The 288358-nt window shown below is 43.2% G+C and overlaps 2 protein-coding genes, 1 long non-coding RNA gene and 1 other non-coding gene across 10 annotated transcripts; 2 read left to right on the forward strand and 2 right to left on the reverse strand.

Moving 5' to 3' along the window:
- The first annotated feature begins 350 nt into the window (after positions 1-350).
- Positions 351-46773, forward strand: RGMA (repulsive guidance molecule BMP co-receptor a). The gene is made up of 4 exons (XM_056571864.1): positions 351-509; positions 23521-23636; positions 41351-41868; positions 44755-46773. The coding sequence occupies exons 1-4, from the start codon at positions 496-498 to the stop codon at positions 45451-45453; spliced, it is 1347 nt and encodes a 448-aa protein (XP_056427839.1). The 5' UTR covers positions 351-495; the 3' UTR covers positions 45454-46773.
- A 38456-nt stretch (positions 46774-85229) lies between these two features.
- Positions 85230-204789, reverse strand: CHD2 (chromodomain helicase DNA binding protein 2). Of its 7 annotated transcripts, XM_056571872.1 has the most exons (41): positions 204482-204789; positions 203522-203555; positions 203277-203344; positions 199936-199959; positions 154027-154252; positions 151899-151985; positions 149411-149469; positions 149181-149303; positions 143382-143531; positions 142516-142649; positions 142178-142403; positions 138791-138891; positions 137404-137448; positions 134147-134325; positions 133464-133588; positions 132742-132958; positions 132573-132662; positions 132281-132471; positions 124455-124643; positions 124191-124353; positions 123095-123247; positions 120225-120296; positions 119917-120066; positions 114561-114709; positions 114355-114451; positions 113602-113694; positions 112339-112512; positions 111355-111530; positions 111218-111259; positions 110982-111121; positions 109609-109747; positions 109162-109312; positions 108062-108181; positions 107847-107969; positions 103465-103587; positions 102767-102901; positions 101348-101526; positions 100477-100576; positions 99476-99677; positions 92474-92720; positions 85230-92288 (listed from the first exon to the last, which is right to left on the reverse strand). In XM_056571872.1, the coding sequence occupies exons 6-41, from the start codon at positions 151983-151985 to the stop codon at positions 91970-91972; spliced, it is 5163 nt and encodes a 1720-aa protein (XP_056427847.1). In that variant the 5' UTR covers positions 154027-154252; positions 199936-199959; positions 203277-203344; positions 203522-203555; positions 204482-204789; the 3' UTR covers positions 85230-91969. The 7 variants fall into 7 exon arrangements, with proteins under 7 accessions (XP_056427847.1, XP_056427843.1, XP_056427841.1 ...); XM_056571868.1 differs by lacking the exons at positions 199936-199959; positions 203277-203344; positions 203522-203555; positions 204482-204789 and adding exons at positions 185662-185785; positions 186683-187039; XM_056571866.1 differs by lacking the exons at positions 199936-199959; positions 203277-203344; positions 203522-203555; positions 204482-204789 and adding exons at positions 185662-185785; positions 186466-186645 and having other exon boundaries at positions 99476-99671.
- On the reverse strand, positions 100076-100204 carry LOC130268164 (small Cajal body-specific RNA 14). The gene has a single exon (XR_008843520.1). It is a non-coding gene; the product is annotated as a small Cajal body-specific RNA 14 (non-coding RNA).
- On the forward strand, positions 148645-183507 carry LOC130368344 (uncharacterized). The gene is made up of 3 exons (XR_008892427.1): positions 148645-148833; positions 150534-150702; positions 183224-183507. It is a non-coding gene; the product is annotated as an uncharacterized LOC130368344 (long non-coding RNA).
- Positions 204790-288358: the final 83569 nt, after the last annotated feature.

Below are 288358 nucleotides of genomic sequence, written 5' to 3' on the forward strand. Positions count from 1 at the left end.
TTGTAATGTGTTCGGGGCTGAGGGAGGTGTGTACTTCCATGTATATCTATGTGTTCGGGGCTGAGGGAGGTGTGTACTTCCATGTATTTGTAATGTGTTCGGGGCTGAGGGAGGTGTGTACTTCCATGTATATCTATGTGTTCGGGGCTGAGGGAGGTGTGTACTTCCATGTATATCTATGTGTTCGGGGCTGAGGGAGGTGTGTACTTCCATGTATATCTATGTGTTCGGGGCTGAGGGAGGTGTGTACTTCCATGTATTTGTAATGTGTTCGGGGCTGAGGGAGGTGTGCACGTCCTCTCTTCTCCGCCCTCTCCGGAGAGCTGAGGGGAGGAGTGATCACAGACTCGCATAGGACACAAGTTTTCCCCTCACAGCTGCGGTGGCGGCTCAGTGTGTGTCGGGGCTGCAGCATGCGGGTGATACACGCGGTGCCCCCTATATGAGCGCTGGATCTATCCTATGGGAGGGTGACCCCACGGCTTGGGCAGGCTCATGAAGCTGACAAGGTGAGTGGCACATCGGGCTCCTCAATATCACCAGCAACTTATCCAAGAACTTCCCGTAGCACAGCGGGTGTAGTGCGGGCACTGACATGGATGGGCACACAGGAGAACGGCACATCTGGAATAGACATTAACTCTTGAGCTGCATATAACCTTGTGCCCTCTATCCCCAGTGATCAGGGTCTTGTGCCCAGGGCTCCGTGTACCGCCCGCATTGGTGGAATGATGGCATGTACCTGTATTCACATTAGAGGGTCATGTCCAAAATCTCCTTTATCGCTTTGTAGATGGGTGATCTGGGACGATCGGGATCTGATGTAACCAGAGATTGTCTATAGCTTTACTGTCAGTCTATGGCACCAGTGCCAGTCATGTACCCAGTGTGTATAGCTGGCACCTGCCTGTAGAGCCGGCATCCAGGGCAGGACATGTTCCTTTATCATGGATATAGATGGATTCAAGTACATCACAACATCACATGACAGATTTAGTTTAGGATCTATCATCTATTTATCCAAACTCATATCATTCTATATGTCTGTCTATCTTTTTCTTATCTAGTTATTTCATATTTATGTATGATCTGTCTTGCTATCTTATTTATATCTATCTATAATCTATCTTTCTATCTAAACTCATATCTTTTATCTTTTATATTTATATGTATTTCATATTTATCTATCCATCTGTCTGTCTATCTATCTATAGGTCTATCTATGTATCTATCTAAATTCATATATTTTATATTTTTATGTATTTCATATTTATCTATCGATCTGTCTGTCTATCTATCTAATCCAGTGTTTCCCAACAAGGTTCCCTTCAGCTCTTGCAAAACTACGACTCCCAGCATGCCCGGACAGCCGAAGGCTGTCCGAGCATGCTGGGAGTTGTAGTTTTGCAACAACTGGAGGTACCCTAGCTGGGAAACATTGATCTAATCTAATTTATCTATCTATTATCTATCTATCCATCCATCTTTTTTTTCATATCTATCTATTTATCTATTATCTATCTATCTATCTATCTATCTATCCCATATCTATCTATTTATCTATTATCTATCTATCTATTATATATCTATCCATCCATCTTTTTATCTCATATCTATCCATCTATCTCATATCTATCTATCTATCTATCTATTATCTGTTATCTGTCTCTGTCTATCTATCTATTATATATCTATCCATCCATCCATCCATCTTTTTATCTATTATCTATCTATATCATATCTATGTCTCATATCTATCTATTTATCTATTATCTGTCTGTCTATCTAGTATCTATCTATTTATCATCTATTTATCTATCTATCCATCCATCTTTTTTATTTATTATCTATCTATCCATCCATATCTATCCATCATTGTATCTATCTATCTATTTATTATCTATCCATCCATCCATCTTTTTATCTATTATCTATCTATCCATCCATCCATCCATATCTATCTATCTATTCATCTTTTTATCTATTATCTATCTATCTATTTATTATCTATCTATCTATGTATTATCTATCTATCTGTCTATCTAACTATCTATCTATTATCGATCTATCTATTTATTATCTATCTATCTATCTATTTATTATCTATCTATCTATCTATCCATCTGTCTCATATTAATGAATCCATCAGCTATGTACAGAGCTGCGGAATATGCAGGCAGTATATAAATAAAGGGATCTATCCTGATACATTTCGGTGTCTTGTTTGGCGGATGTATGTGCGCACTTGTCGGATTACTCGCGCTCGTATAAACAGACACTATTTGTGATAGACTCCTTGTAGAATACAGAGTATGTCTCAGCTGGAGGTGTATTTTACCAGCTTTTCCGGATACATTTTCCCCAAACCTTCCATGCGATGGCATTCTGTGTCCTGTCTGTGTGCCTTATACATCTCCCTGTTTCTGGGACCCCCCTCATTCCTAAGCAGATGCCCCAGATATATTGGGATCTGACACTGTCATATACATGGAGAGATTTTATTACATTCAGAATTGTTTTTCCACCGGGATATTAAATCAAATCTGCAACAAAACAAGTAATGTTTTTCCCCTATTGATCTATATGGGAAATTTTCCAGTCATTTTACAGTAGTTCAGTGTAACATATTGCCGCCACATCGGTACTTTTTCTTTGTCTTTTTTAGTTGTCTTATTTAACCCTTTCTTTCTTGATCCCTCTTCAATCTCTTCAATTCAAACAGCATAGAAATGCCATTGCTATTCCTTTACAAGTGTTGTAAAATTTAGTACGGCGCTGCTCTCTATCTGGGATTTTTGATGGACACAATGGCATGGGAATACGTAAGAAGGGGATTGGATGGTTTATCTAGATCAGTGTTTCCCAACCGGGGTGCCTCCTGCTGTTGCAAAATTACAACTCTGTCATGCTGAGAGTTGTAGTTTTGCAACAGCTGAAGGCACCGTAGTTGGTAAACACTGACCTCTCTCTCTCTCTCTCTCTATACATACACACACACACATATATATATACACACACATACACATCTCTATGGATATATCAGCAGGTTAGGCTTGTAGTGTCTATAAATCAACCTCACAGCTTATATTCTACCAAGGGATTTCGGATGAGCCCCTCCTAAAATAAAATAAGGATTGACTTACGGCATTTAACTAATTTGTCTTGAATTTGTCGGACTAATGGTGAACACACCTATGTATCTCTATACTCGTAGAGCAAGATGAAAAGGATGAACGGCCGCCACCTCCATCTATCTTCGCACTTTATACTCCTAATGATAGCACCATTATTTTGCACCAAGATGGTCTTAAATCGTAATATAAATCAGTGATTACCAACCAGTGTGCCTCCAGCTGTTGCAAAACTACAACTCCCAGCATTCCCGGACAGCCGTTGGCTGTCCGGGCATGCTGGGAGTTGTAGTTTAGCAACAGCTGAAGACAGCCTGATTGGGAAACTCTGGTCTAAATTGAACAAAAAAGAATTAGGGTTAATAGTGCCACCTACTGGTAATAATCAGCAGTGTGATACAGTGTATTGCCTAAATTCTATGTTTTCTGTATTGCTGATCACTTGTGTTAGGAGATAATATTGGTTCATTGCGCAGATCTCTGGCATTTAGGTTGCATTCTCACCTGACGTATTTTGCTGCGTACTTGCTGCTGCGTATTTTCCTACCCATTGGCTTCAATGGCAAATAAAATACGCAGCACAATACGCCAGGTAGGAACGGACCCTCAAAGCAAAATTTTAAGCAACCTCAATGTCATTGTAAGGAAAGGACTTTTGTTTTTGGGAAGGAACACACAATGTAACATTGCTTGGAGAAGGATAAAAAACACAGGGGGCGCTCCCTGATGACGGGTATCTGCTGGTGTGTGCCCTTCACCACACCACAGTGAGATACCCACCTTGTAAAACCGTGGGTTGGTTGGTGCGGCGATAAGCACGGGTAGGGTCGATGGCGTAAGTTGCCTGCTGCGTTCCTACCGGTATCGGACCCCAGGAGTGGGGGTCGATTGAAATGGTAGGCAGATAAAACAGGAAAATGCCGGTTTTGCGGAGGCACAAGAACATGAAGCGAGGACTCAAGTAGCACAGGACAATAAAATGTTTTTATTGGTGTAATGGGGACAACGCGTTTCGGCATGAACTCATGCCTTCCTCAGGTCCATTTACAGTGCCCAAGAGAATGCTTGTTGTGGCACTGTAGAGCTGGGTAGAGGTCCTGTATGCGTCTGTGCTGCCGCCGGTCCCACAATGAAACATTAAGACTGATGACGTTTTTCTCGCCAAAGTCAGAATCTATATAGGAAGGACCCATAGGTCTCTTTCCTGCTGGATCCATTTTTGGCTTTGGCTAAAGAAAACTGCACCAAAAACTGCATTGTGTGATCCCAGCCTAAGATTTTACAAATGCTCCGAGCCAATAAACCTCCTAAAACCATCTTCTGGGCTTCACCGATACTCTTAAGCACAAGGTGAATCAATAGCCAAGGTGCCATTGACAGCCTGCAGCAATGTCATTGCTTCTTACATGACTCGGTATTTGCATGACTATTGATTAACCCGCAAAATGACAGCCTGCACAGTGTTTGGGTGTCAGATGCACTTTAAAGATTAACAAGCTAGTAGAATGGATCACTTAATGTATATATTTATCCTTTAGGTCGCACCATCCGATCTCTTGCAAATGTCGGTCATGAAAAAATCCTGAGCCCCTCAGCTGTTTCAAGCCCCCTAAACAGCTATCGGCGCTGTATAGAGCCCAAGTGCCCACTGGGTAGTCAGGTGTCCTGCAGAATGCATTGTCAGCTAAAGACTTATGGCACCATAGATGGCCATACATAGTGCAAAACATCAACTGGCTGTCCGAGCATGCTGGGAGTTGTAGTTTTGCAAAAGCTCTATGCACACCGGTCTAGATAACCTAGAGCATTTCTGAGATTCAGGAGGTAGGGGCTATTTTTTTTACCCTGATGTGCCAGTCACACCATCATCAAATTTAAAGCGTACCTGTCATTTCCGTTGACTTATCAGGATAAGCTGCCCTGTGTGTGCGTGCTTGAGAAGCGGCACTATTTATGGCCATTATATAACTTCTACATGATATTTTTCAACAGATTTGCTCTGCAGGCTTCATCTCTAACTTGCAGTTCTCTGTGTGCGAGTCGGCAAAGCTCCTCCCATAGACTTGTATTGCTTGTCTTGCAGACACAGGACAAAGCTGAACTTCTTTTCAGAGTGGAATACAGTCACAGGAGAGGGATGAAGTTTGATAAGGAGTAGATATGAGCGAAGTTACAGTGATTCGATTCGTCACAAACTTCTCGGCTCGGCAGTTGTTGACTTTAGCCTGCATAAATTCAGCTTTCAGGTGCTCCAGTGGAGACTCTCTCCTCGGACTGTATCCATCTTTTCCAGCCCACCGGAACACCTGAAAGCTGAGCTAATTTATGCAAGCTAAAGTCAGCAACTGCCGAGCCGAGAAGTTCATGACGAATCGAATTACTGTAACTTCGCTCATCTCTAAACAGGAGAAGGAAGCGTTTTTTTTGTCCAATAAGATATATCACAAAGTTTCTTATATTCCCTTGTACTATTGAACTATGCAAAGTTTGTTCAGATGACAGTGCCTATTTAAAATGGAATGAGTCTCACTATCATAGGTTGCAGAGAGAAATAGAGAAATCGCGATTAAAAGAGAACCTGCCACCTGTTTCATGTTGCCCAAATTGGGGGGTCTCAGAACACTATAATTTACTCTGAAAGATAGGGCATCCCTATCAGTGTAAAGGTAGTGCTGGCGGGGTGGAAAGCAGCCTCTGGAAACCTCCTCGATGACTACTTACCCAGATCCCGGTGGCTCTTTTATACGATGGTTTCTGTCAAACAGCAAAGTGTTTCAGAGTAAATGGTAGTGTCCCTTGAACTTACACCTTTTTCATGCTCCTTATGGTTTGGGCAGCATAAAACAGCTGACAGGTTCCTTATAAATAATTTTTTTCTTTTCATCAGGTCTATTATGGCATAGACAGCTGACATAGGGGGTCCAGTGAAACAGATTTGTAAATTACTTCTATTAAAAATCATAATCCTTCCAGTACTTTTCAGCTGCTGTATACTACAGAGGAAGTTGTGTAGTTCTTTTCAGTCTGACCACAGTGATCTCTGCTGACACCTCTGTCCATTTCAGGAACTGTCCACTAGCACCAAACCCCCATAGCAAACCTCTCCGGCTCTAGACAGTTCCTGACATGGACAGAGGTGTCAGCAGAGAGCACTGTGTTAGACAGAAAAGAACTTCCTCTGTAGTATACAGCAGCTGATAAGTACTGGAAGGGTTAAGATTTTTAAATAGAAGTGATTTATAAATCTGTTTCACTTTCTAGCACCAGTTGACTTGAATTTTTTTTTCTATCGGAGTACCCCTTTAAGACCAACAGTTTGGGGTAAGCTTACATTTTAGGAGGACCTTGGGTCCTTCCAAACCTTCCATTCAAGATGAGCACCTATCCAGAAGACCTAAAGTATGAAAAAGTCTTTCCGGCTCAAACAAAGGTCTTGGCGTATATGTTAACCCTCTCCCACCAATGTACAGTTGCAGGTAAGAGCTATTGACGCGGTTCTGTGTTAAACTAATTTGGAGAGCCGGTTGAGAAAGCTGCTGACAGTATTTGTAGCCCGCTGTATTCTGTATTTTGCAGTTTTTCACAATTAAAATAACAAATCAAGATCACAAATTTAATTGTAAACGGTAATCACATTACAGCTGTCAGGAATTGCTTCCAGCAGCGTTTTTTTGTGCTGTTTTCCATCGGCTTTCTACCTTATCTTTATTTGAGACAAAAACGATTTATTTATTTATTTATTATTTATTATATTTATCAATACTAAGAGGCAGAACCTATCTAGGACATATAAAGAGATGCCAGATGAGACCAGATTACTAAGAGATCTGGCTTAAAGGGGTACAGTGATCCCTCAACTTACAATGGCCTCAACATACAATAGTTTCAACATACAATGGTCTTTTCTGGACCATTGTAACTTGAAACCAGACTCAACATACAATACTACAGACAGTCCAGACCTGCGAAACGTGTCAATGGCTGAAAGAACCGACCAATCAGAATGGATATTCACTGGTAAAACCCCTGTATTAGCACGTGCACTGTAGTACTGAAGAGCATGCACTGAATTCCTGTCTGGTAGCACCCCCTACAGTACAGGGAGGTATTACATGTTCAGTACTACTCTTAACCTATGTCACAGTTAGCTGCTCCGTTGGACACCAAGTAAAGGCAGCTCCATTTAACTTTTTAGGAAATTGCGTTTACTGTACAGGACCTTGAAGAAGCTCCTGTCCTCTACATAGACCAGTGTTTCCCAACCAGGGTGCCTCCAGCTGTTGCAAAACTACAACTCCCAGCATGCTCGGACAGCTTTCGGCTGTCCAGGTATGCTGGGAGTTGTAGTTTTGCAACAGCTAGAGGCATCCTGGTTGGGAAACACTGACACAGTGATTTACAGCTCCCAGCAGATCTTTCTTTCTTTTATATGTAAGGATTTGCTTTATCTATATTAGTTATCTACTTATTTTTCTTTAATCCTCACTTTTTCCTATTTTTTGGATGACATTTTGGGGGCTTCAGAACCAATTACCAGGTTTCCATAGAGTTATGGACTCAACATACAATGGTTTCAACATACAATGGTCGTTCTGGAACCAATTAATATTGTAACTTGAGGGACCACTGTATTCTGGCTTTATACATCTTATCCCTTATCCAAATACCCCTTTAAGGCTGCGATCACACATGCAGATTTTGACGCAGTTTTTAAGCCAAAGTCCGGAGGGGATTTAAAAGGAATGAGTAATATAAAGGAAGGACTTCTTCTTCCCCTTTTCATCTGGATCATCATCTGGTTTGGTTCAGAAACTGGACCATCAATAACTGCTTGTGTCATTCCAACAAAAAAATCATTAACTTTGGCCCATGAGGAATTAGGACGTGGTGCAAAGAGCTTTGAAATGTTCTTCAATACCGATTCAAACTCTGTGCAGAGAATTCAGAGCTTCAGACACTATTGATCCCCATACAGTGATCTATCTAACTAGGGGTTTGTTATTTTATTCAAATTATGCACCCCAAACTGTTGGTCTTAAAGGGGTACTCCGCTGGAAAACATTTTTTTTAATCAACTGGTGAAAGAAAGTTAAACAGATTTATAAATGACTTCTATTTTAAAATCGTAATCCTTCCTGTACTTATCAGTGGCTGTATGTGCCACAGGAAGTTTTTTTCTTTTTGAATTTCTTTTCTGTCTGAAGGTGTCAGCAGAGAGCACTATGGACAGACAGAAAGGAAATTCTAAAAGAAAAGAACTTCCTCAGTAGTATACAGCAGCTGATAAGTACTGCCTCTTGAAAAAGGTTACTAAACGTGCGTCGAGGCCGGAGGAGGTGCTGGAGCTGAACTCTTTTATCATGGGTAAGGGCATGGTCTTTGTTGGCGTGGGTTATGGGTGATAACATCTACCTTATTTATACTCTGAATATTGGTTATAGGAACATAGGACTCCATAGGGGAGTGATACTAATCCCAGTCACATTGTATATTTATATAACAGGTATAGGTTATACCCACCAAATCAACTTACCCTTGAGATATCATGTATAAATATTGTATTGAATACTAGTAATATAGCGGCTGGCATTCTTTTTTCAGTATTTGGTTGCGTACTATTGATTGATATAGTAATCATGTTTTAAAGGGGTTGTGCGCTGCCCTGACTTTCGGAGCTCCGCTTACAGCGTCCGAAAGTTCATTACTCCGAACGCTGTGTACGGGCTTCCGTGTTCGCGACGTTACGCCCGGCCTCTCGTGACGTCTCGCCCGCCCCCTTGTGACTACGCGCCCCCTTCCCATAGACTTTCGTTGAGGGGACGGGCGAGAAGTCACAAGGGGGCGGGCGAGACGTTACGCCCGGCGGCCGCGAACATGGAAGCCCGCACACAGCGTTCGGAGTAATGAACTTCCGGACGCTGTGAGCGGAGCTCCGAAAGTCAGGGCAGTGCACAACCCCTTTAAATATAATAAAATGTGACTTTTTATGTAAAGCAGTGTATGAGCTTTTTGTTCTCAGGTATAAGTAGTCAGAACTGGTAGAACTTTCTATAAACTTCATCCCAATTCTCTATCATAGCTATTCTACATGCAGTAACAATTCTACTATAATAAAGATTTCTTTTACATATAGGAGTCCAACCCAGTCACCTGCTTTAGTGCTTCACGCATGACAACCATTCAGTAAAGGTAGAAGAATCGTGATGAAGTTTATAGAAGGTCCTATGAGTCTGGACTACTGTATGTGGGGCACCATTTGATTAAAATACCAAACCCTTGTAGATAGACCGCCGTGTTAGGGATCAGTAGTGTCTAATAGAGTCAAAAACTGATCTGTCCCATTATCCCTTTATCATCTCAAATATCTCTAGGACCCTCGCAGCTCGGCTGTTGATAACTTTAGTCTGCATAAATTGGTTCAGCTTTTCAAGGGCTCTAGTTGCCTGGAAAAGGTGGATACAGACCTAGGAGACCTAAGACCAACCAGAACCCTTGGAAAGCTGAACTAATTTAGGAAGCCTAAAGTTATTAACAGCCGAGCTGTGAGGTTCACTCCGCGAGCAAAATCCAATAGAAGTCAATGGTAAAAAAAAAATTCTGTCCGACATCGTTTTCAAGCTGAATTCGAGCGGAATTCAAGCGGAATAGAGAAAAGTAGATTAAATAGCCTCCTCCTTCATTCCTCTTCATTTCCGCATGGAAATTCCACTTGAATTCCCCTTGAATTCCGCTTGATGGATAAAATGACAGAAGGCAACAATTTCCTGACCGAAATTATTCCTCGTGAACTCCTCTTGAATTCCTCAGTGTGAACACACCCTAAGTTCGCTCAACTCTAGTGCCAACAACCCATTGACAGAGCTTGGGTAACCATACAGTCGTCATTACACATCATACCATAAATTGCATTCATAGATAGCATGACAGTACAATATACAGCACAGGTTCCCTACGCTATACACTATACCACATGCTGCACTAACATTCCAATCCATCACTCATTATTGAAAAACAAAGTAAAAGAAAACAATGCATTACAATCTGTGATCGGGCAATGGTGTTGAGTGGTAGGAGTTTATATTAAACATCTTGTGATTTCAGGCTTACACAACAACGGCTCCATCTAGCGTGACCTCCACGCTCGGTGTGAGCCAGGAGCAGCCGCTCTTGCAGTTCTACCACCCCTTGCATGTTGATAGTGTTTGTGATATGTTTCATGTACATATAAGGGTGTGATCTCTACACTTCTGGCAGGACAGACCCCTGCGTTCTGCCAAACCTTAGTAGTGGGAATCAAGGTACAGCATATTTATACAATATTCTGTGATCATGGAAAAATCACCGGGGTGCCGTTTTTGGAAAAGGAAAATGGTCTTTTTCAGCCTGGAAAAGCCTACAAAATAATACATTTGTAGCTGTGGTTCCCTCTCCTGGGTTTTTTTTTTATTCCTCATCTCCAAAAATATGTTTTTGGTTCTATAGTTTATTATGTGTGCTGGAGATAGGAGAATAGGATAAGCTTCACAGGGTAAGAGTCATAGACAACTAACTACATTCTATGTACTGCCTCGTACTGTACGATGGTGCTGTAGAGTATTGAGCGAATGCAAGATTTGCAGGTGTGTTTGGGTTTACACCTGTTTTCACATTGTCATAATACAGAACCTGGGCCTTTAAATAGTTCTAATAAGGGGAATGTGACTTGTTATAGAACCCTATGGTGATCCATGATCAGTTCGGTAGAACTACGAAGTTAGTGGTCAACAAACTGTGGACGCCAAGCTGTTGCTAAATTACAACTCCCAGCATGCCCGGACAGCCTTCGGCTGTCCGGGCATGCTGGGAGTTGTAATTTAGCAACAGCTTTAGGTCCACAGTTTGAAGAACACTGCAGTAGTGGTCCAAGTATTTTGGCTGTAATATAGACAAATGTTTACATTGAAAGACTATGTCTAGAATGAGGCCAATCCCCCGCCATTCTGCAGCGGTGATTTACGTGCCCGTCTTGTTCCAGTGTTGTGACGTCATCGGCCGTAAGTTATTATTGCCGCGTTCTGAACGGTTGAAAGTCCACCTTATCTTCAGTATCAATGACTTGTAACTAGATCACACACACTCAGGTCCATAAAACTATATGAGTCTGTTTCTGGAAAGCTCAGCAGAGAAGAACAAACTTGCCTAGGAAACCGAAGTGTCATTCAATATGTAACACACTCTACCTGCTCTCCTTTTATGGGGCTATTAAATCCATTGTAGACTGCAATTATTTTATACATACAGGGCATATAATAGGGCTGAGCAGACTGGGTTAGCGGCTCGGAGACAATCGCTCGTGTGTAAAATTCGGGATAGCAGACAACTCTATCAACGCGTTGGACTGCTATGTCAATTGGATAGAGCCAATGGAGCCATAGATAAACAATGTTTATAGAAATTCTATAAATTAAGATTCTCCACCCATTTTCATTGCCTTTTAACATTTTGACAAGCCATACTTAGGGCTAGCCACTGGTTAGCAGCCAAAAATATCTAATCTGTGTCGGAAATTTTCCAGAGCATTAGCTTTTTTTTTTGCTTTTTTTTTTATAATGTGTATAATATATATTGCAGACGTGTAGCTGAAAGCTCCTGGGCCTATTTGGAGATAGTAGACCATGGTCCCATGACGACTTTGTGGCAGAAGGTCTTTGCCAGCTATATCCTGTGCACTTGTAGGCTAGGTTCACACTGCGAAATATGTGACCGAAATCAGTAGGACCATCAGGACCGTGCGCCGACTGACTGCAGGGGAATTCCGCTAAAAGAATATCCAAGATGATTCATGCAGCAGAAACTCTGCCATGTGCAGTGGAATTCCATTGACAGCAATTTGATTCTGCTGCAGCGGAATTTCCAAGAATAAGCAGCAGAATTAGGGTGCGTTCCCACAAGGCGTATACGCAGAGTATTTCACGCTGCGCAAAATGTACGGCAGCAGCGGAAAATACGCTGCGTATTCCTTGCTCACTATACACACAGGGCTTTCCGGCGGCAGCCCTATGTGTGCGGTGAGTTTTGGAGGCGAAGCCGCACGTCACAGTCACGCCGGCACACGGCCCCGTCTCCGAAACTCACTACACGCATAGGGCTGCCGTCGGAAAGTCCTGTGTGTATAGTGAGCAAGGAATATGCAGCGTATTTCCCACTGCTGCCATAAATTTTGCGCAGCGTGAAATTCTCTGCGTATACGCCGTGTGGAAACGCACCCATACACTAGGAAATTCCATAGTGTGAACCTAGCCTTAGGGCCCTTGCACACTGAGAGGAAATAAGCAGAATCCGCTTGCAGCAGCCTCCCATTATTTCCAGTGGGATTCTGCTGCTCTGTGCACACATCTGACACAGATCCAGATTCTGCTAAAAGAATTAACATGTCTGCTTTTTTGGTGGAATCCACCAGCGGAAGCTCATTTTTTGAATGGGACTTTGAATTTCGGGGCTTATTTCCATGGCAAATTATTAACAAAATTAGGGCTGATACCTAATTAATTTTAAACAGCTCAGATCTACAGATGAATTCTGCATCAGTAGATCTGAATCTCAGTGTATAAGGATCCTTTTACTGTAGCTATGCCAGTGGTCGTTGAATACCTTTAGGGTTAGCAACACATCATCATGAGTGGTAGAAAACCTGGTTATTTACGAGGAATCAGTGCAGATCTCTTGTCAGAATTTTCAAATATACTGGTGGAAACCAACGGCAAACTGGATGGAAAACCCAGAAGGACTTGAACAAAACCTTTGTTAGTATCTGCAGTCAAATGTGTGAATTTGTGACATGGTACTACATAAATGTGACACTACTATAGCTTGATGATGAAAGCCTTTAAGATGGGGACAAGCTGCTGTAGGTATGCCACCTTGATGTGGGTGACATTGGGCACAAAGTTTTGATAGACTTGCATTGTGGGGGTGTCTTGATTACGTGACACAGAGCCAGGAGAGAACACGCTGAGCATAGGCTTCTCTTAGCTCGAACGCTCAGACCCCCGCTGATCAAAACCTTTATCATGTCGCTAAGACATGTCAAAAGTTTTTTCAAGTGACAATGCCCATTAAAAGGGGTATTCCGCCGGAAAACATCTTATCTCCTATCCAAAGGATAGGGGATAAGATTTCTGATCACTGGGGTCCCACCACTGGGGACCCCGCAAACTCCGGGCCGGCAGCAATGTCCGGAACACAGATAGGGGATAAGATCTTTTCTGGAGGAGTACCCTTTTAAGGAATGGCTAACATGCAACAGACAAAGCAGATGGTATTTGGGCCCACAGGCTGAGCCTTTCCTGTTTGGATAACTGCATCGACCATCCAGGAACATCCAGTTTCTTGTTGCCCAAACCTTCCGACAGATTCAGAACATCATAGTAGCACATGGCCAAGGGATTTGATACTGTGGGGTGCTTAATCCCCACAGCCTCCAAATGTTAAACCCTAATAAATCATGTTTCATTATATGTGGTTTATACAGAATTACCAAGATTATGTATGGAAAAGCTTCCCACAATCCCTCCATACGATCGCCCAGCCGATGATTAATAAGAAGTCACAGATGTAAAGTCAGACTTCTTGTGAATCAGTCCTGGTAAAACTCACTGACATTATAGAACACATTTTTTATTTTACCTTTCTATTAATGACATTTCTTATATCCCTATGATCACAAGGTCTTGGAATGGCCTCAGAAGAGAGGGTCGTATATGATATTGCATTGCATTAGAGAAAGCAGTAACATAAACCACAGCAGTTCTATTTATTAGTGTGTGGGAGCTCTAATCTCCAGCGCTTAAGTCTTACAATTTGTAATTTGTAAATCGGGCAGCTAAATGGAGTCTTGTAAAACCAGGCATCAAAAGTCATTGGGAGCCGTTCTCCGCAGCTCCTGCCTTACTCTCCAGAAATCGAGATCATTTTTTTCCCCTCCTGCTAATGCACCTAGAATTCAATGCATTTTTACAAGCCTCATAAACCTCACCTACACTTTATGAGAAGATGGATCCTGTCAAACTTCCAGGTGGCTCATCTCACTTATTTTCCGCTTTATGTTTTTACAAGAGGTGGAGCGTAGGCACTAGAGGGGTATGTGCATACACACTAATTTGTCTTGTTGGAGATATGTTTAGTTTTATACAGAGCAGGACTTGCCTACACCTTCCTCTAACACATCGAGTTCTGTGGGGGAAGTGATGAAGAATAAGAGACGAGGAAAGACAGACAACTCGTGACATAGTCGACAGAACAGTTACCGTATATACTAGAGTATAAGCCGACCCGAATATAAGCCGAGGCCCCTAATTTTACCCCAAAAACCCAGGAAAAGTTATTGACTCGACTATAAGCCTAGGGTGGGAAGTACATTATCCCCCATTGTAATCATCCAGACCCCCATCATCATTCCCTCCCCCCTTCATCATCACCGCCTCTCAATCCCTTCATCAGTGGTCTTCAACCTGCGGACCTCCAGATGTTGCAAAACTACAACTCCCAGCATGCCCAGACAGCCACCGGCTGTTCGGGCATGCTGGGTGTTGTAGTTTTGAGACCTCTGGAGGTCCACAGGTTGAAGACCACTGCGGCTTTCATCATCATCCAGCCCCCCCCCCCCCCCTCGGCGGGAAGTTTTCTACTCACCTCCCCTCGGCGGGAAGTTAGGATGAGCTGGTCCGGGCCACCTATGCTGCAGGGTCCGTCCGGTGGGGAGGGATAGTCGTTGCGGGCTGTCCATTTTCACCGGGGGGGGGGGGCCTCTTCTCCGCGCTTCGGGCCTGGACTAGTGACGTTGCCTTGACGATGACACACAGGGACGTTGCGCTTGAACGTCCCTGTGTGTCGTCGTCAAGGCAACGTCACTACTCCAGGGCCGGGCCCGAAGCGCGGAGAAGAGGCCCCCCCCCCCGGTGAAAATGGACAGCCCGCAACGACTATCCCTCCCCACCGGACGGACCCTGCAGCATAGATGGCCCGGACCAGCTCACCCTAACTTCCCGCCTAGGGGAGGTGAGTACAAAACAAAAGGGGGGGGGGGGGGGCTGGATGATGACGAAAGCTGCAGTGGTCTTCAACCTGCGGACCTCCAGAGGTTTCAAAACTACAACACCCAGCATGAGGGGAGTTGTAGTTTTGCGGAGGTCCACAGGTTAAAGACCACTGATGAAGGGATTGACAGGCGGAGAGTTCACTTCAGTATAAGCCGAGGGGGGCGTTTTCACGAAAAATCATGCTGAAAAACTTGGCTTATACTCAAGTATATACGGTAAATGCTTCTGTTCATATGTGTGTGATTTCAGACATGTAAAAGCAATTCTGCACTATTCCTGCCCATGTGGATGATCATATCAATATCCTAGGAAAATACTTCATAGGATATCAGCAGCTTTCTCATTTCTCATTTAAGGTTCCTGGAGATTTTTTTAGATATAGTTGTGATCATAGGGGAAGACCATGGTCTATAATGGTGCTTAAAGGGCTTGTCTGGAGATAATTTTTGTATTAAATTTTTTAATAGATGGCTGGGGGTGGTGTAAAAGTAAAAAAAAAAAAAACTACTTATACTCACCCACCCTAATCCCTGCAGCTGCTGTTTCCTGGTTTCTGTGACACAACATCCCCACAGAAACTTGGCAGCCACTTAACACCATCTAATATATATGAGGGCCTTGTAACTCTCCCACAGGGGATGGTAGCAGGAGAGATAGCTATGTAGAAGTCGCTTTCTACCCTTTCCCTTTGGGGCCCTTCTAGCTTCAGAGCCATGGTGTGAACCCAACCCCTGCATTCTAAAAGAAAAAAAAAAAATAAAATAACAGTCCTCTGATAATTGTAAAGTCATGCTATCTGCTATCTAGATGGGCTCCTCACAAATATGCTTATACCCCCAACACAGCAACAGTCAAGTAATGACTTTGTTTGTCTGATGCCCACCATTACCCATAGTCCTCAGCCACCAGTCATGCCAAATATTGTTCTTGACTTTGGTCCTAAAATACATTCCGATAGCAGCAGAGTGAAAGCTCCTGTGTCTGATTAATCGCTGGTGTACTTGTTAATGGAAGAGGATGACATGGTGCTTATCTTTCCTCACCATGGACTTGCTTTTATCAGCTCTCTGTATAACATTTTTATAAATGTTTATACTAAAAGCCTGGTAAAAATTATTCATCTTACCTTGATTTGACACTTCTCCCTGTTAACCCTTACATTTCCAAGGGGCCATGTAAAAAATTACAGGAATTAGAAACCTTATGTTTATCATGGAATTTTAGAACGGAAGTTACTGGAATTGCTTTCCTCCTGAGGGTTCTCTTGTGGGAGCTTTGCCTTTACACCCATGTTAGGACAATCTTAAAGACACCTGCAAAATAGTAAAGCTGTTGTAAATAAGATAATCTAACCAATAAGCACTGACAATACTTAAAAATGGTTCAACATACAAGTGTAGGGCATATGCCCACCTGACCGACACAGATTTTACCTTCTCCGTTGACTCTCAGCGTACCTTCTTATATTTCCATAAGAAACATTCTTCCATTGGCTTGACCATATTTACATTCATGTAGATGCAGAAATAATGCACATGTAAGAGAATACTGAGCAAGGCTGGTTCTCTATCTTGAATTTCTCAAACAGTTGGATCATCTACATCAGTGATTCTCAAGCCCCCTGCAATTTTTTTAGGATTCCGTTAGTATTTTTAAGGTGATTTCATGATTGTTAGTGCAAGAACAAAAGAAATGGGCAGTTGAAACCCAACATGCCTGATCCTAGTGTATATGGGGGCCTTTGGTATTCCCCTTACCCGACAATCTGTCTGGACCAGATGCAAGATTGTTTCCAATGTTAATACTTAACCAAGTAATAGTCAGTTCCCAAAAATTGTTTCTGGACCAGATGGAAGAATTTTTACCTTATTGAGGTTTTCCATATGTGAAAGTGAACCTGTACTTGAATTAACAGAAGTTCTAGATGTCAATTTCAACACCTTCACACTGTAGATATAACCTCAGAATCTTTTTGAAGCCTCTATGTAAGCTTGTTATGTAGTTCCTGTGATGTGTTTCTGCACAGTATGGTGTGTAAAAGGGGTTGTTACCCCATCCATATGCCATTCATCGTCCCCCTCTATGAGCCATAGTGGACAGCTAAGTGTTTATCTGTTTGTGGACTGGGGACCCCCGCAATATAGCATGCGGCACCCACCTGTTTCTGCTCCAGAAGCGCAGGAGGGTCTGGGTCCCGACCACCGGAACGGAAGTCCGTGACGTCACGCCTCCGCCCCCGTGTGACGTCACGCCCCGTCCCCTCAATGCAAGTCTATGGGAGGGGGCGTGACGGCCGTCACGACCCTCCCATATACTTGCATTGAGGGGAAGCCGTTCTTCTTTTACATGGATGATCATGATCAATTTATTTTGTATTCCTCTTTGCTAGCTTACACTCTTTCTCTTAAGCCAATATCAACGATGAGGGGAGTGAGCCTGTGTAAAAACTTTTTTTTTTTTTTAAAGGCATAAATAAGAAATATCAAAGAAAAATGGGAAAAATAATTCCAGATATTCTGGGGCAGAGCAATTCGGAAGTGATGTAATGATGATAATGTTGCTTCACACCAACATATTAATTGATACATAATAAGCTTTATACATGACACGTTTCTGGGTATAAAACACCCCTTCCTCAGATGTGCAGTGGCATAAATAAGAACTATGTCTAAAAACCTTACTCCAGCTAAGCCATGCCTCCAACATCCGCCTGAAAGCAAAAATGGCAAACAAGATGCAGATGTGCCCATAAGTGGTGCCACTGTGTAATAAATATGCAAAAATTGCACAAATTGTGCCAATATATAGGTGCAATGCAATGATATATTCCCCATAATGCCTGCACCCCATTAAAGTTAGTGGCCCGTTGAGAACAAGCAGATACGTTTGCTTCCTTTTTGACAGGTTGTAATGTACATTTGGGTACCTGTGGCTGAAAACTTAAAGTAAATGGTGCTTAACAAACACCAAAAAGCTGAAAATGAGACTGGTACTAGTCTGGACATTTACGACACTGCTGTACGCCAAATATAATTATATTTATTATTTAGCTATAAACTTTGTTAATACTATAAAAAGTGATTACCATGTGGATGTAGTTGAAAGATGACAAATAATACGCCAGACAAATATTTGGCCGCTCCTGAAAATGATCTCACTTATTCCATATTCTGTTTCTGAGCAGAAATTGTTACAAGTGTTACATGGGCTGTCTTCCAGTATGCATGGAGTTAATAGGAAATCTACAACTTGAAGTCATTTTCTGTCCAGACCGCAAGCTGAAACATCTCACTTCGAAAACTTGCACGGCGTGTTATGTATGTTTGACAGATTCTAAAAGGCAAATACGGTATGTCTTTGTGTATGTGCAGGATATGGCGTGATGAGGATGGATCATTGTGCTGTTTGCCTCTCACATCGGATCACCAGGGTCTTGGAAAATATCTGTAGGAACCCAACGTTTGCTTTGTACAGATTTTGCGTTACTAGTAGTCCTGATTATCTATTTATCTATCTAATGTCTATTTCATATCTATCTATCTAACTCATATCTATCTATCTACTGTATCTCATATCTATTTCATATCTATCTCATATCTATTCCATATCTATCTATCTCCTATCTATCTATCTATCTATCTATCTCATATCTATTCCATATATATCTATGTATCTATCTATCTACCTATCTATCTATCTATCTATCTCATATCTATTCCATATCTATCTATCTCCTATCTATCTATCTATCTATCTATCTCATATCTATTCCATATATATCTATGTATCTATCTATCTACCTATCTATCTATCCCATATCTATTCCATATCTATCTATCTCCTATCTATCTATCTATCTATCTATCTCATATCTATTTCATATCTATCTATCTCATATCTATTCCATATCTATCTATCTCATATATATTCCATATCTATCTCCTATCTATCTATCTATCTATCTATCTATCTATCTAGCTATCTATCTATGTATCTATCTATCTCATATCTATTTCATATCTATCTATCATCTATCTATCTCCTATCTATTCCATATCTATCTCATATCTATTCCATATCTATCTATCTCCTATCTATCTATCTATCTCCTATCTATCTATCTCATATCTATTCCATATCTATCTATTATCTATCTATTATCTATCTCATATCTATTCCATATCTATCTATCTCATATCTATTTCATATCTATCTATCTCATATCTATTTCATATCTATCTATCTCCTATCTATCTATCTATCTCATATCTATTCCATATCTATCTGTCTATCTATCTCCTATCTATCTATCTATCTATCTATCTGTCTATCTCATATCTATTCCATATCTATCTATCTATCTATATTATATCTATTTCATATCTATCTATTATCTATCTCATATCTATCTATTATCTATCTCATATCTATCTATTATCTATCTCATATATCTATTCCATATCTATCTATCTCCTATCTATCTATCTATCTATCTATCTATCTCATATCTATTCCATATCTATCTATCTATATCTATCTTTCTATCTATCTTATATCTGTCTGTCTAACTATCTATCTCATATCTATCTATCTATCTATCATTTCTGTACGATAAAATGATCATTTAAAGTTACAGGCCCAAAGCCTGAGGCTGCACTACTGAAGTGGATAGTGGATCCATATCATCGGATACATCAATAGGTCCTTTCTCCCTGTCTGAATAGTGACCATTATTGTGTGCGTATGTGGAGACGTCAATGTATCTGGTGTTTGGAGTCCATACAAAGTCTCTCTAACAATACATCAGCTTATAGAAACCGGAATCAGTAGTTCAGCCTCACTCTCTGGGCCTACAGCTCACAACCAATTCATGTTTTAGCATTGAGGTACATACTGCAAATGGTCCATTCTGATCTAGTCGGTGAAGTCACGTGTACCAGATCATATCTGATAGGAGACCACCACAAACGCCTATTAATACTGTCCCTAAAGAATTCCACACGTTGACGGGATGCAAAAAAAGAAAAAAAGCGGACTGAATTTCACAGAAAAGTAAAGTGTTAGCCCCTTGCTGTGCATACAGCTGCTGTCTCGGGGGAGGTCTGTGAAATCCAGATGTCTTACTGATCCCAGTGGTTGTATAGATAGTTCTGTTGGAGGGGGTTAGATGAAGTGGGTACTGGGTGTACCCACCTAGTTGTAGTTTTGCAACAGCTGGAGGCAACCTGGTTGGGAAACACTGTCCTACCTAGAGTTCCCCTTTACATGGCATCTGTATTGTCTTCCCATCCAGATTTATATAGTAGTGCAGTATTTGCCTACCAGGGTGCCTCCAGCTATTGCAAAACTACAACTCCCAGCATGCCCGGACAGCCTTTGGCTGTCCGGGCCTGCTTGGAGTTGTAGTTTTGCAACAGCTGGAGGCACTCTGGATGGGAAACACTGTAGTAGTGTGTCACTGTACATCTTGAAGAGTAAAACAATGTTTAGTCTTAACCGTGTCTCCAGATAGAGGAGTGTGAGATCTCCAGGATAGTAATGGAGAAAGCAGACACATGACATCACTTGGCTGAGATCAGTAACATACTGCAAATGGAAAATTGGGGAATGATTATCTCACGACACAATGTGAGGAAGAACAAACACTTGGCATTCCGGATTAAAGGGGTACTCCAGTGAAAAACTTTTTTTTAAATCAACTGGTGCCAGAAAGTTAAACAGATTTGTAAATTACTACTATTAAAAAATCTTAATCCTTCCAGTACTTATTATCTGCTGAATACCACAGTGGAAATTCTTTTCAGTTTGAAACACAGAGCTGTCTGCTGACATCACGAGCACAGTGCTCTCTGCTGACATCTTTGTCCATTTTAGGAACTGTCCAGAATAGGAAAAAATCCCCATAGCAAACATATGCTGCTATTTGGACAGTTCCTAAAATGGACAGAGATGTCAGCAGAGAGAGAGCACTGTGCTGTTGATGTCAGCAGAGAGCACTGTGCTCCAAAAAGAAAATAATTTCCGCTGTAGTATTCAGCAGCTAATAAGTACTGGAAGGATTAAGATTTTTTTAATGGAAGTTATTTACAAATCTGTTTAACTTTCTGGCACCAGTTGATTTTTAAAAAAAAAAGTTTTCGACCGGAGTACCCCTTTAAGAAATCCAAATGTAGCAGAGCTGAGTTTGTCTACTAACATGTATTCCTCTTTCCTTTTAGAATTGTGGGAGTCATTTTGCTGAATAGCTCAACATAGTTGCTGCTGTACTAAACAGTTTAGGTAAATTCATGAATAAATGCCTCTCCTTCAGAACTGACTAGAGATGAGCGAACTTACAGTAAATTTGATTCGTCACGAACTTCTCGGCTCAGCAGTTGATGACTTATCTTGCATAAATTAGTTCAGCTTTCAGGTGCTCCCGTGGGCTGGAAAAGGTGGATACAGTCCTAGGAAAGAGTCTCCTAGGACTGTATCCACCTTTTCCAGCCCATCGGAGCACCGGAAAGCTGAACTAATTTATGCAGGATAAATCATCAACTGCCGAGCCGAGAAGTTCGTGACGAATCGAATTTACTGTAAGTTCGCTCGTCTCTAGAACTGACCTTTACCTGCATGCTCTAGGTGTGGCTTTTTTTCTGATTTACTTACCAAAAAGTCATACAAAGGGATAGTCTATGGAAGGAGAAAATGGTATATGTATATTTAAGTGCCACACTTTTTTTTAGACATTGGAAAAATGGATAACGCATTTCAGGGCTGGAACAGTCCCTTTATCAGGGTCCTGATGGGACCAATATGGCCCTGAAACGCATTGTCTATTTTCTGCAATAAATTCCGCAATATACAGTGATCTTTTCCAATTTTGGACTACAGGTTATATCCTTTTTTCCTGGATTAAGCTAGGTAACTGAGGGAACAGCAACCATTAAGCAATCAGAGCTCAGCTTTCATTTTACCAGAGCAATATAAGAAATGAAAGCTGAGCTGTGATCAACAAAGAGGCTCGTACTATAGGATAACTTGAATGTGACTATTCATTGATCTCCCCCCAATGTGTTTTAAGGCCGGGTTAGTTCCTACTTCAGGGATCTAATGAAATTAATGATCCGACCGATATTGTGCCTCCAGCTGTTGCCGAACCCACCTGCCGGCAGCAAAAGCTGGAGGCACAATATGGGTCAGGTCACCAGCGGATCCGCAGTGTAAAATATGCTGCACATCCGTTACGTGTAACCCTACCCTAAGGGTGTATTCACATGTTCAGTATCCTGCACATATTTGATGAACAGGATTTGAATGCTGCAGATTTTATGCTCCAGATTTCGATGTGAACAAAATGACTGAGCACAGCTTCAAATTCTGCGCATCAAATACGTGTGAATACACCTTGGGGGCAGGGGGGTTCGGCAATAGCTGGAGGCACAAGGGGTGGCGGTTGGTTATCGGCAACAGTTGGAGGTACAATATGGGTCAGGTCACCGGCGGATCCGCAGCATAAAATACACTGCTGATACGTTATGTGTGACCCTACACTAAAGGTTTATTCACATATACAGTATCCTGCGCAGATTTGATGCGCAGGATTTGAATGCTGCAGATTTTATGCTACAGATTGCGTTGTGAACTAAATGACTGAACAACAGCTTCAAATTCTGCGCATCAAATAAGTGTGAATACAGCGTTAAGTAACATCTGGCTACAAATTACAAAGTGCTATGTGTGAATGCTGCCTTACATGAATAAGTACACTGGGCAGCATTGTATTTATGTAGTGGTAACTCTTACATAGTCCAGTGCCCTGCAGTCCCATGTAAAACCACCCTAAGCTCTCTCTCTCTCCATGTCTTTGAGGAATGTGGGCCAAATGCAGCAAACCAATTTTGTGCTAATTGTTCCATCACTTTGTTCCACAAGTGTGACATGTGGTGACACTAGGCCGTCCATAGGTACAGCGAGTGTTTATTTTCCCTTCAGGGCTTTACTTATTATGCAGCTGAAGTGTTTTCTCAGTTGCTGGATGTGTGAGGAGGAATCTGTGGTGGGGACTCCTCCTGCTAGGCCTATGTAACTAGAGCTGGGGGTGGATCACTCCTGGGGGCTGGGAAGGAAGGGGGAGGCAATAGCTGTGATTGATGGCTCCAGTGTTGTGGAGAGGAGGGAGAGGGAGGGAAGTACAGGGGGAGAGGAGGGAAGTACAGGGGGAGTGAGTACTCCTTCATTGCAGTGCTGCTGGCTCAGGCTCTTTGCACAAGTTGATGTCTGCTGGAGTGTGATATATTCTCTGTCTTCTCTTTTTTTCACTGTTCATCCAGGGCGAGGGTGGTGGTTAAAGCCCAAGCTGGATGGATGGGTATGGGGAGAGGGGCAGGACCCAAAGCCCTGGGACTCTTCAAAATCCTCACCGTCTTCTTGTGCACATTCCACACAGGTAAGGAAATCCCTGTTTGTCTTATTATTCTAAAAAGTCTATTAGAAGGATCTCCTTTCCCTGAGAGGGGCCCCTGAATAGGAACCACATGTGTGTGCAAGACCCGCAATGTGCCCTCCTATTTATAGAGTTTTTAACAATCAATCGTATTAGAAGAGTTGATGGCTACATAGTATACATAGTTTTCTATTGTTTAGTTTTTATTATGAGCCGCCATTCGAATAATATTTACATAGTCTTCACCTATGACCACAAATGTTTTGTAGTTGCATTTACTTTGTATCACAATTCTTGGCCTTTTGCTTTTACCCCGGTGAGAGCCCTGCTGGGATCGGGAGAATGCTTGCCTATATTTGTGGTGTCTCCCTGTTTATTGCTTTACAAGGTAGGACCTATAGAATGAGACCCAGGATAGGCATCTGTTTCCAATGAATCTTAGTGTTTTGCTGGCTTGATCCTTGCCTGCAAATTCCTGCCAACCTTGTTTTTGTTGGGGGAGGAGGGCAGACTCCACACTGGGGGTTTTGTTCCTTGCAAAAGGCTCAAGTTTCTGCAGATTAAGGTTTTTATTCACCTGGAAATGTAGTACTGTTAAATCCTTAAATAATTGCATTATTTAGAATTTATCTGTGTATATCCATTGTATCCAGTAGGTGCGAGTGTTTCTGGTTACCTGTTCTGTATAGTGAACTTATAGACCTGGCCTCATTTACAAATGACTTCTATTGGTATGAGGAAATAGTTGTAAAGTTTATAGTACAATGATTGCCTATCATTAGCTGTAGTGTATTACTATTTTTTTATACAGTTTTCTACAGTATTTTGGTTTGAATGTAATCTAAATAGGAATTGTTCTATTTTGTTAAGTTGTTTACAATTCTATTTATCTGTTTCTGGGAAAGCTGAGTGACAACCAGTTCTAACTTTCAGTTTGTTCTAGCAGCTTTGCCTGGTTGTATTGCAGATTGGAAGCATAGGCAATGGTTTTTAATTCCGGACTCTAGGAAAGCTGAGTGGAACCATCATTGAAAGCAGTAATGATGGCAATATGGTCATCCAGTTATCCCAGAGAGGGATATAAATAATAGCCACTTATAAGTAGTGTTGATCACGAATATTCATAATGCAAATTTTTATTGTGAATATCTGCACTTCACCATTTCGTGAATATTTTGAATATAGTGCCATATATTCGAAATGATGAATACTCATTTTTTCACGTGAATTTTTCATGCAAATTTTCGCATGGGGAAAAAAAGTGAATGAACATAGCGAATATGTGAATTTTGCGAACATAGGACAAATAATCGTCAATGTATTCACAAAATATCGCAAATTCAAATATGGCCCCTGCTGCTCATCACTACTTATAAGAAGTAATCATATCGAGGAAGATGGATCTTCTCTAGTCCTTATCTTTGCTGCTTAAAAACCATCCCGCTTTGCAGTGTGTTTGACCCTGACAGACCAGTAGTTAAAGATGATACAGTAATTGATTGAAGTGCTTTGTAGAAGTAGGCGCTCGGCCCGGCCTGAGTCCTTAGCTCTAGGTGAAGATGTTGCCGCTATTCAGAAGAATCTTTTTAGATAGTTTAGATTAATCCCCTTTTGTCCTGCAGAGCGGTTCACGTGAACTATTTGGGGGTGGAGGGTGGGGGTAAGGGTTAACTACCCCCTCCTCCTGTAATAGCAGTGTCTCTTGTATCCACAGATGAAGGGCAGATGTGAAAATATTATCTTAGCAGGCCATGTGTCTCCAAGCTACTCCCATTCTGCTTATTGTATTTTTGTTACATATCTTATTGTTTTGTATATAGTTTGTTAAACACATTTGACTGTGATTCTTTCCAAACACGGCGCTATATAGGGACATTGGGGGAGATTTATCAAAACCTGTGGAGAGGAAAAGTTGCTGAGTTGCCCATAGCAACCAATCAGATCGCTTCTTTCATTTTTCAGAGGCCTTGTTAAAAATGAAAGAAGCGATCTGATTGGTTGCTATGGGCAACTCAGCATCTTTTCCTCTGCACAGGTTTTGATAAATCTCCCCCTTTGTACAGATTGCAAGCTCTTGGGAACAGATGGGGAACAGTTGCTATGGGCAAAGTTGCCCATAGCAACCAATCACCTCGCTTCTTTCATTTTTAACAAGGCCTCTGCAAAATGAAAGAAGTGATCTGATTGGTTGCTATGGGCAACTTTTCCTTTGCACAGGTTTTAATAAATACCCCCCTTAGTGTGAAAAGTGCTTTAAAATGCAGGTTGTGGGACATTACCCATAAATCCCACACTGTCCTATCCTTATCAGGTCCTTGTTCAATAAAGATAAAAAAAAAAAAAAAACTCCTGTTTTTTTTTTTTTTTTTTTTGTTTTGTTTTTTTTTGTATGGGGTTGTAGTTCGCCAATAAAATGTTAACACCTGAAGCTTTGTGGCCGGTGTTTACACATCTAAATTTCCATTATTGCTTGTATAGTCAGTGACTAGGTTAATCCTGCTATTGGGGGGGGGGGGGGGGGATGTTGTTCCTCTCCTGTAGGTGCAAATGAAAGGTATAAGTGACCTTCCAGCGGCCGGCAATCTGGTTTTCAATCACTGTTAGGCCAGGTTTCAGAATTGGAGATTAGGGCGTTAAGTAAATTTACATAGCAAGGACGGATCAATCAGGCCTGGGTTATCTGTCAGTATTACTTCTACAGGTATTGCTTTAGAGGTCACTCGCATTATATACAGCCCTGTGCAAGGATTAATTCCCACATTGAGGTCATGTCACCCTTTTCTGCCTGGATTTTGTAATCATTAGGGCAATGTTTCCCAACCAGGGTGCCTCCAGCTGTTGCAAAACTACGACTCCCAGCATGCCCGGACAGCCAACGGCTGTCCGGGCATGCTGGGAGTTGTAGTTTTGCAATAGCTGGAGGCACACTGGTTGAAAAACACTGCATTAGGGTACATTCACACACGCGGGTTTTCTGCTGCGTATTTGAAAGTGGGCGGGCTCTTCTCGGTTGTCCGCAGCAGATTTTCCGCGGCGGAATGTACACTGCGGAAAATCCGCCGCAAGCCCCATTGAAGTCAATAGGGACTGTGGCGTAAATTCCGCTGCGGACAGCCGAGAAGAGCCGGCACACTTTCAAATACGCAGTAGAAAACCCGCGCGTGTGAACGTACCCTTAGGATACGTTGACACAGGCAGAATACCTGCGTATTTGCTGTGGAAAATCAGCAGCAGACAATCTGCTACCATTGAATTCAATGGGTCCAAAGCAAAATCTGCAAAACTGCCTCTATTACAGATTTTCTGATGACCCGTTGAAGTCAATGGTAGCAAAATCCGCTGTGGATTTACCGCCCCAAATACAGTACGGAAATTCCGCAGGTAATCCGCCCGTGTGAACGTACCCTAAGGGTAAAAAGTTAGACATCATTGCAACTTTTTTTTCTTAGTTCTATCTATTCTTGGTAAAGCTGGGTGACCTCCCTCTCCCCCCCTTATAAATAAACCAATGTCCTGGAACCTGGCAGAGTCGGAAGACTATCCCTGCGGGAGCTTTACATTAGCTGTCCCCAGTAGTCTTCAACTTGTAACTCTCTCTGTTGCAGGACTACAACTCCCAGCATTTTTGATAGTAGATATAGTTTTCGTCACAGTTGCTGTGTAGAGATCAACTAAAAAAAAGAATAAGTTTTTGCAAGAGGACACCTTTTGTGGCTTTTTGAATCCTTTGTCCTGGAAGCAATAGACCCACATGGTGCCCATTCCAGGCTGAATATAGTTGCCAAGAGTTTGGTTAAGGGGGGGAAATGGGGAATTTATTGTGGTCAGCGTGCTACAGACCCTTCTTTCAACAAATGGCTGCATTTAGCGAGATGGATAATTGGTGGCGGCTTCATGAGCTTCAGCACCTGTGTACACGGCATACCAAGCGCACACTACATTGGCTTCCTGTGTTAACACACGGGGCGATGTATACACCTGGTCAAATAATTGGGCCTATTAACAGGCAATTATTTCGGTGAATTGTAACTGCTCTGTTGCCCTCAGCCGTACAGATGGTGTGCTTCATTACACCCTCGCAGTTGCTGGAGGTAAGGGAGGGTGACATCATACAGTGTGTGTATATATGTAAAAGATTATATTTAATTTATAAGCTGCAGAGATCCGGCTATACATGGCTGGCGGTATAGTGTGCAATAGAGAAACTCTAGTGGTGGCAGTGGTCTCCAACCTGCGGACCTCCAGATGTTGCAAAACTACAACTCCCAGCATGCCCGGACAGCCAACCTGTGGACCTCCAGATGTTGCAAAACTACAACTCCCAGCATGCCCGGACAGCTGTTGGCTGTCCGGGAATGCTGGGAATTGTAGTTTTGCAACATCTGGAGGTCTGCAGGTTGGAGACCACTGATCTAGAGACTATCTGTAGCCAAGTTCTGTTCTAAGTTATTCTATTTAAAGGGGTACTCCGGTGAGAACCTTTTTTTTTTTTTTTTTTTTTTTCTTTTAAATCAACTGGTGGCAGAAAGTTAAACATATTTGTAAATTACTTCTATTAAAAAATCTTAATCCTTCCTGTACTTATTAGCTGCTGAATACTACAGAGGAAATTCTTTTCTTTTTGGAATGCTCTCTGATGACATCACGAGCACAGTTCTCTCTGCTGACATTATTATAATAATAACTATAGCTTTATTTATTGTTGTCCTTAGTGGGATTTGAACCCAAATATGTTTAACTTTCTGCCACCAGTTGATTTAAAAGAAAAAAGGTTTTCACCAGAGTACCCCTTTAAGATAAACCTTATCTTTTTAGGTTTATATTATTACAGGAGAATTGGCTACTTGCATACTATTACTTCTAATTGTCAGAGCATAATGAAGTCACTTCACAGCAGCACCCCAAACACCCCCCCCCTGGCCTACAAGGCTATTATCCCTCCTGATCTGAAGCTCTTTGTCCCACCTTATCCAGTAGGATGTCATAGTACAGAGATAAAGTACATTTCTACCGAAATTGTAACTGCATATATTAAGCTATGTTCACACACAGTTTTTTTGAGGCTCATAAAATTAGACTACGTTTGAACAAAGTCCCTTTTCCCTATTTTATTCAGCAGAATCCAATGGGAATTTTTTTTTTCCTGGATAACCCCCTTTAACTCTGCACAAGTTTTGATACATTTCCCCTACTCTGTGAATATAGTATTTATGTAGGCTGGAAGGGCGCACATGGTATAGGCATCACAATTTTGCCATTTGCCATTTTTAGCCCAGTCTGGACATTTAAAAGGTACTCTGGTGGAACACAATTTTCAACTGGTGCCAGAAAGTTGAACAGATTTCTAAATTACTTCTGTATAAAAATCTTAATCCTTCCAGTACTTATCAGCTGCTGTATGCTGCACAGGAAGTTCTTTTTTTAATGTTTCTGAACACAGTGCTTTCTGCTGACACCTCTGTCCATGCCAGGAACTGTACAGAGCAGGAGAGGTTTTGATATGGGGATTTGCTTCTACTCTGGACAGTTCCTAAAATGGACAGAGGTGTCAGCAGAGAGCACTGTGGTCAGACAGAAAAGAAATCCAAAAATGAAAGAACTTCCTGTGGAGCATACAGCAGCTAAGTACTGGAAGGATTAAGATTTTTTTAATAGAAGTAATTTACAAATCTGTTTAACTTTCTGGCACCAGTTGAAAATGGTCTTCCACCGGAGTACTCCTTTTTAAGAATTGTAAAAAAAAAAAAAAAAAAAAAAATCCTTATTACGCAGCTTCTCGGTACTGTCCTAGTGGCCAGATGTCATTTTTGATCATTAGGTTCATTCATTGTAAGCACCATAATGGAATACTAGTTGCATTAGGTTTACCAGTATTGGTGTTTGGGCCTTCAAGATCTAGCATAGTGTTTCCCAACCAGTGTGCCTCCAGCTGTTGCAAAACTACAACTCCCAGCATTATCCCAGATTATCTGCTGCTGATTTTCCGCAGCAAATACGCAGGTATTCTGCCTGTGTGAACGTATCCTAAGGGTACGTTCACACGCGCGGGTTTTCCCGCTGTGTATTTGAAAGTGGGCCGGCTCTTCTCGGCTGTCCGCAGCAGATTTTCCGCAGCGGAATTTACGCCACAGTCCCTATTGACTTCAATGGGGCTTGCGGCGGATTTTCCGCAGTGTACATTCCGCCGCGGAAAATCTGCTGCGGACAGCCGAGAAGAGCCCGCCCACTTTCAAATGCGTAGCAGAAAACCCGCGTGTGTGAATGTACCCTAATGCAGTGTTTTTCAACCAGTGTGCCTCCAGCTATTGCAAAACTACAACTCCCAGCATGCCCGGACAGCCGTTGGCTGTCCGGGCATGCTGGGAGTTGTAGTTTTGCAACAGCTGGAGGCACCCCGGTTGGGAAACGGTGATCTAGAAAATGAACCCACCTAAAGACCTAGCTGAGTGTGAAGTCCAGTTATCTGGGCATTGAGAGTATGGTGACAGCTTTGGGAAGCATGTTTCTTATCTCTAGATAAGTGTGTCATGCAGGATTTGTACAAGCATTATTCAAGGCCTGCACCATGATTTACAAGGTGAGAAGAACAAGCTGTTAAAATACTGCATTCTCTCTTGTAACTCTTCAGATTCCACTTCTGCGCTGGTATTAAGCTGGCCATACACCTAAGACAAAAGTCAACAGAAAAGGACGACTTTAAAGGAGTAGGGCAACAAAACCTTTCTTTACCGCATTGAGCTTGGTTTGAAAAGTTTTATACAGAAAACCCAATTAGCACCATGCCCCCAATCCACAGCGGTACCTTAGATCTGAGCAGTCCAGAAGCTGAGCTGTTCCTCAGTAGCTGTGACTAGAGATGAGCGAACTTGCAGTAAATTCGATTTGTCACGTACTTCTCGGCTCGGCAGTTGATGACTTATCCTGCATAAATTAGTTTAGCTTTCAGGTGCCCCGGTGGGCTGGAAAAGGTGGATACAGTCCTAGTAAAGAGTCTCCAGCCCACCGGAGCACCTGAAAGCTGAACTAATTTATGCAGGATAAGTTATCAACTGCCGAGCCGAGAAGTTCGTGACGAATCAAATTTACTGTAAGTTCGCTCATCTCTATCTGACGTGCGACCCTCTGTATGCCGCCTCTCGTCGCCATTTTGTGCACGGACCCAGTATCCATAGCGTTCTGTGCCGGCCCTACCTGCAGAAAGTCGTGTCCTCCCCATCTCTCAATATTCATATATTCAGGGGGAGCTCAGCCTGCATGGGCTTAGGGGGGGGGGGTGTACTACATTATTAGGTACGGGGTGGGGAGTGAGAATGAGCCATTGGACTGCAGCAAGGCCTGATGGGTAACGTCATTCCTGACGTCATAGGCACACGTACAGGACCCGGAAGTACCGGGATGGACGGTGGGCTGCAGCGGGAGAATGGCCGGACCAAATTGAACAAGAAGCACCTCAATTGACTGGTAGGAACACAACCTGTCTCATGGTGATATATATATATTATGCCTACAATACTAAAGTCGTAAGATGAAATCACTATATTACAAGTCCAAAGCTGGCCACACACACTGGATTATACTGGATCACTGATTCCATAAGCAACCTTACAGACCAAGCCCACATGGTTAAAAGGAGTATTGTAATGCCAAAAAAAAAAAAATTTATATATATATATATATAATTTTTTTTTTTTTTTGGCATTACAATACTCCTTTTAACCATGTGGGCTTGGTCTGTAAGGTTGCTTATGGAATCAGTGATCCAGTATAATCCAGTGTGTGTGGCCAGCTTTGGACTTGTAATATAGTGATTTCATCTTACGACTTTAGTATTGTAGGCATAAAGTCGCCTGAGGGTTGACAATGGATTGTTTGATATTCCCCATTTATTTGCAGGCCAGCAGTCGGTGATGATGACCCCTCTTACATGATAATAAAGCTTAGTTGGTGTTTTGATTTGATTCTTTTTTCCCTTGCAAGAGATTCTGGGACAGGATATGGGTAAGATGATATGGCTCACAATAGAGCTGTTAGGCTTGCAGAAGCTCGGGTTCCGGTTACTTGGATGGAGCGCTGTTTTACGAGAGAGATATTTTTCAACTACAGTCACACGAAACCTGTTTACATCAGTGTCAACCCGATCCATTCCATGTGGATACCTCTCATCTTTTTTTCTTGTCTTTTTTCGGCAGGCCTGAAATAACTCCTCTTCTTATATCCAGTAGTGTCTAGAGTTGTCTTCCGGTTACCAGTTTTGATACACCCTCTAGCCTTTTCTCAGCCTCATAAAAATATGGACCAAGTGGGAACAGTCCATGTTCCCACAGTTTCTTTAAGGGGTACTCCTCTGCTAGACCTCTTATCCCCTATACAAAGGATAGGGGATAAGATGTCTGATCGCGGGAGTCCTCTGCTGGGGCCCCTCACGATCTCTCGCACCACCCAGTCTTCTAAACAAACACAGAGTCCTTGCGGCAGTGGTCGTGATGTCATGGTCATGGCTCCTCCATTCATGTCTATGGTAGGGGGCGTGTCGTCCGACACGCCCCCTACCATAGACGTGAATGGAGGGGGTGTGGCATGACGTCACGATCATGGACTCCGGCTCTGAGTAGAACGCTGGAGCATCGGAGTACCCTTTAAGCCATTTTTTTTTTTTTTGGTCTTTTTTTTTTTTTTTTTCAGCTGTTACGGCTTGAATAGCCAACATACTTTTGTATCCACTAAAATAACAAACTTTTTACAGATCCTGAAAGACTCTCCATCTGTATTATTATGTAAACATGGCTTGATATAACCTAAAGACCTATATTTGTTTTTTGCTGCCATGTTGGCTCATAACCCCTTATGGGCACTGTTCTAGTCATTACCTAGTAATAAGTCAATGTAAGAAGACTACTCAGTAGGGGCAGATCAGGGCCGTGTGTGTGTGTGTGTGTATATATATATATATATATATATATATATATATATATATATTAATATAATATAATATAATATAATATAATATAATATAATATAATATAATATAATATAATATAATATAATATAATATAATATAATATAATATAATATAATATAATATAATATAATATAATATAATATAATATAATATAATATAATATAATATATCTCTATCATTTTATATTTTTATTTATTTTTTTATATATATTTATTTTTTTTTTTTTTTTTGGGGGGGAGGTATTTTTTTTGCAGATTAACTACTACATGTAAATTCTGTAGCCGATATAAACCAGAGGAATGTGGCTCTCCACTCCGCTGCTAATATTTACGAGAAGAACTGTTTTCCTTGGCAGTTTTATTATTGGTGAACTGTTTTGGAACATAGATGTGATCATCCCAGATACTTAATGCCCAAATACATGAATAGAGGCATAGAAAACAAATCCTATTTACCATATGTAATAATTGAGCTTCAACCTACAGGTCTCCAAAGATTTCCTGTCGTGACGGCTTTGCATAAAAGAGGCTCTGTGTCTTTAAGAGTGCACAGCTTTTCTCCCTTCTCCACCCATCCCCCTTCTGTGTAACTGAAACCTGATCTAATCCCTTTGCACATGGGGTAATTTATTGGCCTGTTGGGCTTTTCATGATGGCAAATTGCATTGTCTTTATTCTTGAGTTGAAGCTTTAGTGAAGCTGCCACATTCCACCGGCTCTATTCTCAGCTGATCTTTCACACCCCTCTGAGTACAGTCAAATACGTTTTATTGGGCTTCTTTGTTATGCAAACAAGACAATAATAATCAGGCCATTATTCCGCAAGATTGCTTGATTAGCAGTTCGGAGGAGGTCACTGGAAGGACCCCGGGGCGCACAAACAAGTTCTCCCAACTCCTGCCTGCCTAGGAGTCTTCACTGTATTATACTTGGAGTAATGTAGTCCTTCCTACCATATAGAACCATAATATAATACAGTGGTCCCTCAAGTTACAATATTAATTGGTTCCGGGACGACCATTGTATGTTGAAACCATTGTATGTTGAGGCCATAACTCTATGGGAACCTGGTAATTGGTTCTGAAGCCACCAAAAATGTCATCCAAAAATAGGAAAAAGTGAGGATTAAAGAAAAATAAGTAGAAAACTAATATAGATAAAGCAAATCCTTACATATAAAAGTAAGAAAAATCTGCTGGGAGCTGTAATCACTGTCTATATCAGTGTTTCCCAACCAGGGTGGCTCCAGCTTTTGCAAAACGACAACTCCCAGCATGCCCGGACAGCCGAAGGCTGTCCGGGCATGCTGGGAGTTGTCTTTTTGCAACAGTTGGAGGCACCCTCGTTGGGAAACACTGGTCTATGTAGAGAACAGGAATCTCTTTAGGGTCCTGTACAGTACACGCAATGTCCTTTAAAAAAAAAAAAATAATAATAATAATTCAATTAAATAAAAAATTAAATAAAAATAAATAAATAAATAAAATGGAGCCGCCCTTACTTGGTTAAAAAGGAGCAGCTACCCTGGCATAGGTTAAAAGTAGTACAGAACACGTAGTACCTCCCTGTACTGTACCAGTCAGTGCATGCACTTCAGTGCATGCACTTCAGTAATACAGGGGTTTCACCAGTGAATGCCCATTCTGATTGGTCGGTTCTTCCAGCCATTTACATTTGGCAGATTCCATAGCATTGTATGTTGAGTCTGGTTTCAAGTTCCAATGGTCCAGAAAAGACCATTGTATGTTGAGGCCATTGTAAGTTGAGGGATCACTGTAATCTGTACACAACACCAACATATTCCGCTGCACTTTACAATACAGAGGATACATATATAGAAAACAGATGTTACATAGTAAAAAAAAAAAAAAAAAACATTTAAACAAGAGTTTACAATCTGAGGATATTGACTTGAAACAAGATGCAAACGTGAATGTATGTAATACTTTAGCATGGAAGTAGAAGATAGTACGATGTCCATGGCATTGCTTGTAGTCGCAGCCTTTCTGGGTAAACAATTGTGTGAAAAAGTCATTGTAGGGGCATTGAAATGCAAATCCTTTCATTAAGATGGTGATCATTGAGGCTTCAGGACAACTAAGTAGTTTTGGGTGGGGGAGGTGAAGCTTTAATGGAATTTTAGCTAGCTGTGAGTTCAGCCTTCATTTAGGGTGATGTTCACACAATAGTACTGAAAAAATTGTGCAAATTGCATTTTTTTTTAAGGTAGAGCTGCTAAAAACATATTGAAACATAACCTACCGTATTTTTCGCCATATAAGACGCTCCGGCATATATGACGCACCTAATTTTAAAGGATAAAAATGTAGGAAAAAAAAAAAATTCTGAACCAAATACAATATAAAGTATAGGACAGTGATATTCAACCTGCGGACCGCCAAATGTTGCAAAACTACAACTCCCAGCATGCCCGGACAGCCGTTGGCTGTCCGGGCATGCCGGGAGTTTTAGTTTTGCAATATCTGGTTGAAGACCACTGGTATTGGAGGCAATACTCACGTGTCCCCGCCGCTCCAGACCCGTTACCACTGCCCTGGATGTTGCCTCCATCGCTGTCGCCACTTCCCTGGGGTGTCCCCGTCTCTCCTGAATGTCTCTGCTGCCCGGCATCCTCGCTCTCCGTCGCCGCCATGACGTCGCTACGCACGCCGCTCCTATTGGATGACGGGACGCCGTGCGCGATAATGTGATGACGACGAAGTAGAGCGCCCACCATGTAGGGGATCCTGGCATGGAGCAGACACCGAGGAGGCAGGTAAGGTCCCTCCCGGTGTCCTGTAAGCTGTTCGGGACGCCCCGATTTCACCGCAGCGGTCCCCGACTGAGCAGCCGGGTTAGTGTCACCTTCGCTTCAGACGTGGTGGTCAGCTTTGATCACCGCGTCTGAAGGGTTAATACAGGGCATCACCGCGATCGGTGATGTCCTGTATTAGCCGCGGGTCCCGGCCGTTGATGGCTGCAGGGACCGACCCGATAGGACAGGGTTTTAATGTGTATTTGCCGTATAAGAAGCAAGAAACACAAATACCAGCTCACTCCTGTAAGCGCCCGGACTGGATTTGGACTGATCCGGTTAAGTAATGAACAAAGGAAAGGATGTCCAGCGCAGACTCTTGTGCAAAAGGAACTTCTTTATTGATTAAAATTCATAGTTGCTATGGGATACAACAAAGTATTCTTGCAGTGTGACGCGTTTCAGACCGCAGGGCCTTAGTCATACACAAGCGTCTATGTGTATGACTAAGGCCCTGCGGTCAGAAACACGTCACACTGCAAGAATACTTTGTTGTATCCCATAGCAACTATGAATTTTAATCAATAAAGAAGTTCCTTCTGCACAAGAGTCTGCGCTGGACATCCTTTCCTTTGTTCATTGCCGTATAAGACACACCAACAAGATGTCTGATCGCGGGGGTTCCCAGCTATACACATGCATAGTGAGCAAAAAAAAAAGGTCAGATTTTATCCAGTGTTAAAGCGGTACTCCACCCTTAAACATCTTATCCATTATCCAAAGGATAAGGGATAAGATGTCTGATTGTGGGGGTCCCGCCGCTGGGGACCCCCACGATTACTCCTGCAGCACCCCCTGCCATCTGCTGTACAGAGGGAAGTTTGTTCCGTGTCTGATGACAGGCGATACAGGGGCCGGAGTATCATGACGTCACGGCCCGCCCCCTAAATGCAAGTCTATGGGAGGGGGCATGTCGGCCATCACGCTCCCTCCCATAGACTTGTATTGAGGGGGCGGGGCCATTACATCACTATACTGTATCGCCTGTCATCAGGCACGGAATGACCCTCGCTCCATGCAGCAGATGACAGGGGGTGCTGCAGGAGTAATCCCCAGCGGCGAGACCCACCACGATCAGACATCTTATCCCCTATCCTTTGGATAAGGGATAAGATGTCTAGGGGCGGAGTACCACTTTAACACTGGATAAAATCTGACCTTTTTTTCCCCCCCCTTTTTTTGCACACTATGCATGTGAATAGCTGGGAACCCCCACAATCAGACATCTTATCCCCTATACTTTGGATTGGGGGTAAGATATCTGGGGGTGGAGTACCCCTTTAATTTAAGGCAAAATTTACTCTGAATTGCTGCTTCAATCACATGGATGTTAAGATTACCCAGAATTGGAACTGGATTATTGGGACCTCAATGTGACCCAGTAGTTATTAACAAAGGCAAGCTACATAGGCTCGTCTCATGTCATAAGGAATGTCAGGCTGAGCTTCCATGTTAAAGCTAAAAAAAAAAAAACAACCTATAAATTGGCGTGGTTTGCAAATATATTGCCTGCAATACCCAACATGTGATCCCAGCCTCTCTGCAGTGTTATGCTATTATAGTGGACCCTTTTGTTTTTATCAGACTTGACAGATGAGTTATTGGCTGGACTTTTGGATATTACAACCTGCAGGTCGCAGCCAGCAATTCTCACATAATAAAGCTGTATGTTCCTTTATCACTGCTCGGCCTCACTTGATCAGGTTGTTAAATTATTAAAAGCGCATGCATCTTTTATTACAGCCCTGAAATACACCTGTCTATGGCAGTGCTGGCAGCCAGTTGGCATGGAGTGAGGCAATATTCATGAGAATTGTTGTTCACACTGGGTTGAACAGCAAATCGCACCACTGCTAATAATAATAATAATAATAATAATAATAATAATAATAATAATAATAATAATAATAATAAAAATAATAATAATAATTAATTTATATAGCGCCTACAGATTCCGCAGCGCTTACAATTATGGGGTACAAGCTGCTGTAGAAAAATAGGTAATGCATGCCCTATAATGTTCACAAAGCTGCTAATGGAAAATGCCATATGTTATTGGAAATTATTTCTAAAGTTTCCATTTACTGACTTTACAGAACATGCCGAAGTGTCAAAATCCCAGCATAATACCCTATGTGAGGCTTGCGTCTTGGCTCAGCTAGGCCAGCCATACTCCTTATGTGAATGTTTAATACCGATGATTATCTTAGAACTATGGAATCTAACTTGTATGTGGTCTACTCATTGGCGCATGAGCCTGAAGCCATGGTGTAGAATAGTGCATGGATATAAAAGGCAAAAACTAAAGGAAGTGGATCAGACTTAATATTCTAAAAACAAATTCTTGGCTCTTTCCCTAATACATATTTAGCAGGCCCTCCTGAATATTGATACGACAGAGGCCTAGAATGTCACGGGTGAAGAATGAGACCTCAGCCAATTAGTTTATTAAGAGGAAACACAATTTTTTTGAGGCCATTAGACATGGCGGCACTTTTTTTTATTATTGGTGAAGGAAATAGGGGAAACCATGAATAAGTCTTTTTAGTGTTCATTTCGATCAGCTAATTTTTCAATCTTCTGGTTGCTCTGTTGAAAGATATGGCAGCCGTAAGCCAAGATATGTTGGCACTTTGTCTTTTTTTTTTTTTTTTCTCCCCTGTGTGTCAAAACCAAGTAAATAAAGTTCTAAGGGTATGAATGCCAACAATACCAATATCTCCTGCCAGGCATGAGTCACACAGAGAGGTTTTGTGATCACTCCAGGTTTTAAACAACTGTGCCATTGAGGGAATGTCTCGCACTGAACTCTGCATCTCATATATGGTGGCTCGCTCACTTTCTGAGCTCTGCTCTTTGTGTTGGTTTATTCTAAGATCTGTATGGCCTCATTTTAGGGAATACCTTTTTTATTCCACACTGTCCTCCTATTGTTGTGTCTAATAAAGTCCCAACACAGAAAGCAATTTAAAGGCAAAAATATTGATCACAAGGTAATAAGTTATCTGGATGCTTGTTTGTGTATGGAAAAAAGAATGTAATGGAGAGGGGGTATCGCCACGTCAAAAGGCATAGGCTTTGTGTATTTTAAGCCTTGTAACACAGTCAAATTTCCCAGTCTCAAGTGAGAAACAAGTCTACCTATATAGGTCTTTGGACTGTGGAGTTAAAACAGAGTATCCAGAGAGAACCCATATATGAACTTGGTGAGAACATTTATCACAAGTCATGCACACGTTGGTATTAACTGAGTTGAACCCAGGACTCCGGCAAGGTAATAGTCTAAACCTGTCCATAAATTTCCAAAAGCTGTTGGCCTAACACTCATTCATTATTTCCTGATCCCCACATGCATGCTCTGCTCGGTTGAACAGGCATGTATTCAGAATGGACTAGTGGGAGTGTTTACTGTTGCCCCCCCAGACTCCTGTAGTGGTTTACTTCCCCAAGAATGAAAGTGTTGGTTACAATGAAATCCAACACACGCAAATTACTTCACTACACTGTCATCTGAAGGCCATCGTACACATTTAGATGGTCAGCCAAAATCAGTAGGTTTGGCCAGCTTTGAGCTAATGTGTAAGGCCAGCTTCAGTCACTAAGCTTTTGCTGCCCTTCTATATGCCTGATTGCACCCTAAAACTGGACAAAAGCATAATTTTGAATATCCTGGGCCACAAATCAAAATCTGTAAATCGGCACCCGACCTAAAATGTGCCATGGTACTGGCATCTTATGTGACCAAAGGGCCTTTTGTACCCCCAATAGTGCCACCTTCGTACCCCCAATAGCTACAATTATTTATAAAATGTGTCCAAACTTTTTAAAGTTTTGATCGGTGGGGGTCTGAGTGTACAGACCTCCGCCAATCAGGAGAATTAGCTGCGAGTCTGTGCTTCCATGCACTTCTCTTCTTGCTCTGTCACGTGATCAAAACATGCTCCATAGACTTACATTGCGAGTGTCTCTCAATCCGGCTTCTTCTCTTGATTGGTGGAGGTCTGACCACACAGACCCCTGCCGATCCAAACTTTTGACTTGTTGCTTTGAAAGTGGCCATTTAAGATGTCTGCTTACTGTATAAATATTTTAGAAATAAAGTTATCAAGCACAGCCAAAGTAGGAACTAGAAAAACAGTGGCACTGGTATAGTTGTAGATCCTTGACGCCACCTCTAGCTACACAGCTCAACATTGATTTATTGCTAAATTTCTATACACTGTTGACTGTTTGCCTTCTCTATGTTTGCTTGCTGGGTGAGGTGGAGAGATGCCAGAAACTTCACTGAATATAACTCTATGCAGCATAAAAAATGTGCATAACACTAGAGAACATGGTCACATAGGTATCTAGGACTGGACACAAGTGGTCTGCTTGGACTTCATCAACATTGCTCTCCTGTAGAGTGGAGCTGCCTCCATTAGTCAGCAAGCTTGATCTGCTGAATATCCTATCAGTTATTTAGTTGTTTGTTTGGTTTATTTTTTTGGCAAGAACATAGCTATTCATTCACTCGTTGCAAGACACGTAGACACGTCACTGTAGCATTCAGACGTATGCTTTTAATGCCTGCAGCCAATATGTGCTCTTGAATACTGTGGATGTTTGGGAAGGGAGGTGGGAGGAAATGAGACTAACAGCCTCACCTGGGAACACAGCTGTCCTGCATCGCCCCAGGCTTGTATTTCACAGCTCAGCCCAAGCCCAAGTTAATACGCTGTACACAGAGCATTTTTTGTCTTAAAGGGGTACTCTGGCCCAAAGAAATCTTATCCCCCTATCCAAAGGACGGCGACGTCACGATACTCCGTCCCCGTAGTCATTACCCGGCAGACTCCGAGGCTGCAGTGCTGCATGCAGCACCCAGAGGTGGGTGCTGCATGCGAGATAGCGGGGGTCCCCAGTGGTGGGACCCCCGTGATCAGACAAGGGATAAGATGTCTTGGGGCCGGAGTACCCCTTTTATGTTTTATCGATGGCCAAGTAGAGTTTGGAGATCTTCAGACTTTGTTGTATGAATACACCATTGTAACAAGTAATAAGCTTATATTAATGAGGTGGAGAAAGCAATAACTGGGGCAAGTCTATGGGAGGGGGTGCTCCTTTGGATAGGGGATAAGATGTCTAGGGGCAGAGTACCCCTTTAAATTAAGAAAAAAGCTTTGCACAAAGTTGTGCGATTCTCAACTTCATCGCTTGGCGGTAGCTTTGTAACATCTCACAGGCTTTTCATTCAGTAATATATTGCAGAAATCCAGAGACCCCCGGCAAATCTCCCCCCTCCTTCTCCTTTTCACAAGTATGTATCTCATAAACATCTGTATCTCATAAACATCAAATAAATTGTGGTTGCTGTGTGGGTGTGGGGACTGGTGTCAGGATTAGTGAAGCACTTCCAGCTTGTACTGTGTTTTGCTGCCTGCTACGTGATAGCCGCTCGCTTTCATGCTCCACTTGTACTTTGTTTCAGTCCAGAATAAACCAGAAGACTTTTGCTTGTCTGTAGCCTCCATAGAGAGCTATGTGATAATACTATGGCACTGCGAATATGTGGCCTTTAGTTTCCGATTAATGGAGGGGGGGAACCTGCCGAAGAACACTTGTAAATATTAACATGTAATGGACATTCATAAACAGTGGAGGTACACTTTTTCCAATAGTCTAGAGATTGTCCAAACATCTAGGAGCCAGTGACGTCAAGGAAATGTGAGGCTCCTTGCACCTCTTGTGAGTTATGGTGTTCGGGCTTTGTGCCTGAGTAGTGTTACTGGTGACTTCTTGGGCCGTTGTGCAATGTGGTTAGTTCTGGCCTGATGTTGGAGGACTCATGGCATGTTAGGACTCGTGCCAACGTGATGTGAGGGCAATTTAGATTTTTTTTTAAACTGGTATCAGCAAAATTATAATAATAAAGGTACTAAACATTATGCTTTTTGTTTTCCAGCCTTCAGCTCATCCTGTAGAATTTTGAAGTGCAACTCAGAATTTTGGTCAACCACCTCAAACTCCCATCATCACACAGGCGTGGAGGATTCGGTGGAGTTTTGCACAGCACTGCGAACCTATGCTCATTGCACGCGTCGTACTGCTCGCTTTTGCAGAGGAGATTTGGCTTACCATTCGGCTGTCCATGGCATCGATGACCTCATGAGTCAACACAACTGTTCCAAAGATGGCCCCACTTCCCAGCCACGTGTTCGGACCCCACCACCATGGGACAGCCAAGAAAGGTCTGACAGCCCTGAGATTTGTCACTATGAAAAAAATTTTCACCGGCACTCAGCAACCCCTAACTACACCCATTGTGGTCTCTTTGGGGACCCCCATCTTAGGACGTTTACAGACACTTTTCAGACCTGCAAAATACAAGGGGCCTGGCCTCTCATAGACAATAATTACTTGAATGTACAAGTCACCAACACTCCGGTACATCCAGGATCAACTGCAACAGCTACCAGCAAGGTAAATGTCCGTGTTAAGATGAGCATTTAACATGAAGGAAGTTTAACGTTTACGTTTAATTTGCTTTTTAGATCTTCTTTTTTTTTTTTTTTTTTTTTTTTGGCCGTGGTCTGAAGGAGTAGTGTTTCTCCTTGTAGAGTCGGCTTATATAAGGGGCTTTATAGGCCAGGCAATGATCACGGCAGGAAAAGGGTTTAGAAATTAGCCCTCCTCCGGAAGGAAGAAAGCTGGCTCTTCAGGTGGCACTACTTCTGGATTGGAACGTATTTGCATATCACGTTGTAGGCTACAAAAATTACACATTGGCCCTCATTTTCTATTCTAAACCCGACTTGTTTTGTCGGGTTTTTTTGTCGCATCTTTGTCTGCGCCATGTCGCAGACATCGTGTGCCAGTCTGCGACACGATGCAACTTTTTTTCCCGACGGACCCGATGTGGATTCTCCCAAACCCGAAAAAGGGGCGTAACCCGACATTTCTGAGCTTTCTCGCATATTTATAAAGGTTTCCAACCCGAATTTGTTGAATTGTTGTGGATTTTTTCCCGACAACTCTGAGGAGTTGGAAACCAAAACCAACAAAACCCACGTGCGACAAACAGGATGCGACATAATAATAAATACCAGGGGAAAAAAGCAGTCGGGTAAGAAAGCAAGATAGACTTACAACCCGATTTTCTAAGTAAATGAGAGCCATTGTCATTGATAATTAGCAAACCCTGTCTATGTAATTTGTGCTTTCATAAGGCTTTGTATAAAAACAAAATTAATCTTTTTAAATAAAGTGTTCCATCCTTTTGTTGAGTAGTCCTAGTTAGGCAATAATTATAGCCTATTTTATTATATGTGATAGCTAATATTTGTTCTAATTACAGTTGTTACTGATAAGGAGTTTACATGAAGGGGTTGGTGGATGGGTATTGTAACAAAATGTAGTGAAAAAACGAACAAAAAACAAGGGTAGAGCTATTTGATCCTCATTTTGGTCAGTATTTTCACTTTCACTTAAAAAATTACAGTAATAAAACAGTGGGCCGCTAAAGTGACAAGAAAACCGCATCCTGCTGCATCCATTAGGCGAAGTGAAAGATAAAGTATTTTACCACTACTAGAAATATAACAGTAAAATAGTAATAGTTTTTCTTTTTTTTCCTTTTGGGAAAATTGATTTTTGTTAGAAATTCCTTTATGATAATCTGAGCATTGCATGCCATGATGTATAGTAAATGCAAAAATTTTCCTAAGCTTGGTTCACACCATGTTTTTGCAATACAGTTCCCATATACGTTTTCAATGTGAGAACCGTATTAAAAACCATATGCATCGACTCTCTATTGAAAACCATATGCCAAAAGATGCATCCGGTTGTGTACATTTTGCATCTTGTATGGTTTTTATCCATTTTTTATTTTTTATTTTTTTTCCCTAGCCCACCAGGGTTTTTGGTCCGGCTGAAAAACTGTATGGAAACCGTATACGTATTTTTTTTTTTTAACATCGGAGTCAATTGGAACTGTACAGAACCGTATGTGCGTACGGTACCATTCGGTTTTTGACACCGAAAGTTTTTTCTTGGAATTTCAATCAAACAAGTGAAACTTTATTCATAATGGAGTGAAAAGTTAAAAACGTTATGTACGGATGCAACTGGACATCATTTTTTCAAACCGTATACGGTTAAAATTTGTACACACGCTTTGATACAATTTAGTCTGGTTTTGAGGAATCTGTTTAAAAAACCTGATACGGGAACAGTATTGCAAAAACTTGGTATGAACCCAGACTTACACAGGACCTATAGAAAGTTTCATGCAATACATGGAAATAATAATTTATTATTATTAATAAAATATAATATATATATATATATATATATATATATATATATATATATATATATATATATATATATAATATTTTTTTTTTTTTTTTTTTTGTAGATACCACATTTTTGTGTGTTTATAAACCAGTTAGCTCCTTTTTATCATTAATGTCCACATCTCCACATATCTATGCATCCTTTCTAGGTTACATTTAAAGGAGTACTCGTAGATACAAATTTTTTTTTTTTTTTTTTTTCAACTTGCCCGGAATGCAGACCTTTTAAAAATAAATCTACTGGTGGCTCCGGTATCCCATATCTGTTCTCTGCAGCAATCATCCTCCTGCTTCCAAGTCTTCTTCCTGGTACCAGGTCCAAGATGTCTCATGTTGCCACTCAGCCGATCAGAGGCTGAGGCGAGACATTGCTTCGGCCGGCGATTAGCCAAGCCGCCGTGTGACTACAAGAAGCACAAAAAAATTGCTGCTGAGACAAGGAGCTGGATACCGGAGGCACCAGGGGAGCTGGAGGAGGCAAGTCCAGGTTGTGGTTTATTTTTATTTATTTTTTAAATGCCGACATTCTAGGCAAGTTGACAACAAAAAGTTGTGTCCAGGAGTAACCCTTACAAAAAAAAAAATCACCCTAGAAAAAATGGTTTGGCTTAACTTCTATATTGTTAGCACAGATTGAATGCTGTCCTCCTTACTCAGGATCTTGTGAAACTAGTTTAACCTTTCTGAGAATTACTTGTGTGTCCCGGTAGGTGGAAGCATGTGGTTGCATGTAGGAAAATGCAGATTGTAATAAATCATTGCAGCATTCATATCTGTGTTCATTGAGCTTGATCAATCATTTTTATTTTAATATCTTAAGTTGCAGGAACAGTCTTTTCTTGTGTTCCTGTTGAGTCATTAGTTCACTATGCATATACTTGGAAGAGATAGTTGTGTAAAACATCACATATGGGAGAACCTTCTAGCTATTGTGTACTTGAATATTAGCTTAAACATCTAAGAAACAATTCTCATGGATTTATGTTTTCTTTCTGTTATGTTACTTTAGATTACAATAATCTTCAAGAACTTCCAGGAGTGTGTGGACCAGAAGGTTTACCAGGCTGAAATGGACGAGCTTCCAGCCGCTTTTGTAGATGGCTCTAAGAATGGTGGAGACAAAAGTGGCGCAAACAGCTTGAAAATTGTAGAAAAAGTGGCTGGGCAACACATAGAAATACAAGCCAAATATATTGGTACCACAATAGTGGTGCGACAAGTTGGTCGCTACCTAACTTTTGCAGTACGCATGCCTGAGGAGGTGGTGAATGCCGTGGAGGACAAAGAAAACCAAGGACTTTATCTGTGTCTCCAAGGTTGTCCTCAGAACCAGCAAATTGACTTTCGAACCTTCCACTCCCAAACCCCAGAGACTGGTTCTAGGAGACACGGGACTGGATCCAGTGTATCCTCATTCACCCCTCAAATGGCAGGAGCCAAATGCAAAGAAAAGCTGCCCGTTGAGGACCTCTACTTTCAGTCCTGTGTCTTTGACCTCCTTACCACAGGGGATGTGAATTTCACTCTAGCTGCTTATTATGCCTTTGAGGATGTGAAGTCATTACACTCCAATAAGGACAAACTCCATTTGTATGAAAGGACCATGGACTTGGAGTCTGGAACTGCAGCTCCTAAATCTGGCCTGGGGTTGACAATATTTCTCGTGGCTTTTGTGTGTTTGTTTCAATGTTGCACAGTGTTGCTGTAATGTTATGTTTACTGTGTAAATCTAACGCAATGTAGTGGGGGCAGTTAAAGGGGTGCGAGCTCAATTACCCAGGATGCATTTGTTTCTGTGAAAGCACAGTGTGTGACATTGCTATAATGACATAATTTATTTGATCATATACAACAGTCACAGAATTTGGGCTTGAGGATTGCACATCACTAATATGGTTTGTTCTAGTGAAACTTAGCCATTCCTTATCCAAAGCCTGCAAAGAATGCAAAGGTCATCATAGTAATGTATCTTTCGGCAAGTAAGGTGTCTCACATTGCTGTAGGACAGGTGTCTAATCCTTTACAGAGGGCTGAATTGAGACCTCTTTAACCTTTTTTTGTGCATCTCTTTGACGCACGATAATTATGGAGCACGAGTGTTGCCTGTCCATCAAATCTGCCGAGCTTATGTGAACTGTACCTCATCTATAGAAGTCATAGAGGGAAGAGAGAAGCTTCCTCTACCTGACTTGGTATTTGCAGATATCATGGTGGCTGTGAAATGTAGTATTTTGTGAACGTGGCTTTCGTGATTCATGATTAGCTGTAACTGCATGATCAATTTTCTTGGTGCTCACTAGTATCAGATGGTCTACCAACAAAGACCAATATTAATGTGGACATGTAGCAATAAGCTTCTCCAAATCCAATATATATGTGTGTGTATATGTAGCTGTGCTGCATACAGCAAAACCTGGATTTAAACATGTCAAACCAATACCAAAAAAAAACTAGGAAATCGGGATCTTGGCAAACCTGTGTTACCGTGATGCATTTTACTATGTCAGATCACACTGTTAAGGGAACACTTTTATGAGTATGTTGGTCAAGGTACATGTTGCTTCCCTTTAGCTACAGATGCATTAAGATAAGAACTGGTAGAAACTACATGGCAGGTAATTCAGACAGCCTTTAGGCTTGAAATCGGAGCGCTTATGTTACCATGATGCCGACTCTATTGGCAAGTGAAACAGCAGCTTGTTCTATTATGGCTATAAATTCTATGGGAGGGATGCATAGAAGAGCCTGGTCTTTCGACCAGTGATCATAGTACAAGCTGCTTACTTGGTATGACACTGATTACTGGAGCAGATGTATAGTGTATATAGACCTATAGGAGTCAGATGTAAAGCAAAATAATGCAACTTGTGTTGAATATAATTTATCTGGTCTGTAATATGTGGAACTTTTGTAGTTCTGTTGTTGTTTTTTGAAATTGTGTCACTGTAAATAGGAAGTACGTAATGTGTTCCAGTGTAATAGATGTGGTAACTACTTTTCATGCCATTGAATTAAAATTTTGACCTACCCTAATGTGCCACGGAAATCTCAGACACTAGTAGGGTAATATAATAGTTTTGTTTAAACAGATACAGGAGGTTTTTCAGGAGAGTTAGCCATTTTGTGGCCCCATCAGCATTCAGCCAGCTAATCTACAAAGGAACTTTGAAAGCAATGAAGTATATGCTCCCTTGAACCTCCCAAAATATCACCTATGCGGGAGAACTCCAGTGGAAGAACTCAACTGAATCTGTTGTTAAAATTATCGGCTGCTTCTTGTTTCCACTGCTGACATTGTCTGTAAATACTGGTTACATAATGGGTTAATGGTACCAACTCCCTCTTTTATCTGATCAGTCACTCTTAAGGTGCCCATACACTTTAGTCAAAAGTCATCTGAATCCACCAACTTTGGCTAGTTTTAGCCAATTGTCAATTGTATGGCAGCCTCCCACTCCTCAACATGTCCGAACCTTCTCTCCCTCAATATCATTAGAGAGAGGTCGGACATGTTGGATTGCAACTTTTGACCTTATTTCTCTCCTCTCCAGAAAGGAAACATGAATGTTTGGCCATGTGTATAGGAAGGTTAGGAAAGATAGCTACCGGCAAAGCAGCAACCAGCTATTGAATGTGGATGGGCACCTTTACCATTGAGCCTGTGTAACTCAACATTTTATCCATCTTCCACTCTTTTAAGTTGTGAACATATGCAGATATATTCACAAACCCAATGTGAAATAGCCATTCAGCTGGCCTGCATTGTACTTTGTTTTTATGGACTTTTAACAATGGTCTGGCCAAGGATTGTACTGTTGCTGATAAGTTGGTACATAGCATAGCATCTACCTAATTTGTATTAAACTTCTAATAGCATGGCAGAGTTTGATGCTGGCTCAAATGCTGAAACTAAACATCTTTGGTGCTCCTAACACATTTTTTCCCATGATCCTTTCACGTACACCCGGAATCCTAATGGTTGACTTGCTGCATCGTCTTCATTTATATAGGAAGTTGAATCATTTGCCACAATTCTTGTTCTTCTTTCCTACCAAGTGCTAGTAGTTAGTGCTGCTGTAATCTGTATCCCAGCAAGCATGTTGCAAGGTGTCTGAATGTGTGTAGTTCGCTAAATATTACATAGAGAGAGGTAACTAATGCCTTGTCTGTTTAGTAGTTCACACCGCTGTCATGATGGGGTTAATAGACTGTCGCTGGTAAATCAATGTTCAGAAAAAAGAAACTAAGTAAAGCACTTTATTCTGGTTTGGCTTATCAAGTTTACTGTCTAAAAATCTGCCAAGATCGACCTGACGGATGTAGAGATATCGCACAATGGCAAAAGGGAAAACACAATAAAAGCATTGTTTTTAGATATGCTCATTGACATGTAGATACTGTAAATTATTTATTGAAAATGCAAGTAAAGGTTTTTAACATTAAATCTGGCTTCTTTTCTTAAAAATCAAAAGCGCTTGTGAGCTCAAAGGGGGGGGGGAGGGGTTATAACTTATATACCAGCTTTCTGCCATACAAAAGTAGAAATTGCATGCACAAGCCTCATTCGACCTTTATTTTTTATTTTTTTTAATCTTGTTTTGTAACATTTTATTGAGAAGGCATGCTCTATGACCTGTGCAGGGAGGGTTAGAATGGAAGCTGTGACTAGAGATGAGCGAACTTACAGTAAATTCGATTTGTCACGAACTTCTCAGCTCGGCAGTTGATGACTTTTCCTGCATAAATTAGTTCGGCTTTCAGGTGCTCCGGTGGGCTGGAAAAGGTGGATACATTCCTAGGAAAGAGTCTCCTAGGACTGTATCCACCTTTTCCAGCCCACGGGAGCACCTGAAAGCTGAACTCATTTATGCAGGAAAAGTCATCAACTGCCGAGCCGAGAAGTTTGTGATGAATGAAATTTACTATAAGTTCGCTCATCTCTAGCTGTGACCATTAACTATTGTGAATGTTGGATCTTGTGTTTATGATCCTTTCATTGTAATCCTACATATGATTAGGAGGATTCTGCCAATATATTTTCTCCATAGAATAGGGAGTCTCGCATTCCCTTATGGTTGGGTTCACACAGTATTTCGGTCCAGAACTCATGAGGTAGACGTGGGAGCTGTTACTTCTATTTCTGGAGTATTTTGGTCCAGGTTTTTTTTTAAGACAGAACCAGGAATAGGTTCTTCTTCTTCTTTTTATCATTTCCATCTGTATTGGTTACATTCCTGGTTTTGGCTAATAATTCTGCCCAAAATGCTGTTATTTACATAAACCGTACTAATAACGATCACTTTTTATTTTTATTTTTATTTTTTTACTATTTTCTGTATGTAGTTTTGAAAACAACCATTTTCCTGAGCTGCTGTTTAACAGCGGTTAGAGATATACTTTACAGCAACCACATCGATCATAGGCAGGGAGATTTACCAAGCTGTTTTATAGTAACATTCCCTTTTAATGCCTGTGGCAATTTTATTTTATTTTTTTTTTTTATTATTCCAAATATTGCTCTGGTAAAATGAAAGGTGAGCTCTGACTGGTTACTATGAGAAACAAAAATAATTTTACTATACGGCAGTCTGACAAATCTCTTAGGGGAATGGCCATTCCTGTGTTGCCTTGGCTGTGTGCTTAGGATCATTGTTGGAAGTCCAGAGCCCTCTTGATCAGGTTTTTATTATGAAGATCTCTGTAATTTTCTTGACTCAGCCTTCCCTCAACTCTGACCAGTCTCCCTGTTCCAGCCACTGAAAAACAACCCCACAGCATAATGCTGTAAGGATGGTATTGGGCAGGTAAGGTGCTGTACCTGGTTTCCTCCAGATTAGCTTAGAATTGAGGCCATAGAGTTCAAGTCTTGGTTTCATCACACCAGCGAATCTTATATCGTGTGTGTGTGTGTGTGTGTGTGTGTTTTTTTTTTGTTTTTTTTTTTTTTTTTTTGGTTTGCAAACCCCAGATTTGCTTTTATGTACTTTTTTTTATTTATTATTATTTTATTTTTTTTTACTGGGAGAGGCATTTTGGGGCCACTTTTCCATAAAGCCCAGATTGGTGGAGTGCTGCAGTGATTGTTTACCTTCTTGAAGTTCCTCCATCTGTACACCAGATCTTTGGATCTTGGCCAGAGTTGGGTTCATAGTCATTCCTCATTCCAAGGTCCTTCTTCTCAGCTATTCTGTTTGGTGGGATGGCAGCACTAGGAGAAATCCTGGTGGTTTCAAACTTCTTCCATTCAATAATTATGGAGGCCACTGTGCTCTTGTGAACTTAAAGTGCGGCAGAAAATGTTTGTACCATTTCCTAGACCTGTGCTTCGATATAATACTGTCTCTGAGCTCTACAAGCTGTTCTTTCCCCATCATGTCTTGGTGTTTGCTCTGATTGGGAAGCATTCAAATGTAGCAGATTTGTTAAAGAAAATCTGTTCCATTCATTGTTCCTGCAACAAGCACATGGATTTCTGGGAGTCCCATTTATATACATTAGTTACAAAAAATTCTACCACAAATCTGTTGTGTAAAAAATAAAATTTTTTGACATTCTTTTAAGCTGTATCTGAATTTTCTGAATCTCCCACACCTGTAATAAGTGCTAGGAGAGGCATTACTTTAACCTCTTGAACCCCAGTACAACCCGTCCCACACCAACAATAAATCCTTTCCATGACAAATTTCCATGTGGATTCTTCCTCAAAATCTGCATGGAATCCCAGTGAAATTTAAAGCACCATTGTCCTGACAAGAATTTTTTCCTGCTTCAAGAATGGGAGTGTCAATTCTTGAAGCAAAAAATAATCTTCATCAGGACCTCCCATAACCATCAGGCAGATTTTGAGGCAACATTCATAAAGAAATTTGTGTGGAATCCTCATCGATTTACTCAATGTGAACTGGTTTCTGCATGGAAAACAAGAGTATTTCAGTTTTTCCTTATCATCTTCCTCAGTGTGAACATGCTTAGGGCCTTTTAAAGAGGGATTCTAGATTTCTTCAAAAAAAAAAAAAAAATTATCCTGCTGGGATGGGTTAGTTAAAAAAAAAAAAAAAAAAAAAAATCTTACGTAGCCCTAGTCCCTCGAAGCTCCCATTCAGTTCTGTCTGGACCCCTGATCCTGTCTTCTTCCTGCTTCTTCTGAGATGAGTGCTTGGAGCAAGATCTGCCCACTTAGCCATTCAGCTAACTGGCCGAGAAGAGACACCGCTGATTGGCTGAGTCAGCTGATCCTGCACCAGACGTTCATCTCAGAAGCAAGGGAACGTCTGGTACAAAAAAAAAGTTGTTCTCATTCAATTTATTGGAAAACCATCCTGGTATTGTATCAGTGATATTCTCTATGAGGGGGCATTCATCAAGAGTGGTGTCAGTGATCACATTTCTTACTTAAGTACTCCACTTGTATGGTGATCTATGACTTTTTGTGCTAATTTTTTGCAAGCCAAGTAAGGGCTGGTGTAGATTTGCGTGTACTTTAGCACAGTTGCAACAAACTGAAAATTTGCACATCATAAATCCCTTACCACTGCATGATAGCAACTGAAATTACCACTTGGTATGGTCTTTTAGAAAAACCTTCTAAAGCAAAAGTTGCAATGAAAAGTCTTAAAACAGCATCTGAGACAAATGTTCACCACAAAACCAGGGTAAAACCAATGATAAATTCCCCCTTTGTTTTCTGACTTTAGGGTCACCCTGTATTTATCATAAAGGGAATCACACAGTGATCCATACAGCACCGTCCAGGGTCCACTGTTCAGGGTCCATTTGGCACGAAATGGACCCATTGCATAAGGGACACAGACAGATCCCACTGACTTAGGGTCTGTGGGATCCAGTGTCTGTTATTTTAAGGGAGTGGAGTGAGGAAAAATACCAGACATTTAGTCTCCATTTAACCCTTGTCTTTTCACGTCATTGCTCCCTTTACTGGAACTCAACAGTGATGTGAACCGTGCCCTTATTTTTATTTTATTAATTACTACATTTTCATTAGAAATGTCATATAAATCTCCAAGCTTTCACTGTCTTCTGCTACATTCAACAGAAAAAAAGACATGAGCAGTATGATGGAATATCCACAGTTCTGGTATTGAGAGATATAAACATTATTACTGGTAATTAAATATCAAAATATAGTTTTCTGGTGAAATTTAGAAGTAGCTCAGTTTTTTTTACTTTTATTTAAGGGATTATAGATTTAAAAGGGGTACTCCCACCCTAGACATCTTATCCCCTATCCAAAGGATAGGGGATAAGATGTCTGATCGCAGGGGTCCCGCCGTTGGGGACCCCCGCATTATTGCATGTGGCACCCACCTGTTTTTTTACCGGAACCGCTGGAGGGTGAGTCGTGACTCCGGGAACGGAAGTCCGTGACGTCATGTCTCCGCCCCCGTGTGACGTCATGCCCATCCCCTCAATGCAAGTCTATGGGAGGGGGCGTGACGGCCGTCACGCCCCCTCCCATAGACTTGCATTGAGGGGACGGGCGTGGCGTCACACAGGGGCCGAGTCCTGACGTCACGGACTTCCGTTCCCGGAGTCACGACTCACCCTCCAGCGGTTCCGGTAAAAAAAAACAGGTGGGTGCCACATGCAATAATGCGGGGGTCCCCAGCGGCGGGACCCCTGCGATCAGACATCTTATCCCCTATCCTTTGGATAGGGGATAAGATGTCTAGGGTGGGAGTACCCCTTTAAGGATACCTATAAAAAATACAAGTGATCTTTACAAGGCAGAATGTTTAGAACATAACTGAAGAAAAAAGCCTTTGGATATACAGCGTTCCACAGCTGTGAAGGTGATGGAGAAGCAGAACTGATTTCTTGTCAGGTCTTTCAATCTAACTGATATTTACAATGTGATTTTCTTGAGTAGGTTTCCAGATTTTCCCTGCATTCACTTGATGACATTGAATTATAAAGCCAAGATACATAATCCTGTTCCGAAGATTGTTGATTGCCGCTGTAAAAAGTCCTGTCGTTTGTTCAAGCTTGTAACAGCGCCAAGGTATTAATGTAGTATAGAACGGACCTTCTAAGGTGCTCAAAGTTTTCTTTACAGAAGTGTGTTAAGTATAAGGGTGTAGAGGCTATAAATATATATTTATTTATTTACACAATGATGTCCTAACCAAAGCCGTCTGCCTAATATATATGACATCCTTGAGCTGCTTGGACAACTCTGAGCCATTGAAGTTTATTTTTTTTATTTTTTATTTTTTTATATATTCAAAATGCTTTTATTGAATCTAAACAGGTCATAACACCATATATGAGCCATTGAAGTTTTTTATCACCCCACACTATAATAAGCAGGTTGACCGATTAGTTCTAATGGGTCAATTCTAAGATTCTGCACCAAAAATCTGGTGCAATTTGCACCATAAAAACTGGTTAACATGACTTGCACCATATTTTAAATATGTTTCAGACATTTTGTCAACCTCTCTCAACAAGGGAGTTGGGATTCCTGAATAAGGTTGTGGCTTCTGTAAAAACATGAGCAACTATAAAAAATCTTAAACTTTTTAGAGTACGGTAGGTTTACACTGGAGGAGATAATAAAAAACTGTGTAATTCTTAGACTATACCACATTTTTAACAGTAACTTGTGCTGTGTGAAAATCTGGTGCATCTTTAGGCTTTCAAGTTTTAGGGTTGTCTACCTTTTTAAATGGGTACTTCATTTGAAACCTCTTATCTAGAGATGAGCGAACTTACAGTAAATTCGATTCGTCACAAACTTCTCGGCTCGGCGGTTGCTGACTTTTCCTGCATAAATTAGTTCAGCTTTCCGGTGCTCCGGTGGGCTGGAAAAGGTGGATACATTCCTAGGAAAGAGTCTCCTAGGACTGTATCCACCTTTTCCAGCCCACGGGAGCACCTGAAAGCTGAACTAATTTATGCAGGAAAAGTCAACAACTGCCGAGCCGAGAAGTTCGTGACGAATTGAATTTACTGTAAGTTCGCTCATCTCTACTCTTATCCCCTATCCAAAGGATAGGGGATAAGAAGTTAGATTTCAGGGGTCCCGCTGCTGGGGACACCCACGATCTCTGGGCCGGCAGCGGCGGCAGCTTGCAGCTTCCATGTTCGTGATGTCATGCTACGACCCCTCTGTTCATGTCAATCGGAGGGGACGTGACAGCTGGTACATAGCCGTCACACCTCCTTTCATAGACATGAATGGAGGGGGAGTGGTGGCCCGCATCGCCAGTGATCCGATACGGATCGGAGTTCGCTCTGTGCACTGAATGATAAGGATGCTGTGCTGGAGATCATGGGGGTCCTTTGGATAGGGGATGAGATGAGATATTGAAAGGGACTCTTTTTGACATCCCTGGTATGATGGATTTAAAGCACAGTGGGGAAAAAAAGTATTTTGTCAGCCACCAATTGTGCAACTCCGGTGAAAACTTTTTTTTATTTTTTATCAACTGTTTAAAGTTGAAAGTTAAACAGATTTGTAAATTGCTTCTATTAAAAAATCTTAATCCTTCCAGTACTTATTAGCTGCTGAATACTACAGAGGAAATTATTTTCTTTGGAACACAGTGCTCTCTGCTGACATCTCTGTCAATTTTAGGAACTGTCCAGAGCAGCACATGTTTGCTATGGGGATTTTCTTCTACTCTGGACAGAGATGTCAGCAGAGAGCACTGTGCTCGTGATATCATCAGAGAGCTCTGTGTTCCAAAAAGAAAATAATTTCCTCTGTAGTATTCAGCAGCTAATAAGTATTGGAAGGATTAAGATTTTTTTAAAGAAGTAATTTACAAATCTGTTTAACTTTCTGGCACCAGTTGATTTAAAAAAAGTTTTTCACTGGGTTAACAGTTTAAAAAGATGAGAGGCCTGTTATTTTCATCATAGGTATACCTCAACTAGAGATGAGCGAACTTACAGTAAATTCGATTCGTCACGAACTTCTCGGCTCGGCAGTTGATGACTTTTCCTGCATAAATTAGTTCAGCTTTCAGGTGCTCCGGTGGGCTGGAAAAGGTGGATACAGTCCTAGGAGACTCTTTCCTAGGAATGTATGCACCTTTTCCAGCCCACTGGAGCACCTGAAGGCTGAACTAATTTGTGCAGGATAAGTCATCAACTGCCGAGCCGAGAAGTTTGTGACGAATCGAATTCACTGTAAGTTCGCTCATCTCTAACCTCAACTATGAGAGACATTATGAGAAAAAAAAATCCATAAAATCACATTGTCTGATTTTTAAAGAATTTATTTGCAAATTATAGTGGAAAATAAGTACTTGGTCACCTACAAACAAGAAAAATTGTGTCAGATTAATAGGGTCTGGAGAATATCTCCTCACTATTGACTATATCTACAAAGACCCATACAATACGAGTGCTATATGAGCTCCAAAAGAACAAACAAAGGAGCATAAAAAATGGAGTCATACAAATAACAATATTTATCATTAAAAAAATAAATAAGTACTTGGTCACTACAAACAAGTAAGATTTCTGTCTCTCACAAATCTGTAACTTCTTCTGTAAGAATCTCCTCTGTCTTCCACTCATTATCTGTATTAATGGCACCTGTTTGAAGTTATAAGTATAAAAGACACCTGTCCACAACCTCAAACACTCCAAACATCATTATGGCCAAGACCAAAGAGCTGTCTAAGGACACCAGAAACAAAATTGTAGACCTGTACCAGGCTGGGAACACTGAATCTGTAATAGGCAAGCAGCTTGGTGTGAAGAAATCAATTGTGGGAGCAATTATTAGAAAATGGAAGACATACAAGACCATTGATAACCTCCCTCTAACTGGTACTCCACGTAAGATCTCACCCCGTGGTGTCAAAATGATCACAAGAACGATGAGCAAAAATCACAGAACCACACAGGGGGAACTAGTAAATGACCTGCAAAGAGCTGGGACCAAAGTAACAATGGCTACCATCAGTAACACACTATGCCGCTGGGGACTCAAATCATGCAGTGCCAGATGTGTCCCCCTGCTTAAGCCAGTACATGTCTAGGCCCATCTGAAGTTTGCTAGAGAGCATTTGGATGATCCAGAAGAGGATTGGGAGAATGTTATATGGTCAGATGAAACCAAAGTAGAATTATTTGGTAAAAACTCAACTTGTCGTGTTTGGAGTAGAAAGAATGCATCCTACTATGAAGCATGGGGTTGGAAACATCTTGCTTTGGGCTGTTTTTCAGCAAAGGGACCAGGACAACTGATCCATGTGAAAGAAAGAATGAATGGTGCCATGTATCATGAGATTTTGAGTGAAAACATCCTTCCATCAGCAAGGACATTGAATATGAAACATGGCTGAGTCTTTCAGCATGACAATGATCCCAAACACACCGCACGGGCAACAAAGTAGTGGATTCGTTAGAAGCATTTCAAGGTTCTAGAGTGTCCTAGCCAGTCTCCAGATCTCAAACCCCATGGAAAACCTTTGGAAGGAGTTCAAAGTCTGTATTGCCCAGTGACAGCCCCAAAACATCACTGCTCTAGAGGAGATCTGCATGGAGGAATGGGCCAAAATACCAGCAACTGTGTGTGAAAACCTTGTGAAGACTTCTTACATAAAATGTTTGCCAACAAAGGGTATATAACAAAGTATTGAAATTAACTTTTGTTATTGACCAAATACTTATTTTCCACCATAAGTTGCAAATAAATTCTTAAAAAATCAGTCAATGTGATTTTATGGATTTTTTTTTTCTCATTATGTCTCTCATAGTTGAGATATACCTATGATGAAAATACAATTACAGGCCTCTCTCATCTTTTTAAGTGGGAGAACTTGCACAATTGGTGGCTGACTAAATACTCTTTTGCCCCACTGTATGTACAAAAAGCTGCTACAAATTGTCACCAAAATAGTCCTACTCCAGTCATCTGAACTTTGGTGGTTTGTTAGAGAAACTCACTGTAGTGAGTTACTGGATAACAAGAGGCCCATATACTATTCAAGGGCCTTCCGTTTTCTGAAGCTGATTGATTCATTCAGGACAGAACTGTTAAAAGCGCTCAAAACAGATCTTTGGCCATTCTGCTTCTAACCAATATTGAGAAAATGACAGGTCGGGAAGCGATGCTTGGAGAAATAGCTGACAAATTATGTGACTACAGGTACAGGTGGTAATTTGCTCTTTCCAGCTCTAGTAGTTAAGAACCCTTAGGCCGTAAACAGCTTATCAGTTTTGTATGCATATTTTTTCATACTGTTGTACTCAGACCCTGATAAACAGCTCTCTATCTAACAAAAGAAGGATCTTATCTCCCTCTCTCTGAGTTCTCAGTGCACTCTGCCCCCTCCCAAACAACACTTAGAGATATCTAGCAAGTCTTCAAGTAAGCTTTTAACAATCTCTTCTTAGAAATAGTAAGGGATTTAACCAAAGTTAAAGAAATCGCAATAATTTTTTTTCTTTTTTAAATTCAAATGGCACAGCAGTGGCAAGTAGTAAACTTAAAAACATAATAGAAAACACATCATCCCAGTGAAATCAAATGTGCAGAAAGGTCTCCGTCCTGTGGCCTTCACTTCATCTGGAGCATGTCAGTAGACCAGCATTCATCAGAAGGAGCTGGCCTGCAAGCACCGACAGTGCCCAGTGCCATTTAAGGGTCCCACCATAACATTACAGTGCAAACCACCACCATTTATATAAAAAAAAAAAAAAAAAGGGAACACTAGGATAACACATACTAGATCTGAATGAATGAACTAATCGAATGAAATACTTTCGTCTTTCCATAGTTGAATGTGCTGACAACAAAATCACACAAAAATTATCAATGGAAATCAAATTTATCAACCCATGGAGATCTCAATATGGAGTCACACTCAAAATCAAAGTGGAAAACCACACTACAGGCTGATCCAACTTTGATGTAATGTCCTCAAAACAAGTAAAAATGAGGCTCGGTAGTGTGTGTGGCCTCCACGTGCCCGTATGACCTCCCTACAATGCCTGGGCATGATCCTGATGAGGTGGCAGATGGTCTCCTGAAGGATGTCCTCCCAGACCTGGACTAAAGCATCCATCAACTCCTGGACAGTCTGTGGTGCAATGTGGCGTTGGTGGATGGAGCGAGACATGATGTCTTAGATGTGCTCAATCGGATTCAGGTCTAGGGAAAGGGCGGGCCAGTCCATAGCATCAATGCCTTCCTCTTGCAGGAACTGCTGACACACTCCAGGCACACGAGGTCTAGCATTGTCTTGCATTAGGAGGAACCCAGGGCCAACCGAACCAGCATACGGTCTCACAAGGGGTCTGAGGATCTCATCTCGGTACCTAATGGCAGTCAGGCTACCTCTGGCAAGCAACTGGAGGGCTGTGCGGCTCCCCAAAGAAATGCCACCTCATACCATTACTGACCAACTTCAAAAACAGTCATACTGGAGGATGTTGCAGGCAGCAGAACGTTCTCCATGGCGTCTTCAGACTCTGTCACATCTGTCGCATGTGCTCAGTGTGAACCTGCTTTCATCTGTGAAGAGCACAGGGTGCCAGTGGCGAATTTGCCAATCTTGGTGCACTCTGGTAAATGCCAAACGCCCTGCATGGTGTTGGGCTGTAAGCACAACCCCCAATTGTGGACATTGGGCCCTCCTACCACCCTCATAGAGTGCGTTTCTGACCGTCTGAGCGGACACATGCACATTTGTGGCCTGCTGGAGGTAATTTTGCAGGGCTCTGGCAGTGCTCCTCCTTGCACAAAGGTGGAGATAGCGGTCCAGCTACTGGGTTGTTGCCCTTCTACAGCCTCCTCCACATCTCCTAATGTACTGGCCTATCTCCTGGTAGCACCTCCATGCTCTGCACACTATGCTGACAAACACAGCAAACTTTCTTGCCACAGCTCGCATTAATGTGCCATCCTGGATTGATGTGCACTGAATCGCATTGATGTGCACTACCTGAGCAACTTGTGTGGGTTGTAGACTCCTTATTTTGTTTTACTCATAGACCAACTAATTAGGTGGTCCAAAAAAAACTTTTAGTTCCCACACCACTTAAAATCATAAACTTTATTAATATACTCACACACCAAGTGACTTTAAAACCACAGGAAAAGCTCAGGTCCCCCTTGACAGTTTCGCCACGTCCGTGGCTTATCAAGAGGTCCGGGACCTCTTGATAAAGCCACGGACGTGGCGAAACTGTCGAGGAGGACCTCAACTTTCAAGTTTTAAATTAGCAGGATAGCCAGGCATGTCCTAGCTTACTGCAGATGCTGGGATTGCACATTTAAGATATAGATATACTGCACAGACTGGCGGAGTGTAAAACAAGCACCTAATACATACATATGAAAATGTAAGGCTTTTCCTGTGGTTTTAAAGTCACTTGTTGTGTGAGTTTATTAATAAAGTATATGATTTTAAGTGGTGTGGGAACTAAAAGTTTTTTTTTTTTGGACCACCTAATTAGTTGGTCTATGAGTAAAACAAAATAAGAAATTAAATTAACCCTCCACACACTGGTCTTGCTGGTGTGAAGGTTGTAGACTCCGTCTCATGCTACCACTAGAGTGAAAGCACCACCAGCAGTCAAAAGTGACCAAAACATCAGCCAGGAAGCATAGGAATTGATAAGTGGTCTGTGGTCACCACCTGCAGAACCACTCCTTTATTGAGGGTGTCTTGCTAATTGCCTATAATTTCCACCTGTTGTCTGTTCCATTTGCACAACAGCATGTGAAATTGATTGTCAATCAGTGTTGCTTCCTGAGTGGACAATGTGATTTCACAGAAGTGTGATTGACTTGAAGTTACATTGTGTTGTTTAAGTGTTCCCTTTATTTTTTTGAGCAGTGTATAAAACAAACACACTGGGCTTCTTTCACTAATGCTTTTTGTTACATGTGTCGTGCGTCAGATGTTCCAACAAAAAAATCCAAAAAACCCTACTAACAGACGGGAACAGGAGCGTAGCCAAGGGGCGTGACCTGACAGTTTTGAAAAATACCAACAAATGTACCCATATAACGTGGTGGATTTGAGCCCTGGAAAACCCGACAGCTGAGAGCATTTGCAAAAAAAAAAAAGCAAAAATTTTTAAAAACCTTGGGAAAAAAAACACACAGAAAACTCCACTTCACTCTTTGCAAATCAGGGCAATTGTGATACAATACCTAATAGTATTACAAATAAAGTATTATAATTTGAGTCACTTCTAAAAACACATTAAAGTTGCAGGACTCATTCAATCCCCAACCTTGCATTGCAAAAGTCTCCTCTAAACCCCTTCCTGGCTGTTACCAAGCAACCCTTCAAGGATCATCCACTTTAGTTCACTAACCCTATAGCCACATTCTGCAAAGTGACTCACCACAGCGGTTTCCCAAACTTCCGCTTCTGTTGGGTGTGTTTTTTACATAAGTGGCATCAAATGGCACTACAATGTTCATTCAACCTAATTTTAATGACCCTGGACACCTGTCCTATATACACCTTGCCACATGGGCATTTAAGTAGATACACCACCTGTTTACCCCTTCTCGAGGTAGCAGGTGCATCACCTAGTATCCTTTAATAATACAGTTAAAATGTTGCCATAGTTTTGACATTATCCACGTCCTTAAGCCACAATTGTGCATGGCATCTTAACGCACAAGACCAGACATGCTGATTTTCATACTGTGCCAGAACGATGTTTGCTCAACTTGATGCTTCAGGGGACCCCATTGAAGTCTACTGTAGCTTTCAGTAATCTCCAAAAAGGAAATGATTCTTAGTAAGAACACTTCATGTCATGATAGCACATTTTAGAATGCAAAAATTCTGGAAAATATTTAGAAATCACCAGTAAAATGAAAACTATCTAGATTTTGTGAAGGCACAAAGCCCTACCCTCTATTAAAGGAAAAGTTCCATGCCGAAAAATGTATCCCCTATCCACAGGAGGCCCCCCGCGATCTCTTGTATGGGGCCCCGGCTAAGTGATTTCTGAAGACTTGTCTATGTAGGCCACTTAAATGCAGTGGTCATTCATTTATCCTTTGCGGTTTTTAGAAACTACAGCGCAATGGTGAAACATACACACAAACATAGACCACTTTCAATGCGGCCCTAGAAACCTGTTTTTCAAATCAGAAATGGTGATGTGAAGTCATTTTGTTAGTTTTGGACTTGCACGTTATTACACATATGATAAATTATGCGCATGTCCGCCAAAAAACCTTCTACAAAAGTGACTTTAAAAATGACATACAAAAATTAAGTGATAAATCTAAGAAAATTAAGATATAAATATTAAAAAATCACTACCTTCTTGGTTCTGGGTTTCTTTGGAGCTTACTTTTGTTGTTTGTCCCTCCGGACAAATCTGTATTTGTCTGTAGATCTTAGTTGCCTTCTTTTGGGCGTGCCCCTAAAAAATTCTGCAATGATCTTGGGACTTCTGGCAAATTTGCACTTCTGCAAGGGACTTCTGGCAAATTTGTATCCTGATCACTAAAGCCTCACACAAGTCTCTGCATGGAAGTTGCCGACAGTTTGTACATCCCCATCCACATAAGATAGTGTAAGACCAAGCAGCCAAGATCAGCAAGATGGGCACTCGTCTGCCTCCCGTAGACCGTGTAAAAGGGCCCTAAGTGTTCATGTTTATGATGAAGTTGGGAGAAATGGCTGTTGGCTGAGGTATGCCAACTTTTGTCTATGCCTTACCGTATTTTTCGCCTTATAAGACGCACTTTTTCTTCCCCAAAACTGGGGGGGGAAAGTTGGTGCGTCTTATACGGCGAATACACACACCTATCGTGGCAGTCCCTGCAGCCATCAACGGCTGGGACCCGCGGCTAATACAGGACATCACCGATCGCGGTGATGCCCTGTATTAACCCTTCAGACACGGCGATCAAAGCTGACCGCCGCATCTGAAGCGAAAGTGACACTAACCCGGCTGCTCAGTCGGGCTGTTCGGGTCCCGAACAGCTTACAGGACACCGGGAGGGACCTTACCTGCCTCCTCGATGCCTGCTCCGTGCCGGGATCCCCTGCATGGCCGGCGCTCTCCTTCTACGTCATCACGTCGTCGCGCACGCCGTCCCATAATCCAATAGGAGCGGCGTGCGTAGCGACGTGATGACGGCGACGGAGAGCGTGGATCCCGGGGAAGAAGACGTCCGGAGCATTGGGGACACCACAGGGACGCGGCGACAGCAATGGAGTGACATCCAGGGCAGCGGTGACAGTCCGGAGCGACGGGGACACGTGAGTATTACCTCCTATCCAGTGGTCTTCAACCTGCGGACCTCCAGATGTTGAAAAACTACAACTCCCAGCATGCCCGGACAGCCAACGGCTGTCCGGGTATGCTGGGAGTTGTAGTTTTGCAACATCTGAAGGTCTGCAGGTTGAAGATCACTGTTGGGTTCAGAATCTTTTTTTCTCTAGATTTGGCACCTTTAAAATTGGGTGCGTCTTATATGCCGGTGCGTCCTATAGGGCGAAAAATACGGTAATTTGTTGTTTTGGAATTATTTTACACAGATGGATACTTCCCTTACCTAATGCACATGCCTGGTAGCAGGGGGAATATTAAGTCTTTGCCCTAGGGAGAATGAAGGTATTGCCACAAGAGCTGCTTTGTTTCTTCTTTATTGAAGAAATGTGATACGCCTACAATAAAATGATTCCAGAAATCTATTGGTGCAATAGAAAAAAGGGTTTGGACCTATAGGTTTATAGCACCTCTGTTAAAGCAAAAGAGCATTGAGTCTTGTAAACATAGAAACATCTGATGCATTTAGTTTTACCCCCTTAGATGCTGTGGTCAAATTGTAAATTGGACATGTAAGTGATTTCTGGATATCTGTCCTGGGCGACGTGATTGTTGGGACACATATTTTTATAGCAGCAGGGGCCTAATGAACGCTGGGTATGCCATGTATATGCGCCTACTCATCTGTACCTCCAGCAGGGCAGGCTAGGTCACCTATTAGCCTTTTGTTGACTGGATAATAAACTACACTATGTCACAAGTAGCGCTGTAGCCAGAAGTGCTGGCTGCGAGCATGCTCCGGCCCCGTCCTCCTGTGCTGCTTCTGCCGCCATTCGCATTGAGATTGAGATTCGTATTGAGATGGACTCCACTCCCTGGTACGGCCCATGCTATCATTCACACAGGTTCAGAAGATTCACTGCTGTTTCACACTATAGTAGTGGTGCAGTGTATTATATGAGTGATCAGGGGCGATTACATGTCAAGGTCCCATTGTGAAACTGGTTAAAAGAAAAGTTTTTCAAAATAGGTATATATAAAAAAAAGTCCCACCCCAAAAAATAAATAGAAATTTTCTCCTTAAAAATTGTTTTTTTTATATAAACATAAAAAACACACAATACACATATTTAGTATTGCCACATCTGACCTGAACAATAAAATGAGCTTATTAAGTATCTAGCCCTTGCTCTATATATCCTGCCTGATATGGCCACATACCAGGGGCTGAAGGGCTAAATAGCCAAGATCACTTTTGGGTTGTGCCGTTTATCATCCAGGTCTATCTAGATTAAAAAAATCCATCACAAGAAAACAATTTTTTAGAATCATACTTAAAAAGAGTTACTGAAATAACAAACTTATATTATGCCATTAAATAACAAATTTCCTATGGGTAAAGATGACAATGTTGTTCAACTATCAGTGACCGGTTTTCCATAGCAACCAATCAGATTTCTTATTTAATTTTGGAGGTTTTAGGAATAGTTTCATATTTCTCAGTTTTGCTACTTTCGGTCTGTGCTAATATTATAGTATGAAGCATCTTTTCTTTCATGAACCTGTTTTATAGAGTACATCTAGGCAATATAAGCTCACCACATGTCCTTGCCTTGTCCTTCACAACCACGGACTAATGTTTTCCCGGTGATGCCATCTCCTAGTGCTGAGGACTTCCTTTTCAGTCAAAACATCTAGGTGATGGGATATACTGTTCTATTATTCTTCCTCATAGCATATTTAGCATTGGGGATGTACACATATTATGTATGTTTATGAAAACGTTAATAACCAAAAGTTTAAAATAAAAACAAAAAAAGTGCAGTTCAACCACTGAGTACAGATAAGTTAACCCTGCACATTACATTGTCGGTTCGACCAAATGTTATGTATATACAGTGGGGGGAAAAAGTATTTAGTCAGCCACCAATTGTGCAAGTTCTCCCACTTAAAAAGATGAGAGGCCTGTAATTTTCATCATATGTATACCTCAACTATGAGAGACATAATGAGAAAAAAAATCCTTAAAATCACATTGTCTGATTTTTAAAGAATTTATTTGCAAATTATGGTGGAAAATAAGTATCTGGTCAATAACAAAAGTTCATCTCAATACTTTGTTATATACCCTTTGTTGGCAATGACAGAGCTCAAACGTTTTCTGTAAGACGTCACAAGGTTTTCACACACTGTTGCTGGTATTTTGGCCCATTCCTCCATGCAGATATTCTCTAGAGCAGTGATGTTTTGGGGCTGTCGCTGGGCAACACAAACTTTCAATTGCTCCAAAGGTTTTCTATGGGTTTGTGATCTGGAGACTGGCTAGGCCACTCTAGGACCTTGAAATGCTTCTTATGAAGCCATTCCTTCATTGCCCAAGCAGTGTCATGCTGAAAGACCCAGCTACGTTTCATCTTCAATGCCCTTGCTGATGGAAGGAGGTTTTCACTCAAAATGTCACAATACATGGCCCATTCATTCTTTCCCTTACACGGATCAGTCGTCCTGGTCCCTTAGCAGAAAAACAGCCCCAAAGCATGATGTTTCCACCCCATGCTTCACAGTAGATATGTTGGGAACGCTGATCAATATGCTGCCTACCATGCCCGGATCTGTCCCACCGTTGGCCCATTATCTTCATTATTCTTGTTATGCAAATGATGGTGTAAGTTTGCGACTTAACGAACATGATTGCACAAAAATTTGAGCCCAAACAAAAAGTCTTAATTAGCGAATTCCAAACCAAGGCATGATTTCAACTGAAATCACGACTTACACCGTCAAATCAGTGATATTGTTCTAAACTATTTGGCACAATCGATTGTCCCAAAAAGTAACATATAAAGAAAATTGCGGCAAATCACAGTTAAAAAAGCTGTGTAAAATCCTTCATCCTTCATACAAGGAATAGTCCAGTCCTGAAAAATGTATCCCTTATCCTAAAGATGGCAGAGCCGGAGCACTGCCTTCTGCAATCTCCGGCTCTGCCGTAGCGCTGTATTGAGGGAGGGTGTTGGCCGCCGCTTCGTGTGGTAGTCAACACCCCCTCCCCTTCCTGCAGGCTGTTGGGGCCTCGCACAGGAGATCGCAGAGGGCCTCAGAGGTTGGATTCCCCCCCCCCCCCCCCCCGATCTCAAACTTATCCCCTATCCTTAGGATAGGGGATACGTTTTTCAGGACTGGACTACTCCTTAAAGGGGTAGTCCAGTGGTGAAAAACTTATCCCCTATCCTAAGGATAGGGGATAAGTTTGAGATCGCGGGGGGTCCGACCGCTGGGGCCCCCTGCGATCTCTCTGTATGAGGGCCAGGCTCTCCGGCCAGATAGCGGGTGTCGACCACCGCATGAAGCGGCGGCCGACACGCCCCTTCAGTACAACGCTATGGCAGAAACGGAGATTGCCAAAGGCAGCGCTCCGGCTCTGCCATAGAGTTGTATTGAGGGGGCGTGTCGGCCACCGCTTCGTGCGGAGGTTGACATTCCCCCTCCCTGCTGGCTTTCGGGGATCCGTACAGGAGATCGTGGGGGGCCCCAGCGGTCGGACTCGCTGTGATCTGCAACTTATCCCCTATCCTTAAGATAGGGGATAAGTTGTTCACTACTGGACTACTCCTTAAACAGTACCTACATAATTGCACTACCAGTGGCATAAGGTCAAGACAACTATCCACAAATGAAGTTTACTATGGGAAGGGCATGGTAAGAACAAGGTGATCCTGATATTCCCTTTTGCTCAAGATATAAGATCAGGGTGAGTCTGCAGACTGAACATTATTTTGAGTCATATCTTTTATTTGTGAATTTGTTATAAAGTACAGTAGCCGGGTGACCACCCTCAGTAATCATTTCATCATTTCTGCAGGGTTGTACACACAAATTGTTTAGCCGCGGTCTGTCATGGACGGTGCTTGTTTTTCTCTAGCCTGTTAAGCCTTCTAGGAATCTGGCTCCTTTCTGCTTTCCCATTTACCTTATGTATTTTCTTGCTAAATGACATCTAAAAATTGAGCCATGTCAAAGGTTATATATACTATATAGTCATTAAACAAGCTGTCTAGCTACAGTGATGCATATTTATGGCAGTAACTATGCGGTTACTGTAACTTTCTCTCTGCCCCTTTCTGACTTTCCTATGGGTTTCATATGGGTATATACTTCCCCCTAGTGGAGAAAACATGACTTGCATGTATGTTACATTAGCTAAGAAAAAGATTCTGGAACTGCCTTAATAGTAAGTAAAAACCTACAAAATATATATATATATATATATATATATATATATATATATATGCAGTGGTCCCTCAACATATGATGGTAATCCGTTCCAAATGGACCATCGTTTGTTGAAACCATCGTATGTCGAGGGATCCGTGCAATGTAAAGTATAGGACAGTGATCTTCAACCTGTGGACCTCCAGATGTTGCAAAACTACAATACCCAGCATGCCCGGACAGCCAACGGCTGTCCGGGCATGCTGGGTGTTGTAGTTTTGCAACATCTGGAGGTCTGCAGGTTGAAGACCACTGGTATTGGAGGTTATACTCACGTGTCCCCGCTGCTCCAGACCGTCACCGCTGCCCTGGATGTCGCCTTCCATCGCTGTGGCCGCGTCCCAGGGGGGGCCCCCGACGCTCTGGCAAGGCCTCTGCTTCCCCGGCGTCCTCGCTCTCCTATTGGATGACGGGACGGCGTGCGCAGCGACGTGATGACGACGATGGAGAGCGCCGACGATGCAGGGGATCCCGAAGAGGACGTGCCGTAGCCCCGAGGACAGGTAAGTGATCGTCAGCAGACCACACGGGGCACTGTAATCGGCTATCCGGTGGCAGCTGAAGCAGTCTGCGCTGCCGGATAGCCGTTTATGCGATGGCCCCGACATACAAAAGCATTGTATGTTGATGCTGCCTTCAATATGCTGATAGTATGCTGATAGTATGTTGAAATTATCATTTGTCGGGGCCATTGTAGGTCGGGGGGTCACTATATATATATATATATATATATATATATATATTAGACAGCACTCGAAAATTAAGTGAAGCAAAACTTGTAGTCTATTCCATGATGTAGTAGACAACGTTTCAGTGGTCTCACACCGCCATTTTAAAGTGATTAAAAGTGATACAAAGGGGGTTTAAGTATACGCCCCAATTAGTGGCATCATAGGTGAGAGACCACTGAAACGTTGTCTACTATATCATGGAATAAACTAAAAGTTTTGCTTCACTTCATTTTGGATTGCTGCCTACTATTTACTTTATATCAAGGGAACCGGAGTACTGAGGCTCTTTTGTGCCTGCACTCAAACTACATTCTATTTGGTCTGGTGCTTCTTATTGGACTATATATATATATATATATATATATATATATATATATATATATGTATATATATATATATATATATATATACAAAAACACAAAGTAGCTGCAGCACACAGAATGTAGTTCAAGGTGGTTTATTCCAAAAGCTACGTTTCAGCAACCCATGTGGCCTTTTTCAAGCACAAGTGAATAGTGACCAGTGGTTGTATAAATATGGTGTCCAATGTGAACAGCAATTACAGACAATTACATTCAAAAGTATTAAAAAATACAACTGTGAGAAATATAAAGTGCATAAATATAGTTGACTAATTGATAAAAAGGTACCCTGTACAATGGGAGTACCAGTGTCACGTGTATATAAATATAGAACAATAAAAACATTAATTACATAATTCTACAACATGTGCAGCATAATTACCGAATAATTGCAGAGCGGAAGGAGTAGGCGTGACCCGGTAACGATCACCATCCACGGCAGAAAGAAAAAACATAGTACGCGGCGTGCGCATTACTGCGCATGCACGAGGAGAACGCTGTTGGTGTAGCGTCGCTGACAGCGTGTCACAATGGTGCGCACTTCAGGACGTATATCCGGTAGGTATCGTCACATGTGTAAACACTGACACATAGCTAGTGAGGCTGTGCACAAGCGTAGCTCACGCCTCCATAGCCATGTCACTGAGGAACAAGGGGATTAAGCATACAAACAGAGTCTGCGCACAGAAAAAGGCTATTCATGGCCATGACTATCCAGGGCAATAGTAAGGGCAAGTAAAAATAAATAAAGAAAAACCATGTATAATGGAGCTGGGAAGCCCTTAATGGTCATGGACCATAGGTGGATAACCACAAATACACATTCGCATTGAGGCATACATCACAAAAGCAGTCAACCTGCACAGTCTTTCCCAACATCCCGGGGGACTACAACTCCCAGCACAGCCCCGCATCTAAAGGTATGCCAGAGCTGTGACACCCCTCACCCCTCACGTGGTCAACTGAATGTACCCCGGAAAAGCTAACAGGGGTGGAAGTGGACCCCATTTCAGGGACCTCAATGTCATTTCTGGGAAGTGCATCTCAAATCCACCACATTTTATGTGGAAATCTTAGTAAATATGTTGGGTTTTTGTGAAAATGTCGGGAACACGCCCCTTTTCAGAGACCACGACCCTTTTCCCGACGGCCACGCCCCCAAAATGGAGAGTTAGTTGGGGTTTCTTCAATTCTGGCGCAAATTCTGGCGCAAATTCTAGCGCAGACAGAATTTGTGGCGCAGATTCTGGCGCAGACAGAATTTCTGGCGCAATGCAACAGTATCTGGCGCACAACCCGACAAAACATGTCGGGTTTGCAATAGTAAATGAGGGCCATTATGTTGTATCTTTGTATTTGTGTGGGGATCGGAGACCAATGGGACCCCCTATTTTCTCCTCCCTTCCCCATTCCCCTCTTTTTTTTTCTTTTTTCTCTTTTATTGTTATATCCTTTACTATGAATAAAAAAATTATAGCAATTACATGACATGAACCCCTTTTCTTGATTACGTGGACCTTTCTCTAAGTACGATTGATTTGTTCTGCACTTCCCAGAGATGACATAGAGGTCCCTCTGTCCCTGAAGTGGGGTCCATTTCCACCCCTGTTAGCTTTTCTGGGGTACATTCAGTTGACCACGTGAGGGGTGTCACAGCTCTGGCTTACCTTTAGATGCGGGGCTGTGCTGGGAGTTGTAGTCCCCCGGGACATTGGGAAAGACTGTGCAGGTTGACAGTTTTTTTGATGTATGCCTCAATGCAAATGTGTATTTATGGTTATCCACCTATGGTCCACGAACATTAATGGCTTCCCAGCTCCATTATACATGTTTTTTTTTTATTTATTTTTACTTGCTCTTACTATTTCCCTGGATAGTCATGGCCATGAATAGCCTTTTTCTGTGCGCAGACTCTGTTTGTATGCTTAATCCCCTTGTTCCTCAGTGACATGGCGTGAGCTACGCTTGTGTGCAGCCTCACTAGCCATGTGTCAGTGTTTACACATGTGGCGCTGACGTCGGGCTCCCCTATTGGTCCTCCGATACCCACCAGATATATGTCCTGAAGTGCACACCATTGTAATGCGCTGTCAGCGACGCTACACTAACAGCGTTCTCCACGTGCATGTGCAGTAATGCGCACGCCGCGTACTATGTTTTTTCTTTCTGCCGTGGATGGGTGATCGTTACCGGGTCACGCCTACTCCTTCCGCTCTGCAATTATTCGGTAATTATGCTGCACATGTTGTAGAATTATGTAATTAATGTTTTTATTGTTCTATATTTATATACACGTGACACTGGTACTCCCATTGTACAGGGTACCTTTTTATCAATTAGTCAACTATATTTATGCACTTTATATTTGTCACAGTTGTATTTTTTTATACTTTTGAATGTAATTGTCTGTAATTGCTGTTCACATTGGACACCATATTTATACAACCACTGGTCACTCACTATTCACTTGTGCTTGAAAAAGGCCACATGGGTGGCTGAAATGTAGCTTTTGGAATAAACCACCTTGAACTACATTCTGTGTGCTGCAGCTACTTTGTGTTTTTGTGGATGACTGTGGGCCTCGGACCTGGGCCTCCTCTGCTGCTCTGCACCAAACTACTATTTTTTTGAGGTGCTGCTCAACCCTCCTTTTCCATATATACATATATATATATATATATATATATATATATATATGCATGTGTGTGTGTGTGGTGTGGGGGGGGGGGTGATTTATCTTACCTGAAATTTCCATTTCCTGGAGTCCGTAGGCGGCACACACATATGGGGATACATATTTCTGTAGACCCATCAGGATTGTAATGGAGCAATATAACTTATTGGGAGGGACACTTGTGCCGCCTTCGGACTCCAGGAAATGGAAATTTCAGGTAAGATTAATTTCCAACTTCCTGATTGTCCTAAGGCGGCACACATATAGGGACCCATAGCAATAAGAAAAGAACAAGTAGGGTAACTAAACGGCTTCCAGCAGCTTGAATTACGCTCAAACCAAAGGCTGACTCCTTAGAGGCAGACACATCCAAACCGTAATGCTTAACAAATGTAGATGGAGATGCCCAAGTATCCGCTTTACAAATCAGGTCCATAGGTATATGGTATTCTTCAGCCCAAGATGTGGCTGTAGAACGGGTTGAATGTGCTCTTAATAATAAAGGAGACTGAACCCCCTCTGCTTCGTAACACAGATGGAAAGTATCCCATATCCACCGATCCAGAGAGGACTTACTTGCCTTTTAGACCCTGGAATTGAAGAAAGAAGCTTTCTGATTTCCTGAATTGAGCAGATCTGCGGAGATACTCCAACACTATTCTTTTGACATCCAAGAGAAGAATCTGAGGTTCACTGTCTTCTGGAATAGCTGGTATAACAATCTCTTGGTTAACATTAGAAGATCCAATAGAGAGATGAAGGACACGGCATCATTGGCCCATGGAACTGCTTGGATCGCTGATGTCAGGAGACCTAGGACCTTCATGGCAAACCTTATTGAACATTGATTGAGAGACCTCAGGAGTTGGATGGATTCTGTTATGTTTGAAGATCTTGCTTCTGAAAGAAAAATACACATCTTCTGAGAGTCTGTTGTGAATCCGAGATAGCTGATTCTTTGTTAAGGAGATAAGTGAGATTTTGTGAAATTTATTAGGAAGCCATGTTGCTTAATAAACTGGATCACTACTTTTAGATGTTTCTTGAGCAGAATCTGTGACTAAGCTTTTATGAGCCAGTCGTCCAGACATGGAGTGTTACAAATGCCCTGAAGTCTGAGGGCTGCTGTTAGTATGACTATAACCTGCGTAAAAACTCGAGGAGCTGATGTTAGCTTTTCTTGTGGGAAAAAAAGGTTTAGGAAGGAGAGATCTATGATGAGCCTCCAATCTCCCCCAACTTTGGGAACGGCAAATACTCAACAATAATGAGCCCTCTTCCTTTCCTGAAGAGGAACTTGCTCCAGAACATTCTTCTGTATTAACTGATGCACCAGGTTGGAGACAATAGGGCTGTTGTTCTTGCTGACTAGGTATCTCTCTGGCAGAATCTTCCTGAATTCCAGAGAATAGCCCTATTTGATAATATCCAGATCCCAGGCATCCCATGACATTGTGGACCATACACTCCTGAAGAGGAGTAATCTGGCTCCTACTGGTGCATCTGAAACGGTGGCGTCATAATTCTGGATTTTTAGGGGTATTAGGCTTCTTCTTTTAAGATGTTTACTGCTGGCCACCTCTAAAGCCCCTTCTACTGCCTGATTGACGAAAGAATGTCTGCCTTTTAGGGGATCTTTTGTAGTTGGGGAAAGGCCTCACAGGCTTCTTCTTTTGATGAGTAAAAGATTCTCCCTTGTCTTCGCTTCAATCTTTTAGAATGCCTTTAAGCTGAGGACCAAACATAGAAGATGGATCAAATGGTAATGATACGAAATGGCTCTTTGACAGGACATCTCCTGACCATTGTTTGATCCATAGAGCTCTTCTAGTAGAATTGGAAAGAGCCATGGATCTAGAAGAAAACTTAAGCATATCAAGGGAGGCATCACAAAGGAAATCCACCGCAATTTTCATTCCCGAGATGTCACTCACTAAATCTTCTCTAGAAACCCCATCTTTGATGTCCTGAGCCAAATGGGTAAGCCATAGACGCAAGGCTCTGGCCACAGGGACAGAAGAAGTAGCGATCTTTACTGAGGAGGCTGCTGACAGATAGGACTTCTTGCATAGAGAGCCCGCTTTTCTCTCCATAGGTTCTGTCAAAAGAGATGATTCATCAGATGGAAATATGGATTTTCTTGCTTATCTAGCTGCCACTAGATCCACTTTAGGAGGAAAATCCCATTTAGAGCAAACTGCTTGATCCAATTTATAAGTAGTTTTAAATTTTGCTCCTGGATCTGTTTTCTTCTCCAGCTTGGACCAATCCTTTTCCATTCAGTCCTTGAGCAAAGGATGTGAGGGGAAAACACCAGGTTTTCCTGGAGGAAAATAGTAGAGGCGGTCTTTACAAGCCTTATGATAAAAGTCTTCTGATGTTTCTAACACCTGCTTGACTGCAAACGCCAGTTTAGGAAGTTTCTCCTTTTGGAGAAGATATATGGATTCAATATCACAGACTTGAATATATACGCTGTCCAAATTCTCCTGAGAGCTAGAAGAAGATGAAGGATCAGCCACAAATTTAGTTTTCTTATTAGGTGCAAGAGATGCTTTCAAATCATCAAAGGTTGATGATAATTCCTCCTTAAACCATCCTAGGAAGGAATCTGGAGACATACGTCTGCGTGATTTAGAAGGAAGGCATTTCTGATCCTCCAATGATTCTGGTAAAGGTGTCTGGCAATCTTCACAAAAATTGTGGCGAGATTTCCTCTTCCTTTTCCCACTTTCCTGTGCCATTACTAGAAGAAAAACATAGGGAGTAATGAGAACATGCACACAAGCTTATAAGAGAGCCTTGGAATTGGTAAAGATAGCAGCCAGGACCACACATACCTGCCCACACTAAGGAGTCTGCTGCCTCTAACTGAGCACAGCTAGATTCCGTTGGTGGGCTAATTTTAAAGGCCTGTGCAAGAATGGACACTCCCCTCTTCCTCAATAGGCTATCTTCACCTCCCCTCTGCGCAGAGAAGACCGCATTTGGACTAGGAAACATCACATTGTGCACACAATAAGGATGGCCCGGAGATGCGAAGTGCCGCAACGAGCTTGCGCATGTGCAATGGAGTCCCGACCCACTGGAAGATGCTGCCGGCACACACGTGGGATGCCAGCATGGGAATCCCTGCACTTAGAATCTCCCATGCTCCCAGGCTTCTTGACATCCAGAGCACTGGATGCAGAGGAGAGCTGGCATCAGACAGAGGCTGAGGGAAAAGGGCAACCCCCGGTATACGGCATGTCACACCTCAAATGGACTCCAGGGACTTTGTAAACACTCAGTATGGAGGTAATCTTTGACTTGTTATCTGGTCTTCTACTTTAAGAAGAAATATAATTGCGTCTATTGCCTGTTATTCAGAGGTTTATATAGGGTACACCCCTAATTGGGGGGGGGGGGTGCGGGGCTCATTAGTCAATCATTGTGCTTGTTTATTGCTAGTATAATTCTTCTACTGATCGGTTTACAGAAATATGTATCCCCATATGTGTGTGTCACTGTAGGATGATCAGGAAATATATATATATATATATATATATATATATATATATATATACACACACACACTATATAAACAATTAATTCAGTCTGCAATGTCAGGGCTCCTGGGAAGGAAGAAGATTCCACCACTTGCACCGCTAATGCTGCTGCCCAGTTTTTTGGCCCCTAAGTCCTTGAGACTCACTATTACACTGTGGTCCTCATCATTCTAAGGTATTTACAGTGGGGCAAAAAAGTATTTAGTCAGCCACCAATTGTGCAACCTCTCCCACTGAAAAAGATGAGAGAGGCCTGTAATTTTCATCATAGGTATACCTCAACTATGAGAAACATAATAAGAAAAAAAATCCATAAAATCACATTGTCTGATTTTTAAAGAATTTATTTGCAAATTATGGTGGAAAATAAGTATTTAGTCACCTACAATTAAGCAAGATTTCTGTCTCTCACAGACCTGTAAATTCTTCAAGAGTCTCCTCTGTCCTCCACTTGTTACCTGTATTAATGGCACCTGTTTGAACTTCTTATCAGTATAAAAGACACCTGTCCACAACCTCAAACTGTCACACTCCAAACTCCACTGTGGCCAAGATCAAAGAGCTGTCGCAGGACACCAGAAACAAAATTGTAGATCTGCGAAAACTGAATCTGCAATAGGCAAGCATCTTGGTGTGAAGAAATCAACTATGGGAGCAACTATTAGAAAATGTAAGACATACAAGACCACTGATAATCTCCCTCGAGCTGGAGCTCCACGCACGATCTCACCAGGTGGTGTCAGAATGGTCACAAGAACGGTGAGCAAAAATCACAAAACTACAGAGCTAGGACCAAAGTTATAAAGGCTACAGTCAGTAACACACTACATCACCAGGGACTTAAATCATGCTGTGCCAGATGTGTCCTGCTTAAGCCAGTACATGTCCAGGCCTGTCTGAAATTTGTTAGAGAGCATTTGGATGATCCAGAAGAGGATTAAAAGAATGTCATATGGTCAGATGAAACCAAAGTAGAACTTTTTGGTAAAAACTAAACTCGTCGTGTTTGGAGGAGAAAGAATACTGAGTTGCATTCAAAGAATACCATACCTACTGTGAAGCATGGGGGTGGAAACATCATGCTTTCAGCAAAGAGACCAGAAGAACTGATCCGTGTAAAGGAAAGAATGAATGGGTCCATGTATCGTGAGATTTTGAGTGAAAACCTCCTTTAATCAGCAAGGCCATTGAAGATGAAATGTGGCTGCGTCTTTCAGCATGACAATGATCTCAAACACACCGCCCGGTCAACAAAGGAGTGGCTTCGTAAGAAGCATTTTAAGGTCCTGGAGTGGCCTAGCCAGTCTCCTGATCTAAACCCCATAGAAAACCTTTTCAGGGAGTTAAAAGTCCTTGTTGCCCAGCCACAGCCCCAAAACATCACTGCTCTAGAGGAGATCTGCATGGAGGATGGAGCAACAGTGTGTGTGAAAACCTTGTGAAGACTTACAGAAAACATTTGACCTCTGTCATTGCCAACAAAGGGTATATAACAAAGTATTGAGAGGAACTTTTGTTATTGACGAAATACTTGCAAATGAATTCTTTCAAAATCAGACAATGTGATTTTATGGATTTTTTTTTCTCATGTCTCTCACAGTTGAGGTACACCTATGATGAAAATTACAGGCCTCTCTCATCTTCTTAAGTGGGAGAACTTGCACAATTGGTGGCTGACTAAATACAGTGGTCCCTCAACATACGATGGTAATCCGTTCCAAATGAACCATCGTTTGTTGAAACCATCGTATGTTGAGGGATCCGTGAAATGTAAAGTATAGGAAGTTGTACTCACCTGTCCCCGCCACTCCGGACCGTCACCGCTGCCTTGGATGTTGCGCTCCATTGCTGTCGCCGCGTCCCTGTGATGTCCCCGCCGCCGAGGAACGTCTCTGCTGCCCGGGTACATCGCTCTCACGTTGCCGTCATCACGTCACTACGCACGCCGCTCCTATTGCATGACGGGATGGCGTGCGCGGCGATGTGATGACGACGATGGAGAGCGCTGGCGATGGAGGGGATCCCGAAGAGGACGCTCCGGAGCCCCGAGGACAGGTAGGAGACCATCACCGGAGCACACAGGGCACCGTAAACGGCTATCCGGCAGCAAAGCAGTCAGGATAGCCGTTTATGCAATGGCCCTGACATACAAAAGCATCGTATGTTGATGCTGCCTTCAACATGCGATGGCCTCTGAGAGGCCATCGCATGTTGAAATTATCGTATGTCGGGGCCATCGTAGGTCGGGGGGGTCACTGTACTTTTTTGCCTTGAGGTCATCACTATAAACAGGAAAGATGGCACTGTAATAGAGGGGAAACCTGATATGCTGTTTGGTCACCAATATCATACTGTTAATAGGGTCCTCCAGCAGCAGTACCTAGCATAGTCAGTTTCTTGAAAATAATTTTATTTTATTGTAGTTAAACTTCAGACCCTTGCATATTATTAAAGCTCCATATCTGCATGTTTGCCTACCATGAGTGTAAAAGATATCCTGGAATCCTGGTCTGCTGGGGGTACTTGAAAAACTCTATTTGTGGCTATTCACAGAGTATTTTGGACCAAATTTTAGTTCTGTGGAACTCAATGGAAAAACTGCTGGTAATATACATTTGGTAAAGTTTTATGCGAGTAACTTAACAGCCATAAAATGACATGCAATATTCTTCTTTTTGTCCATTTATGGCTCAAACAACATCCTTTTTTACACCTTTTTTGGGCTGTTTTGTCCCAAAAAAACACATTTGATTTGCTAATTGCATTTGCTGTTTCTGCTAAAAAAAAAAGTAAATACCCCAAAAAAGCTATACCTGCCACATGGATTTTTAGGGGGCAAAAAACACTGTGGCCACACGGTAGTTGACAGTCAATAAGGAAATATAAAACTCTTTACCAAAATGGCATTTTGGGGGGCATTTTTTCACCTTTTTCGATTTTTAGGCTTAGTGGCATTTCTTTTTTGCCTACCATGACTGTAATAGATATCATGGAATCCTGGTCTGCTGGGGGTACTTGATAAACTCTATTTGAGGCTATTCACAGAGTATTTTGGACCATTTTTTAGTTCTGTGGAACTCAATGGAAAAACTGCTGGTAATATACATTTGGTAAAGTTTTATGTGAGTCCCAAAAAAACACATTTGATTTGCTAATTGCATTTGCTGTTTTTTCTTTAAAAAAATTAACTACCCCAAAAAAGCTATACCTGCCACATGGATTTTTTTGGAGCAAAAAAGATAGAGAGGTGGGAATTATAAATAGTAGATAGAAAGGTGGGAATTATAAATGTACCTGGGGGTGGAGCGGAGGGAGGGGTTAGAATAGTTAATAGGAATAGGCTTCGTAGGAAAATAATACTTACACCCTTGAATCCCATTAACCCCAATAACATAAAGGATGGAAATGTAAAGTGTATGTTCACAAATGCCAGAAGCCTAGCAAATAAAATGGGGGAGCTTGAGGCCTTGATACTGGAGGAACATATTGATATAGTTGGGGTCACTGAGACATGGCTGGACTCCTCGCATGACTGGGCTGTCAATCTGCAGGGGTTTACATTGTTTCACAAAGATAGAATGAACAGAAAAGGTGGTGGAGTCTGTCTGTATGTAAGAAGTGGTATGAAAGTCAGTGTGAACGATGCCATAGTGTGTGATGATTCTGAGGATGTGGAATCACTGTGGGTATGTTACGCCGAGCGCTCCGGGTCCCTGCTTCTCACCGGAGTGCTCGCGGCTTTCTCCTCTCTGCAGTGCCCCGGTCAAACCCGCTGACCGGGAGCGCTGCACTGACATTCACGATGGGGATGCGATTCGCATAGCGGGACACACCCGCTCGCGAATCGCATCCCAAGCCACTTACCCGTCCCGGTCCATGGCTGTCATCTTCTGGTGCACGCGGCGCCGCTCTCTAGGGCGCGTGCGTGCCACCTCTCTAAGATTTAAAGGGCCAGTGCACCAATGATTGGTGCCTGGCCCAATCAGTCTATTAGCTTCCACCTGCTCCCTGTCTATTTAACCTCACTTCCCCTTCCCTTCCTTGCCGGATCTTGTTGCCTTGTGCCAGAGAAAGCGTTTAGTGTTGTCCAAAGCCTGTGTTCCAGATCTTCTGCTATTGCCATTGACTACGAATCTTGCTGCCTGCCCCGACCTTCTGCTACATCTGACCTTGCCTCTGTCTAGTCCTTCTGCCCCACGCCTTCTCAGCAGTCAGAGAGGTTGAGCCGTTGCCGGTGGATACGACCTGGTTGCTACCGCCGCAGCAAGACCATCCCGCGGGCTCTGGTGAATACCAGTAGCAACCTAGAACCGGTCCACCAACACCACGCCAATCCCTCGCTGACACAGAAGATCCACCTCCAGCTTGCCGAATCGTAACAGGGTAGAATTACAAAAGGAGGGAAATACTGAAAAAATTATATTTGGTGTAATCTATAGACCCCCTAATATCACTGAAGAGATAGAAGGTCGGCTGCATAAACAAATAGAGAGGGCCGCCCGGGCAGGTACAGTGGTAATAATGGGAGATTTTAACTAACCAGATATAGATTGGGGTCGAGGTTGGCTAAAACTACAAAGGAGCGACAATTCCTAAATTTATTGCAGGATAATTTTATGGGCCAGTTTGTGGAGGAGCCAGCAAGAAGTGATGCCTTGTTGGATCTGATCATTTCCAACAACGCAGAGCTGGTTGGTAATGTAACTGTGCGGGAAAACCTTGGTAATAGCGACCACAATATAGTTACTTTTGACTTAAAATGGAGAAAACAAAGACAGGCAAAAACATATAACTTTAAAAAGGCAAATTTCCCTGGGCTGAGATCTGCACTACAGGACACAGACTGGGGGGAGGTGTTCTCAAATACTGATACAGAAGGTAAATGGGACATCTTTAAATCAACTCTAAATAACTATACAGCTAAATATATACCAAAGGGGAACAAATATAAACAATTAAAACTAAATCCTACATGGCTGACAAATGATGTTAAAAGAGCAATAAACAACAAAAAAATAGCCTTCAAAAAATACAAATCTGATGGGTCAGCTATAACATTTGAACAGTACGAGGAGCTTAATAAAATCTGTAAAAATATAATAAAAACATTCAAAATGAGAGACAGGTGGCCAAAGAAAGCAAAACTAATCCTAAATATTTTTTTAGATATATAAATGCAAAAAAAACAAGGACAGGGCATGTAGGACCCCTTAATAATGATAATGCGGAGGTTGTCACAGACAATAAAGAGAAAGCGGAGCTACTGAATGGGTTCTTTAGTTCTGTATATACTATGGAAGAAGGAGGAGCTGACATTGGACAGGTCAGTGCTGGTAACACATCATGTAATGTACTGAACTGGCTTAATGTAGAGATGGTACAAGGTAAGTTAAGTAATATAAATGTAAGCAAATCTCCAGGATTGCACCCAAGAGTTCTTAGAGAGGTAAGTTCAGTAATATCTGTACCCCTGTTCATAATATTTAGAGATTCTCTGGTGTCTGGTATTGTGCCAAGGGACTGGTGCAAGGCGAATGTGGTGCCAATCTTCAAAAAGGGCTCTAGGTCTTCTCCATGAAACTATAGACTGGTAAGTTTAACATGCATTGTGGGTAAATTGTTTGAAGGACTTATAAGGGATTACATACAGGAATACATAGGGGATAATTGTATTATAAGTGATAGCCAGCATGGGTTTACTAAGGATAGAAGTTGTCAAACCAATCTAATTTGCTTTTATGAAGATGTGAGTAGAAGCCTTGACAGAGGAATGGCTGTGGATATAGTGTTTCTGGATTTTGCTAAAGCATTTGATACTGTCCCTCATAGACGTCTGACAGGTAAGTTAAGGTCCTTGGGTTTGGAAATTATAGTTTGTATCTGGATTGAACACTGGCTCATGGATCGTACCCAGAGAGTGGTGGTCAATGATTCGTACTCTGATTGGTCCCCGGTTATTAGTGGTGTACCCCAAGGTTCAGTACTGGGCCCGCTGTTGTTTAATTTATTTATCAATGATATAGAGGATGGCAATAACAGCTCTGTTTCTATCTTTGCAGATGACACCAAGCTTTTTAGCACAGTACAGTCTATAGAGGAGGTGTATAGGTTACAAGATGACTTGGATAGACTAAGTGTCTGGGCATCCACTTGGCAAATGAGGTTCAATGTGGATAAATGTAAAGTTATGCATCTGGGTACAAATAACAAGCATGCGTCATATGTCTTAGGGGGGATTAAACTGGCAGAGTCACTGGTAGAGAAGGATCTGGGTGTACTTGTAGATCCACAGACTACAGAATAGCATGCAATGTCAGGCTGCTGCTTCCAAAGCCGGCAGGATATTGTCATGTATCAAAAGAGGCATGGACTCGAGGGACAGGGACATAATACTCCCCCTTTATAAAGCATTGGTACGGCCTCACCTGGAATATGCTGTTCAGTTTTGGTCACCTGTCCATAAAAGGGACACTGTGGAGCTGGAAATGGTGCAGAGACGCGCGACTAAACTAATATGGGGCATGGAACATCTTAGCTATGAGGAGCGATTAAAGGAGTTACAATTGTTTAGTCTTGAGAAGAGACGTTTAAGGGGGGATATGATAAACGTATATAAGTATATTAATGGCCCATACAAAAAATATGGAGAAAAACTGTTCCAGGTTAAACCCCCCAAAAGACGAGGGGGCACTCCCTCCGTCTGGAGAAGAAAAAGTTTAGTCTCAAGGGGCGACACGCCTTCTTTACCATGAGAACTGTGAACTTATGGAACAGTCTACCTCAGGAACTGGTCACAGCAGGAAAAATTAACAGCTTTAAAACAGGATTAGATACATTCCTGGAACAAAATAACATTAATGCTTATGAAGAAATATAAAATCCCATCCCTTCCCCAATATCGCGCCACACCCCTACCCTTCAAATCCCTGGTTGAACTTGATGGACATATGTCTTTTTTCGACCATACTAACTATGTAACACTGTGGCCACACGGTAGATGACAGTCAATTAGGAAATATAAAACTCTTTACCACCTTTTTTGAGCTGTTTTGTCCCAAAAAACACATTTGATTTGCTAATTGCATTTGACAGGTGACTGTCAATTAGGAAATATAAAACTCTTTACCAAAATGGCACTTTGGGGGGCATTTTTTCACCTTTTCTCATTTTTAGGCTTAGTGGCATTTTTTTTTTTTTGGGCATAGTGTTTTTTTCAAGTTATTGGCCCTGATTTACTAAGAGTGTGGAATGTTGTTTCCATTTACTATGGGTATGCACAATGTTTTCCCTTAGTCTGACAGCAGCACAATGATGGGGTGAATCTTCGCCCCTGTGAGCTGCAGGGCCATAAGAATAATTTTAATTAGTAATACACACCCAGGGAATATAAACCTCCAAATACAGAGGGGAATATATATATATTTTTATGTGTGTGTGTGTGTGTGTGTGTGTGTGTGCGTGCTTTAAAGAAATACGAAAGAAAAACATAAAGGGACTTTATCCAGGAACCCCAGACACTTGCTGGAGATGCGGTGAGCCGGGTGGTACGCTCTCACATATATGGGTGACATGCCCCAGATTAGACCTCTTTTGGTCCCAGTTTCTGGACACGATACACAGGCTCACGAACATTCGCCTCCCCAAAGCTCCGGCCCCACTGCTGGTGACAATACTCCCCCCAGGCCTTCCTAAATGGCCTGTAAGACTGGCGAGATTTATGATCCAGGTGGCGCATACGGTGTTACCAGAGCTTTGTAAATCATCTTCCCCGCCCTCGATTGCGTCTTGGTTTCAGGAGATATCCCACCTACATAAAATGGAGGAATTAATTGCTGACTCCAGACATCAGGTAGAGAAACACCACCTCATTTGGGGCCCCTGGCTTACCTTCACTGACACCGCTGACTTTAGGTCCATACACCCAGAACCGAACAGCAACTCTAATTACTGACTCTCGGAGGATTTAATATGCCGCCACTCTTATCGGCTGCGCCTGGGGACCCACTCCGCTCGTCTCTCCTGAAGGTCAGTTCGCCTGCTAGTACTGAGATTGCAGCATACTACCTGTAGACATAGCTCTCTGCACTAGCCCTCTTGTCTGGTAATTCTCCTTCTTCTCTCTCGTTTTCCTCTTTTTCTTTCGATCCTCTTCCCCTCTCCTCTTCTTCCTCTCCCCCTCTCGTACTTTCTTTCCCTCTTCTACGCTTCTTCTCCCCCCCCCCCTCACTTCCTCGCCCCTCATCCCCGAATTGATGCATTACTGTTACAGTTTCTTCATACTTTACATGCCTATGTTCGCTGCAGATTCCGAAAGGGGATCTGTAGTAGTTAGATATTGGTTATTCCATTGCCTTACGTTGTTTCAGAGATACAGATGTTAATACCTGCCTTCCTTCTGAGCGTTAACGAGAGTCATGATATGATATATTGTTCTGTTTGCCGTTCCTGCTTGTCAGGGACCTCTGTAGGCATACCTCATCCATGCGGTGTCCTGAGGAACGTACCTACTTACCTTGCAAGTCACACTATATTTGCATATTGTTTGCATAACCTGTATTATCTCACATTCATGGATGACTTGCTTTTCTTGTAATGTTTATCTTACAAACTTCAATAAAACTTTAATACAAAAAAAATAAAAAAATAAAATAAAAGGGAGGGTATCTTGTGATGCTGACAGACTGCACTGTAATTCTTATCCCCTTAGTGGGGATAGTGCGCACTTAGGGGGCAGGTATGTCGGCTGCTGAGCAATTTGTGGTCCAACCACTGGGACCTCTCGCAGATTTGTGTTCAGAACACCACCTATCCTTGTGCATGGAGAAGCGGTGGTCGACACGTCCCCACCATGCACTGTCTAAGGGAGAGCTGGAGATAACAAAGGAACAGCTCTTATCTATCTCCAGCTTTCCCATAAAACAAAGAAAAACAGGCACTCCCTTGTGGAGAATCAACGGGATCACAGGTGTGTGGGAGGGGAGGGAAAAAGTAAAGGCTCACCCTGCCAGGTTGTGTGCATTCCCACACAACCAGGATTTGCGTTTGATAAGATGATCCTGGTCTGCAGCCTTCCTGAAAACAGTAGGGAGATGTATAGCAAACTTTGAGGAGCATAGGAATTCCGGCCCTGACCAAGGAGGAGACAATAGAGCCAGGTGTGTAGCGAACAGATTTAATCCAATGCGACGCGTTTCACCGCGCTTGCACGGTTTCATCAGGCCTGATGAAACCGTGCAAGCGCGGTGAAACGCGTCGCATTGGATTAAATCTGTTCGCTACACACCTGGCTCTATTGTCTCCTCCTTGGTCAGCACCGGAATTCCTATCCTCCTCGAAGTTTGCTATACATCTCCCCACAGCTTTCCCATAGACAGTCTTGTCAGCAGCACCATTGGAATTTAAATAGCAACACTTAGGATGGGTTTAACAGAATCTAAAACAGATCTAGACTAAGCTTTGAGAGGACAAGTTGTCCATCTTGTAATGCTTATAAAATGCTCCAAGGGGCACTTAGGCGTATGCGCTCTAGGGGAACCAAACCTCGTTCAGCCCAAGAAGTTGACATAGTCCTGATCGAATGGGATGCAGTAAAGTCTGGTTGATCCATATAAGCCACTGAGGAAAGGAATCCAAAGAAACTCTATTCTGAGAGAAAACGCGAGGAGTTCTAGGAAAGCAATATGCTTTGCGGATAGGATCTTTCCTGGCTGTCGAAAGATACAACATAATTCTCTAGGAGTCTATTATGAACCTAAAAACTATCCTAGAGCTTGTTGCAGATCCAAGGTTGTTCTGACATGTTCTGATAGAATTGAATGAGAACTGGCAAATGTTAGCCAGTTGTCCAGATATGGGATAACTCTTATCTCTTGTAATCTGACAAACGCTACCATGGAAGACACTACTTTGGAATAACATCAGCCCCATTTTTATTTACCAAAGAGAAGCACTTTGTTGCGGATTACAGTAATAATCTGAGGTACTCTTTATCATCTTCAATTCAACATCCTGTCCACAGTAAGGATTGGAATATGAAAGTATGCATCCTTTAAATGGGTACTGTCATTGAAATTATTATTTTGCATATGATACAGGTAATTTACTCCCTTTAAAAAAAAAAAAAAAAAAAAAATGTCTTTTTATGTGACTTTCATGGCCTTATAAATCTGGCCACTAAGGGTCTCCCTTCTGTTCCAGACGGAATGTAGTGTGGACCAGAAGGGAGACCCCTAGTGGCCAGATTTATAAGGCCATGAAAGTGACATAAACATACATTTCTTATTTTTTTTAGGGGGAGTAAATTACAAATCAAATTTAATTTACCTGCTGTATTATATGCAAAAAAAAAAATTAATGACAGTGCCCATTTAAATCTATGGACGCTATATTGTCCCCTTTGCAAAGCAGAGGTTTGACTGATTTAATTGTCTCAATTGTGAATTTCTTTTTTTTTATAAAGGGTCAGTTCAAATATCTCAAGTTAATGATAAGCCTGTGTTTTCCTAAAGGCTTTGGTACAAGGATAGTACACCCCCTATTTTTCTTCTGAGTGGGGAACTGGCTCCAGTACAGCAAGGAAGATCAAATCCAGGGATCTTTTTTTGTTTGGATCCATACTGGAAGGAACAAAGCAAGTTGGCCACCAGCTGGAGTACCTTGCCTGTTAAAAGTCCTGCTTCTTGGGGTTTACACACCCTTTGGACTGATCACCTTGTTTAGAGGTTCTGCAACCTTTACCACTGCCGGAATAGAAATTCTCTGTCCCCATATTCCCTAGAAGACATCTAGAAAAAACATACATAATATGAAATGAAATATGAAAAAAAAAAAAAAAATAGATGACAATAAGAGTTTTAAAGTAATAGAAGTTTAGTCTGTAAATAATGTACAATAACCAGGGTCTGAGGATATCACAGTATAAAAAGCTGCTGTGGTACTCTAAAGAGGCTGCCAAGCTGGCTAAGTCTTGCTCAAATAATTAATCATTTGGCGCCAGACCGAGATCACGCCCCCTTCTGCTGAACGCAAGCAACCCAGCACCAAACACATGCATACCCATACAAAACAAAGCCAAAGTATAACCTAATAAGACCCCCAATCAAGGAGAATATACACTAACATACTCACTAAGACCACCCAATGATGCACCTGCTGTTCCGTGCCAGACACCGGCATATAGAAGAGCCAGATGCGGTGTGCACGCCCTAACAGATGCTAGCATGTGACCGAAGGAGTGGACGCCATGCCCCTTTTTGGGTCTTCCAATGATTGTGCTGTGGAAGGCAGGTTGTTTTATTTTTTGGCACACATTCTGACACAGACACAATTGTAACGCATGCTCCAAAATTGTGGCGCACAATCTAATTGAAAACTGATAGACCCACTGTAAAAAGAGCCTTCAGATACATTAACAGTGCAATAATACATGCCCCCAGAATACCATTAGATTTAACTGCCCTAAGGGCTTCCATCTGTAAAGCCCTAAGAAATTGGCAGAGCACTGTTCCTAACTGGACGCAGGGCAAGGCTCACTTTCCACCTCACTTTGCTGGGAACCACTAATCCAAAAAATCAGGAAAGATCCCTTATGAGATATTATATGATTCCACATCCAAAATCTAAAAAAAAAAATCACGAGACAAATAAAATACAAACATTTGAAAAAACTTCAATCACATTTTATTATACAAGAATGAAAAGTACAGCAGTTTACAATGTAGGAAAATTTAATACATACTATATAAACAAGCTATTTACACAGGAACACAAAGAGAATGGCCTTTACACAAATATAAATTATTGACAACATACCTTACTTGTCATGTCTGTATAAAGAGGGGGTGATTCTGCAGTGACATGGTGTCTAAACACGTTTCTATGAGGACCGTATATAAAAGAAAATGATATAGGAAGAGAGTAGAGGGGTGGAAACCATATACGGTAACAGGTGATATACCATATGACTCAATGAAATCCACTTCTACAGGGGCCTATCCTGATTGTGACAAGTTATTAGAAAAATTATCTAATTTTATCTGAGCCTTAGTGTTTTTAAGGCCTAGTTCACATGGCTGTAATATGGATGTAAGTTAGTGCATGCATTATGGCAGAAATGATCCCAGATTAGTTTAGTACAACTGTGATTACCTGGGTCCTTCAAAACCAGCACTGGATTAAATAGGATCTTCTCTGTCCTACAATGCTGGTTAGGGACATCGGTGCCAAACTTGCAATAAATATTATTTCTTTGCAACATATTCTTCTGGAACAATGGTATATAACGTGTTTGCTGAAATTATATGTTGATCAACATAATACTGTCTAATATACTAATGCATTATTTCCCAGCCATAGTGCCTCCAGCTGCACAAAACTAAAACCCCTATCCTCTCTGGAGGCACACTGGTTGGGAAATTTTGTATGAATGTATTCACATACAGGATTCGCTGCGGATTTAAACCTGTATAGTCTGTGATTGCAGATCAGCAGCTGCGGATTTTACAAGACAATTCTTATGTACTTTTGACAGCTTTGTAAAATCGGCAACTGCAGATCCGTTGTGTGTGAATACACTTTAAAGGGGTGTTGTCATGACTGACGTCTTTACATATCATCATAAAGACAGGTAGATGGGGGCTTCCGACTCTCCCTCCCTAAATTTCTCTACCTTCCATTCAGTTCAGACAGGGGGTGTAGAAAATGTTTTGTCTGCAGATAAACATCCCACTTTCCCATTTCACTGTCCCAATGTTTGCAACAATCACCAAGTTTTCAAATTAATAAAAAAAAAATTAATGGAAAAAAAAAGAACTCTGAAACCATACTGGGCTCTATGTATAACGATAGCAGGTAAGACGTCCCAGTGTTGCCTATTAGCAACCAATCAGATCACTGCGTTCAGCACGAATCTGGTTTCTAAGGACAACAGTGGCACATCTTATTTGCAGCATTCTCACGCAGGCCATTTCTATTGTAACAACCAAGTCCCTTGGACATACTACTGGACAATGGTCAAATGGATCGTTTCATGAGCAGATGTATCCCTTTATAAACCACTAAGCAAACAAGCAGTGATCATGGGACTATACAAAGTTCCCTTCAGATACATAATACTTATAAGAAGAAAAGATTCCATATTGTTATACAGATAACTGCACGAGAATGAAACCTCCTTTCTTGGCCATAGGAGAAAACAAGCATTGAACTTTACACTTCCCATATAAATGACAATTTCTCATGATTTCATTACTGCAGAACGTAATGACAGACGATTACTAAGGCACTTGTACAGTTTCTGTGACCATTTCTTAAGCAATACCAATCTATAGGATTACGTCATTAATACATTCTCAATTTTTTCCCCCATTTCCACAGCTGCAAATACTAATGAATATTAATAATTTATTTCTGAATTACTTAGGCCGAGTAAGGCTAATGAATACAAGTTCTTACTTATAGTTCATTTGGCCAGGGATTTACTATACATTATAAGTTAATGAAAAGTATCACAATTTTAGAACATCCTGGCTTACTAGGATCTTAAAGGTCTAACTAATGAAACCAGCTCAAGGTGCAATAGACTTCAAGGTCAAAAGATAATAGAAAATAAAACTTTTGCTTTTTTCCCCCCAAGAAACAGTGCCACATGTCAATAAGGCCACAGTGCAATACCAGATGCAGCCTATAGACAGGTGTGGTGTTGTTCCTCAAAACAAATGTAATACAGACCCTTTATAAAGAGGGGTAATATTCTACTATACGAGGCTCTCGTTCATTTTGTCTCTGCAACTTTTATATATTAACTTATTTGTGTGCAGAAATGCATCCAATGCCTCTGCTTATATTGTACACAAGTAATATATTATTTAAGGGTTAACTCTCACCCTTGATCAGATAAAGTGAAGAATATTCTACCTGCGCCTGACTGTAAAAGTGTGTTGTGCAATCGATAACATCAATCTGACACTGTGCTATTAAGGATACCCTACTGTAGCTCTTATACGGGAAACTCTATTTTGACAGGATTAATATAAGGATGAGGGCAACACATATGTTGGCTCTAGTACAAATGCACAAGATACAGTCCATTTACATAAAGGATTAGTTACCTTAATAATTATATGGATTAGACTAATATAACATGCCAAAATTCTAAACTATATTAAGGTTTTGTCATAACCCTTAAAAGGGTACTCCACTCACCAGCATTCACAACAGTTTAGTTCTGAACACTGGGTGCGGGCTTTGGGGGGTCACCATGCCCCCTTTGTGCCATCACTTCCCGATCCCCTCAATGCAAGTCTATGGGAGGGGGCGTCAAGCCCCCTCCCATAGACTTGCATTGAGGGGGAGGAGCATGACGTCACAGGGGACTGCAAGGGCCCACACCCAGCGTTCAGAACTAAATGTTTCGAATGCTGGGGAGTGGAGTACCCCTTTAAAACTCCATTTATGTGATGCAGAGCTCCAAATCCCCTGCATAGACATAGATATAAAAGATTTTGGCTACCTGGAGTCAGCAATGGAGAAAGATTACTGAATATTGTTATAACACGGAACTCAGTATTAACAATGTATTCAGTAAGTTTCCTCTAATAGTGGATTCAAGTAGCCCAGCACATTCATACAACACATTCAGAAAGGTTTTTCGAGTAGACCCTTTCCCTTTTTTCCCAATTGTTATGTTGAGGCCTTGTGCTAGAATAAAGTAACACGTTTCCCCCATCTGTGCCCCGTAATGACAAAGTGAAAACAGAATTTTAGATTTTCTTAAAAAGGAAAAACTAAAATTATTCATGGGAGTAAGTATTCGGACCCTTTGCTATTACACACCGCAGTCTATATACTAGGGATCGACCGATATTGATTTTTTAGGGCCGATACTCTGTGGAGATTAGTGACGATAGCCGATAACTTATACCGATATTCCGGAATAAGTTATCGGCTATTTATTCCAACCACCCCCCCTGCAGATCATCGATTTAAAGCGGGCGCTTTAAATCAATGAACTGCAGCGGCTTTTGCGGTGCCAGAGACCGCCGCCACCACCCGCTTTTCTCCCCCTGCCTGTCCTGAGTCCTATCACCACCACCGCCTCCCCCCCACCGCACCGCCCCGGCCAGAGACTGCCGCCGCTTCCCCATTTCCTCCCCCATTCCCGGTTTCATAATTACCTGATCCCAGGACCCACACTACTTCTGGCTCCGGCTGCGTCCTCCTGAGCTGTCACTGTGCGCACTGACGGTGACGTTGCGTTGAGGACGTCACTCGTCATTGCGCAGCACAGAGGGTAACACAGGACGCCGCAGGAGCCAGAAGTAGCAGGGATGGGGGAGGCAATGGGGCAGCGGTGGTGGTGGGGGGGTGCAGTGCGGTGGGGGCGGTGCAGGGGGCAAGGTAATTGCCGATACCGATAACATCCAAAATCGTGAATATCGGCCGATAATATCGGCTAAACCGATAATCGGTCGATCCCTACTATATACCCAACAAGACTGTAAACATTGGCAAAAATGCTTTAACTAAGTACCAAGTAAAGGGCCAAAAGATTTTTGTCCCTGTGAAATTTTAGTGTTGCTTTTAATAGCAAAAATGTAAAAAATTCAGTTTTCACATTCTCACTATGATGGGGGAAAACTTGAATTACGTTGATTTTAGCACAAGGCCACAACGTAACAAAATGTGTAAAAAGTGAAACTATATGAAGACTTTCAGAATTCTTTGTGTATGAAAAATGAAGCTCTAATGGCTATGAAGACTTACTAAAGGAAACCTGTCATCACTTTCATGACGCCTAAGTCATTGGATGGGAGGGGGTCCATGGTGGCCTCTGCCTGCCTTGCTTGATGGATTTGGGTATAGGAAGAAATCTATCAATGGTTGGAGTTGGGGGCGGGAGTTGAGGGGTAAAGCTGCTGGGGACTGCCCTGATGGCTTATGAGTGTAATGACAGGAAAAGAAAAAAAAAGATGTAAAAATAGTGTTCACAGGTCATTTTGCAAAACTGTATTTTACATTTATATTCCACATCTTAATTATTTTTGTCAAATAACAAGATTTCTACCTCCCCTTGCTGCATTTGAAACAAAGATGGAAGGTAAAGAGATAAAATACACTTCTCAAAACCAGGTTTCAAGTCCTGCAGGAACGCATGGGAACTGAGTTCCTGCACTTTCTCCACAGCAGGACCAGCCCTTGAGTGGAAATCTTGGGTAAGTTCCCAAACTTTTTTTCCCCCAGGACTTAATCCCTGATCAAAACGTACCTGCTATGACCAAAAGGCCCTTGTCCCAGAGTAAGACATAAGAAGCAGTAAAGAAAGCGGTTATTCTGTTCACACATACATGCACAGTAACCTAGAATATCTCTGTTAACACCATGTTTCTAATACTGGAAGAATGTTTTGTTTTCTACTTTTTTTTTGGCATAAGCAACACAATTTCCCTTGATGGTTGCATAAAAAGGTGTGGTATTGATGGGCATAGGCCCAAATTTATCAAACTGTGCGAGAGGAAAAGTGGAGAGATTTTCCAACAACAACCAATCACAGCTCAGCTTTCACTTTACCACAGCTCCTTAGCCGAGCTGTGATTGGTTGGGAAAATCCCTCCACTTTTTCTCTCACACAATTTGATAAATCTGGGCCTATATAGATAAAGAAACACATTAGGCTGTCACTTTGAAGGAATTTCAGTAAAAAAAATATGCAGCCATGTTTTAAATCTTATGCACAATAACTGCACTGTTATGTTAATGTGCATTAATAGAAACTGCACAGTATGATCAAGAGCTACACACTGATAAACTGTTGTGTATCATACAATGAAATCTAATGTGACTATAAATAATAATATGGCAACCCTAACAAGTATTTTAGAAAATACTGAAGTGGCAAGCACACTAGGTATTTTAGAATAAGCTACCAGAAGAAGAGTCTGGCAGCAGCTCTCTTCCCACTATTCATTCAGAATACATAAAGCCTATTGCCAGTGTTTCCCAACCAGGATGCCTCCAGCTGCTGCAAAACTAAAACTCCCAGCATGCCCGGACAGCCAAAGGCTGTCCGGGCATGCTGGGAGTTGTAGTTTTGCAGCAGCTGGAGGGCACCCTGTTTGGGAAACACTGCTCTATGCTTTGCCAATCGAGGGTGAGCTGGGAAATACAGTAACCCCCCGACATGCGATGGCCCCAACATATGATCAAATCAACATACGATGGCCTCTCAGAGGCCATCGCATGTCGATGTCAGCATCGACATACGATGCTTTTATATGTCGGGGCCATCGCATTAACTGCTATCCTACAGCGCAAAATGCTTAAGCTGCTGTCGAATAGCAGTTTAAGCAGCCGGGACAGGTTCACTTATCTATCCCCGCTGCTCCGGGTCCATTTCGCAATCCTCCGGCGTCTTCTGCATCTTCTCCGGGGTCCGGGCCTCGCTTTCCGGCGTCGTAATTATGTCCCGGCATAGCAACGTAATAACGCCACCAGAAAGCGAGCCCCGGACACCGGAGGATCCAGAAGAAGATGCCGGAGCAGCAGGACAGCATCGGGAACGGTGAGGACGCGGTCCGGAGCGGCGGGGACAGGGGAGTATAAATGTACTTTTACTATTGCACAAATCCCTCAACATACGATGGATTCGACAAACGATGGGTCGTTTGGAACAAATTACCATCGTATGTTGAGGGACCACTGTACAGCTTTTCGCCCAATGGCTAGCATATGTGTGTAGACAGTTTAAGGGATCTAAACAGGTTCATCTTTGCACTTTAGCAACTATTGACAAATGTTTCAAGATTTTCTAAATCTCGGCAGAAAACAATAATATTTTAAAGGATTAAGGGATGTTTGCTGCCAGATCCACAACATTGGTCTTTCCCTTTTTGAAGCAATACTAAAAAAAAGTCATATTGTGTACAAACATCCACAGCCAGGTTTTTCTTCATTGAATCTGAGTCTGTTAGAAAATACGATATGAGCACTTTGTGCACAAGTATATTCGACAGATAAGTTAAACACTTATATTCATAATATGCATTAGACTTAGTTCACAGGCAAGTCGTCACGGCCCTGAACCAAACATCAACAGGAATTACATTCTGTTGACTATGCTGCCCATTCTTCAAGGAATATTTTATGTTGGACGAGTCCCAAATACCACCTAAGCACTCGAAGGGAAACATTATTGAAATGATATAAAACGTATGTGAAAAAAAAGAAATGTATCACTTCATATGCTTGGCACAGGTTGAAATCTCTTAAAAAGTGAGCCATATGCCTCATGTAAGTATATCCAGGATTCCTATCTCTCAAATGAGCACAGTCTATAGCAGCAAGGTCCACTTTAAGCAAGTGGGCATTGTGGGCTTTTATTAGAACTTGAATTCAAAAGGTCTCCCCCCTATGTTTTCCGGGAATTCCAATTGTAGTCTGTATTCTTCTGTTCTAGTGATTTGTCCAATGGAGATTTTGACTCATGAGGGGATTTCTGGACTGGGGGGGAACGGGGGTCTGAGAGAGATGATGACTGGTGGGAAGAAGTAGAACCTTTATAATCCCCAGATTTATCTGGGTGAAATGACCGGTAGTGGTCAGAAGGTCCTTGACCATGGTATCCCATTGGTGGCCTGTGGTCAGAACCCATTCGTCTGAAGTCCTGCTGATGGTAACCCTGAGCACGAAATTCATCTGGTCTCCTCCGCTTATTGTCATGGTGATGTCTGTGGAAATATATAACCAGTAAATACAGCATTCTTTCTGCTTTTAGATGCTTATGTCAGTAAATAATAAATATTCTATTTCAGGAAACTTGTAGTTATAAACTACGCTTTCTATGTCAAAAATTGTAAAGCAAAAAACAAATAGCTAGCTAATAAGAATACTGTACCAAGTGTACAGCCAATACCTGTCATAATATTCCCTGTGGCCTCTGTGATCCCGTTCATTGTTATACTGCTCATAGGGCCTCTTGCGAGATGCATTGTTCTGTCTGTAGTTTGCAGAATTTCTCCGAGGATCCCCATGAGGACGTCGATCAGAATAGTGATGATCTTTGTATCGGTGCTGGTCATACTGGTGATGACGGTCTCCACTCCATTGCTGGTTGTTGTTACCCCCATAGTTAAATTTCCTATCTCTCCATTCTCCTCGATCTAAACAAAACAGTTATAGAAAATTATCTTTAGTCAAGGAAAAATAATGAAGTATGTGAATTGGAAAATCTGAATCCAACTGAGGCAATAGAAGAATAGAAAGCAGTAGTAGTTGCTGAAATAAGTAAAATGACCAGTGGCCAGCCTGAATGTGCAGTTGTTCTCTAGTTACTGAGATCTCTACAGTATGTCCAAAGTGAATTATTGAATGGGCACCGCTAAAGTAGTAAGGGAGGTGCAACAAGGGCCAAAAATTCAAACCAAAAAGAAAAGCTAGCAATCAGTCATAAATTATTGCACAACATCCAAATTAGCCCTGGATCTAGGCTAATAATGCTATCCTGGAAAAGTAAGTCCAAGTAGCAAAAAGCAGACCAATGCAAGAAATGGAGTGTGAATATGACCTCTGAGAATCAGGATGGTAGCCTAGATCCAGGGCTATTACAGTTCTTTTGCATATGTATTTATAAATTGCTTTATTATTCATAGTGATTTTTGTGTTAGAATTATGTTATTTGAAAAGACTTGTGTTACAGATTAGTAAGTCTTCATTCTTGCATATTTGGATACCCACTAGTAATATGCTTTTGGTTGTATATATTTTGTGATAATCATCTGTAATATTATTTATTATGGTCCATGGTGGAGTTTCTATGTGATTACATCTGGTTATTTTATATATATATATATATATATATATTATATATATATATATATATTATATATATACACTAAACGGGATGAGTATTTAACTCAGGGCGAGTTCACCACTCCTGGTGTGATCCCGATCAGCTTTTTATATTCCGTAACTGGAGCTAAGCTGATACCAGGGAACATCGCCTGAGAAGGTGATGTAAAGAGCTGATTTGCATATTCCCCTATATATATATATATATATATATATATATATATATATATATATTTATATTTATTTTTTTATTTATTTTTTTCCTTGGGACTCTGAGCTGGTGAGCTTATTTATGCTCCTTCACCCCTCCCCCACCCGCATTGATGAGTGTAGCAGGCAGAAGATTGGTTGCCTCCACTCAGTTTTTCAGATTTTAAACGTTTTGTGTCTTTCATGTGCAATAAGGAGATTTTTTTGTGCTCACTGTAAAATCTCTTTCTCGTAGCCTTTATTGGGGTACACCTATTCTGATGGTGTATATGCTCTTGCCACTAGGAGGCGCTGACACTAGGAAAAAAAAAGTTGGCTCCTCCCTGGCAGGATATACCCGCCCACTGGAAGTGAGATAATCAGTTTTGTCACAAAGCAGTAGGAGAAACCAACAAAGAAACATGTCAGAAGGACTCTAGTAAGGAATCCCGGAGAAAAACCCAAGAACCAGAAAAGAGTATCCGGACAAAAAATGAAGAAATGGGTGGATGCGGTGTATCCCAATGAAGGCTACGAGAAAGATTTTACGGTGAGCACAAAAAAAATCTCCTTTTCTCAGTCGCTCTTCATTGGGGGACACCTATACTGATGGGACGTACCAAAGCAGTCCCTTAGGTGGGAAGAACAACCAATAGAGAAAGCAAATCAGTCCAGAGACCGAACCCACTTGACCGTAAGGCCTGCGGATGAGATCCCGGGCAGAGACAACCGAGGCCCACAAACTGAGCTCCCGGAAGAACCCTAGGCCATGGAGACTGACTAGGACGCCAAAGGACGAGACCGTCCTATAAAGAGACTCTAGACCCAATGGCCATATAGAGAGACAAGAAAAGGTCGACCAGGAAGCCAGATGAGCCGGAACCATCCCGAGAGGAGGTAGGAAATCATCTCCAAGGAACACAGAACCAGACAGAGGGCTAGTCTGGCTGGGAACAAAAATGGAAAAAGGAACAAGAGTCAACCGATTCAAGAGAACATGGCGGAAGAAACACCAGGGAGAACAGCGTACACCTGAGCAGAAGGTGAGCACCAGAGGTGGAGACCAGAAAGCCACAGGAAAAAAGAAAGATGGAAACCGGCTCTAGAGAGGCCTGATGCAGTAAATCGACGACCTGAACAGCTGCAGACCCAAAATCCCCATCCCAGGGGCCTGCCGCGAGCACCTGGGTAGCGAAATAAACTTGACGACAAGCGTGATCCGGATGACCGGAACGCCCTCCATCTCGGAAGTACCTGGACCCCGAAGGAGGAGATGGCAGTAATAACTGCCAAAAAAGGAGCGGAACGCCCTGAAAAGGGGCATCCCGGAACACTGGAGAGACTGACATGGGAATTGGAAGCTCCCGGGTAACCTGGAAGACTTACACATAAGAAGCAACGGCTAAAAGGAGCATCCCGGAGCACCGGAGCGGCCGACATGGGAAATGGAGGTTCCCTAGCCACCTGAAGACGGACACCTGTAGAGTCGGTGAACCCAACGTCCGCGAAACACTCCGGGTGACAAACTTCTATGTCGAGACAAGAAGTGCGGTACAGAAAGACCGCCACACAAAAGGGATCGCAGAAGAGACCGGGCAGGGGAGCTAACCTGCCTGAGACCACAACCATCACTAAGGCCCAAGGAACCAGGAGGGCCAACCCATAAAAGAAGGCACGCCACATCATACTTGGATAGTGTCCAAGACAAGGCGACTAGCCGGACATGGACATAGCGGTAATGGAGGGGGAAAGTAAAGGGTACTCCAGAAGATCACAGTATCAGCGTAGCGCAATGGACACTGACAAGGGGAAGAATGAAACACACCCCTCCAGGGAGGAGGAGAGCAATGGCAGGACTTAAACAACAGATGGTGCTAGACCGCCTGTCGCAGAGCCAGACAAGAGTTCATAAACCCGTCCAATAGAGGAGAATGCCAAGTCTGCTTGAGCAGCAATAGAGAACCAAGAAACAGGAAGAGAGCCAGGCTGCTATAAGAACAAGGGCCCAACCAGGTATCCCACCTATATAGTGGAGGGGAAAATAAAGGTGCGAGAAACTCAGGAACTGACCATGCCAAGCTCCCTGATCTCCATCCTCCCTGTGGGAAGGGGATTGTCAAAGTGCGCCAGGCACTATAGGAGCAGGGAAATGCCACCCAAAGGCAACGGGACAAAGTACTGGGTGGACGTAGCCCCCAGGAACCTTGCAACAATATATCGAGGTATGGAGGAGTTAATACGTGTCCCCGGAGAGATCGGAATTCTGGATACTGGTGCAGGGCGAAAGATACAAAGACTTGACTACAAATGCAAGAAGCACACACACACACAGCAACCAAAATGTTAGGAGGAACACCCCAACGTGGTGAAACCCTTGAAAAGATGGTCGACAACAGAGCCATCCTGGTCATTGTCTAAGGCAACAGAGCCGGCGCCTGAGCCACCCTGCACAGGAACCCATGACAGATACCTGGAGGCAGAGGGGAGGGCTGAACTGACGGCATTGCCCCCTCAGGCCCAATAGCAGAACAGAGGTGCTCAACTGCCGAAGACCTGTGGAAACAGGATCACAGGAAGGCCAGAGGCACACCCCACTGAAAAGAAGGGAAGGTGGGCTCCACATGTGCAGAGTGGCCTAGCATATGCAGGGATACAGACATGTTTTCCGCACAATAGCAGCGGGGTACCAAGGCTGCAGAAGCCGCAGACATCCAAAAGTCCGGCAGTATGGAAGACAGGCTCAGCACCCAATCATGCCCCTAGCAGACTAACGGTACACCCTGAGAAGGGGGAACAGAGTGCAGCTGTTGGTGTGAAAGACCATGAAACCTGCAGAAAATGCCCACAACCCAACTCCTAATGGTGCCACACACCAGGACTGCTGTCGCAGATGCAAGAGATGAAGGAGGTATGTGGGAAGGAAACATGCAGACACAGTCTGACAGACAGGCATAAAAGGTCCCATGAACCCACCGAGACACTCTGTTTGGTAACTTCACATGGAAAACGAGTCACTGGACAGCAGCTGCGGGAGCGGCAAGAAATGGGAAGGTCACCTGGCAGATTAGAAAACCGGCAGACACAGACTGGCTATCTGGCATAGGGACCATGGCCACCCCAGTTCCTGCATTCAGAACCACACACCAAAAGGGGTTACTAGCCTTCAGCCGAGAGACCCAGTATGTTGTGCATTGTATCACTTGGAGCTACACCTTGGTAGTGAGTTATCATAACTTCCGTGCACGGTGTGGGAAGTGTGTGGTAGGTGACCCGACATAGTAGTAAACCATGTAGACAACCGTCTGGCTGACTGGTATAGGATTCCCGAACACACATGGTTACAGTATGGTAAAGGAGTGTGGCCGAATTAACGGGCGACCTGGCGATGCAGGGGATCCAGAAGACGAAAGTCTGGCTGGCATCAGTCCCAAGGACCTGCAGGGACCCTCATGCTGATTTCGTACACCAGCAGTGAGGTACGGGAAACCTGACCATGCCCGCAGCAGCCCAGAGATGGGAGGCAGACAACAGTCTGACTGAACAAGTACACCTCCAGGCGCAGACTAAGAGGGGAAAGCCAGATAGGGGATCACTGTGCCCCTCTGTTGCCTGTGGAAGGGCGGGTAGGCCTAGGAGCCATGGATAGTATCCCCCCCCCCACCCTGGGAGATTGGGGGAGGTTGAGGAGCCATGTATTGTATCCCCCGTTACCCCGAATAGGGTCCATAGGACACGTTGGGTCACTTCTTCGTACACCCCGCATAGCAGTGGGGTACCGAAACTCCAGCCGCAGATACACCAGCCATGTGGTGAGGGACAGGTGGCGGAGGAAACCACGCATACTACTGTCTGGCTTACAGGATTGGTCCATAGTATACAACAGGTCACTCCTTTGGATACCTCGCACAGCAGTGGGGTACCGGAACTCCACCCGTAGATTCATCAGACTTTTGGTGAGTGACAGGTGGTGGAGGAAAACATGCAGATCACTGTCTGGCTTACTGTTATGGTTCCATAGTAGACAATGGGACACTACTTTTAATACCTCGCACAGCAGTGGGGTACCGGAAACTCCAGCCGCAGAGACATCAGCTGTGTGAGAGAGAAAGGCGGCTGAGGAAACCACACAGACAACTGTCTGGCTTACTGGTATGGGTCCATAGTAGACAACGGGTCACCATCCGGTGGACACCTTGCACTAACATTGGGGGACCGGAGTGCCAGCCGCGGACGCGGCATCTGTCTGGCATAATGAGATCAGGTGCAACCCATGCCCACACAGGGACACTTCGACAGAGATCTCGCACTAGAGGTGAGGATCCGGACAACTAGCCGTGGATGCCGCCGTCTGAGGAGAAGGGAATCATATTGTAAGAGATGCTTAGAAAACCCCCTTGATGGGTGATCGGCGAACCTGACAGTGTTCTTAGCTTCTGTCAGGATGCAAAAACCCTACAAGGGCACCCGACCCAGGGTGACTGAAGGAAATAAGGTGACCCCCAATACTGTCCCTAGAAAAGAGAGCCTGCAGTTATTAAACTGATAAAAACAGATGTGATAGCGAATGGTTGCCATAAGGGGGAGCTCACAAGAAGCAATGAAAAGTCAAGGGTGCAATACCACTATCACAAGAGGACGCCAATCCCCACCAAATGGTCTAAGTGAACAGTATTAATAATTATTATTTTTTTTTGAGGTAGCGCAGCCCGCCGGAAAGGAAGGCGCGCTGGGGATACACCACCCCAGAGATGGCCACAAACTGTAAGGCACACGAGGGGGGGCCAGGGAACTTATAGAAGAAGCGTCCGCCCCCTCCATCACCGGCCGCATAAACGGGCGCCGGACGCACAATCGGTGGCTGTTACAGGTACAGGGCTGGGGAACATGTAGAATGATGTGGCAGTCTCTACCCCCGCCAGGGAAGCTACCGGCCGTGTGGGACCGGAGACCCGCTGCCCCAAGAAAACTAACACTGCGGCAGCAGTAATGAGTCTCAGGCCGAATGAAAAGGAAATGCGGCCAGGGCAGTGTGCCTAGCTGCAAGATAAGAGGACATATTGGACCCAAAGGTGGGAGAGGGCAGTCCCACCGGAATGTCCCAGCCAGAATGGCGCTGGAGGCCATGAGGGGTCCGGCCCAGCACAGCAACGTGGAATGGCGGCTGAGGAGCTGGGCACATGAGAGAAAGGGGACTCCTGGATGAGGAAGGGAGGGAGAGGGGGAAGGGAGGTTGTAGTACATACTCACCCACGGCTCCATCTTCTTATACTCACCCTGAAGTCTTCAACCAGCTTATGGCCATGCTGCATCATACCAGGCTAAGATAGCGGGGCGAGCAGAGGCAGTGGGGGACCCGGACCCAGGGTACAACCTCCAGGCGCTGGAAGTTGGCGAGAAGGGGTTAACAGTACATATTCTATGTCTGTGCCCCTTTGTCGCATATGGGGGAACAGGTAGCGCCATGCTCCTGAACCCCCACCTGAAAAAAGGAAACAAAAGGGAGATAAAAACCTAACTAAACAGCCCTTACTAGAAAATAATAAAAAAAAGACCAGGTCTGGGGAGCTCCCAGACCTGTGTCTTGCCTCCTAATGACATAAGCTAAAACTGATTATCTCACTTCCAGTGGACGGGTATATCCTGCCAGGGAGGAGCCAACTTTTTTTTCCTAGTGTCAGAGCCACCTAGTGGCAGAAGCATATACCCCATCAGTATAGGTGTCCCCCAATGAAAAGCGGCCGAGAAAAAACGGTTTATCTTTTTTTACACTAATTTGGAAGTTGTGCAATAATTTATGACCGCTAGCTTTTCTTTTTGGTACAAAGTGTACAGTCTGCACTACCCACTGACTAACAAGCGTTCTCTAGATAGAACTCACCTGCATTATTGAAAGGTCTTTTGTTTGGGTTGTTATAGTTCTCTCTTTGGTGCCCATGCATCTGTGGAGGTGGTGGAATACTATGAGGCATTTGTTGCATATGATGTCCATGTGGCTGTGAGTTAACCGAATCACGACTGGACCCAGATGGCTCTGGTCGAAAAGGTTTCTTGCTTGGTGTTGCATCTTTTTTCTTCTGTTCCTTGGAAACAAGGTAATATAAAAATACAGCAAACTACAGCTCAAGTTAAATTACAATAGGGTTCTAGAGCACACTTGAAAGGTTTATTCTTCTCTAAAAAGATAACCCATTAAGTGGGGTAAATGGTTCTGCTTCTGTACAATAGTGAGGTTAATTGTGTACAATAATAATAAATAAACGGAATAAAGAAAAGGGGTATATGTATATTTTGCTATTAAGGCTGACCATTAACACTACTTCCATTCCAGGAGCAGCCACTTGCAGAAATTGAATGTTGGCCCCAACAGAATCCACTGGTCATTCCTTCTCTAAAGAGCCCACTGGTCATCCATTCCTTATTCCCTTCATCAAAATGAAGATGAATACTAAATAGAAAATGGAATAACTGCTAAAGTCTCAATGTATGGAGCCATCGCACAGGGAGCCCGATATCTATACAGGCCCTGTCGGCAGGAACCATTTAATTTATGTGGCAGGCTGAAGTCACATTAAACTGGTACTTAATGCAACAAAGTCAAGTCTGCCACAAAGAGTCCTACTATGGGAATTGAACTCTGGACCTTGTACTCTTTAAGCCAAACACTTATCACTAAGCCATGACTGCTACTGGGACTTTAGCAAGCAGTGTAGTCTAAGAAACAGCAATTTATACGAATAACAATAACCAGGAACAATGGATTTGTTTACTTAAAACATGTACCAGCTATTTCGGCTGTTTAGGACCATTTGCTGTTAATTTCTATTTAACATAACTATTTACATCTTAAAAGTAATTATATATTGTACATTTATATTTTACCTCCTCTTCCTGGGACCTCTTTTTATGGGCCATCTTGTACAACTTGTGCAACTTCCTGGCACCAAATTCTGTGAATTTTGAGACGAAAATCCAGAGATTCCTATAAACAAGAATATGATGCTTATTAAAGGGGTTATTCAGCAAACAAAAAAACAAGTTTTTAGTAATATTCCTAGGTTGTGTGATAAAAAAGAAAAGCCTCTACTTACCTCCCTCATAGCCTCAGTTATCAGTGCCTTGTCTCTAATGCACTTCCTTTCCCAGGGGCTACAGGTGGCATCAAATTGGCACCCAGCCAATCACTGGCAGAGGTGGGACACCACTGAGGCCGGAAAATGGCAGTGTGTAGCTCCAGGAAAGGAAATGCTGCAGAGACTGAGTGATGATAACAGAGGCTGCGAATGACTGCAGCCAACCTAAACTCAACCCCCCCCCCTCCGCGATCTCAAGAGGGAGCCTGAATCTCCCTGTGCACACAGCAGGGTTGACATGCCTCCACAATGCATTCTCTATGCGAGTGCAGGAGATACATGAGCACTGTACAGTACAGGCTGTTTCCAGCGCTCCTATAGAGAATACATGGAGGGGGCGTGTTGACCCCATTTGATGCACAAGGAGGTATTGGCCACTACTGTACCCCTCAGCAGATGTTAAAATGAAGGACTATTCTCATCTCAGCATGTTAATCTGTATCCGTATGGAAACTGTATTATGCACGATGAGTTCATTATGTCCTGTAATGGTTGACATTTAACGGCAAACAGGTCTACAATATTTTATTATTTCCTATGGATGGAATATATGATAAATCAATGCTTAGAACCACCACACATGGTCTTTGGTTTCAGTTTAAAACAAAGGGGACACTAACCTCCTCCATATCTTAATTTGCTCCTGGTCATTGTATGTCTTAAGGCACTCAGAGATGCGATCTCCGATTTTCAGTAAGCAAGTCCTTGTGTGTTCTAGCTGTTCTTGGACAGTCAGACCTTTGTCAGGTTTATCCAGTTGTTTCAGAGCTTTCTTTACAGGCCTCATTCTCTCCTTGCACTAAAAATAAGAAGCAGTTTAATAGAAGAACCTAAAGGCAGTCTTAACATCTCAACAAAGCCTTTTGCAGAATAATCTGTTACAACATTCCAAGCAGGCAAGTCCCCTGAAGGATTACCTTAGTCCTTGAAAAAGGAAAAAAAAAACGTCATGTATGTCAACTGAGTTCACAGCATTTTTGTCATGTTTTTAACATGCATTTTCTGTTATGTTCAGTGAACTCCCATGTCTCTCTAGGAGTACAGAAATCAAAACAAAAAATTGCCTGTTAAAAACACACATGAATACGTCACAATCAGGTCTCCAGAGACGTTGAGAAATCAATATTTCAAGTGTATTTGGCTCCTTGTGTTGTGGCTGCTTACTATACATTGCGCCAAAAAAAGTATTCATAAAAAAGCAGAAACAGCAATTAATAAGTATTGTGGAAAACCCTAGTTTTAATGACAATTTTTTGTTATTTCAATGAACATGACTCCCCATTAGTCCATAACTAACAGTAACATACAAATTACAAATATTAAAGACATACACTTTATACTTCCCGTATTTTTTGCCGTATAAGACCCAAAACTGGGGGGCAAAAGTCGGTGCGTCTTATACGGCGAATACACCCCTATCGCGGCGGTCCCTGCGGCCATCAACGGCCGGGACCCGCGGCTAATACAAGACATCACCGTTCGCGGTGATGCCCTGTATTAACCCTTCAGACACGGCGATCAAAGCGGACTGCCGCGTCTGAAGGGAAAGTGACACTAACCCGACTGTTCACCGCGGCGGTCCCGAACAGCTCGACTGAATAGCCGGGTTAGTGCTTACAGGACACCGGGAGGGACCTTACCGACCTCCTCGGTGTCTTCTCCGTTCAGGGATTCCCTGTATGGCCGGCGCTCTCCTTCCTCGTCATCACGTCGTCGCGTACATGCGTCGGCGTGCGTAACGACGTGATGGCGGGGACAGAGAGCAAGGATACCCGTCCGGCAGCACAAACGTTCCGGAGCGACGGTGACAGCGATGGAGTGCCATCCAGGGCAGTGGTGACGTGAGTATTACCTCCTATGCAGTGGTTTTCAATCTGCGGACCTCCAGATGTTGCAAAACTACAACTCCCAGCATGCCCGAACAGCCAGCGGCTGTTCAATATCTTTATTTTTTTACATTTTGCACCTATAAATTGGGTGTGTCTTATACGCCAGTGCGTCCTATAGGATGAAAAATACGCTAAATAAAAAAAACTTACAATGCTGAAGGTTTCCTGATCAAGATCATCTTCTTCTTCTTCCCCAATGGGTACAGGGTCATTTCCAGCCGTAATGTGGACAGGTCCCTGGTTCTTCCTACTCCTGGCACCACCCTTGGTTTCAGCCCGCTTCACCTTTATTGCATAGAAAAATGTTAATTAGTAAGCAGTCATAAAACTATAGTTAATGAGATAAAATAAATTTAAAGTAAAATTGTTTTACTGTTTCTCTATTCTTCTTACTATAAACATAAGATTGAACAGCAAATTGGGTTTCACCAGTAGCGTCTGGCACTGTCAGCTTTGATTGGATATTCTCAGTGGGTATTACACCTACAACTTGTAAGACCCAATTGGATATTTAATCATACAATTCTAGTATAAATAATAGAGGAACAGCCTAACACTAAGCTATAAGAAAAGATGTTCCAGAATTGTTATTTCATGAGAAATAGAAGTATTTCCAAAAACAGACAGGACATGAGAGGCCACAGGTTCTCTTTAAAGTGATTTCTCAGTTTCATGTAAATAAAGTTACACTGCTTTTCAACACACTTTGTCCTGCACTTTCTTTAGCGCTCATATACTTCAAAGGAGAAAGCCGCCCTCACAGTCTAGTCAATCATTACTGACTTTCTTTGTTAGGTGGAGAATGGTTATCATGTCTGCTGACTTTTTATTTATTTATAATGTATTACCTTTTCCTTTGGCTTCCTCTTCTCTTTGGGGCCATCTTTTTTTTGGTTCTGTTTGTCCTTATTTTCTTTGTTGTCTTTCTTCTTTTGTTTTTTCTTGTTTGGACTCTTCAGAGAGCCATCATCCTGAACAAAATGAAGACAGTTTCACGATTTTGATAACACTGACATGGTAGTGTATAAAACACTATACACTTTATTGTGTCAGACAGGAAAACGGTCTTATACATACTACATATCCAAAAGTGCGGGCTCCTTTTCTAATAAGTGTGTTTGGCCATTCCATCTTTACTGGAAGGTGATCCAGAACAATGTTATCCCTACAAGGTTAACTGAATAAATATGGGCAACCTGTGCAGCTATAAAGTGGTCCATTGGCAGCTTTAAGTTTATGAAAATTCTTACATTTCATATGGTATTTCAGAAGTTTTGAATGGTAATTTTTTGGGTGCTAAGTTCTCCATTGATCATTTAAACCAAGGGGCAAAATTGCTTATCTAAGTGTTGTTTTCCTTTGACGGTGGTCTAAGAACCCATAGACCGCTAACCCTGCTTAAAGGAACAAATTGCAACAAATTTATGTATAATATAAGAGGAGATCTCAATTATTAATACAGTATTTCAAAACTATATTTTTATCCTAGGAAAGAGAAGGCTGAGGGACTATATATCTTTATAGAAATATGTGAGTAAAAACCAGTGATATAAGGAACATGCCCATTTATCTTTTCTTCAACTACTACTAAAGGTATCTAAAAGATGCATAAAATTAAGCAATATCATTGTTGACTTAACAATGGGTTTTACTGGCAATGTCTGCATATACAGGGCAAAGATGATCAGATTACATGATGGTAGACCTGATCCATCTAACCCCCAATCTGTGCCTGCAGAGAGTACCTGTCATCAAAAATAAAAAAATAAAAATTATGTTAGAGCTGATCGTATATAGAACAACTTTGTAATTCGATTTAATAAAAAAAAAAATGCTTCCTTTTATGTGTATTTTCATTTTGAAAATGTGTCCACTAGGGGTCTCCCTAGGAGTCCCTGGCTGCAAGCTTTTTCATTGATTTCGGACTCAAGTCGGATTGGTAGTGTGTCCGAAATCGCAGCGCTGGCTGAGCACGTGCCAAACTCAGCGTAGCTCCAATCACACACGACAAGCTCAGCGTAGCTCCAATCACACGCATACCCCACAGGGCTCTGTACACTGAGGACAAGCAGGGCTCTGTACACTGAGGACAAGCGGCGCTCTGTACACTAAGGACAAGCAGGGCTCTGTACACTGAGGACAAGCAGGTCTCGGTACACTGAGGACAAGCAGGGCTTTGTACACTAAGGACAAGCAGGGCTTTGTACACTAAGGACAAGCAGGGCTCTGTACAATGAGGACAAGCGGGGCTCTGTACACTAAGGGAAATTAGGGCTCTGTACACTAAGGGCAAGCAGGGCTCTGTACACTGAGGACAAGCGACGCTCTGTACACAGAGGACAAGCAGGGCTCTGTACACCGAGGACAAGCAGGGCTCTGTACACCGAGGACAAGCAGGGCTCTGTACACCGAGGACAAGCAGGGCTCTGTACACCGAGGACAAGCAGGGCTCTGTACACTGAGGACAAGCAGGGCTCTGTACACTGAGGACAAGCAGGGCTCTGTACACTGAGGACAAGCAGGGCTCTGTACACTGAGGACAAGCAGGGCTCTGTACACTGAGGACAAGCAGGGCTCTGTACACTGAGGACAAGCAGGGCTCTGTACACTGAGGTCAAGCAGGGCTCTGTACACTGAGGTCAAGCAGGGCTCTGTGCACTGAGGACAAGCAGGGCTCTGTGCACTGAGGACAAGCAGGGCTCTGTGCACTGAGGACAAACGGCGCTCTGTGCACTGAGGACAAGCGGCGCTCAGTGCAGTGAGGACAAGCGGCGCTCAGTGCAGTGAGGACAAGCGGCGCTCTGTGCAGTGAGGACAAGCGGCGCTCTGTGCAGTGAGGACAAGCGGCGCTCTGTGCAGTGAGGACAAGCGGCGCTCTGTGCAGTGAGGACAAGCGGCGCTCTGTGCAGTGAGGACAAGCGGCGCTCTGTGCAGTGAGGACAAGCGGCGCTCTGTGCAGTGAGGACAAGCGGCGCTCTGTTCAGTGAGGACAAGCGGCGCTCTGTGCAGTGAGGACAAGCGGAGCTCTGTGCAGTGAGGACAAGCGGCGCTCTGTGCAGTGAGGACAAGCGGCGCTCTGAGCAGTGAGGACAAGCGGCGCTCAGTGCAGTGAGGACAAGCGGCGCTCAGTGCAGTGAGGACAAGCGGCGCTCAGTGCAGTGAGGACAAGCGGCGCTCAGTGCAGTGAGGACAAGCAGAGCTCTTCACACTGAGGAAAAGCAGGGCTCTGCAAATGCTCCCCCTCCCAGCAAAATGAGGGGGTAAGCAGTCCCCCCAGTAAGCTTCAGTGACGTAGAGCCTACTGGGGCACGCCCTCATCCTCCTGCCAGCAGCTCACACTATGAGAGGTAAGATAAATAGCTTTTTAAAGCTCTTAAATATAGCTTTAGTTAGTTTACAAAAGTTTATTTACTGACAGGTACTCTTTAACAGATTCATGGGATTATCTTAATTTATTTCTGTTATATGGTTTTATTGCATAATAATTGCAGATAAGTTTATGTTCTTGGACCCATGAGTAACTATGGAACACTGCAGAATTAGTTTCCTATTGCAACCAACCAAAACTGAGTTTTCAATTCACCACAGCAGTATAAGTAAGAAAAGCTGTGCTGTGGTTTTAAACATTTTTGACAGATCTGCTCAAATAATTGTGTGTAAATCTTAAGTAAGTCACACTTTAGTTAATAAACCATTTTCTTGAAAATAATAATAATAATATATATATTAGGGATCACCCGATATCGTTTTTTTAGGGCCGATACCGATAATCTGTGGAGGTTAGGGCAGATAGCCGATAACTTATACCGATATTCCGGTATAAATTATCGGCTATTTACCCCCCCCCCCCCCACACCGCTGCAGATCATTGATTTAAAGTGGGCGCTTTAAATCAATGAACTGCAGCGGCTTTTGCGGTGCCATAGACCGCCGCCGCCACCCGCTTCTCTCTCCCTGCCTGTCCGGGGGTCCTGAGTCCTATCACCGCCACCCTGCCGCTCCGCGCCCCCTACCGCCCCACCGCCGCGTTGCACCCCCCACCGCACCGCCCCGGCCCCATTGCCTCCCCCATCCCAGGTTTTATAATTACCTGTTCCCGGGGTCCACTCTACATCTGGCTCTGGTGGCGTCCTCCTGAGCTGTCACTGTGCGCACTGACGGTGACGTCACGTCGCGTCACTCGTCATTGCGCACAGTGTAACGCAGGACGCAGCAGGAGCCAGAAGTAGAGTTGACCCCGGGAACAGGTCATTATAAAACCGGGGATGGGGGAGGCAATGGGGCCGGGGTGGTGCTGTGGGGGGTGCGATGCGGTGCGGGGGGCGGGGCATTATTGGCATATCGGCAAGGTAATTGCCGATACCGATAATGCCCAAAATCGTGATTATCGGCCGATAATATGTCGATCCCTAATATATATATATTTTTTTTTTTACTTACTGACTTTTAGTGTGGCACGGTAATATGATGGGAACTGTTCAATAATTCAGATCTGTCTTGTCAACTTAAAGTGCTAACTTATAGAAACTCAACCCACAAGCTCAAAAAACAGGACTGAAAAAGCTTGACGAGACAGAAGAGTACTGTCTTTGACTATAAGGCTATGTTCACACGACGAATTGTCCGCACGGAGAATCTCTGTGCGGACATTCCGCAAACTGCAGGGCGCTGCCATAATATGCCTGCGCTAGGACCCCACAGGAGTGCCATCTATAGAGGTTGTTGGGGGGGGGGGGGAAGAACAATGCTCTTGCATTGCTGTTTTTGGTTTGGAAAAACCTATTGCTACAGCATACATGACAAAGTTTTCTCACTTTTGTGTGCATGTTATGCAAAATGCACGGATCACAAATTTCTTCTGAATATATATATATATATATATATATATATATATGAGATTAGCTGAGATACCACCTAAAAGGCCAAATCTCATCACCTAAGATTAATACTCAACCTGAGGGTGAATGGACATCGATCCTTGCAGCCAAGCTAAAACAGCTAAAATTTACTCTATAAAAATGGCCATTATTTAGAATTGACGCATTCCACAAACACATGCAATGAGTCCATATCATTTGGTCATGTAGCGATTGTGTACACAGCATCTTTCTCAATGGGTCTTCAATGAGTGGAAAACCTGGGGTATTTACTGTCTTATGTTTGAGAAACAAAATGTGCTTGTCTTGTGTTAAGCCTATATGTGTCATTGACAGCAAATAAGCGTACACACCTTGGTTTCGGCATCTTCTGATGGGTTATCAGAAAGCCTAGGGGAGGAGATCTCATTGCCATGCTCATCCTTCACTTTGCCTGCACTATCTCTCTTTGCCCGTGGCCTTCTTTTCTTTTTTGCCTATAAACAGACAGATAAATATGCCCACATTCTAGCAAAAAATAAATAAACAAAAGGGCATTCTAAAGTAAAATGACTGCAAACGCTCTTACCTCCTCTGTTGGACCACCTTCTTTTCTCTCTATTTCTTTCTTAAGCATTTTTAGCAGGTAGTCTGCTCTGGTCTGTAAGTGTTTTCCTTGAGGTTTTTTCTCGGTTTCCACAGGTAAGATCTACGAACAGAAAACTACCCTTATTAGAAGATGCTTTCACATGTCAATTATATATATAATTTAACAAACTCAATGTGGGGGGAATTTATCCTTTGCTCAGTTTCTTGTGCTACCTGTATGCTGCTAAAGCCATTGATAGAACAGTTTGCCCAGTGAGTAATTTATCATTGGTTGGACTCCTCTTCTATTTCATGGCCTGTGCACCGATAGTACATAAACCATCCCCTGTCTGGCATCACAATGCTACTTTCTGATGCCACACATGAAAAGTCTCATTTAATAAATTCAGCACATAGTGGGTGATTTATCAAAAACTGTCCAGAGGAAAAGATTCCCAGTTGCCTATAGCAACCAATCAGCTTTCTTCTTTCATTTTTAACAAGGCCTCTGCAAAATGAAAGAAGCGATCTGATTGGTTGCTATTGGCAACTGTGCAACTTTTCCTTTGCACAGGTTTTGATAAATCTCCCCCATAATATAGCCCCTGACAAAAAGTGAGAATCTGCACAAAAATCTCTAAGTTGTCCCATTTTTGTGCAGTTCGCAGCATGCTCAAAATTTTACAATCATTCAAAGCAAAATAATATCAATGATAAATCCACCCATTTGTTCTTTCTCACGATGGTTAGTGCAAGGCAGTAAGCAACAATCCAATACATTCTGGCTACTGGAATGATGCTGCTAACACACATAAGACACTTGGATAATCAGAACCTTTTCTGATGTGTTACTTATAAAATACAAATACAGCTTGAGGTGAACAGAATGGAGGACCCCTCTTAATATTCTACTTGAAGCTGACAAAAGCAGAAGTTAAACCATAATGGGCTAGTTCCAAAAATAACACTAATGTTCTGAAGATTCTTAGTCAGTGACACATTTTTTTTTCTATTGATTTTCAGATCATCATAAGTAAATTGTCAGCTTTCTAATAAAAGTACAACTTTGTGATAACAATTAAAATGGTCATCTGCTATTACCTTTTCTGCCAACATCAGCTCTGGGTCACTTTTAATGAGCTCCCAATTTCCATAGCCATGTTCAACTATCCCCAGGAGCAAATGGGAGTCGTCTTCTACAGTCCAATCTACATCGAAATGAGCAGCTTTAACACGACTAGTTAACTGGAACCTGGGGAGAGAGGGCATGGAAACTTTGTAGAGAGGGCATGGAAACTTTATATTGGAAGATTTTACAAAAGGACTACCATACATTAATTTGTTATGCCAGCTGTATGTTCACCTTTAAATTTTTATTTTTAATAAGCTGTCAATAAGCATGGTGTTGTTCAAAAGCCTTCCCTATACTCCCCATAAGACACATCCCTTTTGGGTAGTAATCACTGACTAGTAATTGCAATAAATCATAAAGCCAATTCACAATCCTGGTAAAATCAACTGAAAAGCAATGTGCAAATCAGTACTCACTTTTTCTTCTCTTCTGGATCTTTGGGAAGGGCTTTACTGAGAATTTCAAAGTCTTCCTCATGTTGAATAATTGCTTTTACATTCACTTGGACACCAGAAATTTTTATAGTTGGACCCCTTCTTTTGCCAGGACCTTTACCTAGTGCATGATACAAAAAAAATACACTTAAAATCAAAATTATATTTATTTCTGAGAATGTTTGATTGCATTATATTATCCTCCAAAAATGAGACTCTAAAGGTACAGGGTAGAGCCACAGAAAGGCAACAAACCTTCAAAACCACGCTGACATTAACATTGTGTTCCCAATGAGCTTTTTCATGGATTTCCCTATAAAATCATGGATTTCAAAGGAAAACTTTAAATGCATCTCAATAATTGACATGTCAAAGAATTGTTCAAGTCAATATAAGCTTTAGCATCTATAATCCACAAGTGTTCACAGGGAATTTAGATGTGGGCAAGATAGGTCACTTTGCTCTATTATGTTTCTTAATATTTCATTATCAGTTACCGTATTTTTCGCCGTATAAGACGCACTTTTTCTTCCCCAAAACTGGGGGGAAAAAGTCGGTGCGTCTTATACGGCGAATACACCCCTATCGCGGCGGTCCCTGCAGCCATCAACAGCCAGGACCCGCGGCTAATACAGGACATCACCGATCAAAGCTGACCGCCGCGTCTGAAGAGAAAGTGACACTAACCCGGCTGTTCAGTCGGGCTGTTCGGTCCCAACTGAATAGCCGGGTTAGTGCTTACAGGACACCGGGAGGGACCTTACCTGCCTCCTCGGTGTCTTCTCCATTCAGGGATCCCCGTATGGCCGGCGCTCTCCTTCCTCGTCATCACGTCGTCGCGTACGTGCGTAACGACGTGATGGCGGCGACGGAGAGCAAGGATACCCGGCCGGCAGCAGAGACGTTCCGGAGCGACGGGGACACGGCGACAGCGAAGGAGCGACATCCAGGGCAGCGGTGACGGGTCCGGAGTGGCGGCGACACGTGAGTATTACCTCCAATGCAGTGGTCTTCAATCTGCGGACCTCCAGATGTTGCAAAACTACAACTCCCAGCATGCCCGGACAGCCAACGGCTGTCCGGGCATGCTGGGAATTGTAGTTTTGCAACATCTGGAGGTCCGCAGGTTGAAGACCACTATTGGGTTCAAAATCTTTATTTTTTTAGATTTTGCACCTATAAATTGGGTGCGTCTTATACGCCGGTGCGTCCTATAGGACGAAAAATACGGTACGTTTTTTATACAGCGCAGCGACTTATCCCACTTCTTTATTTAAAAAACATTGGGAGAGATCGCAGTCTGTACAATCAGCCAATAGCTATTGAATGTTTCTGAGTAGCTTCATGAAACATACCATCAGTTGGATTCTCTTTCAATTGTTCTTCGAACTCCTGCATGGCTGAGGCACAGCTTGAGTGCAGTAAGTCTCCCAATCTCTTTAGATCCGCCACTGATTTCTCCACAAGTTCTGCATCACGTGCAATGCACTCAAGTCTTAAACAGGAAGGCAAAAAACACATTCAATTAAGTACTATAGAAAACTATATACTTCAGTTCCGAAAATGCAAAATGAAGCGGTACGTAAAATACCTGTCCAAGGGAGTCGGAAACTTTTTGTATGCCTTTATAAACCTAAGCAAAATAAAAAGCAAAAAAATTTAAATAGGAAGTCATATTTTCAGGTGCATCAGTTTGGACTAATGAACAATGAAGGCTTAAAGTGATACCTTCTTATCTCTGCATCTGTGAAACCTTCTACTGTGTCCTTTCGAACACTGCGGGGACGTCCTCTGCGTTTGGGTTTTCTGTCATCATCAGAATCATCAGAATCGCTCTCTGAGCCAGAGGATCGCTGAGCTCTCTGTTTGGATTCCTGATCAGACTCGCTGTCATTTGCCTGTGCCTATAAGTAAGTTCAAGTCAAATGGGCTGTGCTACCTTCTCTGTTTTATTACATACTTGTTATTTTTAGTACACATAAACCGTTTAAAATAATTAAAAACCATGAATACATACATAGGGATCTTACAGTAAATGCATAAATTCTAGTGGAAATCGTTCTCCCATCTAGATAACCTCTAAATGAGAATCCCCTACAGAAGAAATGTGGTGTAAACATGACACTCGTTCAAATGAATGCCCAACCATATAATACAGGGCTGCTTAAAGCCCTCTTGGGAACTACTATTGTCAGCAGCTCTCCATTCTGGCTAATAGAGGTGACCCTAAGCTGCAGACTCCATCTACAGGGACCATATTCTATAGTAGGATAAGTAAAAGGATTACACCAAGATTAAAATGTATAACCCAACCACTGGTTCCAGCAGTCAAACGCTCATCAAGCGTTGGGTCCCCTAAGTGATTGAAGCTACAGCACAAATGCTCAACCACCACACAATTCAATCTCTGTGGGATTCAGGAAGATCGCTCGGTAGAGCGCTTTCTTCAGCCAACCCCCCACGAGAGTGAATGTACTGCCACACCACTCACTCAGGAGAAAATGAACCTAGTGATTGGTGGGTGCCCCTGTGGATGGACTCCCACCAACCAGATACCCCCTTGTCACCTATCCAGTGGATAGATAGGTTTGGATAAGCCCTTCGATTTATTGCATAATTATAATATGGTTACACAACTGAGTAACAGGAATATACATATATATATATATATATATATATATATATATAGAGGTAATTTAGTCCAGGATCTACCTTTTTGTTTAAGCTCCGAATCCTAGGAAGCATGTAGATTTCATCTAGCTCTTTCTGTCGGGCTTCCTCTTCCACCTTCTTTCTCTGGTCTTCAGGAATAATATCGTCCCAATCCTTTTGGCCTTGGTTTTCAAGATTATTTTCTCCTTCTTCCATAGTTGCAAAGTTGGCCACCTGAAATAGGATGCACAATGGTTTAAGCCGCTATGGATTGTATTAACAGAGCATTACACATAAAATCCACACCAAGTAAGAAAACCAACAGCTAAAACCTCACGTAGCATTTTTATTTTTCTTGCTCCTTCTTAGTTTAGTCATAATTTTAAATGGGTAAAAATAAAATAGAAAAGCAGTGTATTTTGTCTCTAAGGAGGCAGTTATATTTTCCCAACTCTCCTCCCTCTACCTTCTCCAATGCTAGTACACATGAGGGGTCTGGATTTAGTTTGTTCACATTTTTATCTACATGGGAGTGCAAGGCCATTTTGTTGGTAGGAATCTCCTAGCTACCAGTAATAGTAACAATACCAGCAGTAGCAAACACATAGTGACAGTAGCTGGCTGTACCTCACTGACTTTCAGTGATCCAGAAGAAGTATTTAATATATTGTTTTCCCAATATTATATAAACACATATTAAGCATGAAAACAGTAGTCAGCCAACTACAAGGGGAATCACTCAGCTTTCTAAAGCCCTTGAAGGGAAACCTTCGTTATAATGACCACCATTATTTCTCCACTGTGGTTGTTTCCCAGCTTTTCCAGAATTTATTTTAAATTTGCTCACCCAGCTGTCCCAGGACCCTAAATAGCAAAGCTTTGGAGCTATAACGGGGCCATAGACTAGGTTGCCTTGCCACCTTATGCCATGTGTAATTACTGCCTTAAAGTGGTTGTACTGATTCCTAGCTTCAGGTCCTGCACTGCCAAGCTAACAAACTCCTTTAAGGCTAATGGGGACTAAACCCCCCCCTTTTCCCAAACATTCAGTTCTGTAGTGATGTCATGCTGGTGTACACTGCTGATACAAGGCAGGGATGGAAGAAGCTGGAGAAAAGAGCTCTCTCTTTGAAGACTACTACAGCAAAACTGCTAGTTTATGCAGCTTTCTGGAACTCTGGCAGTTATATCCACGTACATATTCTACATCTACATACATATTTTCTTATGGTTTATTGTTAAAGCTTCAGTAAAAAGGGCTTCAGTAAGAAATATATATCATTTATATCAAATAATACTGGCAGCATTGGAGTAGTAGCTTACCTTAAACTGAGAGAGAAGCTCATCGGTTGCACTGGAGCTAGGCTCATTCTCTCTGGTCTCTGCCAGACGTAAAATTTCATCAATATCCATTTCCTATCGGTGAACAAAACAAAATAAGAGAACGTAAAAAGGTTGTTTGGAGGAAAATAATAATATTCTAGGGGTAAAGCCTATGCAGGAGGAGATAATAATTTTTTTTTATTTAGTGTCGCCTCCTAGTGGCATTAGCCTTTACCCATGGTCTTATGTGTCCCCCAATGATGCGAGCAAAAAAAGGTGGCTTAGATGACAGAAATAATATGCTTGTGGGCTACAAAAGTTCTGGTGTTAAACTTAACATGTCATAAATACTATATCCAATGCAATAAACATGTTGTTTGCAAGTAAAAGAAAAAAAAGTGTGACAGAGCTTAGCAAAGGTACAAATGGGAAAAAATCTGCTATCACTACATTGATGGCCTGTATCCAATAAGGAAGCTGTCAGAACAAAGTAAACATATTTTTCATAGAAGTGGGACACACATTTTAGCACCTGGAGTTCCTAATATAGTTTATGTTACCTTCATTATTTCCTGTTACAGTCTAGAAATCTTCACCAGCTAGACATGCCCATACTGCCTAACCTCTGTGTACAAACTGCATCATTCAAGCCATTCACCAGTGATGAAATGTCAGCTATTTTGACTTGGCAATAAATGTTCTTGCAAGTTAGTGACACTCACATACATAATACACAAACACCAAGTAACTAACCTGAGGTTCCGATTCCTCTCCTTCAGGTTCCTTAAAAAGGTCTGCAGCTCCAAACTTAAGAATAGCAGCTAACTCCTCCTTGTTAAATGGGTTGGAACTAGATAAAAAGAACCGCTGTCATTCAACTGCTCATACATAACTGAATACTACACATGCACAGACAGCACAGAACTATGAACAGATTGTAGAAGGTATTGTGGACTTACTTTGAGCTTCCAGAGTTATTTTCCAGCACAGTCCGACCAGTGGTGTCCATACGCTGAATTACAAGGTGGTCAAGAACCATCTTTTTCTTTGCCCTTTCTATGATATCTTCTTCTACTGTTCCCCTTGTTACAAGGCGATAAATATTTACCTATAATGGTAAAAGGTATAACTTGTTATTCGTCCCTCTAGATAAACTGAAGTGACACTGAAATACTAGCACACTAGTAAAATACTGAAATTGTGATGTTAAACTCATTCCTTACTAATAGAGTTCAATGAATCTACAGTAAAATTTGCCAAAACCAAATCTAATAAATCAGGTATCGATTAATTTAGTCTTTTACAATCCACCCTGCTTTCCGTGTGTTCAGTATCCCTCGAGAAGTCTGGAATAAGACTTCAGAACAGTTGGGAAATGAAAAGCAAAAAGACTGAATTAATTTATGGCCTGGTTTATCAGAATCTTACTGTAGATTTGCTCAACTCTAGTGAATCAATAGAGGAACTGGCAATATAAAATGTATCAGTTACACAGGCTTTATTCTCAAACTGTTTTTTTCAGACTTTTATGAGCATTTAACCCGTCCAGGACACGGCATACAGGTATGCCCTGGCGTCCTGAGACTTAAGGACCCAGGGCGCACCTGTATGCCCTGGACCTTTCCGTTCACCGCATGTAACCAGGCGGTGAATGGAACGGGATTCCTGCTGAAATCATTCAGCAGGCACCCCTGTGCAAACCACGTGTGCCACCTCACAATCACATGATCGGTCGGTTGGAACGTCCGACCAATCACTGTTCTGCTGTGCGGTTATCACCAGTGATCGGGGCGGTGATCGGGGCCTTACTTACCTTGGCGGAGGTCAGCGGGGGTCAACTCAGGCAGCGGCAGGATCGGGAAAGCAGCAGGAGCAGTGGTGGTGTCAGGATTACAGCAGGAGGTGGGGCCAGTTCACCTCCTGCTGTTGCTAAGCAAAAACTTCCAGCATGTACTGGCAAAGGGCTTGCCGGGAGTTGTAGTTTTGCAACAGCTGGAGGCACAACTACAACTCCCAGCATGCCCTTTGGCTGTCCGTGCATGCTGGGACTTATAGTTATGCAAGAGCTGGAGGCACATTTTTTTCTATGAAAACGTGTGCCTCCAGCTGTTACATAACTACAACTATCAGCATGCAGTAACAGCCAAAGGGCATGCTGGGAGTTGTAGTAATGTGCCTCCAGCTGTCAGTGCATGCTGAGAGTTGTAGTTTTGCAACAACTGTAGACACACTGGTTGTGAAACACAGAGTTTGTTACCTAATATTTCACTACCAGTGTGCCTCCAGCTGTTGCAAACTACAACTCCCAGCATACACTGACAGACCATACATGTTGGGAGTTGTAGTTTTGCAACAGCTGGAGACACACTGGTTGCGAAACACTGAGTTAAGTAACAAATTGTGTTTTGCAACCAGTGTGCAAATCCTTAATCCAGGCCTCAAATGCGCATGGCGGTCCCTCACTTCGCAGCCCTGTCGTATTTCAAGGCAACAGTTTAGGGCCACATATGGGGTATTTTCGTATTTGGGAAAAATTGTGTTACAAATTTTGAGGGGCTTTTTCTCCTTTTACCCCTTATGAAAAGGCAAAGTTGGCATGTTATTGTAAAAAAATATATGTATTTTTTTACACTAACATGCTGGTGTTGCCCCATACTTTTCATTTTCACAAGAGGTAAAAAGGAAAAAAAGACCCCCAAAATTTGTAACACAATTTCTCCTAAGTACGGAAATACCCCATTTGTGGATGTAAAATGCTCTGCGGGCACACAACAGGGCTCAAGAGTGATTTGCACAGGGGTGGCTGATTTTACAGCCGCTCTGACAGAAACGCAAAAAAATAAATACCCAAATGTGACCCCATTTTGGAAACTACACCCCTCATGGAACGTAATAAGGGGTATATTGAGCCATTACACCCCTAAATTTCTGCTAAAGTTGGACATGAAAATGAAAAATTAGATTTTATTCACTAAAATGCTGGTGTTACCCTAAAATTTTCCTTTTCACAAGGGAAAATGGGAAAAAAAGCCCCCAAAATGTGTAACACTATTTCTTCTGAGTATGGAAATACCCCCTATGTGGATGTAAAGTGCTCTACGGGCATACTACAATGCTCAGAAGAGAAAAAGCGCCACTGGGCTTTTAGAGAGAGAATGTGTCAGGAATTGAAGGCCATGTGTGTTTACAAAGCCCCATAGTGCCAGAACAGTGGACCCTCCGCCCACATTTGACCCCATTTTGGAAACTACACCCCTCACAGAATGTAATAAGGGGTACAGTGAGCATTTATACACAGGTGTCTGACGAATTTTTGAAACAGTGGTCCGTGAAAATGAAAAATTAAATTTTTCATTTGCACAGCCCACTGTTCCAAAAATCTGTCAAATGCCAGTGAGGTGTAAATGCTCACTGCACCCCTTATTACATTCTGTGAGGGGTGTAGTTTCCAAAATGGGGTCACATGTGGGGGGGGGGGGGAGGGGGTCCACTGTTCTGGCACCATGGGGGGCTTTGTAAACGCACATGGCCCCTGACTTCTATTCCAAACAAATTCTCTCTCCAAAAGCTCAATGATGCTCCTTCTCTTCTGAGCATTGCAGTTCACCTGCAGAGCACTTTACATCCACATATGGGGTATTTCCATACTCCGAACAAATGGTGCTACAAATTTTTGGAGGATTTTCTCCTATTACCCCTTGTGAAAATGAAAAATTTGGGGTAAAACTAATTTTTCATTTTCACATCCAACTTTAGCGGAAATTTGTCAAACACCTGTGTGGTGTTAAGGCTCACTGTACCCCTGGCTTACCTGCCTTGAGGGGAGTAGTTTGCAAAGTAGTATGCCATGTGTTTTTTTTATTTATTTATGTTTTGGCACCATAGGGGCTTCCTAAATGTGACATGCCCCCCAAAAACCATTTCAGAAAAATTTGCTTTCAAAAAGCCAAATGTGGCTCCTTCTCTTCTGAGCATTGTAGTGTACCAACAGAGCACTTTATGTCCACACATGAGGTTACAAATTTAGGGGAGCATTTTCTCCTATTACCTCTTGTAAAAATGGTAAATTTTGGGGGGGAAAAACTGCATTTTAGTGAAAATTTTTTATTTTCATTTACACATCCAACTTTAACGAAAAGTCGCCAAACACCTGTGGGGTGTTAATGCTCACTGCACCCCTTGTTACGTGCCATGAGGGGTGTAGTTTCCAAAATAGTATGCCATGTGTTTTTTTTTTTTGCTGTTCTGGCACCATAGAGGCTTCCTAAATGCGACAAGCCCCCTAAAAACCATTTCAGCAAAATTCACTCTCCAAAATACCATTGTCGCTCCCCTTGTGAGCCCTCTAGTGCACCCACAAATCACTTTACATCCACATATGAGATATTTCCGCTTTCAAGAGAAATTGGGTTACAAATTTTGCGGTCCTTTTTTTCTTTTACCCCTTCACTTTCATTCTAAAACTGGGTCTACATGAACATGCGAGTGTAAAAAAATGAAGATTTTGAATTTTCTCCTTCACTTTGCTGCTATTCCTGTGTAACACCTAAAGGGTTAAACTTTATGAATGTCATTTTGAATACTTTGAGGGGTGCAGTTTTTATAATGAGTACATTTATGGGGTATTTCTAATATGAAGGCCCCTCAAATCCACATACAAAACTGAACTGGTTCCTGAAAAATTCAGATTTTTTACATTTTGTGAAAAATTGCTGCTGAACTTTGAAGCCCTCTGATGTCTTCCAAAAGAGGCCAACATAAAGTAGACATATTGTATATGCGAATCAATATATAACTTATTTGGTATGTCTATTTTCCTTACAAGTAGAGAGCTTCAAATTTTGAAAAATGCTAAATTTTCAAATTTTTCATCAAATTTTGGAATTTTTTTTTTTACCAAGAAATGATGCAAGTATAGACAAAAATTTACCACTACGTTAAAGTAGAATATTTCACGAAAAAACTATCTCGGAATCAGAATGATTAGGAACAGCATCCCAGAGTTATTAATGCTTAAAGTGACAGTGGTCAGATGTGCAAAAAATGCTCTGGTCCTTAAGGTCATAATGGGCTATGTCCTTAAGGGGTTAAAAACAGCTGGAAAAAGAAAAAACAAAAAACATTTAATGCTTTTTCAGCTTTTTTTTTTTTTGTTTTAGTAAAATTTTTTTGCAATTTTTTTGGCGTTATTTTGAGCCATAACCCAATAAACTGTCAGCAAAACCGCTAATCGCAGCCAATAATCTTATGTGTATGGAGAAAGCCCGCCAGTCGCACAATATTTGCAGCTGACGGAAAGAACAATTAGTAATGTTGGGTCTCAGGTTTCCACAACCTTTTGTTCCTTGGGACTGGGTTCCCTGTGAGCAATGCATACAGCTCATTGTAACCTACTGACACAGGTCTTGTGTAGATCACTGGACACTTTACAGTTGTCAAGGCTGTAATACTGATTAGACTGTGTAAGTGTCCACAGTTTTGAAGGTCACATGATGTGAGGTGTTGCTTTGTAATTAAGATGGTTAGGGACCTATAATTTTTTTTTGTCCTCCGGGCACCAAAACAAGGTTGACAAGTTTCATGGTGCTGTGCAATGCTGACAATTACATCTACCTACTGTAGGGTAAAAAACATCAAGCTACTCTGAAAATGTTATTTGCATATTGTTACTGGAGATCTTTACATGTTCGATTACCTTGCTGCAATTTAGGCTAGTGTAGCTCAACCTGTGCTCCTTCAGCTGTTGCAAAACTAAAATTCCTGAAGCTGTCGGGTACCATGAGAGTAGTAGCTTGTTTGTTAAAACAGCTGGAAAACCACAGGTTAAAGACCCCAGCCTTCTAGTGGACAAATCATTCAAAGCAGTAAGATATTTCTTGCTTTTTTCATTTTCATGAAACACAAACATTAAATATTAAAAGAGTTATTCCAAGGATCAAACATTTTTTTTTATATTTGGCTCAAAGTGTTGAAAAATAAATGAGCAAGCACGCTCACCTGCCCCTGATCCTCTGCCATTCTGACCGCTCCTGGTGCTGTTTCCTCTGATGTGTCGTCCCAGCAAGAACTGCCTACTTAGCCAATCACTTATCAGAGCAGTGACTTTAGTCAGCAGTTCCTGCAGGGAAAACATATCAAAGAAAAGCAGGACACTGAAAGAAGTGGGAATCAGGAGCCGCCAGAAAGGCAGCAGTGGAGGATCTTGGCAGGTAAGTATGCTTGCTTTTTAGTTTTAAAACACCCTGAGCCAAAAATAAAACATTTCTGATTGCTAAAACAACACCATTGCTTCTCAACAATCAAGCAGGTGTCTACCTGTTTCTTCTGACCAATCCTGTGAGCTCTAGCCTGGGCCTGTAAGTCATTCTGAGGATTCCAGTCCGAGTCGAAGATAACTACAGTGTCAGCAGAAGCCAAATTTATTCCAAGTCCACCGGCACGTGTAGACAGCAAGAAACAGAAATCCTAATTATATAAGAAAGAAATGATTGTTGTATGGTTAGGGTGTACTTTTCTTATATTGCTGCAGAAGATAACAGATGCTTTACAGAGAATGACATAATACAGTTAAGTATCCAGCATAGAAATTCTTAAATCAGAGACAACAAAATGCACTCTCTAACCTCGGAGCCTTCTGCATTAAAGTGGTCCAGTGCTTGCTTACGAAGCTCTCCCTTTATGGATCCATCCAGTCTCTGCAAACAAAAATCTAATTCAGAGGATGACCGGATCACTGCAATACCAACATATCATGGCCTTAATACTCAAAGATTAAAAATAACCCTTGTGCTGCGTGCAACTCACGAACACAGCCTGGAGAAAGACACCCTGTGACCAAAGATCATTTTACAGTCTCTTGGACAACTACCTCTTTTAACTCTGTTACTACCTATCCCAGATGTCTTATTTTTGCAGCTTAGGGATGTGTTCACACCTTCAGGTTTTTAATTGCAGTTCACCAAGGAGAACCCACCAGCGCTGTTCTGCTACCCCCCAATTAATTATCAGACTAGCGGGGTACTACTCACATGTCACCCGCAAGCACTGCCCTCCTCCTCTTTGTTGCGGCCGCCGGAACTCTATACTGTACGCCAGTGGTCTCCAACCTGCGGACCTCCAGCTGTTGCAAAACTACAACTCCCAGCATGCCCAGACAGCTGTACGCTGGATCCCTATGCCCGGGCAGCAAAAGATAAAGAAAATAAACTTTAAACTTACCTACGTCGGTCTCACGCTGTTCCTTGGGACTGGAATGTCGGACAGCCGTCAGCCTATCACCGGCCGCAGCGATGTCCCGCCCCGGCCAGTGATAGGCTGAGCCCACTGCCATGTAAGAAGAAGGCCAGAGCTCCTTACATGACAGTGGACTCAGCCTATCACTTTCCGGGGCGGGACATCGCTGCGGCCGGTGATAGGCTGACGGCTATCAGACGTTCCCGTTCCCCAGCGTAAGGCCGACGTAGGTAAGTTAAAGTTTATTTTCTTTATCTTTTGCAACCCGGGCATAGGCATACAGCGTACAGCAGTGGTCTCCAACCTGCGGACCTCCAGCTGTTGCAAAACTACAACTCCCAGCATGCCCGGACAGCCGTTGGCTGTCTGGGCATGCTGGGAGTTGTAGTTTTGCAACATATGGAGGTCAGCAGGTTGGAGACCACTGGCGCACAGTATAGAGTTCCAGCGCCAGCGGCAGCAACAAAGAGGAGGGCAGTGCTTGCGGGTGACATATGTGAGTAGTACTCCGCTGGGCTGATAATTAATTGGGGGGGAGCAGAACAGCGCTGACGGGTAACATGATTTGGCGGGGGGGAGCAGAACAGCGCTGGCGGGTAACATGATTTGGCGGGGGGAGCAGAACAGCGCTGGCGGGTAACATGATTTGGCGGAGGGGAGCAGAACAGCGCTGGCGGGTAACATGATTTGGCGGGGGGGAGCAGAACAGCGCTGGCGGGTAACATATGATTAGTTCCCAGATGTGGGGACAGCGCTGCACTGGGGGGGGCCCCAACTGGAATTTAGGTATGGGAAAAATTCATATTGTGCAGCCCAACAATTTCAGTATTCGGTATGAACCGGTATACCGCCCAGCCCTAACCTGAACATCTTGCTCCTTATCATGTAATGCGATGTCTATCATGGAATAAAGCTACTTCAAGACTAAATTTTGGGATGAATGCTCAATTTTTTCCATATTCTTCTTGGTGAAGTGTTTCCATATGAACTATACTTTATGTATGTGAGCATCCTCCTAGTCTTAAACATGAGCCGTTCAGCCTAGATTTACGGAACCCTGTAATTCACTGGTGTGGTTCTCCTAGTACTTCATTATAGCGGCATTGGTGCTAGTGTCTGACCTGCCTTGCTTTTAATTATAGTTACTGAATGCAAAGCCAGGAACAGATCATAAACTGGGGACACTTTTAAAGGAAAGACTGAGATTTCTCCTAGAATATCTATTCCTGGCTTTGTATATAATAATTACAATTTAACTTTAACACGCAGTAATTTTTTTCACATACTGGGCTGAACAAGGGCTTAATTTTGTACTGTGATATGAAGTTTTTATTGGTATCACTTGTGTATATGTAACTTTTTGGTCACTTTTTTTCTTGAATGTGATCTGACCATAAATCAGCAATTTTGGACTTTCATATTTATTTTTAAGTTTGTACGGGATCATTTACATGATATGTTAATAGTTTGGATATACGGGTGATTGCATTTTTTTTTATTGGGGGAATGGGCTTATTCCCCCTTTTTTTTTTATTACATTTTTTAAGTCTCCAAAGAGGACTATTTATAACAATCTATTAACTGCTATTACCGTTCAGTATTATCCAGCAATCCAGATGTATAGTCTGCCCGAAGGAGCAGAGCATACAGATAGATCCCGGAAGAGTGGCCCGGCTGCAATCCTGACTCATTGGACCCCTGCAATCAAGCAGCGGGTAGTCAGAGGAGTCACTCCAAGCCCCGCAGATATTTTAGATGCCATGATCACCACGCTGAGATCCACCACTATTCACGAGGTCCTGGTGCTAAGTACCAGGGCACAGCAACGTACATGCATGCATGTCACGTGTCTGCAAATGGGACCCAGAACAGCTGGGACCCCCCCACAATGTCCCGCACAGCTGACATGCCCCCTTCATGAATCTCTATGGGTAAGCTGGAGATACCTGAATGCTGTATCTCTGGCTCTCTCATAGGGGTACATGGAGGGGGCGTGTTGGCCGCCACTTCGCACGGGAGTCAACATGCCCAGGATCTTCGGGAGAGCTGGGGTGCCGTGCAGGAGATTAAGGGAGGTCCCGGCAGTCAGACCCCCTGTGATCAGATACTTATCCCTAGAATAGAGGATAATTGTATGGCACCACAGTACTCCTTTAATGTACTGGAGTGTCCCCATAACTTTTTAAAATTTACCTGTTAATGTTATTAATTTTAAAGCCATCAATGCTCATTTACATAAAAGCAGTAGTTCCAACATTACCTGAAATGGGTAGTGTTTTATGGTGAGGTATTCAGCCAGGATATCCAACATGCGCACCATCTGGGAGAAGATGAGCACTCTGTTACCTCTTTCACGCAGTCGGGTCAGCAGTTTGTCTAAAAGGACAAGTTTCCCACTGCTCCTTATCAAGGACTGAAAGAAAAAAAATCTCTGGTTGACTACATAGAAGAAACTGAATTCCTAAAATAGTGGTTTTCTGTACAGAACAGGAAAACCATCTTGTTACAGCAGTCACATGAACATGAGAACAGTTGATCGGGAAGAGTGTATTGATTCCTATAGAATTGTAAGCCTCACTGTGGTGGTTATGAGAGGTAAATACTAAAAAGTAAATTCTTCAAAATATAATAAGTGTCAGTCTGTTTTGAGTCCTCAGCGACTACAAAAGACTGCAGTAGGGCATCAATTTTTCTTTCAATGATATTGTGGGGGGGAAAAAAACACATAAAAAATTTGATTTAAATAAGAAGTCCCTTGCCAAAATAAAGTCTTTGATCATGGGGAGGTCTGACTGCTGGGACCCCGCAATCTCCTGTACGAGGCCCCACCACGCCCCCTTCATATATCTCTAAGGGACAGCCATTTGGCTATCTTTGGCTTTCCAATAGAGATGTAAAGACAGGCAGCTTCGGGTGGGGGTTGTGACGCGTCGCTCCTGGGGAGAGTTGGGGCCCCGTACAGGAGATCATGGGGGTCCCAGGGGTCGGACCCCCACAATCGAAACTTTTGACAATGTATGGGCAATATGTCCAAAGTTGTTACAAATAACAGTGAAGTTTAAAAAATATTCACATGTACCATGATTGCTGTTAATTTGATGCTGTGTAAATCAGTGTAACTAGATGATTGCTCTGGATTTGATGCTGCAGGTTGGAAGCTGTTTGCAAACAAAGTACGTGTAAATGTACCCTTAAATAATGTCATACAGTGAAGATTATATTTCTTTGACATGTCTCATTTCTTTCTTATATTTACAAAATAGTAGCAGTGGACCGAATCTGCTAGTGGAAGGGCACTGTATTCTGAAGCTTTTCTGTGAGTATAACATAACTGCCTTGCAAACTATTGTACTGACCTGTAGACCTTCAAGCCTGGTTTCCTTTTCCGGATCTTCCGGGCTTTTGACCAGGAAGCAGTGATTGCAGCATTTTTTTAGCTCCATTACAATATTAAGGAAGCCAGATGTGCTACCTTTTGTTCCCTTGGACAAAGCCTTGTAATTTCTTGTTAAGAGCCACCTTCATGAAAACATGGAAAGCAAGAGCTGCTATGAGCAAGAAACAGATAGCACAATGCCATGAACGATCTACAGTGAAATAGCACTGGGCAGAAGACTCACTTGTAATACTGTTTCTGCAGAGCACACATCTCTACACGGAGGATCTGTTCTACTTTAGCTGGAAGAGACTTTTCTACATCTTTCTTAACTCTTCGCAGTAAGAATGGTTCAAGAACTTTGTGGAGACTTTGATAACCATTATCTCTTCCTTTTCCGTGCTCGTCCTCAAAGTCCTCCCAAAATTCAAATCTGAGAATAAAAATGCATATTTTAATATATGATAACAGCATCTGTTTGATGAATGTTTAGATCAGACAACTAAAAAAGAACCAAGCCCAGTTTCCAGATGGCTAAGTACTGAATAGAAAATTGACGTATCTTCTATTAGACCACTTAATATCCTGAACTCAGACATTACAAAGGACACTTGTACTACATTCATTGTATTGGGAGACACAATACCATGGGTACAGGCCCTGCTGCTAAGAGGCTGACACCTGAAAAGGAGGAATCTTTCCCTTGGACCGGGAGGATTCTATGATCACAGAGCAAATTTTACATGCAATGGTAGTTTTGGAGGCCTGCAAGCCATTACATGCATCACATCCAGACTATGCAGTTAGAGCTCCTGAGAATAGGACGAAGGCTGACATTGCCTTAAGAAGGAAGATATGCAGGAGAGGATGGACAGTTTCAATACCCAAATGATGGAAGTGATGGCCGCAAGAAGACTTCCATGAAAAGAAATTAGTCATCTCAACACTTAATAAGAGGGGCCCTTTGACAAGTCTGCTGAGAAGGCTCTGGTTAAAGGGAATCTGTCAGCTGCAATTCATGTTCCAAACTGCTGACAATGTTACGATACGAAGACACATGATACCTTTTATAAATCTGTCTGTGCTTCCATAACGTAGAAAAAAAGGAGATTTTTATTTACTTACCGTAAAATCTCTTTCTCGGAGGATCCATTGGGGGACACAGACCGTGGGTGTATGCTGCTGTCTCTAGGAGGTGTGACACTATGTTAATAAAAAAAGTCGGCTCCTCCCAGCAGGATATACCCGCCTTAAGGCCCTGAGCTAATCAGTTTAAGTTCCAGAGCAATAGGAGGAGACCAACAGGTCAAAGAAAAACCTCAAACTGTCCGAGGACCAGAAGAAAAAACAAAACTGAACACACCCTCGGACAGAGAACCAAAGGAAATCCCAAAAAGGGCGCGAGCTGTGTCCCCCAATGAATCCTCCGAGAAAGAGATTTTACGGTAAGTAAACAAAAATCTCCTTTTCTCTATCGGCTCCATTGGGGGACACAGACCGTGGGACGTACCAAAGCCGTCCCTTGGGTGGGCAGATTAACAGTCAGGCAAACGGCCGATCCCCTGCCGCCTGCTACACTTTACGACCCAGACTAGCATCAGCCGATGCAAAAGTATGGACTCGGTAAAACCTTGAGAAAGTGTGCAAAGACGACCAGGTAGCCGCCTTGCAAATCTGCGAGACCGAGGCTCTATTCTGGAGAGCCCAGGATGCCCCAACAGAACGAGTAGAATGAGCCACAACCCTGAAAGGAGGAATCTTCCCCTTGCAGCAATAGGCTTCCGAAATGGCGGACTGAATCCACCGAGAAATGGTGGCCTTGGAAGCAGGTTGTCCCTTGCGACAAGGACGAAAAAGGAATCACACTGACGAAACGAAGAAGCGATGGAGAGATAAGACCGAATAGCCCGAACTACATCCAGCTTTTGTAGTAAGCGCTCCTTAGGATGAGAAGGAGCAGGACAAAAAGACGGGAGGACAATGTCCTCATTGAGATGAAAGGCCGAAACCACCTTAAGCAAAAAGGAAGGATCTGGCCGGAAAACAACCTTGTCTTGGTGGATCACCAGAAACGGAGAACGGCAGGAAAGAGTTGCCAATTCAGACACCCTCCGGATGGAGGTGATAGCAACAAGAAACGCCACTTTTCAAGAAAGGAGGCAGAGAGACACCTCTCTAAGGGGCTCAAAGGGTGCACCCTGGAGGGCACTCAGAACCAAATTCAAGTCCCAAGGGGGAGAGGGTGACTGATAAGGAGGAACAGCGTGCGCCACTCCTTGAAGGAAGGTCCGGACATGAGAATTAGAAGCCAGGGGCCGCTGGAAAAGAACAGCAAGGGCCGAAACCTGAGACAACCCCAGTTCCAACCCCGACTGCAAAAAGGAGAGAAGACGGGGAACCGAGAAGGTTACCGGGGAGAAGTCCTGAGCTTCACACCAACGAAAATAAGACCGCCAAGTACGGTGGTAAATTCTTGTGAAGGAGGGCTTACGAGCCCTGAGCATGGTGTGAATGACTTGGGAAGAGAACCCGTGGGCCTTCAAAACCGCGGTCTCAACCACCACACCGTCAAATGCAGCGACTGTAAATTGGGGTGGCAAAGAGGACCCTGAGAGAGCAGGTCCGGACGGAGTGGAAGGCACAGTGGAGCGTCGTCCAGGAGCATGACTACGTCGGCGTACCACGACCTTCGGGGACAATCTGGAGCTACCAGAATGGCGGGGACGTCCTCTGCTTTGAGCTTCCTCAGCACCCTGGGAAGGAGCAGAAGGGGAGGGAACAGATAGGGTAGGGCAAACCCCGCCCAAGGAATCACTAGGGCATCCAGAGCCTGAGGGTCCCCGGTCCACGTCCGGAATGCCCCAGAGGTCGCAGAGTTGCGCGAAGACCTCTGGATGTAGAGACCACTCGCCGGGGTCGGGTGAGGACCGACTGAGGAATTCCGCTTCCCAGTTGAGCACTCCCGGAATGTGAATCACCGAAATGGCCGGAATCTTGGTCACCTCGGTCATGGCTGCCGAGCTGTGAGTGCCGCCCTGTCAATTTATGTACGCCACGGCCGTGGCGTTGTCCGACTGGACGTGGACAGGACGGGACTGAAGACGGGACTCCCAATGAAGAAGACAAAGAAGAATTGCCCGTAATTCCAATATGTTTATCGGAAGAAGGGTCTCTCGGGGAGACCAGAGTCCCTGAACCGTCCAATCCCTGAACACGCCGCCCCAGCCCGACAGGCTGCCATCCGTTGTAACTACCTGCCAGTGAAGGGGAAGAAATTACCGCCCTAGGAGAAGAAGGGGGGAGCGGAGCCACCAGAGCAGAGACTGACGGACCCTGCGAGGGAGAACAATCTGACGATCGAGGGACAGAGGAGACCTGTTCCATCGAGAGAGAATCGCCAGTTGAAGGGGGCGGTAATGAAACTGGGCAAAGGGTACGGCCTCCATAGTTGCCACCATCCGACCCAGGACTTCCATACAAGAGCGGATGGGGACCGAGACCTGGGTCCGAAGGGAGCGGACCCCCGAGAGAAGCGCCAGACGTTTGTCCGGCAGGAGACAAATTCGGGCAGAGGCCGTGTCGAATCGAAGTCCCAGGAAGGTTAGAGACTGGGTAGGACGGAGGACTGACTTGTTCCGATTGACCATCCACCTGAGACGATCCAGAGTGTGGAGAGTGACGTCCAGATTCTCCAGTCTGGGCTCTGGTTGGAGCTTTGATGAGAAGGTCGTCCAGGTAGGGTATCACCGAGATTCCCCTCGACCGTAACAGGCCCATCACTGGCGCAAGGATCTTTGTAAAGACCCGAGGAGCCGTGGCTAGACCAAAGGGGAGGGCTACGAATTGAAAATGCCCCTCCGGAACCGCAAAGCGGAGGTACTGATGATGGCCTGGAAAAATTGGCACATGGAGGTAGGCATCCTTGATGTCCACCGATGAAAGGAACTCCCCTTGTTCCAGGGACACCACCACCGAACGGAGAGATTCCATTCGGAAGTGGTGGATAAGAAGAGGACGGTTGAGACGATTGAGGTCTAGGATTGGTCGCACCGAACTGTCCTTCTTGGGAACCACAAAAAGATTGGAATAGAAACCCCGAAACCGTTCCCCTGGAGGAACGGGAACGATAACCCCCTGGAGAAGCAGAGACTGGAGAGCCGCTCGAAAGTGCTTCGCCAGAGAAGGAGACCGGGGGGCCCGTGTTAGAAAAAAGCGATCCCGTTCGATTCGTTAACCGTTGGACACCACATCCCTGACCCAAGAGTCCTGAATGTGTGAGGTCCAGATGTCTCGAAAAAGTAAGAGACGACCTCGTGGTTTCTTCTCGGGTGGGGGCCTCACTTCATGCAGAAGTGGGTTTGCAGTTGCCTGATTTGGGCACAAAACGGCCAGACCGGTTGGAGTCTGACTTCCAAGACGGGCGTGCCCGGAATGAGGGAGCCTTCTTGTCCCGCGAGGGCGCCTGCCCACACCCTTTGCTGGAGCCAGAGGTCTGACAGGACTGAAAGGAAAAGGACTTCCTTTGGGAAGTAGGGCGAGCCTTATTTTGAGGTAACAAGGAACTCTTACCTCCCGTTGCCTTAGAGATAATCTCATCAAGGCGTTTGCCAAAAAGACGGCCACCCGTAAAAGGAAGCTCAGTGAGAGACCTTTTGGAAGTGGCATCCGCATTCCAAGCCTTAAGCCACATAGAGTGGCGGAGAGCCGCTAGGTGACCCCCAGCAAAGGCAGAACAATGGGCTGACTGCATGGAAGCTGCGCACAGGAAGTCCCCAGCTTTAGAGCATTGGAGAGCCAGAGCAGATAGATCCTCTGGGGGGGATCCCGCTAAGATATCCTGATGGAGCTTTTTGCACCACTCCGACAGAGCCTTGGACACCCATGTCGAGGCGAAGATGGGAAGAAGAGAAGAGCCAGCTGCTTCAGAGGCAAACTTCGCTAAGGATTCCACCTTCTTGTCCGTGGGATCCTTGAAGGCAGCGGCATCTGCCAGAGGCAGTGTAGTCGCCTTAGAGATCCGGGAGATTGGTGGATCCACTGAGGGAGGGGAAACCCCCTTAGTGACAAAGTCCTTGTCAAATGGATAACGTTCTTGAATCGTCTTGATTTCCGGGAACCTCTTGTCTGGATGTTTCCATGCAGATTCCAGAATGTCGTCAAAGTCAGTGTGAGAGCTGAACCTTTGAGGTGCTGGCTTAGCACGATGAAAGGATACTCCTGGAGTGACATCCGAAGATCCTGGGTCCCCTAAGTGAAAGGTGTCTCTTTGACTGTCACCAATGAGTTCACCGTTTCAATTGAGTCCGAGCGGTCCTCTAAGTCCGATGTCGGCTCGGAAGCCTCGTCCACCAGTTCACCAGAAGAATGCGAACGAGTAGAGGCAGTCCTGGAGGGGGGCGACCCTGACCGGATACGCGGCTCTGGCGTGGCAGAGCGGTGACTCCAAGAACGTCCTCTGGAGGAGCGACGTTTGTACCCAGATGACAGGGGGGGCGGGACCCACGAGGGGAACGCTCACGTCTATCTGAAGACTCAATGGAAGAGTCAGACGAGGCACCCCTAGTACGCTTGTCAGAGCGTGAAGTATGTGGAGACGAGGAGCGGGCCCTCTCAGAGGCCCTGCGCAGGGAAGACCCCTTCAAGGCGGACACCACTTCCCAAGAGGCCTCAGCCACCGAACGGGAGACTTGGGTCAAGACAGCCATATACTGGGTCAGGGAAGAAACCCAGGCTGGTGGAGCGGCTGAACCCACCGGAACCGAAAGGGCATCAGGGGGTACCAGGGGGTCTGGGGGAGCAATGGAGCAGGCAGGGCAAGTGGGCTCGGTAGAGCCAGGCATTTTGGTACTACAGTGCTTACAGACAAAATAAGTCACTGAGGTTCCAGGTTTCTGTTTAGAGGGAGGAACAGCTCTGGGTACGGACATTATGAGAAAAAAGACAGGAACTTTCTCACCCTAGTCTGTGTCCCCTGGCAGCTGCAGTGAGGAGAACGGCTCCGTGCAGCTAGTGTGAGAGACAGGCCAGCCAATAGCAGAGGGGGGCGTGCCTGAAGCAGAGGCACTAACTAATTGGCCCCCTTCTGACTGAAAATCGCGCCCACGGCGCTGATTGGAGGCTATTTCGCACCTCAGAAGAGCTCCGACAGCCCTGTGGGCGGAGCTAAGGACAGGCCGAGAAGAAGCTGTAATGGCGCCCGCTCCTTGTCCTGAGCGCACATGTCAGCCGCATATGCGCTCGGGGGAACAGAGCGGGAGGCCAATACGCCGGCAGAGACTGCCGGAGAAAGCGAAAGTAAGCCGGCGCAGAGAGCGTCCGGCCCGAACCAGCGCCGCGGCTGTCAGCCGCATATAAGGCGCTGGCGGAGAAAGCGAAAGTAAGCCGGCGCGGAGAGCGCCCGGCCCGTACCAGTGCCGCAGCTGTCAGCCGCATATAAGGCGCTGCGGTCTAGACACAGTAACCACACACACACACCCAGTGAAAAACATAGAGTACATGCCCTCTCAGATGCCACTGCTCCCCCAGAATAAAGGTCCAGAATAAAAGTCCACCCCCAGTAAGCCAGCCTCATGGCCTTAAAAGGTGGGCCAAAAGAGGGGGTCTCCAGAAGTTGCAAGTCAGCACCTCAGGAGAAAAGGGGGGGGAAGTACTTACCTCAGTCAGAAGAACTTACCTAAAGGAGTCTTCAGTGAAGTCTTCAGTCAGCTTAATTACCTGCATCACGCCTGGCTGCTATGCGCGAGCGAGGCGAGCAGGGAAATAGGGGGACCCGGACCCATGAGGTACCAACCCAGGCGCTGATCGTTGGCGAGGGGGGGTGAACAGCGCATTCTAAGCTTAAACTGATTAGCTCAGGGCCTGAAGGCGGGTATATCCTGCTGGGAGGAGCCGACTTTTTTTTTATTACCATAGTGTCACACCTCCTAGAGACAGCAGCATATGCCCCACGGTCTGTGTCCCCCAATGGAGCCGATAGAGAAATATTATATTCTATGGTGCAAAGTGTCAAAGACGGGTCCCTGAAGTGTTGAGGACTGGAACATCTCATCACTCCCCCTCCCATCTCTGTCCTTGCTTGATTGACAGTCAGGGCTCAGCCAGGATTAGCAAATAGGGCTCTACTTCCAGCTGACAGTCAATAAAACAGAGACAGGAATGGAAGGGGCAAGTCTGGTCTTTTCTGTTTTTTTGAGTTTGATGATTGTTGACATCTGGAATATATCGAGGAGGGAACTCTTCCTACCAACTGTTTCAGAGATTATTTCCTTCAGACACTTCCCTAAAAATCGATCTCCAGAGAAATTAGAGAAGGGAGAAGGCGCTTTCATGTGCAGGACTCCAAGCAATCCAAGCAAACTGTAACATACACAACAATGGGAAACGCATTGTAGAAAAATTCCGGCTGCAGCCGTCCTGTCAGAGGTAATATCAGATAGGAGAGGACTTCGGAAGCAAACAGGAACAACCGACGCTGCCCAGAATAGGAGAAGAGGAGCCTCAGGTACTTCAGGTGAGTAGCTTTATTGTAAAAAACATGCATGTATTATACAATAAAGCTACTCACCTGAAGTACCCGAGGCTCCGCTTCTCCTAATACGGACAGCGCCTGTTGATCCTGTTTCCTTCCGACTTCCTCTCCTATCTGATATCTCCAGAGAAAGGAAAGCTGTTGAGAGCTGCATAAGAGGGCAAGCCAGCAAGAGTTTGCAGGTCGAATCAAGCTTAAAATAAGAATTTGGTGAAGCAAAATCTACCTATTCATCTATGGCGCTCATGCCAATGGTGCAGACTTTGTTAATCCAGTAGAAAGAAGACCAGGTGTAAAGTATTTCCAGCTGCCATAGGAAAATAAGTATCTTTTTATCCAAGTAGACCCTATATCCATGGACAAATATGACAGCTCCATGATGACAACAACTCTAGTGTCTGTGGGAGGTGTATGCCTCAGGTGAGCCTTCTACCAGCAGAGCCTTTCACTCCTGGAGCTATATCCCCCAATAACATTAACAAGGACATTGGCAGTCATAGGGTGCAGCAGGAAAGGACTAACTGACAAGATGCAGTTCTTACTTTTCTGGCATAATAAAGTGCAGAAGTGACCAGAGTTCCTTCAAAGAATTTTGCAGGGGCGTTCCAGTGATCAGCAATCTATGGTTAGACTTAAAGTCTATCAGGGTCTTGTACAATAAGGAATCATCATTCTTTAACCGATGTGCTTCATCAACTCCAATAAATGCCCAATTAATACTGCTTAGAATGGCCTTTGGAGAGACAAAAATACAGTTATATTACAGATAACTTTAGGATCTGTTCATGTAGCTCTTCTTTTATATTTTACTTTATAAATTCTTGTACTGCTTACTTTATCCTTCAGTAAAATTTCATACGTTGTTAGTAGTGCATTAAACTTCATCTTCTTGCTCTGTTGATGAACCCACTCATACTCCCTTATCTGAAAGGAGGAACATAAAAAGTCAGACTGGTTTAGAAAACTATATGAATGGCTTAACACAGACAGATTCATTACTTACTGTATTTCTACTGCCAACATCTCCAATGTAAACCACCACATTTATATCTGGAGCCCACACCTCGAATTCTCTTTGCCAGGATGTTAAAGTAGATAAGGGCACCACCAAGAGAAACGGGCCATAAAGCAGATGCTGGTGAAACAGGTAGGAGAGGAAGGATATTGTCTGAATAGTTTTTCCCAGGCCCATCTCATCTGCTAGGATTACACTGTTATTCCTGTAGGAAGAAGGGAAAACTACTTTTATTTCTAGGTATAAGTACAAAAAACAGATGTAAAATACAATAAAAAATCTTTGTGCATAAATTCACACAAAAAAGTCAACTGCAACTGAACAGGATAAAGTCTTGTCTAACAAAGCAGTTTTGCAAACATTCAGTCTACATGGCTTTCTTGCTAAATAAACTATGTGTGCCTGTCACCTACAAAAAAAATGACATACCACACAGACATGTTATACATTTTGATCTGTCGAGGTGTTCAGACCTCCACTGATAGACAGAGCCAAGAAAAGCATGCAGTTAGCACTTTAGACCATAGCTACTGCATTCTACTTCTGAGTACATAAGATGGGCTCCATATACTTACAATGTTGCCCATCTTCTGCAGCAAGATAGAAAAAGCAGCAAACCGGGGAGGGAAGGGCCAACAAAAAAAAAAAAAATATATATATATATATATATATATATATATATATATATATAGTGGATGTCTGATACGTACTTGCACCAAGAATGGGCTAGCCAGTTGAGGCCCTCAAGTTGGTAGTCACGGAGTTCAAGACCTTCAGCGCCAATATAAGAAGGCTGCTTCTTCAGTGTCACAAACCGGGGTCTCTGTCTAAGGACCTGTTGGCAGGACACAGTACCACATTGTATGATCACTCTTACATAGATTTCATGCTATTGCTAGAACATGGAAAGTAATACAAATGAAAATGCATGTAACATTCTGATTGAAGGAAATCTGTCAGCTATTGGCTGCTAAGAGCTGATGACAAACTGCTCATTTTCGGGACACATTTATTCCTCAGCCAAGTGTCAAGTAGGCGGAGCCAAGCAGGTCAAGTGTCACACCTGGCACACCTGCTCACTCAACTCCACTTCCCAGCCTCTCCTTTACCGACATACAGGACTCTTTACATCAATCAAGAATAGGCTGGGAGGTGAGAGCGAGTAAAAAGGCAGCAACACTTGAGCAGCTTGCCCCCCCCCCCCCCCCCCCCTTGACACTTGGCTGAGAAATAAAAAGGCAATTTTATAAGTCTGGCAACCACCCTCTGCTCCAGGAAAAGATACAGTTTGCTTTTATACCTCCAACAATGTCTGCAGCTCGTAGCCGCAAATAAAGCTGACAGAGTCCCATTAAAATAATTGACCGAAACCAAGACAGAATATTCTACACACCTTACAATCTTTCACAGGGGTGTTTTTTGAGTTATTCCGGCTGTTGAAGCTATCAATACAGTGCTGAAATTTCTTCCCTATGAGAGCTCCATCCTCCCAACTGCAATCCGCGTAGGGGAGACCCATCCACTTGCACAGGTACTCTGGCTCATTAGAGGTGGAGTTCCTCCTGCTTGGGACTGGAACACAATTTACCAGAGTGTTTAGAGAGTCAAGACTGTAGGTTGGTGCTTAAAACATAATCTCTTAAACAGCTATATTGCACTGATGTATATCATTGCACTAGAACCCTCTATTATGGACCATTAATCTCAAATTACAAATTATTTGGCAATGAAAAACGTGCATGGCCGCCATCAGAGTCGAGACATGAGCACGCTGTAGCAAGCGAATGATGTAAAATAATGCTATTGTATTGATTCCTGATGATGATGACAGCGGGCAACACGTTGAATCAACTAGAAAACATATACAGAATGCCGGACCGAATGGAGAGGAAAAGCAAGTTCAGGATATAAGGTTTCTTTCTGTGTCTGTCAGTGAACAGGATTGCATCTCTGTACTTGTGTATGTTGTGAATGTATATCAGAATATTAGATGGTCACATTTTCTATATGTGAATGGTGGAAAGCTATCCATATAATGAAAGGTGCTTAATGAAATGGACTTGGGTTTGTGTGCACTGGCTTTAAAAGGGGTACTCCGGTGGAAAACTTTTTTTTTTTAGTCAACTGGTGCCAGATTTGTAAATGACTTCTATTAAAAATCTTAATCCTTCCAGTATTTATTAGCTGCTGAATACTACAGAGGAAATTCTTTTCTTTTTGGAACACAGAGCTCTCTGCTGACATCTCTGTCCATTTTAGGAACTGTCCAGAGCAGCATATGTTTGCTATGGGGATTTTATCCTACTCTGGACAGTTCTTAAAATGGACAGAGATGTCAGCAGAGAGCACTGTGCTCATGATTCAGCAGAGAGCTCTGTGTTCCAAAAAGAAAAGAATTTCCTCTGTAGTATTCAGCAGCTAATAAGTATTAGAAGGATTAAGATTTTTTAATAGAAGTCATAATCCTCCGAAGTGAGAGAGCACCATGCGCATTAGAGGACTAAATTAGGGATTGCATAGGGGTGGACATAGGGGTATTCTACGCCAGTGATTCCCAAACAGGGTGCCTCCAGCTGTTGCTAAACTCCCAGCATGCCTGGACAGTCAGTGACTGCAAACAGCTGTCTGGGCATGCTGGGAGTTGTAGTTTTGCAACATCTGGAGGACTACAGTTTAGAGACCACTGTAGCCCTCCAGATGTTGCTAGGCAACTCACCGGCTTCCGTAGGATCCAGGGAGCCGCATAGCCGTCCTTTTCTACCGTCTGCTGCCACCTCTGATCGTTGCCCACTGCCACCACTCATGGGTAAGTGGACTTCGGCGCCCGGTCCCTGTCGGTTTCCCTTTCTGCCCCACCTATTATGGGTGGGCAAAATGGGGAAACTGAAAGTTAACCCCCCCCCGCCCCCGATCTGCTATTGGTTGTCGCTTCTTGACGACCAATAGCAGGGATAGGAGGGGTGGCACCCCTGCCACCTCACTCCTATCCCTTCAAGGGGATCGTGGGTGTCTTGGACAACCGCGATCCCCCTTATATTCCGGGTCACCATAGACCCGTATGACCCGGAATTGGCGCAAATCGCAAGTGTGAATTCACCTTGCGATTTGCGCTGATCACCGACATGGTGGGGTCTGATGACCCCCCTGGGCATTTGCGCGGGGTGCCTGCTGATCGATATCAGCAGTCACCCCGGTCCAGTCCCTGACCAGTGCACGGCAGGGACCGAAATTCCCACGGGTGTACAGGTATGCCCGTGGTCCTTAAGTACCAGGGAGCGAAGGCCTACCTGTACGCCCGTGGTCCCTAAGTGGTTAAGGGGTTGAAGGTCAGTGTGCAATAATTACTAAGTAAGAAAAATGCACTGTGTGGATTGAGTAGTTTTATGGAACATGGACTGGTTCTTATGAATTATCCGTACTGAGTACCGAACTATTTTTGTGAATATTACATAAATTATGCAATACACAATACATCGAAGGTTAGTAATTATAAGTGACTAAATGGAGCATTACTGATTGTCTGCTCCTATTAACATTGAGTACTGGAAATTATAACTGTTCCCTTAAAAAGTATAACAGTATAAGTGTGGATCTTGGAACCAACACGATATCTGAACTTTGCTTTATATACCCATTCAGTGTGAAATGGCACTAATAGACAATCAGGCTACAATGATGGCGGCCAAAACAATTTATGTGTACGCATAAGCATACAAACTCTATATCCTTTTTTATTTTGTTATATTAGGATTATAAATGAATCAGTAAAAGTGAAGTTTTAAAGTCTCAAATCCTATGCAGCTATCCTACAAATCTTCAAGTCTTATTCTCAAATGTAATTAGCCATTTAAAACTTTAAGGATAATTAGTATAATTAACTTTTTTTTTATATATATATATATATATATATATATATATATATATATATATATATATATATATAACAAGTACATGCAAAAAAAAAGGACTACTTAACAAGCCTATATGCACCTATACACCTTAGATCAGTGTTTCCCAACCAGAATGCCTCCAGGTGTTGCAAAACTACAACTCCCAGCATGACCGGACAGCCGAAGGCTGTCCGGACATGCTGGGAGTTGTAGTTTTGCAATACCTGGAGGCACCCTGGTTGGGAAACACTGCCTTAGATTAACATCAAAAACAACAATATTGGTGGAGCCTGATCATCAATGTTTTTTTCTGCCATCAGCAAAGGGTCTGGAGACACCGAAAAAGGGAAAATGGGGTAGCGACAGCCTGGGCATGAAGAACAATGCCTGATTGTTTGTCCTTACAGAATATAAGCAACCGCCAGGAGTCTGGCAGCAGATTATTTTCCTTTTCTCCGATAAACATGCGTGTCCAGCTGAGCCAAGTATGCCTGCCTATAGGAGGGTGAGGAACAGCTGTCGGCCAAACAAGCTTTCAGCTGACAGCCAGTTAAGGTGTACGGCCACCATTAGCCAAATGAATTAAATAACACAAGAAATATGGAATACAGGTACAGTAAAACCCACACACATCTTAAATGAGAGAATACAAATACAATTACAGAAAAAGAAAAAGAAAAGAAAACATGTGCCAGGTGGATATTAGGTTTTATGTTGCTACACAAAATGTTCTTTAAATATGACTGACATCCTGCATTACCTGGAAAGTCAGAGTGCCCAGAGGCAGATTTGCCAGTCTTCACAGCTGCAAATAAATAAAGCTCATTATTGATCTATACAAGCATCAAGAGTCTGCAGATACATCCAAGAAACCATATAAAAAGCTCTATTAGATTACAAAGATGCAATAAAATGACAAAAAACAGGAATTTACACATACAAAGGAAAAAAATAGGCAGTACCTGGATGCATGAAAAACACTAAGGCTGGGTTCACATATGTCCGGTGTCTTGACTCAGTGAACCCAGCTTAACTTGCCGCAACTGATGCCACAAGTTATGACTAAAGTGTTTCAGTTGGCATCAGTTGTTTAAATCTAGCTTTCATTAATTGTGACGTGTCGGATAGGGGAATGCAGGAAGATGTGTTCCCCTGTCCAGCGCCCATGCGGGGCACCCCACTGTCCGGTATACAGTATAGAGAGTGACCTGTTGATCGACTCTAACAGAACAGGGAGTAGATGGCAAAGAGCAACCTGCTTCCTAACTTATTTATAAGGTATGTTCAGATGAGCGGATCCACGGCGTATTTTACGCTGCGGATCCGCCGCCGAGGGACCCATACAGGGTGGGACTACGCCACTACGAGCAGACACACTGCTGCGATGTGCGAGTTGCCACACATGCGCGGTGTACTCGCATACATTGTGCCCGCTCCCCCTGCTCCCTGAGCTAGGCAGAGAGCAGCCGGGATGTGCGAGTATACTGCGCATGCGCACGGCGACTTCTACATTGCAGTGTGTCTGCTTGTAGCGGCGGATTGCCGCTCTGAGCAGGCACATCTAAAGGCAGCCTGTAGCGGTCCTTCAGCAGCGGATCCACAGTGTAAAATACACTGTGGATCCGCTCATCTGAACGTACCCTTAAACTGTAATGAGGAAACCCATGTGTTTCTGCACCTGTCACTTTCAAAATCCAGTCCAATCTAAAAGGCAGCATGTTATGGAGCACAATGGGCTGAGCAGATTGATAAACGGTTATGTGGGAATAGTCACAGAATAATTTTTTACATATATGTAAATCTCTGCTCATTCTAGGCTAAGTAGTCAAGTGGGTGGTCCAACTCTGTGACTCACAGCTTTATATGCACACTGATAAATAGGTAGCTGAGCTCACAAGACTACTTAGCCCAGAATGAGTATAAAAGGTTTACATAAATAAATGACAAACCGTGAAGCAACTTTTCCTACATATGAATCTGCTGGGCTCCTGGTTCTTTATAACATGATGAACATAGATTTTACTTCTTTTTTAATGTGACAGGTTCCCAAAAATGGGCACAGACAGCTACATCCCGCTGCTCAGACTAATGTTGTAGTGACTACTGGATGATATAGAGCATGCATAAACCACAATAGGGCCACTTACCTATGACCCTCTCAACTATCTGGTACTGCTTGTTCAATTCCAGTGCCAGTTCCTGTTGGCAATTATAATACTCAAGATCTTCAGGGGAAATTTTTGATATCCTAAAAATAAAAGATATATGCAGATATTAAACATCAGCACCGGTTGCTTAACCTTTTGAGGACTTGGACAATTTTGCCATTGTGGAGCATGTACATTAACATTCAATTTATATTATTTGTTCTTTTTGCATACAATGTTTATCGTAATTGTTGCTATACATTTATTTTAAAAATGAAGTTTTTTTTTATGCAATCATTTTTTTTTTAATTATAATGTACTGGAAGTTGTTATATGCCCGTACACTATTCTGATAAAGAGTATATACGCAGTTGTTAACTAACCACAGTTGCTATGATCAAACAATTTGGGGGCCTTCAATGGACCATGGACTGTTTGCCCAGACATGGAAGGGACCTTAAAGGGGTACTCTGCCGCTCAGTGTTTGGAACAAATTGTTCCAAACGCTGGAGCCAGCGCCGGGAGCTCGTGACATCATGACCCCGCCCCTCGTGATGCTCCGCCCCCTCCCATAGACATGCATTGAGGGGGAGAGGCTTGACATCATGAGGGGTGGGGCTATGGCGTCACAAGCTCCCAGCGCTGGCTCCAATGTTTGGAACAGTTTGTTCCAAACGCTGAGCAGCGGAGTACCCCTTTAAATGCATCAATGAGATTTCCTGTGACACAACTGAAGGGTGTCCCCATCCTGCCTCAATGAATGCTGCCATCAACAATGATTGAATTTCTGTGTTTTATCTATTCAAGTGAATGAGGCCGTGCTGTGATTCCCTGCACAGCAAGATGGGAGTGCCACTGTGCAGGGAGAAACCGTAAAACGAGATGCAGTGGTGAAAATCACAAAAGAACAAAACAGTAGACCCAAGTGAGGGATGGATATACCACAAGTTCATTGTCAACCAACTCTGTTCAAATGACGTTAAATTATCCAATAGTATGCCCCACTACACTTCCAGAAAACGTTACCTTTGTTGTTATGCATAAAATGCTGATAGATGAAACAGAAGAAGGCAAGTACGGAAACAATCAGGACTCCCAACTCTATTTACTAACACCTAAACACCTAGTGGCAACCTTACTGCTTATAGAGTCTGGTCCTTATTGAGAAAAAATATTAATAATAAGTAAGCATGCAGGGACTGGCTGTAATAACACACTAATCGTGTCACAGCATGTTGAACCCATAGGACATAATTATTGTCACCATAAGTCCCCAGTTGTTCACAAGACTCTATTGAGGTGAATGGAGCCAAGTTGTAATACCACACACAACATCACAGGGGTGGTGTTGTTTTTGGAAGAAACCACTAGAGGGAGCTTAAAGGGGTATTCCAGGATTTTTTTTTTATTTGACTATGCTACAGGGGCTGTAAAGTTAGTGTAGTTCATTATATAGTTTCTGTACGTGTGCGACGGTTTTCTCATAATTCTTATGTGATTTTCACCCAATATTTATTTTTACCAGCATACAAAATGACTGTTGTCTCAGTCCCAGGTTGCAATGCAGCCGAGACCTGACTCCCTAGTCAGCTGATGACAGGGAGCATGTCAGCTTGGGAGAGAGATCAGTCCAGAGACTGAACCCCAGCCGGCCATAAGACTCAAGGACGAGACCCTGGGCTAAAAGGCAACCGAGGCCTGGAACTGAGCATCCAGCAGTCCCCACGGTCCATAGAGATAAACTAGGACGCCAAGGAAGGGACCGTCCTTAGAAGAGACTCTAAACCAACAGGCCACAGAGAGACAAGAAGGGGCGATGCAGAGACCCGATGGGCTGAAACAACCTGGAAGGAGGTAGGAAACCAACTCCAAGAAGCACAGAACTAGACAGAGGGAGAGCCTTGTTGGGAACAAAAAAGGAAAATGGAACGAGAAGAGAATCCCATACAGAGGACCAACCAAAACCAGAGAAAACGCCAGGGAGAGCCAAAGGTGAGTCAGTGAAGGTGAAGACCAGAAACTTCTGGAAAAGAGAGACGGGAACCATCTCTGGAGAGTCATGGTGCAGAAGATCCAAACCAAAAAGCTGTAGGTGCCAAAAAAACACTGTCCCAGGGACACAGCATAGGCTGAGCAGCAAGAAGAAACCACAGCCACGCTGCAGCCGAAAAAAGGCCCGACTGGAACAACCCGGTAGACAGACTTGCCGTCCAACCCCCGGAGTAAATGGACCCCGAAGGAGGAAGCGGAAAGTAAGGAGTAACCCGGAAAAACACAATGGCGACATGGAATTGGAGACTCTCGAGACACCGGGAGGTGTCCGACCTGTAGGGGGAGCAAAACCAACAACTAGTCAGCTGATGACAGGGAGCATGTCTGCTTGGGAGAGAGATCAATCTGCAACTAATGCAACAGCTGTAGGCACCCTGATTGAAAACCACAGGTCTTTTGAATGGATGCAGCTCATTTATGTTTCAATGGGTGGGGTGGCTGATGTGTGGGAGGGAGGAAAATGGAATTATGGGATTTGTAGTCAAAAAAAGAAAACAAACAGGAAATACCAGTTCCCCAAAAGCTAGCCACAGTGTTATGGTAATATCACAACATAGCCATTTAGCCCCACGACAAGCGCAGATCCTTCCTAAGCATGTCCATTACTGTCTGGCAGGTACATACTAAAATCACCTTATGGTGGATAATCCCTTTAAAGCGTACCTGTCAATTCAGATGACTTTTCAGAATAAACTGCCCTGTATTTGTACATGAGAAGCAACACTATTTTTGGTCATTATGTAACTTGTATATGGTATTTTTCAGGAGATTTCTGCTTCATCTCTTGATTGCCGTTTCTCATAGAGCTGGTGAAGGCTCCCAAAATAAGGCCAGCGCTGATTTAATCAGCCATCGTTAGGACCATGACCAATGTTCTGGCGGAAATATTCGAGCAGATTTCCCAGGCAGAAAGTTTGCCTCGAAAACTCTGCAGTGTGCTGCGGAATCCCATTGCCAGCAATGACTGCTTCACCAGAATTTCTGAGCAGAATTTTAAAACAGAATTCCGCTTAGAAATTCCGTAGTGTGAACCCGGCCTAAGTGTTGTTGGCAACAGACACCCACCATGCAATATTCTAAATCTACATCTATAAACGGGGATCTAGCCCTCACAGAGAACTGAATGCTAGACACCTGTATCCTTGTAAGAAAAGTAAACAATTCAACCAAAATGTCCTTTGTACTCACCATAAAACTCTCTTCTATTCTTTTTCAATTTACACTGACAATTTCCCTACCAAACCCCACCCCTGATTTAGGCATAACAATATTCTCATTGAGTTTTTGGGACACAACAGACAACAGTATAGTTCAAAAAGAATGATTTAACTGTACCATTGTTTTATTTCTTCATCTTTCTTCTTAAAGTTCTCCAGCTTTTTTAAGCCTTTAACGTTTTGTTGGTTTAAGGTTTCCTCACTCTCCCAAGTGCTGTGGATGTAAGACCAGCCTTTCCATTTTATAAGAAACTGTTGTTCCGATTCATCAGTTTCACGATTAAAGTCAGCGCAGGGGTCCCCATTTGCTTCAATGGCATACAGAGTTGTAGGGGCTCCAGTAGCTGAAATGACATGATAAATTAGCTTATCCCTTAGGAATAACAGTAGAGAACATGAAGAGCACAACCAGAAGCAGTGGTTTTCCTAGAGGTCTCTTTAATTTACAATGCATACCTCCTTTCTTTCCAGTCCTGGATTCCAACACTTTCTCAATAGTCTCATGACTTTCTTCTTGTTCCTCTGCTTCTTCTCCTCCCATTTCAATCAGATCATCAGAATCTGTTTCAAAGTCATCATCTTCTTTGTAGCTGCAATAATGGAACTATAACATTAGTAAATGTATACAAATGTAAAGCACCCAAAATCGCTTTATAAAGTTGACAACTAGTTTAAGCAAAACCATACACACTGACTCAGATTCACTACAGTTGTTTAGTCAGAGTAATGCACAGACTACAATTTATTATTAGTAGTCATTTTCCCAAAAATACCTTCACTAGCATGGCCCTACACATTAGATTAATGTGACCTCTCCCTGAATGGCAAATGTCAGGGAAGAGAAGGGTCAGACATGTTGAATTTCAGCAACCCTGATCATTTATTTTTCAGATAAATAAACCAGCACTAGAGGTGTTTGGCAGTGGCTTTTTTACTTCTCTCCATTCAGACTATATGCACGCTCATTCAAGCCAAGTGTGCAAGTATATTTATGGATGAGGAGAGATGGCTTTTGGTTAAACGATTGTTTGGCTGACAGCTATCCAAAATGTATGGCCTGCTATAGATACATGTCTTGGCTTAACTGTCATTAGATTACATGCTCCCTATGTATAAGTCATAGAAGTGTGCAATTAACTTTAACTATTTCAGCATATAACACTTATCACCTATTCCGCATATAAGCAATAAGTGTCATAGTCTAGAATACCCCTTTAAGGAACACATATCCTATGTCCATAACCAACTTTAGCTTTATAAGCCCTTTATGACTAAATATGGACACAAAGTTATAGAAAGCAATAAAAAAAAGACTACCTCACCTAACAGTTTTGCCTGCCCTACGTCGCGTCTGCCTCTTTGGAGCGTCATCGTCCTCATCGTCATCATCATCATCTTCACTGGAATCAGCCTTTCTTCTTTTTCCACGTTGAGGTTTCTTTTGTTTTCTTGACGAAATTCTGGATGAGAATCTACAAAGTATTAAAAAATAACATTAATTTATTTAACTATTATATTTAAAAAAGGAGATTTTTTTTGTACTCACGATAAAATCTCTTTCTCGTAGCCTTCATTGGGGGACACAGAGACCATGGGTATATGCTCTTGCCACTAGGAAGCGCTGACAGGATATACTCGCCCACTGGAAATGAGGTAATCAGTTTTGTCAGAAAGCAGTAGGAGAAGCCAAGCAAGAGACAAGTCCGAAGGACCCTAGAAAGGAATCCCGGAGAAACACTCAAGAACCGGAAAAGGCTATCCGGACAAGAATGAAGACATGGGTGGGTGCTGTGTCCCCCCAATGAAGGCTATGAGAAAGAGATTTTGCGGTGAGTACAAAAAAAATAAATCTCCTTTTCTCGGTCGCTCTTCATTGGGGGGGACAGAGAGACCATGGGACGTACCAAAGCAGTCCCTGGGGTGAGAAGAAAAACACCAGAGGAAAGGAGTCAGTCCAGAGACTGAACCCCAGACGGCCATAAGACTCACGGACGAGACCCTGGGCTGAAAGGCAACCGAGGCCTAGAACTGAGCGTCCAGCAGTCCCCACGGTCCATAGAGATAAACTAGGACGCCAAGGAAGGGACCGTCCTTAGAAGAGACTCTAAACCAACAGGCCACAGAGAGACAAGAAGGGGCGATGAAGACCTGATGTGCCGAATCAACCTGGAAGGAGGTAGGAAACCAACTCCAAGAAGCACAGAACCAGACCGGTTGGGAACAAAAAAGGAAAATGGAACGAGAAGAGAACCCCATACACAGGACCAACCAAAACCAGAGAACCTGGCGAGAAAATGCCAGGGAGAGCCAAAGGTGAGTCAGTCAAGGTGAAGACCAGAAACCAAAAAGTTGTAGGTGCCAAAAAAAACACTGTCCCAGGGACACAGCATAGGCTGAGCAGCAGGAAGAAACCACAGCCACACTGCAGCCGAAAAAAGGCCCGACTGGAACAACCCGGTAGACAGACTTGCCGTCCAACCCCGGAGTAAATGGACGCCGAAGGAGGAAGCGGAAAGTAAGGAGTAACCCGGAAAAACACAATGGCGACATGGAATTGGAGACTCTCGAGACACCGGGAGGTGTCCGATCTGTAGGGGGAGCAAAACCAACAACTGCGAAACATACTGCTATGTCGGGACAAGAAGAAGAGCGGTACAGAACGACCACCCCACAATGGAATCGTGGAGAAACCTGGGCAGGGGGACTACACGTGCCCGGAACTGCAATCATCACGAAGGCCCGAAGTAATAGGAGGACCGACCCAGAAAATAAGGTACACCACATCAGTCTAGGAGAGAGCCCAAAACAAGGATTAATTGGTCTTGGACCCAGCAGTCAGAGCGAACCAGAGCACTCCCAGCAACGTCTCGTCAGGACGGAAATGGAGGGAAAAGCAAAAGGGGACCCAGCTGCGACTCCCAGGCTCTGGAGACAAGAAGGTTACTCCAAAATATCCGAGTGGCAGTGTGGCGCCACCGACACTGACAAAGGGAAGGATGAGCACACCCTTCCCGGATATTGCTCCAAGGAAGGAAGAGAGCAATGGCAGTCTGGCTGTCGCTGAGCTATACCTAATTGCATAAACCTCACAATTGCTCAGTGAAATAGTCCCCCTTGTGGAGGGGAAAACAAGGGGAGGTGGAGACTAAACCTGTGGAGGGACCTGGGTAAGTAGGGAAATCTGCAAACCACTACGTGGTGCAGTGTGAAAGGCCCATGGAGCAAAATGGCATCCCTCGCTCAGAACTACAGTGGGATACCTGAACTTCCGCCAAGGTATGGGTAGTGTAGGGTAGGTGACCTGACGTAGTAGTAGTAAACCACGCAGACCACCGTCTTGTTGACTGGTATAGGGTTCCTGAACACTACTGAGCTACTTCTGTGAACCCTCCCACCGAAAGTGGGGTATTTGAGTGCGGACGATCTGATGGGTGACCCTCAAGCAGAAGAAATTCTGACAGACTGACATCAGTCCCGTGTACCTGCAGGGGACCCTCTTCCAGATTTCTCCCACCAGCAGTGAGGTACTGGAAACCCCAGGCATGCACGCGGCAGCCCAGGGACGGGAGACCGACTGCGTCGGAAACAGTGCAGACAACAGTCTGGCTGAACGAGTACACCTCCAGGTGCTGGCAAAAAAGGAACAACAGTCATATCGCCGATCACTGTGCCCCCTTGGTCGCAGGTGGGAGGACGGGGAGGCCTAGGAGCCATGGATAGAATCCCTGCCACCCTGGGAGATCGGGGGAGGCTGAGGAGCCATGGATGGTATTCCCGTCGCCCTGTATAGGGTCCATAGGACACGTCAGGGCACTTCTTCAGACACCGCGCACTGGTAGTGGGGTACTGGAACTCCAGCTGCAGAGACATCAGGCATGTGAGAAATAACAGGTAGCGGAGGAACCACGCAGACCATTGTCTGGCATACTGGTATGGGTCCATACTATGCAACGGGCAACTCCGTCGGACACCTCGCACTGGCCGAGGGGTACCGGAACGTCAACTGTGGATGCGGTAGATATGAGATCGGTGACCTGTGGAGGAGGGAATCATAGTGTATGCACACACCAAGAAGCCTCCCCTGATGGCTGACCATGGGAGGAAGAACCCCGAAAAGGCCCTAGGAGTCCGTCAGGAAGGCAAAAGCCCTGTAAGGGCACCGGACCTGAGCCGTGCCCCCATAGGGAGGGACTAGGACCGGCCGTGGGCATAGTAAACATGGCATGGTATGCAGCGTAAAGGGAAACCAAGCACGGAAAGTAACCCCGGAATCTCCAAGGACCGCGTAACAGCCCTCCTCCGCGGTTGGCATATGCTCCCTCACAGAGTGAGAACTCTGCAGCATTAGGTATGGCATAGGGCAAAAAACATTGTGTCGATAGCGCTATCTGGAAAAAAAGGCGGACCCAATATACAGTCCCATTAAAGGACCAAGCAGATAATAATCTGATAAAAAACGATATTATGGGCAAAAAACTGTTATAGCTATGAGCTGCCACAGGGGGAGCCACAAAAAAAACACAATACCATTAACAGCCGCCAGAGAGCGTTTCCAGTCAAAGAGACCAGAGGAAGATAATTATTATTATTATTTTTTTTTTTATTAATTCTCGGCATTAATTCCCGAGCCCAAGTCTGGAAGCGGGGCGGAGCTAAACTCCATCTGAGAGAGGTGCAAAATTGTGCAGGAGGACAGGAGAAGAGAGGAACTGCGGGTGTCCTGCGAGACACCCTGGGAAAAGGGCCCACCCTCCCAGGGCCCACCCTCCCTCCAGGAAAGCGATGCTCGTCACTGCTGGAGCAGAGGAGGGGGCACTCTTTGCCAGCGCCTAAGCAGTAAATCACGCGCCCTGGCAAGTCGCCACACAGCTGCACTAAGCCAGCAGCTGTGTACAGCCAGCGGTGACTGTCAGCGCAGGGAGCCGCGAACTGAACAGGAGTGGTGATGCAGCGTGCTGTAAGAGCGCTTGCCGCTCCGAGGCCAGGGGTGGTGACAGTGGTGCCCAGCTACACAGGCTTCCACTGAGCTGGAGGAGAAATGGCCCTGAACCAGGGAGTCAAAGAAGGGAGACAGCTTCTGACATCCCTGGAAGCTTGAACAACTACTGCAGCACCCTAAGCGCCGGAGGAGATCCGACCAGCTGAAGTAAAGAAAATCAGCGGCTGCAGAAAGTAAAGGGAGCCGCTGCAAAAGCCGGTAGCTGACCTGAGACAGAATCGGCTGCCTTAACTTTGAGTCCACTGGCGGGTGGGCCGGTGGAGGGGATGATATACTCACCCACGGTCTTCATATACTCACCCAGACGGCTTCAATCAGCTTATGGCCATGCTGTATCATACAAGGCTAAGATAGCGGAGCGAGAAGGGGCAGTGGGGGGACCCGGACCCAGGATACAACCTCCAGGCGCTGGCCGTTGGCCAGAAGGGGTTAACAGTACATACTCTATGTCTGAGCCCCTTTGTCACATGTGGGGGAACAGGTAGCACTATGCTAACTAAACAGCCCTCTCTGGAAAATAATAAAAAAAAAGACCAGGTCTGGGGAGCTTCCAGACCTGTGTCTTGCCTCCTACTGACACTAGCTAACACTGATTACCTCACTTCCGGTGGGCGGGAGCCAGGGAGGAGCCAACTTTTTTTCCTAGTGTCAGTGCTTCCTAGTGGCAAGAGCATATACATATGGTCTCTGTGTCCCCCAATGAAGAGCGACCGAGAAATATACAATCCTATGCACTTCTATCTACAAAATACACTTCTGACTCCTGATTCATATTCCTCTGGCAGATCTTTAGGGGTTGAAAAGTCAGCTTCTTCAATTTGTCTAGGGTATCTGGGGCCCGAGAATGGATGCAGCCACATTATACGCCATGTGAAATCAGGAGGGTTTAGGGATGCAGGAGATATTACAAAGAGGCTCATTTGGCTAAGTTGGCTTAGGTCCTCGTGCCCCTCACTAGGTCTCTATTCAGAAATTCGCTTTCTCAAACCTCCCTTTTGATATTTTTATGCTGTCAAAATTCAGCCAGCAATTTTTTGCCCATCATTGTCCACTTCTCCCCACCCAGTCAGCTCATAAACCGGAGGTCCCTATCTTTGGAAACCTTGACTGAGTCTGTCCCTTTTCAAAATTTCTGGACTGTCCATATACTCAAAGACTATGATGTATTCTGAAACAATCAGATAGCCCAATACATAAGTAGACTAAAATCTCCATCTATGGACATTACAGCATATTCAGTGTTTAAATCCCTCTCTATGGGCTCTTTGGGGCATAAATGTTTTATCTCAGAGAGCGGATGTCTAAATATGAGCAGAACCTCAGTCGGACATTGGAGCTTTCTGATTTAGGTAAAATGGCAGAGACCACCTCCAAGTTGTGCATTAATCTGGCATTAGTGGAGGCTAGGTGGCAGCAGATGTCTAAGATGTCTCCCTCAGCTTACCATGTTGCTTTTGTAAGTGTGGTGGCAGGGGCACTAGGTTTCATATCAGGTGGGAATTATTTTCAAATGTTAGTAGGTTTTGGATTACAATTTACTACCTTATTTATTCTGTGATGGGAGTCAACCGTAAAAAACTGCCTTGTTGAACATGTGCACAAGACACACAGCTAAGCTCATATATTTCCTCTTTTTAGCGGTTAAAATCGCCACAGCTAAAACATGGAAAGTGCAAGCTTTAACTTTCTCTTTAATAGTACACAAGATGAATTGGATTGTGTTCAATGACCATCTTAATAGTATAATCAAGGATGCTCAGGCCCAGATTAAGGAGGTGTGGCAACAGTGTCTTGAATCAATTATTTTATGTAATTTGTCCTTCCCTCTGTCTTGTCTTCCTTGTCTGTCAGTTTATCTGTAGGTCAGGGGCTGCTGGGCACTTTCTTTTTCTCTTTGACCTTTTTCTCTTTGGTATGATACTAGTGTGCATGGGCCCTAATAGAGTTGTGGATACATTTATACCCTCCGTGTCAAACACTTTTAGGGAATGTTCAGTATATGCAATTCCACTCAATAGTAAAGTTCTATTAGGACATTACAGTGAGGCTTTATCCTAGTGGTAATGTCTTTTTAGCTCCACCTTGGAGATAGACACAGGAAAAAAAAAAAATCACACAAAACCTTTTAGCCAGTTGTCTGGATCTGGATTTTGGCCGTTGTACATCACTTTCTCCACTGCTAGCATCTTCATCATCTTCCTCTTCATCATCATCATCATCATCATCTGAAAGTTGTTTAATTCTCCTGTTAAAATAACAAACGTTAACTTGGCTTTCATAAATAAGGCATGAAAGAATGTGGTACAAAAGGCTGAAAAACATGCTATATTGCTAGTGACCAGAAGTACCCACTTTTTGTGAAGGTTTCTTGCACTTCTCCTTTTTGGGCTTTCTCTTTCAGAATCTGTAGTCTAAGAAACAAACCAATATAAACAAATTTTAGGTTGAAATATGTTAACATGTCAATAATAAAGGTGCATTTCTATGTCCAAATTGCATCTGCCAGTCTTGCTCTAACAACACCAGAGATCTCTACAATGCTGTTAAAGCCCTATTATGTGGCCCAATCTTAAAGGGGTATTCTGGGCTAAACTAGCTTTTAACTATCCTGCCCATTATGAAGAATTATGCCAGTTCTACATTTACTTGCTATCCGGCTCAGCCATGGATCATCTACTTTTTCTTCTTTATATGGTCCCCCCCAGGTTTATCGTTTCCATTCAGGTCTTGATGACGTTAGTCTCTAGCCTTTTTCACAACCCTTTGTGGCTCGATGCGGCAGCTGGTGTCAGGGGGCTTGGCTATTTCTTGTATTTCCTCACAAGCCAGCCCCTTGATGATGTTTGCAGTCCATCTGTAAGTACCGTTGTGCAAGCATTCCCTGCGTTCCCGCATTCTGCAGATTGCCGAAATCACGGGACGCCGGCACCTCAGGACCTACAGATGGACCGCAAACGTCATCAAGAAATAGCCAACGTCACAGGATTGATAAATACACAGCTATCTGGTCTCTGTGGTTGGCTTTGATAGGCTCACCTAACTTTCTTTATCCCCCCCTCTGTCTAGTAACATTTCTTCCCTCCCTCTGGTCCACTCTCTCTTTTCCCACGACTCCTCTACTACTCGTCTCGACTCATGGTTTTGGAGATGCTTGGAGTTGCAGTCGTCCACCGAGGTGTTCTTGACACCCCCCCCCCCCATTTTTCTCTCTTTTCCTGACCCCCTCTTACTTACTTTCTCCACTTCTCTGTCTACTCTTCTCCTCTATCTTCTTTCTAATGAGATTTCTCCCATTCGTTAGGTTTTATGCCCCCCCCTTCTATGTCAGAGGATAACTCTTTTACACATGCTCATGCTACTGCTATGTTCATGCTACTGAAATGACCCAATTGTGTGTATTTCCATTGAAACGGTTGAATGTATTTTCTGTAATCCTCTGCTTTTGTTCTTTATTTTACTTTTGAAAAAATAAAAGAAAGAATTAGCCAAGCCCCCGGACACCAACTGCCACCTTGAGCCGCAAAGGATTGTGAAATAGGCTTGAGACGAATGTCATCAAGACCTGAACGGAAACACTAAACCTGAGGGGACCATATAAAGAAGAAAAAGTAGACATCCATGGCAGAGCCGTATAGCAAGTAAATGTAAAACAAGCATAATTCTTCATAATTGACAGGATAGTTAAAAGTTAGTTAAGCCAGGAATACCCCTTTAAATGCTGGATGGGGATGGTCACAAGAATGATCGCTGGATTGTTTGTGCAACCCTTGCCTGCTATCAGCCATCAGTAACACATACTTTATTACACAGGAAGATGTGCAGTCCATGGCAGATGATATTTTGACGAGTCAAAATGACCCGATCAGCTGACAAGCGAGATGACCACTGTTCAGCCAATAATTGCCCTGTGTACTAGAGCCATTAGTTCAGGTTACCAGATGCACTGAAGAAGAACTTACATTGTATAACAGGCAAATCTATCATTGTCTCATTCACACTTGCAAATTTGGTTGGTATCTTGCATCAGTATTGTAAGCCAAAACCACAAATGGTATATATACAATGAAAAATTATTTGTCAGGTTAATTTTAAAGGGGTACTCCGGTGGAAAACATTATTTTTTTTTTAAATCAACTGGTGCCAGAAAATTAAACAGATTTGTAAATGACTTCTATTAAAAATCTTTACCCTTCAAGTACTTTTTAGCAGCTGTATGCTACAGAGGAAATTCTTTTCTTTTTGAATTTGTTTTCGTTTTGTCCACAGTGCTCTCTGCTGACACCAGAGGCCCATATCAGGAACTGTCTAGAACAGGAGAAAATCCCCATTGCAAACCTATTCGGCTCTGGACAGTTCCTGACACAGACAGAGGTGTCAGCAGAGAGCACTGTGGATAAGACAAAAAACAAATTCAAAAAGAAAAGAATTTCCTCTGAAGCATACAGACGCTAAAAAGTACTGGAAGGGTAAAGGTTATTTAACAGAAGTCATTTACAAATCTGTTTAACTTTCTGGCACCAGTTGATTTAAAAAAAACAAAAAATGTTTTCCACCGGAGTACCCCTTTAAGGCTTATAAATACTGCCCTAAACACAACTGTGAATGAATCCTTATAATTATCTTTTCAGGAAAATCTCTTAGGTCTGCGCTTGAGAACAGAGTCTCGCTTTTTACCTATGTGCATTCCAATTGTTACTTTTTAAAAAAGGGAATTCCTTTCAAAAAGTGAAAGAGATGGTTAACAAAAATAAGCAGTTTACTCCATGGCACAGGGCTAACTTTCCTGCATTTGATCCTTATTTTTACAATTTCTACTTCCCCAAGAAATATTGGTTCATACCTCTGCTTTGACGCTAAATCTTGAGGGTTCTTGTCTGCTTCTATTTGACCTTCTTACCCCATACACATCAGGGTATTCTTCCCACATCTAAAAAAAATAAATAAAAAAAAATAGAGATATCTCTGCTTTTTACTTGATGTATGTATCTGCATACCAAATTATGAGAGACATTCAATTAAAAAACAGTGGTGAATATAATGTTAATATTTACCCAGATTATGCATAGTCAGCTGAACTAGCTCATTCAACCACAGCTATCTCTTCAAATCCTCACAAACAAATGCAGAATTGGTTTGAACCTGGCTTCTGAATGAGGATAGATCTGCTGCCAGACACCTCTTGCAACAGCTTATCTCTCTGAGAACAAAAGGATAGGAAATGCCCTGACTCTTCTCTCCCCTGACACCTGCCATTGGAGGAATGTCTGGAAGGCCCCTACACATTATATATCCCCCCAAAAGCCAACATAATCTAATGTGTTTGGCCAGCGTAACTCACAACAAGAATGTGTTATATCTTTATATCTAATGACTATGCAATATTCCAGAACATCTGTTAACCCCTTAGCGCAAATGGACATGTATGAACGTCCATTTGCGCATCCCCAGCTAGAATGGGCACTCTCAAGGTCAGCGCGCATCATAGCCGGTGGGTCCCGGTTGCTATAAGAAACCAGGACCCACGCTAATGCCGGACATCGCCGATTGGGCAGATGTCCGGCATTAACTCTTTAGACGCGACGATCAAAGTTGATCGCCGCGTCTAAAAGTGAAAGCATCCCGGCTGCTCAGTCGGGGCTGATTGGGACCATCGCGATAAAATCGCGATGTCCCGATCAGCTAGGACGCAGCAGGAGGGTCACTTACCTGCCTTCCTGCGCATCCGTTCATCGATTGATTGCCCCATGGCAAGTGATCAGTGTAAAGATCAGTGTATACAGTGTTATAGCCCCCTATGGGAGCTATAACATTGCAAAAAAAAAGTGAAAAAAAAAAAAGTGAAAAAAAAAAAAAGTTTATAAAGATCATTTAACCCCTTCCCTAATAAAAGTTTGAATTACCCCCCTTTTCCCATAAAAAAAACTGTGTAAATAAAAACAAAAATAAACAGATGTGGTATCGCCGTATTTGTATGTGGTATGTCCGAACTATAAAAATATATCATTAATTAAACCGCACGGTCAATGGCGTACGCGCCAAAAAAATTCCAAAGTCCAAAATAGTGTATTTTTGGTCACTTTTTATACCATAAAAAAAATGAATAAAAAGCAATCAAAATATCAGATCAAAACGAAAATGGTACCACTAAAAACTTCAGATCACGTCGCAAAAAATGAGTTCTCATATCACCCTGTGCGTGGAAAAATTAAAAAGCTATAGGGGTCAGAAGAGGACAATTTTAAACATATAAATTTTCCTGAATGTAGTTATGATTTTTTTTAGAAGTACTGGTAATACAAAATCAAACCTATATATGTAGGGTACAATTTTAACGGTATGGACCTACAGAATAAAGATAAGGTGTCATTTTTACCGAAAAATGTACTGCATAGAAACGGAAGCCCCCAAAATTTACAAAATGGCGTTTTTTCTTCCATTTTGTCGCACAATAATTTTTTTTTTCCATTTCGCCGTAGATTTTTGGGTAAAATGACTGATGTAATTACAAAGTAGAATTGGTGGCGCAAAACATAAACCATCATATGGATTTTTAGGTGCAAAATTGAAAGGGTCATGATTTTTAAAAGGTAAGGAGGAAAAAATAAAAAGAGCAAAAATGAAAAATTTCAAAAGAGGGAAGGGGTTAATCAAGTCCTGATAATGTGGGACAAGAAAGAATCTTCTGGTATATATAAAAGCATGGTAAAGGCATGTATATATTACAGATGATTTGTGCAATTACTTTGTCATAAAGAAGAAGTTCTAGGTTCTTCTACCTGAAACTTTATCTACAGATAAAAAACTTGTGTGGTACCATATATTATATTTGGACCATGTTTATTATTATTAGTGTCATTGGTGTAAATGTGGAATACTATAGTATAGTATGGCCAAAAGAAAACAGACAGCAGCAGAACTTGCCCCATGAGAATACACTGTATATAATGTATTCAACCCATGTGCCTTACCTTTTTCACATCAGCCAATCTCTGTTTTTTGGGAACCGACTTCTCTTTCGTATCGGAGAGTTGTCCCTGTGATTTGGAAGCATTTGATTCACATTCTGATTCAGAGTGGCTCTCTGAAGACTCGGAGCTGCTATTGGATGCGCTGGCCTGCCCGCTTGCATGTTCACTTTCTGATTGGCTGCCTGACTCTGATGCAGAGTGAATGGACTCTTCCGATGCTGAGTGGCTAGATGGCAAAGTTATATACATAATGTTAGATTTAAAATAGCAACATACAATTCTATACAAACATCTTTAAAATGTTCACAGTAGGAAAATATATATATTTTGCAATTAAATGGTTTTTCCGAACTTAGGAGAAACACAAAGAAGTACCCATGTACCCATATGTTTCTGTCATCTCAGAAGTATTTATTACCTTGCCCTGCTCTGTCCTGCACCATTGTTTTGATGCTACCAGGGTTTACTGTGGATGGGATTACCTTGAAAAGTACTAGAGCTATCATAGATTCCTCGTCTTTTTCTTTCTTTTTTTTAAACTGTAATTTTTATTGAACAATTTTTCATGGATACAAATCCATATAAGAGAGAAAGAACATACAAATGATATCATAGAGGGCCGAAACACAATAACAGTTGGTATGATATGAATGAAAAAAACAGCAATTGGGAGGGCTGAGGCAGACTAAGGGTGCTTTCACACTGCGCTTGTAGTGTACGGTTGCTGGATCCCACGGTTGCTGGTATACCACGGTTTTAGGTCCGGTCAGAAAACTGTATACGGGGCAAAAATGAGACAACCGGAGTCAGCGTTTGACTCCGGTCGGCTCATTGAAATGAATGGGGTTCAGGCCGGATATGGCTGGGATACAGGAGCGGCTTGTTTTCGCCCCTCCCAACCGGATCCAGTAACCGTACACTACAAACGTAGTGGGAAAGCACCCTAATAAAGCCACAGAAATCCCGACAAAGGCCTCCCGTACCAGAACAGTAACATAATAAATCAGTAATCTTTAAAAGGCTTAAACAGGCGTAAGTCTATGTATCATCCAATATAGGCAATCAGCTTCTAAGGGCCACAAACACAGGGAGGGGATGGATAGGGGGAAGACACATATAGTGAGGACACAAAGACAACACACAACTACTATAAGAGGCAAAGGGAAGAGGAGGAAAAAAGAAAGAGAAAGGTAAAGAAAGAGAAGGTGAGGTCGTGAAATCAGAGAAACAATCCCAAGGTTCCCAGACAGAGAGGAATAGGGAGATAGAATTAAAGAGGCCGTGAGAGATTCCAAAGAACAGATCTCACAAATACGTGCGAACAGATCAGCCTCAGAGGGAGGGGGTGTCCTCTTCCAACACTTGGCAATAAGGGTTTTAGCGGCTAAGGCGATATGCATAAAGAGCTTTTTAGACAGAGTGGGATGAGAGAGATGGAGAATGTAAATAAGGGGGTCTAGAGGGACCGACACACCAGAGCCTCAAATATCAGTCTCTAAACTGTTTTCCAGTAGTCAGCTAAGAGAGGACAGAATAAGAAAATATGGAACACCGTACCCAGCTCCACCCCACACGCCAGCATTGGGGAGGGATGTCAGGGTTCAGTCTATTCAACATTTCCGGAGTATGATACCAGCCCATAATTAGTTTATACTGGGTTTCCATATAGGCAGTGCAAATTGAAGCCTTAGAGGCTCTTTCCCAGATAGCCCGCCACTGAGGTAGGGTGATGGTATTGTTGAGAACTTCCTCCCAGCGGCCCATGTAACGGTGGGGTGGTGGAACGCCCTCAGGGGGCTGGAGAAGCAAGGAGTAAATGTCAGAGAGAAGGCCCCTCGCCTGAGGCCCACCATGGTCATCTCCTCATTTTCAGGGCCCCTCCTTTAATTAGCATAGATTCCTCTCCCCTTTTTCAGGGCCCCTACACCACCATTACAAAGTGTAAGGAAAAGCTGTAATTACTAAAAGTCTTTACACAAAACCAAGTGAGACAATGTGCTGCTGTTCTGCTTCTTTCAGATACTGCACAGTCTTTTGCCCAGGATCAAAAAGATATCCCCTCCATAGACAAGTAGCAGGAAGATAAGAAGCCTGTAATACATCCTGTACTATCAAGTGAAAAGAATCACACAGGCAGGGGGCAAACAACATCAGGCTTAGTAATCCATCTGATATAGATGAACTATCCTGAGAATGGAAAATAAAAGGGGTTGTCTGATGAAAACTTTTGTCTAATGTTCCGAACGCTGAGGCAGTGGAGTACCCCTTTAACCCCTTAACGACGCAGGACGTAAATGTGCGTCCTGGTGAGGTGGTACATAACGCACCAGGACGTACTTTTACGTCCTAAGCATAACCGCGAGCATCTGAGCGATGCCCGGATCATGCGCGGCAGGTCCCGGCTGCTGATTGCAGCCAGGGACCCGCCCGTAATGGTGGACATCCGCAATCCCACACATGCCCGCCATTAACCCCTCAGATGCCGTGATCTGCAGCATCGTGGTCATTAAAATGGATGATCGGATCACCCGCAGCGCTGCCGCGGTGATCCGATCATCCAGCACGGCAGACGGAGGTCCCCTCACCTGCCTCTGCTGCCTTCCCGGCGTCTTCTGCTATGATCTGCCTTCCCGCAGACCAGAGCAGAAGATGACCGATAGCACTGAACAGTTTTAGCAATGGACTGATTGCTATAACTAGTCCCCTATGGAGACTATTAAAATGTAAAAATAAAAGTAAAAAAAAAAAAATTTGAAAAACCCCCTCCCCCAATAAAAATGCAAATTGTCCCATTTTCCCTATTTCACCCCCAAAAAGTGTTAAAAAAAATATATTTTATATACATATTTGGTATCGCCGCCTGCGTAAATATATGAACTATTAAAATAAAATGTTAATGATACCATACGGTGAACGGCGTGAACGTAATAAAAAAAAAAAAAAAAGGCCAAAATAGCTGCTTTTTTTATAACATTATATTCCCAAAAAAATTTATAAAAAATGGATTAAAAGTTTTATATAAGCAAATATGGTATTAATAAAAAGTACAGATCACGGCGCAAAAAATTTGCCCTCATACTGCCACTTATACGGAAAAATGAAAAAGTTATAGGTCTTCAAAATAGGGGAATTTTAAACGTACTAATTTGGTTAAAAAGTTTGAGATTTTTTTTAAGCGCAACAGTAATAGAAAGCTATGTTATCATGGGTATCATTTTAATCGTATTGACGCAAAGAATAAAGAACACATCATTTTTACTGTAAATTGTACAGCGTGAAAACAAAACCTTCCACAATTTGCAAAATTGCGGTTTTCTTTTTAATTTCACCACACAAATAGCATTTTTTTTGTTGCGCCATACATTTTATGGTAAAGTGAGTGATGGCATCACAAAGGACAACTGGTTGTGCAAAAAACAAGCCCTCATACTAGTCTGTGGATGAAAATATAAGAGAGTTATGAAAAACCGCTCTGGTCCTAAGGTGTAAAATGGCCTGGTCCTTAAGAGGTTAAAGCTTCTACTGTTTTATTTAGCAGCCTGGGAACATTAGTTAAATAAAACATTTTACCGGACAACACCTTTAATACTAAGATCTTGGAAAATCCCTTCAAGCCCTGTAAATTACAAGGTTGAACCATAGATTGGACTTTTTTTTTCTAACACGGTCTACGGAAGCTATAATAGAGATCTGGGGAACTTGAGGGTCAAGTCAACACCTTTGTCAGGTTTCTGGACAATGGGGGGGATTTATCAACCTGCAGAGAGGTGCAGTTGCCCATAGCAACCAATCAGATATCTTTTTTATTTTTAAAGAGGCCTGTGAAAAATGCAATCTGATTGGTCGCTATGGGCAACTGCACCACTCTTCCTTTGCACAGGTTTTGATAAATCTCCCCCAATATGCAGCATGGCGGGGCGCTTTATTCTGCTAAAAGAGGACATTGCCATTAGGGAATACAGTTGACATGCAGAGGGGTGTTTATATTTGGCAACACTGCTTAGGTAGGTGGTATGTGTCAAAGTAGCACTTTGCCTTCTACCCATAGTGCATCCTGGTGCTATTTGTACGCCAGGTAAGACTGGGTTCACACCACGTTTTTGCAATACAGTTCCCGTATACGTTTTCAATTTGAAAACCGTACAGAACCGTATTGAAAACCGAATGCATTGACTCTCCACTGAAAACCATATGCCAAAAGATGCATCAGGTTGTGTCCGTTTCGCATCCTGTACGGTTTTGTCAGTTTTTTCCCCGTACCCAAAACCGTAGCCTAACATGGTTTTTGGTCCGGGGGAAAAAACGTATTAAAACGTATAAATTTTTTTTACCATGGGAGTCAATGGGAACCGTACAGAACTGCATAAGCGTACGGTTCCAAACTGTTTTCACCATACGGTTTTTGACTTTGCAGTTTTTTTTTTTTCTTGGAATTTCAATCAAACAAGTGAAACTTTATTCATAATGAAATGAAAAGTTAAAAACGTATGTTCTTTTTCTTTAAAAAAACGGATGCAATCGGGCATCATTTTAAAACTGTATATGGAATAAAATTTGTACACACGTTTTCATACAGTTTAGTCCGGTTTTGAGGAATCCGTTTTTCATTCAAAAACCTGATATGGGAACTGTATTGCAAAAACATGGTGTGAACCCAGCCTAAGCAAAGCACATACACATGGCTTCCTACGGGATGTGCAAAACAAAACATAAAAACAACAACTAAAGACCACTTTCTTCTATTGCTCCATGGTCCAGTTCTGAAGCTACAAGCCCATTGTAGTTACTTTTCACAATGGACAGGGATCATCATGGACCAAGAGTTACTAATTTACCAAGAGTGTTGGGTTTTATAGTGTAAGGGTGCGTTCACACGCTATTACTAGCAGCGGGTTTCATGCTGCGGGAAACCTGCTGCGAGTTACGCTACCATTGATTTGAATGGGTCCATAGACTGTCTGCAATAGTGTCACATTTGCGGACTGTCCGCAGACACATTTAAATCAATGATAGGGTAACTCGCAGCGGGAAACTCGCTGCTGGCTACTAGCGTGTGAACGCACTCTTAAATGTGGTTTAAGCCCTGCGTGATCCCACTCTGTTTACTCAGGACATTCAAGTTCTGATCAGCTTTGCCAGGTTTAAGGTTTATTTTGGCGCAGTCCACCACAAATTCTGGCGCAGACACAATTTGTGGAGTATTGCACTAAAATATACACAATGCGACAAAAGCAGGTTGGGTTCACATTCACAATAGTTCATACACTGATAACTCGCAGCGGGTTTGCCGCTTCGGGAGATACGCTGGGAGTTTCGCTACCATTCACTATAATGGGTCCGCCGGTAGATTTTTCACAGACCCATCAAAGTGAATGGTAAGAAAACTCAGCGGATTTCCCGAGTTTATGAACGTGTGATGTGAACGTACCCTAATCCATCCTGATCCTTGACAAGGAGCCATTGTTACAACATTATTAATATTATTCACTCCCAGCTTGGGTTTAATTTTCTGGCTGTTCAGTTTATATCATTTGAATAAAATATGTTAAATATTGCTTTATTTAAAACTTATGTCACCTGAGTATGTTTAATCTATTAATGGGTAACTTACAAGCATTGCGACTTATTTTCAGACAATACATCACTACCTTTCCCTAAGCTTGTATGACTATGAGGAAAGCCACTCTGTAGATCAGCGTTTCCCAACCAGGGTGCCTCCAGCTATTGCAAAACTACAACTCCCAGCATGCCCGGACAGCCGTAGGCTGTCCGGGCATGCTGGGAGTTGATGTTTTGCAGCAGCTGGAGGCACCCTGGTTGGGAAATGCTGATGTAGACCAAAGTTGTCATCATCAACAACAACAAAGGTCTCATTCACATTGCCGCAAAACTCCTGTAAAATTACCAGATTACCGACCGACCCCTATGCAAGTGAATGGGGTCCGTCGGGACAAGATAGTAGCCGTTTCTATCCGATCCGTTTTAGGGTCCAATCGGCTGAAAAAAAAAAAAATGTATATATATATAGTAAATTTGAGTAGCCGTATTAGTCCAGTGATGCAGATGCAAATCATAAAATGTTGCAGAATCTTTTAATACCTTCTTTATTAGTCCAATAAAAAAGGTATTACAACAAGATACTGCAACATTTTATGATTTGCATATATATATATATATATATATATATATATATATAAAGAGCCGATCCATCCTTTAACATGTCAGATGTGAACCTAGCCTAACATGATTTGTTAGTTGTGATGGCCAACTACGGAGGATATAAGTTGAAATCTCGAGCAGACTGCTTATCTCCTTCAAGGACACTTTGATCGATTTACAATTAAGAATAAAATGACCTTATATTGGGGTTTATTAAAATGTCAACTTTAAAGCAAAATATTAATAGAGCAAGCTGCACACATATATTCTCTGACAACGAACTAAGATGCTCTATTATAGGTAAATAAATAAATCTCTAAACATAAAAGCAGTTCCTTAGTCATTCACATACAGCAAAAAGTATGAACTTTCAACATAGTGCTGCACTGAGTTCATACAGCAGGCGTGTAAACTGTGTGATGCCTCACTGCCAGCAGATGGCAGCAGAAACACGCGATAGATGTTACCAAGAAGATAAAGAAAGCTGATACTTGTACGCCATTTTGTAACCTAATCCACAAGCTTAGTCTGTTCCAGCAGCTGCTGCTGCACTCTCTCAAAATGGAGAATCCTGGAGCAACAAGTCTCCAGAATGAAATTGCTTTACAAATAGAAATATCTTAGTATTTGGTAAGGGGTCATTTTCAGAAAAACTAAGAAAAAAAAAAATTTAATATAGTTATGTTGTTGTAATGATAAATAATGTATTATTATAGCAATGTTGTTGTATTAAGTTTATAAAATGTGTATATTACATATTTGTGTCTATTATACACATACCTTTACAGATGCTACAGTTTGCTATAAAGCAGACTCCATTGCCCATTGACCTACATTATATATAAAAATAAAATAAAAAGGGCACTTTTTTTATGTCGTACACAATAGCATGAATTGCTATTTTTGCATACAGCAAAATGAAGTGTTCTGTAATGACAAAAACGTGGTGTGAACCCAGCCTTATAAAATAATTATGTGTAAGGGAGATTTAAAGTGGAGCAGTTGCCCATAGCAACCGGATTCAAGCTTTCATTTTTATAAAGGCCTCTAAACAATAACCGAATTCTGACTGGTTGCTACAGGCAACTGCTCCACTGATCTTCTACATGAGGTTTGACATATGTTCCGGTGGTAATTTCGTGATACAGCGATGATTGCTATAGTAGTCACATGGTGCAGAGTTGGGCACCTAAATTTAGATGGGTGGTTACATTGCCAGATGACCAGATGAGTGACTGCATGTACATATGGTGTAGGTGTTACCGTAAAAATGTTTATTGTACATGAAGATTTGGAATGGTTATTTTAAGGGATGCACCGAAATTTCGGCCGCCGAAAATGCCCCTTTTGGCATTTTCGGCTGATTGAAATTTAGGGCAGAAATTTTTTTTTAACCCCTAAATGACTAGGGACTTAGCGCACCAGGACGTACCTGTATGCCCCGAGTCCCGCTGCGGCTATGATACGAGTACATAGCTGCAGCGGGACTTGGAACATACAGGTACGGTGTTCCCAGGCCCTGTTTAAATAATAAAAGCCGGATATTTACTCGTCTGTCGGGGAGCATAGGAGGAGGTGAAGGCGCTCCCGAGGAGACCGGACCGCTGCTGGAGTGTGAGACTCCGTGCTCTGAGTGGAGCCCAGGGGAGTAGATCTTGTGAGTTCTCTCGGGGAGGGTTTGAGGTGGGGGGAGCGCATGGATGAGGCCCGGGGCACACGGCTCTCCCGCTGCCCTATCACTCTCCCCGGTATGCGACCTGGTGCCCGAGGCCTGTCTGTTGCCAAGTTTTGGGGAAGTTTCCTGTGGCTTGCAGGGGGGGAGCAGGGAACTTTCCGGCGACCTTGGGATCAACTTCAGGGGCCTCTGGCCTGCAGGCTGCTGTGCACACGCCCAGCTCAATTGACACATCGCTTGGGCCGCGTTGTTTTTGCGGTTTATAGGCCGAAGATGGGATGTGCTGCTGTTCACACCAGCCTGGTTGTGCCTGCGATTGTTTACTGGTTGGAGATGGCATGTGCAACTGATGTCTCCTGTAATATATTTGTACAGATCACTGTCAGTAAATGTTTAGCCTCTCATGTGGCCTGCTGTGACACTGACAGCTTTGTGGTTGCAGTTATCCTTAGATTACAATGTATTGCCTACCCATAGTGTGGTTGATGTATCTGCAGGGCCTATAATAGTGTAAAAAAAAAAAAAAAAAAGCTTTAATAAAAGTGAGCCCTTCCCCTAATAAAAAATTAAGCCCCTCCGCCAATCAAAAAATAAAATTAATCTTATAAATCAACATAATTGGTATTGCCGGGTGCGTAAATGTCTGGGTCATTAAAACATAATGTTAATGACCACAACGGTGAAAAATGAAAATTATAAAAAAAAAAAAATCTGAACTAGAATGGTACCAATAAAAACTACAGATCATGGTGCCAAAAATAAGCCCTCATCCATCCCCGTATACAGAAATTTTTTTTTTATATAAAAGCTATATTTAACCACTTAAGGACCCAGGGTGTACCTGTACGCCCTGAGTCTGCTCCCTTTCTATAACACGGGGCCACACCGTGGCGGGTCGGGCCCGGCCTCTAACAACGGGTGGGACCGGTGGCTAATAGCACGCAGCACTGATCGCGGTGCTGCACGCTATTAACCCTTTAGACGCGGCGTTCAAAGTTGATTGCCACATCTAAAGTAAAAGTAAACTACCCCCGGTTAGCTCAGTGGGCTGTTCGGGACCGCTGCTGCAAAATCGCGGCATCCTGAACAGCTGGAGGACACAAGGAAGGTCCCTACTTTCCTCCTGTGTGTCCGATCACCGAATGACCGCTCCGTGCCTGAGATCTAGACATGTGCAGTCAATGAATCATTGATCAATGTTATCCTGTGGAATAACAATGATCAATGTAAAAGATTGATGAAAAATTGAATAAAAAGCGATCAAAAAGTCCGATCAATACAAAAACTTCAGATCACGGTGCAAAAATTTAGCCCTTATACCTCCCCGTACGCGGAAAAATAAAAAAGTTATAGGGGTCAGAAGATGACAATTTTTAACATATAAATTTTCCTGCATGTAGTTATGATTTTTTTCCGAAGTACGACAATATCCAACCTATATAAGTAGGGCATCATTTTATATGTACGGACCTACAGAATAATGATAAGGTGTCATTTTTACTAAAAATTTACTGTGTAGAAACGGAAGCCCCCAATATTTAGAAAATGGCATTTTCTCTTCAATTTTGTCACACAATGATTTTTCTTTCCGTTTCGCCATAGATTTTTAGGTAAAATAACAGAGTGGAATTGGTGGCGCAAAAAATAAAACATCATATGCATTTGTAGGTGCAAAATTGAAAGAATTATGATTTTTTAAAGGTAAGGAGGAAAAAAACAAGAGTGCAAAAACTGAAAAACCCCGGGTCCTTAAGGGGTTCAAAAAAGCGAGTGGAGCAATGCATTTTCGGTTTCGTTTTTTTTGCCAAGCACAGCCTAAATTTTTCTTTCTGTATAACACGCAGTTGTTATGCCTAGCACCGTCTGTGTCACACACCCGGTTTAGGGGCAACTGTTGTGTCTTCAAACTTTTACCTCAGGCACTTTGGACATTTTGTAGCTTTAGCCACAGTTAGGCTGGGTTCACACTATATGGAGTTTCCGGCCAGAAATATTTTGGGCAAAGATCCTGAGTGCAGCCGCTGCAGACTGAATAAGTCAGCACTAGGACCACACACATTGTCAGCCACCATATACGCCCATGTATTCTACCCGGTATTCAGACGAAAAAATGACAAGATCGTATTATTCAGTGGAGGAATTTCAGCGTCTGAAAGCTCTGTGGAGTGCACTGTGCAGCGTAATGTCATTAACAGCAATGGGATTGTGCTGCAACAGAATTTTCAATCAGAATTTCAAAGCAGAATTCTGCTTGGAAATTACATAGTATGTATCTGGCCTTAGGGTGTGTTCACACAGGCAAAACCTGCTCTGAAAAAAAAATTTTAAAAAACACCACACATCTCAAAATTAGTGTGACATTTGCTGTGCTTTTTAGTATGGCTGTATGGGTGTTTTTATCACATTCCCAATTATTTCAATGTAAGCTTCCAAATAGAATCATTCTAAAAAAAATGTCACGTCACTTTTGTTTTCAGTGCATATTTTTTATTTATTTTTTTAAACCATATTTTTTTTTGATCATTCCCCAATTAAGTCAATGGAGACTAGAAACCGTACATTTTTTTGTCCTTGTGAACATGGTGTGGAGGCAACCATTTTGCCTGCATGACCAATATTCACAGCCATTTATCCTGTGAACTCAATAAAAGGCCATCAGGGAGATTCAACCATTTTGTTAATTCTAAATACATTTATAGGTTAACCAATGTCAATCAAAAACACAGGAGTGACACTGAAGGGCTAGATCTAAATATACACAGGATTACAATTACAGGTAACACCAATATATAACACAGAAGCCACCATTTACAATAGGTGATGAACATAGCTCCCCTCCTCCCCCTTTCTGCATACTGACTTCTGCACTGGTCACAGAGCATGCCCACTACACTCTTGGATGTGTCATTCCCAGACTACAAGTTCCTATGGTCCATGTGGCTGCTGTTGAGTATATCTTTAAAAAGGGTTATCCACCATAAGATGATTTTAGTACGTACCTGGCAGACAGTAATGGACATGCTTAGGAATGATCTGTACTTGTCTTGGGGCTAAATGGCTAAGTCATGAGATCACCATAACACTGTGGCTAGCTTTTTGTGAACTGGTATTTCCTGTTTGACTTTTCTTTTTTGCCTACAAATCCCATATTCCTCCCTCCCACACATCAGCCACCCCACCCATTTAAACATAAATGAGCAGCATCCATTCAAAAGACCTGTGGTTTTCAATCAGGGTGCCTACAGCTGTTACAGATTGATCTCTCTCCTGCCAATCCCTCCACCCATTGAAGCAGACAGGCTCCCTGTCATTAGCTGACTAGTGAGTCAGGTCTCGGCTGCATTGCAACCTGGAAAAAATTCCTGGAATATCTCTTTAAATACTCTGAAAAGCAGCTCAGGCAAGATGGTCACCTCGATAATCTCAAACTAAACCTTTTCAAACTGAGCTCCATATGTTTTCTTCATCACCAATATCTAATTTCTGTCTCTATTATTAACATCCTCCCTAGACACCAGGCCCAATGTCTTGGATCAACTCCAGCCCTATTTTCTCAGAGCTTGAAATAAAAAAATAAAAATAAAAAAACACACACACACACAACTAAACCAGACCCTAATCATTTCCCAACCTGACAAACCGGCTCCTTATTAATTCATCACAAATATGGCCTCTGTTGTTCCTGTTACCAATTTCTTGTAGGATTATATTTAGTGTATGCCTACTATTCTACTAAACCAGGGTTTCCCAACCAGGGTTCCCCCAAATGTTGCAAAACTACAACTCCCAGCATGCTGGGAGTTGAATTCTTGCAACACCTGGAGGCACCCTGGTTGGGAAACACTGTACTAAGCTCTCCACAATGCTTCACTGTCAAATTTCCAATCCATCTACCAAATTACTTGTTTAGGACGCCCGTCCTCTCTCATTACATTGTCCCACTACCGACTTTAGGACTTTATCCATTTGTTTTGGTTTAAAGGGGTACTTCAGTGGAAAACTTTTTTTTAATTATTTTTTTAAATCAACTGGTGCCAGAAAGTTAAGCAGATTTGTAAAAAATCTTAATCCTTCCAGTACTTATTAGCTGCTGAATACTACAGAGGAAATTATTTTCTTTTTGGAACACAAAGCTCTCTGTGATTCGCGAGCACAGTGCTCTCTGCTGACATCTCTGTCCATTTTAAGAACTGTCCAGAGCAGCATATGTTTGCTATGGGGATTTTCTCCTACTCTGGACAGTCAGCAGAGAGCACTGTGTTCCAAAAAGAAAATAACTTCCTCTGTAGTATTCAGCAGCTAATAACTACTGGAAGGATTAAGATTTTTTAATAGAAGCAATTTACAAATCTGTTTAACTTTCTTGCATCAGTTGATTTAAAAAAAAAAAAAAAAAAAAAAGTTTTCCTCCAGAGTACCCCTTTAAGCCAAGGCTACATGTCCACTGTGAGAGCCAATGGCCGTCTGTTCCGTTTTCTTTTTTTATCCCCATTTGGGTTCCGTTCTTGCATGCTGTAAACCGATTAAAAAAAGTTTTTTTTAAAATCCAATTCATGTCAATGGGATTTTTTTTACAATCCGTTTACATCCGTCTGTACCTGTCTGCTCTCATTTCAATTTTTTAGATGGCAGAAAAAACGGCACATGCAGTATTTTTTCTTCCGTCAAAAAAACTGAAGAAAAAAACGGATACAGTAAATTTAACATTGAAGTCTATGGAAAACAGATGAGCCTTTAATGTCATCCGTTTGAATTTGTTTTTTAAATCCGTTTTTTGATCCGTTATTACTTCTGAGAATGCTCAGAACAAAAAAAATATATATTTTTGGTTTATTAACTGAACAATAACGGATCCAAATGGATAACATCCGTCTGGCATCCGTTATTGTCCTTTTTTTTAAAGTCCGTATTTATTTCCGACGGGAGAAGAACGGGACGGGTCTAGGCGGCCGTGTGAACGCAGCCTAAGTTGCACAACCAAAATATTTATACAATTTACCATTGCATGATTTTATTACAGTTGTGATCGTGTAGCTCTAGCCTTACCAAAACATTTTAGTGTCCAGCAGTCCTCATCTAGATGGAAATCATCACTTACAGTGATATTTTTGCACACTTGAACTATGATCTGTTCAGCCAATGAACTGTAACTTGTAGCCTCAGTGATATACAAGGTGTGCTGAGCAGAACCACCTTCCTGTTAATGATTCTGTAATACAATATAGGTCAAACCGAGGGTCCTTTTACATGGGCCGACCGGCACACATTAACCTTCAGCGATCTCTCTGATTTGCCGTTGTCTACAGGGCCATCACACGGCTCTAATAATAATGCACATAGGCAGCATTAAGATTTTTTTTTTTCTTATTAGAACTCTCTGGTATTCTTCATATATAACAGACACTGATTAATATGGATGTCATGGTTGCCTTTTAGGCTGCGTTCACACGGCCGTCTAGACCCGTCCCGTTGTTCTCCCGTTAAAATTAAAAACGGACTAAAAAAAATGGACAATAACGGATGCAAACGGATGTTATCCATTTGTATCCATTTTTTTTTCAGTTAATAAACCCCAAAAATATACATTTTTTTGGGTTCTGAGCATGCTCAAAAGTAAAAACGGATTGAAAAAACGGATGACATTAAAGGTTCATCTGTTTTCCATAGACTTCAAAGTTAAATTTACTGTATCCGTTTTTCTTCCTTTTTTTGGATGGAAGAAAAAATACTGCATGTGCCGTTTTTTCTGCCATCAAAAAAAACGGAAATGAGTGCAGACGGGTGCAAAGGGATTGTAAAAAAATCCCATTGACATGAATGGGATTTTTTTTTTAAACCGGTTTGAATCCATTTACAGCCTGCAAAAAAGGAAACAAACAGGGATTAAAAAAAAAAAAAAAACGGGGACAGACAGCTGTGTGAACGCACCCTTACATTTCAAAAACACACACATTTGTTGGTTAGCTACATGTGAAATAAAACACAACAGTGTATGCAACACAAGGACACAGGACTGTAAGCCACACTGGGACACTGGACTAATGCGAGTCTCTGTACAGCAACCCAAAATATGTTGGTGCTATTACAGGCAACAGGAAGTGTATCAGAATGCTGTGGAATGCATGTAGACCAGTGTTTCCTAACCAGGGTGCCTCCAGCTGTTGCAAAACTACAACTCCTAGCATGCCTGGACAGCCTTCAGCTGTCCGGGCCTGCTGGGAGTTGTAGTTTTGTAACAGCTGGAGGCACCCTGGTTGGGAAACACCATATATAACAACGGGTGTGTGAACGGCCCCATATTCAGGATCTATTAAACCAGTGTAAAAGAAGCCTTATGTTCCTTACATAAATGATTTGCTCATTTATTTTTATGCTAAATACAAGGGACTACTTTTGGGCTGGTCACATCTTTTGGTCTCCTACCATGAAGCAGGCGACGTGTAGGGTATGCTACCCTTTCTGAGGGAAGTATAAACAGACATACACATGCTTTCATATGCACACACAACAGTATTGTAGGTTAGTAGAATCTACATTTTACAGCAGATGCCTGACCAGAAACGAGTCACCACTGCTTACCCTGCCCTCACCACAATGACTGACAGATTCCTGCCCGGGGGCAGCAAAGATTCTTCTCTGGCTGTGTGCTGGAGGCTATCAGGTGTAGGTTTTCATAACCCACACTACATACTGGGGTAAAGGACAGACTGCTTAAAACTACAACTCCCAGCATTCCCGGACAGCCAAAGGCTGTGCTTGCGGAATTCCGCCCAAAGAATGAACATGTTCATTCCCTGTGAGGAACAATTTCAGTGTGAACAGGTCTCTCGGAGGACCCATTTACACTGATGGTACTGTTCACTGTGCGGAATTCTACTCGGGGAAGATACACCAGAATAGTTATTTAAAAAGAAAATAAGGATTCACCAAAACAGACATGTCAGGCGAGCCGACAGGTGCTCTTTAAAAGCTGTTAGTCACCAACCCCAAAATGTCTATTCTAGGATCTTACATAACTAAAACTAATGAGATTTTACAGCACTAGATTTACAAAAAAAAAATGATTTGCTTTATTTAATTTGAGAAAATAGTAGATTTGTCACACCGTGTTCAAGGCAAGGCAAGGCTCCCCCCTTGAGGGGAGCAAGGGAAGCAAAAGACCTAACATATAATAGTAATCGTCTCTCCCTATATCCAGATTTCTGCAAGACAGCGCTAATAAAACGGGCATCTTTCAAGGAAGCAAAAAAACGAATGGCCGCAGCAGGAATTCGCTACGCCCTACTTTACCCAGCTAGACTCATACATAAGGACTCTACTCATTTTTTCAATGATGTGGGCGATGTGACTAGTTGGTTAGACTCCATCAGGTTATGATCCTGCTATATTCTTTATGTTGGTGGGTTAGGTGGGGGGGGGGGGGGGGGTACTGGGGAGGTGGAGGCCGTAGGCGAGAGATCTGGACGGGCTAGTCCTTGAAGGGTCAGTGGAGGGGGATGGTGCTACTGGGAGGATATGGGTGGGGCCACTGGGGAGTTTTGGGGGCTTTTCCTTCGCAATGTTCACTGGATACTCAGCAGGGAGTGTTTTTATTCACAATAGGGTAAACTTTACGGTTAAAACTAAATTAATAGACCAAAGAGGCAGATTTATTTTCCTCCACGGTACGTTAGATAAGGTTGAGCTTGTACTGGCATTCGCATACGTTCCACCCCCATTTTTTAAAAGACAAGAGAGAACTTCCCTTGTTTCTAATGGGTGACTTAAACGCAGTTGTGAACCCAATCCTGGATAGGAGGAGTCGGTGGCCCCCTCCCTCTAATACCTTGCTTGCTAGATTCATCGATGAGATTGGGTGGGTAGATATGTGGAGAACTTCGTATGGGGAAAAGCCACAGTTCACATGTTATGGTTCCTCACATGACTCAGTCTCTAGGATAGACCTTTTGAACTGTAACATCAGGCTAAAGGGAAAGTCAGCAACATTTCCATCGACCCCATGTTCCATCTCTGACCACGTATTGTTAGCAGCAGATATAGACCTGGATGTGAGAGGAGTGTCTGATGTAAGAATTTTTAACCCCTTAAGGACTCAGCCTATTTTCACCTTAACCCCTTAAGGACGCAGGACGTAAATGTACGTCCTGGTGAGGTGGTACTTAACGCACCAGGACGTACATTTACGTCCTAAGCATAACCGCGGGCATCGGAGCGATGCCCGTGTCATGCGCGGCTGATCCCGGCTGCTAATCGCAGCCAGGGACCCGCCGGCAATGGCCGACGCCCGCGATCTCGCGGGCGTCCGCCATTAACCCCTCAGGTGCCGGGATCAATACAGATCCCGGCATCTGCGGGAGTTCGCGATTAAAATGAACGATCGGATCGCCCGCAGCGCTGCTGCGGGGATCCGATCATTCATAACGCCGCACGGAGGTCCCCTCACCTTCCTCCGTGCGGCTCCCGGCGTTTCCTGCTCTGGTCTGTGATCGAGCAGACCAGAGCAGGAGATGACCGATAATACTGATCTGTTCTATGTCCTATACATAGAACAGATCAGTATTAGCAATCATGGTATTGCTATGAATAGTCCCCTATGGGGACTATTCAAGTGTAAAAAAAAAATGTAAAAGTAAAAGTAAAAAAAAAGTGAAAAATCCCCTCCCCCAATAAAAAAGTAAAACGTCCGTTTTTTCCTATTTTACCCCCAAAAAGCGTAAAAAACATTTTTTATAGACATATTTGGTATCGCCGCGTGCGTAAATGTCCGAACTATTAAAATAAAATGTTAATGATCCCGTACGGTGAACGGCGTGAACGAAAAAAATTTTAAAAAGTCCAAAATTCCTACTTTTTTAATACATTTTATTAAAAAAAAATTATAAAAAATGTATTAAAAGTTTTTTATATACAAATGTAGTATCAAAAAAAAGTACAGATCATGGCGCATAAAATGAGCCCCCATACCGCCGCTTATACGGAAAAATAAAAAAGTTATAGGTCATCAAAATAAAGGGATTATAAACGTACTAATTTGGTTAAAAAGTTTGTGATTTTTTTTAAGCGCAACAATAATATAAAAGTATATAATAATGGGTATCATTTTAATCGTATTGACCCTCAGAATAAAGAACACATGTCATTTTTATCAGAAATTGTACGGCGTGAAAACAAAACCTTCCAAAATTAGCAAAATTGCGTTTTTCGTTTTAATTTCCCCACAAAAATAGTGTTTTTTGGTTGCGCCATACATTTTATGATATAATGAGTGATGTCATTACAAAGGACAACTGGTCACGCAAAAAATAAGCCCTCATACTAGTCTGTGGATGAAAATATAAAAGAGTTATGATTTTTAGAAGGCGAGGAGGAAAAAATGAAAACGTAAAAATTAAATTGTCTGAGTCCTTAAGGCCAAAATGGGCTGAGTCCTTAAGGGGTTAAAGGGGTTCTCCGGTGCTCAAACATCTTCTCCCCTATCCAAAGGAGGTGCTATGCAGCGCCGTACATTTATGGTGCATATCCATAAAGGGTTAAACTAAACGCCCATTGGCTCTCCCTCATCAAAAAAAGATGATTTTATTAGACAGGAGATCTCTTTATTCTGGCTGAATAATAGAGGTTCAACTAGTCCTCAAGTTATTTGGGATATACTAACGGTGACCTAAACCTGAGAGGTGTCCTGTTTAAGGAGATCTCAAATACAAAAAAAAAAAAATCATTCAGAGAGAAGGAAGCTCTCCTTCGTGTACAAGTTAAGGGGTTGGAGGATCAATTGGCCAAGAGTGGCAACTCAAGTCAGTCAGTATCCCTCAAAGAGAAGCAGGAAGCCTTTCAGCGCTTTCTGTTAGAAAAGGCTCAAAACCAGGTCTTTTTTTTTCTGGCCATAGGTATTTTACAGAGGGAGGTAGGCCTAGCAAATTTTTAGCTGGTATGATTAAAGTAAAGGCAGGAAGGTCTAGGATTGAGGTAATTCAGCCTTCCCCAAATGGCTCCTCCCCGGGCGCGGACGGCCTCCCGTTCGAATTTTATAAAAAATATTCCGACATACTGGCTCCCATACTTTGGGAAACAGTTTATGAATCATGTCGGACAAGGGGGACCTACCGGTCTCGATGTCAGAGGCAGACATTATACTAATACTGAAGAAAGGGAAGGATCCTAGAAACAAAGAATTATACAGGCCAGTTTCACGCTTGAATGCGGATGCCAAGATACTGGCCAGGAGACTTTCCGAGGTGGTTGGTGAGTTAGTAGATCGAGACCAAACTGGTTTCATCCCAAGTCGTTATATATCGTATAATATTGAAAGTAGGGATCGACCGATTATCGGTTTGGCCGATATTATCGGCCGACAATCACGATTTTGGGCATTATCGGCATCGGCAATTACCTTGCTGATTAGCCGATAATGCCCCGCCCCCACCGCGACTTTCAGGCCTCGAGGTTAATTGGGGGAAATCAAGTATACTGCCCAGTGATTTCCATCTGGATCCTGGGTAGGTACCTATTGAGGTTATACAAAGAAACGTTGACTTTACGCATTTGGGCCTTAAAAAAAAAAAAAAAAATCGTTCAACCTGGCAGACTATAAGAAGTTGAATTTAAATCCTCTGATGGCGAGGGTGGGGAAGAAGGTAGAGCTATGGGACAAACTTCCACTCTCAATGGCAGACAGAGCAGCCCTGATAAAGATGGTCCTACTCCCTCAAATTTTGTACATACTGAATGCATCTCCAATCTGGACTTCCAAAGTATGGTTTGACAGACTTGAGTCGTTACTTAACAGGTTTCTATGGGGCCGGAATAGGGCCAGACTGAAGTATTTTCGGCCAAAAAACGCTCTGGCCAGATGTTAGCTGTAAATCAATGAGAAATCGCTAAATTATTTTTCCACTTGGCGTTTTTAAATTTTTTTTTTTTTTTTTTTTTTTATCATTTTGGTTTTTTTTCATTCTTTTTGGTGTTTTTCAGCTCCTTGGCAGTTTTCCAAAGTCGCAGCATCTTGAGCCACTGACTTTTTTTGTCAAAATCTTGGCGTTTTTCTCCCATAGAAGTCAATGGGAGTGAAAAAACGCCATCAAAAATGCCATGTATTTTTATTTTTTTTTATTTTTATGTTTTCACCTGTGAAAAAAGGGTCTGTTTCCAGGAAGAGGAATAGCAACCATTTTCTCCGGAGTCTGTCAAAAAGTAAAAAAAAAAAATCCAACTTGGAAAGGCTGGAAAAATTGCCAAGGTGCAAAAAATGCAATTTCCACACAAATGAAAAATCGCCTGAAAAAAAAAGCCAGAAAAAACGCCAGATGAAGGAAACTGCACTGGCGTTTTTTCAGACAACAAAATGCAAGACAAAAAACAAGTAGAAACTTAGCCTTAAAGGCAATGTATGACTTATTTAATTACTAATTAAGACTATATCCTGATAATATTTTCTTCTAAGGCTCAAATCTGTTCAAATTTGAGTCTGAGCACCATCATGAACTCAGTTTGTGGCAGAAAAACCTGAGCTGGACAATCCATTGAACAACAGATCCCATTGAGTTAAATAAGGTCCATGTGGGTTCCCGTAGGTGTCCGGTGTTTCTGCATGTCTAGAGTGGGAAAATATTTTCCTCAGCTCATATTCTGCTACTTTGACAGATTCAGCAACAGAAACTCCAATGCTGAAGTGAACAAGGCCTTACATATTTTGTTCTATTTTCATGATTGTACATTCTTGCCTAAAACGGATGTTAACAGCATTTTGATATCTGCTTTACAGCATATGTATGGACCATAGGAAACAACAATCTGGATTTGACTTTTTGACTTACATGGAATTTTCTAGGCAGGCTCGGTGAGCTGTGCAGAGGTCACAATGCAGGAAAGGGGAGGGAGTTGTAACCATCACCTATTGTGAATGGTGGATCCTGTGTTATCTGTATATAGGCGTTACCTTGTAATCCTGCCTGTGATGAGATTATGGAAAATACTGAAAAGAGATATCTACATAGCAGGAAGGGTCAGCCTATTATCAGGCTTAGTGACCATTCAGCTCCACGTCACACTTGCTATATACTAGAAAATTGTTGCTGGATCCTGTTAAATTGGGCAGAAATGCTAAGAGAAACTCTGTGCCCCAGCATCATCTGTCATGGAAGACAAGGGTCAGAAACAACAAAGTAACCTGGCAGGTTTCCTCTACACTCTCTATGGTAATGACCAGGAAGGCTTCTCAAATCTGAATTTACATGCAGTATTTTGCATCAGAATTTGTAAGCCAAACTCAGAAGTGGAACAGATAAAATTATAATGGAAAAATAACATATATCATCTTTATTTGGCAACCACTTCTAGTTTTGGCTTACAAACACTGATGCAAAACACTGAACAAAATTTGGTTGTGTAAAAGTGTCCTTAAAGGGAACCAATCATCAGATTTTACCCTATATAACGCTTGGGCCGCTCCATCGCTGTGCTCACTGAAATGATGGATCAGAGCGATGATGCGGCCTGTCAATCAAGCGGATAGGTTGTCGCTGGCGGCCGAAGAACGGGACTAAGTGAGAGGAGCTCCCCGCCCAGGGGTCTACTTACGTGCACGGCGGTGACTAGTTTATAAGTTCATATCCTCACCATCCCTGGGGGCAGGAGCGTCCCCTTTGAGATGAGGAGGATAAAGATTTTACCCTATATAACGCATTGCCAAGCATTATATAGGGTCAAATCTGATGACTGGTTCCCTTTAAGTGTATGACCAGCTTAAAGAGACATTGAACCAAGAAAATATGCAATATGGGGGGAAATGTATCACTGTGTCTAAATTAAGTTATTTTCACCCTCTATAACTGTGTATATATCACATGTACTTCCCTCATATTTATAAAAAATGTGCACGTTCTTTATAAATAGTTGAATAGCGTAGTTCTAAGCAAGCTACACAGTGTGATCCAGGCTAGAGGGAGTCTACGCAAAACATGCCTGCTGTCATTTTAGCAATTTTTTTTTAAGTTGCATATGATAAATCAGTAAGAGCTTTGTCTGCCAGTCCATCGGAAGGATGGGAGATGAGCAGAGAAAAAAATAGCGTAGGTTGTATTTTATTTCTCCATCCAACTCCTGTAAAATACCAGACCCGCAAATGCCCCCATTCACATCAATGGGATTTGTCAGGACCCTACGGTGTCAGTTGTGCTCTGACCTGTTCAGGGTCCATTTGGTGCAAAAAAAAAAAAAAAGGGCTGTGAGAACTAAGCCTAACCACAAAAAAAAGCAAAAAAAAATTTGGCAAAAGTTTACTCATTTCCAAACAGTCCTAGCGCTAACTTGTTGTGCTGGTGTCTGCTGTCCATGGAATCCCAACCTGGAATATCTCCAGGCAGAAATTTCATAGTGTGAATGGGCCCAATAGTGATTTTTCAGAACTGTTCTAGTTATCGATATCTTATTAATGTGGGTTCAGTTCCTGATAGCCCTTCTAGAAAACTAAATGGTCAGCATTCCAATTGAAAGACATGAGAAGCATAACCCATCAAAGTCAAAAGTAGGGCAATGTGCATGAGTAAGGATGCCGGTAGTAGGACCTTCGCAGATCCAATATTAAAGGCCTATTCTGCTAGGCCATCAATATCCGTGCCTGAAAAGCTGGTCATAAATGCAGAAAATTGGCCATAATATAACAAGCATTTTGTTTCCTGTTTTATATTGGATTACTTGTTGGGAAATAGGCATACACAAACAGAAATCTCTCACAATACAAACATTGTTTACTAAGAAAAATTATTTGTATGGTGAAATATTGTGCATTTAAGTTGTCCCAAATGCGTGGGTTTTAGTAGCAGATAACCATATACAGGGGGGGAGGGGAGGTCTAGTGCAGCTGCTGCCTGTTATCTGCCATCCACACACAGGACAGAGGAGCAGTGGGAAATGGCCGGTGGTGTGTGACCATGTATAGCATTCTATTTCTCAGTTTTGTAATTAGAAATAAAGGAAAGAATATCAGGGAGTATGGAAATAATGTTAATATACTGCACTATAAATCCCTTTATGAAAGGGGTATTCCAGACCTAAAAACATATCACATAAGAGTCTGATTGTGACAGGGTGACCTCTGGAACGGAGCCTTGACTCTCCGCGCTGAATGGAGTGGACCATCAGCACACACTATATTTACTATCTGTGGGAATGCTGGAGATAGCAGATTATTGCTGGGGTACAACAGACATATTTGTGCTCCTGCATCATGGCCATGCACCGCAGCCCTACGAAGGGTCTAATCACAAAAACTGACAGCATCATAGGAATCCATGATAATACCAGTTCACATTAAAGGGGTACTCGCCCATAGACCTCTTATCCCCTACCCAAAGGATAGGGGATAAGGTGTCTGATTGTGGGGGTCCCGCAGCTGGGACCCCCGCGAACTACGTGCAGCATCCGGCGTTCGTTTAGAACGATGGGTGCAGGTGGCCGTGATGTGACGGCCATGCCCCTGGTGAGGTCAGGCCACGCCCCCTCAATGCAAGTCTATGGGAAGGGGGGGGGGGGTTCCATGGTGTCTGCCCCGCCGCCTCCCATAGACTTACATTGAGGGGGCGTGGCGTTACGTTACGAGGAGTGTGGCCATCACGACCCTGCACCCAGCATTCGGAATACCCCTTTAAACCTGCCTTTGGCCACTTTTCATGGCAGTATTTTGGTTGATATTTGTAACCAGTAGAGGAATCTACATGAAAAATTCAAACCTGTGCAGAGGAAAAGTAATGCAGTTGCAACCAAGTAGGTTCCTTCTTTAATTTTTCAGAGGCAATCTGACTGATCGGCAACTGAACCACTTTTCAGGTTTTGATAAATCACCCCCTATAAGATTTGCACCTCTGCTGTGTTTTACAGCTTAAAAACCCTGTCGCGTAAAACCGGCCTTAGGCTGGGTTCACACCCCATTTTTGCAATACATTTCCCGTATCAAGTTTTTGATAAAAAAGTATTCCTCAAAACTTGGGATCGACCGATTATTGGTTTGGCAGATATTATCGGACGATATTCTCGATTTTTGACGTTATTGGTATCGGCAATTACCTTGCCAATAATGCCACCACCGCACCGACCAGAGACCGCCGCTGCCGTTGTCCCATTGCCTCCCCCATCCCCGGTTTTATAATTACCTGTTCCCGGCGCCCACGCTACTTCTGGCTCCTGCGGCGTCCTGTGTTGCGCTGTGCGCTGCGCAATGACGAGTGACGTCCTCAACGCAACGTCACCGTCAGTGCGCACAGTGACAGCTCAGGAGGACACCGCCGGAGCCAGAAGTATCGTGCCCCAGGAACAGGTAATAATAAAACCGGGGATGTGGGAGGCAATGGGGCAGTGGCGGCGGTCTCTGGCCAGGCCAATGCGGCACGGTGGTGGTATTGGCGGTGATAGGACTCAGGACAGGTAGGGGGAGAGAAGCGGGTGGCGGCGGTCTCTGGCACCACAAAAGCCACTGCAGTTCAAGGATTTAAAGTGCCTGCTTAAAATCAATGATCTGCAGCGGTGTCGCTGGAATATCAGTATAAGTTATCGGCTATCGGTCCTAACCTCCACAGAGTATCGGTCCTAAAAAAATCGATATCGGTCAATCCCTACCCAAAACCTAAACTGTATCAAAACGTGTGTACAAAAATTTGTACATGGACGGAAAGCACGTGGTGTTCGGCAAAGTCGTTGAAGGCTGCGAAGTTGTAAAGAGATAACACCGTCCACGTGTGTATAAATTTTACCGGATGCCAGTCGCATCCATTAAAAAAAAAAATGATATAAGTTTTTTACTTTTCGCTCTATTATGAATAAAGTTTCACTTGTTTGATTGAAATTCCAAGAAAAAAAACTGTGCAGTCAAAAACCGTATGGTACCGTACGCTCATAGGGTTTTGTACGGTTTCCACTGACTCCCATGTTTAAAAAAAAGTATATGTTTCAATAGTTTTTCACCAAGACCAAAAACCGTGGTAGGCTACGGTTTTGGGTATGTGAAAAAAATTGACAAAACCGTACAGGATGCAAAACAGACACAACCGGATGCATCTTTTGGCATACGGTTTTCAATAGAGAGTCAATGCAAACGGTTTTCAAATTGAAAATGTATACGGGAACTGTATTGCAAAAACGTGTTGTGAACCCAGCCTTAGGCTGTATTCCAAGCTTTGTTTTAGGTTTACTGAGCTCTTCAGAAAGGTTTTGTATTGTATAGTAATGTGACTACCAAAGGGACATTATATAGAGAGCCGCCCTCCCTGTAATAACACAGGCTCCGCAATGTAATCATGTAACAGGATAAAGCCAGGAGACGCTCAGATAACTACTGAGCAGATGATTGTCTCACCCAGATACACAGCAAGCTAGGCTGGGGGAGGGGACTGTCACTAGGAAGCATAAAAGGCTACAATGCTTTGCTTGTGGGGAAAACTGGAGACAAACTAGTAAAGATTTGTACAGACAAGCTAATAAGAAATAATGTTTACACTTTTTTTGTTTTTACTTTGTGCTATTTTATCTGTTTGTTTGTTTTTTGTGTAAACATACTCTTAAGGATGTTAAAAAATACCAAATTAAAAAAAGAACAAAAACACTTAACAGGGTGCATTCACATCAGGTTTTGGGGAAACAGAAGTCGGATACGGTGGGATCATTTAAAAAAAACGACACTGCTGTATCCCCTCCACACCCCATTCATTTGTATGAGCCGGACTGAGCCAGATAGTGACTGCAAAAAATATATTTTCTTTTGTTACTGTTCCTTTAACAAAACCCTACAGTTAACTCGGGTTGACTCCGGACGGCTAATGTTTGACCATATAAGTGATTTTGGCAGACCATGGTTTTGAGTCCGTAACAAACAGGTTAGGGTCCAAAAATGAGCTGACCTGAGTCACTATCTGACTCCGTCCGGCTCATTCAAATGAATGGGGTGCGGCATGGGTCCAGCCAGGGATACGGCAGCAGCTGTTTTTTTTTTAATTTGCCTGCTGGGGGGGAAAAAAAGATTTATGGAGAAAAATCATAAGTAAATGGCAGAAATGGAGAAAGAATGCTTATTGGGCCCAAAAACAGTGTGTTTTATACTTTTCTAATACTTTTTATACAAAAACAGTGTGTAGTGTGTTTTATACTTTTCTAATGACTTCCAGCTAACATTCAGCAGCAGTGTTTTTCAAGCAAATAAAGACTGGTTAAAAATATCCAATAAAATGAGAATTTATCATTCCCTGTACCAGTGCAGGTGGCAAAATTGTGTTTTGTTTTTTTTTTGTTTGCCCAAGCATCTTTATGCAAAAAGCAGGCAAAATTGTGCTCCAAAAATGTGGCAAAATTGTGCAAGAATTTTACGCATCACCATGTGTGACACCAGACCAATGAGCTTATGCACATGTATACAACAGTATACAGAGACCACACAGCCTCCACATGCCTCTGAACTGCCTACATTGGGTACCGTGACATTTATGAAGGGTGGTGTAGGTCAACAGCTGTTTTACACCTTTTCTTAGTGTGTTGGTAATGTATACGTGCAATGAATTTATGAAAGGGTGAAGTGGATGTGATAAATATGGGGCTAGTACATATTTTTTTGAAAATTACACTTCAGTGCACCACTTTGATTTCTCCCCTGCAACTGTTTTTGAGACTTTCTAACTCATTGTACAACAAAACTTTGCGAATTTTATAAAATGCTGGGCTGAGTTTTGTAAACCAGGTCTGGTGGTCTGGTGTACTTTTGTGGTGTAATTAAGGGCTTTGTAAATGGAAATCTATCCCTCATAAAAGAGATGCAATAGGGAAGAAAATGGCTATACAATTTTGTTTCTGGCAGATTAATAATGGGGGAAAAAAAAAACACTGTATGCAAAACCTGTAACCTTGTCCGAGGTCCAGGAGATAGCTTATGCACCTGTATGGAAACTCTATTAGGACTGTGTATATGATATCACTATGACACAGCATTTGCATAGGTATATATTTACATATATACACAGTCATGGCTGTAAATGTTGGCACCCCTGAAATTTTTTTTGAAAATGAAGTATTTGTCACAGAAAAGGATTGCAGTAACACATGTTTTGCTATACAAATGTTTATTCCCTTTGTGTGTATTGGAACTAAACCAAAAAAGGGAGGAAAAAAAGCTAATTGGACATAATGTCACACCAAACTCCAAAAATGGGCTGGACACCCTTTCAAAATTGTGGAAAAATAAGATTGTTTCAAGCATGTGATGCTCCTTTAAATGCACCAGGGGCAAGTAACAGGTGTGGGAAATATAAAATTCACACCTGAAAGCAGATAAAAAGGAGAGAAGTTCACTAAGTCTTTGCAATGTGTGTGTGTGTGTGCCACACTAAGCATGGACAACAGAAAGAGAAGAGAACTGTCTAAGGACTTGAGAACCAAAATTGGTGAAAAATATCAACAATCTTAAGGTTACAAGTCCATCTCCAGAGATCTAGATTTGCCTTTGTCCACAGTGCTTGTAGCCTCTCTCCCTCCTCCCATTGTATGTGTGCCCAGTCACGCTGGAGGGAACTGGGAGTAGGCTGCATGTCGACCTAGTGCTGCTGTAATTGCCCACTGGCCCCTGGTTTTTGCTTTATACGCACAGGTAGGTTAGCGTTAGGTCCCGTGCCATCTGAGAAACCTTGGCGTTGGTGTGCGGGCTCTGGTGTGTCCTTCATATAAGGAGACACTGGCGAATGTCTCAATTTTTACATCAGTGTTGAGGGATTAGCCAATGTCATTGTATACATCTACCACAGTAGTGCACCTAAATTTCTGTATTGTATTATTCTAATTGTTACACATCCACACCGTTTATCTGGTGTAGGATTCTATTGTGGCACTTGTAGTCCGCTGCAGGCATCCTCCATTGTATGCATTTTATGCTGGGGATCGCCCCTAGAAACGGACTACAAGGGCAGGATCTGCTCCCCCAGTATATATGCACAACTGCATTTGGGGTTGAGCACCTCCAGCCATTTGAGACCACGTTTTTTGTTGTTGTTTGTCCACAGTGCACAACATTATCAAGAAGTTTGCAACCCATGGCACTATAGCTAATCTCCCAGGGCGTGGACGGAAGAGAAAAAATGATGAAAGGTGTCAACAAAGGATAGTCCAGATGGTGGATAAGCAGCTCCAAAATAGTTCCAAAGATATTCAAGCGGTCCTGCAGGCTCAGGGAGCATCAGTGTCAGCGCAAACTGTCAACATTTAAATGAAATGAAACGCTTATGGCAGGAGACCCAGGAGGACCCCACTGCTGACACAGAGACTTAAAAAAAAAGCAAGACTACATTTTGCCAAAATGAACTTGAGTAAGTCAAAATCCTTCTGGGAAAACGTCTTATGGACAGAGGAGACCAAGATAGAGCTTTTTGGTAAAGCACATCATTCTACTGTTTACCAAAAACAGAATGAGGCCTACAAAGAAAAGAACACAGAACCTACAGTGAAATATGGTGGAGGATCAATGATGTTTTATGGTTGTTTTGCTGCCTTTGGCACTGGATGCCTTGAATGTGTGCAAGGAATCATGAAATCTGAGGATTACCAATGGATTTTGGGCCGCTCTGTACAGCCCAGTGTAAGAAAGCTGGGTATGCACCTGAGATCTTGGATCTTCCAGCAGGACAATGACCCCAAACATACGTCAAAAAGCCCCCAGAAATGGATGGCAACAAAGTGCTGGAGAGTTCTGAAATGGCAGCAATGAGTCCAGATCTAAATCCCATTGAACACCTGTGGAGAGATCTTAAAATTGCTGTTGGGAAAAGGCGCCTTCCAATAAGAGAGACCTGGAGTAGTTTGCAAAGGAAGAGTGGTCCAACATTCCGGCTCAGAGGTGTAAGAAGCTTATTGATGGTTATAGGAAATTACTGATTTTTGGAGTTTGGTGTGACATTATGTCTAATTTGCTTTTTTTCCTCCTCTTTGGTTTAGTTCCATTACACACAAAGGGAATAAACATGTGTATAGCAAAACATGTGTTACTGCAATCCTTTTCTGTGAAAAATACTTCATTTTCTAGAAATATTTCAAGGGTGCCAACATTTACGGCCATGACTATATATATATATATATTTGTATTCTTACAATTATTTTTTTATTATTATTTTAGACTCAACTTTTAAATAAAAGAGCAACAAAAAGTCCTTTAGGTGAAACTTAAAAACTGTTTTGAGCTAAAAAAAAACAAAAAACAATAATATATATATATATATATATATATATATATATATATATAATTTTGTCTGTACACATTGCTGCAAAATAATTATTGTTTTTTTTTAGTTCATTCTATATCTCATTCCTTTAATGACGCTGGCATACAAATTAATTGTATCAGCTGACATGTTAAACAAAAAATATATATTTTCACTTTTTTATGTGCAACCGCTCCTTTAACAAGACCCTACAGTTAAAGAATGGAAAACAACGAAAGTGATGGGAAAAGGTTACTGGGTTAATTTCCTACTAAACCCTATTCTGATGTGGAACGTGGGAAAGTTGTATGACATGGCTTTTTTTTTTTTTTTTTGCAACAGACTAAGCAGCCAATAAATAACCAAGGTTCATGATGATTAGAAGGCAAGGGTTAACAAAGGCCAGATGTGCTTGGGGAGTTCCCCAAACTAGCGGTTTTGCAGCTGTTGCAAAACAACAACTCTCAGCATGCCCTGACAGACGCAGTCTGTCAGGGCATGCTGGGATTTGTAGTTTTGCAACAACTGTCAGTGCACGCAAGTTGTACTTTAGCAACAGCTGCATGTTTGGAGTCGTAGTTTAGCAACAGCTGCATGTTTGGAGTTGTACTTTAGCAACAGCTGCATGTTTGGAGTTGTACTTTAGCAACAGCTGCATGTTTGGAGTTGTACTTTAGCAACAGCTGCATGTTTGGAGTTGTACTTTAGCAACAGCTGCATGTTTGGAGTTGTACTTTAGCAACAGCTGCATGTTTGGAGTTGTACTTTAGCAACAGCTGCATGTTTGGAGTTGTACTTTAGCAACAGCTGCATGTTTGGAGTTGTACTTTAGCAACAGCTGCATGTTTGGAGTTGTACTTTAGCAACAGCTGCATGTTTGGAGTTGTACTTTAGCAACAGCTGCATGTTTGGAGTTGTACTTTAGCAACAGCTGCATGTTTGGAGTCGTACTTTAGCAACAGCTGCATGTTTGGAGTCGTACTTTAGCAACAGTTGGGGAACTTTGCTGAGAGTAAAAGAAATTAAGCAATCGATAAGAGACACATGATAAATTAGATAGTGTATTTCCAAGTATGTGGTGATATGCATCTATCTAGCTGGGGCTTGCACTGAAGACATCCCTCTTTCCCTTTCATGTACACAGCCTGAGCACACAGTCTGCTTCCAGCTGGCTGACTAAGCTGAGGCTTTTCTGCCAAAAAGGGAGTGGTATGCACAGCTGACATCACATGAAAGGCAGGACCGCCCAGCAATGCTGACGCCCCAGTTACCAGGGGGCCCAGGAACCAATCAGAGCAGCCGCAGACACAAGATGGCCTTTGAACTCCTAGAAAGCAACTTCCTCCTCCTGCTTGTGGAGAGCACACAGTGCATCAGTGTCAGCCCAGCGCTGCAGCACAAAGGAAAAGCCATTTTGTGACCGAAATAGAAAACCATAAAATGCTAAAAAACATTTGCTTTCCTGCCTACATTTCCATGCCATCCCCACATACATCTCCAGACAATAATGCACCTTCACAAACATCTGTTTTTCTGATCCTTATACACACACAAGGCTTATAAAAAAAAATGCTGCAGCTTTATCTCAAGCATTTCTCTAAAATGGCTGCCGGTCACAAAATGTACTCCAAGGACAGGAGACAAGAAGACCATTTCACGTCTACGCTATGCAACACAGCAGGCTAGATCCTATATACATCCATATTAACTCTTCAGATGTATTCTATTATTGATACTGTTACTTATAAAATATTATGTATATATCACTACCAGAGCGTGCAACATAATAATAAGTGATTCTATAAAACCTAGTCAGGAGGAAGCTTCATGGAATAGCTGTATGCTATAACCACATAACTGGGGGGATATTCAGCCATCAAGACACCAACACAGAGACCTCTAGGTATCTGACATACTTTAGGGTCACAGGAAACGTTTTACATTCGCTACACGATTCTTTCCAAGAAAAAGGAAGCAGCACATTGAAATGAATAAAACATGCACCACAAGAATCACACAGGTAACCAGGAAGCCATGACAAAAAATACCAAAAATACATAGTAAAGAGTTAATGGATTTGGGACATATACCCCTGTCAGAGCCAGTGTTAAAAGCCTTGATCAATACTAAGTGTGCTGTAATATTTTATAGTCTATGTAGTCAGGAGCTACAGATAAAACTAAAACACCAGTAACAAAAATGCCATAATATATCTTGAAAAATAGTAACTATTTCAAAAGTAAATGCTGAATAATAAGTAAAATAACTAAATAAATAAAATACTTGGAAATTATCTTTAAGGTTACAAGAACTAAAGAGAACTTTATTTTTCATACCAGAAGAAAAAACTGTATACAACATTTCCCAATATAAAACAATATGGCACCTATGAGCATATATATATATATATATATATATATATATAGCTCATCACAATGCTACTGATATGTGGGAATTCACACACACATATATATATATATATATATATATATTCCTGATATGAAAGATATCTATATTAAATACACCTGTGTCTGTATATCTCATATCAGTAGCATATATATATATATATATATATATATAGTGATGAGTTATATGAACACTGAAGTGTATTAAGTGATAATACACTTCAGTGTCCATATACAACTCAATACACCCCCATACACCATCTCTCTCACACATCAGTAACACACACACACACACTTTGTCACATCACAATAAATATCACACTATATGTAAGATGGTATATTACACGTTACAATATACAAATCACACATTACACTATTCAATAAAAGTTATTTCAAGTGCTTACAATTAGAACAAGTAATTCCAAATATAAAAACCAAGTTATCCAGAGTAAATATAAAGCACACAGTACATATCAATGTTATGACAGTACAGGCAACAAATAATAAATAAATAAGGTGTCCACTTCAGTGTATCAACATGGGTCTAGAGACCCTCTGCAGTATTAGGAAACACAGCCTCTGGTAACATTGTGGCAGGGGATGAGTGTATACAGGACCCTCCCCAGAGACATAAGGGCTGGATCAGGATCTACTTTACTCCCAGGCTGTAGTTCAGGCCTAGTGTAAAACAACATGTGGGAAACTGTCTCCCCCAAAAGAGTTGGTGCAATGCAGCAGATGTTACAAATATCACAAGGTCATATACAAGCAGCAGCAGTAGCAAAAAATCCCCCCAAATTCTGAATAAGTAGGTGAAGACCCAGCAGAGGTGACAGGGGGCACAGGCTGCTGGAGCCTCCCATAAGTTTCTGAAAATGCCCTGGAATATTAGGGTGTGGCAATGAGAGTCAAGGTCAGATCTGGGGGAGAAAAAAGGCACAAAACACAACAGGGGGGCTGCAAGATGTGTCCCTGCACAGAATGTATGACTACAACTCCCAGCATGTCCTGATCAGGTCAGGGTATGCTGGGGCATGTAGTTTCACAGTAGGGAGAGGGAGGGGGGGATTATCTGGGGGGGGGGGGAGAATGTAGGTGGAAGAAGTGTGGGCAGGGGTACTAGACAGGTGGGCATAAGAGGTAAGATGGCACAAGAGTATCACCCCCATTATCATACCTGGACGCATTGCTGCGGGCTGAGCCGTCCTCCTCCGTGCCCTTCTCCTTATTCCTCATCATCTTGTACCCGGTGCAGGGGTGGGCTTGCTGGCCTTTGTAGTACGAGGAAGCCCAGGTATTTGCTGTCAAAAGTTGAGAGAAAAGGTGAGGTCCCGGGAGCTAGGAGTCTGGCAGCGGCGCCGGGCACATCCCGGGCAGGTGAGCGGCGATGACATAGAGATACATAGATATGGTGATATACATGATATATATACTATATACTATCCCACGATCCGGCCGACAACTCCGCTCCGGCCGCCTCGCCCGAGGAGATTTACCATTACGTCATCACACACAAAAGTAGGCAAAAAGCAACAAAATCGCCCAAAATCGTGCACAAAATGCCCCGTCCCGAGTCGGAGAAGCGATCGGAAGCTCACCTGTCTATTCCATGGACCGATCCTAGGACGGAGGCGCCGGGCTCCGGAGATCGGCAAAAACGCCAGAAAAAGACAAAAATATAAATCTGGAATAAAAGGCGAAAAATAAATTAAAAAGCTGCAAAAATGTGAACGAGAGGTCGTGATGAGGGGAAGCGGCGAGCCCGGGGGTCGGCAGGAGGACGGCTGATCAGAGCGCACAAATATGGAGGTGCGCCATGAGCTGGAAAACAACGAGCACACTCCTCGGCTCCGCCGCCACCGCCGCTCGGAAAAAGGGCGAAAAAGCAGAGAAAATCGGGGTTTCTGCCGGTTGTGGGGGTCCCCGGAGGAGCAGGGGCTGAGGGGGGCGCGGGAGGCGGACACAAGTTCCACAAAGTTACCCTGAAGTGAAAGGGAAAGCGCTGAGCGGAGTGCGCTCTCTAAGGCACAGCCGCCATCTGTAGCTCCTTCCCAGCTCTGAGCTCTGCCTGTGATTGACACTCTGTACATTTACCCCAGAACTCAGGTGATGTAGTGAGGACCCACCCCCTTCATCTCCACCATTACCACTGTGTTCAGGGAGCAGGGGCACCCCATGGACAGGGCACCCACACATACCACATGGGGGCTCTCCTCACTGACAGGGGTGCTGCACCCTTTACTGCCCACAACAAGGCTCCTTTGTCTCTGTAAAACGTTGCAGTCCTTGGGATAAATCACTTCCTCTCTGGACAGGAAGTAAGCCATTTTGTGAGGAAAGGCTCCTAAGATGTCTCCTTGGAGGGCATGAGACAATACCATGTGTGGATATGAGGGGCCACAACTGGGAGGAGCCATGACCAACCCCACAGTCTCATGATCCCAGGGGTGTATGGTGGGGCAAATGTCATGGTGGGTAAAGTAAGGGTGGGCTTTAGGTGCTCCTCCACAACAGAGAGAATACTTTATGGAGCTGTGACAACAGCGCCAACCTAGGGAGGGTAAGCACCACGTAGAAGTAGGCGTGTACTGTAATTCCATACAAATAGAACCAATAGAATACTTGTGATCCCTGAGAAGACCTTGGAGAACCTTTTCATAGCTCCTACCCCATAAAGAAAAAAACCAAAAAAATTGAGCCTACATTTCCATGTCATATACAGCTTTTACAGGACGTGTACACATTACCAACCCAACGGTGGGCATTATAGGGGTTAACCAATATTATAGTTATACAGGTATATGGTGGAATGTCTACCATGATGTGGTTGTATATGGTCAGCTACAAATGGCAAATTCATGAGATGTTTCAGGGGCTCAGACATGGTGACCAAGTTCTTCTTGACGTACAGCAATGACACCATGCGTAGGCGAGTCCAACATTGTCAGCCCCCCATAGACGCTTGTTGTCCATCTTTTACCAGTAATGTTTACACAGTAATTTATTTTAAACAAACACCAAATCCCCAAACCACCAGAAAAAGACTGGCAGTAATGGTGCCCAACTTTGGCCCATAACAAATCATCTTTGTTCCAAGAATAAAAGACAGGCTGTTACGGTGAAATAAATCTCTCTTTATTACAAAAACAGTCTTGACAATCAGCATCAAGAAATGTAAAGATTTGGCATCAAATTGCAAAGCACAAAAGTAATATTCAAAAATACAAGAACATGACAAGGAAATTTGGTATCAGTTCTTGAAGTAGTTGGTGTGTCAGCAACGAAGTTCTCTTCTTGACTAGGATAGAGCGAGCCAGAGACTGGTGGAATCCATTAAGCGCCATGCAGTTCACATTAGATTGCCAATTGTTGACTTCTCATCAGTAGACACCATTCCAACTGCACGGGGACCAGAAGTCTTTGAAAAATCAAAAAGAAAGGCCATTGGAATGTGGACACATCAGTCACTTACCATCAGTTTAATACATTTGTGCCCCTAATGAATGGAGCCACATATTTCAAATTAGACCCACTTTAAAAAGGGGACACTTAACCAAAAGTGGTCTGACATATAGACTAATCTGGGGGGCATCAAATTATTAATACAATTTCCCAAGGAAACCCTTATTGAACACAACATTTGTTGGTGAGCTATTAGAGGGTCATGGCTGAATAGTGAATAGAATGGAAATTGATCAAGTACAGAATTGTCAGTCACATTATTTACCACTTTAGGCTTGACTTCCTCTTTAAGAACTCTCCCTTCATACAAGTAAATGAAACGTGCCTGCCTTGGGGCATCCACATGCCTGCCTTGGGGCATCCACAGGACATTGATAGATTAACATCTCGGTGCCTAGAAGTCCTATGGCCCATAAGACTACTCCAGTATCATATGGCACATGGTAGGTGATGGGGCCCTGGAACAAACTTCGTACTAATGACCAGGAACTTCAAGTTATAGTTCTGGCCCTTTGTTATCGGACAACCCCAAGAAAAAGTATGACAATAAACAGAATTCAGGACCTACAGAGATTTTATGGTCCATACTTGACTGTGGTTTCTGCCTCTTTACTAAAATGTTTATAACACTTGTTCCCTTATTTTGCTCGAAGAACTTCACTAAAGACTCCAGCAAATAGTAAAAATGTTTCAGAGAGCTGCTACCTACTGGAAGTTTTTAGAGGAAATCATTAAATTAAAAAAAATATATAAAGTATTCCAAACTACATTTTACAGCAACTTGTATATATTTGCAACTTGACAGATCAGAAATCAAACTATGTAGTAGCTAGAGTACAAGCAAAAATCCACTAAACCAAGCAAACCTACCCTTCTATTCACATATACAGTAGCTCTAGAAAACCAACCCCTAATCAATTCATAAAATATTAACAGTGGAATAATAGTGTGACAAAACCTATAGCGGAGGGGAATAGAACAATGATACAAAGTCTTAATACAAGTTGAGCAATCTGTAGTTAGGTCCAAGATCAACTTATAAAAAATAGTCATTAGTTAAGCTTTTTGTTCAGCCATTAAGATGTGACTATAAAGCAGACTGACCAGTATTAAATCCGTATTTAAAAAAAAAAGCTCTAATATACCAAAGGGGCCTAGAATGAGTGCCATTTTCTACTGGGAGGTGGGTCATAGGCCAAGTGGTGCAAGCTCACACTATTTCTAACCTAACTACACATGAGGGAAGACTCACTTTCAGGTTACCCCAATGTAAGAGATGCCTGCATCAGAGACAGGTTCCCACTAAAGGTCTATTCACACGTTCAGTATCCTGCGCAGATTTGATGCTGCAGATTTCAGTGTAAACTAAACAGCATACTAACAGCATCAAATCTGCAGAGGATACTGTATGTGTGAACAGACTCTTAGAACAAAACAAAGCCTAATTGAGGACTGTAAACTTGGCAATGGCTATCATGGGTGCTTCCCCCACATATTAAGAACAGCCATCCACAAAAATGTAATTGATCACACAACCATTAAAGAATTCCATTTTTATTGTATGCATTGTGGTCCTCCCAAAATAATCTGTTCTGTAGTCAAAGAGGCAGCTCATAAATATTCAGTAAAGATTCAGTCACTGCCAGCCCCTGTAATCAATCAGCCACATCCACTAGCTTACAGCAGACTTTCTTCATGGGACCCTGACAGAGGAGGAGTCATCATGACTAGTTTTGACCCATCAATAAGAGTCCCCAAATTTCAAGATTAAGATCAGCATTGATCAACTTCAGTCCTCACGTTTCCTTAACAGGTCATGTATTCAGGATCTTTTTAGGGTGGATGCCACAGACCAGAACCACAAAAACCACACAATATGGATTTGCTGCAGATTTTATCTTTTGCAATGCCAAGAATAAACTCTGCAGCATATCTGCCTTCAAATTCACAAGCAGATTTTGCAGTGGATTTTTGTGCCATAAAATTATGCCACATGTAACTCCTATCGCCACCAGTGCATCAACCGATCCTCAGACCAGGACCTATTATGGGAGGGCTGGAAAAGACGAACAATTGTGGACTGTTTTTAACTGAAAACAATTAAACAAAGTATTTTTGTTTAGTGTCTGGGTAGAAATAGGGTACATAAAGAAAAAAAATAGACCAGCTCACCACCCTGTAGAAGTAGCCACTGGAAGGGTAGTTGGTGGAGGAGCACGGATGTAGGTCAAGCCGTGTAGCCAGTTGCAATAGAATCCAGGAAGGAAAAGGAAATCCAGCTCCCCCGAAAAATATAGAATAACGGTATAAAAACACAAAAAATGTATTTCATTCAACCGCTAGGCGTTTCATCTATGCTTTTAATTCTCACCATCTCATTGATTTTTAAAGGATGAAATAATTTTTTTGTGTTTTTATACCGTTATTCTATATTCTATATTTTTCGGGGGAGCTGGATTTCCTTTTCCTTCCTGGATTCTATAAATAGGGTAGGGATAAATACCAGAAAAAAAACTATTGAAAATGGGACACTACATTCAGGCGTCAGATTTGGCATATGTGTCAATAAATTCCCCCAACAGATCTAAAGTGCCAACAGATTAACTTTAGCCATAAAAAAAAAAAGATGCCAAGTGTGTTCCATCTTCCCCCCCCCCCCCCCCCCAATGTCTGACCAAGGGAAGTCAATGGCAGATAAAATACCACTGTATAGCCTCTTTATTCTCGCTAAACATTTTACATTATGTTTGATAAAGTTTGGTCAAACGTCATTCTTAAATGGGCACTGTCAGATAGGAACACTATGTGTTGTACATTTGGCAAAACATTAAATGGGCACTGTCATAATTTTTTTTAATATGTTGTAGTACTTATGTACTACAACATCTCTCCAATATACCTCTATTTTTTTTCTGTTTAAAATATTGTACTTTCCATTTGAAATCTGGCCACTAGGGGTCTCCCTCCTAGTGGCCAGCTGCAGCCTGCTAGGACTTCACTGCTGAATTTGGACCGATCCCTGCTGGGCAATTGGTCCGAATTCAGTCAGCCTGCTCTCGCTTCTAGCCTGTCAGACAGGTGGGAGCGAGCGCTGTGAACGCTAGGGCTGCAGGCATTGGCTCACTGGCGTCGCGTGCCACCCATCCCCAGCATGTACAGTCTGGAGGCACAGAATATCAGTACTTCATAAGAATTTTTTTTTTCCCTTTTCATAGAAATCATGGCTTAGTCCAAACTGAAGCACAGGCATGTACAAAGTCCATTAAGTAAGGGCAGGCTAGCACTCTGCTCTAATAAGACGGGAGTGAGCACAGAGGAGTCCTATCAGACAGGAGAAAGCACAAAGTGCTAGGCCACCCTCACTTATTAAACTTTGTCCATGACTGTGCCTCACCTTTGACAAAGCAATGATTTCTATAAAAAAGAAACACATTTTCTTAGAAAGGTTAATATTTCGCTAAGATGTACAATATACAACTTTTTGAATCTGACAGTGCCCATTTAAGCATCAAGTAAGGCTCAACTTTAGAAATACAAAAATTCACAGAAGTGTCATAAAAAAAAAAAAAAAAAAAAAAACTAATGCATTATTGCAATACCAGACAAGTAGGGCACTTTCCCTGGAGAGAGAAAAAAGTTCCACACATTAAGGGTGCGTTCCCACAGGGCGTATACGCAGCTTATTTGACGCTGCGCAAAATTTATGGCAACAGCGGGAAATACGCTGCGTATTCCTCGCTCTCTATGCACACAGGGCTTTCCGGCGGCAGCCCTATGTGTGCAGTGAGTTTTGGAGGCGGGGCCGCGCTTCACAGTCACGCCGGCACACGGCCCCGCCTCCAAAACGCAATACACACATAGGGCTGCCGCCTACCTAGAGGTTTTTCAAAATTAGAACCACATGGCTACTTTCTTCTAAAAGTAGTGGCACATTTGTCCACAGTGTGTGTGATGAAATAGCTCTCGAGCTAAAGTACCAAACAACCCATGAACAGATGTAGCACCATTTCTAGAGGAAAGCAGCCATGTTTCTCTAACTGTGTACAACACCACTAAATTCAACTATTTGGTCCTCAAAAGCATGGCTTTTGTTGGTGGGGATGGGTGAGCCGAAAAAACTACAGACAGTCAGCTTCACAACTGGTAGCAAATTGCCAGAGTCACTATAATGTCTAGCTTACAAACGTTAAGCTGAATTGGTTGCTAGAGGCTTAAAGGCCATCTTTTTACATACGAGGCCTAAGCTTGAGTCCAGGCAGGTACTTGCATAGTGTGCATTAGAGTAAAACCTAATGCAAGTTACATATGCATGAACCTCTAAATATTTTATATTACTACTAGAGGAAGAGAACAATCTGAGGAGCAGGATTGTAGTCACTGAAAGTATTACTAATATACACTTTCATTTTCCTCACCTCCTGCTGCAACTTAAGAGCTCTTTTATTCAGGGGCTGACATGGCAACAGTAACATATGCACAGACTTCCTGTCATGTGACTGCCACTATTGGGCACCTTCAATGCAGTAGTGTAAACAAGTAGTGATCACATGACAGGAAGTTTGCACAGATGAGTGTAAGATGTGTTTACACTAGGATCATGGCTTCAAATTGTTATTGGCGATTACTGATGGAACCTGTTGACTATTAAGGACTATTGGGTTAAAAAGCACAGAACTGAAGATTCCAGTCTGAATACCTCATGTTCAATTCTATCTAGTGTGTGTGTGTGTCTAACAGATGTCTGATGTGTAGATGGCAGGGCAGGTGAAGACTGTAGTCTGCTCCTAAAAGCAGTGTTGATTCGTGGCATCAGTCCAGTCCAAATCACGTCAAGTGGTGAAGCCATTTAACAAACACCACAGCACTAACACCACTAAAATCCCTTTATCCACCCATTTGGATCCCCTGTTAACACCATTCAAGATCTCCATCTCTAGGTCAGAGTTAGAGGTTACATCTGTTGCTCTGGACCTGTATGAAATAGTGCATGTTTTTAAATGTTATCGATTAACTTTTTTTTTTTATACCCTGTGGTGGCGGTGTAGGGAAAAAGAAAAAAATAAACACTTGCAGCCAGATGTCCTCACATTTAGCTGGTTGCTGGGACCCATTGGGGCACTGTAGGGACTAATGTCTGTCAAACAGGAATTGTCCAAAATGAAGGATTCTTATAGTATGTACAGGGATAGAAATAGGTCCCAATAAAACTTGGAAACAAGCAGTATGGCTAGACAAAGAAAGGCAATATCTGGGTTAACAGACAGCCTTGTAAGCTCAAAAGTCATTAGTCCAAAAGGAAATGGCACTTAGACCTCTGTGCAATGACAGTGTTCTCTGTAAGGGACAATTCATTTTTCAATTTAGTGGAGACATTGGGATCTGCATAAATGTCAATGAACAGTCACAGATGCCTTTTTCTTACTGCACAATAAAAAGTTGTGAGAAGCTTACTGCCTCATGCATAAAATCCGCACCAACAATCAATGTGTCAACATAGTACATAGCAACCAGAGTGAAACATAAAAAAAAAATTCTCCTCAACTTAAAGGCTGACGAACACTGGATTTTTTTTTTATAAAGTGCATAATTAAGTGTTAAACCAGCAGGTTCAAAAAAGGTACCATTGGTAAGTGAAAGACCCATTTAAGGATCCTGAATAGCATCCATGTGAACAGGACATTTAGGGAGGAGTATAGTGAAAGCTGTTGGCAACCAAATGGCACCGAGAACACTTCTGGTAAGGTTTTTTGTCAGCTACTCTGAAGCTAGCCCTACACATGAATGGGGTGGTTACAGTAGTACAGCTGAACACTTCCAGAAGTCACTTCTATCTTTTTCTTTAATTTAGTAATGTTGTCAATTTTAGGACCTGGACAACATTGCAAAGTGGATACACAAGGGACTGTTATCTTGGGATCACACATAGGTAACTATAACAAACCAAACAGTTCTTTTCACAGAACTTGAAAAGTATATAATAAATACACATTCAAAACGTACACCTAAATGTCAGTACCAGGTTTGAAAATACTTTCCAAATGCTGAGTGAGTAACCCGAGAGAAGGAAGTTTAATTTGGCACACAGAAAAATAGGTAATGGATGCAAACCTAGTTGTCAAAATCCTGTTTTAGCCTCAATTTTTGACTAAACAGCTAAAGGGGGCAATATAATGTCTGGTCTTTTATAGCAGACAATGCTGTGTGGGAGCTCCTCCTGCAGCTAGGGCTTTGTTGAGGTATGAAAAAGAAACAGGAAAGTTCTAGCCTCCTGGGACAATAGAATTCATTAAAAATGTCTCAGATTTGACAGCAATAATAAACTGGATATGACCAAAGGAGGGGGAATAACTTGAGACTGTGGTCCCCTATGGCTCCTTCAGATTTAACTGGGTTGCTACAATACTGTATACAGCCCATAAATGGTTTGTGAAAAAAAAAAAAAAAAAAAAGAACACTAGTTTTCAACAGCCCCTTTAAGGCCAGAAATTATCCATGATCAGAGTCTTAACTTAAAGCATTCTAATGTAGGTCTGGCAGCATATACGTGTTTACACCTTCTGGTAACTTCGTAGCCTGAACTTGCCTGCTGCTACAGTGAGCAGGATACAGATTTACACAAATCCATAAACTGCACTTTCCAGCAGTGGGCAAGTATCAGGGTATGAAGTTACTGGCAGATTTAAACATATATCCGGTCTCTAGACCAGAGTTGCACTTTAACATACAGGGCATTCAGAAAGTTTTCCACTTATTTTCTTTTCACACAAATGTTCATTAAGAACACCTCTGGTCAGGGTTGATGGAAAGCTGAATGGATCAAAAGTACAGTCTCTCCACGTGCCAGCTGCCCTTAACCCCTTTGGGGACTCAGGGTTTTTCTGCTTTTTTCCCTCCTCACCTTTTAAAAATCATAACCCTTTCAATTTTGCACCCACAGATCCAAATGATGGCTTATTTTTTTTGCACCACCAATTCTACTTTGTAATGACTAAAAAAATAAAAAAAATAAATCATTGTGCGACGATATTGAAGAAAAAACCCCATTTTGTTACTTTTGGGGCTTCTGTTTCTACGCAGTACATTTTTCGGTAAAAAAATGACACCTGATCTTTATTCTGTAGGTCCATATGATTAAAATGATACCCTATTTATATAGGTTTGATTTTGTCGCACTTCTGAAAAAAAATCATAACTACATGCAGTAAAATTTATACATTTAAAATGGTCATCTTCTGACCCCTATAACTTTATTTTTCTGCATACAGGGATGTATGAGGGCTAATTTTTTGCACGGTGATCTGAAGTTTTTATCAGTTCCATTTTTTTGTTTTGATCGCTTCTTATTCATTTTTGAAATGGTATAAAAAGTGACCAAAATACGCTATTGGGAGTTTTTTTTGCGTATGCCATTGACCACGTGGTTAAATTATATATTTTTATAGTTCAGACATTTACGCACACAGCGATACCACATTTATATTTACATTTTTATTTAATTTTTTTAAATTGGAAAAATGGGGCGATTTGAACTTTTATTAGGGAAGGGGTTAAATCTACTAACTTTACACTTTTTTCCCCCCCAATGTTATAGCCCCCATAGAGGGCTATAACATGCAGTACATTGATTGCCAGCACTCTTCAATGCAAAGCCATAGCATTGCATTTATCAGTGTTATCGGCAGTCGACTGCTCCAAACCTGAGATCCAGGCTTGAGCAATCAATCGCCGATCGGACGCGCCAGAGGCAGGTAACAGACCCTCCACTCACGTCCTAGCCGATCGGGACATCGTGGTTTCACTGCGATGGTCCCGATCAGCCTGAGTGAGCTGCAGAGAATATTTTTTTATTCATTTTATTTAGACATGGCGATCAACTTTGAATGCAGAGTCTATAGGGTTAAATTGCGGTGACGTGCGTTATTAGCCCTGGGTCCTGGCTATCGCAGGGACCCCATGTTCTGTCGCAGCAGCAGGACTCAGGACGTGCAGGTACACCCTGAGTCCCCAAGAGGTTAAATAGACTTAGAATGATGCTGCTACCACTATGCTGCACTGCAGGGATGTGTTGGGCAAGCGATGAGCAGTGCTGGTTACTTCCAAACAGGAAACTTTGAATTCAGGCCAAAAAGTCCAATTTGGGTTTTACCAGAGCAGAGAATATAAAACATCTGCCCACAGGATCTTTGGAGCTCAGCCTGAGTGACCATTGGGTTTCTGCCACCTTACCAAGGCCATTCTCCCCTTGCTGCTTAGTTTGGTGAGGTGGACAGCTAAAGAAATAGTCCTTGTTGTTCTAAACTCAAAGAATTAAGGAGGCCACTGTGCTCATGAGAACTGTCAATGCAGCAGGGTCCATTATATACCCTTCTCCAGATCTGTGCCCTCACATAATGATGTCATAACCTGTGCAGAGAAAAGTTGCCCATCGCAACCAATCAGATCACTTTCATTTTTCAGAGGCCTTTTCAAAAATGAAACAAGCAAGCTGATTGGTTGCTATAGGCAACTGGTCAACTTTTCCTATGCACAGGTTTTGATAAATCTCCCCCTTGGAGTATTGCAAGATCACTTGACTACTTACAAATTTGGATGCTACCTCATTCAGATGCACTGTTCCCCTGCCTTTAACAATAGTCACATGACTACTGAACTATTGGGGAGATTTAAACCTGTCCAGAGGAAGGTTGCCGAGTTGCCCATAGCAACCAGATCTTTCATTTTCCAGAGGCCTCTTCAAAAATGAAAGAAATCTGGTTCCTATGGGCAACTCAGCAACGTTTCCGCTGGACAGATTTTGATAAATCTCCCTCTATGTCCCTAAATTGTAGACCATTTAATTGAGAGGGTCACAAAGATTTCTCTCTGAAACTCCTTCTTAACCCCTTAAGGACCAAGGACGTACCGGTACGTCCTTGGTCCTGCTCTCCCGATATAACGCGGGGTTACACAGTAACTCCGCGTCATATCACGGCAGGCCCGGTGTCATAGTGAAGCCAGGACCCGCCTCTAATAGCGCGCAGCGCGGATCGCGGCGCGCTATTAACCCTTTAGCTGAGCCGCGCGGCTAAAAGCGAAACCGAAAGTGGCCGGCTAGCTCAGTCGGGCTGTTCGGGATAGCCGCGGCATCCCGAACAGCTGACAGGACAGCGGGAGTGCCCCTACCTGCCTCCTCGCTGTCCGATCGACGAATGACTGCTCAGTGCCTGAGATCCAGGCATGAGCAGTCATGCGGCAGAATAGTTGATCACTGGTTTCTTATGAGAAACCAGTGATCAATGATGAAGATCAGTGTGTGCAGTGTTATAGGTCCCTATGGGAGCTATAACACTGCAAAAAAAAGTGAATAAATATCATTTAACTCCTCCCCTATTAAAAGTTTGAATCACCCCCCTTTTCCAATAAAAAAAAAAAAAAAAAAAACTGTAAATAAAAAATAAAAACATATGGTATCACCGCGTGTGGAAATGTCCGAATTATAAAAATATAGCATTAATTAAACCACTCGGTCAATGGTGTGCGCGCAAAAAAAATTCCAAAGTCCAAAATAGTGCATTTTTGGTCACTTTTTATATCATTTAAAAATGAATAAAAAGCGATCAATAAGTTCTATCAATGCAAAAATGGTATTGTTAAAAACTTCAGATAACGGCGCAAAAAATGAGCCCTCATACCGCCCCATACACAGAAAAATAAAAAAGTTATAGGGGGTCAGAAGATGACAATTTTAAACGTATTAATTTTCCTGCATGTAGTTATGATTTTTTCCAGAAATCCAACAAAATCAAACCTATATAAGTAGGGTATCATTTTAACCATATGGACCTACAGAATAAAGATCAGGTGTCATTTTTATCGAAAAATCTACTACGTAGAAACGGAAGCCCCCAAAAGTTACAAAACTGCGTTTTTTTTATTTTGTCGCACTGATTTTTTTTTCCGTTTCACTGTAGATTTTTGGGCAAAATGACTGCTTATTTTTTGCGCCACCAATTCTACTTTGTAATGACGTCAATCATATGGATTTTTAGGTGCAAAATTGGAAGAGTTATGATTTTTTAAAGGCAAGGAGCAAAAAACGAAAATGCAAAAACTGAAAAACCCCAGTCCTTAAGGGGTTAAAAGTGTCAATCCATCTCATCTTTGGTCAATGGGGGGGGAAGCACTTTGTACATAACTTCTGCATAAATGGCTGGTGTATGAATGTTACATAGACTTTAAGGAAAACAGCATTGTCTAAGGAATGTACAAAAGGAGAAGAAAAAATGTCTAGGTGGAAGGAGGCAAAACACTGGGAGTATAAGTGAAAAATGAGGCAGCACGTAGTTTACTAGCAGCTATCAACACTGTCTAATTTTTATAAAGGGTAGGGTTATTAGCACCAATAAAAGATAAAATGTAACCATTACCGATCCCCCTTCGTTTGCAAGAATTTTATCACACTGCTTTTAGCTACATTTCTATAAAGACACCTGTAAATACAGCAAGCCTTACTCCAACTAAACTATAGATATTTCAATGCTAAAACCATGTCTAGTAATTGCAATGTAACATACAGCAATAAATGTTGGTTGGAACAAGTTAAAAGAAAAATTCCAGTCATAACATTATATATAAGAGACACCCATACATCATTTAGGCTACCTATGAAAGGGCTGGGCACAAGTGGCCTAAAAGAGGAACAAAAGATTTTATTTTCAATTCTATTTATAGGAGTCTCTCCCATCCTGGCCATTGCCTTGATGTTACAAGACACTAAAATATCACATTTGCTAATATATGGAGGGAAAGAAGAGCGATGTAAATATAAAGCCACACGCTGCTGCAATGTAGAACAGCTACTGCAACATTGTGTTGGAAACTAGGGCTGGGCGGTATACCGATTCATACAGAAAACTGTTTTTTTTTCTCCCCCCAACGATATGAATTTTGCCCATACCGCAATACTGGTTGGGCCCCTACCACCCCCCCACCCCCCCCCCCCGCGATTGAGTGAATTATCCGCCGCAACGCGCTGTCCCCACATCGGGGAACTAATCATATTTGACCCGCGAGCGCTATTCTGCCCCCCCCCCATATGAATTATCAGCTGCGCTGTCCCCACATCGTGTCACCCACGTGCGTTCCTCTGCTCATCCTCATGATTTGCGGGCCGCTGGCGCTAGAAATCTGTACTACAAATAACGCTGCAAAAATAAACAAAAACTTTAAACTTACCTTCCGACGTGGTCCCTCCGCTGCAGTCCTGAGGATGGGAACGTCAGAGCCGTCAGCCTATTACCGGTCGCAGCGATGTCCCGCCTCGGCCGCTGATAGGCTGAGCCCACTGTCATGTAATGAGGATACATGACAGCGCGCTCAGCCTATCACCGGCCGCAGCGATGTCCCGCCCCGGCCGATGATAGGCTGGCGGCTCTGTGACTTTCCTGTCCCAAGGAAACTGCAAGAGGACCACAGCGCAGCACAGTGAAGACGGTAGCAGAGCAACGGGGGAACGTAGGCAGGTTAAAGTTTATTTTGTTTACTTTTGCAGCCTGGGAAATGTTATTTGTAATACAGATTTCTAGCGCTGGGGCCCGCAACTCATAGGAGGATGAGCAGAGGAACGCACGTGGGTGACATGTGGGGACAGATGTGGGGTCAGCGCAGCTGAAAATGAATTGTGAGGGGGGGGGGGCGGATGGTGTTGGGAGAGAAGTGGCGCTCAGGTCACATGTTGGGGGTGGGGGTGGGGCGAATACCGGTAAATACTGTGAAACCGCCATCACTTAAATTTAAAAAATATACTGCGATACACGTTTTTGCTCATACCGCCCAGCCCTATTGGAAGCACAAGCCTTAGCATTGTGCAGTGAGGACATAGCTGGCACACATGAGTTCAGTGACTGGAGTTGTTCTTTACACCTGCTTTTGCCACAATTTCCACCACAATATTAACATATACTTCAGATAACATTGTACAGCTTTAGATAAATAGGAAAATAAAGCTTACCGAGAAGGTCAGATCCATGTTTGTCTGAGAATGAAAATACACATAAAAATAGTTAGAAAGTTGAAATGCCAGAATGCAGTGCAACTATACTCAATCTAGTTAAAACTAGCTCATGAAAATACTCCATGCAGCAGTGTATATTGCAAGGTGATACAGATTCTCTCCCTACATGAGCCTAATTCAGGAATGCGTCAGATGAAAAGTACATGAATATATGGAACAGTGGTGGTCATGCTGCACAGAGCAATGCAGAATACTGACTGTTCCTTAACAACAACAACTGTCCATCTGAAATAATGTAATTGTACTGCAACCAATGAGCAGTATACCATATCTGTGGAAATAAGCCCTGCACACCCTTTGGAAACTAAAGGGGCAGAACAGTTTCCCGAACTACATTAACCTAACGTTAAGTGACCCAAGTGTAAACCACATTCATCCAAAAACAACCCAAGTAGGATTATCCAGTGTTTATGCTCGTCCATTATCACAATTTTCATAATAAGAATTTCCTCTCAATCTCACCCCAACTCCTCCACAGCCCTGGATACTGGGCAGGCAGCGTATCCTGAGATAGCATGTATTGCTCCTACAGAGTATAATGAAGGACAGGCAACCAGCAGTAACTTTCGTTAAGAGTCCATTCACACTACGAATAGTCAGGGCAGAGATTTGATCTGCAACAGGCACCAGCAAAACAAGACAGCGATGCGACTGAATAGAAACGCGTTGCCTCATAACACATTTTACAGCAGATTTTGCAGAAAGAAAAATATCCAGTCTAGAATACAGCATTATCGTGGCAGAACGTCTGCTGTGCACAAAATAGCATACGTTTGTCTTCAAGGTAATGTGTCACTTAGATTGTCTCCAATCAAGGGGGGAGGGACTTAAAATTAAATTCATACATTAAATTTATTTTTTGCACATTGGGGGCAGCCATCTTGACTGAGCTTCTGCTCTGCTTACAGCACTTAGATTGCTTTCCTCCAGTCACATGACCACGGCAAACAAGAATGTAGCAGACTTATTGACTTTAGTGGGGGAGGATTCTAGGCATGCTCTGTAACCTGTGTAGAGACCTGAAATAATGCGGTCACCATAGCCCATCGTGTATGGCCTGACCCCCATCTCTACCTAATGATGTCACCTTTCACTAACCCTACCTATGATTATAGTTGTGCCAACTTATTAGGCTAAGTGGCCAGAGTGAAAACTGCAAGATAAACACTATTTTGTAATATAGATAGCGAAACAGAAAATTATAAGTCACAAACCATTCGAGAAGCCTGCACAGATTCCTACTTTTACTACAGCATGTGACTGCATTGGTTACAACAACTTTTTTGGACCTCATGAAATTAAAAGTAATTCCTTAGCTACTGTTGCTTGTTGGGCTGGCTACACAAAGTTAAAGAGCCTTTATTTAACTTTACATCCATGTTCTTTACACTAATCTTTATGGGTTGTAAGTTGTTTATTTTGTCTCCACTTTCTTGTGACTTAAAAAACAAAAAACATTTCCATTTGAAGCTCAGACACACCCAGAGTAAGAGCTTTGTGGAAAGTGAAGACATAATGATCAATGGCATGAGGCTAGTCACAATGGCATGAGGCTAGTCACAATGACATGAGGCTAGTCAGAGGCTTTGTAATATAAATCACTGCCACCTAGTGAACCTTATGAGAGGGGCAATACAACTTTGTAGGAGGGGCCTGAATAATTTACACAACTGTGGAGACATTTGTTTTCTCCTTTAGCAAACTATTGGCTGCACCAAAATACATATTCAATAAACATACAAACATTTAAGTGTAGGTGGAATCAACTGCTTTGTAATATAACAGCATTTAGTTACGAGCGATGTAACAATATAAGTCTAAGATTTCCAGGCCAGAGGCAACAACATATCTGCATATATTTTTTCTAAAAGGTTTGTGCAAATACATTAAAATGGAAATGAGAAATACTCTATAGGGTCTTCAAATATGTGTGCAAGGGTGAATACACTAGAAAAATGCAGACCAGCTGCTATATAATACTAATCCATCCAGTGACACCTATTGTAGAAAAAGTGTTCGTTGTCAAACACAAAAATTATATATCCCCCACTTGAAATAAGCATGTAAAAAAAATAAAAATAAATGTATATGATATATATATATATATATATATATATATACACACATACACACACGTGTGTATAATTTTATTATTCTTTTATTTTAACACATGCTTAGTTCAAGTTGGAGATTTATACAAAATTCCGTTAGTCCAGTAAAAAAGGCATTACAAGATACTGCAACATTTTTTTGCTATAATAAATTTATATAATACATATAAAATATATCTTTTATACACACATACATGTTTGTTTACAAAACTACAGGTACTAGTAAATGCAGGGATTATATAGGGACAGATGAGTGAAAATTCTTTGGAACATTGACCAGAACTGTTCATGCTTCTTGAATGTCCCTTCTTTAAAAAAGGGAAAATTTTAAATATAGATTGCTATGATGATAGAAATGCACAACGTATGTATAAAAGCAGAGAAAATATAATACGCATAAACGTATTCAGTATGTTTCTCTAAACTATAGGAAGTGCTGAATTACTTGTGCATTTACTAAAGAGGAAAAAATATAAAAACTATTGAATTGTTTTATGTTAGTTAATTTATAATTCAAGAAGGAAAAAAGTTTGTGTTTACATTAATAAGAGCATTTGCGTACTATAAATATTAGGTCTATTCTTGTTTTTGGAAGTTTTTACCATTTTGTAACCATAATGCTTAAGTTATGAAAAATATTAAGTGCTAACCCTATATTATCCCATACAATATAGATTCTGTAGAAAAATGTAAACAAATGTCTAAAAGAAAAATACATTTTTCAAATAAAGTCTTTTGACCATATGAGACTTGTAATCAGGTTGGAAACCATATGGAGAATTTATATTTTATTTTAAAATCCATTCAAAATAAGTATCTGTTCCACCAACAGAATACAGAATATATGTGCCACTGCCATATACGCAGGTGTTTATAAATTATAACACATGTGAAATTATATTTTACTACATTAAAAAACACCACATTTCAGTGGAGGTGAAAAGTGAATATTAGATTCTGTAACATTTCCAGCATTGAAAATCGTATTTTACATATAACGCATTTTAGGCACCAACTGTATATTTTTTTATTTAATAATTAGCCTTAAACAATTTGTCTAAATGTTTTACACTGTAAGTGGAAAAAAAAAAAAAAAAAAAAAAAGGGGTTTTACAATTAGATATTTATTGGAGCAGATAATCGGTCATTTTTGTCAAGAGCACACACCTTGTAATAAGCATAAAAGCATCAGACGTCTTCTATCAAAAATGGCGTAACATCTGTATTTCATTTACCTGTAAATAAAGAAGCAATTATAAAGCTTTATACAATGTTTCTCCATATGATGCCGTTAAAAATATAAAATAAAGTACATTTCACATTTGTTTAACCCGTCGAAACAAAACTATTCAATAAAAGATACAAAACAATAAACATTACAAAAGAGATATAAAAAAAAAAATCCTACTTACTTCTAAAATATCAAGCTGGAAAACATGGGTCCACCTGAAAGCAAAGAAAAATCTAGATTAAATATATAAAGATTTATCAACATCATTGTATAAAAAGAAATAAGACATCACCACCAGCCTCTTATAATCTGTATAAAGCATTCAGCCTTATATATAGTCTACGTCTATAGTCTTCCATCCCAACATACAGAAGACTACACATTATAAATAGTCGCCATATCAATTCTATAGGACATCTCTGTACGGATAAAGCCATAAATGATCCATACACTACACGTTTTTCTATATCTCATACTAGACATTATATAAAATCCGCCATCACCACAATAGAAGACAAATTATCCAAATCAAAAATGGAAGAAATTGCCGCCACTACAATAAGGCGATAATAAGGGATATAATGCAGGATATTGGGCTGAGGTTGTAGAATAGTCTATGGGGTGCAGACATTAAGTTGGGGAGCACTCGTCCCCCTGGATCAGTCATCTATAAAGGGACAATCATAGGATAAGATACGGCCGGCAGGTGAAGGGTTAATCGTCAGCTTCTCATATACAGGTCTCCTTCATCTCCACCATGTCCTGTATACAGTGATCCCCACATATATCTATATATAAAGTCTATAAGCCTATAAGGGCTGTGTTCATGGAGAGAGTAAATGGTAATAAATCTGGAGAGCAGTGGGCACACAGCCGGCCCCGGACATGGAGGGCACCGCACCCCGGGCAGTCATGGAGCCGCTAGGTGCGCAAAAAATGGAGAAAATGGCCAAAATGTGTGAATAAAGGTGCGGAGGAGCGGAGCATAGAGCCCGGGAGGAAGCCCCAGCACAGGCGGACACCACAGCCGGGCTCCGCACCCCTCATCACCCCGGGGCCGCCAAAGCTCAAGGACATTCGCTTATTTCTCTCTTCCACACCCAAGGACAAAGAAGGAAGAAGAAGCCGCCGCCATACTCACCCTCAGCCGCCATTACAGGGAGGATCTGTCAGACGCTCCTCAGGGCCACACAGGAGTCCGGGGCCCCCGGCACTTCACCCCTTCAACTAGGGGGGCATCACCCGGCACCCTTCTACACAGGAGTCCCCGAGTTATCCAGGGCGGGAGCAGGGCTGGGAACAAAGGCAGCTGCCTTCCTTCTCCCACCGCCATCTTGTGCTGCCTCCCTGTCTTCCTCACAGACACACGGAGCTCCCCGTTCCCCCTATGGCGCACACTACCACGGGTGCCCCCTCAGCCCCGCACCCCCAGGACCCCGCTGTGGCGCTGACAACCCGGGGGTCCCTGCATGTTTACTGCCTGTCTCTCCGCCCGCCATGGTGCTGCAGCCTCCGCTCTCCCCTCAGTACTTCTGCTCTGCCCGGATAGCGCTGCCTCCTTATCAACGTACAGCGGCAACATGCTAGTCACTGTGCACCTACCTGACGTCAGCGGCACGTGACAGCTAGGGGGCGGGCCCGCAGTCAGCGCTCGCTACTGAGTGAAAGGAGGCGTGCTCGCTGCTGAACATGGAGGGGGCGAGGTCAGCGCTCGCTGTTGAGAGTTGGGGGGCGGAGTCAGCACTCCTTGCTGAGTAAGAGGGGGCGGTGGTTTTTAGAGGGCGGGATCAGTGATGGCTTTTGAGTTTGGAGGGGGCGGGGTTAGTGATGGCTGTTGATTGTGGAGGGGGCGGGGTCAGTGATCGCTGTTGAGCGTGGAGGGGGCGGGGTCAGTGATCGATGTTTAGTGTGGAGGGGGCGGGGTCAGTGATCGCTGTTGAGTGCGGAGCTGTGTGCTGGGCGCTATACACTGCGCTGTCGTCTCATACACTGCCCGCCATGACATGACGCACACAATTTTGCACAGTGACAGAATTTTAGCCCATTGTCTGCAGAAATTATGAACCTTTTGGTTTCTTATTATTTTAGTTTAGACATCTATGGTACAAACCAGGAATTAGGCAAGACAGATACCCAAAGCATATCACCCAGTGACATATTTATCACTGGGGGCAAGGGATAAAGCAGAGGGAAGTTTCTACTTTTTTGTGGCCCAAAAAAACGAAAGAAAAAAATGCCAGAAAAAACACCACAGCATTTTCCTGTGTTTGGTGTTTTTTCTTGCCTTTTTTTCTGCTGCTTTTTGCCTTTGAGTGGAAATTGCACTTTTGGCCCCATCTGGCCAATCACAGCTCTCTGTGGGAAATATGAATAGGTGTATATATGCAGCAGTGCAGGTGACCATAGAAGAGCGGCCGCCGCATCTTTACATTATACATGAGGATCGCAACGGGTGTCAGAAGAACAGGTATTACTACCCCTATCATGGAACAGTGTGTTTCATTTTGGGAGTAGTAGTACTACCCAAAAAATATATAAAAAAAAAAAAAAAAAAAGTGAAAAACACACTACATTTTAATTATTGTCGGCTACATTTTTAGGTTCCTGGCCCGCCCACATAAATTGATCCCTGTTTTAAAAATTAATAAAAATCTCGTTATAAAAAAGATACATTTTGTTAGATACAATTTTTCCATCACTACTGTATCTTTTTTTTTTAATTTTAATGCTACCCTTCGAAATTTCATTAAAAAAAAGTATCTGCATCACTTTTTTGGATCGCTAAAGTCCAAAAAAAGAATAAAAACCACTTGCAAAAATGCCAAAGTTTAACCCACATGTAGTTTTTCTCTGCGTTTTTTTACTCCCATAGACTTCTATGGGAGAAAAAGACCATAGCCTCAACATGCTACGACTTTGCAAAAAAACACCAAAAGGATAAAAAAAAACACCAAACTTAAAAAACGCAAAGTGGAAAAAGAATTTTGCGATTTCTCATTGATTTACAGCTAACATCTGGCCACAGTGGTTTTTTTTTTTCAATGAAAAAACGCAATGGGGGCTATTTTGGCGTTTTTTGGGGGAAAAACGCACAAAGACCAAGTAGAAACTTATCCTAAAGGGATGGGATTCCGATTTTCATCCACAGGTTCCCTATTTGGTGTGACACACAAAATCAATGGGACTCTGCTGCAGCGGAATGTCGTGTGGAATATTCCGCCATGTGAATATACCCTAAGTAAGGGTATTCTCTGAGTTGTTGTTTCGCTAATTATCACTAAAGAACTTACAATTAACTACAGCTCTGATGGTCAGACAGCCTACACAATGATATTATTGAGTTACAGGTGACGCCTTCTATGTAGTCTTTACTTTTCTTTGGTCCAGACTGCTGTGAACACTTCCAGCTTCATCTTCCCTCTGCAGAGTTTGACGTCCAAACATTATTTGCTCCAAACTTTGTCAGAAGATCCTCATCCTCTATATGAAGACAATAATTAATATGACCCTGCCAGACACTGTGCCACCTGAATATAATACTGCCAGACACTGTACCCTCTGAATATAACCTTGCCATAAGTTATAGATCGCAAGGGTTCGTGCGCTGGGACCCCCACGCGATCTCCTGCATGGGGCCCTGGCAATTTGCCGGAAGCGGCTGTCTGACCCCCACAGGAAGCCGCAGCCGGCATACCCCCTCCATGTATTTCTAAGGTATACATGGAGGGGGTGTGTCGGCTGGTGCTCCATGCAGGGGTCCGCACGCCCCCTTCCAACATTCTGCCATGGCCCCGCTCGGACCCCCGTTGTGGTGAGCTGGGGTGTTGCAATGGTGTAGCAGGGTCTGGTGGTATTAACCCTGTGGGGTAAGGTGTTATTAACCCCTGATTAGTCATGATGCCAGGATGTGGTTGTTTTCTGTATAAGGCCCTGCCGACAACCAACCCAGAAACGACAGACAATAAAGGAATGTCCACAGCAGGAATTGTGTGAATAACTGGAACTTTTACTTAAACTTCTTATGGAACAGTCTTTACAATTCTGCAGTTTCTTTCGATGCAACCGGGATGCAGGATACCTTGCAGGCTTGCTGGGACTTGTAGTATTGAGATTTATGCAGGCCACTGTGCTACTAATTGTATACTTGAGTTGAGTAGTAGTCACTAGAATTGTAGATAGAGCTTGATAACTCACGTTTTGAAGTGGCTGCAGGTTCCTTAGGCTTTGGCCTAGTTGCAATTGTGCAGAAATGGGTATTACTGTAGTGTACAGGATGAGGAGCAGGAACCAAGAGAGTTCAGGAACAAGAGAGTGAATTTAGAGACTACAGCCCCTTATATACTAGGGGGGCTGGACTAAAGCCCATTGGTTGCAAAGCCTGTATGTAGGTCCTGTACCCAGGGAACTCTGGGTACATCACATGACGGTAGATCACATGACCCAGGAAGGTCCTATACATTTGTACAACTTTATATACAAAGAACCATATGTGCAATACATTTACAATGCATTTACCTGAAGCAGTAACGGATGAGCAAGGGGGGGAAGCCCTGCAGGAGAGCCCTATGGACTGCAAGGACTCTTCCTGAGGGGACTTAGGAAGGGTGCAGGACCATGTCCTTTACCGGGACACCGCAAACCCCCTTATTTGACAAAAGTCGTCCCCAACGTATTTCCCCTTAGGAAGAGGAACAAAATGGCCATATGGCCGGATGCAGTCCTGAAGGATTAATCCAAATGTCCCAGTTCAGGCTGATGATAAAAAAAATGATAAAAAAAATATAGAGAGTCTCTGCGCATTAAAATAATGTCCATACATGCTCTGGAACTTATTCATGAACAGGATAGCTGGCACTTATTCGCAAACAGGATGGGATAAATATATATTTTTTTCTTTTTAGGACTTACTAAGAATACAAGCAATATCAACAATAACATGACATTTGATATTTGATTTATGTCTGAAATTTGACTGACATGTAGATATTTGACTATGACCATAGAATATTTTTGACGGACACTTGACATAAAGTATATATAATGACTGTAATGTTTCTACATACTGAAATTGATCTCATTGTTACCATTTTCTTGACATATATTTGATATAATACCACATATTTCCCTTGTTATACACTGGTTGCAGATTGGGTTGCCTGAGGCTTTCTGCCCAATGCCTTAGCTACTAGGGTCTATCGGTACTACACATGTACCCATAGAACTCTGGATCTAGATAACAATTAAGCATACTGTTACCTTACTGGATACGTGTATTTAAAAATAATTTTTTTTAGTTAGCTACAGGAATACCTTCTGGCCAGTAAGAGCATCCTGAACTCGTAGAGACAAAAGAACATATTAGTACATTACATTTTTGTGCATAACAGTGGTATGGACTGATATAGAACATGTTACAGTCCCTAAGACTCATTTTCTTGTTTGTCTGTGAGATACATTCATATACCTATCTTATATATGTATATGTTATTAGTTATGTGTACTGTACTTTGAATATACACTACTGAAGCTTATGTACTGAATTATGTGTACACTGGATTTTATGAATATGTGAATGAATTCAGTCTTGGTATCTGATTGGTATCTGTCTGATTAGGCGCTAGTGAAGGGTGGCATGTATTGTTACACCCAGAGGAGCTGGAAGAGCACCTTTAAGAAAACACTATAACACCTATAAGAAATATATATAATTTTTTCTTTACTTCTGTACAGGAATCATGTACTTCTGTACAGGGATTTTATACTTATGTACAGGAATGTTATACTCCTGTACAGTAAACCATTAACATTTTTTATATTTTATGTAACCAGACATTTTATTTGCTTGGAATACAAAGGTTACATGCTAGCAGCACAACACTTGAGATATTCAGGTTACATTTACCTGCTATTGGATTGCAAAATTTTGTGCACAAAAATATATTAACATTTACATTAACGGTCATGTAAGGCTCTACAGTCCACCTACATTATGGAGTCCTGAAAACAAAAAAAACACGGCTATGCTGGGCACAAACTTACTAGGATCTCCTCAGGCATGGGGTCTCTCGGCCAGGGGCCAGGCACAAACTTTATGAATGCGGTCACGTTGCAAACAGGAGAACTTCTTGGCATAGTCCTGCCAGGCACTTTATCTTGAACTTGTTGCAGAACTGAAGAAAACCTGTAACAACAAGAGGATACTAGTGTACCACACAGTTAGTGAAAGAAAAACACTTTCAGAAGTTGGATCTTCTTTCCTGGACAGTCTGGGCATGCTTAGAGTTGTAGTTTTGCAAGCACACTTTATTACATTCATTCATTACATTCAGTGAGGGGTGTAGTTTCCAAAATGGGGTCACATGTGGGGGGGGGGGTCCACTGTTCTGGCACCATGGGGGCTTTGTAAACGCACATTGCCCCCGACTTCCATTCCAACCAAATTCTCTCTTCAAAAGCTCCTTTTCTTCTGAGCATTGTAGTTCGCCTACAGAGCACTTTACATCCACATATGGGGTATTTCCATACTCAGAAGAAATGGGGTTACACATTTTTGGGGGATTTTTCTCCTATTACCCCTTGTGAAAATGAAAAATTGGGGGTAACACCAGCATTTTATTGAAAAAAATGTTTTTTTTAATGTTTACGTCCCATTATAACAAAAGTTTGTCAATCACCTGTGGGGTGTTAAGGCCCACTTTACCCCTTGTTACCTTCCAAAATAGTATGCCATGTGTTTTTTTTTCTTTATTACTGTTCTGGCATCATGGGGGCAAAATTACTCTCCAAAAGCCAAATGTCACTCCTTCCCTTCTGAGCCCTCTAGTGCACCCACAGAGCACTTTACATCCACATATGAAGTATTTCCTTACTCAAGAGAAATTGTGTTACAAATTTTGGGGGGCATTTTCTCCTATTACTATTTGGGAAAATGAAAAGTTTTTTGGGTAAAACCAGCATTTTAGTGTTAAAAATCAAATTTTTCATTTTCACTGCCGACTTTAACAGAAGTTCATCAGTCACCTGTGGGGTATAATGACTCAATTTTACCCCTTGTTACGTTCCTTGAGGGGTGTGGTTTCCAAAATAGTATGCCATATGTTTTTTTTACCGTTCTGACATCATGGGGGCTTCCTAAATGCGACATGCCCCCCAAAAAACATTTCAGCAAAATTTGCTTTCCAAAATCCCATTGTCGCTCCCTCCCTTCTGAGCCCTCTAGTGCACCCACAGAGCACTTTACTTTCACATATGAGGTATTTCCTTACTCGAGAGAAAATTTATTACAAGTTTTGGGGGGCCTTTTTACCTTTTACCCCTTGTAAAAATGAAAACAATGGGGCTACAATAACATGTTAGTGTAAAAAATCGAGATTTAGATTTTTGTCCTCCATTTTGCTGCTATTCCTGTGAAACACCTAAAGGGTTAACAAACTTTTTGAATGTCATTTTGAATACTTTGAGGGGTTCAGTTTTCATAATGGGACCCATCATAGGGGATTTGCAACTTAAAGACCCTCAAATTCACTTCTAAACTTAACCGGTCCCTGAAAAATTCAGATTTTGAAATTTTCGTGAAATATTGGAAAATTGCTGCTATACTTTGAAGCCCTTCAAAAAGTAAAAACACAAAACACTGATGCAAACATAAAGTTAACATATTGTATATGTGAATCAATATGTCATTTATTTGACATGTCTCTTTTCCTTACATGCAGAGAGCTTCAAAGTTAGAAAAATGCAATTTTCACTTTTTTCCTGAAATTTTTGAATTTTTTCACCAAGAAATGATGCAAGTATCGACAAAAATTTACCACTAACATAAATTAGAATATGTCATGAAAAACAATCTCCGAATCAAATTTATAAGTAAAAGCATCCCAGAGTTGTTAAAGGGGTTGTGCGCTGCCCTGCCTTTCGGAGCTCCACTCACAGCGTCCGGAAATTCATTACTCCGAACGCTGTGTGCAGGCTTCCGTGTTTGCGGCCTCCAGGCGTGACGTCACGCCCGGCCCCTCGTGACGTCTCGCACGCCCCCTCGTGACGTCTCGCCCGCCCCCTCAACGAAAGTCTAAGGGAAGGGGGCACGACCGCTGTCACGCCCCCTTCCCATAGACTTTGATAGAGGGGGGCCGGCGAGACGTCACGAGGGGCCGCAAACACGGAAGCCCGCACACAGCGTTCGGAGTAATGAACTTCCGGACGCTGTGAGCGGAGCTCCAAAATTCAGGGCAGAGCACAACCCCTTTAATGCATAAAGTGATAGAGGTCAGATTTGAAAAAAATGCTCCCGTCCTTAGGGTTATAATGGGCTCCGTCCCCAAGGGGTTAAGTACCAGGATGTCAGGGCGTACCTGTACGCCCTTGGTCCTTAACCCCTTAAGGACCAAGGACGTACCGGTATGTCCTTGGTCCTGCTCTCCTGATATAACGCGGGGTTACACAGTAACCCCGCGTCATATCACGGCGGGCACGGCATCATAGTGAAGCCGGGACCCACCTCTAATAGCGCGCAGCGCCGATCGCAGGGCCGTGCACTATTAACCCTTTAGCCGCACGCTCAGAGCTGAGCCGCGCGGCTAAAAGCGAAAGCAAAAGTTGCCGGCTAGCTCAGTCGGGCTGTTCGGGATAGCCGTGGCTAATCGCGGCATCCCGAACAGCTGACAGGACAGCGGGAGTGCCCCTACCTGCCTCCTCGCTGTCCGATCGCCGAATGACTGCTCAGTGCCTGAGATCCAGGCATGAGCAGTCATGCGGCAGAATCGTTGATCACTGGTTTCTTATGAGAAACCAGTGATCAATGATGAAGATCAGTGTGTGCAGTGTTATAGGTCCCTATGGGACCTATAACACTGCAAAAAAAAAGTGAACAAAGATAATTTAACTCCTCCCCTATTAAAAGTTTGAATAAAAAAAAAAAACACAGTGTAAATAAAAATAAAAATAAACATATATGGTATCACCGCATGCGGAAATGTCCGAATTATAAAAATATATCATTAATTAAACCGCTCTGTCAATGGTGTGCGCGCAAAAAAATTCCAAAGTCCAAAATAGTGCATTTTTGGTCACTTTTTATATCATTTAAGATCAATAAGTCCTATCAATGCAAAAATTGTACCGTTAAAAACTTCAGATCACGGTGCAAAAAAATGAGCCCTCATACCGCCCCATACATGGAAAAATAAAAAAGTTATAGGGGTCAGAAGATGACAATTTTAAACGTATTAATTTTCCTGCATGTAGTTATGATTTTTTCCAGAAGTCCGACAAAATCAAACCTATATAAGTAGGGTATCATTTTAATCGTATGGACCTACAGAATAAAGATAAGGTGTCATTTTTAAGGAAAAATGTACTACGTAGAAACGGAAGCCCCCAAAATTTACAAAACAGCGTTTTTTTTCAATTTTGTCGCACAATGATTTGTTTTTCCGTTTCTCTGTAGATTTTTGGGCAAAATTACTGACATCATATGGATTTTTAGGTGCAAAATTGAAAGAGTTATGATTTTTTAAAGGCAAGGAGCATAAAACGAAAATGCAAAAACGGAAAAAACCCCGGTCCTTAAGGGGTTAAGGAATGACCCAATTTTTATCTCTATAACCAGGCTCTTTTTTTTTTATTTGACATGTGTCTCTTTGAATGGTAAAAACTTTAGAACGCTTTTTCTGGGCGGAGCGATTCTGAGATAGTTTTTTCGTGACATATGAACTTTATACAACTGGTGCATTTTTGTTGACACATGAAGCATTTTTTGTGAAAAACTTCAAAATATTGTGAAAAACTGGAATTTTTATTTATTTTTATGGTGTACACTGTGCACAACACAACACAAGTGATGTTATATTTATTCTGTGGGTCAGTACGATTATGGCGATACCCATTTTATATAGCTTACTAAGTTCTTTTTCCTTTTCTGAACAAAATTATTTTTCTGCCATTCATTTTCCAACAGCTGTAACTTTTTTATTTTTCGTCCGACGCCATTGAGTAAGGGCTTATTTTTTGCGGGATGAGCTGTACTTTTTATTGGTGTCATTTTTGTGCTACCTTTTGATCTTTTTTATTCTGTTATTTGTACCAAAATTGGCGAATTTAGCGCTTTTTTAAATGTTTTTTTTCTACGGCGTTCACCTTGCGTGATAATTTACATTATAGTTTTATAGTACACTTCATTACGGACGTGGCAATACCTATTATGTATATGATTTGTGTTTTTGATATTTTTGGTGATAATACAGGGCTTTTATTGGGAAAGGGGCATTTAAAAAATTTTTTTACACTTCATACTTTTATTGAAGAACTTTTTATTTTATTTTTTACAATTTTTACAGGTTATACTATGCTGCAATACATTTGTACTGCAGCACAGTATGACCTGATGAGCTGAACACACTACAGCCTGTGCGATCCTCTGGCTGGATCTCACAGGCTTCCGTAGCAGGCAGACAGACTTCTGTAGCAGGCCGTAGCAGGCTGCCATAGCAACCAACAGCGACCTGCGATTGTATCGCGCCGCCGCCGTTGGAGAACAGGGGGAGAGCGCTCCCCCTGTCAACACCATAGATGCCATGATCAGGATTGTTCATGGCATCTATGGGGTTAATGCTGCCAGGACCGGCCTGATCGCGGCTCCGACAGCTGCGGCGGGACTCTGGCTGTGATTGACAGCCGGGTCCCATCGCCGATCTCCTGCAGTGCCCGCGGCAGTGCCGGAGATCGCTATGACATATGCATTCGTCCAATTGCGCAAACGTGTCGGATGATTGGACGTATGCATACGTCCTATAGCGTGAAGGGGTTAAGGACCAAGCCCATTTTCACCTTAAGGACAAGGCCAATTTTATTTTTGCATTTTCGTTTTTTCCTCCTCGCCTTCTAAAATCCATAACTCTTTTATCTACAGAACCATAACTCTTTTATCCAAAGAACTCTTTCCATCTACAGAACCATATAAGGGCCTATTTTTTGCTTGACCAATTGTACTTTGTAATGAAACCTCTAATTTTACCATAAAATTTATGGCGAACTCAAAACAATATTTTTTTAGGGAGGAAATTTTTATGAAAACCACAATTTTGAGCATTTCAGAGGGTTTCGTTTTCACACTGTACAATTTACGGTAAAAATTGCGGTCTTTATTCTGTGGGTCAATATAATTAAAATGATAACCATGGCTAGATACTCTTATATTTTTGTACCGCTTAAAAAAAAATCTAAAAATTTTTGTACAAAATAAGTAATTTATTTTAACCACCTATAACTTTTTTATTTTTCCATATATAGGGCGGTTTGAGGGAAAATTTTTTGCACCGTCATCTGTACTTTTTATCGATACCACATCTGCATATATAAAACGTTTAGATCATTTTTTTTTTTTTTTTTAATAAAATGTGACAAAAGCAGCATTTTTTAAAAAAAATTTACGTTTAGGACGTTCACTGTACAGGATCATTAACATTATATTTTGATAGTTCGGACATTTACACTCGCGGCGATACCGAATATGTTTATTAAAAAAATGTTTACGCTTTTTGGGGGTAAAATGAGAAAAACACTTTTTACACTTTTTATGTCCCCATAGGGGACTGTCTATAGCAATCATTTGATTGCTAATACTGTTCAGTGCTATGCATAGGACATAGCACTGATCAGTATTATCGGCTATCTCCTGCTCTGGTCTGCTCGATCTCAGACCAGAGCAGGAGATGCTGGGAGATGGACGGAGGCAGTTGAGGGGACCTCTGTCCACCATTACAGATGATCGGATCGCCGTGGCAGCACTGCGGGCGATCCGATCTTCTATTTTATCATGCACATTGCACATTGCAGCAGATGCCGTGATCTGTACAGATCACGGCATCTGAGGGGTTAATGGCTGACATCCGAGCGATCGTGGATGTCGGCCATTAACGGCAGGTCCCCGGATGCTGATGGCAGCCGTAACCTGCTTTGTATGACGTGAGCACCACTCCGATGCTCGCGGTCATACACAGGACATAAATGTAGGTCCTGGTGCGCGAAGTACTGCCAAACCAGGACGTACATTTTTGTCTGTGGTCGTTAAGGGGTTACAGAAGAAGTCCAGAACGTTCTTATCCAATTTTTGCATTCTGGGCTTCTTGTATGTACATTGCATTCATGTCTATGTAGTCTAACCTCTATTCTGCTTACCCTGCTTTTTCCCCAGACTGCTTAACATTAATCCCATGGCGCATCAGCACAGGACACTAATAGAGACCATAAGAGAAGTCAGGAGGGTCAACTGTCATCTCCACCATCATACTTGTGTAAAAGGAGCTGTATAATTATCATCAGTAACTGCAATAGGAGTGTCTGCCCCCCCCCCCCCCCCCGTGTGCAGAACTTGTGTGGAAAAGTCCACGCAGTTCCATCATACAAGAGGTTCTTGCAGCTGAGATGGTGACCTCACTAAGATAAGAGAAGCATGTGTCATTTCTTGGGGGTCACTATGAGGAATAACTAAAAAAGGTAAAATTGGCTAAATTATATATGTTTGGTGACTAGCCATATAATGAATAAGAAGAAAAAATTACTGGAGTGATTTTATAACTAGTAGGTTGTAGGTGACAAATAATTAGGCTGTGCCGAGAAGGCAGTGCTTACAATGAGGAGGAAAGTCAGGCTTGATGCCTGTGTGCAAATGAAAAGGATGAACATTTAAAGTGAATGTATTGCCTAGATCAGGGGTAGGCAACCTTGTCCAATTTTTTTTCAAAGTCGCTAGTTGTGCCAGCAATATGGGTGTGGCTTGATGGATGTGGCTTGCTGTGGGTGGGTTTTTTTTGTTGGGAGGGGGTGACTTGTCACAGGGTGTTTTTTTCTTTTAGAACTGTCCTATATTTTGTTCGTGCTGTAAGGACCTTACAGTGAGGACAACCATTTCTACTCAGACCTGTATAATACAGACTTTAGAATCAGTCCCTACCATAATACAGACCCCAGAATCAGTCCCCACCATAATACAGATCCCAGAATAAGTCCCAACCATAATAAAAACCCCAGAATCAGTCTCCACTATAATACAGACCCCAGAATAATTCCCTACCATAATACAAACTTTTGAATCAGTCCCTACCATAATACAGACCCCAGAATCAGACCCGAACATAATACAGACCCCCAGAATCAGTCCCCACCATAGTACAGACATTAGAATCAGTCCCTACCATAATACAGACCCCAGAATCAGACCCCAACATAATACAGACCCCAAAATCAGTCCCCACCATAATACAGACTTTAGAATCAGACCCCACCATAATACAGACCCCAGAAACAGTTCCCACCATAATACAGACCCCAGAAACAGTCCCTACCATAATACAGACCACAGAATCATTCCTCACCATAATAAAGACCCCATAATCAGACCCCACCATAATACAGACTTTAGAATCAGTCCCAGCCATAATTCAGACCCCAGAATCAGACTTTAACATAAGACATACCCCAGAATCAGTCCCTACCATAATACAGACTTCAGAATCAGCCCCCACCATAATACAAACTTTAGAATCAGTCCCCACCATAATACAGACTTCAAAATCAGTCCCCACCATAATACAGACTTCAAAATCAGGCCCCACCATAAGACAGACCCCAGAATCAGACCCCAACATAATACAGACCCCAGAATCATTCCCCACCATAGTACAGACTTTAGAATCAGTCCCAGCCATAATTCAAACCCCAGAATCAGACTTTAACATAATACAGACCCCAGAATCAGTCCCTACCACAATACAGACTTTAGAACCAGCCCCCACCATATTACAAACTTTGCAAAAATACAAATCCTGGTCAGGGATTCTTTAACAAATATTCAAGGAAAATAGCAGCACACAAAAGTATAAAGTGCATAATTCAGTGGAGTTTATTCCATTTCAAACAGTGTTACAGAGCAGGCTACGTTTCAGCGACCTGTCTTCGCCTTTTTCAAGCATGAGAGGCGATGAGAGGTTGATAAAACATAGCCTGCTCTGTAACACTGTTTGAAATAAAATCATTTCCACTGAATTCTGTACTTTATTCTTTGGTGTGCTGCCATTTTCCTTGGATATAGGTAGCCAGGTAGTTATCTAGGTAGGTATGTGGTGTCCCAGCACAAGTGGCTGTCCCATGGTTGAGGTCTGACTTGGCAGCCTGGCAGCACAGAGTGTTGTGCCCACTGGAGTTCCTTAGTATTATAAATTATGTGTATGGTGTAATATAAAATATTTTTCTTAAATTAATTTGGTTATTATTCTATGTATGTAAGTTTAATGTATTACTGTGCCTTTAAAAATTGGGAGCAGCAACCCCCATGTGAGCAATGAGATCCCAAAAGCTCCTTCTGTATAGTGAGGTACAGGGGAGGAGTTAGTCAGTTGAGTCTAGTTCCAGAAAGACTCCTGGGCATCAGCTAAACTCAGGTGTGTGCTGTGTTGTGTGTCCTAAGCTGAGGCCTACTTCTGTCTATTCCTGGTCATCCTACAAGTGTCACTCGTGGGTGGACTACAGGCCCCTGCGGAATCAGTTACAGTGCATTGGAAGGACCCTAACTACCAGAACCGCAAATCCAATAATTCCGTCCGGTGAAAAACACCACAAGTCTCATAACGGCAACAAGGGGTATACTGCACTCTCACACTAAGGCCAGCTGTTTGTATTTTACCAACTTCACAAGCTCAGTAAAAGCAGATAACCATAACCTTATGTCGGGGTGTTTATTGACTCATCATGTCTGGCCCAGGAAGACTGCTTCTCACTTTCGGACAGTGGTTTGGATAAACAGTGCCCTGATGTCATGAAATAATCAAGGTACATACTACTAACACCCAGTGGCCACCACAGGTAGATAAATAGGTAGGTAGGTAGCTATGAAGGTGGATAGGTAAGTAGATATGGAGGTAAGTTCATAGGTAGGTAGCAAAGTAGCTAACTAAGTAGTCAGTTAGGTAAGTGGGTTGCTATGTATGTGGGTAGGTAAGTAGGTAGCAAGTAGGTAGCTAGGTAAGTAGGTTGCTATGTAGGTAAGTAGGTATGTAGGTGATAGCTACATAGGTTGGTAGTTAGTTAGGAAGCTATGTAGATAGGTAGCCAGATAACTAAGTAGGAAGGTAGGTAGCCAGGTAGGGAAGTAGCCAGTGCTCCTCCACATCCAAATCATTACGCACCCCTCCCTGTCACCTGCACCCCCTTTCTGTGACCTCCCTTCCCCTGCTGATGCCAGGATGATATTAAAAAAAAAACACTTTACTCACCTATTTTGCACGTAGGTATCTCCTCAGCTGCACAAACTGGCTGCGTTCTTCTCCAACTATAGTGCAGGCGCCGACAAGTGATGTTATCAGCGCCTGCACTGCATGTGGCCTGTGGTCACAGGTCTCCTCTCAGTGAAGCCCCAGGTCCTGCGGCTCACACTGAGAGGAGGTTTTCAGTTGTATGTGCGTGTGTGTGCACACAGCTGAACGCGGTGCCCGATCGCCAGGGATCCGGGACATGGGTGCTGGATCTCCATTAGCGGAGTGGGTGCCTCTCTACCCGGAGTCCTGTATGATACTCAAAAGGACTCTGCGTGCCACTCATGGCCAAGGCGTTGCCGACCCCTGGTCTAGATTATTTTACAGATTAAGGACAGACACTAAAACATGTTTTTTTCCAAATCTTTTTCTGCTTTGTATGTTTTTCTTTTATTTAATTTTAAGTACATTATTATGAGAGCAGCCATCTTGGTAGAGCTATTTTTAACAGCATTTAAAGATATGCTTTACAGCAAGTCACGTGGACACAGTAGACTGGCCTAGACCCTATTCACTAGAATGGGAAAGCTCTCTGGGCATGCTCTGTGGCCTGTCCAGAGGTCATTCCTTAGGAAAAGGGGGAAGGGGCTGACCCTCTGAGTTTCAACTATTGTTTTATCTATACCTTGGTCTCATCTTTCACTGTACTTCTGTCTGAGATGGACACTGTTGGAAAGTGATCTACACAGAACAGGAAGTCTCAGCTTCCTGGTTTAAGTGGCTAGGAGTCCCGCCCTGGCAGAGCAAGCTGTTACTCCCGCAGTCTCAGAAGGTGGGGGCTGCTCTGCTCCAATGATGGATGGGTAGTCGGGCCCCGCTCCAGAGCACATAGGGGACCCCAGCAGGTGGACCCCTGTGATCAGACACTTGTCCCCTATCCTGTGTATTGGGGATAAGTGTAGTTCCCTAGACTACCCCTGATAAAGATCTTAACCAGGAAAGGTTAACATGTATAGATTGGCAGAAAGAAGAGACAGAGGGGATATGATAGAAACGTTTATATACATAAAGGGAATCAACACAGTAAAGGAGGAGAGAATATTTAAAAGGAGAAAAACTACCACAAGAGGACATATTAGAGGGGAAATGTTTCTGCAGTAATATCAGGAAGTATTACTTTACTGAGAGAGTAGTGGATGCATGGAATAGCCTTCCTGCAAAAGTGGTCACTGCAAACACAAGGCTATGCTTCATATAAGATAGGGCCAGGGACTATTGATAGGATTCAGAATATTAGGCAGACAAGATGGGCCGAATGGTTCTTCTCTGCCGACACTTTCCATGTTTTCATGTTTCTATATTTATCTTTTACTAACTGAGTACCCGGCATTGCCGATTTTTCCTTCCTAATTCTTGTTGGGGAGGGAAATCAACAAAGGAGGAAGTTTTTGACTTCATATCCCGTCCTCATATATTGTTGTCATATCCCAACCCCATATCCTGTCCTTATATCTCAATCTCATTTCCCATCCTCATATCCCAACCTCATATCCCATCATCATATCCTGACCTCCTATGCCGTTCTCATATGTCGACTTTTTACCTGACATATAAGTTATATGTGTAACAGGTATTATTGAAATATCTGCAGCCGTACAGAAGTTATGTGGGAACATACATTTGCCAGTGATTTGCATGGGACTTTAAACAAAAACCCACCCCTTCACAAATGGGGGTAGTTAAGGGTTAAATTAACTATCCTAAATTTTAAGTGGACATATAAGTAACATGTGACCAAGTATTATCAAAACATCTTCAGCCGTTTGGAAGTTATGCAGTAACATATATTTCCCATAGACTTGTATGGGACTTTAAACAAAAACCCTGACCCTGGCAAATGGGGGTGAGTAAGGATTAAATTTCCTATCCTATGTTTGTTGTTGAAATATAAGTAACATGTGTGCCAAGTTTCATATTAATATCTTTAGCCGTTTTGGAAGTGATGCTGGAACATACACACGCACACACACATCCATACACACACACATATACACGTTAAGTTTTATATATATACTAGCTGAGTACCCGATGTAGCCCGGTTTTTCCTTCCTCATCCTTGTTGGGGAGGAAAATCCACAAAGGAGGAAGCTTTTGCCTTCAAATCCCATCCCCATATATAGTTGTCATATCCCAACCCCCTATCCCATCCTCATATCCTGTCCTCATATCCCGACCTCCTATCCCGACCTCCTATCCAGTCCTCCTACCCTGTCCTCCTATCCCGTCCTCCTATCCCGTCCTCTTATCTCGACCTCCTATCTCGACCTCCTATCTCGACCGCCTATCCCGCCCTCCTATCCCGACCTCCTATCCCGACCACCTATCTCAACCTCCTATCCCGTCCTCCTATCCTATCCTCCTATCTCGACCTCCTATCCCGACCTCCTATCTCGACCTCGTATCCCGTCCTCCTATCCCATCCTCTTATCTCAACCTCCTATCCCGTCCTCCTATCCCGTCCTTCTATCCCATTCTCCTATCTTGACCTCCAATCCCGTCCTCCTATATCGACCTCCTCTCCCGTCCTCCTATCCCGGCCTCCTATCCCGTCCTCCTATCCCATCCTCTTATCTCAACCTCCTATCCCGTCCTCCTATCCCATCCTTCTATCCCGTCCTCCTATCTCAACCTCCTATCCCGTCCTCCTATCCCGTCCTCCTATATCGACCTCCTCTCCTGTCCTCCTATCCCGACCTCCTATCCCGTCCTCCTATCGCAACCCCCTATCCCGTCCTCCTATCTCAACCCCCTATCCCGTCCTCCTATTTCCACATTCTATCCTGACCTCCTATCTCAACCTCCTATCCCGTCCTCCTATCCCAACCTCCTATCTCGACCTCCTATCCCGTCCTCCTATCCCGTCCTCCTATCCCGTCCTCCTAATTCCCCCTCCTATCTCCACCTCCCATCCCATCCTCATATCCCGACCTGTAATATGTGACCAGGTATTGAAATATCTCCAGCCATACAGAAGTTATGTGAGAAGATACATTTCCCATTGATTTGCATGGGACTTTAAACAGAAACCCCGACCCTCACAAATGGGGGTAGTTAAGGGTTAAATTAACTATCCTATATTTTAAGTGGATATATAAGTAACATGTGACCAAGTATTATCGAAATATCTCCAGCCGTTTGGAAGTTATGCAGTAACATATATTTCCCATAGCCTTGTATAGGACTTTAAACATAAACCCCGCCCCTGGCAAATGGGGGTGAGTAAGGGTTAAATTACCTATCCTATGTTTGTTGTTGACATATAAGTAACATGTGTGCCAAGTTTCATGTTAATATCTTTAGCCATTTGGAAGTTTTTGTGGAACATACATACACACACACACACACACACACGTTGAGTTTTATATATATATATATATATATATATATATATATAGATATATAGATAATTCCAATTTATAAAATATGGCTGGACCATTGCACAAATCATGCACTTTCTTTCTTTTGTCTCAACCCTATTTCCTTATAGACTGTAAGCTCTTGTGAGCAAGTTCCTCACCCCACTTGTATTTCCTCTATGTCCTCATAGACAGTAAGCTATTGTGAACAGGGCCCTCACCCCTCTACTGTCCCACCATTTCCTTATAGACTATAAGCTCTTGTGAGCAGGGCCCTCTTGTTTGAATTGATAATAAGTTTGCATTTCCCTGTAATGTCTGATTTTGTCTTTATATGGACCTTTGGGATTGTAATGTGATGCGGAATATATTGGTGCTATAGAAATAAAGATGATCATTTTTGTCTCTGGTCTAAATGTCACAAATCTACAGATGTGTTAAAGTGTACCTGTCATCAACAAAAACTTTTTACATAATGTAGATAATACCATTATATGTATATTTTTAATATACATTGGTTAAAAAATGTGTGTATTTTTGATCCTGCAGCTATTGCCTGTGTGTCTTTATGAGGAGTGCAAATACAGGAGGTGTGGGTGGACAAGCAGGGCTCTGTACACTGAGGACAAGCAGGACTCTGTATACTGAGGACAAGCAGGGTTCTGTGCACCCAGGACAAGGAGGGCTCTGTGCACTGAAGACAAGAAGGGCTCTGTGCACTGAGGACAAGCAGGGCTCTGTACACTGAGGACAAGCAGGGTTCTGTGTACAGAGGACAAGCAGGACTCTGCACACTGAGGTCAAGCAGGGCTCTGTGCACTGAGGACAAGCAGGGCTCTGTACACTGAGGTCAAGCAGGGCTCTGTACACTGAGGACAAGCAGGGTTCTGTGTACAGAGGACAAGCAGGACTCTGTACACTGAGGTCAAGCAGGGCTCTGTACACTGAGGACAAGCAGGGCTCTGTACACTGAGGACAAGCAGGTCACTGTACACTGAGGACAAGCAGGGCTCTGTCCACTGAGGACAAGCAGGGCTATATGCACTGAGGACAAGCAGGTCTCTGAACACTGAGGACAAGCAGGATTCTGTGCAGTGAGGACAAGAAGGGCTCTGTGCACTGAGGACAAGCAGGGCTCTGTACACTGAGGTCAAGCAGGACTCTGTGAACTGAGGACAAACAGGGCTCTGTAAACTGAGGACAAGCAGGTCACTGTACATTGAGGACAAGCCGGGCTTTGTGCACTGAGGACAAGCAGGGTTCTGTACACTGAGGACAAGCGGCGCTCTGTACACTGAGGACAAGCAGGGCTCTGTGCACTGAGGACAAGCAGGGATCTGTACACTGAGGACAAGCAGGGCTCTGTACACTGAGGTCAAGCAGGGCTCTGTACACTAGGTCAAGCAGGGCTCTGTGCACTGAGGACAAGCAGGGCTCTGTACACTGAGGACAAGCAGGGCTCTATACACTGAGGTCAAGCAGGTTTCTGGACAATGAGGACAAGCAGGGCTCTCTGTACTGAGGTCAAGCAGGGCTCTGTACACTGAGAACGAGCAGGTCGCTGTACACTGAGGACAAGCAGGGCTCTGTGCACTGAGGACAAGCAGGGCTCTGTACACTGAGGACAAGCAGGTATCTGTACACTGAGGACAAGCAGTGCTCTGTACACTGAGGACAAGCAGGTCGCTGTACACTGAGGACAAGCAGGGCTCTGTACACTGAGGACAAGCAGGGTTCTGTACACTGAGGACAAGCAGGGCTCTGTACACTGAGGACAAGTAGGTGTCTGTACACTGAGGACAAGCAGGGCTCTGTACACTGAGGACAAGCAGGGCTCTCTGTACTGAGGTCAAACAGGGCTCTGTACACTGAGCAGGACTCTATGCACTGAGGACAAGCAGGGCTCTATGCACTGAGGACAAGGTGGGCTCTGTATACTGAGGTCAAGCAGGGCTCTGTGCACTGAGGACAAGCAGGGCTCTGTACACTGAGAACAAGCAGGTCGCTGTACACTGAGGACAAGCAGGGCTCTGTGCACTGAGGGCAAGCAGGGCTCTGTACACTGAGGACAAGCAGGTATCTGTACACTGAGGACAAGCAGGGCTCTGTACACTGAGGACAAGCAGGGCTCTCTGTACTGAGGTCAAACAGGGCTCTGTACACTGAGGTCCAGCAGGGCTCTGTGCACTAAGGACAAGCAGGTCTCTGTACACTGAGGACAAGAAGGGCTCTTTGCACTCAGGACAAGCAGGGTTCTGTACACTCAGGACAAGCAGGGCTCTGTGCACTGAGGTCAAGCAGGGCTCTGTGCACTAAGGACAAGCTCGGTTCTGTACACTGAGGACAAGAAGGGCTCTGTGCACTGAGGACAAGCAGGGCTCTGTAGACTGAGGAAAAGCGGCGCTCTGAACACTTGTGGTGTCCCAGTACAGGTATATTATGTCAAGGTATTGTAGGCCCTGTCAGATTGAGACCTCCAGTGTCCTGGGGGCTCCCCTGCAGGGACTAAACCATTTCTAATGTATATTTTGCACTGTTATAACTTAGTAATCTGTTATTGGGTATCTGTAGCTTTAAGTATGTTTCCTAGCAACCTCATGTCTAGTCAGGGTATATGAGAGAGGAGCACTGAGAGCTAGACTAGACTTTTGTGCAGAATGTTATGCTGTTATTTATATGTAACTTTATTGTAACTCCTAAAGGGGATACAGACAACTCTATGATCCACAGCTGCCTGGCCAATGGGCTGTAGTTTAGCCTTCCCTTATAAGGGGTGGCATTTCCTGTAGTGAGTGTTCTGACGCATATAGAGAGAGAGAGTGTGGTAGTGTTCTGCCGTAGATACAGATTTGGTGCAGATGCAGAGATGGAGAGAATCCGCAGAGTAGGATAGCCAGCAGAGGGTATCCACCGAGGAGAGATAAGAAAGAGCATGAAGTAACCCCAAATAATACCAAGTCTTTACTTCAGCCTTAATCAGAGGACTTCAAAAGGAGAATCCATTGAGTTCCGGCGAGAAGCCACAGTCTACCGACACTTCAGTAAGTGACTTTAATCTCAAGACTACAAAAGACTTTAATCGCAAGCCTAATATAGTGCAGGCCTAAAATTCCCAGTCCAGCGGTAGAAGCCAAACTCATATGCAATATAAAGTCCAGGCCCTGCAAGCTGTGTGGTCCTCTAGTGACTGTCTGTTAATCTTTTGGGAGACTTTGGTTGAGCGCTGTGAAGATTGTACCACCTATCTTCAAGCTTGTAAAGCCTCCGTTAAACTGCAACCTAGTGTGGAGTCCATTCTTTCCTTGCTAGCCTGTGGGGAGACGGAGTTCCCCGGACCTGTAGTAACCCAGGAGCTACCAAGACTACAGTGGCGTCACGAGACATTAAGGGTTAATACCATCAGACCCTAGGTTTATACCCCCAAGAACCAAGTAACTAACCCCAGCGTAGTGGCGGTCGCGGATAACACCCGTGGTCACCACACGTTTTTGGCGTCCACAAACAGGATTCGGGTGTACGCCTTAACTATTCAGCCACTAAAGCAAGTCCTTCCCCCCCAAGTCTGAACTGTGTTTTGTTTGAACCGCGTGCCGGTGCGGAAAAGTGTATGCCCAGCAGAAATACAGGCCTGTGTTATTGAAAGAAATTTGTCTAACGGGGCGCAAATACAAGTGGTGGGAAAGGTGAAGGAGAGACTGTTAGCTGCCAGTACTAAGTGTAAAAAGTCTGTACCTGAAGGGGTTAAATTGTTTCCACCATTTTCGTGCACGGGAGCGGTCGCAGCTCCGCCCAGTCAAGCCCCAGCGGTGACTCCTCTTCAGTGTGTGAGCCGGAACTAAAGAACCCACCCTGTGTTGCACAGGGGACACATTTACTGACCGGACCAAACCAGAAGTTGTCGGACGCAGCCATAGCAACGTGTCAGGCAACAGAGTCTAAAAAAATATATATATACCGGCAAGTGCCCGCGGAGACACCGGGTGGACACGGGAGCCTCCGACACCGCCAGCATTAACCCTTAAGCGGCTCAACAGAAGCGCCGGCACCCAGTGGCGTTGCTAGGGTTGGTGTCACCCGGTGCGGTAGAAAATGGTGTCACCCCCATACCTCCCCCCAGTAAGTTTTTAGCCTGTTGTGACAGACACCACTGTTGTAGCGCACTGTGAGAAATTCCAGTATAATAATCAGATATACCAGTTGCCACAGAATAGGAAAGTGTTAAAGAAGTTTTCACCATTTAAATATACAGCTCCCAGAATTACTTAAAGGGGTACTCCACTGGAAAACATTTACTTTTATATCAACTGGTGCCAGAAAGTTAAACAGATTTTTAAATTACTTCCATTTAAAATCTTAATCCTTACAGTACTTATCAGCTGTTGTATTCTCCACAGGAAGTTGTGTAGTTCTTTCCAGTCTGTCCACAGTGCTCTGTCTGTCCATGTTAGGAACTGTCCAGAGCAGGATAGGTTTGCTATGGGGATTTGCTCCTACTATGGACAGTTCTTGACATGGACAGAGGTGTCAGCACAGAGCACTGTGGTCAGACAGAAAAGAAATTAAAAAAGAAAAGAACTTCCTGTGAATCACTTATACAGCAGCTAAGAAGTACTGGAAGGATTACGATTTTTAAGTAGAAGTAATTTATAAATCTGTTTAACTTTGTAGCACCAGTTGATAAAAAAAAATGTTTTCCAGTAGAGTACCCCTTTATGCAGTGGTGAGGTTATGCTGGGAGTTGTAGTTTCACTCATCATAACTGTAGAACTGACAAGTGACTCCAGCTCTGATAGGACATAGAGAGGAGAATGTACAATGATATCAGTGACTAGAGATTTACAGTAAATTCGATTCGTCACGAACTTCTCGGCTCGGCAGTTGATGACTTTTCCTGCATAAATTAGTTCAGCCTTCAGGTGCTCCGGTGGGCTGGAAAAGGTGGATACAGTCCTAATAGAGAGTCTCCTAGGACTGTATCCACCTTTTCCAGCCCACGGGAGCACCTGAAAGCTGAATTAATTTATGCAGGATAAGTCATCAACTGCCGAGCCGAGAAGTTCGTGACGAATCAAATTTACTGTAAATTCGCTCATCTCTATCAGTGACTACAGGTGACGTCTTCTCTATAGTCTTTCCTTATATAATTCAGATGGTACATACCGCCTGGTCCAGCTAAAACTTCTGTCTGTAGAATGTGACGCCCAGACGTCTCCTCACTATGTCAGCGCATTCTCATCCTCTATATGAAAACAAGTATTATTATAAACCTGCCAGACACTGTATCCTCTAAATATAATACTACTATACACTATACTCTTTGATTATAAACCTTCCATACACCATACCCACTGAATATAATACTACCACACACTGTACATTCTCAATATTATACCAACACATACTGTACACTCTGAATATAAATCTGCCACATACTGTACCCCTGAATATAATACCGCCACACACTGTACCCTCTAAATATAATACTACTATACACTACACTCTTTGATTATAAACCTTCCATACACCATACCCACTGAATATAATACTACCACACACTGTACATTCTGAATATAATACCAACACATACTGTACACTCTGAATATAATACCGCCACATACTGTACCCTCTGAATATAATACCTCCACACACTGTACCCTCTAAATATAATACTACTATACACTACACTCTTTGATTATAAACCTTCCATACACCGTACCCACTGAATATAATACTACCACACACTGTACATTCTGAATATAATCCCAACACATACTGTACACTCTGAATATTAATCTGCCACATACTGTACCCTCTGAATATAAATCTGGTGGTGTTGCTAGTGGATGATGGGGGTGCTAGTACTGGGGGGGTGTTGCTGGAGGATGATGAGGGTGCTACTGGCCATCCCCCCTGGCAGTATCACCCCCATCATCCATCGGCAGCATCATCCTCCTGGCAGGAGCACCGCCATCATCCACCATCAGGATCTGCTGATGGAGTTGCTGCTGCTGGAGGGGTTTGCTGGTGGATGATGAGGGTGCTACTGCCAGGGGGGGGGAGCATTAGGTAGGCAGCAGTTCCCCCACTTGAAGGAGTAGTCCAGTGGTGAACCCAGTGGTGAAAAACTTATCCCCTATCCTAAGGATAGGGCCCCCTGCGATCTCCTGTACGGAGCCCCGACAGCCCGCGGGAAGGGGGCGTGTCGACCTCCGCACGAAGCGGCGGCCGACACGCCCCCTCAATACAACTCTATGGCAGAGCCGAAGAGCTGCCTTCGGCAATCTTCGGCTCTGCCATAGAGATGTATTGAGGGGGCGTGTCGGCCGCCGCTTCGTGCGGAGGTCGACACCCGCTATCTGGCCGTAGAGCCTGGCCCCTGTACAGAGAGATTGCAGGGGGCCCCAGAGGTCAGACCCCCCGTGATCTCAAACTTATCCCCTATCCTTAGGATAGGGGATAAGTTTTTCACCACTGGACTACCCCTTTAGGGTACATTCACAAGGGCAGATTTTTTTAGCGGGTTTTCCACTGTGTATTTGAAAATGGGCTCTTCTCGGCTGTCCGCAGCAGATTTTCCGCGGCGGAATTTACGCTGCGGAAATTCCGCCACAGTCCCTACTGACTCCATTGGGGCTTGTGGCGGATTTTCCGCAGTGTACATTCTGCCGCAGAAAATCTGCTGCGGACAGCCGAGAAGAACCCGCACACTTTCAAATACGCAGCGGAAAACCCGCAAAAAAATCAGCGCGTGTGAACGTACCCTTAAGGTAGGTAGCAGTTCCCCCACATTAGGTAGGTAGCAGTTTACCCACATTAGGTAGCATAGATTCCCCACATTTGGTACCAGTTACCCCACAGTAGGTAGTAATTTCCCCACATTAGGTAGCACAGATTCCACACATTAGGTAGCACAGATTCCACACATTAGGTAGCAGTTTCCCCACATTAGGTAGCACAGATTCCCCACATTAGGTACCAGTTTCCCCACATTAGGTAGCATAGATTCCCCACATTTGGTAATAGTTTCCCCCCATTAGGCCGCAGGTTCCCTTGCAAGTTCCCCACAATAGGTCAAAGTCTCCCCACATTAGATCGCTGGTTCAAACAAACCCCCGCCCCCCCCCCTCCCCCCACACAAAAAAAAACACACACACACACACACAACACAGAGACACACACAGATAGAGAGAGACACACACAGTCAGAGATACACACTCACAGACAGAGACACACACAAACACAGTCACACACAGACAGAGAGCCACATACAGACAGAGATAGCGACAGACAGACACACACACACAAACACACACACACAGAGACACACTCACAGACAGAGCGACACACACACACACAGAGTCACTGTCACACACACACAGACAGAGAGAGAGAGAGAGAGACACACAAACAGAGATCGAGTGAAACAGACACACACTCACTTACCCATCCAGCGAAGCGCTCCTTCTCTGCGGGCCCTCTGCGACTGACGTCACTCACGTCCTCCTGCGCGGCCCTGTGCGGAGTGACGTCGGGCCGGCGCAACAGAAGACGTGGGGGCGCAGGCCGGTTCACTGTGCAGGTGACGGGGGGGGGGGGGGGGGGGGTGCTACTAGTACGGAGACTAGTGAGACTGCGCGAGTGGGGGGAGGAGGAGGAGGGTGGTTGCTATTACAGAGACAGCGCAAGTGAGGACCGGGGGCGTACTTGGTGTCACCCCATCAGGATGGTGTCACCCGGTGCGGGCCGCACCCCCCGCACCCCGGTCGCAACGCCACTGCCGGCACCCTCACAGTATCCAGCGCACTCAAAGACGACACACTTAAAGACAGCACACTCAAGGACGGCGCTCTCAAAATTCCTTAAAGCGACAGCGCACTCAATCAAGGCGACAAAATGTCAGCTCCAAGATCACCGGACGCAGGTGATGCGCCAGACCCTCTTGTGGCTCCTGTGCAGACTACCCCTCCGGGATCACCCCCGGCTAGGTCGCTCCCTATTGCATCACCTCCTGCAGGGCCATCCTCGGCCAGATCATCCCCTGTCTCAGAAGGTCAGAGGCTGCTGCCCTCCTCCCCTCCAGTATGACGTCATGATAGCGGGGCTCCTCCATTTTTCCTGGGGAAACCTGTACTTCCTAACTATAGAGGGGATCCTTTTTCCCTCAAAGACTTCCAGGAGAACTTCCAGAGCATATTTTCTCTTTATTCTCTTCCCCCTAACCAACAGGTGCTGTTACTTATGGGACAACTGCAGGGACATGCACGTGAAGAAGTTCACACCTGGCCTACTTCTGAGAGGACTACAGTAGAGCAGATCTTCGAGGGATTGATCCAGGTATTTGAGTCCCACTCCCCCTCAGAGGTCTGCCTCCGGCTATATGAGAGGCGACAGAAGCCAGGTGAAACACTAAGGGCATACGCAGTAGCCTTACAAAATGCCCTTGAAGCAGTTAAAGAATTAGACAGTATAACCCCCGACCAGGGTAACAAACTTTTGCTGGACAGATTTATAGAAGGTGTCCAAAATAAATGGAACAAGGCCCAGTTAAAGATGTTAGCAGTACAGAACCCCAATATGTCCTCTGCCTTTAAGCGTCTAGCCCTTCAAGTTATAGAGCAGGGGGCAGACCCGGAGAAAAGTCCTGACCCTAGATCGGAACCCATGTGTGCGGCGGCTAGCCCTGCGCCACTGTTACCACCAGCCCCCACACCCGTGGATGACACTTCGACCCCCACCACCATTTCCGAAATTCAATGTGTCAAGCGGGACATTGCGCAACTCACTCAAGTAGTAAAGAACTAGCTAGTCAAGCCACTCGGGTCAATAGAGAGCCGCTAGTGACTAAGAGACCTACCCCTGCTCCTCCTCCTCGTTCAAGTGGCCCTCGTCCAGGCCTTTCTGTGATTATTGCAACAAACCCGGTCATTGGAAGATGCAATGCTGGGCTTGAAACGGGCATCCCCTGAGGTCGAGGACCAGCCCTCAGGAAAACGAATCGCAGGTCCAGCAAAAGAGCAACCCTACTCAGGACAATCATTGTACATTGCATCCTGCCCCTATATAAATGTTACTATAAATGGTGTTCAGCTGCAGGCACTGATTGACACGGGCTCGCAGGTGTCTGCCATCTCTAAGGGCCTATTTTATAAATATTGGAATGTTGATGCATTGTGTGAACCAGATGGTATGGATTTTAGTGTCATGGCCGGAGACGGGAAACCAATTTCCAGACATGGGCACTGGGAGCCCACTATCCAGTTGAGAGGTCACACGCTTAGGGGGCAAGGAATAATTGTTACTAATGTGACCGCACCAGGGGCCACAGAGTTCATTCTAGGAATGAACATAATGAGACATTGCTTCACTGATATTGTAAATGCCTTGCATGCCTCTCTTCCTTAAATGTCCCCTTCAGGCCAAAGGACTGCGCAGCACCATCTCAAAATTCTACAAGCGGAGCAGTAGTTTGTGAACCGAAAAGGAGAAATATGTAAAGTTCGGATCCGGGACATGAGGTCAGTGACCCTGCAGCCAAATACTGAAACTATTTTATGGTGTCGAGCGCGCCCTGGCATAAGGAATCAAGACTATCAGGCCTTGTTGGAACCTCTACAGTCTGAAGATTTTCCCTTGGTTCGAGCTGCCAGAAGTTTAGTGACAGTAGTAAATGGACTAGTCCCAGTTCGCTTAGTCAATTTGTCCGGTGTAGCCACTGTATTGCCAAAATACACCCCAGTGGCCCAACTCCTCTTCCTGGACTCCAGTGATATTCTGTCCTCACGTAAGGTTGCTCAACAACAGACTGCTCAAACTACACTGGGCCATACCGAAGTTTCTCCAGAACCTTGGTGGCGTCAGCTACAAGTAGGAGGCCCCACCGGAACATGTCGAAGGGATCATCGAAGAGGCGAAGAGGTACCAAGATGCCTTCAGTAAACACCCAACTGATTTTGGATGAATGTCTATGATCCAACATCGAATCTTGACCGGTGACAAACCTCCCATCAAGGAAAGCCATCGGCCCGTTGCACCTGGAATGTACCAAACAGTTAAGAAGCTGTTAATCGACATGAAGGACGCGGATGTGATCCAAGAAAATCAGAGCCCCTGGGCAGCTCCCATGGTGTTGGTCAAGAAGAAAGATGGGACCATCCGCTTCTGTGTCAATTACAGGAAATTGAATGATATCACCCATAAAGATGCATACCATCTCCCCCGGATTGAGGAGTCACTCACCGCGTTGGGATCCGCATCATACTTCTCCACTTTGGATCTGACCAGCGGGTACTGGCAAGTACCCATGGCCGTAGAAGATAGAGAAAAAACAGCCTTTGTAACCCCCATGGGTTTGTTCGAGTTCCAGAGCATGTCCTTTGGGCTATGCAACGCTCCGGCTACCTTCCAACGACTGATGGAGCGATATCTAGGGCACCTCAACTTTCAGAGTGTTCTACTATATCTTGATGATGTAATGGTGTACTCCAAGTCTTACCAAGAACATTTGACTCACCTGTCTGATGTATTTCAAGTGTTGATCCAACATGGCCTGAAAGTCAAGCCCTCCAAGTGTTGCTTACTTAAACCACAAGTGCATTACCTGGGTCATGTCGTCAGCGCTGAGGGGGTCCAGCCCGACCCTGCCAAAGTGTAAGTCGTCAAGAACTGGCCTACCCCACACACTGTCAAGGATATCAGGAGCTTCCTAGGGTTTGTGGGGTATTATCGACATTTTATTCCTCATTTTGCCCAAATTGCCGAGCCGTTGACCTCTCTCCTGCGAGGTACAGCGAAAGAAAATTACAATGGGAAGCTACCTGTGAAATGGGCCAAAGAACAAGAAGTGGACTTCCAAGCTTTGAAACATCTATTAACAGAACACCCCATTCTGGCCTACCCGGACTACACTCAGCCCTTTCGGTTGTACACAGATGCCAGTTTCGAAGGACTAGGGGCGGTTTTATCCCAGATGCAAGGAAGACAAGAACGGGTGATAGCTTACACCAGCCGGAACCTGCGAGGAGCCAAAAAGAACGATTCCAATTACAGTTCCTTCAAGCTGAAGCTTCTGGCTGAATTTTGAAAAATTCAAAGATTACCTGGCAGCAACCTTGTTCACGGTTTATACCGATAACAACCCCCTGGCTCACTTGAACACTGCCAAACTAGGTGCTCTGGAACAAAAATGGGCCTCCAGGCTAGCCAATTATGACTTCTCTATCAAATATCGAAGTGGCAAGTCCAATGTCAATGCGGATGTGCTATCTCGAATGACTCCTGGCGAAGATCCCCCGGTGGAAGACAGGTGGGAAGATGTGGAGATGCCCCCATTCTATCGGAGGTTCATGACCAAGATGTTTCAACCACCTTTGAGGGGAGTGAGCCTAGGTCCAAAGCAGTCCAGGAAGACTTATATACCTGGAGGACCTTACAGGAGGAAAGTCGGACCATGGGGGATCTGTTAGAGTACCTAATGACAAGAAGGGTACCAACCCGTCTGCGCCGGAGTCAGAGTGACTACAAACTGAAGTGTCTGTGGCGTCTGAGAAAAAGGCTATTTGTGCACAAGGGAATGGTGTACAGAAACTCCTTAGACCCAGTGTCTGGGGAAAGACTACATCAGATCTTGATACCTCGGAGGGATGCTGCAATGGTTCTTAATGCCTATCACGACCAGTCAGGGCACTTTGGGATCCACAAGACAGAAGCCACTGTCCGACGCCGGTTCTACTGGATTGGGATGAGAAGTGATGTCGAAAAGTGGTGCAGTGAGTGCGCAGTTTGCAGTATCACCAAGAACGGCCGCAAAGATGCCCGAGCACCCCTCCATTCCATCCAGAGCGAGAGGCCTAACCAATTGGTCGCATTGGACCATGTCAAGCTATCCCCTACTCGGTCCGGGTATTCGTATGCTCTCACTATGGTGGATCACCATTCCAAGTGGGTAGTGGTCGTACCAGTCAAAGATCTAACGGCCAAAACCACAGCCCAGATGTTCTACACCCATTGGGTACAGATTCTCGGATATCCTGAAGCTGTCCTGTCTGACTGGGAACCGGCCTTTGAGGCCCAACTATTCCAGGAATTATGCCAATTCCATACTTGTAAGAAACTCAGGACCACTGCTTATCACCCGCAAGGGAATGGACTTTGCGAGAGGATCAACCAGATGTTTATCCACATGCTGAGGGCTGCATCTGTATCTCAACCTGAAGAGTGTCCCCGGTTAATGCCCAAGTTGTTGGAAATCTACAACAATACCATCCACTGCTCCACTGGATATACTCCATTTTATCTGATGATGGGCCAACATGGCCAACTGCCCAAGGAAAGGATCTTTGGCCTTCAAGCACCTTTCAACAACTCGCCACAAGCCCCTATGGAGTGGGTCTCTGAACACCAGAAAAGGATTCAAGAGGCGAAAGAGATCGTCAACAAGAAAATGGGCGAGGCCCACTATAGACAGCAACAGGACTATAACCGACATGCCTCTGCTCAGCCATTGCAAGTTGGTGACAGAGTTTGGCTGAAGAAATTCCCCAGGACTCATAAATTGGACTCCATTTGGGAAACCGAACCTTATACGGTGACCGCCGTACCTTATCCAGACACTGATGTTTACACAGTCCAGAAAGCAGGGTATGAGCCGCAAGTTGTTCACCGGAACCGGATCAAGATGTGTCATAAAGAGGACTTGCCTTTGTTACCGCCTTCCTCTGCACCCCCAGATCTTCCACCTTCAGTTCAGCCAGCCAGAGTTCAGCCAGCGAAAACAGTTGAGCCTGAGAGACCGCTCCTAATGTTTGAAGATGATCCTCTCTTCCCTCCAGATCAAACTGTCTTCTTCGGCTTTGTGCCAGCGGGTGTTACCCCAGCAACCCCAGTAGTGGTGCCAGAAGTCCCAGAATCTACTCCAGTTATTAGTCCACCTACTTCAGCCCCATCTGAATCTTCCAATGTGAGAGAATGCTCTGTGAATCAGGAATCATCACCTGTTCCAGCTGCCAAGGATGAAGGCGCTGTTGCCAGTCCAGCAGAATCAAACCCTCAAGAAGAAATTGCTGTTCCAGAAAATTCAGAGATGGTGTTGCGTAGGTCCACACGTTCTAACTTTGGAAAACCCCCAGCAAGATATAGGGATTAGTCTAAAAATTTTTTTTTAAAAAATTTACATAAACATATGTAGATAAACTACATACACATAAATCAGTATACACCTCAAGTATACCTCTTGAATAACTCACCATAAAGGTATCTAATGTGTAACCAGATACCTTTTAACTCTGTTGGTGCACAGGAACCTACCTGGCCAGTAAGTATCCTGTCCCTAACCTAAGCACTACAGTAAGAGAGAGAAAAGGGTACATAAAAATGTCTAGTTCTGTGTTAAAGGTATGTTATAAGGGTGTCTAACATAGAATAAAATGTGTTCTGGGGAGAAGTGCTTGATCGCCCAGGGGCCCCAGTAGCCAAGGCATTGGGTAGAGAGCCTCCGGCAGTCCAATCCGTATCTATTAGTCCTAGATATATATCTAATGTTATGTACTATAAGGTGATATAGTGTACAGTAAAAGTTATATAAGTCGGTGTATTCAGTTACAGAACTGTCTAAACATGTCATTTATGTATAGTGTACCATATGCATAGTCCAGTTATACAAAGTGCATAGAAAGGTCTTTACAACTATATATCCATGTACACAGGTTATATAGAAAGGTACATGATGATAATAATATCCTGTTTATAAGTATACATATAAATAGTTTACACTATAGAGTCTGAAGGTTATGTTAGAGATCCAACTTGTAAAAATCTAATCTCTAAACATTTATCTAAAAAGAAAAAAATATATATCCAGTCTGTAATTAGCAGAAAGTCTGATAGTAATTATATTCGCAAAATATAATACGGATAGTAGCCCTATGTATCAAAGTCCTGGTCTCTAATCCTGGTCTAACTAAATTAAGGGACTCTCCCCTCAGATCCTGTTGGCGAGGGGTTTAAAACTCAAAATCCTGTTAATACGAATATTTGTCATATCCGAATAACATCTCGTTCAGGGTAGTAAGAAATATACCTCAATTATTGTTACATTTAGTTCGGGACAATACAAGTAACTCTTAAATATATAAATATATATATATATATATATATCTTGTTTGAAATAGTATGTGGAAATTAGGTCTATAGTCTGTCTGGGACCCAAATAACCACGTATGCTGCACTAATAATGTTTCTCACATTATCTCCAAAAGCCTGAAATGGACGTTTGTGTGCAAAATGCCTCAGGACTTATTATGTGTTTATTTCTCCAAGGCCTGGAATGGACGTTTGTGTGTAAAATGCCTCAGGACTTCTTCATTTCCTCAGCTCTTCAATTGCGACAGAGCCTTTATCATCGAGGACGACTTCTGTTTAGTGGTGGGGTTTGTGGTGTCCCAGTACAGGTATATTATGTCAAGGTATTGTAGGCCCTGTCAGATTGAGACCTCCAGTGTCCTGGGGGCTCCCCTGCAGGGACTCCATTTCTAATGTATATTTTGCCCTGTTATAACTTAGTAATACGTTATTGGGTATCTGTAGCTTTAAGTATGTTTCCTAGCAACCTCATGTCTAGTCAGGGTATATGAGAGTGGAGGACTGAGAGCTAGACTAGACTTTTGTGCAGAATGTTATGTTATGCTGTTATTTATATGTAACTTTATTGTAACTCCTAAAGGGGATACAGACAACTCTATGATCCACAGCTGCCTGGCCAATGGGCTGTAGTTTAGCCTTCCCTTATAAGGGGTGGCATTTCCTGTAGTGAGTGTCCTGACGCAGAGAGAGAGAGAGTGTGGTAGTGTTCTGACGTAGATACAGAGTTGGTGCAGGTGCAGAGATGGAGAGAATCCGCAGAGTAGGATAGCCCGCAGAGGGTATCCACCGACGAGAGATAAGAAAGAGCATGAAGTAACACCAAATAATACCAAGTCTTTACTTCAGCCTTAATCAGATGACTTCTAAAGAAGAATCCATTGAATTCCGGTGAGAAGCCACAGTCTACCGACACTTCAGTAAGTGACTTTAATCTCAAGACTACAAAAGACTTTAATCGCAAGCCTAATATAGCGCAGGCCTAAAATTCCTAGTCCGGCCGTAGAAGCCAAACTCATATGCAATATAAAGTCCAGGCCCTGCAAGCTGTGTGTTCCTCTAGTGACTGTCTGTTAATCTTTTGGGAGACTTTGGTTGAGTGCTGTGAAGATTGTACCACCTGTCTTCAAGCTAGTAAAGCCTCCGTTAAACTGAAACCTAGTGTGGAGTCCATTCTTTCCTTGCTAGCCTGTGGGGAGACAGACTTCCCTGGACCTGTAGTAACCCGGGAGCTACCAAGACTACAGTGGCGTCACGAGACATTAAGAGTTAATACTATCCGACCCTGGGTTTATACCCCCAAGAACCAAGTAACTAACCCCAGCGTAGTGGCGGTCGCGGATAACACCCGTGGTCACCACACACTGAGGACAAGCAGGGCTCTGTGCACTGAGGACAAGCAGGACTCTGTACACTGAGGACAAGCAGGTATCTGTACACTGGGGACAAGCAGGGCTCTGTACACTGAGGACAAGCAGGGCTCTATGCACTGAGGACAAGCAGGTCTCAGGACAATGAGGACAAGCAGGGCTCTCTGTACTGAGGTCAAACAGGGCTCTGTACACTGAGGTCAAGCAGGGCTCTGTGCACTGAGGACAAGCAGGTCTCTGTACACTGAGGACAAGCAGGGCTCTGTGCACTCAGGACAAGCAGGGTTCTGTACACTGATTACAAGCAGGGCTCTGTACACTGAGGACAAGCAGGGCTCTGTCCACTGAGGACAAGCAGGGATCTGTACACTGAGGACAAGCTCCGTTCTGTGTACTGAGGAAAAGCAGGGATCTGTACATTGAGGACAAGCAGGGCTCTGTGCACTGAGGACAAGCAGGGATCTGTACATTGAGGACAAGCAGGGCTCTGTGCACTGAGGACAAGCAGGGATCTGTACACTGAGGACAAGCAGGGCTCTGTGCACTGAGGACAAGCAGGGATCTGTACACTGAGGACAAGCAGGGCTCTGTACACTGAGGGCAAGCAGGGATCTGTACACTGAGGACAAGCAGGGCTCTGTGCACTGAGGACAAGCAGGGCTCTGTACATTGAGGCTCTATGACACATTCCCTTGTCACACATCAGGATGACTGACAAATCAGGAGCCTGCACAGAGCCCTGCCATATCTGTCCTCACTTCCTGTATTTGGAATCCTCATAGAGACATACATGCAATTGCTGCAGGGACAGCATTTCTTCACCCAAAAATATACACATTTTTTAACCATTGAATATTACAAATATACATGAGAATAAGGCCGGGTGCCTCCGGCCGAAACGCGTCACTGCCATGTCTGTTTTGTGTTCTAGGTGATTTAAATAAACCGCACAATCTGCTTCAATTACTGCGCTGGACCTTGTTCTTCCTTTTCATTACAAATATACATATAATGGTATCTATATTTTATCAAAAGTTTTTGTTGACGACACGTGCACTTTAAGTTATGTTGAGTGGCAAAATGTAGCACTCAGAGCGCATCCATGTAGGTACAACCTTTGCACTCCTAGAGAAGCATGTGCAATTAAAGAAAATAACAAATTAACCCCTTAGGGACTCAGCCCATTTTCACCTTAAAGGGGTATTCTGGGCAAAAACATCTTATCCCCTATCGAAAGGATAGGGGGTAAGATGTCTGATCGCGGGGGGCCCGCCGCTGGGACCCCTCACGATCTTGCTGCAGCAGCCCGCATTCTATGCGTAGCTGCGTCTGCAGTTTGGGAAACCACCGGCTTGTGAGACGGGGACATTACGTCACGGCACCGCAATGGCCTCAACGCCCCCTCCCATAGACATGAATAAAGGGGGCGTGGCAGCGGGCCCCCCGCGATCAGACATCTTATCTCCTATCCTTTCGATAGGGAATAAGATGTTTTTGCACGGAATACCCCTTTAAGAATTCAGCAGCTGCAGTGAGCATTTACACCCCACTGGCGTTTGACAGATCTTTGGAACAGTAGGCTGTGCAAATGAAAAATTACATTTTTCATTTTCACGTACCACTGAGCCAAAAATCTGTCAGACACCAATGGGGTTTAAATGTTTACTGCACCCCTTATTACGTTCCTTGAGGGGTGTAGTTTCCAAAATGGGGTCACATGTGGGGGGGGGGGCATTGTTCTGGCACTGTGGGGGCTTTGTATACACACGTGGCCTTCAATTCCAGACAAATTTTCTCTGCAAAAACTCAATGGCGCTCCTTCTCTTCTGAGCAGTGTAGTTCGCCAGCAGAGCACTTTACATCCACATATGGGATATTTATATTCTCAGAAGAAATGGTGATACAAATTTCGGGGGCTTTTTTCCCTATTTTCACTTGTGAAAATGAAAAATTTAGGATAGCACCAGCATTTTAGTGACGAAAATTGTCAAACACCTGTGGGATGTGAAGGCTCACTATACCCCTTGTATACCGCATACGGCCGAAAACAAAGCCGACCGGAGGCTGCGGTTCACTCCGGTCGGCTCATAGACATACATTAACTACGGTTCCCGAATAAGGCTGAGTGCGGGCGCCGCGATTAAGCCCCGCCCCCTCCTCCTGCCTGGATCTCAGGCACGGAGCAGTCATTCGCTGATCGCACACCGAGGAGGCAGGTAGGGATCCTCCCGGTGTCCTGTAAGCTTTCAGGACGCCGCAATTTCATTGCAGTGTTCCCGAACAGCCGACTGAGCTGCCGAGATACTTTCAGTTTCACTTCAGAAGCGGTCGGTGATGTCCTGTATTAAACGCAGGTCTCGGCCATTGATGGCCACCGGGACCGACCCGATATGACGCAGGGTCACCACGTAACCCCGGGTTATATCTCTTGAGCCGGCGCAGGACGTAAATATACGTCCTGCGCAGGGCCGGTGCAAGGAATTCTTGCTACACAAGCGAACCTCCATTTTGGCGCACCCCCCCCCCCAATCCTCAAGTAGAAAAACAAAGCCACACACCCCCGCCCGCATCTCCCACCTGCCAACTAGCTGTTGAAATACTAAACTCCCAGCATGCTCTTACAGTGAGGACATGCTAGGAGTTGTAGTTCTACAAGCTAGCCAGTGGGAGGTAGATGCGGGCAGATGGCCGGGGAGCGGAGCTTCACAAAAAGTTGTACAAAAAGTAGCAGTTTGCGACTTTTTGTGCACCTTTTTTAAAATGCTACAGCACCTTTTGTAAGCCAGGTCTGACCTGGCTTAAATTTGCGACTTTTTTTAAGGGGGTTTGGACTGGGACCAAAAATACACCCTGACATTTAAGAATAAGCAGTCCATTTTTTTTGGTGGGGTCTGAATGCTGGGACCTCCACCAATCACCTTGCTTCAAGTTGCTCTCCAGCTGTTGCAAAGCTTCAACTCCCATCATGTCTGGAGCCTCAGGCATTAGATGCAGTTTTGTAACAGCTGAAGGCCACAGATTGGAGTACAGTGTGTCCATCATCACTGCAGAACTTACAAATTAAAGCAGTGATGGGACAGTCAGGAGAATACGCAATGATATCACTGACCTGAGTGATGTCTTCTCTGTTGTCGTTCCTTTTCCTCTGGTCCAGACTCCAGGTCTTCTTCCAGCTCCATCTTCTCTGCAGAGTCTGAGGCCCAAACTTAATTGTCTCCTCACTATGTCAGCAGATCCTCATCCTCTGTATGACGACAATAATCATTATAATACTGCCAGACACTGTGCCCTAAATAAAATACTGCCACACACTGCACCCAATGAATATAATACTGCCACACACTGTACCCACTGAATATAATACAGCCATACACTGAGCCCTGAATATAACACTGCCATACACTGCACCCCAAATATAATACAGCCATACACTGAGCCCTGAATATAACAGTCATACACTGCGCCCCAAATATAATACTGCCACACACTGCACCCAATGAATATAATACTGCCACACACTGTACCCACTGAATATAATACAGCCATACACTGAGCCCTGAATATAACACTGCCATACACTGCACCCCAAATATAATACAGCCATACACTGAGCCCTGAATATAACAGTCAAACACTGCGCCCCAAATATAATACTGCCATACACTGAGCCCTGAATATAATACTGGCATACACTGCGCCCTGAATATAATACTGTCATACACTGTGCCCTGAATATAATAATGCCATGCACTGTGCCCTGAATATAATAATGACATGCACTGTGCCCTGAATATAATAATGCCATGCACTGTGCCCTGAATATAATAATGTCATGCATTGTGCCCTGAATATAATACTGCCATACACTGCTCCCTGAATATAATACTGCCATACACTGCGCCCTGAATATAATACTGCCATACACTGCGCCTTGAATATAATACTGCCATACACTGCACCCTGAATAAAATACTGCCAAATAGTCATGCCACACCAAATTATTGATTAATTCACATCTAAAATATGTCTAATTTATGTTCCCATCTTTTGATAAACATTCTTTTACTTTTTTAGAATGTTAGAAGGTTTATAAGTTTAGCAGCAATCTTCAGGGATCTTCAGCAATTTTTCAGGGATCAGTTCAGTTCTGAAGTGCTTTTTCGGGGCTTGTATGTTAGATACTCCCATAAATTACCCCATTTTAAAAACTATACCCCTTAAAGTAGTCAGAATGACATTGAAATAGTTTATTTACCCTTTAGGCATTTCACAAAAATGAAAGCAAGGTGGAGGCGGAATTAAAATTTTTAAATTTTTTTGCAGATTTTTCCATTTTAATCCATTTTTTTCTGTAACACAGTAGGTGTTGACAGAGAAATGCAACTCAAGATTTATTCCCCGAATTTTGACGTATTTAGAAATATCCCATATGGGGCCTTTGTGCGCTACGTGACCTCAGGCCTCAGACATGAAGTTGCAGAGGCCTTGGGGTGCAAAAATATTTTTGGGAGACAAGTTGATGCTTTCATTGGTATCATTCTGGTGTACCTGTGACACTCAGATCGTTTTTCATTTTATTTTTATGAGGTGGTACAAATAAAAAAAAAATCTATTCTGTGGTTGTTTTTTATAAATTTTTTTTAGGTCGTTCATTATGTGGTATAAATGACATGTTAACTTTACTCTGCAGGTCGGTACAATTATGGTGATACCAAATTGATATACTATATTGTGGTGTCCCGGTACCGTATTGCATACCGTACCTAGTGTAGAGGTCCCCAAAGTCAGAGTAACTACGTTCAGGTAGGGTTCCTCAGGTGGGACAGCCCCTAGTCGCCTCTCCTCAAGTCTATCTTTAATAATAATAAATGTATATATTTAATAAATATATATATATTATAGGAATGTATAGTACTTACCTTGTTCAGCGTCGCAGGACCTTCGGTCATGTGACCATGCTAGTAACCTCTATGGTATGTTGGAGGACCTTTGGAGGTCCTTGGGTCACGTGTTACCCACAAATCTCTGTAATGGTGATTGACATCAGTATGGACCAATTAGCACTAGTCCAGCCCCTGCCCATATAAGGGAGCTACATCCAATTATCGCTCTCTTGGGTTGCTGCTCTCGTGGATGCTGGACTAACAGGACGGTGCTACACAACTTTCAAAGACACGCTAGGCCTCAAAAACCTGCCGGCCTCAGCGGAACCAAAACCGTGAGTTCAAATCTAATCCCCGCTAATGCTAGCATGACTACTGGACCGCAACTAGCCCCTAAATCCAGTGGAACAACGCAAAGTACTAAAAGACTCTAAATGCTAAAGTCCCAACCTTTGTCAATCTCCAAGGGAAGCCGTTGTTATGCTTAGAGACTGCTGTATTATTGAAGCTTGCAGAAAACCTTCAGTAAAAGTTAATACTGTTTCAGAAAACTCTCCGGTTGTGGACAATCTATTCTTATAATCTACCTTCCTATCGCTCTTGGGAAGGGTGGCGGTAGGAAAAGCGTTGTTGAGGAGCCCGCACCCTGGCGTCATGAATAGCAAGGGTTAACAAGCACCCTTTAATTACTGCACAGCTACACTCCCCATACCCTACATCCCCCAGGCTATCACAATATTAAAACACAGAATATGATAAAAGAAAGCGGTTATATAGATAGGCAAATGTTTAAACAGTTTTGGCTTGTCACACACTTACACACTGGAATTATGGGTTTAAACCACATGTAAAATAAAAAATGGTGTTTGTATTCATAGATATTGAGCCTTAAAGAGGCTGGGAGGGAGAATGGCAATTGGGGGTTTCCTAATCTGTTAAAAATGAATTGTCCATCGTAGGGGAGCCCTGGAAAAATGTTGCTGAACCTGAAAAATCCCCTAGCTATAGGAATAGTGTCTACTGGTGCGAGTTGCTATCCTGGGAAGTGAGCTAGCCAAAGATTGTAAGACAATCAGTTATATGCAGAAAATCATTCATGATTTACCATAGGAAAGTTTGCCCTCAGAATACATTTGTGTTTGGAATGATAGAGATGTGTCTGTGCCTATGGTCGCTTCAGATCATATCTCCACAGCAAGGCCTAAACAAAAAGTACTTCTCCATGAATAGGTAATGAATCCTCTGCAGGGTATAGCATGAAAAAGGTGGAGGCTCCATTAGGCTCCACTAATAATAGTCCAACATATTCATATCAAGAAATCACACAAACACAGGGTTTTTCTGCATTCAAAATTACTTCAGTTTTATCTTCTTTCAATATTGCTTATTACAGTCACAGAATATAATTCATCCAAAGTGCAAATACCTAGGTGCAGATTGTTTTTCAACTCCAATCCGGTTCACTTCACTCCGTCTGGAACATACTGATCATGGAGTCCGTCTACCTGATGGAGAAGTTAGATTAGAGCAGTCGCCTAACACCACCACATTTCCAATGCTACGCCTCCTTTTTCAAGTATCCCTAACGTGCTCCCAACACCACAATATATACGTGAAAAGTTCTCACAAGACATCACGTCAGAAAGACAGTTTAAAATATCACAAAGCTATACAAATGCTATAAAAACAAATTATAGCTATACAAATGCTATAAAAAAATATAAAAACCTTTAGTATTACAACATATTTCATTGAGTGCTAGAAATACCTTTATGACGCTGAGTATGTTAGTTTTATAAAACAAAGATTAGTGTGCATATTGGCTTGTTGCTAAGAGCAAATGTTAGCCCAAAATAACCCAGCAGAGCCACTCCTATTTTCCCAAAGAATTAACAGTCAGAACTGTCTATTGGAACTAGATTGTCACCACTACAAAAAAAGGGGATATGTTTACAAGATGTTTAGGAGCATCTAAAATGCTGTTATTATCTTTATTAAAAGGGGTACTCCCATCTCAACTTGTTATCCTCAATGTTATAGAAAGGGAATAACAAGCTGATCAGTTGGGGTCCCCCACTGATCCAGAGAATGGGGACAACATTGTCCCTGGCATGAACAGAGCACTCACGATGCACTCCATTCATTCTGGGGACAATTTTGTCCCCTTTCTCAGGATCGGTGGGAGTCCCAGCAGTCGGACCCATACTGATCGGCTTGTTATCCCCTATTATATGGCACTTCTTATTCCCTATTCTGTGGAGGGGGATAACAAGCTGAGATGGGAACACCCCTTTAAAGGGGTCCTTGGCTACTTCAGCGTTCAGAACATTTTGTTCTGTATGCTGGGTGCAGGGCTCTTGACGGCCGAATGCCGGGTGCTAAACGAACGCTGGGTGCTGCACATAGATCGTGGGGGTCCCAGCTGCCGGACCCCCGTGATCAGACATCTTATCCCCTATCCAAAATAAGATGTCTAGGGGTGGAGTACCCCTTTAAGCATTGTCTTGGTTCAATCCTATATACACAGACTATAAATAAATGACAGTCCCTTTGTACAAAAGATCTCCCACTAAATACATATGCAGAACCTATAGAAGTCTACCTGGTAGATCTAGTGATCACTTATAAGTGGCTACATTATAAATTACATCTAGAAAAAATAAAAAATAAATTTGTCTTATAAATGTAACCCTTTCTAGCTACATCCTGTGCATTATATAAATATGTGCTCATGCTTGAAATCATTTCTAAGGGTCTAGTCACATGCATAGTATCCTGCGAAAATTTGATGCATAGGATCTGAAGGTGTCATTTAGTTAACATTAAGCTCTGCAGTAGAGCCTGTTTTCTTAATTCCGCTTCTGCTGGATTTCTGACCATTATTGTCCGCTTCCGCAAGGTGTGTGTTTTTCACTTCCACCTGCTCCTGCAACATATGTGTCCAATGTTGCCCGCTCCCGCAAACATTTTGTCACAGCTTTTAGACATAGCACCCCCATGCTATTTAATTACCCCCCCGTGCCATTTCATCACTCTCTTGTGCTATTTCAGTAGCCCCCTGTGGCATGTCAGAGTGTGCTGTATGCTCTGTGGCCACCCACTTCTGCCCACAGCAACCTTATTACTGTCTATGCAATTTTATTTTATTGGGTCTGTGGGATCAGAACCCCAATGCCGGGCTCTACTCTGCAGCATAAAATCTGTAGCTTCAAATCCTGCACATTAAATATGTGCAAGATACTGTACGTGAATACACCCTTTCCTCTGTTTTAATTAAACAAGCCTGTAAGAACTGTAAATCACTATAAGCCTGACCAAATACCAGCCTCTGCTATTCTGCCACTGAGGAGGGGCACAGCAAGAAACTGGCATGGCATGTGTATGGAGCTCATTGTATTATCTTTATTGTTACAAAGTACTGTCACTAAACAATGATTTATGGAATGGGATTCATTTGCAGCACTTTAGTCTTAGATATAATGCTCCATGCAGATCTTGACTGAACCGGTGCAGATCTCACTGTACTGTAAAATCAGGATGACTGGCAGGATCAGCCATACATAGAAGACTTTAAAGGAGAACCTACTGTTTTACTACACTTCTGGCATGTCAAACGTTTTCAGCCATGAGGGTCTAGGTTTCTGAGACCCCTATGATTGGTGGAATTAGTTATGGACGCTCCGCTCAGAGCTGTGTTCTTTCATCTGTGATTAGTTTAGCTTAGCTGTCCTCTGGAAGGAAAGAAGAGCAATGTATAGGATCATAGAAAGTAAGCCTTATAAAGAGCACTGCTGATACCATGCACACGTATGTAAATAAATGCTTCTGATGGTTGACAGATATGTGAGATCCCAAAAAATATCATGGAGGCAGATTATTGTCAGTAATTCCACTAAAGACCGCTAGTCAACTGGACGTGACTGCTCATGGGTCCAACAGATTGTATTTAACTGTACTACCATTAAAGGTCATAGAGGTCATAAGCTGTATGGTGAAACCAGTAGTTCTTTTTAGATTGTCTAGGGACCGGCTCCTCTGTTTCTAGGTTCTGCCATAGTGTAACTTCATCCCTGATCATTTTAGTGTTACTGGTGTAAAAATGATTGTTAGAGGAAATAGGCCATCAGTATCATCGGCACCACGGAAATATAAACCTCTGATCAAATCATATTAGTTATAAAACATAACCTTTATTATATCTCAGAATAAAAATAGACATATACAGACCACAATGGTGTTCCTACAAATATCACTGGCACTAACCTGTTGGTACAGGGTTATAGTGCGGGTGACACTGATGAAAGTCATACTTACCGATCTTCTTACAGATCATCAGCACACCGGACATTACTGTGCACGGGGGGCTTGGGAACGCTCTGGGCTCGGGGATTACCGAGGAATAAATCCATGAACAGAAATTTTCTTTAGGGTCTATTCACACGTACAGTACTCTGCGCAGATTTGATATGCAGGATTTTCTGCTGCAGATTTCAATGTAAACTGAACACAGCTTGAAATCCGGTGCATCAAATCTGCGCAGAATACTTTATGTGTGAATAGACCCTTAAAGTGGTTGTTCAGATCTTTTCCAAGAAAATGGTATTGTTGGCCAATCCACAGGCATCTTGGCACCCCCACTGATCAGCTGTTCTGCAGAGGCTTAGTAGCTCCATATATTGTGTAGTGGTGGAGGAAGGGTACTACAGTGCAGCTCCCATGGAGTTAATCAGAGATCAGAGCTGTCCATAATAAACCAGCACCACCACTACTCAATGCATGGAGCCGAGGCTTCTGGCTCCATACATTGTTTACATTCAGGTGCCGCAGCTCACCAAGCAGCTGATCAGTTGTGGTGCTAGCCAGTGGATAGGCCATCAGTATCATTTCCTGGAAAACCTCTTTAGGGTAGGGTCACATATTTTACGCTGTGGACCCTATACAGTAGTATGCCTCCAGCTGTTCTCCCCCCCCCCCCCCGCCTGTATGCTGCTTGAAGCAGCAATCCGCAGCTATAAGCAGCCACACAGGGACGTGCCGTGGGCACATACTCACAGACATCAGGAGCGGGTGCGATGTCTGAGTACACTACGCATACGTGCTGCACACAAGTAGGAAAACAGCCAAAGGCACACTATTGGGTCAGGTAATTGGCGGATCCACAGATTAAAATACTTATGTTGTCCTGTAGTTTACAGAAAAGGGGAAATGTATGCTGAAACATGCAAAGATATTGACAAAAGGCTGTTGGATAGGGGCTATTCATTTCCTGTGTTGGCAAGAGCCAAAGGAATTGCTCAACACAAAAGTAGAAAAGCGTTACTAAGGGATAATACTAAAACAGTTACAGAAATGAGCACTAAGGTTACTTTTTCTACTCAATACAGCAATCAGTTCACAGAGATTAAAACTACAGTGGTCCCTCAAGTTACAATATTAATTGGTTGCAGGACGACCATTGTATGATGAAACCATTGTATGTTGAGACCAGAACTCTATGGAAACCTGGTAATTGGTTCTGAAGCCACCAAAATGTCATCCAAAAATAGGATGAGGATTAAAGAAAAATAAGTAGATAACTAATACAGATAAAGCAAATCCTTACATATAAACGTAAGAAAGATCTGCTGGGAACTGTAAATCACTGTCTATGTCAGTGTTTCCCAACCAGAGTGCCTCCAGCTATTGCAAAACTACAACTATCAGCATGCCCGGACAGCCAACGGCTGTCCGGGCATGCTGGGAGTTGTAGTTTTGCAACAGCTGGAGACACCCTGGTTGGGAAACAATGGTTTATGTAGAGGACAGGAGCTTCTTCAGGGTGCTATACAGTACACACAGTGTAGCAAATGGAGCCGCCCTTACTTGGTGTCCAAAGGAGCAGCTAACCCTGGCTGTACAGTAGTACAGAACTTGTAGTTCCTCCCTGTACTGTAGGGAGACGCTACCAGACAGCCAGTCAGTGCATGCACTTCAGTAATACAGGTGATTTACCAGTAAAATGCCCATTCTGATTGGTCAGTTCCTCCAGTTGTGACAGGTATCACAGATCTGGACTGTCCGTAGCATTGTATGTTGAGTCTGGTTTCAAGTTACAATGGTCCAGAAAATACCATTGTATGTTGAAACTATTGTATGTTGAGGCCATTGTAAGTTGAGGGATCACTGTATTTTATTGAAACATCTACCTGTGATGTATGATGATGATAGTCTGAATGAAATATTACATAAGGGTGTGAACGTGGTTGCAGGGAGGGGGAGAACCCTAGGTAACCGTTTGTCTCCTAGTGACTATGTAGAAATGCCGGATAATAGCACATGGCTCAATATCAAAGGTTTTCATAAATGCGCTAGAAATAGATGCAATTTATGCAAGTATGTAGTTAAATCTAGCCATTTTCCATCTACATCTAATGGTAAGAAATACCCTATAAAATCGTTCCTGAACTGTGACACTACTCATGTCGTGTATGTAGCAACATGCAAAATCTGCAGCATGCAGTACGTTGGCTGCACTACGAGGAAATTGAAAAAACTGATGTATGAGCATTTTCACAATTCACAAAGTGTGGTTTTTAATTCCCGTTCTTTGTCTGGCTTGTCCAAACATATAGCCGAAGTCCACCACGGCAATGCTGAGTTGAGTTCATCCTCCCCGAAGGGGCGGAGATTGGTCCCGCTTGTTACTTAAGCGCGAGGCATACTGGATACTTATGCATGAAACTAGATTCCCTATTGGAATGAATTATAGGAATGATCTTGCCTTTATTTATTGAATATGTTTATTGGTTTTTCTTTTTCTCAGTTTTTTTCTTTGTTTTGTTTTGTTTTTCTTCTTTTTTTATTTATCTATGTAACAGCATATCATTTGACAAGGTGTGCAAGTCACGTGGCCGTTGGTCATGTGACGCAATACTTGTTTCTCAGCATATATAAACAGGTAGCGTTGGCAGTAACATGCACCAGGATTAAGGGCTTATTACAGCCCGAAACGCGTCGGTGACGTGCGGTTTTTAACTCACTACACACGTGTGATTTTGTTTTGTTTTTGTCCGTTTTCTATTTTAATGGAATCCTATTAAAAATTACCTTTTACTCAAGTGGAGCTGAGATACCCTTCCCTCCTCATTCCTTCCTTCAATTCAAGTTATCACCCGAGGATATGGCTCGGCTACAAGCTCTCATGCTCCCAGCGAAAAAACCTTCCACCTGGAATCTCCTCAAACGGTGAGCTGGAGTCTCCTTTTTTCTTTTTTCTATTTTTTACAGAAATGCAGCTGACCCAAGACAGACCACTTCCTGTTGCACATTAAAGCATACCCGTCAATTCACAGAAACAAATAGTGCTTATATTTGTTACTAACTTGGTCATGCACATGTCTTTACACTCTTTTTATGTGTCTAGCTTCTGTATTTGGCTCACAAATCCCTCTGTTCTGCTGCTCGCTCATTCTGACATCCACTGCTCAGGAAGGGATATGTCCAAGGCAAGCACTTAGCCCGCTCTCACTCACCTGCATTCACTTCCTTTCTGAGTCTGCTGTGCTGGGTCTCTTCATCCCCCCTTACTTCCTGAACTTTGTCCCAGCCCTTCTCCCTATATTTTTCTATTCCTCTTGAATATACTTCTGGCTTATGCTCAAAACTACATAGGCAGTTTACCAAAAACATCAGATCTCTGTGTAAACCTATCCTAAAGGAGTGTCAATGCTATGATATTCTAACTATAGTTCAGTGGGGGTTTGGGTGTCACTGAAATATAGCAGCATTATGCCTCTCTAAGGGCTTCTCCACACTACAGACATTCAGACAGCGGATGAATGTCCCCTTGCAGCATGTGCCGCTGAATAAAACTGTACGGACATTGCCATCTCTATAGATGGCAATGCAGTTCCGATGGAATTTCGCCAGTTCAGCAGTCTGAACAGAGCAGCAGAATTCCTTTGAAAACAAGCTGATACACAATAGTGCAAAGCCTGTAAGGCAGTATTCAGAGCCTAAGGGTATGTTCACACTATGGAATTGCAAGGTTGAATATGGGAGGTATGTGTGCCAGGAATTCTGTTCGGATTAAACCTTGCAACACAATCCCATTGACTTTAAAGGGGTACTCCATTGGAAAACTTGTTTTTGCATCAACTGGTGCCAGAAAGTTAAACAGATTTGTAAATTAAGAATCTTAATCCTTCCAGTACTTATTAGCTGCTGAATACTACAGAGGAAATTATTTTCTTTTTGGAACACAGAGCTCTCTGCTAACATCATGAACACAGTGCTCTCTGATGACACCTCTTTCCATTTTAACCCCTTAAGGACTCAGCCCATTTTGGCCTTAAGGACTCAGACAATTTAATTTTTACGTTTTCATTTTTTCCTCCTCGCCTTCTAAAAATCATAACTCTTTTATATTTTCATCCACAGACTAGTATGAGGGCTTGTTTTTTGCGCGACCAGTTGTCCTTTGTAATGACATCACTCATTATATCATAAAATGTATGGCGCAACCAAAAAACACTATTTTTGTGGGGAAATTAAAACGAAAAACGCAATTTTGCTAATTTTGGAAGGTTTTGTTTTCACGCCGTACAATTTCTGGTAAAAATGACATGTGTTCTTTATTCTGAGGGTCAATACGATAAAAATTATACCCGTTATTATATACTTTTCTATTATTGTTGCGCTTAAAAAAAATCACAAACTTTTTAACCAAATTAGTACGTTTATAATCCCTTTATTTTGATGACCTATAACTTTTTTATTTTTCCGTATAAGCGGCGGTATGGGGGCTCATTTTTTGCGCCATGATCTGTACTTTTTTTTGATACCACATTTGCATATAAAAAACTTTTAATACATTTTTTATATATTTTTTTTTTAATAAAATGTATTAAAAAAGTAGGAATTTTGTACTTTTTAAATTTTTTTTCGTTCACGCCGTTCACCGTACGGGATCATTAACATTTTATTTTAATAGTTCGGACATTTACGCACGCGGCGATACCAAATATGTCTATAAAAAATGTTTTTTACGCTTTTTGGGGGTAAAATAGGAAAAAACGGACGTTTTACTTTTTTTATTGGGGGAGGGGATTTTTCACTTTTTTTTTACTTTTACTTTTACATTTTTTTACATTTTTTTTTACACTTGAATAGTCCCCATAGGGGACTATTCATAGCAATACCATGATTGCTAATACTGATCTGTTCTATGTATAGGACATAGAACAGATCAGTATTATCGGTCATCTTCTGCTCTGGTCTGCTCGATCACAGACCAGAGCAGGAGATGCCGGGAGCCGCACGGAGGAAGGTGAGGGGACCTCCGTGCGGCGTTATGAATGATCGGATCCCCGCAGCAGCGCTGCGGGCGATCCGATCGTTCATTTTAATCGCGAACTGCCGCAGATGCCGGGATCTGTATTGATCCCGGCACCTGAGAGGTTAATGGCGGACGCCCGCGAGATCGCGGGCGTCGGCCATTGCCGGCGGGTCCCTGGCTGCGATCAGCAGCCGGGATCAGCCGCGCATGACACGGGCATCGCTCCGATGCCCGCGGTTATGCTTAGGACGTAAATGTACGTCCTGGTGCGTTAAGTACCACCTCACCAGGACGTACATTTACGTCCTGCATCCTTAAGGGGTTAAAGGGGTACTCCCGTGGAAGACTTTTTTTTTTTTTAAATCAACTGGTGCCAGAAAGTGAAACAAATTTGTAAATCACTTCAATTAAAAAATCTTAATCCTTCCAGTACTTTTTAGGAGCTGTATCCTAAAGAGAAATCCAAAAAAGAAATGCATTTCCTCTGATGTCATGACCACAGTGCTCTCTGCTGACTTCTGCTGTCCATTTTAGAAACTGTCCAGAGCAGCATATGTTTGCTATAGGGATTTTCTCCTGCTCCAGACAGTTCCTAAAATGGACAGCAGAGGTCAATAGAGAGCACTGTGGTCATGACATCAGAGGAAATGCATTTCTTTTGTGGATTTCTCTTTAGTATACAGCCCCTAAAAAGTACAGGAAGGATTAAGATTTTTTTTAATAGAAGTGATTTACAAATCTGTTTAACTTTCTGGCACCAGTTGATTAAAAAAAAAAAAAAAAAGTTTTCCACGGGAGTACCCCTTTAAAACCTTTCCAGAGTAGGAGAAAATCCCCATAGAAAACATATTCTGCTCTGGACAGTTCCTAAAATGGACAGATATGTCAGCAGAGAGCACTGTGCTCGTGATTCAGCAGAGAGCACTGTGTTCCAAAAATAAAATAATTTCCTCTGTAGTATTCAGCAGCTAATAAATACTGGAAGGATTAAGATTTTTTAATAGAAGTAATTTACAAATCTGTTTAACTTTCTGACATCAGTTGATAAAAAAAAAAAAAAGTTTTCCACTGGAGTACCCCTTTAATGGGTTTTCTTCAGTTGCGTGCACACAAAGGAAGTTCTGTTATGGAGCTTCTTACGCAGATCTGAATTCCTAAGACTGAACTTGTTTTGGAAGAGAAGCCCCATTTGCCAGTGTGATAGCATTTATGTGCATGGCAAATTTAGATTTTGGATCATTTCTGCACCATTTATTATGGAGTAGGAAGAGTGTGGAGCCACAGATGAATTAGAGAGAAACTTACCCTTACTGCCATAAATGCACTGTTAATAGGAGGGAGCAGGCTGGAAATGGAAGCTGGATCGCGCTGTCACAGAGGAGGTAAGTCAAGACTTTTAGGATAAGATGCTTTATTCTTCAAACATGCAACGCGTTTCAAAACCATCCAGTTTTTTCATCAGGCATAAAAAAAACGGATGGTTTTGAAACATGTTGCATGTTTGAAGAATAAAGCATCTAATCCTAAAAGTCTTGACTTACCTCCTCTGTGACAGCGCGATCCAGCTTCCATTTCCAGCCTGCTCCCTCCTATTTCCAGTTACTTCACGTCTGCTTGTCAGCGTGGGAAGCCGCTGCAGTCTCCTCCTCATCCATGCTCTTCCAAGTGTTGCGCCTTTCTTGCACAACCACGACAGGTGAGCAAGTTTCACACTACGGTTGTACCACCACCGATACTGCGCAGGGAGCGCGCCTTCTCTTTTCCATTATAAATGCACTGCTGGATATTATACTGGGCTAGCATCTCTGAAATCTGATAGAGCATGGACTGTTTTTTCTCTGTCACATTCTGTACTTAAGAAGCATAAGGCTATACAGTAGAAGGCTTAGTTCCCTCTATGGAAGCCCTTATAATAAAGCCATGGGAATAAGGTTCACACATTGTTTTTTGGTCAGTATTTGTAGCCAAAACCAGGAGTGGCTGCGGGACATAAAAAGGTTGCAAACCTTTCCATTTTAGTTTTTCTCTTTGCTGGTACCACTACTGGTCTATACTGACCGTTATACAATGTGTGACGCCGGCCTCAGGGGTTCATGGTATTTCTGGAAGAAGGGTTGTTGTGGCTGTAAAATGAATCCCCAAATACAGCCCCATTCTGGCTTATGAAACCATTCCTACAATTGCGATGTACAGTTGAATCTAGAAGTTTACATACACTATATAAAAAGACACATATGCATGTTTTCCTCACTATCTGACATGAAATTGAAATAAACCTTACCTGTTTTAGGTCAATTAGGAATACCAAAATTATTTATATTTGCCAAATGCCAGAATAATGAGAGAGAGAATTTTTTAAGGCATTTTTATTACTTTCTGCAAAGTCAAAAGTTTACATACATTTCATTAGTATTTGGTAGCATTTCCCTTAACCCCTTAAGGACTCAGCCCTTTTTCACGTTAAGGACTCAGCCCTTTTTTGCACATCTGACCACTGACACTTTAAGCATTAATAACTCTGGGATGATTTTACTTTTCATTCTGATTCCGAGAAAGTTTTTTCGTGACATATTCTACTTTGTTAGTGGTAAAAATCTGTTTACTTTGAAACTCTCTGCTTATAAGGAAAATGGACATCCCAAATACAATATGACTACTTTGTTTGCATCATAAAGTTGACATGTTTTAACTTTTGGAAGACATCAGGGGGCTTAAAAGTTCAGCAGCAACTTTCCAATTTTTCACAATATTTTCAAAATCATAATTTTTCAGGGACCAGTTGAGATTTGAAGTGGATTTGAGGGGCCTTCGTATTAGAAATACCCCATAAATGACCCCAAAAACTGCACCCCTCAATGTATTCAAAATGACATTCAGTAAGTGTTTTAACCCTTTAGGTGTTTCGCAGGAATATCAGCAAAGTGAAGGAGAAAATTCTAAATCTTCATTTGTAGACCCAGTTTTTGCATTTTTACAAGGGGTAAAAAAAATCACCCTAAAATTTGTAAGGAAATGTCTCATATGTGTTTGTCAAGTGCTCTGTGTGTGCACTAGAGGGCTCAGAAGGGAAGGAGGGACAATGGGATTTTGGAGAGTGAGTTTTTCTAAAATGGTTTTTAGGGGGCATGTCACATTTAGGAAGCCCCTATCGTGCTAGAACAGCAAAAAAAAAAAAAAAAAAAAAAAAAAAAAAACATGGCATACTATTTTGGAAACTAAACCCCTCAAGGAATGTAACAAGGGGTACAGTGAGACTTAACATCCCACAGGTGTTTGGCAACTTTTCATTAAAAATATGATGTGTAAATGATTTTTTTTTCACTAAAGTGCTGTTTTTTCCCCTAATTTTAAATCTTTACAAGGGGTAATAGGAGACAATATCCCACTAAATGTGTAACCCCATCTCTTCTGAGTATGGTAATACCCCATGTGTGGACGTCAAATGCACTGCGGGCGAACTACAATGCTCAGAAGAGAAGGCGTCACATTTGGCTTTTTGAAAGCAAATTTTGCTGAAATGGTTTTTGGGGGGCATGTCACATTTAGGAAGCCCCTATGGTGCCAGAACAACAAGAAAACAATACACATAGCATACTATTTTGGAAACTACACCCCTCAAGGAACATAACAAGGAGTACAGTGAGCCTTAACACCCCACAGGTGTTTGACGACTTTTCGTTAAAGTCGGATGTGTAAATGAAATTTTTTTTCCCCTTAAATACAGTTTTTTCCCCAAATTTTACATTTTTACAAGGGGTAATAGGAGAAAATGCCCCCCAAGATTTGTAACCCCATTTCTTCTGAGTATGGAAATACCCCATGTGTGGGTGTCAAGTGCTCTGCTGGTGCACTACAATGCTCAGAAGAGGAGGAGTGTCATTGTGCTTTTGGAGAGAGAATTAGGTTGGAATAGAAGTTGGGACCTTGTGCATTTACAAAGCCCCCATGGTGCCAGAACAGTGGACCCCCCCACATGTGACCCCATTTTGGAAACTACACCCCTCACAGAATTTAATAAGGGGTGCAATGAGCATTTACACCCCACTGGCATTTGGCAGATCTTTGGAACAGTGGGCTGTGCAAATGAAAAATTACATTCCTGGACGTCCTACGGCAGCACAGTATGGGGTTAAGTTAGCCCCGCCGAACTTGTCAGAAGAGATAATCAGCATAATTAAACAATTAATTAAACAATAATGCAATTACCTTAATGCTACACCATCTGTATATAAGGACACATCACCCAACACACATCAGAGTTTGTTTCTTCTGAACTTCAGGAAGAGATGCAGCAGGGGTCCTATGTTGCTATGTAGGACCCTGTAAGTAATATATAAGAGGCATTGGTTAATATATTGTTTCTTATTTTTTTTCCCTTTTCAGGTTCTGGGGGTTACTGTAAAGTCCCCCGAGGATTATCTGATACAGGTACACAGGGTGCTGTGAAGCTTCCTTTTCTTGCCTGAATCCTCCGCCTTCTGATATGGCCAGCGGCTTCCAGCGCCCGTTCCGACAGTGATGTGCGGTCAGATGCAGAGCGTGGCAGCGGTGAGACCGGGTGTATTCTGGGGGTGACTGTGAAGCCCCTCCAGTAGGAATTACGGTATGAATAAACCGGGAGGCGGCCGGGAACTAACCTTTTTACATGCATGCAGTCCGCCATCTTGCTGCACCCGGCACGGCTCTCCCGGAAGTCGTTTTCCGGGCATGCGCGGTGGGTGTTGGATGCTGGGAAGCACGCGAAGTGTACGTGCTATATTGGGATCCACTTTGCAGTCCTGCTGCCACTTGCACTGTTTCCATTGGGCAGCAGGACTTGCCGGATTCTAATTGTAAGTATGCTGGCTGTCATATTGCTCGGTATTAGGTTCTGTGAAGTACCTATTCATCCTAATTGTGGAGCTGTGAAGCTCTGTATATTATATATTAATAGCTGGTGTTTTTTTTTTCTTGTGTATTCCCAGATGTCTGACTCCACATCCAGAAGCAAAAGAACAAAAAAAATCAAAGCACAGACAGTGCAAGACATGCCAACAGCCTTTGGCAGAGGTAGTGGATGGAGACACCTGTGAATGTTGTTCTCCTCCATCCCAGAATAGGGATAAGGATGAAAGATTTGAGGATGAGGCTAATGTCTTTTTCTCATGGTTTAAAAAACGCATGTCGTCATTAATCCCTGAAGGTGTACCACCTGAGAAAAAACAAAAGGTGCATGCTAGAACCGTCTCCCTGGTGGATTGTGATGAATCTAAATCCAGTTGTTCCCTAATGTCTGAGGATTCGCTGGAGGATTATTATATCCTCCACAAGGACGACATTCAGAAGCTGATAAAATCAGCTAAGCACGTCCTGGAAATTGACCATTCTGTTGAAGATAAGTTGCCAAGGGAAAGTTTGTATTATTTCCCTATCTCCAAAGACAGATCTCTTCCATCCCATACATGTATTGATAGATGGTTTAAAGCAAACTGGGAAAAGCCCGATAAACGGGTGGATGTGGGGGTCAGATTCAAGTCTGTTTATAATCTTTCATCTGAAGCAACCTCTTCATGGTTTAATCCCCCTAAAGTAGATCCGCCTGCGGCCAAATTGGTCAAGAAATCATATTTCCCTTCAGAGGAATCTTCGGTTTTATCCGATCCTATGGATAAAAGAGCCGAGTCGTTGTCAAAAAAGACATGCTCAACTGCAGCAGCCATATCCAAGGTGGCTATGGCATCTGTCCCAGTGGCTCGAGCACTCAGAATTTGGCTAAGCCAATTATCCAGGGAACTGGATGATGGAGTTCCTAGGCATGAAACCTTACAAAAATTACCCATAATGAAAACAGCAACAGAATTTTTGTGTGATGCCCCATTGGATGTTCTGCGGCTATCCGGACAGAATATGGCAGAGTCCAATTCTATAAGAAGGGCCTTATGGATCAAAAATTGGGTGAAAGGAGATGCCACAGCAAAAAAACATTTTTGTTCCTTGCCCGTTTCCCCTCAATCTCTCTTTGGTCCAGATCTAAAGGAAATTTTGAAGGAAATGAATAATGATGATGATGCCTTTCCAGGGGCATCAAAGAAGGAGACACCTAAAAACCGTCCAAACCGTCCAAAGATCTCCAAAATTCTATAGAAGAGGCTTCCAGTCGGGAAGAGTTGATAAATCAAAGTTCTATAGACAAAAAAGAAATACAGCTTTTAGCTCTTCTGTCTCCAAAAACAAACCTCCGGAGAAAAAGAAAGACTTATGACGTCAGGTTAACATCGAACATAGTTGGAGGAAGATTAAAAACATTTTTTCACAGGTGGACGCAAACGACAGACGACAGATGGGTTCTGTCGGTGATAAAAAGCGGGTACAAACTAGAACTCCTGAATTCTCCACCAGAATTTTCTTTTCTAAACCGCACCAGAGATCCTCAAATATTGCTGTTAGTGCGAGAATTCCTAGCAAAAGGTGCAGTAGAGTGGGTACCAGATCAAGATCACTTCTCAGGCATGTACTCCAGAACTTTTTCAGTACCCAAAGCAAACGGCAAATGGAGGTTGGTCATAGACTTGACATTCTTGAAAAGGTTTATAGAGAAGAAGCGCTTCAAAATGGAGAATATAAGATCCATCTTCCCACTTCTGAATGCTCAAGATTTCATGGCAACGTTAGACCTGTCAGATGCATATCTCCATGTCCCGATCCATCATCAATACAGGAAATACCTCAGACTGGCACTCCAGGTGGAAGATTCGATATGGCATCTACAGTTTACATGCCTCCCCTTCGGCCTAAGTTCGGCCCCGAGGGTGTTCACCAAGCTGGTAGTAGTTATTTCAGCAGCTCTTCGCCTGGAAGGGATTGTGATAGTCTCTTATCTGGACGACTGGTGGATAACAGCACCCTCGGAGGAGACATTATCTCTCCATGTATCCACAACAGTATCCTTTCTGGAGGCACACGGGTTCATCATCAACAAGAAGAAATCACAAATGTGTCCATCTCAGACGATTCTCTTCCTGGGGTTCATAATAGATTCCAGAAACATGAGAATCTCCATCTCTCCCGAAAGGGAGAAAAAGCTAAGGAGGCAGATAACGTTTTTTCTCAATCACAGAAAAGTGACGATTCGGCAAGCCATGAAGGTCCTGGGCAGCCTTACGTCCACAATCGATGCAGTATATTGGGCAAAAGCTCATATGCGCAGCTTGCAAACAAAGATTCTATCCTCATGGGACAGGTCTTAAACTTCACTAGAAAAAGTTATTTTTCTTCCAGAGAGCCTATGTCGCGACCTTCGATGGTGGCTTGTTCCAAACAGGCTGTCCGGAGGGAAGTCCCTAGTTGCAGATCATCAAGTAACTGTGACGTCCGACACCTCAGCTCATGGATGGGGAACGTTCACTGGGCAGGATTGGACCCAAGGTCAGTGGTCACAACAGGAGAAGGCTCTTTCATCCAACATGAAAGAAATGAAGGCGGTGTTCCTGGCACTTCAGCATTTTTTCCCCTTTGTATCACACAAGGAGGTCTTGGTGAGGTCGGACAACCTCTCTACAGTGTTTTATTTAAACAAATAGGGAGGGATGAGATGTACAACGTTGATGAACCAATGTATGAGGATCTTTCAGTGGGCAGAAAAGAACATCAAAAGTTTAACAGCAGTCTACTTAAAAGGAACTTTGAATGTGAAGGCAGATCTTCTCAGCAGACAAACCTTGCACCCAGGAGAATGGGAGCTGAACCAAGAGGTTTTCAATCAGATAGTGGAGAGGTTCGGGAAACCAGCATACGATGTATTTGCAACAGAACGGAATGCGAAACTACCGAAGTTCTGCTCCCTAGTTCCCTCCTGTCACCTATACTGCTTAGACGGCCTCTCCATGTCTTGGGAGAAGAAGTTTGTTTATTTATTTCCTCCTCCAGCGTTAATCCAAAGAGTATTATGGAAGACCAGGAGAGAAGTTCCTCAGGCAATCCTAATATTACCATACTGTCCAAGGAGAGCATGGTTCTCAGCAGTCAGAGAACTCACTCAGAACAGATTTTGGCACCTACCAATGAGGGAAGATCTTCTAACCCAGAAAGGGATGTTTTATCAAGATCTGGAGTTTCTTAAGCTAACGGCCTGGAAAGGGTATTAAGTATGTTCAAGAGTAAAGGTCTTTCAGATGATGTCATTGGAACTTTAGCGAGCGCAAGTAAGCCTGGCACAAAAAGATGCTATGGCAGAATATGGAAGTTATTTAAATCTCTGTTTCCAGACCAAGATGGTACTATTCCTGTAATTCTCAAGTTTTTGAAACAAGGTTTAGACAAGGGGTTGAAACAAGCTACCCTGAAAGTACAATTTGCTGCCATAAATTTTTTTATGAATGGAAAATTCTCCATGGACCCCTTGGTGAAGAGATTTTTTAAGGGTGTCAACAATTTATGCCCCAATATTCAGAAGCCTATTGCATCAGGGGATCTCCCTATGGTTCTGAGATGCCTGTAGGATGACCCGTTTGAACCATTGGAAACTACAGGTTAAAGTTTCTAACATGGAAAACTTGTTTTTTGGTAGCCATTGCTTCCGCTCGTAGAGTCAGCAAAATACAAGCACTCTCATGCAGAGAACCGTACCTCAGGGATATGGGTAATTCTCTGATTCTCTGCACCCTGCCGGGCTTCATACCAAAAGTGCACTCCTCCACCAACTTAAAACAAGAGATTGTTCTGCCTTCCCTCTCTGAAAACAATGAAGTGTCAAAGTTGGATATGAGAAGATCAGTCCTAGCCTATATATTTAGAACCTCATCATTCAGGTGTTCAGAGCATTTGTTTGTTCAGTTCGGAGCCAACTCCAGAGGATCAAAAGCAGCAAAAATCCACCATTTCAAACTGGATATAGAATACTATCATCTTTTGTTTCCAGAAGGAAGGTTTAGAACCTCCTAAAGACTTGAAAGCACATTCCACCAGGGCTACTTCAACTTCATGGGCGGAAGCTGCTTATGTTCCCTTACAGGAGATCTGTAGAGCAGCAACGTGGGCATCCCTGTTATGCCGAGCGCTCCGGGTCCCCGCTCCTCCCCGGAGCGCTCGCAACTTCCTCGCAATCGCAGCGCTCCGGTCAGACCTGCTGACCGGGTGCGCTGCGATACCTCTCCCAGCCGGGATGCGATTCGCGATGCGGGTGGCGCCCGCTCGCGATGCGCACCCCGGCTCCCGTACCTGACTCGCTCTCCGTCAGTCCTGTCCCGGCGCGCGCGGCCCCGCTCCTTAGGGCGCGCGCGCGCCGGGTCTCTACGATTTAAAGGGCCACTGCGCCGCTGATTGGCGCAGTTGGCTTAATTAGTTTATTCACCTGTGCACTTCCCTATATAACCTCACTTCCCCTTTCCTTCCTTGCCGGATCTTGTTGCCATCGTGCCAGTGAAAGCGTTTCCCAGTGTGTTCCTAGCCTGTGTTCCAGACCTCCTGCCGTTGCCCCTGACTACGATCCTTGCTGCCTGCCCCGACCTTCTGCTATGTCCGACCTTGCTCTTGTCTACTCCCTTGTACCGCGCCTATCTTCAGCAGTCAGAGAGGTTGAGCCGTTGCTAGTGGATACGACCTGGTTGCTACCGCCGCTGCAAGACCATCCCGCTTTGCGGCGGGCTCTGGTGAAAACCAGTAGCAGCTTAGAACCGGTCCACTAGCACGGTCCACGCCAATCCCCCTCTGGCACAGAGGATCCACCTCCTGCCAGCCGAGCCGTGACAGTAGATCCGGCCATGGATCCCGCTGAAGTTCCACTGCCAGTTGTCGCCGACCTCACCACGGTGGTCGCCCAGCAGTCGCAACACATAGCGCAACAAGGCCACCAGCTGTCTCAACTGACCGTGATGCTACAGCAGCTACTACCACAGCTTCAGCAATCATCTCCTCCGCCAGCTCCTGCACCTCCTCCGCAGCGAGTGGCCGCTTCCGGCCTACGACTTTCCTTGCCGGATAAATTTGATGGGGACTCTAAGTTTTGCCGTGGCTTTCTTTCACAATGTTCCCTGCACTTGGAGATGATGTCGGACCACTTTCCTACTGAAAGGTCTAAGGTGGCTTTCGTAGTCAGCCTTCTGTCTGGGAAAGCTCTGTCATGGGCCACACCGCTCTGGGACCGCAATGACCCCGTCACTGCCTCTGTACACTCCTTCTTCTCGGAAATTCGAAGTGTCTTTGAGGAACCTGCCCGAGCCTCTTCTGCTGAGACTGCCTTGCTGAACCTGGTCCAGGGTAATTCTTCCGTTGGCGAGTACGCCATCCAATTCCGTACTCTTGCTTCCGAATTATCCTGGAATAATGAGGCCCTCTGCGCGACCTTTAAAAAAGGCCTATCCAGCAACATTAAAGATGTTCTGGCCGCACGAGAAATTCCTGCTAACCTGCATGAACTCATTCATCTTGCCACTCGCATTGACATGCGTTTTTCCGAAAGGCGTCAGGAGCTCCGCCAGGATATGGACTTTGTTCGCACGAGGCGTTTTTTCTCCCCGGCTCCTCTCTCCTCTGGTCCTCTGCAATCCGTTCCTGTGCCTCCCGCCGTGGAGGCTATGCAAGTTGACCGGTCTCGCTTGACACCTCAAGAGAGGACACGACGCCGCATGGAGAATCTTTGCCTGTACTGTGCCGGTACCGAACACTTCCTGAAGGATTGTCCTATCCGTCCTCCCCGCCTGGAAAGACGTACGCTGACTCCGCACAAAGGTGAGACAGTTCTTGATGTCAACTCTGCTTCTCCACGCCTTACTGTGCCTGTGCGGATATCTGCCTCTACCTTCTCCTTCTCTACTAAGGCCTTCTTGGATTCCGGATCTGCAGGAAATTTTATTTTGGCCTCTCTCATCAACAGGTTCAACATCCCAGTGACCAGCCTCGCCAGACCCCTCTACATCAATTGTGTTAACAATGAAAGATTGGACTGTGCCGTGCGTTACCGCACGGAACCCCTCCTAATGTGCATCGGACCTCATCACGAAAAAATTGAGTTTTTGGTCCTCTCCAATTGCACTTCCGAAATTCTCCTTGGACTACTGTGGCTTCAACGCCATTCCCCAACCCTTGATTGGTCCACAGGAGAGATCAAGAGCTGGGGTACTTCTTGTTTCAAGGACTGTCTTAAACCGGTTCCCAGTACTCCCTGCCGTGACCCTGTGGTTCCCCCTGTAACCGGTCTTCCTAAGGCTTATATGGACTATGCTGACGTATTTTGCAAAAAGCAAGCTGAGACTCTACCTCCTCACAGGCCTTTTGACTGTCCTATTGACCTCCTCCCGGGCACTACTCCACCCCGGGGCAGAATTTATCCTCTGTCCGCCCCAGAGACGCTTGCTATGTCTGAATACATCCAGGAAAATTTAAAAAAGGGGTTTATCCGCAAATCCTCCTCTCCTGTCGGAGCTGGATTTTTCTTTGTGTCCAAAAAAGATGGCTCCCTACGTCCTTGCATTGATTACCGCGGACTTAATAAAATCACGGTAAAAAACCGCTACCCCCTACCTCTTATCTCTGAACTCTTTGATCGCCTTCAAGGTGCCCACATCTTTACCAAACTGGACTTAAGAGGTGCATATAATCTCATCCGCATCAGGGAGGGGGACGAATGGAAAACTGCATTTAACACCAGAGATGGACACTTTGAGTATCTGGTCATGCCCTTTGGCCTGTGCAACGCCCCTGCTGTCTTCCAAGACTTTGTTAATTAAATTTTTCGTGATCTCTTATATTCCTGTGTTGTTGTGTATCTGGACGATATTCTGATTTTTTCTGCCAACTTAGAAGAACATCGCCAGCATGTCCGCATGGTTCTTCAGAGACTTCGAGACAATCAACTCTATGCCAAAATGGAGAAATGTCTGTTTGAATGTCAATCTCTTCCTTTCCTAGGATACTTGGTCTCTGGCCAGGGACTACAAATGGACCCAGATAAACTCTCTGCCGTCTTAGATTGGCCACGCCCCTCCGGACTACGTGCTATCCAACGTTTTTTGGGGTTCGCCAATTATTACAGACAATTCATTCCACATTTTTCCACTATTGTGGCTCCTATCGTGGCTTTAACCAAGAAGAATGCCAATCCTAAGTCCTGGTCTCCCCAAGCGGAAGACGCACTTAAACGGCTCAAGTCTGCCTTTTCTTCTGCTCCCGTGCTCTCCAGACCTGACCCATCTAAACCCTTCCTATTGGAGGTTGATGCCTCCTCAGTGGGAGCTGGAGCGGTCCTTCTACAAAAAAATTCTTCCGGGCATGCTGTTACTTGTGGTTTTTTTTCTAGGACCTTCTCTCCGGCGGAGAGGAACTACTCCATCGGGGATCGAGAACTACTGGCCATTAAATTGGCACTTGAGGAATGGAGGCATCTGCTGGAGGGATCAAAATTTCCAGTTATCATTTTCACCGATCACAAGAATCTCTCCTATCTCCAGTCTGCCCAACGGCTGAATCCTCGCCAGGCCAGGTGGTCGTTGTTCTTTGCCCCTTTTAACTTTGAAATTCATTTTCGCCCTGCCGACAAGAACATTAGGGCCGATGCTCTCTCTCGTTCCTCGGATGCCTCGGAAGTAGAGGTCTCTCCGCAACACATCATTCCTCCTGACTGTCTGATCTCCTCTTCTCCAGCCTCCATCAGGCAAACTCCTCCAGGGAAGACCTTCGTTTCTCCACGCCAACGTCTCGGGATTCTCAAATGGGGTCACTCCTCCCACCTCGCAGGCCATGCGGGCATCAAAAAGTCCTTGCAACTCATCTCTCGTTTCTATTGGTGGCCGACTCTGGAAACAGATGTTGTTGATTTTGTGCGGGCCTGTACTGTCTGTGCCCGGGATAAGACTCCTCGCCAGAAGCCTGCTGGTCTCCTTCACCCTCTGCCTGTCCCCGAACAGCCTTGGTCTCTGATTGGTATGGACTTTATTACAGACCTACCCCCATCCCGTGGCAACACTGTTGTTTGGGTGGTCGTTGATCGATTTTCCAAGATGGCACATTTTATTCCTCTTCCTGGTCTTCCTTCAGCGCCTCAGTTGGCAAAACAATTTTTTGTACACATTTTTCGTCTTCACGGTTTGCCCACGCAGATTGTCTCGGATAGAGGTGTCCAATTCGTGTCACGATTCTGGAGGGCTCTCTGTAAACAACTCAAGATTAAATTAAACTTCTCTTCTGCTTATCATCCTCAATCCAATGGGCAAGTAGAAAGAATTAACCAGGTCCTGGGTGACTATTTACGGCATTTTGTTTCCTCCCGCCAGGATGACTGGGCAGATCTTCTACCTTGGGCCGAATTCTCGTACAACTTTAGAGTCTCTGAATCTTCAGCTAAATCCCCATTTTTCATGGTGTACGGCCGTCACCCTCTTCCCCCCCTCCCTATTCCCTTGTCCTCTGGTTTGCCCGCTGTAGATGAAGTGACTCGTGATCTTTCCACCATATGGAAGGAGACCCAAAATTCTCTTTTACAGGCTTCATCTCGCATGAAAAAGTTTGCCGATAAGAAAAGAAGAGCTCCCCCCATCTTTGCTCCTGGAGACAAGGTATGGCTCTCCGCTAAATATGTCCGCTTTCGTGTCCCCAGTTACAAACTGGGACCACGCTATCTTGGTCCTTTCAAAGTCTTGTGCCAGATTAATCCTGTCTCTTACAAACTCCTTTTTCCTCCTTCTCTTCGTATTCCCAATGCCTTCCATGTCTCTCTCCTTAAACCACTCATCATCAACCGTTTCTCTCCCAAACTTGTTTCTCCCACTCCTGTTTCCGGTTCTTCTGACATCTTCTCCGTAAAGGAGATACTGGCCTCCAAGACGGTCAGAGGAAAAATACTTTTTTTGGTAGATTGGGAGGGCTGTGGTCCTGAAGAGAGATCCTGGGAACCTGAGGACAACATCCTAGACAAAAGTCTGGTCCTCAGGTTCTCAGGCTCCAAGAAGAGGGGGAGACCCAAGGGGGGGGGTACTGTTACGCCGAGCGCTCCGGGTCCCCGCTCCTCCCCGGAGCGCTTGCAACTTCCTCGCAATCGCAGCGCCCCGGTCAGACCTGCTGACTGGGTGCGCTGCGATACCTCTCCCAGCCGGGATGCGATTCGCGATGCGGGTGGCGCCCGCTCGCGATGCGCACCCCGGCTCCCGTACCTGACTCGCTCTCCGTCAGTCCTGTCCCGGCGCGCGCGGCCCCGCTCCTTAGGGCGCGCGCGCGCCGGGTCTCTACGATTTAAAGGGCCACTGCGCCGCTGATTGGCGCAGTTGGCTTAATTAGTTTATTCACCTGTGCACTTCCCTATATAACCTCACTTCCCCTTTCCTTCCTTGCCGGATCTTGTTGCCATCGTGCCAGTGAAAGCGTTTCCCAGTGTGTTCCTAGCCTGTGTTCCAGACCTCCTGCCGTTGCCCCTGACTACGATCCTTGCTGCCTGCCCCGACCTTCTGCTACGTCCGACCTTGCTCTTGTCTACTCCCTTGTACCGCGCCTATCTTCAGCAGTCAGAGAGGTTGAGCCGTTGCTAGTGGATACGACCTGGTTGCTACCGCCGCTGCAAGACCATCCCGCTTTGCGGCGGGCTCTGGTGAAAACCAGTAGCAGCTTAGAACCGGTCCACTAGCACGGTCCATGCCAATCCCTCTCTGGCACAGAGGATCCACCTCCTGCCAGCCGAGCCGTGACAATCCCCTTCTACGTTTATCCGGCATTATAGGCTTGACATAACCAGTAGTTCAGCCCTTGGAAAAACAGTGCTTGAAGAAGCAGTAAAGAAGTAATACCCTCCCTTTGTTGTTTTCAATGCTACTTAAATCCCATACTGTGCTGCCGTAGGACGTCCATGAATGTGTTAAATTTTTTCTTACCTGAAAATTTCAATTCCTGGAGTCCGTAGGCTGCACAGGCTTCCCACCCTAATAAATCATGCTTGATAATAACTCTGATGTGTGTTGGGTGATGTGTCTTTATATACAGATGGTGTAGCATTAAGGTAATTACATTATTGTTTAATTAATTGTTTAATTATGCTGATTATCTCTTCTGACAAGTTCGGCGGAGCTAACTTAACCCCATACTGTGCTGCCTACGGACTCCAGGAATTGAAATTTTCAGGTAAGAAAAAATTTAACACATTTTTAATTTTCACACCAGCATGTTAGTGTCAAATTATTATTATTTTTACACTAAGAGGCTGGTGTAGACCCCAAATTTTCCTTTTCATAAGGGGAAAAAGGAGTAAAAGCCCCTCAAAATTTGTAACAAAATTGCTCCTGAGTACGGAAATACCCCATATGTGGCCCTAAACGGTTTCCGGCAAGCGGCAGGGCTTGGAGAAATGCAGTCCTGCAGTAATCTTAAGGACTCGGGAACGGGGGCGTACGGCTACGCCCTGCTTCCTTAAGTGGTTAAAGGGGTACTCTGGTAGAAAACTTTTTTTTCAAATCAGCTGGTGCCAGAAAATGTAACAGATTTGTAAATTACTTCTATTAAAAAATCTTAATCCTTCCAGTAGTTATTAGTGGCTGTTTACTACAGAGAAAATTATTTTCTTTTTCGTTTTTTTTTCTGTCACGACCACAGTGCACTCTGCTGACACCTATGTCCATGCCAGGAACTGTCCAGAGCAGGAGAAAATCTCCATAGCAAACATATGATGCTCTGGACAGTTCCTGACATGGACAGAGGTGACAGCAGATAGCACTGTGGTCAGACAGTAGAAGTTATTTACAAATCTGTTTAACTTTTTTGTCACCAGTTGATTTAAAAAAAAAAATGTTTTCCACCGGAGTACCCCTTTAGACTGTATGACTTGGGTCAATCGTTTTGGATATCCTTCCACAAGCCTCTCACAATGGTTGGTAGGAATTTTGTCCCATTCCTCAAGAACTAGTGTAACTGAGCCATGTTTGTAGGTCGCCTTGCTCTCACCTGCCTATTCAGTTTTGCCCATAAATTTTCAATAGGATTGAGGGCTTTGTGATGGCCACTGCAAAACATTAAGTTTGTTATCCTTAAAGGGGTACTCCGGTGGTCAACGTGTTTTTCCGTTTTTGACTTACCCTATTTGTTTTGTTTCATTTCTATTGTTGTTGTTTAGCCTACTCTATTTCCGTTCTTTGTTGTCTTTTTATCCCCCACTTTGTTTTCCTATCTTTGCTTCTATTTCCTGCTTCCTGCTGTGCTGAAAACTACAAATCCCAGCATGCCACATGCCTTGCTGGTTTGGGGCGGCTCCTTTTTTTTTGTTTGTTTGTTCCACCCTTTACCCACCCTACTATTTTCCCGGGTCAGCCTCCTTATACACAGCACACTAATATAATCAGCCTTGGTTGGGATACACTGGCATACACACACAAAAGGGACTACAACTCCCAGCATGTGTCATTCAGGAGTCTCCAGTCTGTGGTATAAGACCAGCATGCTGCCTCTGTAGTCTCCTGGGGGTTGTAGTTCACCACACCTCTATAGCGCATACACCAGTGGTTCCCAACCGGGGTGCCTCCAGGTGTTGCAAAACTACAACTGCCAGCATGCCCTCACAGCCATTGGGCATGCTAGGAGTTGTAGTTTTGCAACAACTGGAGGCACACTGGTTGGGAAACACTGGTGTAACATGATGTGTATGCTGAATAGGCTAGAACAGTGTTTCCCAACCAGTGTACCTCCAGCTGTTGCAAATCTACAACTCCCAGCATGTCCAAAGTCTGTCAGGGCATGCTGGGAGTTGTAGTTTTGCAACAGCTGGAGGCACACTGGTTTGTAAACACTAGCATACACACATAACAGGGACTACAACTCCCAGCATGTCATTCAGGAATCTCCCCCCCCCCCCCTTCACATATAGGGGGAGATTTATCAAAACCTGTGCAGAGGAAAACTTGCCCAGTTGCCCATAGCAACCAATCAGCTTGCTGCTTTCATTTTTATGAAGGCCTGTGAAAAATGAAAGAAGCAATCTGATTGGTTGCTATGGGCAACTAGGCAAGTTTTCCTCTGCACAGGTTTTGATAAATTTCCCCCATAGAGATCATTCCCAGTATGAGATTTATTCCCCTGCAGTCCATACATCCCCAGCCCGTGCACCTTCTCATCCTCCCCTTCAGATAACACTTCTCTTCTCTGTGTTTCTTCTCCTGTGCAGACCTGCGTCCTTAGAATACAGAGCAGGGGGGAGGGGAGGTGAGGAGCTGTGTACTCAGCTGGATGAGATGAGGGGCGTGGCTTATTCCTCTCATGCAGACAGAAAAAAAAAAAGTGCTATGACATCTTGTCCACAACAGACTCAGAACTGTGGACAACGGTAAAAGAAAACACTCTGAACTACAGAACTTCCTGCCCAACAAACAGGTAAGAAAAACACACACATGCTGCCAAAACATATAACACATGTATATTGCAAAAAAACTAAACTTACAAAGAAGATGCCATATAGTCAAAAAAATTAACCACCGGAGTACCCCTTTAAGCCACTTTGTAAACAGTTTGGCACTATGCTTCGGGTCATTGTCCATTTGGAAGCACCATTTCTGCCCAAGCTTTAAAGGGGTACTCCACACCCCTAGACATCTTATCAGATCGCGGGAGACCCCCGGAATCTCGGCTGCAGCACCCACCTGTACGGCTTCCACCTCACACCTGCAAAGCTGGAGGCTTCGGATCCCGACCACAATGCCATAAGAGCATGATGTCACGACTCCGCCCAATGTGATGTCACGCCCCGCCCCACCCCCTCAATGCAAGACTTGCATTGAGGGGGCGGGGCGTGACGTCACATGGGGTGGAGTCGTGACATCACACTCTTCCACCATTGTGGTCGGGAACTGAAGCCTCCAGCGTTGCCGGTGTGAGATGGAAGCCGTACAGGTGGATGCTGCAGCCGAGATCCCGGGGGTCCCCAGCAGCGGGACCCCGCGATCTGACATCTTATCCCCTATCCTTTGGATAGGGGATTGTTACGCCGAGCGCTCCGGGTCCCCGTTCCTCCCCGGAGCGCTCGCCTCATCTTCGTTGTTGCAGCGCCCCGGTCAGATCCACTGACCGGGTGCGCTGCGGTCCCGCCTTCAGCCGGGATGCGATTCGCGATGCGGATAGCGCCCGCTCGCGATGCGCACCCCGGCCCCCGTACCTGACTCGCTCTCCCTCGGTCCTGTCCCGGCGCGCGTGGCCCCGCTCCCTAGGGCGCGCGCGCGCCGGGTCTCTGCGATTTAAAGGGCCAGTGCACCAATGATGGTGCCTGGCCCAATCTTCCCAATTAGCTTAATTGGCTCCCACCTGTGCACTTCCCTATATCACCTCACTTCCCCTGCACTCCCTCGCCGGATCTTGTTGCACTTGTGCCTAGTGAAAGCGTTTCCTTGTCTGTTCCTAGTCCGTGTTCCTGACCTCCTGCCGTTGCCCCTGACTACGATCCTTGCCGCCTGCCCCCGACCTTCTGCTACGTCCGACCTTGCTTCTGCCTACTCCCTTGTACCGCGCCTGTCATCAGCAGTCAGAGAGGTGAGCCGTTGCTAGTGGATACGACCTGGTCACTACCGCCGCAGCAAGACCATCCCGCTTTGCGGCGGGCTCTGGTGAAAACCAGTAGTGACTTAGAACCGGTCCACTAGCGCGGTCCTCGCCAATCCCTCTCTGACACAGAGGATCCACTACCTGCCAGCCGGCATCGTGACAGTAGATCCGGCCATGGATCCCGCTGAAGTTCCTCTGTCAGTTGTCGCTGACCTCACCACGGTGGCCGCCCAGCAAGCCCGACAGATCGCCCTTCTAACCCGTCAGCTGTCGGAAATGTCCACCATTTCGCACCAACTTCAGTCGCAACTTCTCCAGCAATCTTCTCCTCCGCCAGCTCCTGCACCTCCTCCGCAGCGAGTGGCCACTCCTAGCCTCCGCCTGTCCTTGCCGGACAAATTTAATGGGGACTCTAAGTATTGCCGTGGCTTTCTTTCGCAATGTTCCCAGCACTTGGAGGTGATGTCGGACCAGTTTCCTACTGAAAGGTCTAAGGTGGCTTTCGTGTTCTGCCTTCTGTCTGGAAAAGCCCTGTCATGGGCCGCACCGCTCTGGGACCGCAATGACCCCGTCACTGCCTCTGTACACTCCTTCTTCTCGGAAATTCGAAGTGTCTTTGAGGAACCTGCCCGAGCTTCTTCAGCCGAGATTGCCCTGCTGAACCTGGCCCAGGGTGTTTCTTCCGTTGGCGAGTACGCCATTCAGTTCCGTGCTCTTGCTTACGAGTTGTCCTGGAATAGTGAGGTTCTCTGCGCGACCTTTAAAAAAGGCCTATCCAGCAACATTAAAGATGTTCTGGCCGCACGAGAGACTCCTGCTGACCTACATGAACTCATTCATCTAGCCACTCGCATTGACATGCGTTCTTCCGGATGGCGTCTGGAGCTCCCCCTGGATATGGACTTTGTTCGCACGAAGCGTTTTTTCTCTCCGGCTCCTCTCTCCTCTGGTCCTCTGCAATCTGTTCCTGTGCTTCCCGCCGCGGAGGCTATGCAAGTTGACCGGTCTTGCTTGACACCTCAAGAGAGGACACGACGCCGCATGGAGAATCTTTGCCTGTACTATGCCGGTACCGAACACTTCCTGAAGGATTGTCCTATCCGTCCTCCCCGCCTGGAAAGACGTACGCTGACTCCGCACAAAGGTGACACAGTTCTTGATGTCAACTCTGCTTCTCCACGCCTTACTTTGCCTGTGCGGATATCTGCCTCTACCTTCTCCTTCTCTACTATGCTCTTCTTGGATTCCGGATCTGCAGGAAAATTTTTTTTGGCCTCTCTCATCAACAGGTTCTACGTTCCTGTGACCAGTCTCGCCAGACCCCTCTACATCTATTGTTTTTACAATAAAAGATTGGACTGTCTCGTACGTTTCCACACAGAACCCCTCCTAATTTGCATCGGACCTCATCACAGAAAAATTGAGTTTTTTTTCCTCAGGTTCTTTGGCCCCAAGAAGAGGGGGAGACCCAAGGGGGGGGGTACTGTTACGCCGAGCGCTCCGGGTCCCCGTTCCTCCCCGGAGCGCTCGCCTCATCTTCGTTGTTGCAGCGCCCCGGTCAGATCCACTGACCGGGTGCGCTGCGGTCCCGCCTTCAGCCGGGATGCGATTCGCGATGCGGATAGCGCCCGCTCGCGATGCGCACCCCGGCCCCCGTACCTGACTCGCTCTCCCTCGGTCCTGTCCCGGCGCGCGCGGCCCCGCTCCCTAGGGCGCGCGCGCGCCGGGTCTCTGCGATTTAAAGGGCCAGTGCACCAATGATGGTGCCTGGCCCAATCTTCCCAATTAGCTTAATTGGCTCCCACCTGTGCACTTCCCTATATCACCTCACTTCCCCTGCACTCCCTCGCCGGATCTTGTTGCACTTGTGCCTAGTGAAAGCGTTTCCTTGTCTGTTCCTAGTCCGTGTTCCTGACCTCCTGCCGTTGCCCCTGACTACGATCCTTGCCGCCTGCCCCCGACCTTCTGCTACGTCCGACCTTGCTTCTGCCTACTCCCTTGTACCGCGCCTGTCATCAGCAGTCAGAGAGGTGAGCCGTTGCTAGTGGATACGACCTGGTCACTACCGCCGCAGCAAGACCATCCCGCTTTGCGGCGGGCTCTGGTGAAAACCAGTAGTGACTTAGAACCGGTCCACTAGCGCGGTCCTCGCCAATCCCTCTCTGACACAGAGGATCCACTACCTGCCAGCCGGCATCGTGACAGGGATAAGATGTCTAGGGGTGCGGAGTACCCCTTTAACTTCCTGGCTGTTGTCTTGACATGTTGCTTCAGTATTGTCATATAATCTTCTCTTCTCATGATGCCATCTATTTTGTGAAGTGCACCAGTCCCTCCTGCAGCAAAATACACCCACAACATGATGCCACCACCCCAGTGTTTCACAGTTGGGATGGTGTTCTTAGGCATCCAAGCTTCTCCCTTTTTCCTCCAAACGTAAAGATGGTTATTATGAACAAACAGTTCATTTTTAGTTTCGTCAGACCACAGGACATGTCTCCAAAAATGTAGGTCTTTGTTCCTGTGTGCATTTGCAAACATTAATCAGGTTTTTATATGTTTCTTTTGGAATAATGGCTTCTTCCTCGCAGAGTGGCCTTTCAGCCCATGTTGACACAATACTTGTTTCACTGATGAAAATGACACAATTTTACCAGTTTCCGCCAGCATCTTTACAAGGTCTTTTGTTCTTGGGCTGATATGCACATGTCAGACCAAAGCATGTTCATCTTTGAGACACAGGTCCTGAGCCATATGATGGCTGGACATTCCCATCGTATTTGAATTTGCATATAATTGTACAGATGAACGAGGCACCTGCATGTATTGGAAATTACACCAAAGGATGATCCAGACTTAGGCTAAGTTTCCACTGAGCCAAAGTCAGAAGTGTATTCAGAAGGAATAGGACATATAAAGAAAAGAATTATACTTCTCCCCCCTTATGTATCCACTTCTGACTTTGGCTCAAAAACTGCAGTGGCAGTTTTCTAAGAACTGCCTCAAAGAAAACCAAGTGGAAACTTAGCCTCATGCAAGTCCACAATTCTCATCCTGATATCTTGGTTGATTTCTTTAGACTTCCCCATGATGTTACACACAGAAGCAGTGTGTTTCTTTTGTGCATTAAAATACATCCACAGGTGCGTCTCCAACTAACTCAGATGTTGCCAATAAACCAGAAGCTTCCAAAGACATGACATCATCATATGAGCTGTTCCAAATTGTTTGAAGGCATAGTAATCTTAGCCCCTTCACGACGAGCGACGTACATGTACGGCGCCGCGAAGTGACACTTGGCGCGTGGCGACGTACATGTACGTCGCGGGGTACCGGGAGCGCCGCGTCACCGATAGCGGTGATCGGGCCGGGATGACTGCTGTTATCTAACAGCAGGCATCCCGGCACATCGCCGAGAGGGGTCCTGAGACCCCCCCATGACCGCGATGCGCGCAAATCGCAGGTCAATTCAGACCTGCGATCTGCGCGATTCCAGGTCATACGGGTCACTGGTGACCCGGTGACCCGGAAAATAAGTGGGATCGGGGGTGTCCGAGACACCCTCGATCCCCCTAAAGGGATAGGTGTTTGGTGGCAGGGGTGCCACCCCTCCTATCCCTGCTATTGACCGACCGATAGCAGACCGGGGGAGGGGGGGTTAAAGTTCGGTTCCGCACGCTTTGCCCACCTATTGATGTCCGGGCAAAACGGGGGAACCGTCCAGGGAAGGTCGGCGCCGAAGGTCCCTACCTGGATCCCGGATCCCCGTTCGCGATCCTCCCCCACGTGCGGTGGCGGTGGCAGCAATACTTCCGGGTCCTGCTAGGTGAGTTGTTAGGGGGTTACAAATTTGGGGGGGTCTTTTCTGCTATTAACCCTTTAAAAAATTTGAAATTTGGGGGAAAACCAACATTTTAGTGAACATTTTTTTTTTACATATGCAAAAGTCGGGAAACACCTGTGGGGTATTAAGGCTCACTTTATTCCTTGTTATGTTCCTCAAGGGGTCTAGTTTCCAAAATGGTATGCCATGTGTTTTTTTTTGCTGTTCTGGCACCATAGGGGCTTCCTAAATGTGACATGCCCCCCAAAAACCATTTCAGAAAAATGTACTCTCCAAAATCCCCTTGTCGCTCCTTCGCTTCTGAGCCCTCTACTGCACCCGCCGAACACTTTACATAGACATATGAGGTATGTCCTTACTCGAGAGAAATTGGGCTACAAATATAAGTATACATTTTCTCCTTTTACCCCTTGTAAAAATTCAAAAATTGGGTCTACAAGAACATGCGAGTGTAAAAAATTAAGATTTTGAATTTTCTCCTTCACTTTGCTGCTTTTTCTGTGAAACACCTAAAGGGTTAAAACATTTACTGAATGTCATTTTGAATACTTTGGGGGGTGCAGTTTTCATAATGGGGTCATTTATGGGGTATTTCTAATATGAAGACCCTTTAAATCCACTTCAAACTTGAACTGGTCCCTGAAAAATTGTGAGTTTGAAAATTTTGTGAAAAATTGGAAAATTGATGTTGAACTTTGAAGCCCTCTGGTGTCTTCCAAAAGTAAAAACTCGTCAATTTTATGATGCAAACATAAAGTAGACATATTGTATATGTGAATCCCCCCAAAAAATTATTTGGAATATCCATTTTCCTTACAAGCAGAGAGCTTCAAAGTTAGAAAAATGCAAAATGTTCTATTTTTTCATCAAATTTTGGGATTTTTCACCAAGAAAGGATGCAAGTTACCACAAAAATTTACCACTATGTTAAAGTAGAATATGTCACGAAAAAACTATCTCAGAATCAGAATGATAACTAAAAGCATTCCAGAGTTATTAATGTTTAAAGTGACAGTAGTCAGATTTGCAAAAAAGGGCTTCGTCCTAGAGGTGAAAATGGGCTCCGTCCTTAAGGGGTTAGTGTATATAAACCTTTGCCTTTGCAGAAAGTAATGAAAAAATGGCTTAAAAAATTCTCTCATTATTCTGGCATTTGGCAAATATAAATAATTTTGGTAATCCTAATTGACCTAAAACCAGTAAGGTTTATTCTGATTTCGTGTCAGATAGTGAGAAAAACATGCATATGTGTCTTTTTATATAGTGTATGTAAACTTCTGTTTTCAGTTGTAGTTAAAACATTTTGCTTTGACAGTGTAACATTTATAACACGTAGAACAGTGGTCTTCAAACTGTGGACCTCCAGATGTTGCAAAACTACAACTCCCAGCATGCCCGGACAGCCTTTGGCTGTATGGGCATACTGGGAGTTGTAGTTTTGCAACATGTTCATGTCAGATGTATTTTTTCCACTGTTTTATGACTTTATATGCTACTGCATTGTGATTAGCTGCTTAGGCAGCTAAGGAGTTAATTCCAACAAGCAGAAGTTGCAGTGTAAAAAGAACACAAGCGCCTCCACAGTCTGCATACCAACGGTGGTTGCCTAGCAACCACCAGTCCTAGCACAGGCCAAACCCATCTCCCATGATACACCAGTAACACAATACTAATTCCTGCCACGTTGCCCAGGCAGCTGATTGGCTGAAATTTACTGCAGGGCGTCTCCTAATAAGGGGAGGTGTGCGAGCTCCCTGTGTACGTGCGGTGTCAGACGTAACCCTTGTAGTGCCAGAAAATACCATACCTGTGAAATCTATATCTACTTGTGACTCAATGTCACCGCCATTACTAAAATGACCAATCTATCCTATACTGCTTCTTAGCCTGCACTGCGTCACCTTACATTGTATGTATGTACATGACAAATAATTGCTAATAAAGTTATTTTCAATCAAAATAAATTAATCAAAAGCACTAAAACAGTACTTAGTCGAAGCACCATTCACACATTAAGGTCCTAGTAAAATGAACCCCTTTAATAGAAACAAGGGTATGACCAAGTTCACACAGGTAGCTTTGATAGATCCCCGAAAAAAATAAGGAATCTTGTAGCAGAAGCCACGTCCATTGCTGACAAAACAGCATATCCCCTTATCTGACATATGGGGTTCTGAGGAGAGAGCAGTACTGAAAATCCTGACATTTTCCTGAATTATGACAGGAATGTTTTATAGTTTTCATAGGAAGTACCTGATATAGAATATGAGTTGTTTTTATACTATTTTACGTCCACATGTTACGACTACGATGTCAACCGGTATTAGCCCCTTAAAGGGGTACTCCGGTGGTCAACGTGTTTTTTGACTTACCCTATTTGTTTTGTTTAATTTCTATTCTTGTTGTGTAGCCTACTCTATTTCCGTTCTTTGTTGTCTTTTTGTCCCCCACTTTGTTATCCCATCTTTGCTTCTATTTCCTGTTTCTTGCTGTGCTGAAAACTACAAATCCCAGCATGCCACATGCCTTGCTGGTTTGGGGCGTCTCCTTTGTTTGTTTGTTTGTTCCACCTTTTACCCAACCTACTATTTTCCCTGGTCGGCCTCCTTATACACAGCACACTAATATAATCAGCCCTGGTTGGGATACACTGTCATACACACACAAAAGGGACTACAACTCCCAGCATGTGTCATTCAGGAGTCTTCAGTCTGTGGTATAACACCAGCATGCTGCCTCCGTAGTGTCCTGGGGGTTGTAGTTTACCACACCTCTGTAGGGCATACACCAGTGTTTCCCAACCAGGGTGCCTCCAGGTGTTGCAAAACTACAACTCCCAGCATGCCCTGACAGCCTTTGGGCATGCTAGGAGTTGTAGTTTTGCAACAGCTGGAGGCACACTGGTTGGGAAACACTGGTGTAACATGATGTGTATGCTGCATAGGCTAGAACAGTGTTTCCCTACCACTGTACCTCCAGCTGTTGCAAATCTACAACTCCCAGCATGCCCAAAGTCTGTCAGGGCATGCTCGGAGTTGTAGTTTGGCAACAGCTGGAGGCACACTGGTTTGTAAACACTAGCATACACACACACACACACACACAACAGGGACTACAACTCCCAGCATGTGTCATTCAGGAGTCCCCCCCCTCCCCCGTCACATATAGAGATCATTCCCAATATGAGATTTATTCCCCTGCAGTCCATACATCCCCAGCCCGTGCACCTTGTCATCCTCCCCTTCAGATAACACTTATCCTCTCTGTGAGGTCCTTCTCCTGTGCAGACCTGTGTCCTTAGAATACAGAGCAGGGGGGAGGGGAGGTGAGGAGGAGCTGTGTACTCAGCTGGATGAGATGAGGGGGCGTGGCTTATTTTTCTCATGCAGACAGAGAAAAAAAAAAAAGCTGTGACATCTTGTCCACAACAGACTCAGAACTGTGGACAACAGTAAAAGAAAATCCTCTGAACTACAGAACTTCCTGCCCAACAAACAGGTAAGAGAAACACACACATGCTGCCAAAACATATAACACATGTATATTGCAAAAAAACAAAACTTACACAGAAGATGCCATATAGTCAAAGAAATTAACCACCGGAGTACCCCTTTAAGGACGGAGGGCACTACCGTACGCCCCTGTTTCAGAGTCCTTAAGCATTGAGGCATCCCGGCACATGGCCGAGGGGGGTCCTGAGACCCCCCTATGTTGGTGATCACCGCAAATCGCCGGTCAATTCAGACCGGCGATCTGCGGCGATTCCGGGTCATACTGGTCTCCGGTGACCCGGAAAATAAGGGGGATCGGGGCTGACCAAGACACCCACGATCCCCCTGAAGGGATAGGAGTGAGGTGGCAGGGGTGCCACCCCTCCTATCCCTGCCATTGGTCAGTCAGAAGCGACTGGCCAATAGCAGATCGGGGGCGGAGGGGGGGGGCGTCAAAGTTCGGTTCCCCCGCTCTGGCCACCCACGGTAGTCAGGGCAGAAAGGGGGAATTGTGGTGTGACCGGCAGCAGAGATGGAGGTCACTTATCGGCGGCGATCGGCTGCGGCACTCCTCTCCCTGGTGTGGCGATCCTGCGACTATTGAAACCGGTGAGTTGTTGCCTAGCAACATCTGGAGTGCTACAGTTTGGAGACCACTATACAGTGGTCTCTAAACTGTTGACCTCCAGATGTTGCAAAACTACAACTCCCTGCATGCCCAGACAGCTGTTTGCTGTTTGGGCATGCTGGAATTTGTAGTTTTGCAACAGCTGGAGGGCTACAGTTTGGAGATCACTGTGCAGTAGTCTCTAAACTGTGGCTCTCTAGATCTTGCAAAACTACAATTCCCAGCATGCCCACACAACAGTTTGCTGTCTGGGCATGCTGGGATTTATAGTTTTGCAACATCTGGAGGGCCACAGTTTGGAGATCACTCTGCGGTGGTTTCTAAACCGTGGCCCTCTAAATCTTGCAAAACTACAACTCCTAGCATGCACGAACAAAAAACAGCTGTCTCGCCATGCTGGGAGTTGTAGTTGTGTACCTCCAGTTGTTGTATATCTACATCTCCCAGCATGCTCTTTGGCGATCATTACATGCTGGAGGTTGTATTTTTGCAACAGCTGGAGGCACACTGGTTGGAAAATACTGAGTTAGGTAACAGAACCTAACTGAAGGCTTTCCAACCAGTGTGCCTCCAGCTGTTGCAAAAGTACAGCTCCCAGCTCCCAGAGGTTTGCCCCCCCCATGTGAATGTACAGGGTGCATTCACATGGGCGGGGGTTTACAGTGAGTTTCTTGCTTCAAGTTTGAGCTGCGGCAAATTTTCCGCCACAGCTCAAACTCCTAGTGGGAAACTCACCGTAAACCTCCGCCTGTGTGAATGTACCCTAAAACACTACACTACACATAATAAAGGGTAAAACACCACATATGCACCCCTTACACTGTCCTCTGAATAAAAATGAAAAACGTATCGAACAGCAGTGTTTCCAAAACGGAGCCTCCAGCTGTTGCAAAACAACAACTCCCAACATTTCCGGAGAGCCAAAGATTGTTCAGGCATGCTGGGAGTTTAGCAACAGCTGGAGGCACCCTGTTTGGGAATCACTGGCGTAGAATACCCCTATGTCCACCCCTATGCAATCCCTAACTTAGTCCTCAAATGGGAATGACGCTCTCCCACTTCGGAGCCCTGTCGTATTTCAAGGAAACAGTTTAGGGCCATATATGGGGTATTTCCGTATTCGGGAGAAATTACGTTACACATTTTGTGGGGCTTTTTCTTCTTTTACCCCTTATGAAAAGGAAAAGTTGGGGTCTTCACCAGCCTGTTAGTGTAAACAAATAAAAATTTTGACACTAACATGCTGGTGTTGCCCCATACATAAGTTAAAGGGAAAAAAGACCCCAAAAATTTGTAACGCAATTTCTCCTGCATACGGAAATACCCCATATGTAAGCGTAAAATGCTCTGTGAGGGCACAACATGGCTCAGGAGTGAGAGCGCACTATGTACTTTTGAGGCCTAAATTGGTGATTTGCACAGGGGTGGCTGATTTTACAGCGGTTCTGACATAAATGCAAAAAAAAAAATACCCACATGTGACCCCATTTTGGAAACTGCACCCCTCACGGAATGTAACAAGGGGTATAATGAGCCTTAACACCCCACAGATGTTTGAAAAGTTTTCGTTAAAGTTGGATGGGAAAATGATAAAAACATTTTTTTAAACTATTTAAACTAAAATGCTGGTGTTACCCTAAATTTTTCATTTTCACAAGGGAAAATAGGAAAAAAGCCCCCCAAAATTTGTAACCCCATTTCCCATACCCCATATGTGGATGTAAAGAGCTCTGCAGGCGATCTACAATGCTCAGAAGAGAAGGAGCGACGATGGGCTTTCTGAGAGAAAATTTCTCCGGAATTGAAGGCAATATGTGTTTACATAGTGCCAGAACAATGGACCCCCCTGTGACCCCATGTTGGAAACTACACCCATCACGGAATGTTATAAGGGGTACAGTGAGCATTTACACCCCACAGGTGTCTGACAGATTTTTGGAACAGTGGTCCGTGAAAATGAAAAATGTAATTTTTCATTTGCACAGCCCACTGTTCCAAAGATCTGTCAAACACCAGTGGGGTGTAAATGTTCACTGTACCCTTATTAGATTTTGTGAGGGGTGTAGTTTCCAAAATGGGGGTCACATGTTTGGGAGGGACAGTAGTCATTTTACCCAAAAATCCACGGCGAAACGGAAAAAAAAATCATTGTGTGACAAAATTGAAGAAAAAAATGCCCTTTTGTAACATATGGGGGCTTCTGTTTCTACACAGTGCATTTTCCGTAAAAATGACACCTTATCTTTATTCTGTAGATCCATACAGTTAAAATGATACCCTACTTATATAGGTTTGATTTTGTTGGACTTCTGGAAAAAATCATAACTACATGCAGGAAAATTTATACGTTTAAAATTGTCATCTTCTGACCGTTAAAATTTTTTTTTCAGCATATGGGGTAGTTTTGCGTCGTGATCTGAAGTTTTTATCGGCACCACTTTTGTTTTGATTGGACTTTTTGGACTTTTTTTTTATGTGTATGCCATTGACCATGCGGTTTAATTAACAATATATTTTTATAATTAGGACATTTACGCACGTGGCGATACCACATATGTTTATTTATTTATTTTTTATGGGAAAAGAGGGGAGATTAAAACTTTTATTAGGGAAGGGGTTAAATCACATATATTAACACTTTTTTTTCCACTTTTCTTTTTTTTTGCAGTGTTATAGCTCCCATAGGAGGCTATAACACTGCACACACTGATCTCTCATGCTGATCACTGGCGTGTATTCACATGCCATTGAATAGTGTTATCAGCGCTTGACTGCTCCTGCCTGGATCTCAGGCACGGAGCAGTCATTCGCCGATTGGACACCGAGGAGGCAGGTAGGGATCCTCCAGGTGTCCTGTAAGCTGTTCGGGATGCTGCAATTTAATTGCGGCGGTCCGGGACAGCCCGACTGAGCTGCGGGGATACTTTCAGTTTCACTTCAGACGCGACGGTCAACTTTGATCGCCGCGTCTGAAGGGTTAATACAGGGCATCACCGCGATCGGTGATCGCGATCGGTAATGTCCTGTATTAGCTGTGGGTCCCGGCCGTTGATGGCCGCCGGGATCGACCAGATATGATGCGGCGTCACCACGTAACCCCGCGTTATATCGCTGGAGCCGACGCAGGAGGTAAATATATGTCTTGCGTCGTTAAGGAGTTAATGCATAAAGTGACAGTGGTCAGAATTGTAAAAAAAGGACTCAGTCCTTAAAGGGGTTATCCAGGAAAAAACTTTTTTTTATATATCAACTGGCTCCAGAAAGTTAAACAGATTTGTAAATTACTTCTATTAAAAAATCTTAATCCTTTCAGTACTTATGAGCTTCTGAAGTTAAGGTTGTTCTTTTCTGTCTAAATCCTCCCTGATGACTACTGTCTCGGGAAACGCCCAGTTTAGAAGCAAATCCCCATAGCAAACCTCTTCTAAACTGGGCATTTCCCCAGACAGGTGTCATCAGAGAGGATTTAGACCGAAAAGAACAACATTAACTTCAGAAACTCATAAGTACTGAAAGGATTAAGATTTTTTTATAGAAGTAATTTACAAATCTGTTTAACTTTCTGGAGCCAGTTGATATACATAAAAAAGTTTTTTCCTGGAATACCCCTTTAAGAACACTCAGAAATGTGCAGTCTCATAGACGGTAATGCATTTCAGAGCAAAATCCGCAAAAAGACAGAAGTCCACTTTCCCGCTGTCCTGCATTCAATATGAACCGTCCTGATTTTGCCAGGACAATCACTGCGATTTTATTGTCTCGGCAAAAACGGGGCTGCCCTGGGTTGGTTGCAGCCGCCGGGGCCTCTACTTTACTGTTACATGCACGTCCAGCACTATGTCCCCTTCACGCCCGGGCATCAAGAGGCAGCGGCGAGACCCCTGAAGGACCGGACCCAGACAATTTTTTTTTATTTAAGAGCTGAGGAACGTGCAAGTAAAAAGTGCAAGTGTTCACACAAAAAAACGTGCAAGAGGATGCGATCCATCTCAAGCCCTTCTCAGAAAGGAGAGAGCCCCCCCCCCCAATAAAACAACCCCTTAACCTCTGGGCCAAAATGCACCTGCAACGCTCCAGGTACAATGTCCCCGACCCTGAGAAGTTAGTCAGAGGGGCCAAAACTAGAATAGGGACATTGTAGAGAAGGGTCTAAACTATATTGGGGCATTGTACAAAGGAGCCTAACTTCATGGGGGCATTGTACAAGGGGGCCTAACTATATGGGGGCATTGTACAAGGGGGCCTAACTATATGGGGGCATTGTACAAAGGGGCCTAACTATATGGGGGCATTGTACAAGGGGGCCTAACTATATGGGGGCATTGTACAAGGGGGCCTAACTATATGGGGGCATTGTACAAGGGGGCCTAACTATATGGGGGCATTGTACAAGGGGGCCTAACTATATGGGGGCATTGTACAAGGGGGCCTAATTATATGGGGGCATTGTACAAGGGGGCCTAACTATATGGGGGCAATGTACAAAGGGGGTATTGTACAGAAAGGCCTAAATATATAGGGGTTTTGTGCACAGGATCCTAACTATATGGGGACAATGTAAAGAGGGTCCTAACTATAGGGGGGCATTGTACAGAGGGGCCTTGCTATATGGTGGTATGGAAGAGGGGTCCTAACTATATGTTGGCAATGTACAGAGTAAAGGTGCAGGACAGATAAATGTCACTAAAATAAAATGTGCTTATAGCCTTTGATTAACTATACATATGCCATATGCCAAAAGCTATGACTTGGGACCTTTTTGGCTGAAATGCATAAGTGACAACTATCCTGTTTCCATGGGAACCTGGTTGAAGTCAGATTTTTACATTAAAGGAGTACTGCAGCCTTATACCACTAATCCCCTATCCTGCTAGGGTCCAAACGCTGGGACCCCCACAATCTCCTGTAAGTGGCCCGGCTCTGCCGTGGTCCTCCCCGCGCTGGAGGCGTGTCAGTTGCAACATGACGCCGTGGCAGACGCGTCCCCTTCATGAATCTCTATGAGAGATGCGGAAATGCAGAGTTCATAAATCCCCATCTCTCCCATAGCGCTCAATGGAGGGGGCATGTCTGTCAAGCTCATTGAGGTCGACAACACGAACATTAGCTGCGCAGAGCCACGGCAGTGCTGGATCTCCTTACAGGAGATTGCAGGGGTCCAAGCGGTCAAACCCCCACGATCAAACACTTATCCCCTATCCTGCGGATCGCTGCAGTACTCCTTTAATAGAAGTTCTCTCTGCTAACAGCTGTAAAGGTTTTTAGCAGTCTAACAGTCTAGCACTTTGTTATAGATTGAAGTAAGGATTCTAGCAGTCTAGCACTTTGTTAGATTGAAGTAAGGGTTCTAGCAGTCTAGCACTTTGTTATAGATTGAAGTAAGGGTTCTAGCAGTCTAGCACTTTGTTATAGATTGAATTAAGGATTCTAGCAGTCTAGCACTTTGTTATAGATTGAAGTAAGGATTCTAGCAGTCTAGCACTTTGTTAGATTGAAGTAAGGGTTCTAGCAGTCTAGCACTTTGTTATAGATTGAAGTAAGGGTTCTAGCAGTCTAGCACTTTGTTATAGATTGAATTAAGGATTCTAGCAGTCTAGCACTTTGTTATAGATTGAAGTAAGGATTCTAGCAGTCTAGCACTTTGTTATAGATTGAAGTAAGGGTTCTAGCAGTCTAGCACTTTGTTACAGATTGAAGTAAGGATTCTAGCAGTCTAGCACTTTGTTAGATTGAAGTAAGGATTCTAGCAGTCTAGCACTTTGTTATAGATTGAAGTAAGGGTTCTAGCAGTCTAGCACTTTGTTATAGATTGAAGTAAGGGTTCTAGCAGTCTAGCACTTTGTTATAGATTGAATTAAGGATTCTAGCAGTCTAGCACTTTGTTATATATTGAAGTAAGGATTCTAGCAGTCTAGCACTTTGTTATAGATTGAAGTAAGGGTTCTAGCAGTCTAGCACTTTGTTACAGATTGAAGTAAGGATTCTAGCAGTCTAGCACTTTGTTAGATTGAAGTAAGGATTCTAGCAGTCTAGCACTTTGTTATATATTGAAGTAAGGATTCTAGCAGTCTAGCACTTTGTTATAGATTGAAGTAATTATTCTAGCAGTCTAGCACTTTGTTATAGATTGAAGTAAGGGTTCTAGCAGTCTAGCACTTTGTTATAGATTGAAGTAGGGATTCTAGCAGTCTAGCACTTTGTTATATATTGAAGTAAGGGTTCTAGCAGTCTAGCACTTTGTTATAGATTGAAGTAAGGATTCTAGCAGTCTAGCACTTTATTATAGATTGAAGTAAGGGTTCTAGCAGTCTAGCACTTTGTTATAGATTAAAGTAAGGATTCTAGCAGTCTAGCACTTTGTTATAGATTGAAGTTAGGATTCTAGCAGGCTAGCACTTTGTTACTGATTGAAGTAAGGATTCTAGCAGTCTAGCACTTTGTTATAGATTGAAGTAAGGGTTCTAGCAGTCTAGCACTTTGTTATAGATTGAAGTAAGGATTCTAGCAGTCTAGCACTTTATTATAGATTGAAGTAAGGGTTCTAGCAGGCTAGCACTTTGTTACTGATTGAAGTAAGGATTCTAGCAGTCTAGCACTTTGTTATAGATTGAAGTAAGGGTTCTAGCAATCTAGCACTTTGTTATAGATTGAAGTAAGGATTCTAGCAGTCTAGCACTTTGTTATAGATTGTAGTAAGGGGTCTAGCACTTTGTTATAGATTGAAGTAAGGGTTCTAGCAGTCTAGCACTTTGTTATAGATTGAAGTAAGGATTCTAGCAGTCTAGCACTTTATTATAGATTGAAGTAAGGGTTCTAGCAGGCTAGCACTTTGTTACTGATTGAAGTAAGGATTCTAGCAGTCTAGCACTTTGTTATAGATTGAAGTAAGGGTTCTAGCAGTCTAGCACTTTGTTATAGATTGAAGTAAGGGTTCTAGCAGTCTAGCACTTTGTTATAGATTGAATTAAGGATTCTAGCAGTCTAGCACTTTGTTATATATTGAAGTAAGGATTCTAGCAGTCTAGCACTTTGTTATAGATTGAAGTAAGGGTTCTAGCAGTCTAGCACTTTGTTACAGATTGAAGTAAGGATTCTAGCAGTCTAGCACTTTGTTAGATTGAAGTAAGGATTCTAGCAGTCTAGCACTTTGTTATATATTGAAGTAAGGATTCTAGCAGTCTAGCACTTTGTTATAGATTGAAGTAATTATTCTAGCAGTCTAGCACTTTGTTATAGATTGAAGTAAGGGTTCTAGCAGTCTAGCACTTTGTTATAGATTGAAGTAGGGATTCTAGCAGTCTAGCACTTTGTTATATATTGAAGTAAGGGTTCTAGCAGTCTAGCACTTTGTTATAGATTGAAGTAAGGATTCTAGCAGTCTAGCACTTTATTATAGATTGAAGTAAGGGTTCTAGCAGTCTAGCACTTTGTTATAGATTAAAGTAAGGATTCTAGCAGTCTAGCACTTTGTTATAGATTGAAGTTAGGATTCTAGCAGGCTAGCACTTTGTTACTGATTGAAGTAAGGATTCTAGCAGTCTAGCACTTTGTTATAGATTGAAGTAAGGGTTCTAGCAGTCTAGCACTTTGTTATAGATTGAAGTAAGGATTCTAGCAGTCTAGCACTTTATTATAGATTGAAGTAAGGGTTCTAGCAGGCTAGCACTTTGTTACTGATTGAAGTAAGGATTCTAGCAGTCTAGCACTTTGTTATAGATTGAAGTAAGGGTTCTAGCAGTCTAGCACTTTGTTATAGATTGAAGTAAGGATTCTAGCAGTCTAGCACTTTGTTATAGATTGTAGTAAGGGGTCTAGCACTTTGTTATAGATTGAAGTAAGGGTTCTAGCAGTCTAGCACTTTGTTATAGATTGAAGTAAGGATTCTAGCAGTCTAGCACTTCATTATAGATTGAAGTAAGGATTCTAGCAGTCTAGCACTTTGTTATAGATTGAAGTAAGGGTTCTAGCAGTCTAGCACTTTGTTATAGATTGAAGTAAGGATTCTAGCAGTCTAGCACTTTGTTATAGATTGAAGTAAGGGTTCTAGCAGTCTAGCACTTTGTTATAGATTGAAGTAAGGGTTCTAGCAGTCTAGCACTTTGTTATAGATTGAAGTAAGGGTTCTAGCAGTCTAGCACTTTGTTATAGATTGAAGTAAGGGTTCTAGCAGTCTAGCACTTTGTTATAGATTGAAGTAAGGGTTCTAGCAGTCTAGCACTTTGTTACAGATTGAAGTAAGGATTCTAGCAGTCTAGCACTTTGTTACAGATTGAAGTAAGGATTCTAGCAGTCTAGCACTTTGTTATAGATTGAAGTAAGGGTTCTAGCAGTCTAGCACTTTGTTACAGATTGAAGTAAGGATTCTAGCAGTCTAGCACTTAATTATAGATTGAAGTAAGGGCTCTAGCAGTCTAGCACTTTGTTATAGATTGAAGTAAGGATTCTAGCAGTCTAGCACTTTATTATAGATTGAAGTAAGGGTTCTAGCAGTCTAGCACTTTGTTATAGATTAAAGTAAGGATTCTAGCAGTCTAGCACTTCATTATAGATTGAAGTAAGGATTCTAGCAGTCTAGCACTTTGTTATAGATTGAAGTAAGGATTCTAGCAGTCTAGCACTTTATTATAGATTGAAGTAAGGGTTCTAGCAGTCTAGCACTTTATTATAGATTGAAGTAAGGGTTCTAGCAGTCTAGCACTTTGTTATAGATTGAAGTAAGGATTCTAGCAGTCTAGCACTTCATTATAGATTGAAGTAAGGATTCTAGCAGTCTAGCACTTTGTTATAGATTGAAGTAAAGATTCTAGCAGTCTAGCACTTTATTATAGATTGAAGTAAGGGTTCTAGCAGTCTAGCACTTTGTTATAGATTAAAGTAAGGATTCTAGCAGTCTAGCACTTTGTTATAGATTGAAGTTAGGATTCTAGCAGGCTAGCACTTTGTTACTGATTGAAGTAAGGATTCTAGCAGTCTAGCACTTTGTTATAGATTGAAGTAAGGGTTCTAGCAGTCTAGCACTTTGTTATAGATTGAAGTAAGGATTCTAGCAGTCTAGCACTTTATTATAGATTGAAGTAAGGGTTCTAGCAGTCTAGCACTTTGTTATAGATTGAAGTAAGGATTCTAGCAGTCTAGCACTTTGTTATAGATTGAAGTAAGAATTCTAGCAGGCTAGCACTTTGTTACTGATTGAAGTAAGGATTCTAGCAGTCTAGCGCTTTGTTATAGATTGAAGTAAGGGTTCTAGCAGTCTAGCACTTTGTTATAGATTGAAGTAAGGATTCTAGCAGTCTAGCACTTTGTTATAGATTGTAGTAAGGGGTCTAGCACTTTGTTATAGATTGAAGTAAGGGTTCTAGCAGTCTAGCACTTTGTTATAGATTGAAGTAAGGATTCTAGCAGTCTAGCACTTCATTATAGATTGAAGTAAGGATTCTAGCAGTCTAGCACTTTGTTATAGATTGAAGTAAGGGTTCTAGCAGTCTAGCACTTTGTTATAGATTGAAGTAAGGATTCTAGCAGTCTAGCACTTTGTTATAGATTGAAGTAAGGGTTCTAGCAGTCTAGCACTTTGTTATAGATTGAAGTAAGGGTTCTAGCAGTCTAGCACTTTGTTATAGATTGAAGTAAGGGTTCTAGCAGTCTAGCACTTTGTTATAGATTGAAGTAAGGGTTCTAGCAGTCTAGCACTTTGTTATAGATTGTAGTGGGGTTTTAACAGTCTAGCCCTTTGTTATCGATTATAGGGAGGGTTCTAACAGTCTAGAACTTTTTTTTAAATACATTGTAGTAAGGGTTCTAGCAGTCTACCACTTTGTTATAGAATATAGTGAGTGTTCTAACAGTCTTGCTGTCTGTTGTAAATCTCAGTGATGGTTCTAGCAGCCTTGCTGTCTGTTATAGGTTGTAGTGAGGGTTTTTAACAGTCTAGCACTTTGTTACAGTATATAGCAAGGGTTCTAGCAATTTCTTTTAAATGAAGGTTTTAAATTTGGCATCAAATATGCTGCTTATAGTGTCTGTACCACATTTTTGGGTTAACATTTGATGTACATTTGATGCACACATGACAAAATGTCCTATGTGTTTAAAAGAGTGTCAGAACAATTTTAGAAATGTGCCCCCAATGTATGAGAGTGATGCATTATGTGATTGAAATAAACAGCATTCTTTAAAATGTCCTAAGGTTTGACACTCAGTAAATGGAGGGATGAAGGT

Source organism: Hyla sarda, chromosome 4, assembly GCF_029499605.1.
Source record: "Hyla sarda isolate aHylSar1 chromosome 4, aHylSar1.hap1, whole genome shotgun sequence".
NCBI classification, from domain to species: Eukaryota; Metazoa; Chordata; class Amphibia; order Anura; family Hylidae; genus Hyla; species Hyla sarda.

Excerpts from the sequence above, each read along its gene's own strand:
- RGMA (XM_056571864.1), top strand. Across the intron at positions 23,637-41,350 it reads CTTGTGCACATTCCACACAG|CCTTCAGCTCATCCTGTAGA; the intron begins GTAAGGAAATCC and ends TTTGTTTTCCAG. Across the intron at positions 41,869-44,754 it reads CTGCAACAGCTACCAGCAAG|ATTACAATAATCTTCAAGAA; the intron begins GTAAATGTCCGT and ends ATGTTACTTTAG.
- CHD2 (XM_056571865.1), bottom strand. The coding sequence starts at position 186,574 with ATGTACAGAGTGTCAATCACAGGCAGAGCTCAGAGCTGGGAAGGAGCT. Across the intron at positions 143,532-149,180 it reads TCCAGACAACTGGCTAAAAG|ATTCTCATCCAGAATTTCGT; the intron begins GTTTTGTGTGAT and ends AATACTTTGTAG. Across the intron at positions 101,527-102,766 it reads ATCAGGAAACCTTCAGCATT|TGCAAGGAGAGAATGAGGCC; the intron begins GTAAGTTTTTTT and ends TCTTATTTTTAG.